Below are 288,358 nucleotides of genomic sequence, written 5' to 3' on the forward strand. Positions count from 1 at the left end.
TTAACTATTTTTCAGTAAAGTCGTTTAAGTATAATAATGATACAAAACGCTCATAAACCTATTTAAATATGTTACCAAGCCTTTGAAAGGTTACCGCAAATTCCTAAAACTAACCCATCTGATCGGATTATACATAAATAGACAGATTAATTCTGCCAAAAATCGCCACAAAACGCTTGAAAAGTTTGGTTTATTAATAGTTTCGACCGACCTACAAAATGCCAATAAAGCCGTGCAACAGATAGTAGAACTATTTAGCAGTGCGCAATTCAGCACGAGAAAAACGTGCTCATCTCACCAGTCTATGGTATTGTTTAATTGCCAAGAAGGTTTGTGTACTGTTTGAGGCGTAGACCGATTTACAGGTACAAAAATGCAGTACACAGTTTATCAGCCTACGTTTTTGTCCAATTACCGAAGGTTTTTCAAATTATCTAGAACATCAGCCAGATTTCTTTACATCTTATCTACAAGATAGGGCGTTACTACAACGCCCTTTTATGACAAGAATATTTCTTTATTTCACTCCAGTTTGCATAAAACTTCCAGACGCGTAAATGTCAACGCTTGCTTTCTGTTACATATCGCTGTCAAAATCATTCTACATTCACAACACAACCAACTTTCAAACTGTATATTACATATCAGCTTGCCGTTTAACTTTTAATATTGCATCTCAGAGATATAATAAACATATTTCTTTATTGTTGTTGTTAGTTAAATTATGTACAGTAGGTTAGGCCTACAGCTTGAATTAATATTTATTTTATTATTGTAAAACATAAGTTTGAGATAGTTAAATATTTAATTTATTAATATTTATTTCTGTTACATATCGCTGTCAAAACCGTTCTACATTCAACACAACCAACTTTCAAACTGTATATTACAATATATTTTACTTTTAATACTGCATTTCAGAGATATAATAAACATATTTCATTATTGCTGTTGTTAGTTTAATTACTTACAGTAGTTTAGGTCTACAGCTTGAATTAATATTTATTTTAACCAACAACCAACTTTCAAATTGTATATTACACGGCAGCTTGCCATTTTACTTTTAATATTGCATTTCAATATAATAAGAGATATAATAAACATATTTCATTATTGCTGTTGTTAGTTAAACTACGTACAGTAGTTTAGGTCTACAGCTTGAATTAATATTTATTTTATTGTTGTAAAACATAAGTTTGAGATAGTAGTAGATTAGTTCTGATTTTTATACAACCTTTTGTTTTGCATAATTGACCTTTTGAATTTCATTTCAAAACTATTTGATAACCACCATGGACATACAACCTCCCAGAACATTACGTCGTCGCCTTTTTAGAGTCGTGCTCCCTCAAATTTATTTTACATCATCTCAAACAAGTCTCATTTACATTATACTCTGTCAATTCCTGCTGAGAACTACTTTTTCAACAACCAACAGTACCCTTTCTTTTTTCTATTATTACTTTGGTCGTGGGCTGTATGGCAGTGGAATTTCTAGTTTTAATATCATTTGATTCAAATTATAATGCAGCACACGCATTGTTGTCCGAACATAACAGATAAACTTAAAAGTACTACTAATGTTCTTTATTTTTTCAACTTTAAATACTTTTATCAAAATACCTTGTTCAACTTTTATAGTTTTTTTATTATTCCTTATAACCTATCAGAAGTAATCATTTGATTTAAACATAGTACATATTTAGATACAACATATTTTTATTCAACATGAAGAAAAAATATTAGATAAGTATATACAAAATGTAGGATATAGTTTTAGTCTATTTCCTAAACACAAGGAGGCGTTAATGATAGAATAAAGAAGTTACCAGTTTATTGTTTGGAATACTGGGTGTTGCTAGGTACACATGTCAATGTCAACGTGACCTTGACCTTGGTACTTGCAGTCTGCATCACAGTTTAACTAGTTGTTTGCTGTGTACCTAGCAGGGCAGTGCCTGTATTAATAGCAACATTAATACATTATGTACTCAATCAAAGAGCAGTTGCTCTTTGATTGGCACTTCAGGCCTCACAATCTCAGCTGCAAGTGCTCATGCTATATATAGCCTGGGCACTCGCAATTATAACCCAAAATTGTTATAGAGCCTGCCTCCTCTTTACTCCTGATAACCAGGTTTCCAGGAGTAAGACCAGGTAGGATTATTTGCTACGATGTGTAGGCGATGTGTACCTACGATGTGTACCTACGATGTGTACCTACGATGTGTACCTACAGAAGATTAACTCAGTCTCCGTCACAAAAAACACATAACTAACAAATAATACAAATCAAAAGGTTTGTATCGCAAAAAAATATCTGATATTGTTTTTCGAGTTTAACAATAATGAAATAATGATTCAAAACACTGCAAATCGTATGGAAGGAGTTTAAACTTTCCTGCAAGTGATCTAATTTAGTCGTAAGGCTAGAAAAAACTGAGATCAACTCATAAGCTTTCACAGACATGATGGCATTGCAGACAGGAGAGAATGTACAGTATGGTGTTGAAAATGGTTGGTAATATTGACTGCTTCACTCTATATCACACCATAGTTATCTGTAGTTTACCTTGAGTTCTATTTTAGGGTTTTTTTGTCCAGATTAAACTATCTTAACTCAATTTAATTTTAGGTCAACTTATATCAGCTCTATCTTATCTGATTTCTACTTTAGACCATTTTATATGAGTTCCATTTTACCTGATTTCTACTTAAAGCCATTTTATATCAGCTCTATTTTATCTGATTTCCACTTTAGGTTATTTTATATGAGTTCCATTTCATCAGATTTGTACTTTAGACCATTTTATACGAGTTTCATTTTACCTGATTTCTACTTCAGGCCATTTTATATGAGTTCCATTTTAAGTCATTTCCTGTGAGCTCCATACTAGCCTATTTGACAGCAACTTGTCATATGTTTGATGAAGTGCAATGCAATAGAAGATAATCCTAACATAACTAATTGCAACAATAAAATATTTAGTAAGCTCCCAGGATTCTACCACCATGGATAAAAGCTGTCAGCACGTCGATAGCGTCTCGCAAAGACAGGAAGGCACAAATTCACATTTAATTCAATGCAATTACACTTATAAGCGTTTTCTATTTTATTTTACTCAAGTTTACATTATAATATACTATAACAATATAGCTAAGAATCCTAAAGATATAGAAATGCTGGCTAGAGGGCAGGTTTAGAGACAGACCTTTAGAATAAGCATTCATAGCCTTGAAACAGAAGATAATAGCCAGAATTCCGAGCGGTGGATTACAGAAAAACATGCTGAGCATAGAACAGATAAGACAGTCATTTTGCTGCACTTGCCGGTGGTAAACTACAACATACAACATGAACAACGTTGACATGTTCAAAAAATATCTATATATGCCTGTGACTGCATGAAGCTACTGGGCCATAGTGATTTAGATCGGCTGAACTGCTAGGAACAAGTTGAAGAAGAATTCCTGAAAAGGTTGCTGACCATTGATTCACTCTTCTAATTCAAGAATGTGGATTAGTTTGTCGAACGAAAAAATAACTATAGTTCATCGTTAAATGAAATAGATCAATGTTTTGTAGATGGGCTTGACAAGATCCTATGCAGGTAATACAAATGCGCTAGATCGTAAATTAATCACTTTTTATGTTATTGTCACAATAACTAGATAAATTATACTTCTACTTCAAGGTTTAAATAAAAATAATTTAAAAGTATTATATTACGATGATGCCTGATAGAGCAATTACAGTTAATATTAGTCAAAATAAAAAAAATGCAATGACAATTGCATCAGGTAGATACACAGCGTGATCGTTTCTCTTTTGGTAATACTGTAGGTTTGATTTACAAGCTATCTTATGTTTACAAAACTATCTCTCTGCTGGATATGCTCTTGAAGGGACAATTTCAGCTAGCTTCAAAGTTAGAGAAGATTCCAGTTTCATGCTACAACCGGTTTTAGGCAAATGACAGTTTCTACAGCAACTGTCTGATGAATTCAAGTAGAATGTGGAGACCAACATTAAAAACCAACTTTATGATTACATTAACCAACAGCTAATCCAAGCTTGACTTTAGTCTAGAAGCTTCTCTCTTCCACCTTCTTATCTTTACATAGTTCTATGAGTTTGAGTCTTTACAGATATATCTAGATATCAGCTACTTCTAGTCTAATGAGCTAGCCTAGTAGAAACTGTAAACTTTGAGTTTGAGTCTTTAGAGATATATCTAGATATCAGCTACTTCTAGTCTAATGAGCTAGCCTAGTAGAAACTGTAAACTTTGAGTTTGAGTCTTTAGAGATATATCTAGATATCAGCTACTTCTAGTCTAATGAGCTAGCCTAGTAGAAACTGTAAACTTTGAGTTTGAGTCTTTAGAGATATATCTAGATATCAGCTACTTCTAGTCTAATGAGCTAGCCTAGTAGAAACTGTAAACTTTGAGTTTGAGTCTTTAGAGATATATCTAGATATCAGCTACTTCTAGTCTAATGAGCTAGGCTAGTAGAAACTGTAAACTTTGAGTGTTATTTTTGTGTTTCAAGCCTTCAGTGCAACCTCAACCAATCAGAAGAGTTAGAACATTACCATGTATCACACAAACAACTAAGCATGTATTTTAATTGTAAATTCGCTATATTTTGTCAAAGAGCTTTTTAGCATGCTTGTATAAAATTAATACTTTTTGCTATTAAAGCCAAATTACTGTCAAGCCTCTGATTATATAAGTGGGATATCTTTTTGTCATTTCAGGATAGACTCAGTTCAGCATACTAATAACTACAAGTATTTGAGAGAATACAACTAGCATTATACTCTTACTACGCTGTTTTGAAGTTGTTCACACCTTCCTAGTTCTTTCCCATCCTATGAAGACACCCTATAATCACCGACACGTATTGCCACTGTCAGTCATTGGTCCTAAGAGTTTTGGACCAATGACTGACTAATGTAACAAACGTCGCAAGAATTTTGCTACGCATGTTACCGCCGGAGTCTTGCAATTGATATGGGAACCAGGCTTTATCTGCAGAATTGTTTTGCTAGGCTGTAATGTGGTTGATTAGGGCAGGTGTCAGTGTTGGGTCGCTAAGCTGAATGTCGTAAGTACGAAACCTGTTTGAAGCCTGTATGAAGCCTGTATGAAACCTATATGAAGCCTGTATGAAGCCTATTTGAAGCCTGTATGAAACCTATATGACGCCTGTATGAAGCCTATATGAAGCCTGTATGAAACCTGTATAAAGCCTGTATGAATCCGGTATGAAGCGATTACTTTATTAGAACCTTTTGTTGGGACCAACACTAGACAAAACTGCTATTAGCCTACTGAACTAGTAACCTGACAGTCTCGTGCACTGTGAGAGATCGTCATGAGCAATCAGTACAAGGAGAATTTTACTGTACATCATCAGGCCTCCGAGTGGTCTAATGGTAGCATGCTTGCCTTTTCATCTGGTGTCCTGGGTTTGATTCCTTTGCAAGACAATCAACCCTATCAACGCTCTTAGCGAAGCTTTTAATGGACGGATGGACAGACGAGTGGGCACTGCTCTTATTATGTTAAAGACCGTGGAACCTAAAGTGTGCCACGGAGGGTTGTCAGCTGTGCTGATAAAGCACAGAAAATAGGAATTTGTGCAATTATTCCTAGACATCTGAAAGTAGTCAATTGGTAAAGGTACAAGAGTGTCTGTTGAATCAGCCAAAAGTCACGAGTTTGAGTACTATTGGAAGCATTGTTTTCTGCCAACCGCTAAGTGTTGCTTCATAGGAACAGACGAACATGGCTTCTACGTATTATAGTAACAATCACGTTCAACTGCCGTAAGCTGCTAGAGCTGCCAGAGATATAAGATTTAACACGAACCACTGCCACATTGCCATACTATGAAATAAATGTGAACATACTTATTGCACTGCCAATCTTTAATGGCAGTTGGTTAAACTGCCATTAAAGATTGGCAGTGCAATAGCATGCTTGAACTACTGAAACGAATACATGCCCCGACTTCCCCGAAATGCTATAAATAAATGTATGTATAGCACAAAACTTAATTAAACTTATAGTACACACAGAAATAAACAAACACCTTCATTTAGAAGTTAGAATGATAAATGTTGTTTATGTTGATTAAAAATAATTTTTCCGTGCAAAAACTTTTTTATTACTCATGCAATGCCAGGCATTCAGTTAGTTAGTTCTTTAAGATATAATTTTTTTAACACATTCTTAACACAATCTCTTTATTAACAACCTATATGAAAACTTATTGTTATTTGATCCTTTTGTTGATTTTTATTCCTATTTATTTATATGTATTACTTTATAAACAGTAATTTCATTTCAAACAGAAATTTTTGCAAAGTTATGCCATACAAGATAAAACAACAAAAAGCTATTAAGTTAAGCTTGTATTGATTTTTCTACATTGATTAGTATTGATTAGTGTTGATTAGTATTGATTAGTATTGATTAGTCTCCAAAATCTGACAGCTTTTAAAACTTGTTGCAATATTGTTGGCCTTGTCAGTTTCATCAACATCCTTTACAACCTTTTCAAATTTAGTTCTACCATGCCTGAACCCTGAAGCCAACAAATTTTAAGCTTTCCGCTACAAAGTATATCTCATTTGCGGTAGTGAAGAAGACTCCTGTGTGAGTTCACGTGGCAGTAAGATTTGGCGTAGTATTCTTTTAGATATTTCAACTACCCTGTGACTGAGATAGAAAACGGAATGAATAATACGGGACCACAAAAAAACTAATAAACAGATATGATGGTTGATTCTGGTAAGTCGATATATTGTGTCACCGTATAGCTGGGTAGAAAAGACTAGACTGCTGAGAACAATTTGCGGTTATATAAAGTTGAGACAGAGTTATTATATTAAAGCGTATTATTATTCTTAATATTATTATTATTTTTATTACTATTACCATTATTATTATTATCATAGCTTGTGTTATAGCTTGTGTTCTAGCTTGTATTATAGCAGACAGGTTAACCTGATCGATGGTGAAAAGTATTGCTAAACAGCTTGGCAGCACCAGTTAAGGAACACAAGCTGTACAGCAGTCAGTGTGATTCATTTTGCAACTGCTCTGACCAGATATGTAGCCAGCTGAGCTCGCGTTACTGTTGAGCGCACTAAAACTGATAGTACTCGTGTGTGCTCCCTTTTTATACAGTCACAGAACCTCATGGTTGTTGAAATCCTTGTCCTTGATTGGTCAGATTCCTTCAGTGTGTGGATCGATCTTTTTTCCAGTTTCCTGTAATGTTTAAAAAAGGTAAAGTATAATATACAATCAGCCTCCATTTCTGGTTTCAGCTCTCCAGACTTTCAATTGTCTAGACTATAGACAATGTACGGGTTCGTGCCTGTCCGACGAATGACAACTTTGATTGATAGATGGCTCTTGCGGCAGATGATGCGAGCTACTCATGCTCCGAGTGAGTGTTTTACTGTAATTTTCTGTTTGTTATTATTACAGTTATTAATAATTATTATACTGTACCCTATTGCAGGTCTAACCATATTTGACGCTCTCATGTATAATGTATATGCATATTGTACCATATTGTAGCCTTGGGGTATTTGTATGAGATTATATAGGCTGTTTAATGCGCAGTGTAGCTCTGTACAGTACTAAACTTTTCATGTCTGGTCTTTTTCAATATCAGCACATGGCCCAGTTGGTATTAGTTAAAACCAACTAGGGTTGTCTGCATCTTGAATTCCTAATTTGTAGATGCAGCCTGTAACAGGTTTTAAAACTGTTAAGCTGTCTTCAGCTTAAGCCCTGCTTTCTAACCTAGCCAGCCTCTCTAGTGAAATGTCATCAAAGTGTAGATTCCAAATGTCAAATGTTTTGTAGCAGATGCTAATGATACTCGCCGTTCCTTTATGGACTTCTCTGAATCTCATCGAGATGCCACTGCGGTTTCAGCCCTCCCTTCTAAGAAACAATGGGTAGTATTTTTTAGATAAGAAGCGGGTTTTAAGAGCTCCAAGAAACCTTTTTGAGAAAAATGCAATAATGTCTTTCGGTTTTCCAGACCACATGTGGTGTTTATGGTTCTTTCTAGTGAAAATGAGATTAGATACGACTATTCTACATTCTTCACCATTGTGTTCACTTGTTAACTCTTGTTTCCAGCTGTTTAACCGCATACATGCAGTCTACAATAACAAATGCATTCACTCACATTGTTGCTGTGGCAAGCGTGGTAGACTGAGGAATCTCACCACCTATACAAAGGACCAAATCATGTATCATTTGCAGCAATCTTCAAAGTGCCATTGCCATTTCCTTAGAGTGTTGAAGAAAATTCTGTAGTGCCTCTAATCATGTGTAAATCAGGAGATCAAGACCCTTTACCTTCGTCACCATTCCTAGAGTCAGAAAACCGCAAAGGTTAGCCAACCTTTCAGCTCTCTTTAGAGCTACCATTTGTTACTAAGTGTGCCTTGCTTAAAGATTGACTTGCAACAAAATTCACATTACAATTATTTGGTATCAAAAGACTCATCATGTCTTACCCTGTTGTGTCGTAGGTGCAAAATATGTGGAAATGTGATTACAAGCTCTTAAAAGCTCAAAAACGAAAAGCCACCGTAGATTGGAATCTGTTTATTTCTCTGATGTAGTCATTACATTTGGTTATTATTTTGTCACGTGATGTTCTCACGTGAATTGAAAGGCCAATAAAAGGCTCAATATAACGCTTTTTGTAGCACTAGTTTATGACAAACACTCCGGGTTCTACCGCAAAGCCCGTATCAAATATAAATATAAATTTACTTCAGTAGCAAGGCTACTGTACAACAAGCAAGTGAAACCAAATACTGTTGGTTCGAATCCTAAATGAAACAATTTTTTTTCAAACAGACGGATGGGCAAACCGGACGGACGGACGGTCAGACGGACGGTCAGATGGACGGGCAGACCTTCAAACAGATGAATGAGCAGACCCGATTTTTTTATAGTGATGACTAGATGAATGCCCGGCATTGCACGGTTAATAAAGAAGTTTTTATTTCTGTGTAATTCACACTTTACCGGCTGCAGTGTCTACTACAGCTATGTACTGATTGCAGTAGTCTTGCTACCCATGTGCGTTTAAGGATTGTCTTCTGGCCAACAGTTTTAGCATAATTCAATCTGAAACATTTCATGTGAAGCCATGAAATATTGGCATGTGTAATAGGTATGTGCCCAGTTTGTTCCATAGTATAGCCATTTGGACAGTGTGGTGTATTAGACAAATGTCTGTCTGCAGAACAAGATATTCTAAATTCAAATCTAGTGCGAAGCAAATTTTACATTCTTAAAACTTTGTTGCTGTAACTGGACACACGGATAAACAGGCCAACAAAAGACAAACATAGATTTATATATGTAGATTATAATTATATTAATTATTACCATGAACAATGTTATATTAAAATGTATTGTATGCTATTACGTTTCCACCAAAAAACTTGAACTTTAGTCGAATATGCAATAAAGGTTTTCCTTTCATTTTCTGCATATTTCAGTTAGGATGCAGTTTATTTATATTTGACTTATGCCAGTTACTTTAGTGACATGACTTACACTTTTTGTCTCTTCACTGCATGAACTAGGCTGTGATTTTCCAAAGTTCATTTTTACCTGGACAACACAGCACAGCGCTAGTAGTCACAATAAGTTCTCCATAAATGATATAGCAACTTCTTTTAACCAAAATTGGCACGTTGGATAGACAACTCTCCTTACTTGACGCAAATCACAACATAAGAAAGACAGTAAAGAGACGGATTCTTATATCCTCATTTTATAAATACTGTCATCACATGACAGGTTGGTGACAGGTTGGTGACAGGTTGGTGACAGGTTGGTGACAGGTTGGTGACAGGTTGGTGACAGGTTGGTGACAGGTTGGTGACAGGTTGGTGACAGGTTGGTGACAGGTTGGTGATAGGTTGGTGACAGGATGGTGACACCTGATGCAGTGTAGTTTGAGTAGTACCCTGTCATATATTTCTTTAATTTTCAACCTATATGATGCTGGTTTCGGGCTCAGGCATAAACTGCAGATCTCAAAGCATAATCTTCTCAGGCTTGTTCAAACCTTAATTTTATCTTCCTTGAATAAAAATTGATGACTGGTTAGTCTGTCAAGTTAGAGGATACACCAGTCTCTCATTTTATTTTAGAGTTGCAACCTATTCAACATCCTCTCCAATAGAAAAAAATGCTACTTCCGTGCTATTTATTATTATTGTTATTACTGTTGTCAAGTGACACTAAAATGTGCTACTTTTAGGATACCTTTTTAAATATTCAGGAAATCCTCCACTTACATTGTTGATCCGTTCTTACACTGCGGTGTAAGTCAAATTTCAGTGTAAGTCAGAACACCATATTTAAAGTACTCTAAACACCATATACTGTAGAGTATTCTACAGTACTATAATAAAATACTTCATATGACATAACAAAGTACTAATTAAAGAGAAAACAACTCCTTACTACATAAATTGAAATAAATATTATTAAAATTACAGTAAGAACAATTTTTGTTGCAGTGTTTCCGTGTTTAGATCGCTTGATAATTTTTAACCACAGTGACAGCCTTTCTTTTTTTTTAAATGCGCTACCATCGGAAAAATCTGGCTTAGGTTTTGGAGCCGTAACAAAGGGCAGAAAGTTCACACAAACAGTAAAACATGTGAAAGAAGGAATTGCTAAACACAACCAAATGTCGCAACACTGAAACTAAGCAATGCCGTCTTCCTCACTTAGCACCACCCCACAGCCTATCCATCTGCTGTGCTTTACGAACTAAGCCACTAAAGACGCTAAACAGTGTAAGACGGAAATCCGTTTTAATGTTATTTTGTATTTTTTATGGAATGCATCATAACCTTGAAATATCGTAAGTTGCAACCGTTGTAAACTGAGAATTTACTGTACAATAGATCTTCGGTTTACAAAATTAATTCATTCTGGAAACCATTTCGTAATTAGAAAATTCTGTGACGAAAAACGCGTTTTATTATAAATAATCCCTAATCTATTCCAAACCTCCTCAGAACTTAGACATAACATTTGTATAAATTATTAGTGGTTAAAACCTGTAACAAGTACATGTTAGTCTCTGTTTATTTCAGAGGTGCAACTTGTTCGAGATTATCAACAATTGAAAAAATTCCAGTTTCCAAGATTACTATTGGGCTAGTTCCAGGATATCATTTTGCATGTACATACATGTTTTTTTTAAAAAGAAGCCTTATTTGGCTATGCCTCCGTTCTGATTCCCTATATGCATGAAATATGCATATAGTGCAGCACACACAATGCATTTGGATTTTAAAAGCATGCCCCACACAATTATCAAGCAATTTATACCATGTCATGTGATAGTCGAAATGAAGAGGTCTTGTTGAAAATTGACAAACGTGTATTTCCCGATTTGTCAGTAAAACAGTAATCTAACATTATTGTAAATAGTTAATATTTAAATTTATTGATAACTAATTGCTTGCCATACAACCGACATGTTCGAAAAATACAAATAGATGTATTAGGAAGTAGCCTGGAAAAGATAACTCCATAGTTGTGGGTATGTATTGGTCTCAATGATTGGTAATAATAGGCATGTTTTTAGCATATCCCAGCGGCTTAGGCTCTAAGTAGGATCATAAATGTGTACAAAGTATCATGATAACGCAATACTAAAAACACTTGATTGCAACTCATAAAGTTGAACATCCCACAGTGGAAATATCTACTTACGTGTATGTGTATATTGTTTCAACTAGCATACACATGCTTTTATGTCTCCAACAACAATATGTCCTTAAATCATCTAAATGCTGTAATTCATATCAGCGTAAGGCACAGGATGTGGGAGAATGTTTATAATAAAGTAGAAACTTGCTTTAGCCGTGCTGAAATTAGCCATCTAACGTCTAATTGTTCTTTCATTCAGGGTTTAAATAATAAGCCAGTTAAAATTTTTGCGTCAGATAGTCTTTATTTGATGTAGAAGATTTTTACGTAAAAACCATTAAAAATGTTGATAAAGAACGGTTGCCCCTAAAAAACCTGCTGTTCGCATTGCTTGGCAGCTTCTTTACTCTGAAAATGCTCAGAACACCCCTGACTGAAAACTTGCTGCTCTATCTATACCTATGAAACTATTTAAGACATCAAGGAGACTCTGTAAAACACATAAAACAATGTGTTTTTGGAATCATACTAGAGCAAGATATTTTCCAAATCATAAAAAGCACCATTCATTTTGGGAATCCACCAATAGGAATTCAACAGAGGAAAAAACTAGTTAGCATTCCAGAAAACTACGAATGTTGCGGTAAGAGTGTGAGGCATAACTTGCTGTGTTCACATGGAATCCAAACTGACACAAGATACCGGACACAGGATATGATAACTCTTACAAACTGATAATAAAATATTTATAATAATAAGATACGGGTATATAAGGTGCAGACGCAAAATTTGTCTCTTAAATTGCCTCTCTTTTACTTTCTTATCAGTAATTCTTTTAGATCATCCGTCATCATTGCTACATCGTAAAGCAATTCGAACTCTTTCGCAAATTCTAAACTCAGGATCCAAGGCTAAATCCGACTAAAAATGCCAAATTTCCTACACTAACTCTCACGTATTGCGGGTAGGTCGTATAGTTTACATGATTATATAAAGTAATTTTCTTACCAACATTTGGTTTGTTTCTTGGCATTTCTTAGCCTGGATTCGTGTACACGCATCTACTTCTAAACATGCCTTCTTTATTGTATGCAAACAATCACATAACTACATTATGTCAAAATTGTAAGTAAAGAATTTAATTTTGCTGCTAAAATCAATTTGCAGCCAGCAAATGAGGTTTATCCAAGTTTCAAAAATGTCTTACAAGCAAGTTTGACATATTTGAAAATGAATTTCTCATTGGCCTTGTAGTCTGTAAAACAAGCGAGGCTCACGCAAAGCAAAAGATATTTTTAGACCTCATCAGACCTTATCAACTTGTATATCTGACACTCAATTTTTCATTCGTTATTCTTTAGTTGACACTTGATGCAGGTACCCTTGTTATTGGAGTACTTGAGAGAGGAATGCTAATGCCTATTTCATTTTACATACATTGTATATCTGATTTCCCACAGGAAGATGTAACCAACGACATAATCTCATGACTTTTGGATAACAAAAGTTTTGTATTATATTTAACTACTAAATGAATGCCCGGCATCGCATGGGTAATAATATACTTACAAAATGAATTTGAGTAACTCACCTGTCACGCTAGAAAAGGTAAGCTTACCTTAAATAACAAAATTGCTGTGTTTCACAGGCGGCTTAATAATCATTTCATTACCCATAAGTGTTCGCCTTGCTAGCCAAGCGCTTTAAACATAATTGCTTTAACATTGCTTTATATTGCTTTAACTGATATAGTAAGTATCTTGACTATTATTATACCTGTGCTCAGCTGGGATATCTAGTTTAGTGGTTAAGCTAGATGCTTTTAGATATTGAGGTTTTGAGATCAAATCCAGTGTGGTACAGACTCTGCAATGTTAGGTTTTAATCACTATAACACTTGTTGCTATCCAATGATAGCAACAAGTGTTATAGTGATTAAAACCTAGCATTGCAGAGTTAGGTTGTTGCTATCCAATGAATGCAACAAAATAAAATATAAGGAAAATGACTAATGCCCAGGTAGTGATGGGTCCAAGGATATTCATAATTCTGGCAACATTGTAGTGAGAGCGGCCATGTTCATTGTCTCCTAAAATCATACAGATTAGTATAAAGTTCAACATTTGTAAAGATATGACAGGCAGAACTAAGACAGGTAAGACTTCTGTCTATAGCAAACCATGACAAAATCAATTTGGTAGAAAAATATTATTTTACGGTCACTAGATCAGAGATCCCCAACCTTTTTTAATAAGTTCCCCCCCTTATGCCTTTTCATAAATTTGATTCCCCACACACTTATAACTCCCATGACTAAAAACAACTGATACAAATTATAATCCCATTTTATTGTACATATCTAAAACATATAACGACATATTATTAATTTTGATACAGCATGCATACGACACACAACAATACATGACCTTTGGCATGGTGGTGAATTAGTTTATGACTAGGTTAACTTTTTATCAAATCAAAATTTGGATGGATGTGTTCATATATATCTGGTTCTGACTAGGTCATTATTAGCAACTACCCTAGGACACTTATATTTCGTTAGTATTTAGTTTCGTGAGTAGCATCCAGAGTAAAATGTCGGATGCAACTTAATTTCGCAGCTCTGATGCGTGCAAAAATATAGCGATGTGAAAATAAATGCGATGGAACAAATATAATTAGATTTCTCAGGTTCGGTTCATTGATAAGAAAAAAATTTTCAATTTGGGACTAGTTTGTAATTGTAAACCGCAGGTAGAATTGTGTGGTCGAGATCGATAATGCAATTTGATTGCTTGCTGCCATTTGTTTCTTGGACTATCAATAAACAAAGCTATTTAATTCCGCATTTTCGCTCGTTCGTTATGATAGTTTAGTTTCGCTCATGAAATTTTTGCGAGAGGAATACTCCGCGAAAACGCAAAAGTTAGATGAGGCGAATACATAAGTGTCCTCGGGTAGTCTTATAAATAAAACCAAAATGTTGAAGGAAGAAACCCAAACTCAGACGGCACTGCAAGCATAAATTAAAAATTTAATAAATCAGACACCTCTCCGTTCCCCCTTGTATATTCAAAATTCCGCCCGAAAGAGAGGAATTCCTCCCTGGTTGGGAACCCCTGAACTAGACAGAGGGACGAAAACACAAAGAACAACAACAAGACAAACAAACGCCAATAAAGTCAATAAAGCCAACAGACTAAGTACATGCACAGTGATTCCAAACCACTGAAAGGTGAGCAGTTGGGGCACGTGGTGGCCCACTGGGTGGGAAGCTGAACAATGTGGGTTTGGATTCCATACAAAGCAATCTCAATTGCCAATTGTAGCCGATTTTTGGCCATTTTCCAACCGCTAACAGGCTGACGAACAAACACGACTCTTATCATAGTAAAGATTATGGAAAAGATTACCATGGATGATGCTTGATTCAATTGTATTGTGTTTTATCATTCAACATATCATACTATTATATTTTATACAATGGAATAGAAAATAAATTTTTTGTAGAAATAAAGTATCTAACAGTATATTATAGCGTATGAAATTATATTATCATAAATTGTTATCAAATTATATTCAATCATATTATAAAACAGTTTTCTTTGTTTTGCGTTGTACATAGCCGCATAACTCATAGAGTTGCTAATAAAAAAATCTTATTGCCGATAACCAGAAAAGCATTGTGAGCTTTCTAAAGATAGCCATACACCCATGCAAGGAGAATGGCACCAACAATGATGCCAGCGACGAATAGCGCCATGCTGATGATATTGGTAACTAAAGAGGCTCTCGCACAGCTCCTGCCTCTTTTGTAGTTCCCTAAAACAAAACCAACTTCTGTAGTTCTGGTGAAGATTAAACAGTCATATCAGTCAACACTGCTTTAGAATTTTACAACTATAACTTTTAATTTTAATTCTCTCGACCGTATATGGTCATATATGACCATATATGGCCATATATGGTCATATATGGCCATATATGGCCATTGGTTGTTTCTAACTGTGATAGCTCCCAGCCTTTTGCAATTTTGTATTACATGATGTTTTATTTTGAATTACTACTTTTCATTAAATCTCATTACACTACATCACAATACGTCGTATTACATTGCCGCACATCACATTACATTACAGTACATCATATTCCATTACAGTACATAATAATACATTAAAATACATCGTATTACAGGACAGTACATCCTATTACATTGCAGTACATCGTATTACATGACAGTACATAATAATACATTACAGTACACCATATTACATTACAGTACATCATATTACAGTACAGTACATAATAATACATTACAGTACATCATATTACATTACAGTACATCATATTACATTACATTACAGTACATAATATGACATTACAGTACATCGTATTACATGACAGTACATCGTATTACATTACAGTACATCGTATTACATTACAGTACATCATATTACATTACAGTACATCATATTACATTACAGTACATCATATTACATTACAGTACATAATATTACATTACAGTACATCATATTACATTACAACACATCATATTACAGTACATCATATTACATTATATCATATTAAATTTCAGTACATCATACTACATTGCATCATATTATACCGAACAATTGAATATTTTACTTGATAGTATCGTTCCAGTATCAATTGCGCATTTTTATCACAGAGCGTCATACTTTAGATATTCAAATTACAATCAAGTGTGACCGATTTTCATTGCACAGCTGGTAGGTATTCAATATGAAGTACATGTACCCATAACACTGCAGTCATATACAAGAAGCAGCTTACCTGCAAAGTTACTCCGTTGCTTAGTTAGTTGCTTAGTGAGCACTGACACGGCATGCTCTTTTATACATGCACAATAATGCTAAGTAACCACTTTGTACCAATGAATACAGACAGCAAAAACTCTCGCTCAAAGCATATCTAGACTTTCGAGCATTAAAAACAGATTATAACAAATGCCACAACATGGAAGCAGTTTGGTGCACCAATAAGAGCGTCTTTTATTTAGTAGAGTAAATTAGACAAGTGCATCAGAAAATTGAGCGCATCAGACAATAGAGTGTATCAGACAACAGAGTGTATCAGACAACAGAGCGTATCAAACAATTGAGTGTTTCAGACAACAGAGTCTATCAGAAAACAGAGTGTATCAGACAGCAGAGTGTATCAGACAAAACAGTGTATCAGACAACACAGTGTATCAGACAACAGAGTGTGTCAGACAACAGAGCGTATCAAACAATTGAGTGTTTCAGACAATTGAGTGTTTCAGACAACAGAGTGTATCAGACAACAGAATGTGTCAGACAACAGAGTGTGTCAGACAACAGAGTGTGTCAGACAACAGAGAGTATCAGACAGCAGAGTGTATGAGACAGCAGAGTGTATCAGACAGCAGAGTGTATCAGACAGCAGAGTGTATCAGACAATTGAGTGTTTCAGACAACAGAATGTGTCAGACAACAGAGTGTGTCAGACAACAGAGTGTGTCAGACAACAGAGAGTATCAGATAACAGAGAGTGTCGGACAATTGAGTGTCTTAGACAACAGAGAGTATAAGACAACAGAGTGTATCAGACAACAGAGTGTATCAGACAACAGAGTGTGTCAGACAACAGAGTGTGTCAGACAACAGAGAGTATCAGATAACAGAGAGTGTCGGACAATTGAGTGTTTTAGACAACAGAGAGTCTAAGACAACAGAGTGTATCAGACAACAGAGTGTATCAGACAACAGAGTGTATGAGACAGCAGAGTGTATCAGACAGCAGAGTGTATCAGACAGCAGAGTGTATCAGACAATTGAGTGTTTCAGAAAACAGAGTGTATCAGACAACAAAGTGTATCAGACAACAGAGTGAATGTTATTTTAATTCTTACCCATGTCAAAGGCATCTCGAGATGCCAATGAAAATGTAAGAGCCAGAACTCCAAGCACAAGGTTGCAAAAAATCAGGTTCACCACAGACCAGATCATTAGGCCTCTTGTCTGACTACTACCTTTTCTCATCTTCTGTTGAGCTAAAATTGTAACTTGGAGTGTTATGAAATTTTAATATGTACATGGGACCTTACCATATAACGACTTTCTTAAAAACGTGGCTTGTTTATTGTGTAATAAATTCACAGACCACTATCACACATGTCTATTTGGTTTCCTGATTAAATTAAGTTAGCTAGAAAAAGAGAGAAAGAGCAGAAGAGAGAAAAAAAAGAAAAAGATGGTAAGAAAAAAAGAGCAAATGAAGGAGTGAACGAAAGGAAGAGAAGAGGAGAGTAAAAAAGAGAAGTGATAAAGGGTGTGAAATAGAGAAAGGGAGGAAAAGAGTGAAAGAGAGTAACAAGAAGAGAGAAAGCGTAAAAGTGAGAAAGAGAATGAGAGAGTGAGAGAAAGAGAAAATGAGAGAGTGAGAGAGAAAGAGAGAGAAACTGAGAGAGAGAAGGGAGAAAGAGAGAAAGAGGTCAGAGAGTGAAAAAGTGAAAGAGAGAAAAATAAAGAAAGAGAAAAAGAGAGATGGGGTGAGAGGATAAAAAAAGACAGAAAGAGAAATATACAGAAATAAAACATACGGAGAAAGTGAGAAAGTGAAAGATTAAGAAGGAGAGAGAGAGTTTATTGTCGATCAGATTAACCAACATCTTGCTAAACCTTGACCCAGTATCATCTGCTCGCAGGCAATCTCAATGCCTTACTCAAAGATGGTAGCATTATTTACAGTTTACAAAGACTCGTAACGTTAGCTTATTGGTGTTCACAAGATGGAGTGGTCTCGCCATTTCAAAACATAACTCCATCAAATTAAAGTGCTTGTACTGGATCACTTTACTATAAAAAATCTCTCCCAAAACTGGTTTAAAGAGCCAAAGAATTTTTTTAAAAGAGACACAATCATGAAACCTATGTTCTTAGTCAGGGCCACAGCAGATGAATTTGCACTGTAATTATAATAATGAGAGCATTATAATCAACTAGTGAAATGCCTGGCATTGCACTGGTATTAAAAATCAGCTTATAAACAGTGACAAGTAATGTAGTTGCCTGCCACTTGCCATTAGCCTGGCAAATTTCCAATGGCTAATTTGAGCAAGCTAATAATTTAAACTTACTAATAAGAGCTGTGAGAGCAAGCTTTAGTGATGTTGTGACGTAACATTATGCTATGCCTGTTTTAACTTAGACATTCACTTACACTGCCCAATGAATTCATTCATTTGGCGTAGCTCAATCGGTAAGGTATTCGCCTGGCAAATGGGAGGTTCTGAGACCATATTCAGCATAAAACGAATATTTTTCCTAAGTTTTAATAGCTGTAGCTAGACAAACCAAAACACATGCATACACGCATACACACAAATGTTGAGATTTATATATATATATAGATTTAGAATAGTACAGCAATTTAGACTATGAAACAAAAAACAAATATAATAAAGAATATTAGAGTGAAATAGTAGAAGAAAAAGCTATAAATAAATGTATACACACTCCAACTGGTTAATATTAAGCCTATGTGGGCAGATTTTCATATTTAATCGATATTATTAAAGTATAGATTATAGCTATTATTAGCAGACTTAGCAAAACAGAGATATCTGTGCTGGTTTTAGCTTAAATCCAGTGTTACTCATCACTGTGTTTTAAAGTTAGTTGCTCATTTGGGAAACTTAGATATTTTTAAAACAGTGTTTGATTTAAGATTTAGTGAAACCACCTTAAAAAACATTTAAGTAAAATTTAATAGTGAATTTAAACGAACCAGGCCAGGGTTGAGAGACAACTGGCCAGGGTTGAGTTGAACCAGGCGAGGGTTGGGAGACAGCTGACCAGGGTTGGGTTGAACCAGGCCAGGATTGAGAGGCCACCGGATGCTGGTTCTTCCAGAGACTGGTTGAATACGCAGACTGAGGTTGTACGGAAGTACTATAATATGTTCTCGGCCGCTTCTCTTCTGCACTATACCATCCTTGTCCATAGTAAGCATTTGGTAGACTGCTCTGGTCAACATAACGCTCCTCTACGTATCGAGTGCTAGGTAACTGTCTTTCTGATCTGTACCAACGCTCTCTGTCCACAGGAGGAGAATTGTAGTAACCTGGGAGTAAACAAAAAGGTAGTTTAGTCAAACTGTAAAGAACTAAGGCTAATTTATTGTTGGTAAATATTTTTGCCGCTATATTGTTTAGAGTTTAGCCTGCAAACAACAGGTTGGTGATTGGTTAAGAAAAAAGTCGGTAAATAGAGTTGGTACCTTATTTTACCACTGACTTTTTTACCCATCTGTTTGTGACCTTCTATGGACAATAAATGGAGTTATACCTTGCCTCTTTAACATTTTTACTATAATAAGATCCATTTTTGTCGCTAGGCTAAGAGTTTTAGAAAAAACAACTCCTCACACAGAAGTTGAACTCGAATAACCAGATTCAAACCCAACCGCACCCCCACCGAGCCACTTAACCACATTGCCGCATCATGGAATAATTATGCATATAGTTATTACACACGATGAGCTCTCACAGTACACCAGACTGCTATCATTCTTATGAACACAGCTGTAAGTTTGCCATGCATGAGACCAGCTTCTATCTGTTGCTAGACAATCTTTGGTTGTCTCATTATGCAGTTTCTAAAGATGTTTAACATTTCAACATACATGTTCCTTTTTTAGCCGTTCCATTAAAATCATTGTAGCTTTTATAAAGATCTTTTACCTCTTACTCAATTTAATAACATAAACGCAAAGCCATGACATATACTGCTATTATTTAAAAAATATTTTTAGGTCTCGAAAAAAAAATTAAAGCGTCAAACGCATTGCATTAGTACGAATTTTTTCTACCCTTCATCAACTATGATGAGTGTGTGATTTGTACTTGTTTTAACATACGAGGCAAACATGAGAAAAATGAGTGTTTAGTGTTTGCTGCCTTGGGTCAGCATGTAGATTAAGAATAATAAAGGATTTAGCCAGGCATAAATAGGCTCTAAAGCTAATTGGTGAGCTATGTAAAGCCAAAATAAATATGGCCTAATTTAAACTCCTTCTTAGGTGCCCACCTTGGTGAGTCGTCAATTGAACACCAAATGTTATGCAACTTACACAATATGTTTATGAATCTATGTCTATGAACGAAGAAACATAATTACAAGTACCCTGGCAGTCTCGTGTGAGAGATCGGCAAGGGTAACAACTATACCTACAACTACTTGGGAACAATAGTGAGCAGTTGATTGACACAATTGTTAGGGTGTTGGTCCACAGTGTTGGAAGGCTCAAGATCAAATCTTAGGTAATGTGATCTTTTTCTCAACCCGCAACTATTATTGATAGACATGATAGAATCGATAGACACCACTATTCTAGCAAAGATTGCAAATATTCACTTACCTTGAGACATTCCTAGCTTTGTAAAAACAGAAAGAATTTTAACAGCAACTGTGAGCTATACCTAAAACTAGTATTCAAAATATGGGTCTATCGTTATAAGCTGGATAGGTTAACGCCCTTACTTACACAGATTTACACAGTATAAACTATGAGAGTCTTCACCATAAAATGTAAACAATGCATGAATGAATGCGTGCATGAATGCATGGTTACCTCTAAATTACGCAAACAAAAGATGGAGTATAATGACATGTGTAAACAGGTTGACACCTATCAATTTCTAAAAATGTGCGAGCATGCAAATACTGTCTCAGACTTGTTGGTCATAATAATCAGATTTGTTGGAAGGCTTTTTAGAACATCCTGAACTGCAAGTCTAAGATAAAGATCTGATGAAGCAGGCATCAACCCGACACGGAATGAGTCATATGGAATAAAGATATTTGTTTTCTGTAAAAAATCTTTTCACAGCCTGAGAGACACAGGATATGACGTATATTCACCTGATTTACCTGCATGGAATAAAGATATTTGTTATTATTGGAATATTTACCTATAGCCTTACATGCAAATGACCCTCAATGTGTCATAATTGTTGGCTAAATTACTCAGTTTTGAGGTTATAGTTTGTTATTCTTTTTTGTTATTATGCAAATAGTTAGCTATAAGCTGGAAGCTGGACAACAACTAGATAACAGCTAAAGACTGTTGTGGAAGCCGAAAACGTTAATCAACGCAAAATACACTTTGTGCCACACATCAGAACAACAAATGCTCAGTATAAACCAATCTTTTAAATAGCATTAGAGATAGCAGTAAATAGCAGTAGAGATAGCGGTAAATAACAGTAGAGAGCATTTAAATAACAATATCCCATAATTTACTTGCATAATTTTACTAAACTTTGGTATAAAGAAGATAACTCCCATGAAACCCTTATAAAAATTTTTAAAAAACTAGAATGCGCATTCTGTGTGCATTTATTTTATGTGCCACATGATGTTCTGTTATTAGCTCATATAAAACATACCACCAGAAAACCTCACACTTACCCGCAGTTCAGTTTTATTTTCTATCTTCCTTTCAATCAGTAATTACTGTATATACGCAGTCAAATTTACATAAAAGCAATCAAGTGAAGGACATAAAAGGTATGCAAGCATTTGACTCCAAATCTTAAGTAACATACGGAACTCTAAATTTTGATAAAGCCTGTAGTTTTGTAAAGAAAAGTTAGTAAAAATTAAACACGAAGCAAATGAAACTGTAAAAGAAGCTGCTCGGTCTTTCACGGCACACCAGCTAACTTCCCTTTTTCAGGCTCAGAAATAGTAACGCATGAGAGTAGAGTGCTTTAGTGTATATTTGCATATAACAGGCGCAGTCGCTGCCAAAGACCACTCTGCCATCTCAGAAAAAATGCCAGCCTTTTTATATGGTTGGCCTACGGCAGCAACAAGGGTTACATAAGATAGCATGGGCAAACTCGTGATGGCAATTACATAAGTTGTGGTAAGACATTCAATACACAGGAGAAAATGATATAATAAGTGGCTAAATATAGATATGCATTTGTGACAGCTACTGCTACCGAAGATCGCTAAATAAAATTAAAGTTTTAAAATGTAGCTGATAATGTCGGTGTGCTCCGGCCACTACAAAACAAATAATTTAAAAATATCAGACATACATGTATATGATTAAGTTAAGGTAAACCTCAGAATAGGTTGCGCTACGTAATCTAACTCTAAACCACCGCATTGCTGCAGCCACCTCAAATTAATAAACTATTTGGACTGTGCTAAAGTTACACATAATTTACTAAAATCTCCATCAAAGGACAGATAATTTATCTACAAAAATAATGGCAATAGAAATCTGGAATATTATCATCCGTGATAATCTGTTCTTATCTTTATTTGTAAGAATTAAAACCTAGATAACTCATTTCAGCCTTTCAGTCACTGAACAACTTGAAATATATGAAATAATAACTAGTTATAACGCAAAGGCAATTAAATAGAATTTTATCGACTCAGATAATTTCGAACAAAGCAGGCAATACGCTATTCAGTTCAAGTGGTCTAGGATTGTAATTGCTGGCTTTATGTTGTACCACTATTTACTGCTGCCATTGGCAACTGCTTACTGGCATGTTTTAGATGTCTGAACAGGTTAGGCAGCGAGTTAACTAGCTGATATGGGTAAGTTGTCTTCTGGTTGCTCAGACTCCAGTAATTAAAATTTAGTTTAGAGTGAAACACGCTTTTTGTATGCCAATAAAAACCTGCTTGTACGAACATCTTGAGAAGATTAATTTTTTGAAGGCCAAATGCCACAAAAAGCAATTTTAGCAGTGTTTAAGTCAGTAGGCCTACACATGTCGATACACTCGCTAAACAGGATATATTGAAAAGCATTTTAGCATCTATGGCTGGTACATTTGACAAAAAATACATGTACCGTGAAAGGTGAAAGATGGTGATTTTGTCTGCATTGAAAAGTAGTTTCTGCAGCGCAGATTCTTTCTTTCAACAGCATAATTCATATCTATATTAAATTATTTATGTCTATTATAAAAGAAAACTATTGCAGCATCCAGAGATGTTCCTCCAGCCTATGATGGTGGAAAGGAGTTTGACCATCCTCCTGCTCCTGCATCTGCAGCTCAACCGCAATCAGCATACTACGGACAGCAGATGGTTACCTATGGACAACAGCCAGCTGCGGGTGGTACAGCAATCGTAACTCAACCAGCCCCAGCCACTGTGGTTGTAGGTAAGAAAACTTTGGTCTTCTCAGCTTGTCCCATCACAAATCTCCAGAATTAGGAACTAAATTTCAAAGCGCACTTATACATGTACATTTCTAGACTGTAAAAAACATAGTCACTATTAGCATTTTATCAGATATAGCTTACTAGGTGAATGCCCAGCATTACCTGGGTAATAAACAGGTTTTAACAAAGAAAATTTATTTTTATTTAACATAAACAACATTTACCATTGGGCTTTGACTGACCGAGCAAAGAGAAAATTTAGATGCCATTCTTACTCAAAATGATGCAACATACAGCTGCAAATGTCTAAAGTTTTTAGTTTTTACAGTTTTTTGGATGGAGCTCACTGGATATAAATGTCTCTGCATAAACTGCACATAATTTTGTTTGACTCACTCATATAGTTTTATTATCTTTTATTTTTTGCGTATATTGTCGAGCAATCTGCCATAACATCTTTGTTTAAAAGGTACAAAACATATAAAATAATTACTTTTTAAATAGTAAAACAACACAGTTTTTAGTGATTGACCTTATGATTTGTTGAATTCGAGATTCGAACAAAGGTGATACTGGAAATTGAAGGCTAGTAAAGTAAAACTTTCAAAAACAACAAATGTTTAGTCAATAATAAAGAAAATGTTTTAAAGTAAAATACATACAGACGATGTAAAAACTGTAAATGAAGAAAAAAGACGAAGTTTTATTCGTGGCATGCAATAAATGGTTGTGGCATGCAAGCTGTCTTGAGCTAAAAGCGTTGGGAAAAAGTAATGCACCTCACAGGAATTGAACCCACACATTCATTTGCACCGATGTGAAGCAAAGCGCTTTGATTGTTAGACTTGATCATACCATAGTATAGCCAGTAACACGTCAAGTGTAGTGGTTATTGCCTATATCTGCGGAAATGGAGGTTCCAAGTTCTTTACTAAGGCAAAGCAGAAATTTTATTGCTAAATTTTAATCGCTATTTCTTGATAAACCACCAACAAATGACAAAGAAACACTGATATTTATATATATAGACGCGTGCTCACAGATAGACAACTTTTAACATATGGCGTGCTCATAGATCAAAGCAATTTGTTAAAAGAATTGAAATGTGAAAGTGAGACGCATGAAATCATGCATCAGCATCTTTTATGATAAAATTATAACAAATGGTTGACATACAAAGTAAAATAGCGATTTTTTATAAAACAAAGAATAATTAATGTGTTTCTGATTACACTTGCGTTTTCACAAGTTTTCAAATACATGTACATGTATTTATTAGCTAGTAGTAACACAGAGATATTTTAATTAGTAGTAACACAGAGATACCTTAACTAGTAGTAGCACAGAGATACATTAACTAGTAGTAACACAGAGATACACTAACTAGTAGTAACACAGAGATACCCTAACTAGTAGTAACACAGAGATACATTAAATAGTAGTAATGCAGAGATACATTAACTAGTAGTAACACAGAGATACATTAACTAGTAGTAACACAGAGATACATTAACTAGTAGTAACACAGAGATACCTTAACTATTAGTTTCACAAACACACTTTCTAATGTAATTGTTACTTATGTGATGAAACTAAGATAAAACAAACAAGATGAAATGTCGAGATCGCTAGCAAGATTTTCAAGCTCGTTTTTAAACATATATCGGCCTAAGGATTGTTAGGAGAATAATACAAATGTATAAGCTTTGTGAAACAATATACTAGCATTGAATCTAATATATATTAATGTGATGCAAAGTGATATAGTACAGTACAATATTGCATAATCTAATAGAGTATAACCATTTTCATGTTTAGTAAACAACATCAACCAGGGGAGTGATTGTCTGACCTGCTCCATTCTCAACCTGATTTTCTGCAACATCCTGTTTGGCTTAATCGCAGTCATCTTTTCCTGCATGGCAAGGAGCTCCCATCGGAGTGGTAAGAAAACTATGGAAATGCTCTCAATCTCCAAATAAACTTTATAATGAAGTTTAGAACTTTACAGATCTGTTCAACAGTATTAGAAACTTATTTAAAATTCAAAACTTCCATGATCTCTGTTTGCAATCGTCAGTCGTAATTAAAATCATCTTCAGATGAAGCTCTGAAAACCTCTCACTAAGAATCATACATTATGTTCAAGGTTGTTTTATATTGCCCAGATATGTTATTTTCAGCTGTTTTGGGACAGCACTTTGGCTGATTAAACTGCATGGTTTCTAGTTGACCTGCTGACATAATCTTGGCTTGTTGAACTACGTATATGGTGCTGAGCTGCTCTGTTGGTACAGCAACCAGCTAGTCTAACTTGACCGCTCCAGAGCTAGATTGTAGAGCTTTTGGGCTGTTAGCTGTTCTGGTGGTTCAACACAGTTCTTATTGAGTATTGTAAAAATTAGCAATCTGGCTTTTTAGTTGCTTTGGTGGTACCACTCACGCTACTAATATAAAGGCTCAATGTTCTGACAATTGTACGACCAGCTGTAGCATTGATGGTCTAAAACATTATATAGGTAACTCCATAAATTTGTGAGATATAATATGTACTTTATATAATATATGATTTATACATTTGTATATAACGTATACACTATATAATAATGTAATTTACTTATATAAAAAAAGAAATAAATTACATATTATAGCCTATAAAAAATAAAATATAATATGCAATATATATAAAGTATATAAATTATTTAAAAATTATATATGCTACATACAAACAATAATGCCTCGAGGTATAATGTATATAAACCCACGATGGTTGTGCTTGCAGGTCAGTTATCACAAGGAGAGACTTACTACAAGGTGGCAGTTGCAATGAACATTCTCGGACCAATAATCACAGTTGGTCTCGTCATCGCTCTCATTCTTCCATTCGTAGTCTTCGTAGGAACTATCGGCTGAGCGACGCCAAAACAACTAATCTACCTACTTTGTAAAAGTTATTATACATCAAATTACTTAGCCAAGTGAAAAAGTAATTAAAATAAATTGTTCTGATTTTTCATTCATAACAACATTAAGAAAAGCTGATGAATATTGATATAATTTGTAGGCAGAAGGCAAACTGCAGATGACATACCCTAGGATACTTATATTTCGCTAGTATTTAGTTTCGTGAGTAGCATACAAAGTAAAATTTTGCTGCAACTTAATTTCGCAGCTCTGATGAGTGCGAAAATATAGCGATGTAAAAATAAATGCAGTGGAACAAAATTGGAGTGGAGAAAAAAAGTGGAGAAAAAAATTCAATTTGGGACTAGTTTGTAACTGTGAACCAGAATGGTGTGGGCGAGGTCGATAATGCAATTTGATCGCTTGCTGCCGTTTGTTTTTTGGACTATCAATGAACAAAGCTATTTAATTTCACGTTTTCGCTCGTTCGTTATGATAGTTTAGTTTCGCACATGAAATTTTCGTGAGAGGATGACTCCGCGAAAACGCGAAAGTTAGATGAGGCGAATACATAAGTGTCCTAGGGTAGTATGCTGTATCACTGGTTTGCTGAGATTAAATAAGACATACAGAAAGGTGAATAATAAAAAAGCTAATGATTACTGTTCAAAAATTATATTCGATCAAGCTAAAAGATAAAACATTAAACAGCATACGTTGGAATTCTCACAGATGGTTTTATTCCTTTACAAAATACAAGCTTATCAAAATAGGATCGGGGCAACAACTTCACTAATACAGGATACTAATGGGACTCAAATATACTGCTACAATTTGTGTAGCGGAGTAAATTGAAGAGAATCTACTAGCCAGCATTTCATATCCTGAAGTTCTTGCTTCTGACAATACAAAGACTGCTTTCAGATTGCCCATGAGTAGGCAGTATACAGATAGGTTAGGTTGTAGGTACGGAGAGATGGTATGGGTGTGATAGGTGGTATTGTGGGTTAGGTAGTAAGAGTGGGAGAGTATGTGTGGGGTAGGTTGGAGATGTGGCGTAAATGGTATTGTGTGGCTTTCGACAGTATGTGATTTGGATAGAGAGTCAGTGTTTGTGGTAGGCATCAAACATCCAGATTACGCAGTGTAATTGTTGAACATTTCATTTTGCAATAATTTGGTTCATGGTAGTTGTAATAACGGACTTTTTGTCTATAATGAAAAGATAAGAATTGTGGTGTTAGATCATCATAGATAGTTAATATTTGTAGCCTATAATAACTGGCCACTCGTTGTTTAACATACAAACTCAGTAAATGCTCAACATGTTTTTGCTGTATTCATCCACAGGTCATACCTTTGCAAGCAACATGTAGACATGACTTTCAGCACAATTAAGTCAACGACAGTTTTCATATTTGCACCGTGGAGGGGTACGCATTGGATAACATCTATCATTGATTAAATGGATTTCTAAAAGCACCCTCATATGTTTCTATATAAGAAGAACAACTGTGGTCAATTGGTCTAAAATGCCTGACCTACAAACAACAGGTAGGGATTCAATTATCAAAATAGGCCACTGACGATGGCATCCAACCTTAAATTACTCTCTGTAACAAGGCATGTCTCCAGTCGTTAAGGTTTCCTTGCCATTGAACTGATACATGTTCAGCCAAGATCACAGAGCCATTGTTTGTGTGACAATGCTTTTGAAACACACACAGCTTCTGGTTGCAGAAAGCTAAGCAGACTTCATTGTTGATCTTCAAGAGAATGCTTACGTATCAAGTTGACTCAAGAATCCTTTGCAGTCATCCGTGGTACAGTGGCTCACGATATTATCAGAAACTGTCTGCAGTAAGTTTAGTGTGTAACAAACCATTGTTAAAAATAGATCGCATTGACTAACATATAGCAACGCCAACATCATGGGGGTTTTATAGATATAGCAGTAAGCAAGTAGTCGAGAGTTGTTGTCTCTCAGCAACCTCTGGAAAACCTCATTAACCTCTGGATTTAATCACAAGGCACGATTTTATCACAAGCTAGCTGTTGATATATTTGCGCTTTTTAAGCTCATTTTTCTCAGCATTTAGCCTATTAAACACCCTGTAAATAGCTTATCTACCTTTAAAAAAAACTGAAATTATTTTGAAGGCTGAATTTAGAGAATAATGGGTTTTAAGCCTTTCGATGCCATAGACGCATAAATGCGTTTTCTATGGTCGAGTGCCGTAGACGCATAATTGCAACTTTCCCAGCAATTGCGTAGTAACTTCATTTTATTATTCCTTGACAACATAACCTACAGTCTTTAGGACTTTCATGATATTGACAACGTGGTCCAATTGAGTCATTGTTTGTGTGACAATGCTCTTAAAAACACACACAGCCTCTGCTTACGGTAAGCTAAACCGTCATCATGCTCGACCTTTGAGGGATCACTCGCACATACTTGTAGTCAAATCAATCCACATACTAGTATTAAAAAATACTCCACATCAACCTTTATGGGTTTTTAAGTTGTATATCTGTGTTCAATGTAACTGGTGTAGCGCAGCTATAAAACAACGGCGAGCTGTCAGTGTACTCTACTTTAAATGTCGGTGTACTCTACGCTAAGTGTCAGTGTACTCTACGCTAAGTGTCAGTGTACTCTACGCTAAGTGTCGGTGTACTCTACGCTAAGCTGTCAAATACATGTGAAATAAACTTCATTTTACGACAACAACGAAAATACTCCAACCAATACTCACATTTATGATTGCCGTTCGCATCATCTTCTCGATTTTTGTCCTTTTATTCATCAACTGTGTTATCCATTAAAATCTCAGACACTATTGTCTAGGCTACAGGTCAGTAGCTACAAAGTCTATACCCCATATACATGTGGATAACATGTATATATACTTTATTTCTAAAAAATGAGGTAATTAAAATAATAAACTGAATACATAAAAATTCTGATTTACCAGGAATAAATACAAAAACCATATTTTAAACATGCAACATCATGCACAAGTATTTAGCAAAGAAAAACTTCAACATCGAGTATGTACTATCAAATCCCTTCTCAAACTACACGGCGCAAGACAGACGAGAGGATCATGTGTTGGCAGTGACTGGCAGCAAAACATATTTGGTAATTTTTCCAGCACGCAGCTGACGAATTCGGCCACAATGTCTGATGATAGTCAGCACAGATAGGAAATGTTTGTCAACTTTGCTCGACTGCTCAGCAATATCCATATCAGTCACAAACTGCAAGTCTAAAAATACGCGTATGTATGAGGAGAGAGGAAGTGGCACATTGCTTAGATGGGAAATAACCATTTCACTATATGCAATAGTAGGGTATGCCATAGTAGGGTATGCAATAGTAGGGTATGTAACAAAAGGATATGTAATAGTAGGGTATGTAATAGTAAGGTATGTAATAGTAGGGTATGCAATAGTAGGGTCTGCAATAGTAAGGTATGTAATAGTAGGGTATGTAATAGTAGGGTATGTAATAGTAGGGTATGTAATAGTAGGGTATGTAATAGTAGGGTATGTAATAGTAGGGTATGCAATAGTAGGGTATGTAATAGTGGGGCATGTAATAGTAAGGTATGTAACATTAGGGTATGTAATAGTAGGGTATGTAATAGTAGGGTATGTAATAGTAGGGTATGTAATAGTGGGGTATGTAATAGTAAGGTATGTAACATTAGGGTATGTAATAGTAGGGTATGTAATAGTGGGGTATGTAATAGTAAGGTATGTAACATTAGGGTATGTAATAGTAAGGTATGTAATAGTAGGGTATGTAACAGTAGGGTATGTAATAGTAGGGTATGTAATAGTAGGGTATGTAACAGTAGGGTATGTAATAGTAGAGTATGCAATAGAATTGACTTGAGAAATGGACTCAGTGGCAACTAATTTGTTTTATACAAACTAAAGAGTCTGATACTTCAGTCTACAGCAGGGGTCAGCAACCCACGGCTTCGGAGCCGCATGCGGCTTTTTCATCCCCTCACTGAGGCTCCCTCTGACTTTAGATATTTTTCTTTTTATACCATATGCTGAGAAATTCATAAAAATTGAGAAGCTTTATCACTAGATTTTGTAATATAATTTAAAAAATTGTAAGTATGGTAATAAATTAAACATTGTTGCTTCTTATGCATCATTATTTATGCGCCGATAAAACTGTCAAAATTACACCAGTCGGCATGACACTTGATTTTTTTTACCCCAGGTAGGCAAATTATGGCGAATACTAAGGAAAGAAGTGATAGAGAAAAATATAGCATTTAATCCTACATGGGCTGATTCGTTTGCTTTCACTGCTGATGAGACTGGTTCACCAGTTTGCTTAATATGTAATGGAAAATTTGCAAACAAAAAGTCAAATGTCGCAAGACATTTTCAGAATAAACACGCAGCTTGTGCTCAAAAATATTCAGAGGGATATGAGAGTACAAAGGTCATTTTGGAACTGATGCGTAAGGCTAATTTTAGCAAAAATTGCTGCAGGAATGACATTTGCTGCAGTTAGAATTTACATTTGACGTTTTGTTAAAAGAAGGACCGAATTAAACATGAAGTTGCAATTTTTCCTGAAAGTAACCTTATAAACAAACAACGTAATATTTTCACGTTACAATCAAGTTATTATTAGCTATTGTATTGTTCTTCGCAAAAGTGTAATTTTTTTCTCAGTGCAGTTAAATCAGTATACAAGCCACACCTTTTCGTTTTATGACATGGTATAAAAGCATTACAAGCTAAACCAAAATGTTACATGTAGTATTGATGTGTTTTTTAATTTAAAATATCGAAGAGGGTTTGTGGCTCCCACTGAGTTCATTCCTGCGGAAAATCGGTCTAAATGGCTCTTTGAGTGGAAAAGGTTGCAGACCCCTGGTCTACAGTATGGGTTTCAATATGGGGCTGATTATAGACTGTCTACAGCATACAAACTGACAGACTGCAAGCATTTATGATGAGACATGATCAATCATGTGAACCTTACACAGAGATAAGATTACCACTACTGAGGTCTCAAAATGAACAGGAATACGCCATTCATTTGTCCAAATAAATTTGAGATGGCTGGAGCGCTAGTCTTCTTTGGAGTCAAGATTTTAAAAGTAAAAAGTAAGATATGAGGAGTTGTTCACCGTTATTCTACAGCTGAAGAACTTAATTAAGCTGAAAGAGAACTGTGAACATAAGTGCAGCAGCCGTGGCCTAGGGATCTGAAATGCCTGACCTGTAAACAACAGGTTGAGGGTTCAATTCCCAAAAAGGACACTAATTGTCTCTGGAATAACATCTAACCTTGAATTGTTTTCTTCAACTGAACATGTCTTCAGTCATCCAGGTTCCCTTACCACTGGACTCAAACATGTCCAGCCAAGACAACAGTTTGTGCAATATTGATCTTAACAACACACACATAGCCTCAATAACTTGCAACAAAGTAAACAGACGATCGTACTTGATCATTGAGGCGTTGCGCAAATAGAAACACTTTTTAAAAACAGCAATGTTTCAAGAAACTCCAAACATCAAAAATCACTTCGTATGACAAGACAAAAATTTGCTCTAAAAGTCATCCGTCGTGGTAACTGTAAGTCGACGTTTGATGGTAGTAAGCTTACTCTCCGTATCTTTGCTCTCCAGCTCCAAATAGTCAATCTTCTTTCGTCTTTGTTGTTCTGAAAGACCTTTGGACTTGTTTACTATTTTATACTTCTCTGATGCTGCCTGATTGAGTACATCTATTGCTTTGTTAGCCTCAGAATACAGTATCCTACCCTTCATGTACCTGCATACAGAGCAGAGGCTATTCATTGCCAACTTCATTCTTGGCTACTACAACGACTCTCAAACAACACAAAAATTATATTTGAGACTTCTAAGGGCATACATGTACTTGATCAGAATTCAAACACTTCAACATTATAGTAAATGGTAACATGCTCATCGAACACCCCAACCAAATGCATATTATAAGCTGAGCTTTTTAAGACCAATAGCTATATTGTTTGTAAACTAACTTGGGTACAGTGCTGAACTCCTGCGCGGTTAGGTATGGCAGAACGGGAGGAGCGAATTGCTTGAGTTTTGACTTCGTAGCCTCTCCGGATGCTAATTTTTTTCCTGATGCCAAAGACTTTTTACCCTGCTGCCTTCAATAAAAGCTGACGCTGTTGAATAGTCTTACAACTGACAGACTGACAACTAAGATATGGCCTTGAACTAGTTTCTCTTTTACTGCACTTGCACGGGCATACAGACGAGGTTGATGCTGAATTTGCAGATATACTGTGTTTAACAGATAGCCTGAAACTCTACATATGCGGGCAAGAGCGGTGAGAGCAAATGGCTAATTGTTAGCTGCTAGTCACCGATAAAAACTGAACTCAAGTAAAAAGTAAGCGATTGCTTCAAATCAATGACTCAGTAAGTGACCTACTTAGGGGCTGACACCACAGGTGAAGGTTCAGAAACCAACTCTCCATTTGAATGGCTGCCTGGTAAATACTTGGGTACCTTGTCCGTGAGTGCATCCAGTTCGCTATTTATAGCGGCCATCTTCCCCATTAGAGCCTTGAGAAGAGTAGAGCTATTGATAAACTTACATTATCTAGCTAAGTACAGTGGAACCTCGATTTACAAAATTAAGTCATTCCGGAAGATGTTTTGTAGGCAGAAACCGATTTTACAATATAAATGCGTTAATCTATTCCAAGACCTCTCAAAACTCGGACATGGTATTTGTATAAATTATAAATACATGCAATGGTTAAAACCTAGCCTGTCTTGACAAACTGTTGTTTTTGCGGAGTTGTATCCCCGTTGAGCAGGCGAGCAACACAACAGCTTGTCACAAGACGTACTGCACCCGATGCATCAGCTGCACTTATAGAAAGTTGTTCTCTTCCGTCTATGTGGCTTGATTGCGATGTTATGTCAGTCGCTCCATTGGTACCGTAATCATAACGAATTTCGCGCAAAAAACTTATTTAGAAAAAATAAGATTACAACGTTTAACCAGCGACCAGTCTCTGCGGTGAACTTTAGTAGAACTTGAGAACTTACGCAACAACAGTGACTAAACATGTCGTTATTTGTGCGTTCAATCAATTTTATTTCTGTTTTTGTATCAGTCAGTTTTATGTGTTCTTATAGATTTTATTTTTAATTTATTTTATTCTTAAGTTCTACTAAAGTTTACCACAGAGACCGGTCTTTGGTTAAACGTTGTAATCTTATTTTTTTCTACATAAATCTTTGCGCGAAATCCGTTATGATTACCAATGGAGCGACCGACATAACATCGCAACCAAGCCGCATAGACGGAAAAGAACAACTCCCTATAAGTGCAGCTGATGCATCAGTTGCAGTACGTCTTGTGACAAGCTGTTGTGTTGCTCGCCCGCTCGACGGAAGAACAACTCGGCAAAAACAACAGTTTGTCAAGACAGGCTAGTTAAAACCAATAACAAATACTTGTTAGAATTTTGTAATTATAGGCATTGAGTACTTCATAATAAAAAAACAAGAACACATGGAAAAACATAGAAATAACAAATAAAAATGAACAGACAAAGTGTCATCATACAAAAACGCAGAACTTGAAACTAAAGTTGTCCTACCTTTTGTGTGATATATATGATAACTCCAAATTATACAATAAACAAAAACGTGACATTTGTCGTATGCTACCTATCGCTAGCAGATGAAACTGAGTCAGGTGTGTTGTACATCGTAACCACAAGATGCAAAAAGGCCAAAGTACGAAACAAATGAATCAAATAACGGAAGGCCTTTCATATCTATAAAAATCTAGTGAGTCAAAGCAAAATTTTTACCAAAAGACGTTTTATAACTAGAAAATTTGGTAAGCAGAGGTTCCACCGTGTAGGGACGATGTGTCACGTGCCACAAAAATTATGTTGAAAGCTGGTACAGCCACAAGACATAGACATAAAGTTAATAAAACCGCATGCCATAGACATAAAGATCTAACCAGACAAGACAGAGTTCCTATACAAGCACTCATGTGTCTAACATTGGCGCCATCTTGCCTCAGCATTAAGTCCAGTATGTTCATTTCTAATGAATTGATATTTCTCATATCTAATTGGCTAATTCTGTTAGTTTTTGCATTTTTCTAATGTTAATAAACACGAAGATCAAGAAATTGCAATAAACACCTGCGCTATTAATAAACATGGATCATTGACCTTGAATATGAAATGTCACAGGCAAATATACAATCAGTGCAGAAATGGAACAGCCTTAAATTCGTGTGGAATATCCTAACAAAAAGGGGACAAGATTCCCTGAGCAGTTTAGCCAAGTGACACATTTTATAGCTGTTAATAGCCCGTTCCCAGAATGCTCAACGACTGCTTTGTTTAGGCACATATGCGAGATAGTTGGTTAACAGGTCACAAGTGTATGACAAATCATTGCAAGTGTATGATAACTCATTGCAAATCATAAAAATAAGAATTGTCCTATCTTTCTCACAAAAAGAGTAAACTACACATTGTGTCATATTTTATAGCTTCAGAGTTGCATGTTCGCTTGTTGCATTAGTAATCTGGAAATTATTTTTTGTTCCAATCATAAAATTAAGAATTGTCCTATCTTTTCTCAGAAAATCATTTGGTTCAACCAGTTGATGAAAAGGCATGAACTTCATCCGTACACAGACTCACTTGCAGTTGATTATTGAGATCTACGGCCTTTGCTCCTTCCTCTCTGTATTCTTTAAAGGTAGTGGAGAGACGAACTGAGTTCTTAGCCAGAGTTCCATACTCATTAATAAGGGTGTCATCCTCATCCTGCAGAACTTCTCTTAGGTCTGCCAAGTTTGACAGCCCGTTCACTTTATCAACATAGCCACCAACTAATCCTGGCAGATCCATTCTCACCATAAACCAATAAAAGTTACTGCTGCCAGTAGTCACTGTTGGTGGCAGCAGATGGTAGGCAGCAGATGGTAGGCAGCAAGGAATCTCTCAAGGTGATCTGTGGATCGATATTTAATCTGAGGACAATGTAATAACACTGCAAACTTACTGTTTTTGACCTACACAATTGTCATCATAGCCACTGCCATTAATTCGCTCGAAAAAAACATCAGCCAATAAATGCTGCAGTTGTGATCGCAACTGAGCGTTATAGCCTTGAAAATCATCTAGGCTACACTTGATGATTTTCAAGTGTAATCATCAAGTGTAGCCTCTTATCCTTTGTTTTTTTTGGTAACATGTCGGAGAATATTGCTTATTAGTACATGTAGTAAAACTTGGTAAAAATAAAGGAGTCAACTTATGTTTGACCCCTAAAATATTATGTGTAAAAAGGTTACGGACACCTAATTCAGTGAACCGGATTCTCAGCAATCAGATGAAATTAAAAGAATTTTACATCATTAATTTTTAGTCATACTGCTGAAAGCGGTGGTAGGATGAATTAGTATGTAAGTATGTAAACACTTGTGAGACCACTGATTAACTTATAAACTGAGTCAGTCTTGAGTGTGAATTATGAACCTATTTCACTCCAATTTAATTTGTTTCCATCAAATGATGTTAGAGGTCATGAAATTTAGAGTTTTTCGGATTTACCTATGGTGTTAAAAATGGTCCTGGGAGGGTTATATGCGATTTGAGATGCATGACAGCCTCAATGCAAATCATTGAAACTCCTAGTAAATATTGGATGTTGGAGATATTTATGTCAATTTATAACACTTTTTTGGTGTCCCTAATTACTAATGGGTATACATATGTGGCTTACTTTGCTGAGAAGACAATTTTCAATAAAGTGTAATGCTTTGTATTTAGAGATTGATAAATAAGGATGGGACTGATATTGGAGCAAAAGCATTTGTCATTCATTTGTGTTTATATAAAATCATATAGTATATTGAACTTGTAACCATTTTAGTATTATTACTACCAAGAGTTAATTTTCAACCTCTTTCATTTAAATAGTCCGACTCATACCAGTAAGTTACGTTAAATAAGATTTATTTTGCTCAAGTCCTTATTTTTTATCTTCATTTATTATATTATGTTTACTTCAACTTTGAGTTTTGCAAATATCAATGCAGTAATTAGTGGAATCTTATTGTCTCTTGAAAATACTTTAGATTACAGCTGACTATTCTTCAAATTCTGTGCCATGGAAAACTATTGGGTAAGAATGGTTTTCCATGGCACCGAATTCTTAAGTTTAAAGGGTAGTACATGTATCTTACATTAAGCTCTCCTGATGAATGAAAACGCCTGACAAATAAAAGTTTAAAAAGTTGATTTAGGGTGTTCTAGTGTATTTTACTGTGACGCGTCGATCACTTCTAAGGCTGGACTGATTACCATTTACAAAGACCAAGCATTGAGCTTTCTAATGGTATGCTTACATGCTAATTTATTCAAAAGTGGTTCACATGGCTTAGTAAAACTTGCAAGCCTTGGAGCTACCATTACAATTAAGCAACCAGTTCGCAGTCATTGCAGTCGTCCCAATACGTTGCCATCAGCTATAATTCATGGCAATTTAGTTTTTTTTTCCATCTTCAAGTGTTGAACAAAACAGCGATTAACTTGTCGGTTAACTAATCCGCAATTAAATTGTGGGGGAGAGTGGGGCCCATTGGAACAAAAAATAAATTTTTGAGTATAAATTTTTCCTGAAATATTGAAGTATAATGTAGATAATCACAAAGGGTGCATAAACATGTTTTACATATGTATGCCAAATGTCAATTCTGTCGGTTGTATACTTAGGAAAATATCACAAAATATCGCACTCATTGCATAATTGGGATGTCAATGTGCCAAGGTAGGCGGTACGTTGAAACACCCTATGGGGCACGTTGAAACGTCTTTGATTTTCATAGTAAATTTTAGTTTTAGAATTGCTTCTTCTTGAATTTATTTTCAGCCAAACAATTCAAATTTCCACTAGTTATCTGAGCAAGAAAAACTTGAAAATAGTTTGCTATGAACTTCAAAACACTGATCACAACAATCACGATAATCACGACAAACAAACTTTCACGGTAAAACAAAACATATATACATTTTGATATAAAGATTGAACTTTTCTACCTATATATTAGTATTTGCAGTCATAATATCAATATTGTCCAGAAATTTAGGGGTTCATCGTGAGGATTAACTTTTAGCTAGGTCATCGAGGCTTGTATCAAACAGCAGCTTCAGTGCTACTCGAGCTGTTCCCTCTATAAGAATAGAGGGGCAAGTTGCGACATGTTGCAACTTGCACCTCGATTTTTATCATTAAACCGTGTTGCAACTTGCCCCATAGCCTTTGTGTTTCAACGCGCCCCACTTGACACTGATTAACCAAAATGTTCATTCCAACTCAGGATGATGTAACATCATGAAATTGGTAGGTGCATTGTGAGAAGAACATGTCTATAGCTGCCTCAACTGACTTTTTTAACATGGGATGATGTATAAGGAAGATATATGCAATTCTCTAAATTGGAATCATACCTGCCAACTTTCACGCATTGGTCGTGAGACTCACGCAATCACCCCAAAGAAAAAATGAAAATGCGTGAGAAATGCGTGAGATTTTTGCCCCAATTTCCACAATTTTATATGTACTATCATTGATAAATCAATTGCCCCAAAACCAAATCTCACGCATTGCCCCACTTTTGGGTTGGCAGGTCTGATTGGAATATAAAAATAAAAGGTCAAAAAATTACCAATAAATTCTATAAAATCATGGCTCACCTAATTTGCGGTTATTTTCATTTCATGCAATCAAGATATCTCAAAAGATGAACTAGAAAGCTCTTTAGACAGTGAAGTAAAAATTTAAAATGACGTAAACAAGCAAGAAATTTGAGGAATGTTTCAACGTGCTCCGCGTTGCAATGTGCTCCACTCTCTCCCACCACAGGGTCAATTCTAGAGTGCTTCAACTTTAAAGAGGATAAAATATTTCAACTCTAATTTATTTAGTATAATGAAATATGTATTTGATGATTGGTTTTAGTAACGCATGTACAACCATTAGCAACGGAGTTTATCCATGCATAGTTTAAATATTCAATATTTCCTATTAGACTGTTCAAGCAAGTTGACTTGCCCAATTTTGAGAAGTCACTAGCTGAAATTCACAAACGGGTAACGGAGTGTATAGGCATTGGAGGTACCATAGACAACGTTTGGAACATTTTAAAACTTGGCTTACATAATGCAATAAATGATCATGTTCCTACCAGACAAAGACAGCCTAAAAGGCCAAACGAACCACTCTGGTTTAATAAATCTGCAAAGCGTGCATGCAACAAGCAACGTAAGTTATACTCCTTGTATAAGAAAAAAGGAGACAGTGAATTACTTAATAAATACAAACAACTACGTCGAAGTAACAAAAAGTTATTTAAAAACCTCAAAAAAGACTACATGACCAATAGACTATACAATCCACTGGTAGAGGGTGACACCAAACCCTTCTATAAATATATAAAAGAGTTAAAAGGAAATGCAAACAAAATTGTGTCGATGGAACAAGACAATGGAGTATTGACTGAAAATGATTATGAAACTGCTAATATACTAAATTCTTTTTTTCAGAGCGTCTTCTCGAAACCTTCCCCTCTACCTACACTGCCATTTATTGCCGATCCCCAAAATATTTCGATCTCAACCAACGGAGTATTAAAATTAATAGATAACCTGAAAACTGGTAAGGCCGCAGGCCCAGACAAGATTGGAAAAAAATCAACTCACTCTAGACCCCGAAGGAACAGCCGCTATTTTGACGAGCATATTTGACTATTCACTTCAAACAGGTACCTTGCCCGAAGAATGGAAAACTGCCCACGTGACTCCTATTTATAAACAAGGTAGTCGAACTTCACCATCCAATTATCGCCCCATTTCTCTAACTTGTATATGCTGTAAATTATTGGAACATATAATCGTTCACCAGCTAAATGCGCAGCTTACAAACAAAATTTCCTCAAACCAGCACGGCTTCAGAAAACGTCTCTCGTGTTGTACCCAACTGATAACAGCAAACCATGACATACTCAAATTTAATGACTCCGGATCCATTGTACACGCAGCCATTTTAGATTTCTCTAAAGCGTTCAATGTAGTAAATCATAGCAAACTCCTAACTAAGCTTATAGGCTTCGGTATAAATCCCATACTTATACGTTGGATAGCATCCTTCCTCCAAGGTAGGTCTCAGCGAGTTCTGGTAGGAGGTGGGATGTCGGATCCAGTACAGGTCACATCAGGAGTCCCGCAGGGGAGCGTACTAGGCCCTATTCTGTTCATCTTGTTTATAAATGATATAGTTGACTGTGTTACCAATAGTTCTATACGCCTCTTTGCCGATGATACTCTAGTATATCACCCTATTACAAACTCAAACGACATGACACTATTACAAACTGACCTCGATAACCTATTTCAATGGGGACAGTCCAATGGTATGTTATTTAACGCCAAAAAGAGCACTATTGTTTCATTCGGGAAAACATCGCTTACAGACAAATACCCCATAAATTACCATCTCGGGAACACCCCTTTAATCACATGTGACACTGTAAAATACCTTGGTGTGTACCTTTCAAAAGACAACAAGTGGAGTACACATATTGAATATATTTGTATGAAAGCATCACGCATCCTTGGATTGTTAAAAAATACTATTAGTTATGCCCCAGTCGCAGTGAAATTGATTGCCTATAAGCAGCTGTGTCGACCTGTTCTTGAATACGCCTGTTCTTGAATAGGTCTGGGACCCTCATACAGCCACGCATTCCGACATGCTGGGACGCATACAAAATAAAGCTGTGAGGTTCATTAAAAATATTAAAGGCAGAGAGGTGTCCGTCTCAGAAGAAAAATTCATGTGTGGCTTAAAGTCCTTAAAACACAAAAGACAGCAACAGAGATTGTCTTTGTACATTAATATCGTATCAAACAAAGATACGTTTCTATCCATCCATGACACACTGACCGAAATGAACGCATCTACTCACTACATGACCACACGTTCTAACAATCTAAACGCCCTCTCCTGTGACTCTGGTCAGTTTTTACAGGGATTCATCCTCAGGACATCTCGGGAGATCCGCACTGGGGAGATTGTAGCGGACTAACAACAAAAAAAGACCTAGCGATCGGAGGGTCCCTTTCTTGCTTCTCATGAGGCTCTAGGGACTAAACATCATCCAGATCCAGATTCACTCCAACAAAATTTTACCAAATTCCTCATTTCCCGTTTTAACGATAATTACATACGAATCTGTATACATTCATTGCTGCAGTGTGCAATGCGTACTGTGCACCATACAACCTTCGTGTGAAAATCACCGAATAATCTTTTACACGCATAACATCGATGCGGCAAATGTCTGTACTAATAACGTCACATCTCCTAAGAGAACTGATTTTTTATACTTTTATTTATACCATACCAATTAAAAAATATATTGGTAACATTGTATAAGTTGTTGTTGGCCAATTAGAAATATTAATTTAAAACGTTTATTTAAAAAACTCATACTTACGATTGCATCGATTAATGAAGATACAAAAACAAAATAACCGCCCGTTTTCTCTGCAAGCGGACTCGCTAAATGGCTCTGTCTTACGGAAGCGCACTGTTATTGAATCGGACTTTGCGTTCAAAGTTCAAGCCAGTGACATAAACTTCATCGTAATTGTCGATCGCAGAACAGCGATTGTTGCTAAGCCGACGTCACTTCCCAACAACCGATAACTAGTTTCGCTAGCTCCCGAAAGCATTGACCGTCTAAAACATTGATTCCAAGCATTTTTATAACGCGCAATACTTCGTAAGGCTACTAATACTTACTTGTGGTTTGCTAACACGTCAGACAAATTGTTAAAAATAATATACTAGAGCTTTATACGATAAGTTGCTTGTTGCCTTTGCTATTGTGTTGAGACGCATTTGTTCAAAATGTCTTCTTGTCTTGGCATACACACGTCAGCTGTTTTAGTTGTTAATTATATTTTTTCTAAGCTATCATTTTTGTTATTTTTAAAACTTCTTTTATTTAATCACGAGCTTGTTTATCGCCAGCATCACACTAGTTTTGTTGATGCGACCATCTGCTGTCATTTTATCGAATTCAATTACTCTAGTAGTACTCGTATTTTCTGTTTGGTTGCAGTCTAAAAAAAACTTTTTTTACATGTTTGCTAGTTATTAAAAAAATGCTAATGATATCCTATTTATATAGGTGTATCTTACTTTCACCCAATGTACTGTCATCATGAAATAATCATGCGCATAAAACATAAATCACGATTGTTTTGTTAAGCAAAACTCGACTAATTAGTAATTGTAAGGCTTATTTGTAGTTTCCAAAATGATGCAGCTAACGAATAACCGATACAGAGGTGGGATATCAGGAAGAGAGTTCCGAGGCCCTGCACCTGGAAATGTAGCTATTGTAAGTTTTACTGTTGGTCATTTTATTTAGTATCTATTGTTACTGCTGAACCAGATGAAAGAAATCTTCTGTATATAGAGCTACCTCATCAGCTCCAACATCATCATAATGCACAATAGATTGTGGTAACGTTTAATTAAAGTTGAATGCCAAAGCAACAGATAATCTAGAAAAACATCACTAAGATCAACCAACCCCATTAGCTGTAGTTCAGTTTGGTGGTTCTAGTAACATAAGGATCATTGGTGATGTTAGGAAGGGCATCCAGTCACAATATCTTTTGTGCTCAAACTAACAATCATTCTAGTATTAGTACAAGACATGGTTGGCAGCAGTTCCGTAATGAATAGAAAAAAGCTAATAGAAACAGAAAAGAAAGTTGAATTCTCACGTGTTAGAAGTGTCATTAAAAACTCTACAATTATCTCCAAATATTAAAACTAGTACCCTGATAGTCTCAAGTGCTGTGAGATCATCAGGTGGGCGAATAAACCACAGGGAATAAAAATCACACAACTATTCTGATGTGCTTGAAGTCAGGCAATTAGCCTAGATGTAAGAGTGTCAGGCTGCCAAGCCGAATGTGATGTGTTCGAATTCTGTACGGTGCAAGTCTTTCTCTTAACCACAACCCGTGGCTTCGGACAACGGAATGTCAGGCATGGCTCACATGATGGTAAAAGTTGTGACTTGTGAATTTTGTGATTCGCTGATTTTTCAGATTGCAAAGAACCCTAAAAAAGGTGCTGTCGATAATATAATTCTTGATGCAAGACGTAAGCAGGAAGAACTTGACACCGCTACAAAATTAGCTAAAGAACAAGCTTTCATAGATCTGAAGAACACTTGGGACAGGTATATTTATTATTAGAACATTTGGATGTGCAACAAAAACCATTCCGCTTACATATTTACATTCCTTTATCTGTGAATGATCTATTCATCTAGGATAAGCAATATCACACTTTAGTCAATCAATTTGAGTGATGAACATTGCAGAGAGACAGAGAGGAAGCTCATGGCCAGTAGCGTTAAAAGGAAGGTGAAATCCATGATGGCTGCCAATCAAACAGAAGTTGAATTTAGACGAAACAAGTATGTACAATCACTAAATCACTTTATATCCGTTATCTATAAAGTATATTTACTATTAGATATTGCTATATCTATAGATAGATTTTAAAATCCCATTTTGTCATCGCGTGCATTACTGTGTGTGTGCGCGTGCTTTTGATTTTTGCTCGATTTCATTCTTACTTCACACGGGTATGCTCCATGCCTTTCACCAGGTCACCAAAATACTTAGGTTCAAAACTCCGTCTATTCCTGAGAACCAGCCTCTCAAATACCTACCTGCAGCATGGGCAAGTCACCTGGTACAAGGACAGTTACCCTCGATCAAGGCGTTCATGAACTGTTGTGATGAAAGCAGTGCGGGCTATCTGAATGAAAAGAAAATAATTCCTAGGCACTGTCGGGCTTACTGATAGCGCTATATATTTGTAGATTGCCAATGAACCACTGAAGTATAGCTTTACTAATTTTACTAACAAAAAATGAAACATATCCACCTGCACTGGCATCATGACGCAAAACTTTGCTTAGACGCTAGCAAAAAGAAGTTTCATTGTTCATGATACATTAATTCTTAAAGTAGATATATTTCTTGCGATCTAGACTCACTCACATGCCTACATTTATAGGCTGCGAGAAATACTGCGTCAAGAGGAAGAGCAGTACCTGCGTGAGATGGAAGACAAACAGGAAACAATGTTGGAGAGACAAGCCAAGATGCGAGACAGAGCCAAATTTCTCAAAGAGAAACGAGAAAAAGAACGAATGGAGTTTGTAGAAGAAAAATTAGACCAGAGGTGGAGGTAAGAAATGTTGAACACATATATGTGTACAAATTAGTACCACATCAACTGAAACACGTAGTATAATACACAAAAGTATTGAGGGCTGGTTGTATAGCCCGTTTTACGAACATGGATGAGCTGCGCTGCTTGGTTCTGAAGCTAGATAGCCTTAGGGGAGCTGAACTGAGTAACCTTGTTTTATAATCTTAGCAGGCAATTCAATGAAAATCCATTCAGCTAAACATTTCCGATTATAACCTAGCCAGCCAAATGTATTCTGAAACTAACATTTCTGAGGCTATACCATGGATAACAACATTCTGAGACTCAGCCCAGCCAGTCGTAGACAGGTGCTAATGGAACGCTACTACTTATGTAGCTATAATTGTCTAGTATGTTTTACTGATATTATAGTGGTTAGCTCTGTGGCTAATTGGTTGTCGGTGCAGTACCAGATGGGGACATTTTGTTTTTTATGGCAAGCTCATCACACTTTTCCTAGCTCTCAAAGCCTATACAGACCATATAATATATATTATAAAGTATAAATTATAAATATATATATATAAAGTAGCAAAAATGATAATCTCATGTTTTACTGTTTCCGTCTATTTTACGTTAGATATTATCAAATTGCCAAATACTTTTCGACAACAGAATGATTCTTTTTTTTTTAGTTGGCATCAAAATGGCTTTCGTTTTTTTAATAAAATGTCAGACAAACTGCTAGTTACTAGCTACTTATTAACAGGTCACAGTGTGAAGAGCTGAGGTCAACGATGTCCAAACGCACTCAAGATGAAGTCTCCGCTGAACTGGTCTTCCAGATGAGGGAAAAACTAGATGCACAAAAAGAGAAAGAAAAAGAAGAAAAGATGTATGCTGACATGTGGGAAGCCGACATGATGGCAAAGGTAAGTTGCTGCCGACAGCGTATGCTTAACTATTAGCCCTAACATCGGTTTAGTGTGTGTAAAGTTATAAAATGAATGTGTGCTCTCTGTAGGCTGACAGGGAAGACAGAGAGGCAAGAGAGAAGCATGCAAGGAACAAGGAGCAGCTCGCTGTGCTGCACACGCAGATGGCAGCGTTAGAGGAGAGAAAGGCTGAAGAAAAGAGGCTCATTGAAGAAGAGGCAGAGCTTCTGGTAAGTAGACAGGTGGTCAGATGATAGTGTTTTCCTTGGCCTAAGTAGATGATGAAATGGATCAAGCACACAAGGGTGGAACACATGCGAGTAGGTTTTCATGCTACTTCATGACAAAAGTTAGCTTTTTACATTAAATAGTGACCTTGTTTGACAAAACTTTCATAAAAAATAGTTGGTCATTTTACTAACACGCTGGCAGTTCAGTGCATCATGATAGATCATCATGTGCGCTTCGCTTAGAGTCCAAATATTTGGGTTCAAGTCATGTGCACTGCAATCTTTTTTCTACCATTTTTAGTGCGGAGACAGACAGACAAGAATCTTATTGTAGTAAATGCTTGATCAAATATTGTTAGAATGGTTTTCTAAATAGGTACATAGGTTTAAATCTGAACTTTAGAGATGCTTATGAACATTTAACACCTAGTTGAACTAATTTCAATGCCTCTAAATTAAAGTCACAGAGTCAACAAGGTCAGATTTTTTGCACACTGGCTTTGGCTGATGACAGAGCAAAAACCTAACCAAAAATTATAACCACCGTCATACATGTAGTTGAGAATGATTGGTTTAAAAATGGTTTTAAACAGGAAGTCGGTTAAACTTGTTACAATCATTTTCTATGAAATGAAAGTTAGTAGCTATAAAAATCTGTCCTTCAGCTGTTTCTATTGATAAGCAAACTGCTAGAACAGATATTTAGCTAAAAACCGCGTCAATTGCCATATCAAACTCAATACTCATCAATTTAATGCAGACCTTTGCTTCTTATTTTCAAATAGATAACTTCATATTTCCGTAAGCCAGTGCAAGGCATAGAATTGAGTTAACTCATTTATACACTCATATGTGGAAGCCTGATAAATATAAAACTGACAACACAAAAGTGAGGAAAATTTTTCATACATACAAAAAATAATTATACATTACAAAATCCACAAAAATGGTTTCATGTAATTTTCTCTTAAAATTGAAGCTGGTTCTAGGTAGGAGTTGTTTTCACTTGTTTGTATATTTTTAAACTTGACAAACCAGTCTAAAGATACCGTTCTACAGCCACCTTCACAGAGTAACTTATCTAGGAGTATAATTGAGTGTGAGTATATGACTTGATAATAACAAGTAGTCCTTTAAAGAAACCTTTAAACAGCCAAACAAAGTTTCGGCTGCTTTCACCGCTCTCTTGATATTTTTGCCTCAATTAATGAAAAAGTATAAAAGATGCTAGAAACATATAATAATATAGAAATATATAAAACGTTTTCATTAAGAATATATAGATGAACATGTTTTCAAATTTTGACGTCAACAAAAATTGGTTACAACCGCTATTCTTCGATTATTTACAACCAGAAAATCAACAGAATATGAGTGTATCGCTTGCTACAGTTCACATTGTAAATATAAATGCAGAGGCAGCAGGCAGAGCTGAGGCGATTAGAAGAGGAGAGAGAGGCAGAGGACAGGCGCAGGCGGCAGGCTGAATCCAAGCAGCTCTATGAGACAAACCTGAGGCTAAAGATGAAGAAGAAGGCTAGAGAAGAACAAGAACAGCTCGCATTTGACATGAAAGTACTTGAGACTCTCTTGCAAGAAAGTGCAAATGAAGCAGCAGAACTGGCACAGAGAAAGGTAGGAGAAAATGTTATAGCATGTAATATATAAAATTATATATATATAATATATATAATTATTGAATATAGTTTCAAAAGACTTGTGTATGAAAAAATGCTAAAACGAATGAATGACTATAAACTGCAGTTACGAGCAGTGCACGAAGCCACTAAGGTCATAGGATTTATAATAAAAAGATGAAGGTGATTTCTGTCAATGAAGGAAAGAATAAAATGGTGATTTGCTCATCAGAATAGTGTGGCAGCGCGTATCAAATGTGTCACTCAATCTTGTACAGCGATGTCTGGAGGACAGTCAAGTAGGAATATGACAGCATACATGATGTTGTGGAGTGTGTTTGACCTTGAGCACATAATTTGCACACATCAACTCTAGATAGGTGTTTAGTTCTGTAATGTTTGCCATATACACCCACTCGGTGTAGGATTATATCCATGGGTATATGATACGGAGGCAGGGGGGCTTTGATGCCTCTCTAGTAGGTCTTTTGATTGTTGTGAAACAGTATACCAAGCTGGAGCTGCATAAGGCAGTATTGGAATTATCTATCCCTGATAAAATAAAGTGATCCCCTCAAGAGTATCAATGTTTGCGAATGGGTATACTTCATTCTGTAGAAAGAGTTGCGTGAGGAGAATCTACGGTATATGGCATACCTCAAACAGCTGCAAGAGGAGGAGAAAGCGAGAGAGGGTGAGATGGAAGCTATTATCAACTCAGAGGTAGAGAAGAACTGGCAGAAGAGACTGGCGCAATGGCGGTTGGAGAGAGAGGCAAGGAAAAAGATGTTGCAGGAAGTAATGGCAGAACGAGGTCACCAAATCAATGAGCGATGTGAGCATAAAGATGTTTCTTCATAACTCTACAGCTGTGTAAAGCTATATACACTGTTTCCATACTTTGAATAGGATCAGTGTTGCCCGCTTCTGGCGTAGTCACACTCTATTGTTTCAACGATTTGTAGTTGCGCTATAGATATTTCCAAGATTTGTGAAGTATTCATCAAAACAAAACTTGTTAAAGTGAAATCGTTTTCGGACCATGGTCACTTTTCAATTCATATGTAGTCAACTAGTTGCACTAAAAAGTAATTATTTCATCACCCTCTCATGACAAGCCATCTTTGACATAAAAAGGTTAATATAAAGACAAAAAGTCAAGCAGAAACAGCACTGAGTAGCAGCAGAGAATTTTTTTAACAGAGACTCGCATGGTTTTTTTAACAGAGACTCGCATGGCTGTGTGCTGAAATTTTGTTACCTCCATTGGGGAGAGCTTACCCAAATATTATCGATTTGGCTCCATCAGCAGTGAGCGTTTCTATAATGTTGAAGTAGTCTCACAGTAAATGCCTTTGCACAAATTTGGTAAAGCGAAATGGCGTCAAGTGCGATCAGATTTTATTGTTTCCAAGATTCAGACTGGAAGCAGCTCCAAGCCCATTCGAAGCAAGACAGCGCATTGTTATTCCCAGAATAATCATGTAATTTAATTAAACATTAGGTGATGATTTATAATAAGATCATTCTGCTGGCCTATGCAATGCTGTGTAACTCTATGATTACATGCAACTCTATGAATCAATGTGGCTCTATGACTGTCTAATTCAATAACATGAATGTGCATAAACTGTTTAAGTTATAGGTGCGTTTAGTAGAACATCATGCAAATCAGAGTTGAATTATTTTTGTTGCAGTAAGAGCAAATGCACAACGACAGATGGAAGAGAAGGCTGAGAGAGAAAGGATACTAGAGATCATAGCAGAAAATAAAAGATTAGAAGATGAGAAAAAAGCTCAAATAAAACACAAGAGTCTCCGATACCAGCAAGGTTAGTGCAGCCAAGCAATTACAGAACCTGTCTAACATTGCCATGTCTGATTAATATAGCACCTGCATGACTATGTCAGGCCATACAACTAAAGCCCCAACTGTGACTGGCTAAGTAACTGCAGTCTTTGTTTCACAATGCCAGGCAAATATGGCACATGCATGACAATTTCGGGCAACTATAGCACCTGCCTGAGAGTGCCATGTTTTGAACAACAATAGCACCTGCCCAACAATGCTGACCGTCCAACTTAGACCAAATGCTATATTTGACAATACAGTAAAATAGGAAGTGGTTATAAACTAACCATAAGCTGAGTAGTTTATGGAATCCTGGCCATGAAATGTTACCCAATATGACAGAATGCCCAAAATAAATTGTTGTATTCCACAAGTAGTCACATGATTATCTGAGTTAAGGAGAGCATAACTCCCAGCTTTGTTCAAATCTTGTTTGCAGATTTGCTAGACCAGATGGGCTATGAGGGCAGAATGAGGTCAGCACAGAGCACTGAAGATGCAAGAGAGTACATAGTTGGGCAGCAAGCAGAGGCAGAATACCAGGAGAAACTAAAGCAATGCCTGAGTGAGCCTCACTCTGCTGATCACATGCATCCAATGAGGAGACACTATTACAGGAATCAACAAATCAATGCTTAGATAGTCAAGTCAACCATACCTTCCCTCCAAGGCAAAAGAGAAACTAATCAGCATGGTCAACATTTGAAGTTAAAAAAGAAAATGAACAGGAGCCAGTGTCGGCGCCTACAGATATTAATCAGAGTTCAATTTTGTATAAAGTGTTGACAGCATCCTTTGCTGTTTCTCGAGACATGAAATATGACAATATTTGTCATAGCATTGTATATGTAAATTACTGACTACTTCATTTACAACAATATTATATTTTATCACCATAGCCCCATACTTTTAATAAAATAAATAAAGATCATAAAAATGAAATAATAATTGATTTGATTGATAAAAAATTTGATAAATAATATATTGATAATACTGATGCCGGGGCAAATCAAGGAATAAAATTAACAAAAGGCAGTACAGCTAAGTTTGATTGGAAAAATGATACAAACAGGATGTATATTTGGAGGTGAATCTCAACTAGATGATAGTGGATGACTTGACATTATCTTACTTATACTATAGATCAAATATATGAACTTAAATTGGAGGTCATGAGTTAACCTTTGTTACATCATTGACAGCAGGAGACCTTTCCAACTAAGCCACCAGTTCAATTGTCAAACGCAGCGCAAGGGTTCCCGGTCATAAAGGTTCCATGTGTTAGTTATTATGCATATGAAATTATTAGCAACATGCGTTACCTGCATTTGATGAGTTGTCTGCTTTCAACAAATTCACTATAAATTATATCAACAATTTGTATAGAACTTGATAGTCTCTATATATTAAAATGTTCTGAGACACTTTTAAAGAGCATAGAGTTGTCGAAATGTCAAAAGGTTATTGATGTTATTGACTAGGCTCTAAGCAGTGAATTGAACTATAGCTATTAAGGCAGATTTAGCAGAATTTCTAAAAGAAAACTTTCGAATTTTTTGAACCGGCTGTTATTAATATTTGTTCAGAGAGTGAAAGGAAAGCTGCTACTTTATTTATAATTTTATGAGTGAATATTATTTTTATTTTAATAAAACAGACTAGCTATTATATGATAAAAACTTCTGCTTCCTCTAGAGTTCACCGCTACATTATTTTCAGTAATTTGACTATCAATGCTACTTAATAATCGGGTTTCATGGGAGTTGTGAGCACATACTTGTTTGAAATTAATTATAAAATTTTCATTATCAATTGGGAAATATTCCTTGTAAATTTTTGATTTTCTATTTGAATGCAAAAAATAACTACGACACACTTCAAGAGCCGGAGAAGCCGAATGCATACTTTTTCTTATACATGTTTAACATGTTCTTCTCAAAATGAACAAGTTTAGAATAAGAGAGAAAAGATGGTGGATTGCACTATCATTAGCGGCTATTAAAAAAATACAAATGCAAAGTATGCACTCTGGATACATGTGAGAATAACTCTGATACCAGAAAGTGACAAAAATAAAAAATAAATGTTACAAAAGGTGTCCTTGGACAAGAACATAATCCGATTTACGCAAGACAAGAAAAATATTTGAAGACAGCTCAATGAGTTTAAACAGTCTAGAAATTTTGTTCAGTTGTTAAATGGAACCAATAACAGGTTCAAGTAGAAAATCTCGTCCTTTGATTTCTAAACGTAAATAATAATCTTGCACAAAATGTTGTAGAATCACCTGTAACCAGAATTGAAGAGACTACATTCTTACTCATCGGCAGCAACATTTTTAAAAAGGTGAGCCATGGACTCATTATTCTGTATGCGTCTGATGGCCTCCACAAACAGTGAGCTTACATCGACTGTCTTAATCTTTTTGCACTGCAGCTTCTGAACATCATGAGGTATTGTGTTGGTAACAACTACCTACAACACGTGTCACAAGGTTTGGCACTAGTGGCATGTGATTGAATATAGTATTGGTGACAGCCACCTGCAGCATATGCCATTGGGCATATGACATATTTTATGGACAACTAACCCCCAACATATCGTTACTGACATTGCCTGCAAGTGTTAAACAGGAACGTAAAACCATTGGAGAGATTTACCAATGCTGATCTCAATATTGTCACAAGGTAATAGCCACATTTTCTGCCTAATTAGCTAATACTTAGCCATTTTCCAACTTCTTTATTTACTCCGCTTTTTCTTGACCTTGTAGCAAAACTAAAATATTTCATATATCATCATGAATTGGAAGGTTTCTTTAAAATATTTTTTAGAGAGCAGCTCTTTTTAAACCTGTGACAGGTTGTCAATCGCTACTGAGCAGTAGTAAAATTCACCACTGACAGAATCAATGACTTATTTCACCTGCTGCTGGTATTCAGGCATGTTATACCTATTTGTTTCACCATGAATGGAAATATTCAAAAGAGGAATGACACAAGCAATATTTTCCCAATATAGACAACTCAACCTTCAATGAGTTTCATGGGAACTCTGTACGTAATATTTTCATTAAAATTCTTAGATAATTTGACAGGAACTTGGTAAAAAAATTACAACAGTTACAACTACAATAGCTGTTCAGAAAATGATTTTCGAACTAGATATTACGTACAACATGAGTAAGCAACTCCAAATACTTCAACATAACAAGACTGAAACTTTCCCTGGCAACTCAGTGACACACTTCTATTATTATTGTTAATTCTTGAAAACCGGAATTAATTTTCTAAAAAATTTCAAAAGCCGACATGGCCGTATACAATCTTTCCTAACTTGAGAAGTAATTGGTATTTCTTCAAACTGAAAATTGCATCCTATTTAGCATAAAATCTCCTTTTTAATAATATGTAAAATAGCTAGCTTTACTAAACTATTTCATTGCATAACAATGGGTAAACAATGGTTTAGATAAATAATTTATAAATCGTTGTTAAAATGCAGGAGATTATTGGCTATAAGAACAAAACAATAATGTTACACATGTATTATGGCCTCTTATGTTAGCCATGTACATCGCAGTGAGTACTAAAACCTTGCGATCATATTGGCTTTAGTATTTTGCACTACAGAGGACATGTGTTCATCAAGCACCACGAGGAGTTATAAGTAGATTGTCGAAGTTGTATGATTAATGCTCTTTTGTAATCTTTGAAGCTTAGAGTGGGGAGGTTTTGTGTAAGTTTGTACAATATAAAACTGTTGACTTGGGCTATTTCAAAAAAACATTCATTTCTAAACCTAATACTTACTGAGAAACTTCCGAAACCAAAAGCGCCTGTAAAAAATGATAGTTGGGTAGGGGTAACTTACCAGTCAGATCGGTTGATCAAAAACTTCGCTAAAACACTTTTGATTGGTTGCAGCGAAATCAGAAACTCTTGGAGATTTCACATAACAAAATTCATGTCGATTGAGTTAATCTTTTTATAGCAAAAAAAATTAAACCAGATGCTAGTTTAGCCTTCACTGTTGATGGCCAATTTTAGAAAAATAATAAAACCATTTAATTTGCCAATATACGATTTCAAATAGGGTGTATCATGTAGAAAATTTTACGGAAAACACAACTAAAAAATATTATTTAGCTACTGCTAGTGGTTTTCATGAAACAAGCATATGAATTAAGCAATGTCAGAAAACAGCATGATGTCGACTAGTTATGTCGGCTATACGCTAGCCAAGAAAAAACATCTGTGACCGATAGTGCAACATTATCACAATGTATTATATTCAGTGTTTGGATGAGGTAAGATAATTCCAATGCAAGTAAAAAAACGAATCCTACTGTTAATCCAATCGTGGGTGGTTTGCTATAAAACCTAATTGACTGAAATAGGATACGGGTAAGAATTTAAGTCTATCAAGTACTGCTGTCTATCACTACTGTTGTAATATCCCTTTCTACTATGTCTATGGTCACATGGAAAGTTTTTTTTGCGCCACCTCAGTACGTTTTACTGCTAAGCATTGTCATTTTTTTGCCTTTGTCAGTTTATGCTGTACAATAAACGTTGTTCATATTCGTCTGTATATCACTATCAAAATCTTACAACAACTACCAGCCAAATTATATTGTATCTATTACGTAATATATATAACATTATATATATTATATATCTACCTTATTATATTGTCTAAAATCTATTACAGTGCTGTATCATAAGTTCACATCAGTAAAATATATTACTGTTCAATTCTTAGTTTCATTAAAGCTAAAGTTATTCCAATCTTTACTATAATAGGAGCCGTATCCCTTGTTCCATCTGCCGAAGCCATGCTAAAAGCCTTAGTAAAAAAATTCCTCACATGTGAATTAAACCTGAATATTCAGACTCTCAGCCAAGCACGCCAACTGCTTCACTCGACCACCTTTACACAACTAGAAATAATTTCCAGCCTACTAGAATTATAAAAACATGCAAAACCTCTTGTTCAGCTACTCTAGAAATATGAAAACAGTGTGACATTTCAGCCTTTCACCAAGTAGACTCACATGAACAACTGTGCAGGCAGCAGCAAAACAGCATAGCCGGCAGCATTTAAATGCACCACTAATAAATGGTAGTTCCAATTTACTTTGTGTGAAAATTATATTTACTGGTACACTAGTACTGTAAGATGCCGTGAGATATTGAGAATATGTCATGAAGTGTAATAACTATACCTACACCTATTCAAGAGCGCCGGTGAGCGGCTGATCAGTGCAGTTGTTAGAGAGTCAGTCTACTGGGCTGATAGTTCTGAGTTCGAATCTCGTATGATGTAATAATATTTGTCTCAATATCCAATCGTGGCTTCAGACAGGCACGGCCCTTATTATAGTAAATACTACCTCCTAAAATTGCCCAATCTTTTGTCAAAGATGCTAGAAAATCGCCTAATTCTACAGAATTATGATGTTGATAACATGAATACATATACTTAACTTTTCGATCAACTTCCTAGAACAGGCACAATTTTCTGCAAACATTTTCACTAGTTCTAGTTCCACATAATTAAAATCACAAGACATTCATAATCACGCATTTTATTATCTTGAAACAAATATTGCTTTGCCACACATGACCTGGTGGCTTTAGACATTAGAAAAGTTTTTAATATTCTCACATATAACTGCGGTGTCATATATTTTTCATGCTGACCACCAAGGTTAGAACTTCTGGGTATAATGCTCAAATTCAATAGAGACTCTGATAGCTGAGCAACTTGACAGTAATAGCCACCAGCACTCGATGTCATGGGTATTGTAATAAAGTTGTATACATAGTCAATTAGTGTGACACACACCTCATCAATAACTGAGTCTTCAATTAGTTGGGGGGCGTCTAGGGAGAGGAGACCATGGGTGGCCACTACATAAATCTTGTAAGCACCACGAGCACACAATACATCAGCGGCTTCGATGAATGAGCCGACCTCATCCACAAGGTCATCCTGTAAAACAGATCATCATATAGAGAAGTTTAAGGAATACGTTCAAAATGGCCAGCATGAAGGTTTCAAAGAAAGCAGCACAGATCATGATGGGAGCAATTCAAAGCAGAGGCATTCTTGTTCAGTAATTTGTGGGAGAGAATGCCTTTGAATTCCCTACTCTTATCAAAAGGCCACGTTTGATGGGATATTGAAAAAACCACTTATCGCCATCTTTTACCCCATAAACTTGGAGTTATCCTTTCAACGGTGCTTTCAAAGGCGCAATAAATGCAATAATTACTTTATTGATTAGAGGATGGTCCGAAGATAAATTCATTGAACGTTTTTTTAGCATTAATCCAAAATATTTGTCAGCCATTATCATAGCCTACAAACCCTGTGATCCTATAAATAGCTCAAGCAATGGCTATATATGATACATTGATAAGCATACACTTATCCACCGTCTATGAACCCTAATAAGGTGTCGTGTACCACCTTGTACCCAAAACCAAACATGATTTTTATATAATTGTGAGGAGTATACAGCTAGAACCTGAACCAAATATGCTTCCTGTATGCTTACTTGCTGCTTGCAAAGAATCCATCAGCACCCATACTCTAATGTACTCTGATTATGAAAATTATACCAACATCAGATTAACTGTCTGAATATTTCAAATCGTTAAAGCCATTCATCATTTTTATGAGCCTTTTCATCCTCCACACTTTTAAATGAGTTTTAACATCCACACAGCAGTTGATTGAAGACTTAACAACAACGCGCTAACACTCTATCTAGGAGTTATCATCACACTTAAACATCCTAGAAAACTATCATTTGATCAATCATCTGTAACATCATTTGTTTATCTTTAGAATTTACCAATAAAATTTTACTCTAGAAAAAATCCCGGGTGATAACCAATTAACACCCAAGACATCCATTCACAAACCAAACATGAAAATGACAATGGAATAATACTAAATAATAATAATAATACGGAATAATACTAAAAATGACAAAGTGTACTCGCTAATTAACAATACTTATGTATCGATACTAATAAATTCCACATAAAGATGCGGTTGCCTCAAATTTGAAATGATCTTAAAAGAAACCTTTTTTCCTCTATCAGTTGATATGTTATTTGTTGTGTTAGGCGATCTCATTGCCAAGATATTTGAAGATTAAAATCGAAAAGATTCGATTGCGGTAAAAACGCTCAGCCTCTTAGGCCAAAAAAACATGCCCAGACTTGCCCAAAATGATGTCACGCGTGATTTACCTGTCAATATATCTCGTATTCACATTGGCTATTTGCCATAAAATTCTAGTCCTACGCGGCTCTATTGGCATATATTTTATTTTGTATTTGCTCATGTTGGCTAGAATTAAATTTTAAATCCCGCAACAGAAACATTATTATGAATGTTTCAAAGGCCTCAAATAATGAAAATTGAAAATTTGTCTTACTCACTTTCTCCAAATGCTGTGTAAACATTTGAGTACCGACTACCAATTCTACCGGTCTACGGTAATTCTGTCAAGCAAACTATGTAGAATAAGGTCTTTGTATCGGCACAGTTCCGCCGCTACCCACACTAATGATATACAGCCTTCCAAAAGCCCCGCCCACATTATGCCCGTCGCCTATCCTTGGGGCGGGGCTGTATATCATTGCCCACACCGAAAACTAGTTTCTTACTACCGTAAGTAAAATATGCAAGCTGCGTCTTTGAAAAGAATATACACAGGGATAGAGTTTTATGGATGAGAAATCTGCTGCAAACTGGATTTGAACTCACATTATCCAGTTCTGCGGACATCTATATACCGTATCCAATTCACTACAATATTCTGCAAATCATGTTTTGCATTATCTTCAACAATGTAATTTTATTATATAATTTTTACAAGCAAAAAGATTTTCATCTCGGCATAAAGCTTTTATTAAAAATATCAAGTCGTGGCCACTCACATAGTTTTAGCTGATACAATAAGACAAATTTATCTACTGCAGCAAACTCAAACAAAACATCATGGTTTATGAGTACACATTCAAATCTCTCTGTCCCATTTATGGCAGTGAATGGGAAAGAGAAACTAAACACTGATATAGATTCCCATTTATGAATGGGAATCTATATCAGTGACTACATCTCCAACACTAGTACTAGCTAGTTTTGGTCAATTATCAGAAAAGATATTGGAGCTGAGAAAAACTTTAATTGAAGTAGTTTACAATAAAACATTATGTATTATATAAATTTTCAATCAGCATATATTATTGTTTTACCGTATGACATAAAACGTAGCTATGTATGACTTACAACAATTATGGCTATCTTTCCACCAACATCTCCAACGACATTCATGGGAGGTTTCGCTTTCTTGTTCAACACTACAATTACATGCAATCTCAAAGCATAAACTCCATATATTTCAGTCTATGATTTATCACAAAAAAGTTGTTATCCCCATAATTGTACCCCCGGCTAGCTCTTTGGTGTTCCAATTTCCATAGCAATAGCATTTCTTAGCTAGGGAAAACTATAGTATAAACTTCTATGTCTGAAGAATGCTGCACTCTGTTACCATCCAGTCAGTTCCCTTCCAGACATGACAATCCACAAAAAGTGGGCTACGCCCTGTCTACACACGCACACACACCGACAAATTTGTGTTGATGCACTGTTTGGAAACAAACATGTTAGAGATAAAAATGACACACCTGGGATGGACTAAAATAGTTCATTATTACGATCTCGATTCAATCTTATTCATCTCCAACGCAAGATAAGCTTTTAAATGATGACGACGACATCAGGGCTTCACATAAACAACTATTAATATATGGACAAAGATATTCTCACTTGTAGTGTATAAACGAAAGTCCCTAGTATAAATTGAAACTGTTTATATAAACTTTTGGTTGATATCTTCAGCAATTAAATATGTTTATTTAAATTAAATGTTAAATTTAATTAAACTATGTTTATTAAATCTTTATTGTGCAGTATTTTAACTTCTGTCACGAACCCGGAGTATGTTTTAACCTGGCCACTTTCATTGCTAGCGTGTAGCTTTTTTTTAAAGCAAAATATAGCAATGCAACTAGCTGCATAATGTTATTGCTATCACAAATCATTGATGACCCGTGTTACAATACAAATATCCTGACGATGCTTCAATAACTGTGCTGATAAATCTAAAAAGAACCCAATGGCCATCGCGCAACTGAGGTCAATTCTCATTGGTCAATCTAATTGCCATCATGATGCATTCTTTGGTAGCGTCGGTGTGTGAAATCCCAAGATTCCCATAATGCATCAGTAGAGAGACTACCTAATCCAAAAGTTTGTCCTGGCAAGGTTGTGCGCACCAGATAAATCTAATATATTTCTATATCAGGCAGCGACATCACCTTTCCTTCCCACTTTTCAACTAACACGAGAAACAAAGATGTCAAAGAGAAGGTAACGCTGCAAGGTAACACATTTGCCGGGTAACACCTTACCAGGCAAATCATGCACGCTGATAGAAGTCATTCTCGTTCTCAACGGCGGCGGACTCGCTCGCCCATCATCCTTCTCGCTGTCATCCACTTTCTCCCCGTGTATGACAGCAAAGCCAAGCTGAAGTCTCTCAGCATACGAAGAAGCCCGATTTACAGCTGAAGGATTCCTTGCTACAAGAACAGCATTTCTCCAGTCTGGGATCTGCAAGGTAAAATTAGCTATTGAGAGATAGTTTATGCTAAATAACGACTCTCGCTGACCAGCAGAGGCAAGCGGCAGCACTTACACATTCTCTGATGTACTGTATAAGAAATGCTGACGCACGGAGATTATCAACAGGAACGTTGAAGAATCCTTGTATTTCTTTCTGGTGCAAGTCCATAGTGATAACATGAGTTAGGCCTAAAACACCAGTAAAACATACATGTGGTCTATTGGTGAGAACACTTAAAATGTGTGTCAACATAAACAAGAGTTGTCCACTCACACCATACAAATTCATTTGGTCTTATATGCATTTACGTTACTCTAAACTTTTTAATGTTTTATTCTAAAAATCAAGCAGACACTTTTCTTATTTTATGGGTACCATCTTGTTTTTTCAACAAAGAAATTTTAGTGAAAAATTGATTCTACTTGCTAACAATCTATGTGGTTTTACAACTCAGATCATCTTGTAATCTTGCTTAAAACTGTCACACTGAAGAAATAATACAGTGGTAACTCAGGTTCTTCATAAAAGATTGCTTTGGATAGGACTTGAACTCATGACATTTAGCTCAACAGACTAACACTCTGCCACCAGTGCTAAGCAAACCACCTGTGCTAACCAAACCGCCTGTGTTAATCTAACCACCTGTGCTAATCTAACCACCTGTGCTAATCTAACCACCTGGGCTAATCTATCCACCTGTGCTAATCTAACCACCTGTGCTAATCTAACCACCTGTGCTAATCTAACCACCTGTGCTGATCTAACCACCTGTGTTAATCTAACCGCCTGTGCTAATCTAACCACCTGTGCTAACCTAACCTAACCACCTGGGCTTATCTAACCACCTGTGCTAATCTAACCACCTGTGTTAATCTAACCACCTGTGCTAATCTAACCACCTGTGCTAATCTAACCACCAATGCTAATCTAACCACCTGTGCAGTGATGCCAATTAGGTTTTAGTATAATGAGACAGCGATGTTGCGTGACGTTACTAAATTCTGGCACAAGGGAAGGGTTATTACGAGCATCCAGCCAGCGCTCTGCGCACTGCCTATGGCTAAAAAGCAATGCTCAAACTCAATTTTAAATTTTAAAACTTTCATTTTCCGTAAAGTGTGCCACAATCTATCTCGATTAAAAACTCAAAAACCAGCGTTGACAAGCATTAGGGACACTTTCCTTCAACGATGGCGCTCATGAATAGTTGTCACAAAAGAAGTGTATCAATGTGTCGTGTAAATCTACACTCGTGGTGCAGGTCATCCGATTGAACATGAATGAAATCCTAGGTAGCGCTGGTTTACTGCTAGGATAAGCAGAACATGTAAAATATCAGATATTTTACTGTACTTCAAAATATGTTCTGCTATGACCACTTCTCTTTGCAGCCAGTAATACAAATATCGTTTAACTGCAAAAGCTGCAAAAGCTCCAAAGTAGCATTCAGTAAATATTCTGTGGAACCTCGTGTTAGCATAAAGACAATGTCCAACCATTACACGCAGAACCGCTTACACAGACTAACATGAAATATCTAAATCAGTTAAACTCAGCCAACAACACTACACAATGCATGCTGCCTAGGAAAGTCACACCTGATTTGCAGAGCATGTCCGCCAGTAACCTTGACACAATTGAGCCTCGTTTCCTCATTTTGCTTTGTTTGCAGTAGGGGAGGTAGGGTATGACACCCACAATTTTTCTCGCGCATGACATCTTGCAAGCGTAAGCCATAATCAGCATCTCCATTATATCATTATTAACATTTCTATAAACAAATAAAAACGGCTTTCGATTGAACAAGAACATCTTCTCCTTCGAAGCAATGGCAAGGTTCTAGAACATTCTCTGCTTGTCAGCAATGACAAGGTTTTAGAACATTCTCTGATTCTCGGCAATAGCAAGGTTCTAGAACATTCTCTGCATGTCAGCAATGACAAGGTTCTAGAACATTCTCTGCTTCTCAGCAATAGCAAGATTCTAGAACATTCTCTGCTTGTCAGCAAAGGGTGGGTGCAAGAACATTCTCTGCTTGTCAGCAATGGTAAGTTCTAGAACCTTTTCTGCTTGTCAGCAATAGACAGGTTCTAGAACATTCTCGGCTTGTCAACAATGGGCAGGTTCCAGAAGAACTACCTGATCAACTGATAACGAGAAACAACTCGTCAGTTGGACCAGCAGCTATCTACTTGGGAATGATGATGAGCACATAAGGTAGCCCATGACCTTTAGCTGTGCCAGCACCTCCATAGGACGCTGCCACAGATAAATACGCGGGCAGTAGTAACTGTAGCTATATTGTGAGGTGAAATTCTGATCTGAATGAGCAGCATATATCTAAAGTTGAAGTCAGCGTCAACAAATTATCAATATTCTTATACAGGAACAGAGATAAACATAATCACTGTAGCACTTCAGTGAAACTGAAAATAAGGATATTAAGAAATCTATGTGAGATAAAATCATACAACTATTCCATTAATCTCTTTTGCACACAACAAACTATCTATACCTATCTCTTATTTGTCTTTGTTTGTCTGTGGGTATGTCCTCTATAGTTAGTAAAAGTTTTTCTAATTGAATAATTTGCCTGAAAATTTGGTTTTCTTTGACAGTCTCCCAGGTTTTGGGCCGAAGAAATTTTGTGGCTCCTACCTGTAGAAAGCGTTAGGGCCGAAGACATGTTTGTGAATGAAAATGATACAAAATATGATTTTGTAATGAGATAACTAAAACATAGGAAGCGAACCCATGGTACTCAGGTCTAACTAACTGAGCTAATCAGCCATCTTCTGGTGCCTTAGAATGTTAAAAGTTGACTTGCAACCAAATTTACATTACAGTTATTTGTTATCAAAAGATTCACCATGTCTTACTCTGCTGTGTTGTAGGTGCAAAATAAGTGGAAATGTGATTACAAGCTCTTAAAAGCTTAAAAATGAACAGTTAATCGCAGCCATCACAAAAACGCCATAATTTGGGATCCCTCTCCAAAACTCCAATTTTTTAACTGTTCGTGTTTGAGCTTTTAAGAGCTTGTAATCACATTTCCACATATTTTGCACCTACAAAACAGCAGAGTAAGACATGATGAACTTTTTGATACCAAATAACTGTAATGTGAATTTTCTTGAAAGTCAACCTTCAAGTGTTATGATCAGAGAAGAAGATTGCTTATCTATTATATCTTTGTTTCACTCATTTGTTTTAATATTAGAAGAATAAAAAAGCTAAAAGTTAGAAATTCAAGTTGTACTTTCGGCCCAGACAACACAAGGTATGTCAGCCAGGCGTTTCTGTTTGTGCTTCTAAATTGACTAAAACTTTAATCGCAGTTCATGATCTTATTGAAATGTAGGTGCAATCGTAGTTCAAATAACGGTCAATCGTTCATACCTATGTCTATGTATAGAACATAGACAAACACTTGAGTGAGAGTAAGCTAGTAAATCCTAAGGTATTATCTTATCATCAGAGGTCAGACTGAGGCTACTCACTGCTTATCTGGATGGATTATAATTGAGACTATTGTCCCAGTGCTAATGATAAACACAACTAGACTGTGGATGACTGCCATAACCTGCCACACCAAAAAATACCAAAGTACTTTGGAAGTGGGAATTTATGAACTAGTTGACTACAGCATGCCCTTGAACCAAAAGAACATTCTTGATTTGCATAGCTAGTTCACCTCGCATGGGTTTGTGCTGTCACCTGATCAGTGATTTAATTGACATATTGACAGCAAAGCATCTAGCCTAGGCCAGAGTCTCCTAAATCCTTTGTATGACCTATTGCTTTACGTTATGAAATTATAGTTCATTTTATGTGAGCTTACCTCCACATGACCAACCTCTGAAGAGGTCTATTCTGCTACAGAATTCTGTTCGCTCGACCCAATTTAGCAGACACATGACTGAGTCACAGCAGACAGATATTAAGTAGATGGGCCCAACGTAAACAAACCAAATAAGGGTTAGAAGCCCGCTGATGACCTTTTGCCAAGATATCGTAACTCATGTTCTGCTAACTACACACCCTGACAACTGCGCATCAATCTTAAAAAAGCATAAATGTGACAGGTGTCAGTTTTAAATGTGGCAAGTGTCAGTTTTAAAAAAGAACACATCAACTTAAAGATTAATTAGCTCAAAATTTTAGCAGATTTTATTGGAAGGTATTGGCATTTGCGATTGTTTTTGCTTGAGATGACCTGACTGCCAGGATGTTTCAAGATTAAAATCAACAAAACTTGATCACAACTAAAACGTCCAGATTAAGCAAAAGTACGATTATGATATCTATAGTTGCAGAGAGACAGACAGAAGAGAGACGTGTAACTCTGCAACTTGAACACAATAGCCGATATTAACTATAGACAGCATACCACACGTATTTTTCCTTCGAGTGTTTTAGCAACTTAAATCTTAAAACATCCTGGTAGTCAGATCGCCTCAAACATAAGAAATAATCACAAATGATAGAAAAATACCGATACTTTCTGATAAAATCTACTAAAATTTTATGAGCAGATCAGACTAGACAGGGATTAGATACATCATGAATTGTTCAATTAAAAAATTTGAAGCTGCAATTACGATCGACTAAATAAATCTTTTGATGCAAGGCGACTCACTTAGTGCCAGTCTGTACAACGTAGACATCCTTGCCTCTCACTGATTCTCGTATTTCAACTTCACTTTCTGCCAAACCATCAAAAAAGCATTTTAAATGTGAGAAATCCAGACAAGCTCAGTGATACATTAAGGTCAGCTCACCACACTGAAACTCTGTGTACACAACTTTTGACAGACAGCAAAATAAAAGTTCTATGTAATGATATGAAATAAGTTCCAACTGGAGTAGCATCAATGCTAGGCTACTAGAATTACATCTGTTGTGTATATTGCAGTTTAGCACGCCATCAATTCTGGATCAATGAATGGAGCATAGTCTATTTTGAACAAAAATAAACAAATATGACCAGTATTCAATGCAAAAGCAGGAGCTAAGGCCAAGTGTCAATATATAATGTTGCTAAAATGTAAGAACTGACAAGTTTTAATGTGGAAGACTGAAGGCGAAGGTGGTTTGCTCAAGTACTTCATTTATGTAAAAAAAAGTACCTTAGGTTGGGTTTTCTCTAAATTGCTAGCAATTTTAATAAACAACAAAAATAAATAAATAAATGTGAACTATAGGCTATATGAAGTTACACTTCCAATTAATAAAATAATAATAGTATAATATTATTTCCCTGGAATAATATCTTGATTAATAACTTTATGCAAATAGCAGTGTTAAATTAAGAAGCCAGGATCATAAGCCAGGATTATATAATTTTATATTTACAAGAAGAGAGCTACAGATATTTATAAATATATCCATTACAGCTTTGCACTTAATTTCATTCTATAGTCATTTCAAATTAGACCTTGGGCACCGAGGATGAGTCAGTAGGCATGACAGCAGTAGGAGGGGGAGTGGAGGTATGAGTAAGGCGTGTAGATAGGTGAGCTGGGAGAGCAAGCAGAATGAGGAAACCCCAAATTTTTTTCTCATTTAGTCCATCCTCCAACTCCCCATCCTCTGTCCTTCCACAACACATACCTATTGTCTATGGCAGGGGTGGGGAACTTGTGGCCCACGGGCCACATGCGGCCCACAGGACGTTTTAATGTGGCCCGCATTCATAAGTTGTAACCGATTAAATATTTTCTTGAGATGACCTTGCCAGCATTTGGCATTTATATCAACTTCGTTCTCATGCAGCCTTGTCATGGCGTAATTTTCTATTTGTAACTAACAAACGTTATAACTAACCTCGCCTTCTTTTCTCGCTTAGCTTCGCATGCTGGGCCAATGCTGTCTCACTGGCTGGGCACACACGGCATGCATACCCATACACACCTACTGACATCACAATCGCATGGGCATCAGGCTAGTACGACACAATACACAAACTGCCTTTAGTTATTGAGCACGTCGCAATATTTTTGAAATTTGCAAAATGGCTTCAGCTAAAAAGAGAAAAATGGTTGATGAAAATAGAATGTTCAACAAGGACTGAAAAAACTCTTATTTCTTTGTCGAAATTGGTGAAAAACCTTTCTGTCTTGTTTGTGGCAAACATGTAGCAGCAATAAAAAAGTCAAATCTGCAGCGCCATTTTGATTCCTGCCACGGTAATCGTAAAAAGTCGACAGGGCAGGCTCGACAGGATAAGATTGACATTCTTAAGAGGAGTTTGGAGTGCACAGCAAACTGCTTTGAAAAGGTATTGCACGACCGATAATGATATTATTCAAACAAGTTATGAAATTAGCGAATTAATTGTAAAACAGCTGAAACCACGCATCGAAAGAGAATACATGAAATAATGTATTGTTGTACAACAATACTACATAGTATTGTTGTACTGTTGTAGTATTGCTGTATTGTTGTTGTCAATAAAAATCACTTGTGTATTTTGAGTGTTTTTGTGCGTAATTTGAAAGTCAGGTTTATGTTGTGGCCCGCCATTAATGTAATGCAATTTATGCGACCTGCAGTACCAAGTAGGTTCCACACCCCTGGTCGATGGGCTAAATGTAAAGACTGCAAGTAGCTAAACAATATACTTGTAGCAATTAGCGGTGTAAGTTAGTTTTATTTACAGTAAACGCACGCAATTTTACAACAATGCCTTTCTCAAAACACTATAGGCAATAGCTAGTACAAAATCATGGTAAACGTCCACTTCAATATGTTCATGAACTAGACGTTGTTCTTGACAACAAAATAAACACGGTTAAATCTAAGTATAATCTAAGTCTAATCTAAGCCTATGCATAAGCAGGTGACAAAACCTGATAACCCCTAGCTAAATACTATCAATAGTAAATCACAGGTAATGCACTTAAAGTTAATTATATTCTAGAGAGCAATGCAGTTCTAAAAGCAAAGTCACCATTAACCAATATTGCACAGTATACCAAGATAGTCCCAACTCATACCTCTATTGGTTTTATGCAGAACAGAGCATTTTCCTTGAGGTACTTCAAGTCGGCTAAAACACAAAATTACTTAAGAGTGGTTTAAAAGACAAATTCTGCTAAGATATTTAAAATATCGTCGTACACGAAACATGCATAAATATTTTAGATACGTGTATAAGGACTGTTCGCTTGTAATTGCTGTTTATTCTTTTTTACAGTCACTTACCGACAAATTAATTCTGTAAGATCTTGATGAGAATTACCAGATAAAACAACCATTGGAACTTTGTTTGATCCACTCATTGTATATGTAATTATTAAGTTGCTGAGTCGAGAAGATTGCTCGTATATATAAGGCGATTGAGAATCCTGCAAGCATTACATCAATGCTTACCAATGCTTATGCCCGTGAAGGTCAGCTAAAACTATTCTTGACCTGAAACGGTCATTGCTGTTTTTACACAAACTTTCGTACTATTATTCTTAGCGACGACCCTTAAAAGAATTGCAAAAGAATTAGGGCTATCGTCGTTGTGGAAACGCGGCCGTAATCATAGGTGTTCGCAACCTCATCTTCGGGAGAGCTGAGGTTTATTATTTACATTCAACGTAAAAATATCAATATATCGATTACCGGATTAAGATTCATTGGTTGCAGGAGTTGTGTCGCCTTTTAGTTAACATAATGACAGCATCTACCAATCAAGGATGCTATCCATATGGTCAATTTGGAGAGGGAGTTCGATGTGTTGCTCAATTTGGCCAACAAGGTTTTAGAGGTGATGACCTCTTCTGGCCGTGGCACTGTGACACCAGTAATACCGGAGATATAGCGATTGCAGACACTGATAACAACCGTATTCAAATTTTTCAAGCTCATGGAAATACTAGCATATTTCCACCATTTGGAGGAAAGGGTGTTGAATGCGGTCAATTTAAAAGTCCGAGAAGCATTAAATATAGCTCGATACCAGGCACAAGTTTTGCTGTGGCAGACACTGGCAACAAAAGAGTTTCTCTGCTTGCAATAAATTTCAAGTTAGGCAAAATTGTTCATGCATTTTCCTTTGGCCAAACACTGTTTTCTGAGCCTTCAGATGTGGCAGTCGACCGACGAAATGGTAACATGGTTGTCGCAGATTCTGGATCAAACAGAGTGACCATTCACAATCAGTATGGAGACCATATCAGTGATCTTGAGCACCAAAACATTCATTTTGTTAGACCTTCTGCAGTTGCTATCACACACGATGGCAAAAGTGACATATACGTCTCTGACTCCGGTAATCATTGTGTTAGAAGATTCAGCTGCAATGGAGATTTTTTGGGCACCTTGGGAAAGCTTGGAGATAAGGAGGGAGAGTTTAACACTCCCCGAGGTAATACAATTCATGGTACACTTATCATATTTCTCTACTGTTTGTGTCATAGTACCACATAAATTAGAATGTATGGCATTGGTTGTTGCATTAGATCAGTAGCCTTCAGATCATTTTTAAGAAAAGCTATTTAGTATATTAAGTGTAGCTAGCGACCCATTAATGTATAATGTTTAAATTTACCTGCAGTCTTTCTGTTAAAATTGGGACAACTCTTGTAATTAAACAGTGACAATAGTTTTTTTCAAGTGTGAACTTGAATCTTTAATTTGTTGTTTTACAACTTAGTATTTTGTTATAATACTGTACCTGTGTCATGTTTTTTATTTATGTGAAAAGAGTTATGCTGCTATATTTTCTAAAATTAGTTTAGTTTTGTTATAGTCACTTATGAAAAAGATTGCAACTCCCAACTAGCCAAAGCCAGCAGTTATCAGCTCTTGTTTAATTTCTTAGATTGTGTATAGTGATCGCTTTAATTAATCTATTTGCAACCTGTTTAAAAATGTTACACATATTCCAATAACTACTTGTATTTTCTTTATTTACACAGGAGTTGCGCTAGATCGACAAGGATATTTGTATGTGGCCGATGAATTTAACAACAGAGTTCAGATGTTCACCCCTGACCTGCTGCACGTCACAACACTTGTGTCAAATATACCTCGACCAAAGGGTGTATGTGTCGGACAGAATTTGGTTGTCACTACAGGTGATCAGTCGAATTTTGTGAAAGTTTTTAAACATTGTTGAAAACATGCGCAATCGTGTGTGTGATACCGATATAGCAAAGCATTTCTATTTATTATTTATAGTTAGTATATTTTTTATTAATTTAAAACTTTTTTCATTTTGTAAACTGATCCAGCAAGTGTGCATGCTAAACTATGTTTATGTGTTTAACTACAGCAGTTATACCCCTATGGCTTACAGCATTGAGTTTGAACAAGTGCTTTAAAAATACAAACAATACACATACAAATACAAATCAGGAGAAGAGCTCTTAATGGGTTTAATACAAATGCACTAAATAACATCAGCAAATGTCAGCTCACCATCTCAACTAAGATTGTCAGCTAAGTTCTTATTTAAAGAAAGTAGTATTATACATTAGAAGTAATAGGTCAGCACTTGGTGAAGCAATTAATGGCTGAATAAAAAACAAGTACGCTATAAAACATTACTCTGAGCACAAAAGGTTCCTAAGTGTAGGAAATGAGACTAGAAAGCGGTCATTTAAGGCTTTCAAAAAAACTTAGTGCATTAGTATTTGATTGCAGACGTTAAAACAGTCCGCTGCTGGCTCATTGTTTCTGTACCAACCACACCCAGTAGCTTAGATGCTTGCACTGTGTCACCTGTATTACAGAAACTTGTTCTGACAATCAAACGTATCAGATGGACAGACGTTAATTTATTATAATGTTCTCTTAGCAACGTGTTACCAAGGATTTTGCGGCCAAAATTTCCTAAGACATCATGCCTTATCAGCGAACTTGTAGCCAACCAAGAAACCTAGCAAAGTTTTGTGACATTGTCTTTCTTGTGAGATTTTTTCACATTAGTTCTACTAAACAATTGTCAATGCAATGCGTCACTAGCAGTGATCTATCCGTTTATGACATTGACGGGTTAGTAGTGAATTCAGAACTCATATAACTGAAAGCTTCCCGAGAGAAAACGATTCTTCAAAAAGATTGGGACAAAAAAAAACTCTGACCAGCTTTTATTCATGTGGTGGGCAAAACAAATATAAAATTAAAACAAAATATATATTTGTAGAGCACTGCGCAAATATTGTGCTGTATGTGCCATGCGTAATGCATGCATATACAGTACATGGATAAAGTACACGCATATTGCAGCATACATGCATATTGCAACATACATGCAATATGCATGCACGTTGTTATATACATGCATATGTGTGCTGCATATGTTATGCAGCTCATATGCAGCACAACATTTGTGCTACATATGCAGCATGCTCATGTACCATAGATGAGTATGACATTTATTGTATGTGTATCTTATACCATGCTTGTATATCATATACAGTACAAGTCTATCCCATACGAAGCATGCCTTTATTGGGCAATGCATGAATATCCCACGGACCATATGACTTTACCTATAGTACATGAGTATCAACTCTTGTAGTACATGCATATCGCATGCAAAATTTTGTATTTCAAGCAATATGCATTGTACAATATCGCATACACCAAAGGTCATACAGCACACATGAGTAAATCTACTGTACAAGTGTATCACCTACAATACACGTCTGTCACTTGCATTATGATATCGTTATATCAGCAAGTACTTATACTATATTAATAAGTGTTAACAATATATTAACAAGTGTTCATTCCATATTAACAAGTGTTAACACTAGATTAACAAGTGCTGACACTATATTAACAAATGCTGACATGTATTAACAAATGGTGTCTTTGTATTAACAAGTGTTAATACTATGTTAACAAGTTTTATCATTATAGTAACAAAAGCTTACACACTATTGCCAAGTAGTGACACTGTATTAACAATTGCTGACATATGTTAACAAGTGTTAACACTATTTTAACAAGTGCTAGCACTATATAAACAAGTACTGTTGTATTTTAACAAGTGGTAATGCTATATTAACAAGTTCTGGCACTATATTAACATGTGTTAGCACTATATTAACAAGTGCAGATAAAGATTTTATATCAATTCCCCTTGCACGCAAGCTAAATCAGGTCTCGCTCAGGAAGGTCAATTGTCCTCACACAAGGTCTTGTGAAATCAGAACAAAAGCGATCAAACAACTTGTCATGTCGGCATCTTCAGAGCTGCCGTTTAAATATTAGCCAATGATCATTCGCTTTTCAACCCTCTCAATTTCAGTGCGAAAAGCGCAAACCCCATTAATTCATCGCCGGTTGTCACATGCTTTTGTCTCGACTATTTGAACTACTATTGAGGGAAGCATAAAGAGCTATTAGAAATCAAGAAAACTTCTAAACAACTACATAGCGGGAGACAATTGCTCGAGGACATTCATAGTCGAGGCTTCAATATAGTCCTGGAACGGAATAACTGCTCTTCAGTGTTCTTTGAGGAGCCTTCAGTTCCACAAGCTCCTGTACGTGTAATCTCACGGCGCCGCAATACCTTAGCAGGTTTACAAGCTCCTGAACGTGTAATCTCATGGCGCCGCCGCACCTTAGCAGGTTTACAAGCTCCTGTATGTGTGATCACACAGCGCTGCAGCAAACGCTTTAGCAGATTCACAGGCGGTAAGGTGAACTCTGTACTATCTTTGGTAGAATCTTTGTTACCTCTATTATTATTGGTAAGAATATCCTAATCAGTAAGTCATCATTATCACCATGGTTATTACTAGTTTTATTATTGTTGAGATTATTAATAATTTTAGAACTTTTATCTGTAGTAGTTTCATAATTTCACCTTATTACTGTTACTGAAATTAACTGGATTTTTTGTTTGAATAACAAAAATAATAGTATGACTATCATTATCATCGTTGTTATTATTGCTATTATCAGAACGAGTTCGAATTCTGTACAACGTAGTCCTTTATTCTAAATCTCAAGCAATGGTTTGGGACAGATGGACACCACTCTTATTATAGTAAAGATTATCGTTGCTGGTAAGGCTATGGCTAAGCTCGATTCGCTTGTTTTTAAATTTTAAAACAATGTGTTTTTCAAAATACTATACAGTATATTATACAGTAAAAATTATCAATGTCATTATATAAAAAAAAATTTGTAAAGTATAGATAATTTTAATTAAAAAATTAACTCTGCTGTTTCTATCTATGCGAACAAAAATATATTGAGAGTTGCCTACTCTCCTTGTTTATTGGCTGCAAACAGGGCATAGAGAAGAAGGTCTGATCAGATTCATTACAAGATCAGGAGAGACAAGTTCATTACCAGTCGAAAGAATGTACTGTCATGGAGTTGCTCTCCTTATTCTGTATGAACAAACAACAGGCAGCACAGAGAAGGAAGTCTGACAGCTGATATCGTTCATGTCCATGAGGGTAGAGCTAACTCAGCTAGTGGCATGAAAAAGATCGTGAGATTCGTTCACTAGTGTTGGATGTCAGAAAGAGTGCGCACTATGTAAAAGTTGAAGAAATGCAATTGAAGGTACTATAGGAAATAATATATTGGTGCTTACAAGTGTATTTATAAGTATATGTTTATTTAATAGAGTTACCGGTGACTCATCCCACTTACCTTTTATTTGAATACTTTTTAATGATTCACTCGTTTGTGCCATCCAAGTTTTTAAACCTAGACGATGCAGATAAAAAACGCGCAAGTTTTCATATAAATTTTCATGACAATCTCTTTTAACATACAAAATAATTTTTAGAATCCTCTTTAGTACATAAACCATAGACCTATTAACTATACTAATATAGTTAATAGGTCTATGACATAAACACACACCACATCGTTGTATAGCCTTGGTATCACGATCCTTTTTGTTATATCGCATTTATTATATTTTCAAAATTTAAGTTTCAAGTACTTGATATTTTATAATAAAGCAGTTTGTGAGCTGCTTGAAAAGAGAATTATCATCAACTTTGACTAAATAATAAAAAGCCCACTTTCAAATCATGCGTCAAATTGAAAAAGATTCGGAACACACTCAATGTTGAAATTGTTGAATTATTAAGGAGAGAAAATATATACCCAAGTATTAGATTAAAAACAACCGACAAATCTGTATACTAGTATACCCTGTTGTTATTATTGCATCTTTGCATAGCTGATGTGCTGTGTTTAGTGTTTTGGACCTCAGGCTAGAACAACTAACCTGAGAGGTCCGCCACTTTTCTCGGAGTCCTTGCTGATCCCAGTAGTCAGCAAACTGTACTTTGGTGATCTCATTTTTTACTATTTCCTGTGTAGTCAACTGCTCCTCCAAACTCTAAACCATGCTAAGCGACCCAATCACAATCAGCATCATGTCTACAGATGACTTCCACGTTTCCTCAGTTCTACCTCTAACTCTCGATATTTCTCCACTTCTTCTCATTTCTTGTTTTTTACTTTTTCATCTGATGCTGCCACATCAGTCAGCCATGTATGCGCCAGAAGCTTATCTTCTACTACTCATTTGGTCTTCTGTCAATAATCACATATTTCGTTTGTATTGGCCTACTCTACAAAATCTTTGTCCCTTTGTTTTCTGTTACTCCTTCTGTTTGATGGTCATACCATTTCTTGCACACCTGGAGCTCATATCATTGACAGAGACTCCCATCATCCCATGTACAAGTCTTGCTACAACATCACGTCACCTTGTATACTCTGTATTATTATAACATTACCATCTGCATACTTTTTCTATGTTATGATTATTATATCATTAATAGTATAACAGCAGTCCAGAAATTACACAGCTAGTAGAAGGGAGCTTAGATACACAATATCTTCTTTATAATATTTACCGATTTCAGCAGAGGGCAACACTGAATATTACTCAGCTGTGTCTGGTTGATGTGGAGTGCCGGCCTCTTATCACTCAGGCAGCAAACTGCTTCAATCATTGTCGATATCATCCTTACTCTTGTTTGCTACATTTGGTTCACTTCTATTACTACACACTGGTGTTCTATTAGTATTATTATAATTACTGTAAGACTATCCTTATTATCATGTATTTTATCATTGTGCTACCGCTAGTAGAATTCATGGCCCCAGACTTTATCTAAAAGCCAAAGGATAAATACCCTTCTATTTGTTCCAGAACAGCCTTTCTCAGTGTTCTGGTCATTTCTAACAGTGTTGGTTCCTGTATTGTTTTGGCCTGGTTTGTCATGGTTACTATTGTGATAATGACCTCCCAAAATATATCACTTATTATTTTGGGAGACCTTATATTACAACCTTTAAGGTTAGTTGTAAGTGAGCCTAGATCCTATCTAAGGGCCAGATGGGTGTCACTCTCTTCTTCTTTTGTAGAGTGTTTCTCAAAATCTGTGTTGTTCCTAGAAATTCCGATTTCTGTATTGCTTCGAAGGACATGTCTGGTTATCTTTCTTTTAGGTATGAGATCATTCTGCAGTTTATTGCTCCGGGAGCTCCAATAGCAATGGGATCACCATTACCATTGGAGCTCGACTTACATTCCACAATTTTCTGAGTTCGAATCCCAACTCTCTATACTTTTCCACTTTTTCTTATTATTTTCCACACCCTCGTGTATCGCCTGGTATAGCTATTTCATAATCTGGCCTTTCTTCCTCTCTTTATGTACCAAGACCAAGTTACCCTTCGTGGTTTGATCACTTTATTTATTTGTATGTTGAGATCTCAAAGTAGCTTGACCTTGTTGTTCTTACTCACTTTGTCAGCACGATGGGTGTACCACTTTTCAGAATGTGGTAGTCTGTGTTTCTTGCATATGCTTCAATGCAATGCCGCTGCTACTTTGTCATTGTCCTTTGTACTCTGCCTGTGTAATATTGGAGCATTCAATGATCAAGTGACTGACCGTTTCATCTCTATCTTTACAAAGTTAGCCTTTCGTATCATTGCCTGTTTTCTCGATTCGTGTTATTATGATTCCTATTATTCTTATTGATATTGTTGTTATTATTATTATTACCTACTGAGCACAGCTTAAACCCGTATTTGCTGGTATCGAGTCATAGAATGTCTCCTCACTGAGGGGCTCAGAGTTATACGACCTTGAAAAGATGTGACACATTCTTAGCGGTGATAACCTTTGTATTATTCTTATTGTTGACTTATTTATAATGTTATAATGACACACACATATCAATATTATGGTCGTTATACCTATAACCAGCTTAATTAGGAGCACTATAGAGGTCGCACAGAATACACTGACTATAGAAGGTCAGTGCTGAAGGTTTGAATAAAGGTCAAGAACTCATCAAACGCTGCCAGAAAGCTGTCTCACGGGTCACAACTCTACAATAACTTTGAGAATCATTGATGATATTGAAGAGTTTAGATCAGCAAACCGGCAGCAATAAATAACAAAAGTCTTTCAAAACCTCTTTAATGAAGAAGTTCAGAAATAATTATTTGTTATAAGATGAGGTGAAGTTGAAGCAGAAGTATTTAAAGAAATATAATAGAATAATATTATTGCTTCATGAAGTATTATATACGGTACACTCCTCGAGTCTTTGCACTTGATGAACAATACAAAACAGAATACGTATTTACAAGTATAACACTATGTAGGTTGACATGTATATCATTACGCATATCTACATGTATGTCTTCATGCGTATCTACATGTATGTCTTCATGCGTATCTACACGTACGTCCTCATGCGTATCTACATGTATGTCTTCATGCGTATCTACATGTATGTCTTCATGCGTATCTACATGTATGTCTTCATGCGTATCTACACGTACGTCCTCATGCGTATCTACATGTATGTCTTCATGCTTATCTACATGTATGTCCTCATAGATGTTTGAATGTGTATCCTCAAACACATGCTTATATACACATTATACATATTACTATATATAATGTATAAACATGTATATATCATATACACATATATATTATATATATAGTAATATATATATATAACATATTATTTAATATATATAGTAATATCTATTACTTCATAATTATGTATATTTATATCTTTACACATATAAGTACACCTTGACCCTTATTTATGATCTAATCCGAAATCCTAATCAGAAAGGTTTCTACCGAAGCCATTATAACTTTTTGTCATCTGCTTTAGGAACGACAAGGAAGAAGCATCTTGAAATGATTTTTTCAGAGAACGTATAAGTTTTGATAATCCTAACCGTTTCTTGCCAGTCCGTAGAAAGCAAGACGTCATTCCAAAGAATTGAACAGTGCTTATAGCAATTGACATCTACTAGTAGCTGGTGAAAGAATGGGTATTCCAAAAGTTGCCACAAACTAGTTGCTGCTGGCCATCAGTTCCAAGCCTTTAGCATAGAGAAGACTCTTTGTCCCACTTGGCACTCTCAGCGCATGACTTTACGCCAGCTGTCACCCTCTTCTCAAAGTCACAACAGAGTTTAAGGTAAATCTCTATCCCTAGTAATGGCTGCCATCAACCACGGCAGCAATTATTTACTTTCATTTAATTATCAAGAGCATCAAATCTGCATAATTAAATAAGCGCTGGGTTTGGCAGCGTGTATTATACAATTTATACTTTTATTCGTCATAGTGCTGTCATAATTGCGGCTAAGAGATAAGAGGGCTTGCGTTAGGCGGTTACAGTCTGTTAGCTGCAGGTCATAATTATTGGAAGCTGCTGACTAGCGTAACAAAACCTTTATCATTTTAAAGGTTTTGGTGCGCTTCTTGAAAAACTTCTGGGTTCAGTTTAATCATTCTATATGAGGGTGATGAGAATGTTCTTCAATCGCTTTCCACTATGAGCTATGTAACAGTCTAAAGAGTAAAGACCCTTGGTAGCTACATTCTTTACCGTTTACTGCACAACAAAGAAGCAACCAGTAAGCCCTCTATGAGCATAAAGGAAATAACCTCGGGCTAAAAACCTCTTAACAATTTCAGTAGTCCTTAATTCACAGAGGAGCCCAAACTCTTCCAATGAACGAATCAAACTATAACATTTATACGCAGCAAATAGTGTTTTATTTGTCTAATGATTTGCTCATATCATATGATGCCAAGTTCTGCCCTATGAACCCACCATTTTATCTAGTAATGAAAGATTGAAACTGGGTAGTAAACTATTGTGGTTAGGCTGGCAGCCAATCAGCATTGACTGTTTAAATTATTGACGAATCAGACTTAGGTTGCTCTGCATACTTTCTTATTAATTTTCTGATTGGTTAATTATACCTACATAAAAAACTGTGCCTTTTTAAGAAAACCTAAATTTCGACTTGTTTCCCCAAAAATTGACCTAAAAATGATAGCAAAAACTAAGAATTTCTAAGGTTAGCAAACTGCTCCACGAAATAAATTTTTTTCAACAAAATTGTTGAAGAGCCCCGGAGATGGTTACTTGTGATTGTTTGGTGCCTTTAGATGAGCTACAAAGCAACTGTGTTTAAATATCAAACATGGTGACGAGTAAGCAATGGTTGCTTATTCTGATAATATTATTTCTAAACCTTTCTCTACACTAAATATATGAGTGCATTCTGAAATACAGACCTTAACAAAATATAAAATTGTTTATTAACTTACCGAAGTACTATATTTATATATAAACACAATAGTAAAAACAAAGCTCTATGATTTTTGCAAGAATAAAACAATAATAAAATAAAATAGTAACATTTTTAATAAATTAGCCGTGAAATTCATGTTTGAATGGTAAATATAACCACCTTATAATGAAATACAAATACTAATATTGAAATACAAAAGCTAAAAGAGACAAAGAAATCACTAAAGAGGGTCACTCATTGTAATCTTTACTATAAGAGCAGTATCTATTTGTCAGTCATCCCGAAGCCACTCTAAGAGCATTAGAAAAAAGATTACCCCACATGGGAATCAAACCCAAGGCCTTCACATTCAATAACAAGCGCACTACCACCACACCACCTAATCACCGTACCATATAATGGGATAAGTATGCATGTACTGATTACTCTTGGCAATCTCTTACAGCGCACGGAACCAGCAAACACGCTAGTAATAACTAAATGACAAGAACAGGCACTAGTCTAGTATTTCTAGAAACAGAAAATGAAGGAAAGACGTTACGCGTGTTATAATTTAACTAAAGCTTTACTTTTTCGTACTGTCAGTTTAACTTCTAAACTTTCCTTTCATAATTCTAAAAACCATGAACAAATTTTAAAATTAAATAAAATGTACTATCTTTAAATTTTAAAAACCAAATTAACTACACAAATAGCCAAATATATAGATGATTGAAAGATGAGGTGAAGGTAAATTTTGACTTATGTTATACATTATCACTTTTTCTTCACCTCATCTATTTTAAATTTTTATGTTTCTGGTTTTATCTTGTTAAATAATCGAATAATAAATCACTATAATAGTGTAAAATAATTTTCTCATCCATGCGTAGTTATGAGTCATCTCTTAGTAAAACATTGTCTTTATTTCATTGAGCTGCTACCTTTAATCTCTGTGTCTATGAGCAGTTCCGCTATCAAATCTTTAGTTCTGTTTAGCTTCCGTTTTCACTTTTGTTATACTTCATTCCCAAAAAACTTAAAAAATATATTAAAAGTTTAGAAACTAGTTTTTAACTCTTAAAATAAGTTATATAGTTAAACAATATATTATCGGTGATGTTTGCAATAACATCGGCCAATCATATGGCAGAATGAATTAAATTCTTCATTTAATTTAACAATAATTGACTTGCTCTTAAATCATTGGACCATACTGCGACCACTTGAAGTTTATTTTCTTGATTGCAGATACTAGATTGCAGATTTCACAATTCTAGGCTCTCTCTTACAAACACACTCGGCTAAGTGCAATTTACTCTATTCATCGGCTGACAGGAAATGTACAGTTTAAATAAAGATGGAAACCAAAGATTTTTTGGTTATTCCGCTCAGGTAAATTAAGAGCGTCAATAAATATAGAATATCACAGGCTGCCTAGTTTTACCCAGCTGTTGCTCTGGGCATTGATTGCTCGAGTGAATCTCTCCTCAAAGGAATCATGACTTTGCGATGCTGTTATACAGGTTTTAATAGCGAGCATTGTGCACCCAAGTCATTGAGTCCACTTGAAAGGTATCGTGCAAACAAACTGTTTGGAAATCATTTTGGTGAAGGAAAGAACAGCGTAGCAAAAGAATGTAAGGCTTTTATTAGTCACATTAACCTTTTGTTTGGCTTTTCCGAGCGGAGAAAAAGGCATAATAGCTGGTAATAGAACGGACGACGTGTGAAAGTGACAGATGCTAGCTTGCTAATTGCTTTGCTGTAAAAAGAGACTGCCTGTGAAAGACAATTCATTTCAGATCCGTCTGAGCTTTTACAAGCTAAATGTGCAGTCATCTAAATTTAAACGAGCTCTGTATAGCGAGTACTTCTTCGTATCGTCAGTGCATAGTGTCTCTGATTTGTAGTTGCTTTTATTGGCAAATCACAAATGGCAAACACCGAAAAATGGCGCACCGGCCTTTGATAGCAACACAAAAATGCCTGTCACAAGACTTCATCGAAGCGCAAACGCTGTTCTTGCGGAAGCTTAAGTTGTGACAATTCAGAAGTTTTCTAAAAGATTTGCAGTGAATGTCGCAACCACGTTAGAGATTTTTCAATGATGATTTGCTGCTGCTAGAGCATTTTATGGAATCTTCTGGATGCATATCGTAAAAAGCTAAATTTGGGCTTTTGTTTCATTATCAGTGCCTGTAGCCCATATGCTCTTAGCGCAACCACTTACAATCAGGCAACTGTATTTTCTATTGATTCTTAACATTCTATAAAATTACTTGATATTGACTAGAGACACAGGCCAAATATGCCCTTCAGTGACTAACTTTGCACATGCCATTATTGTTAAAAAGCTCTAACATGGGCTGACAACTACCATAAACTGATGGAAACCCTACTGACCTATAGACCAATAATGATGCCATTAATTAAAGTGCTATAATCTGTGTTAACAACGGCCTAAACAGTTGTTGGAAGTTAAAAGTCTGGTGTGATAACTTCTGAAGAATTGATAGAAGAACTCAATAGCTACACTGACACCATATTAGCTAAAATATGAGATCATGATGTGGCAACTCCACAAAGATTTAGCAACAAGAATAACTCTCAAACAAGCCATGACTCTGTTACCTGGAATGATTAATTCTGTGATGACAACTCCTAGAAAAAATGATGAAAGAACTGATGACCTTTGTCTAAAGTTCTAAAGTCTAAACTATTATTGTTAGATATACCTTTTCATGTGAGGATAACTCTACAAACAGTCAGCTAGGGCAACTTTAAAATAATTGACGGAGCGAAAACAAACCTTAGCTTTATTCTCTTACTAATTGTGCAAGGAAAGAAAACTGACAAAAATTCAAATTCATGAAAGCGGCTTTACACACTGCTCTTTGGCTGTTGGTGATATTTTTTATTATACATTGTGGCCTGCAGTCTCCATACATTTCACTGAGGCCTTTCTCAAGAATATACATGTATATACTATAAACAGGGCTCAAAAGTTAAATAAAATAATTAAGTGAGTACAAGGCAGATATAAAGTAATAGAAAAAATGAGTCCGCATTTCTGTACCTATTTACTGTTTACTTGTCAATGAGAATATTACAGCTTGCTCGCTTTGTTCATTACACCGAAAAATGCAGTTGATTAGATAACTTTTGCATCTTTGTCACTTTATGCCATAGACCTATTAACTGTACAGTATATAGTTAATAGATCTATGCTTTATGCATATGAGTTTCCTGTTTCCATAGCAATATTACTAACGGTATAAACTGCACAGCTCCATGTTCTTACTCCTTGTTTGATTGCCTCTCAAAAAAATACAGCTACGAAGCTTTTGGTGCGCTATCAACCATTCTGAAATCATGAGTTGATAAAAGATTTTTCAGTCCTTAGAAGATTGACAAAAGAAGAAAACATCTCAAAATCCACAAGCCTTAAGATATCAGCCACACTTTTGTTATTTCTATGTCTGTGATTTAAGTCATATAAGTTATACGCTGCCTGCTGGCTTGCAAACATTTTTGAGACAAGCCGGTATTATAAATATTTTATTATAAGTAGATAAGATTCTGCTTTCATCAATGTACGACCAAAATAAGCATACGAAGTTCAGTGTCATGGGTCAGCGTCTAATCTGGAGGCTACGATACCAATTGCTTTATTAAAATCGAACTGATAAACAAGGTCAAGGTCAAAATACTTTCACTAACTACAGTCATTTCCCATAATAAAACACAAAATCTCTCGTGAAAGAGATGATATTATATCGTTACATTAGTTATTATTATTATTTACAATTAGCACCATTTGTATGTATCACAGAGAGTCCTACTCAGCATGTATACGAAAATAATTGTAATAAAAACCTGCTCTAAAATATAGTCCATAGACGTAGACTTGTAAACAAGTATGATGGAGCACACGCAAACAAGTCTATTAGACAGAACCTTTCCAAACATAAACATTTACTATGACAAGCTTGTTACCAGGTAATACCAATTGTTTGAGAATATTTTATTAATGTCAGTAGGAAGCGTTGTTGACTTTGTTTAAACAGAGATAAAAGACTACGATGACATCTCTGAGCATAGTAGAGGGGAGATAACCCGAGACTTAGCTGAAACAAACTTCACCTAGATTCAGTTCAAACTCTTGTGCGGGGTCTCCAGTGAGATATGGTGCAATGTCGACAATTGGTAATCTGTGAGCCCGAGTTGTCTTCACCGTGAATATTGTTCTTCCCCACGAATCTCTCGGGGCGCTCTGTTAAAATTCATTTTTAGGAAATTTTATCGGTTGTCAGTGTAAAGATCGATAAGGTTGACATTTAACTATTATAAAGCCTGCAGCAAACAGACTAGGCACTTGTAATAATGCATTCATTAACATGAATGTAAGCCTTGATAGTGTAGAAATTTTTTTAAAGATTTTATTTGTAATTTCAGCTGACTAGATATATATATTTATACTAATACATACTAATATATTTATCTGCTAAAACTTGTATTTTAGAATTTTCTTCAGCAGTATGATTTTAAGACTATCTACAAGTACAAACATGAAGCACCACGTGATAAACTGAGAGTAATCCTTTCTTTGAAAAAGAAAAGATAACTTTAATAATATTTAAACTTTGCGCCGCCTATAAATTCCATAATTGAAGTGTTACTCATGTAGACTGCTAGAAAAAATTTGACTATTTTTTCTAGCAATTTTTCACTACTACCCCTTTCAGTTCATAGAGGTACTTCACTTATAATCTAGCCAAAAGTGCCTCTATAATGACAGTTATCTTTTCTATAATAATTTCCTATTTTGTTAATATAAATATTGTATTAATATGATCAGTTTTAACTTCTATTAGATAAATTTTCAACTAGCTAGGTTGACAAAAGTGTAAGCTCACCTGGCAGTTATCTTCCAGCACACTGTAGGTAAGTCGTGAGCCAGGATCCGCTGTTAATACATTCTCATCTGAAGCGAGGAATTTGACAGCCTGATCGAGGCTTGAGTTCTGGTGATTATAGAAGGCGACTGAGTTGAGACAGTTGTAAGTGATCTCCTGTGTGCCCTTGTCACTCATCAGTTGAAGGAAATTCAACTGGATTTTATCTATTTTATATGTAAACTACAATAACACAAAAAGGTTGCTATGACAGCCACAGACCACGAGGTGATACATTTGAAGCATGGGTATTATAGCTAGTCTTATGGTTGTATTAGAAAACATTAGCGAGTAAAGGAAAGGGCAGCTATCTTGCAAAGTGGTCTTAGTGTAATACCATAGCGATATTTACTGTGATACCATAATCTCTTCTGTATGAATAGAGTTAGGTTTTTACAGAAAGTGGATATGTAGTTTAGCTGACCATATATCTATATCGTATTGTTATAAGTTATTATTTTACGATGTGAGCTGAAAGCATTGTTGTTGGTGTCAAGGTGGACTCATACACCTGACCAACTAAAATGAACCCTGACAGCATCTTCCCAAGCCTAAATTTATTTTGAGTTTCCTCTTCAAGTAATCTGTACTGTTTATGCTTATTTATAGCTAAAAATATATCAAAATGTTAACAATGAGTAGGAATTTAAGATACGAGACCCTTGTATTTGAGGTTTTATAAAGTTTCTCATTTCAAACAAATTCTAGTCGGCAAGACGATGTGATTCAGAAAATTCTGCAACCACGCTTACTGGTGAGTATACAGAGTTGGTCTGTAAGATTTGGGCATGATAAGTTTTTTGAGTAGTTCTTAGCATAAAATAATCTCAACAAAAACGTTTTTTTTATGGCAGTTATGTTTGCATAAGCAGACAACTCCAGCTGCATAATTGGTAGTTGCAGTTTGTAATAAAAATGGCAAACAAAAATTTGTACTTTCTTGTTAGTCGGTAAATAAGGTGTACCCAAAATAGACATAACAAAATATTTTCTGTTATGAGTATCTAAAAATGAGAATGTGGCATTGCATGCAGTTCTTTCTTTTGAAAAAATAACCTCAGCCACAGAAGTTTTGAATTACAATCTTTATAAAAGATACCAAGTTCAAAAATGTTCTTTTATGATAAACTTTTAAGTAAGATAAAAAAGTAACATATTGAATGATCAAATTTACAATAGGAGTTTTGCTATATTACTCTTTCCAAGCTTTTAAAAAACTACGTAAGGAAAAGTTGGAACCTGTTACTATAATAGTGAGCATCTAGTAATGTCTTTTTTAGAACTAATTAAATAAAATGGGGCCACTTACTGTTGTATTATAAAGAGTTGTCTACCTTTATGTTTATGTTGCTGTTAACCGCACCCACTGCTCTGGAAGTTTCTAGTGACCCATGTCCATTTGTGTGTGATTTAGAAAAGACACTTATTAAATGTGGAGCATTCAGACAAGCTGTGTTATTTACCTAACTGTAATAATCTAACACTTACGATATGGCCTTCCTCCATATCTGAGAACCAGGTGTGTCCCATTCCTTCATCTTCTAGTTGGTTGGCATGAATGAGACTTGGCTTGGGAAGAATGCACGTCTCACCAGTAGCCATCTTGCATTTAACAAGCAGAGCGTCACGACTATAAAAATGCAGCAGATGACAAGAATGAGTATAAGATGAAGTATTCCTAATGTCCTAATACCTCGGTGATATGAGTAACAGTTAAAGCTGGAACGGGAACGGGTAACTCGTCCAGTCTTGACCCACCGGGTCAGAGGTGCCCGGGTCAGGCCACCCAACCCTCGGGTCTTCCTTTACAAAGACACGAGTAGGTTTATGGCTAAACAAAAGCGATTGTATATAGCTTTTTAAGTGCAATTGAAATAGAGTCACGCATAGTCCTAGCGCGGAAGGACCAGGCGAAATAAAACAAGGTGAGTCAATACTATATTTTTACGTCTGCGACAATAGTCTTTGGACTGTTGGTTTTACGGCGTTTTTGGCAAGAAATAATCAACATGTCGGTGGTCTGGGAGTTCATGAAGAAGCCAGTCACGAAAGGGAAAGACCAAGTTATTTGTTCAATATGGTAAAGCAAGTTAAGCTACGAAGAAGGGTCCACCTCAATACTATTGAGGCATTTACAATGAAGGCATCCTGAGGAACTTAAAGCGCGTCTAAGAACCTAGCGTCTAATTGTTTTTAATTTGAGCTTCTTTCACCAATGCCATAAGTTTTAGGGACATGATGGATTTTTGCTTTCTACTATGCTGGGTTATCTATTTCTATATTTGTAAAGTATTTCTTAACTAATCTCTTCTTGTTGATTATAATAGCAGAGTTGAAAATAAAATCTGTAATAAAAACACTTTAGCCGAAGTCATGCCATTAATCTATCACCCATTGAATAGCATTGATCCTCCAATGTCTAGCCATAAATCGTAGATTGCATCTATAAACCAAGCCACAAAATATAATGATTGGTGTGATAATGGGTTCTTTTATCTTTGGTTATTGATGTCACAACATTAGGCTGTAATAGAACTATCTCTTAACCTTAAATGAATAAAAATTCGCGCATGCTGACCCGGCCCGACTCGATCTTGGCCCTCATTGCTGACCCTGAGTCTGGCCCGACCCTGCATTCCTTGGTCTCGTTCCAGCTCTAGTAACAGTCACACTTTTTAGAATAATATATATTTATTGTCAAAACATATAAAAACATGTTTACTATAAAAACTATCAAACACCCACCTTGCACCAAGGTTAGGGTCAATATAATATTCTCCATCTTCTAAGTCTGGGTTGACTTTTTTGAGGTCTTGGCAAGATCTGGCAGGTGAGCTTTTAGTTCCTTTTGGTTTTTTCATGTCTGCAATAGGAGAGGTACTATAACTAGCGAATGAAAAAAAGAAATAGAAAAAGAAAATGGTTCTTTAAATCTTTACAGGCGTAGCCCAATCATTGCTCCAGAGAGAGAGAGAGAGAGGGAGAGGGAGGGAAGGAGGGAGAGAGAGAGAGAGAGAGAGAGAGAGAGAGAGAGAGAGAGAGAGAGGGAGAAAGAGGGAGAGAGAGGGAGAGAGAGAGGAAGAGGGAGGGAGAGAGAGAGCTTCCTTTTCAACCTAACTATGCTTTTTGCTAAAACAATAACTTAATGCATTTGCAGAGCAGCTAATCGGTTGATCATCAATGAAGAGAAGCCTATAAGAAGTACCATAGAGTGTTCACTGTACTTAGCAATCTTTAGTAGCAGCTGGTTACTACCACTCATGGCATATTGTCTCACTTCACTTCAACAGGAGTATGTACAGTCAGAATTAATAGCAGAAACAGTCTTACTAAAGCTTCAGTGACACTTAGTGGGAGGAGTACAAGCTCTGTACAGTCGCTAGTACAAGCTCTGTACAGTCGCTAGTACAAGCTCTGTATAGTCGTTAGTACAAGCTCTGTACAGTCGCTAGTACAAGCTCTGTACAGTCACTAGCACAAGCTCTGTACAGTCACTAGCACGAGCTCTGTACAGCCGCTAGTACAAGCTCTGTACAGTCGCTAGTACAAGCTCTGTACAGTCGCTAGTATGAGCTCTGTACAGTCACTAGCACAAGCTCTGTACAGTCACTTGTACGAGCTCTGTACAGTCACTAGTACAAGCTCTGTACAGTCACTATTACGAGATTTGGACCCTATTTAGTAGTACAAACTCTGTATACTAGTCAGTGTTCAGGGTACAAGGTTGATACCCTAGTCAGTAGCAAAAGTGCAAACTCTACACGTACATGTATATCTATGGCAGTACCTCATTGTAACTATATTTATAGAGGTACCTGGCTGTGTATATGTATATACAAGTACCTCACAGTGAGTATGTCTATAGACATACCTGATTGAAGATATGTCTATAGAAGTACCGCACTGTATGTCTATAGAAGCACCTGATTGTAAGTGTTTCTATGGAAGTACCTCTTGAGTATGTCTATAGAAGGACCTGACTATATTTTACAAACCATCAACAATCTGTTTAATAACATTAAGTTCATCATAAGCGTTGCTGTTATCACTCTGTATATCACTGTTCTGTTGTGGTCGCCTCAAAATAGTGAACAAGTTGTCTTCGGAGACTGTACCAGGACTTCCAGTTGCACCGGCAGAACCTACAAGTAGCAGGGTTGTACGCAAGAGCTTGATAAAGCTGTATCAAGTCTACCAGTCCTTCACATTGTCTTTAACTTTATGGAAATGAAAAACCTTGATATATCAACAATTCAGTTTGTTTTATACAAAAATGCTTGTAAATGACCTATAAATTTGACCTATAAAATGACCTATAAATTTGACCTATAAAATGACCTATAAATTTGATGTGTTTTTTCAAACTTGAGTAACAGATTTGGTTTTGCTAGTAATTATTTTGCAATGCCAGACTATGGCTTACTAGCAGTACTTTATATTCACAAGCATCAACATAAAGCAGTTAAAAGTTTACAAAATTATCTCCCCTGTGTCTATGAGCACTTGATGCATTTTTACGTAAAGATTGCAATAGAGCTAAAATACCCTTTCAGACATTGAGTTTATAAATAGTAGAGCATCGCTGCCGCTAGTATGATGAGTTAGTCTTAGGAAGATGCTAATTAAGGATGTTTTTGTATTTTGTCTAAATGACCACCAAGGATAATAATATAACACTATAATATAAGGATAATGAATATAAATCATAGTAAAGATTAATCTCTTTGAGACTATAATTAAATATGGTCATAATATATTATAACTATCACCTATAATAATTGACTTGAAATGTAAAAATGTGAAAACCTTCCTCAAAATATTACAATTAGAAAACATGGTTCTACATAAGGTAAAATTTAGAAGTGAGACATGTCAGCCATAATGAATAACAATACAAAAGCATTTCAATACCTGGGAGACCAGGAGGTCCCTGAATTCCATCATCTCCCTGAGGACCTTTTGGCCCAGGAGGACCTGCGACTCCAATAGGGCCAGGTTTACCAGGTGCTCCTGTTGTGCCCATGGCTCCTCTGTCACCGCGTGGACCCATCGAACCATCAGATCCTACTGGTCCTATATCTCCCGGTGGTCCCTAAAATTGTGAGCAGACGATCCTTCTAAGCATCAGTTTAAACTGACTCATCTTGAAGGGACTTTAACTTATTTTTGTGCACCTTGAGAGTGGACAAGTCTGAAGCATTGAGTGACACCAATAAATCCATTTATTTCCAAACTTAATTTTTTGTTGTCTTCTGTACAAAATATTTTGGCAAATATTGCTTTTAGCTGAATACAGCTTTAGTGATCAAAGTAATCTAAAAGCTAGTCTACAACTCATTAAAATGCTCAATAAAACAGCTAAACAAAATAATATAGCTCCTACTAAAATATATATCTGTGATTTGTAAAATTGGAGTCAAAATTGTAACACGTTAAAAGTATTTAAATAGAAGTATCCTAGCAAGCCTACTAGACTTCAACACATTGACTTACAGTAACACCTGGGCTGCCAGGTATTCCACGAGCACCAGGAATACCCTTGTCTCCACTTTCTCCCTTGTTTCCTAGTTCACCATTGCGTCCCTGCTCTCCTTCAGGTCCAGGTGCTCCCTCTATACCTGGCATTCCTGTTTAAGAAAATATTTGAGAGAAACTTGTTTATCCAGACAACAGAGGAAACTTTGAAAACGGTTAAGCTTAGTGAAATGTCATGAGGTTATATCATGTACCGGTTAATTCTGAAAATTAAACGGACCTTGGTTTCCTGCAGGTCCCATCTCTCCTTGAGCACCCTTTATCCCAGTGTCTCCAATTGGACCCTGAGGTCCAGGGCGTCCTGGAGCACCGACTATTCCTGCTTCACCAGGTATCCCTACAACAACCATTTATCAGCTCATTCTTCAAGAATTAATTGAAATTTTCTATTTAAAAAATGGTGCGGGTATTTTATTACGTCATCGCTGTCACTTGGTTTGGTCTAGTAAAAGAGCATATATCATCATCAATGCCAAAATTAGTTGACTGGGTTAGATGAGAGAAAGAGATACCGCTTTAGAAGGGTCCAGAAAATCGAAACTAAAGGCATACCTGGAGAGCCAGAAGAACCTCTGTCACCAACAGGTCCGGCTCTACCCTGCATGCCGTCCCTTCCATTGTTTCCTGGTTGTCCTACATCACCTGGTACTCCTCTGGGACCTGGAATTCCTGGCATACCGTGCATTCCTGGGTTTCCATCTCTCCCACTTCGGCCATCTACACCTGGGTCACCCTACAGTGCATTTAAAAGTTACACCGTGGTTCATTGCATACAACATTCTATAAAAGACATCCCCACCTATCATTTGGAACACAAAATATCTATATTTGCATTTATCATACATTTTACCTGCCATACAGGGAGAGACATTGATTACCGAGACAATAAAATAAAGAGTTATACACTCTTGACTAGTACCTTTTAATATTTAATAAGGTCTAACAGTCAGTGTAATATTAGTTCAATGGAGGATTGTTAGAACTGAAAAAGGGATTGTGGTTCAATCCCCGATCATTGTACTTTTTATACTTAGACATATAATTACATATTATCACATTTCACAAACTTTTGGATTTGACATAGCACTGACCCAAGCCATTTAATCCAAATATATTATTGAAATACACTTGATAAAACACAGTCTGGCAGAATGACATAACCCTATCAAAGACTGTCCTAAGGCTGCCAAATTGCAAGATTGTAGTATGGAATTTTTGTTGTGCTGTAGACAATGGCATATTTCTCTCACTCTTACACTCAATACAATAATTTTTAAATGAATTCCTCTCTATAAGAACTAGCGTGTCTTCTATCAACTCTTTTTGTTCTCTTGTAATTGTATTATCTTTTATTCAAGTAAGTTTCTAAATAAACTTTCATTTTTTAATAACATAATTTGCTATAATTTCATTTTTAGCAAAAATCTTTTTCAAATTAGGTCATATAATAATCATAAAAAGGGCAACAGTTAGTCTATGGAAGCAAATACACGGTTTGACATTTAGCATTGAAGCACCTTTTTCAGCTAAAAAAACATATATTAGGCGGAACTTTTTTAAAGGTGCTGGTGACAATATTTTTAAATTTTTTCCCCAAAGAACTATTTATTAACATTCTCCAACCATATGGAGTTTTTCCAGCTGCTGAACCACTATGTTATTTATTTTTATTCTTGTTGCTGAAGTCACTTCAGCAGACATTCCGTGTCACAATTTATTTCATTGATTTTCATTTTTCATGAAAGAAATATACTAGGAAAAACTGCTGGATAATCTAACAACATGAAAGAAGTGTATCAAAAAGAACTACTGGATAATCTAACAACATGCAGGAACTGTATCCAAAAGAACTACTGGATAATCTAACAACATGCAGGAAGTGTATCAAAAAGAACTACTGGATAATCTAACAACATGAAGGAAGTGTATCAAAAAGAGCTACTGGATAATCTGACAACATGAAGGAAGTGTATCAAAAAGAACTACTGGATAATCTACAACATGAAAGAAGTGTATCAAAAAGAACTACTGGATAATCTACAACATGAAGGAAGTGTATCAAAAAGAACTACTGGATAATCTACAACATGAAAGAAGTGTGTCAAAAAGAACTACTGGATAATCTAACAACATGAAGGAAGTGTATCAAAAAGAACTACTGGATAATCTACAACATGAAGGAAGTGTATCAAAAAGAACTACTGGATAATCTACAACATGAAAGAAGTGTATTAAAAAGAACTACTGGATAATCTAACAACATGAAGGAAGTGTATCAAAAAGAACTACTGGATAATCTAACAACATGAAGGAAGTGTATCAAAAAGAACTACTGGATAATCTACAACATGAAGGAAGTGTATCAAAAAGAACTACTGGATAATCTACAACATGAAAGAAGTGTATTAAAAAGAACTACTGGATAATCTACAACATGAAGGAAGTGTATCAAAAAGAACTACTGGATAATCTACAACATGAAAGAAGTGTATCAAAAAGAACTACTGGATAATCTACAACATGAAAGAAGTGTATTAAAAAGAACTACTGGATAATCTAACAACATGAAAGAAGTGTGTCAAAAAGAACTACTGGATAATCTAACAACATGAAGGAAGTGTATCAAAAAGAACTACTGGATAATCTACAACATGAAGGAAGTGTATCAAAAAGAACTACTGGATAATCTACAACATGAAAGAAGTGTATTAAAAAGAACTACTGGATAATCTACAACATGAAGGAAGTGTATCAAAAAGAACTACTGGATAATCTACAACATGAAAGAAGTGTGTCAAAAAGAACTACTGGATAATCTAACAACATGAAGGAAGTGTATCAAAAAGAACTACTGGATAATCTACAACATGAAGGAAGTGTATCAAAAAGAACTACTGGATAATCTACAACATGAAAGAAGTGTATTAAAAAGAACTACTGGATAATCTACAACATGAAGGAAGTGTATCAAAAAGAACTACTGGATAATCTACAACATGAAGGAAGTGTATTAAAAAGAACTACTGGATAATCTAATAACATGAAGGAAGTGTATCAAAAAGAACTACTGGATAATCTAACAACATGAAGGAAGTGTATCAAAAAGAACTACTGGATAATCTACAACATGAAAGAAGTGTATTAAAAAGAACTACTGGATAATCTAATAACATGAAGGAAGTGTATCAAAAAGAACTACTGGATAATCTAACAAGACATTTACACAGAAATCAGTTGTAACTTTGAAACGGAAATGAGTAACAAAGTGACACAACTAAATATGATCAATAACTGAATATAGATATTACTCTCTGGCTTTAGAAAAGAAGATTAATTTACAAAGGATAAATGAAGGTCAATGTTTATGAGTTAATGAGCATTGCAATGCAAGAATGTAGACAACGTTATCTTTAGCCTTATAAGTAAATCTTGGTGGCAAGTGACACTATTCTTACAAACATTAATGCAAAACTAGCAACAGGCTCGGTGTTGTTCAAGTTTCTTTTTTTCAACAAGCCTCTCAAACAACCTGGTGGGTGCTTGAGAGGTTGGAGTTGTCAAACCAAATAGGCACTTTTGGCAACCCGGCGGAAGACACTGGGTGTATAAGTGTGAAGTTTGGACCAAATTGGCCAAAAATGTGGAATCGCATAGCGTTTATCAGAACTAACAGACATACCCCCACACGCCTCCACGCCCACACGCCCACATACAATGACAAATTGGAACTTATGGACAAACATCATTTATCATCATAGATATTTGTTAGGCAAAATCATGTAGAAGAGAGTTTGAATAATTGATACCAGGAGACTAACTCACCCTTGGGCCTACTGGTCCCTGAGGTCCATCGTCTCCGAACATTCCAGTAGAACCAGGATGACCAATCTCTCCGGTGTCTCCTCTGTCTCCCTGTGGTCCAGGACCTCCCGCGAAGCCTGCCTCACCAACGGGTCCGGCAGGTCCAGGTGAACCCTCTTGTCCCTACCGATATTATACACTCAAGTGCTGAGCAGAACGAACGCAAACAGAACAAAACCTTTCTATAAATTTAATATTCACATTAAGCTGCTGAGAGGCAAAGCTTTTTACTAGCTCTTAATACTCTGTCAATATTAAGCTGACAAAGAGGCTAAAGTCATCGAAATGTGTGTATAACTTTTTATTGGCATCAGCAATCAACAACAAAATAATGCTTTTCGTTAAATGCCAAAAAAATGATGTTTTTTGTTAAATGCCAAAAAAAATGAAAAGGTAGAAATCAGGAAATATTGCGTGAGTTGAATAAAAGTGTTTTAAAAGCTGACGATCATGAGTTGCAGAATCATGAAAGTGAAAGGCATTTATATCTTTGAGAGAATAAATAAGATGTGAAGTTTGTAGATTTTGAAAAAGACAGTGTTAGCAAAGCAATGAAGCTCTGCGAATCAACAGCATTTATTACCCTTTTACGATTATTAACAGCCCTGACAATGATAAGTTGTAGCCTGAACATCAGCGGCCACCAAGAAACGTTTTTCAACGTCAGCCGACCTACATTGTAGATTTTGTCCTTCACCTAGGATTGACGTTCGGATCTACTATATAATTACGAATACACCTCTACTGTTAGTCAAATCATAAACTAGGCTTCGGCTTAGTTTATAAAGTAAAATTATAAGTTATAAGTTCACTTTATAAGGTGAAAGGTGAACTTTCACACCCGGATGTTAGTCAATGTATGACGGAATGTTATAAACGACAGAGCATAACAGTTTTAGCCTCAGGAATGCCTTTAAAAGCATCATCTGTGCCACAAAAAGTATGTATTAATATTGCTGATGCAATGTCAGAGAATGCTGAAATTCTTGAGCAACATGATTGTTTACACATTGTGCAGCAATCAAACATCAAATAACTTATCTGTAGGGTGTATTACAGATCGTGTAAAACACACTGCCATGTGCAAAATGTAAACACAGCAGATGTGAAGGCATGACATTATCAAGTAGGTTTTCTCTCTATATGTTCAGCATCTCTTCATATCTGGTAACATTAATGCTCAAGTTACATCACTTACATCACTGCCAGGCTCGCCAGGAGCTCCAAGGGGTCCGGGCTCACCATCCTCTCCATCCATACCTTGAGTTCCTTGAGGACCAGGAGGTCCTATTAAGCCGGTTGGCCCCTGCTTACCTATAATACATGGATAAGCATTCTTTGAACGTGTTACTAGTAAAGAAACAACCGCAAAAAACTTTAACTGTTTAAGAAATCCTACCATCTGCTCCATTTCTTCCTGGCAGACCGGGTACTCCAGTGTCTCCCATGTCTCCAGCCTCACCACGAGAGCCAGGTGCACCAATGGCTCCCTCGCTGCCCTCAACTCCTAGAGAACAAACCAGGAAAATGATATTAACTTATATCCTAAGTTACTATAGTATTTCTACTGCTGTTAGTCACTACAGATTTTTGTTTTTTTTGGAATGTGATATATTATTTACACTAACACAACATTATAGGATATCTACTAGGATAGATTACTAAATATTTCCTGCTTTTATAAAAGAGGAAACGTTTTCTACTACTGTAGATCTTTATAGATTTTCTGCCAGTACAGAAAACAATGAAATATCTACTACTGTAGATTAACTATAGATTAACTATTGTAGATTAACTATAGATTAACGATTGTAGAGTACTATAGATTAACTATTGTAAAGTACTATAGATTAACTATTGTAGAGTACTATAGATTAACTATTGTAGATTAACTATAGATTAACTATTGTAGATTAACAATAGATTCTCATCTACTACAAATTACTACAGATTTTTTACTATTATAGATCATATCAAGAGCTTTTCAGTGCAAGTTGCCACCTGGCTGTGATGTCCTAGATAGCCAGGTGGCAATGTATGATGTCCTAGATATGAATGAAGTATTTCATCCCATGTCCATTCTAGTCCATCAATGAGGTATTTCAAAGAATATTTTAAAGCAGCTGTGCTATATACATGTATAGTCAGTGAACCCCTATTTTAGAGGGTCTACAACCATAGTCTATGATTTTATTACTGCACCTTACAGTAGGCTACAAGCAGGAACTGAGTGGTTGAATCAGCAACCCTTCACCTGTTCCTTTATGTTTTTTTTATTTTCATTTACTTATTTACTTATTATTAAGTGAAACTATGGAGACTCTTTAGTGCAACAGAATGAGCACTTGTTCATGCCTGTCACCTCTTAGTTTGCCACATAGAAATATTTATTTAAAGCCGCCGATGGCCTTGATAACCTTTTGACCTTAGCCTAAGTTTTTGTCCTATCAAGTAGGTTTCTTTGCAATAGCATAACGAGAAGGTCAGGTCATATATTACATGGTGATAGGATGAACAACTGGAGGAAAGATTTGACAACTTCTTTTTAAAAATTACTCAACCTTCTTCTCCTTGCTCTCCTTGCATTCCCTGGTCTCCGACGTCTCCTCGGGGCCCTGGAATACCCATTTCACCTTTGGGTCCGAGTGGGCCTGGTACACCAGTTGCTCCGGGTTCTCCTTGCATACCAGGTGCTCCCTTAAAATATATCATTAAAAAACCTATAATCTCTTTTTTTTACAAACAACACTAAAGAGTGTGCGAACAGGTTTAAAACAATTCTATAGAAATTTTCATTAGCTGAATTTCTTTTAATTTAAAACCTTTGCTTGTATACGGTAATATTTGCCCATTTAAAACATAATAGTAAAAAACAGGAACATATGTGACCTATAAGACTATTTGTATAACTTTACCTGTGGGCTTTATGTAAGATAGCGTGTTAACATTAACCAACCTGCTGTCCACGTTTTCCGGACTGTCCAGCATTTCCAGGTTGTCCGACAGGACCCATCTCTCCAGGTAGACCATCTGGGCCTTGTCTACCGGCTGCTCCAACGGGTCCAGATGGTCCTTGAGGTCCAGGGAAACCCATTACACCCGGATCTCCGTCAGGGCCATTTCTGCCAACATCTCCCTCAGGGCCTGCAAGTGAATTTACAAAATGTTTTGAAGCCAACTTTTGGCTCTAAATCTCTGCACCAACAAGCCATTGACTGTCTCAAACTAAACATTTAGGGCAAAGTTGAGTTTAAATACGTGTCACAAAAATGCACTGTCACCCAAAAGTTTATACTTGGTGATGTAACTTCCTGTTAGTCAAGGCTGTGATAGATAACTGCACAGCTTTTGGATCATGTGCTTCACTGTATGTACAACTAGATGCATGACAATGAGTAGATTTCTAATGATATGAAGCTGTGAGCTCAAGTTTACAACTCACATGCATCGAATCTGGCCAGGCTCAGGAGCTTTTACATTTTCAACGCAAATTGTCTCACGACAAAAATCCATGAACACCCTCATTGATGCCATTTGTCCTTAATGCATGAGAAGACGGCTACTTGAGTTTATAATCATTGTGGCACGTTTATACGGAAAACGAAAGTTCTAAGATTGTCAATTCAGCCAGGCATTGCTTGAAGTTGTCTTCTTCTGCATATTAAATAAGTTGCAGTGAGTCTGCTCTTACAACTCTTCCTTCACATGAGAAGTTTATTAACGACAAACATCATCGCTCTTATTATAGTAAAGGTTATTCAACTCTGCTATAACTATTACTATTCTTGAAGGCGGTTCGATTAGAGCAGTTAGTAGTGTCGTTTTAACAAATTTATTGTCACAAGACCAAAATGCTTACAATTTAATCTTTAGTGAAATTCTTTAATGCCATCAAAATTTCTTCATTTATGCCACGGTTTCAAGCAAGATTACCAGACTTTTTTCTGGCTGTCCATTTAAATAAACAATGATTTGTTTTTTAGCGACGCATGCTTAGGTTAAGCAGTATGGTAGAGTAGAGGTGATCCTATTCTCAGTATCTACCATTTCTGGAACTGTCAGATTAAGCCGAAGGGATGCATTTAGAAACACGTCCAGTCTGACAGAGCCAGGTAGCCAGGTAGCCTTTCCACTTGTCCAGTGTGTGAAGGATAGAGGTGGATCTTTAACGTGCCCACGTTGTCAATGTGGTCCACGAGGCCTTAAAGTTACGGTCTAGATCTAGGGTTGAAAGCTTGCTGAGAGCTTTTTGTCAGATCGGCATTAAGCAGGACTAGAACCACAAACCCCATGGTTGATAGTCAAAGATGCTACCACTAGGCCACCCTGACACCCTATTACTAGATTAGAGTTTAATAAAATAGTGGATTTAATTAGTTAAAAGCTAGTTTCATAATCCTGCAAGTAGCTCACCTCGCGGACCAACATCTCCAACCTCTCCTTTAGGTCCTGGTGCACCAGCATCACCTTGTGGCCCACTTTCTCCCATTTCTCCAGGTTCACCAGTCTCTCCACGAGCACCCACTTCTCCCAGCTCTCCAGGGGATCCATTGTGTCCATCTCTGCCAGCGTTTCCCACAGAGCCCTTTATTTATACAGTTACAAAATGAATGAGAGGACAAATTCAAAGGCTCGCATAAATAATTGTTGTTATTGTTCTTGCATAAGTTAGTGCTGGCATATTCTTCCAACAAGCTGTTGCCACTTTTACCACCCCAGATTATTTTCTAACCAAAGTTCACATATAAACATAGAATCTTTCAAAGCCCCATGTTCCTTCACATACGTAGGTTCTTGTTTAGCCCTAGATCTCTATTTACCCCTAGGTTAAAGTTCTTCCATAGCCAATATTGTATACTGCTATTTTCTGACTGCACTCAGTTAACTTTATACTATGGAAAATCGTTGTAAAAACTTTACAAAAACGCACAAATCGTGTGTGTCTATATGTGCTGTTCTAACTACATGTAGTTGGAACTACTGTAGCTATGTTTAACCCTTCTATCTGATTATATCCAGTCCTAACCGGTTCTGGCCAGTTTAAGCCAGTTGTAGTACAATTTCACCAGTTCTTGTAAAGGTTGACTTGCAACAAAATTCACATTACAGTTATTTGGTATCAAAAGATTCCCCTGCATAAGGATCATTGTCGATGATCAGGCGTCGTTCAAGAACGCGCTTGCGAAGCATTCTTTTCGATCGAGCCCGAAGAGAAAAACATGTCTTACTCTGCTGTGTTGTAGGTGCCAAATATGTGGAAATGTGATTACAAGCTCTTAAAAGCTCAAAAACAAACAGTTAATCGCAGCCATTACAGAAACGCCGTAGATTGGAATCCCTTTCCAAAATGGCTCAAACAGACATAGTTGAACACGATGGCTTTTGTTTACACTTTCATGTAACCTCATTCGTCAAAATCTTTTCACAAATATACTTCACTCATTCAATAAAACTATGTCTATTGTCCTTACGCGTCTGTTTCATCATCATTGTAATGCTGTCACTTTGAGCACTGTTATCTCAAAACCTACCGTAAAAACTCGTTTAATTGTTTAACCTTAGCTCGAAGGAGTGCATATCATTCTTTGATAAACATGACGAGCCTGTTGGTCACCTGTGATGGTCAAAAAACGCTGCAGAAATTGCTCGGGCTATTTGGCAGAAAGTGTGGGTCACATGATCAGATTATGACTAGATGATTAGACCAGGCTGAAGCGAAACTGTAAAGTAGCGAGCATCTATATTTGATACGGGCTTTTTGGTAAAACCCCGAAGTGTTTGTCATGAACTAGTACAACGAAGCGTTTTACATTGAGCCTCTTATTGGCCTTTCATTTCACGTGATAACATCACGTGTTAAAACAATAACTACAATGTTTGAGTATGTCGTCGAAATAAAGAGATTCCAAACTACTGCGTTTTTGTGATGGCTGCGATTAAACTGTTCGTTTTTGAGCTTTTAAGAACTTGTAATCACATTCCCACATATTTTGCACCTACAACACAGCAGAGTAAGACATGGCGGACCTTTTGATACCAAATAACTGTAATGTGAATTTTGTTGCAAGTCAACGTTTAAGTCTTCCTTCTTAGACTTTTACACTAGATGAAGTTGTTCAACATTAGATAACTCCAAGGCATTCAAACACTTCTATGCTTAGCTCCCTACCATAAAGCCTTCAGTCTTAAAAAGTTAAAAAATTTAACTGTACCCGGCTTCCAGGCATTCCTGAGTCTCCAGGAGGTCCAGCAGGTCCCATGGGGCCAATAGGTCCAGGCTCTCCCACTACTCCAGGTGCACCATCATCACCGGGAGTTCCAGGAGATCCACGCTCTCCTGAAAATCCCATCAGACCTCTTTGGCCAGCAGGTCCCATAGGTCCGGACGCACCCTGAAAATAGGAAGCAATCAAGTTCAATCAAATATATTCCGTTCTATTTATAATATTAAAGTAGTAATTTAACAGAAATCCAACATTGAGTGAGGACTTTTATCATATGGTTTGAAGGCTGAGCAAAGCTCATTAATAAGATGAAATGAAGAGTAAAGTCTAAATTGAGTAGAATTGCTAGTAAATATCACTTTTAGGTTGCCGTAACATGCTAACTTTCCAAAATATTTAATTTTCAACTTGTATTATTCCCAATTTTTCATTGCAGTTTCAAAGGTAAAAAAAATTCAGAAAATGAAAATAAACAAAAAATTTCAAAGATTTATTAACTAAATTAGTTGAAATCTTTGCATTGAAAGTTTAGACGTCCTTCTGGAATCGATCGGCTTTACATGTTGAGGTTTGACTTTATCAACATTGACTAAAGCTTAAATAACTCACAGGTGTGCCAGGAGGACCTTGTGGTCCTGGAAAACCACCTTGTCCTCTGTCTCCAATTGGGCCAGGAATACCAGTTGGGCCCATCAAACCATCCAAACCAGGTTCACCAGCAAGACCAGGATCACCATTCTTGCCAGGAGGACCTGGAGAAAAGCCATAAAACAAAATTATAATACGTATAAAAAGTTTTAAAATGGTTAAGACAAAGTTTAACTTGAAAACTTTAGCATTAAATGTAAGGCTGGTGTGACAAACAACAGCTAGTGTCTGATGCAATTGATCAAGTGGCAGGGAGGGTATGACAAGCAATGGCTAGTGTGTGTGACAAGAGATTGTTGGTGCATGTGACAAGAGATTGCTGGAGTGTAAAAAGTGACATACATGTATCCCACTCCAAGAGGCATAACAAGACGTCATCTGTACTCACCAGCTACACCAAGCAGTCCTTTGGTGCCAAGAGAACCAGGAGCGCCATCCTTTCCATCAATACCTGGTAGACCAGACTTTCCTTGAGGTCCATCATGACCAGGACGACCAGAACCTCCTCTCTGACCGGGTCGCCCAACATAGCCAGGCTCTCCGATGCTTCCCTGCAATATCAACACTATAATGGCTCAGAGAATATTTATACTGAATTACTACGTAGATAATTCACCATAGCAAGTGTTAAAAGCAAAACTAATGCTAGCTAGGAGAGTTCGACCAATACAGCAATAGATGTATCAAATTCTTAAATCAATAAGACAAACAACAGATCTATGAATCTGTTACTCACTGGATCACCAGTCTCTCCAGTCATACCATAAGAGCCTCTGTCTCCAGTAGAACCGACAGGTCCTGCAGATCCCTCTTCCCCTATACGAGTACATATAATAAAATCCCATGATAATTGGTTGGCGAATGCATCATTTTAACATTGTAATGGATAGGGTTATCTTTTCACGAGAGGATAAATCTAATATTGTGAGAAGTTGGAGTAATGCAGCTAAGCTCCAATGGGTATATGAAGTATGATTAAACCTCTACCCGTGATTCCCTTATATATAGCTTTTTCAACATCTTATGTAAAATTCTAGCAAATAGAACTCTAAATCATAAGTAAATTTCCAACATAAAGTTCTCAAAGCAATTTTATAAATTGAAAGCAAAGCGGCTGGTTAAAATTTTAAACAAAATATAAAAAATACAACGATAATAAAGAATATAAAAGGTAAGTTAGTTTAAGCTTTACTTAGTTGAAGTAAGTTACTATACGTATCTCTAACACCATGTCTATTTTCAAACTTACACATGGCTAAGCTTTCACTTATGTTCCCATTTCTCTAATGTACAGTGATATTAAACACCTTTTTTACTGGTTATTTTTTAATTTTTTACATATAATTTAATTTTGTAGGTTTAGTATTTTAAATTGTTTAGCTTTTACTGTGATAAGAGCAGTGTTGCTCCATCTGTCCGGAGTCACGGTTGGAGGTTTGAGTAAAAGAATGCTTCACATGGGATTTGATCACACAACCTTCCATTAAGAGACCAATGCTCGAAAACTCTTGCCAATCAACCACCTTGTGACATTTTAGATTAGCTGTGCAAAGAGTTATTAAACTATTCGTATCTAAGAATACTTGGTAATGTACTTATTACACCTGATCTCCCATGGCACATTGGACTACCAGGGTGCTAGTATACAGTAATAACTGAAGCATTCATTAAGGAGTTATCACACAGGATGCTTTGAAGTCTCATGTGAATTTTTGCTCAAACGTACAATGATGTTAGAATACAAAGCTGATCTGAGAACAAACCAACTTTGTATTCAAAAGTTTAATTTTTTCAGCATATTCTAGCCTGAGAATAAAAGACACTCACCAGGCATTCCTTGGGATCCCTGGTCACCCCGTTTACCGACAGAGCCAACTCTGCCTGGGAGTCCCATATCTCCTCTTTCTCCTCGAGGTCCAGTCTCACCCTTTGGTCCTACGTCACCAGCTTCTCCTGGAGATCCGAGTGTTCCCTTTGTGCCAATGGGACCACGTTCTCCCATAGGTCCTTGGTCTCCCTGTCAAAGTATATTTAACAGTACCAATTAAAACCTTTTATAATAAGTCTGTCGAGAATTCTGTAGAGTTGGTAGCGATCAAATAAAATGGCCACAGCTTTGTAGCTGTCCTATAGCACAAGTTACTTAAATCTACCCATGCAGTGGGACTCAGGCTACGTGTAGTTACACCGCTGTTCTTCTGTGTGTAAGTTAAGAAGATATATAGACCAAACAACACTACACCGAACTCACAAGTAGTAAAATCTTTTTGAGAGTATAATATAAAATGGCCCTTGTCTGGCTTTTTTGGCAATTGTCCAATTTCTTACGGCGAGAGACTGAGGAGAGTCTGACACAAATGTTTCAGTTTAATGAACCACATTGCGACTGTTTGGGTGTTTATTTTTCTACAATCAGAGCAAGTAGTCTACATAAACATTCTAACATCAAATACAGACATAAAATTTGTACCCTTGGGCCTTTGGGACCTTGGCCGCCAGTATCACCAGTTGGTCCAGGGGCCCCGTTAGGGCCTTGAGCACCCTGTAATCCTTGAGCACCAGTTTCACCCTCTACTCCTTGATCACCGGTAGTTCCGTCTCTTCCTTGTCGCCCATCAGCACCAGCTTCTCCTTTTTCCCCTTGGGGTCCAGGAGAACCACGAGCGCCTTGCATTCCTGTAGCCCAAAAGATTAGTTAATCCACATTATGCTTTTGGACATTCTCAGATGATAACTGCAAAACTCCTCAAGGAAATTAGTCCAAACTAATCTTGTAAATCACATAATTTCTGTTTCGACTTACCTTGTCTTCCTTTGGGTCCTTCGGGTCCAGGTTTTCCTTTCATGCCAGGACGGCCAGTGAAACCGACAGCACCAGCATGTCCAACATTTCCAACTGGACCCTGCGGTCCAAAAAGACCATCTGGTCCTCGCAAACCAGGTGGTCCAGCGATTCCGGGCCTTCCTCGCATTCCTGGTGCACCAGTCTCACCCTAAAATAGTATATCTCACTTATAGCAAAACAATACAAGTTAAATTCATGAAACACCTAGTCAATTGTTAAGGTCTAAAATCATTTCTAACTGGTCTTTTTCTGGCTCAAAATCTCATAAAGCCAGCAAAATAATAAGTTGCAGTTTTTGCAGATATCCAGCAAGAAATCTGGTTCATGTGTTCATCAGTCACACATTACACCATATCATGTGAGCACAAAGATTAAAGGTTAATGTCATATCTTTATATATATGTCTAATGTGATTCACCTACCTGTCACATCTTGTCGGCCCTTCAGTACAGACTTATCGATTGCTACCGCACCTGATTGCCTCATGCTTACCGCATGAGATCTCATGCTTACCGCATGAGATCTCATGCTTACCGCATGAGACTCTCACAATTGACATACAGTATATATATATACATATATATTTTTTTAAAAGTTTGTTCCATGTGTGTATGTCGTATGTCTATATTCCGGCTATAGTATTAAAGTCTTGGACTAAAGAATCCATACCAAAGAAGATTTGATCTCGGACCTTACTGTTCATCAGTCTGACGATCTACCCAATAGGCCACAGAGATTGAGTTGTTAGCTTGCAGATATAAGTCTCTATATGGGAGCACATACCTAATGGCTTTGCATACCACGCAGAGGGATTGCGTAAGTAAGTGACTGTCATTAGTTAGCTTACTAGAATTTTCCATTGGCAATGTGCCAGGCAACTCTCATTACTTCTCATTGTTTATAAGTTGATTTTTAATACTCAGGCAACGCCGGGTAGCACAGCTAGTAAATATATATATATATATATATGTGTGTGCTGTCTGTCAGATTGCCTTCAGCCATATGTTTAACATAATAGAAGGTAAACAAGAATGACACTCACAGGCATACCAGGCTGTCCTTGGCTTCCCATTTCACCCATGGGTCCTTTCATTCCTGTTGGACCCATTTCTCCCTTTTCGCCGCTGATTCCTTGGAAACCGCGATCTCCTTTCATTCCATTTAAGCCGTTCATGCCTACAAATAGAAATGTTAAGATTGGACTTGGTACTCAAAAAATACATTTTGGTGTGAAATGCATGACTTAAGCTTCTCTGAAATACTCAGGGTGGCATGTTACAGAATGGTGTGAAAAGTGCCCATTTGTTAAACAAACAAAAAAAGAATGAGGATGCAAAACAGGTGAATGCCATTATTATTAAACACTTTATATACCATACCATTTTAACAAGATTACGGTGAGCATAAACTTTCAGCTATTGCATGTTAATTTTTTTAACTATCTGACCTTTTATTTTAAAAGCTATAATTATATATACATACTGTTAGCACATAAGGTGGTGCAGCATAAATAGTTTGCACAAAATAATTTTTGGATCATGTTGAGAAGAAATAGGGAGTTGTCAATCCCTATTTAAAAATTGTTAAACATTCAACAAGTTGTATAATGTTTATTTGTGCAGACAAACTACTGAATAATTAAAGTTAAGCTATAGTATATTACACCAATTTACTACTTACGTGTATGTACCAAACAACCAGTGATAAAGTTGTAAAGGAAAGGAGTAAGTTACAGAGGGAAAGATGAAATTTTACAAAAATAACTTTTGTAATAATAAAAGCCATGTCAACTAGTCCAAAACCATGGTTGTAGGTTAGAAAATAGATTGCATCATACTGAACTCGAACCCACAACTATGGGCTTCACTGCCCAGCACGCTACTAGCTACCACAAATTTTCTAGAACTGTTGTGCATATATGTAATCCATGTGCTTTATTGGCATCTCTGATGATTTCTCATAGAACGCCGGATTGCCAGAGTACTATTTTATATAATAGAGATACTTGCAGCATACTCAGTACACGATTAACCTACCATTTTCTCCTCGAGAACCGGGAGCACCCTCTAAACCTATGAGTCCTGGCATTCCATCGCGCCCTCGTTCACCCTCGGCACCTCGGGCGCCGGATGGACCTCTTGGCCCTCGAACTCCATTCATTCCAATGGCTCCTTGATCTCCAGGCTCACCCATGGGTCCAGCGAAACCAATAGGACCTTGACCTCCAAGGTATCCCACATCACCAGGACTTCCCATTGCACCCTGTGACAACATCATCATGCATTCAGTAACCTCATCATAATCTGCAGCTTTGTTCTATCTCTAAATTATCTCTGATTATCTGTACACAATACGGACAAGCCACAAAGGTATACTTATAGGATTTCTATGAAATGTTGTGTCAAAGTTCAAAGGTCCTTGCTTAAAAGCTTGAGTACCACTAGCATTGAGCTCTCAGCAGACAAACAATAAATTTTAGCTAGTTTGTTAGTAGACTGGTCAGCACAACTCAATGTGTACATTTGTATAATCAAAATGTAGCAAGTGTGCGATTCAATATTTTAACTTCATGAAACTTATTAAACGTCTTTTATAGAAATTATACCGAAGTTATAGTCTCAAGTTTAAGATGCAAGTGCATATAAATACTCCTAAAATATATTATATATGTTAAAAATTGAATAGATAGATAGCTTAGATGTGAAGTTGGCCTTATTCAGTATTTAACAAACCACTGTAGGTTTGGAAAGTTTTTTTTAACATTTTTGTTATTTCTATCATTCCTTTCATATTACCCCACAACATTCGTAATGGTTAAAGCATTACTTCTTCCTTCATATTGGCACGTATTACTTAGTTTTTTAGATTAAAAGTTGTCTTCATGTGTTAGACATTTTGTTGGAAAGAGGACAACTCCTTGCAAATACACAATAGTTGACATTTAGCTTTGTTGAGCATTTCTGTCAGTGTGAAGAGTTTTAACCCAGCAACTAACTTGCTTTTAAGGATCACAGTCAATGTCAACTGTATTTCAAATGAAAAAAATTGGACAGGTTATTTTGTCATTCATCAACAACTACCCTTCATTTTATATTATTGTTTAGTTCATGCTCATGATATAGTCTCTGCTAATGCAACTGTATGGGTGAATCTGTGTAGAACTTATTGATCTGTTTGAGCCTTACTTGTTCTTACGCACAGACAGCGGCAGTTGGAAGAACTCTGCTGACACTTGACTGCCTCCAGTAGACCAAAAGTTAATCTCTAGACAGTTGTGATACTCTAGAGACATGCTTTTAGACTACCAGTGGCAATAGCTCTCTTCCAGAAAGCCGATTACAGAGGCCGAGGCAAGCAACTCATCCGATACATGCAAACCAATCAACATTCATAGAACCAAAACACAACATGAAAAACAGGCAGCTTCTGAACTGATAATCAAATGAAAATATGAGTCAAACAAAAGCATATAAAGTAGAGCTCCATGTAAAAGCATAGAAAACCAGAAAAGTTCAATAACAAAGTAAGAGTGAAAGGAAATGATTGAAGAACAAGTGGTGCAACGAACAGTTTCCTCTCGCCATAACTTCGCACTCAGCAGATCAGCAGCGCAATGGATGCTCCTGTCTCAAATGAACGACTTTCGACAGCCTTTTGTCTCAAATTACAAATTGGATTCATGACCCTTTGACCTGCCACAGTCAAACGCTACCGCAGCAGAAGTTTTCACAGAAATATTCAGACTTGCTGCTCTAGATCACAGGTTTTGGTCTAGCGTTAGGACAACAAGCCATAACTCCATATTAGCCAGGGTTGTCAGAAGATAGAACATAACTTTACTTTAAAAATAAGCCAGTTTGAAGTCTTTGAAGGACATTTTACAGAGAGCGTTTACTCATTTCCGAATGTGATAACCGTGTAAACAAAACAAAACAGGTCATGCTGAAAGAGCTGACAACTTTGGAAGAGAGTTTAAGCACATTATTAATCTTTAACATTGAAACAAATATATTTTTTACAATTTTATAGAAATTTGACAGCGATTGTGTACCAAAAGTAATGAGTCTCAGCCAAGGCATCAGCTGTAGGGTGTCTCAAAAAAGGCTTTGACTGTAGCGTGTCAAGCTCACCTCTACTGATTTAATAAAGCGGAGAGTTCTGTGGTCTGAGGTCTGAGGCTGCTTTTAATGCAAACACTCAGTGCATATCTTGGCTCTATCGTGCAGTTCCAGCACCAGGCTTAGTGCCAAGGTCAGCAAAAGGGTCAGCGAATGACTATAATGTAGGCCTTCAAAAACTGCCTACCTCCCAACTAGTGGCAGCAGGACAGCAAGATAGCTCAGCGAGAACAGGAAACTGGAGCAGACAACATAGGAAAATTTCTAAACTGAATATAAAGCTTGGAACATCTTGAAAAGCTAAAACCATTAGTTATAGCATTTACTTTTTTAAACAACCTTTTCACAAGTTCCCCAAAGCATTTCTGAACAGCTTCCCAGAAATCGAGTTTCAAAGTTGCCAAAATATGTCCATTTCAAACAAAATAAAGCTTTCAGTGACCATTCATTACTAGTGTGTAACATTTTTATTGTCTCTGTTGTTTGAATGAAACAATATTGTATATTAGATTTACCAATAACGTATTTTATATTTGGTGTTAACATGAACTGAGCCTAGTAAATGTGCTTGTAGTGTACAAGGCTCTTGTTTTGCATCAAATCCTCTGAAAATAATGAAGTCTTGACGGTACAAGTTGTGGTGAATCAAGGTGTTTCTATTCGCAGAAGCATCGTCTCAAGTCCTTAACCTTGTTGCGCTTCAGCTTTAGAGGTGGATTGAGACACGTGACATCTCGAGTATCGACCTGTCTCGTCCCGGATCGATCTCGTTTCGACCTAACTATTGTCAAACTCAAGACAGGAAATAGAACTAAAGCGCCTGCGCACGGCTGTTAAAACATGGCTGCAGAAGAAGGAAAATAAAATTGCAGGAAATAAAGTAAGACCTATTCAATAGATGGTAAAAATATACCTGTACAAAGCAATATGTTTATAATAACTATTAACAATCAAGCTCAAAATTCTTAGAAATAGGCCATATATAACTTCGCTATTTTAGAGCAGTTTGTGTCACTTTTGTTTACAAAAAATACATGCATATTGCTATTAAAATGTTGTATTTAAATCGTTTACACCAGAAGAAAATGCAATTTAAAAAGAGGTTGTCAATTTCATATACCATGTGCGCTAGTCCTTGTGTAGTGAAATCATCACCAAATGCCCATTATTTTACTGTCTCGTGTCTCGAGTCTCGAATTTTTACAAGACAGTGTCTTGAGTTTCGTCTCGAACTTAAAAAACCTGTCTCGTTCTACCTCTATCCCAACCCATTTTGTGTTATTGGTTTCTATAACACAAAATCCGAGGACAAAAAGCGAATGTCGTGCATATGAATTGAAATAGTTAAACAACATGTGAAACAAACCCTAGCATCGACTATTCACTAACCTATACTAAGTCTTCATGCAGCGATATAGTAGTGACACACTCCCATATGGCGCAGCAATTCCATCATGGAAACATCCGTATCGCTTTCATTCTGTGGTGATTCAGTGTCGCTGTTTGGAAACAAAACCCTTGTGCAATTTGCCATTTTTGTGCCATAGAAACGGCCTTAGCGACCAACAGCATCGCAATTGTTCTAGCGCGTAGGTCTTGCTTTCCCGTCGTTTCATATGCGGAAATTTTTGTTGTTGAAATGCTCTATTATATCTATTTTTACCACACAGATGTCGTTATCGTCATTGTAAACCCAGCGTAGTGCTCTGACACTGGTGCGCAGGTGCTGCTCAACTATCGTTGTATGGAAAATTAGTATTATCTCAATCCCCAATTCTGTTCTGTGACCTTTGAACCAAATATTTCTGTGCTTTGAAGTGTCTCAGGGATAATCACAAGTGGCCAGGTATGTAGAGTGATTTAGATGTTTTATAAAATGTTTATTCACTGTATAAACATAAAGCTAGCCTGCGCCAAACACTAGACTAATAGACAACAACTACAACTGCGCACCCAAACAGTGTCAATGAAAGCCTCTTATCTTTAACATTGTTGAGAGACAACCCTTATACTTTGTTGAGAGGTTGCATGAATCTGAAAAAGCCATCAGTTTATCATTGGATTTGTCTGTCAGATATGATTCTACTCGAGCTGCATTGAAGTACTGTAAGACTATAATCATGGCCAGCTGTCAAGTGTTACAGAAAACTAAGGACAAGCTCAAGCAGGTGTCTAAAATGTGAATGAGTATAAGATTGCTGAAAATGTTACTTAATATATACCATAGTCTGTATAATACATACTATGTACTACATGCTATAGACTAAATGCTATATAGCACTTGCTATGAATTTTTGTACCACATTTTGCATTCTTTTTGCCATATAGGATACTATATAATAAATGTTATATGCTATATTCACTATGTTATAGACTATCAGCTAACAAATTCATGTTACAAATTACTATATGCTGCATAGTAACCTAATGTTACGTGTTGTTAGCAACATGCTAGAGGCTAGAGGCTATATGTTATATGCTATATATTATCTACTATATGACACATACTATATATATCATGTACTAATCGCTACACATTCTACACACCATATACCATAAACCATACATTATACCCTATATACTACTTGTAAAATGGCTCGACACTAAAGTTTAGTGTAGTTTTAAAAAGCTGTTAGCAACATGTATGACCAATATTGTATTCCAAATCCCACGAAAAAAGCTTGCATTTAGGCATTGTATAAGTCATTTCCCTGCCAGTCAGTTTTGAGGATAACACTTACCCAAACAGTTTGCACACTCTCTTTTCTGTTTGTTATTATTATTATTGTTATTATTATTATTATATGTATTCAATATATTTATCTGTTCGCAAACTAACATCAGAAGAATAGTGTAGATATTAAAATGAAGATCTGGGGGATAACTCCAAACTTTGTGTTGAAAACTTACCGGTCCCATTGTGATATATTGGGGAAGCATTGCTTGAGGCCCCTTCATGTCCACTCCAGCCATTCTAGCGACATGGTTAGGATCCTGCAAGCAAAAAAGTGTGTGTAACTTGTTTAAATGTACACATAGATGTCTGGTGGATTGTCTTGCTATATCTGATGAGCCTAATATTTATGAAGGTGAAGCAACTTCAAGTTACCAAAAGTTTGTGGTGAGGGAGGGAGCCAGTGGAGAAGCTTCTGGCTTCTCCACCGGCTCCTTGGCATATACTGTAAAAGCAAATGGTTGAACATTTTGCCATTCGTTAAAACTAGCCTGTGATACCAGTGCTGTTTAACTCTGGTTTATGAATTATCACCCCTACCATAGCCTTAGATGGGTGGCTGTGATGTGGTGACTGCGTTTGCTGTTACTAATAGCAGAGTTTGATTGTTTGAACTGGCGTGATATCCACTTCAACTTATGACGGACTTGATTTATGATGTTAGTATAACTTTCATACACAGTGTTACCAGACCAAACTGCCGTACACAAATATACTATGAGGTAGTAGTTGCTCGTGTATACAACGATAAGGTGTTGTGTGAAGAATGTTTAGTCTTTTCACATTATGTATAATCTAGAATCATGACTTGAAGGGTTTACCATAAATCAGCTTTTTAATACCACACAGCAACACCAAGAAGCCTTTGGCATGCTAGTATGCCAAAAAAGGTTAATTGACAATGACTGCCAAGCTAATTCGACAGCTCTGACAGAAGGCAGCAGCTGACATTGCTCTTTTTTCAATTAGTTTTGATTAATTGTTCGGATTGTTTTTATTCAGGTTTGATTTTGATCTTTGAATAGTTGAAACAAATCACCTTCAAGTGATCTGAATATCTCATGAGATAAATCAAGTTTGAATTGCATATATTCGGTATTTGAACTAATTGGACCTGGTAATTCTGCTTTGAATTGGTTAGATTTGACCTTTTGGTAACTTTGCTTTGAATTGGTTAGATTTGACCTTCTGGTAATTTTGATTTGAATTGATTAGATTAGATCTTCTGGTAATTTGAACGTACATTTAATCAGTGTCAAACAATTCTTACGACATGCTGACAGGGCAGCGTGAACTCAGCAAAACATGCCACTCTAAAATCCTAAATTTACAAAAATTTATTTAAAGATTAACTGAAAGTAATTGTATTTTACTGAAACCATATAAAATATTACTAAACTTCAAATTTGTTATGTTATTTGATGCTAATAGTATACTTATTGTCTGAGCTATCAGCTGACCTTCAAGAGTCAAGGCTAATGTGCGCGAAAAGCGAACCATATCAACTTCATCTGCTGTTTGTGTCTAAGGCCTTTATAGACCCTTGTGGGTGTTTGTTAAATACATTGTAGTCAACTGACTTTTGTTGTAAGGCAAAATCTACTTGCCATATCATTAAACCAAGATCTGTTAGTTGCATATTTCTACAGCTCTAGTGAGTCAATCTATCGACACACTTCCATTGAGGTAGTTATAGTTTAATTGAATGAATAATATTATTCCTCTTTGCATACTATCTAGTTATTTCCATAAAAGCCTAATCTAAATCCACAACTATGTTATATATAGTGCATAGCGTCAATGAAATCTTTTTTATTTTACTGATCTCTTGATGATATGTTAAACATTTTTAACTATATTCCAATGGCTTTAAACAGATTTACTAAAATTGAAAATTTGACTTAATTTTTTGCAAACTATTTGCCTTATCTGCCAAACAATTAGGGCCTACTTGGTAAAAATTCTAATTAATTTGCAAATATTAATTCAATTAGTAAAAGTAAATAGAGACAAATTTTTAAAAGTTGCTATCAACACGTGGCAACATCGGTCACATTTATTATTCAACATTTTCCAAATCTAAAATGACTCAAAAACAGAAAGTCTTTAAATTTTTATACCGCATTTTTTAAAGATTTTATTACAGTCCAACTAACACAGATCAGGATCTACAAACTCATATATACTTACTATAACATAATATGTAATAGTAAGTATATCATATTTATAGTTTATCATATTATGATAAGCTAGGGCTTTACTCACCAAACTAAGAAAATAATCACAATCTTTACTTTCCCTTCTTAAATACTCTTTTATCTTTTTAGAAATCTTTTGTCAAAAAATTTCAAATGTTATCATTTTAATCTTATTTTACTATCATCATAGTGATGTCTAGTGTATGTTTGTTTTTATTGGTTTTTATGCCTGACACTACTAAAAAACATTTCTTTAAATGAATGTAGATGAAATTTAGATGTATATAAATGCTCTAACATTTGCACAATGCCACAAAATGATGTTCTAATAAAATAGTACACATCAATAATTCACAACAAAAACTGCTGCAACTTTTAACATATTTTAATATGTGCTTCGCTAAAAAACTGATAACTTTGAACAAAAAAATGTAGTACGACCTTTGTCATCATAATTATAACTGAACTTTTCATTTGTTGTATTTTTATCATTTTTGTCAGCACTTCAAATGGGTGTAGAAAAAAATAATGTTTTTATGTTTATATATTATTGTCATCATTGTCTACAGCAGCGGTTCCTAACCTTATTGGATGTGCTAAACCCCAACAGTTTTATATGCACTTTCAACAAACCCTTATTTATTGAAAAATAAAGTATAATTTTTGTTCACATTCAAGACAGGTCAGGTATATGTTTTACTGGTGCACAAATTGAACTGCGCGTTAACATCACCGTGTTCAAAGCAAAAAACCTACACAATGCATGAACTCACAACAAATTACATATTTTTTCATATTGACAGGCCTTGCAAATCAGTGTGACTTCTGCTGTGGCCTTTGAGATGCCATTTATGTGTTTTGACCTCAGCCGAACCCCTGAGGGTTACTCAGCAAACCTCTATAAGGTTTAGATTAAACCCTTTTTTTTACTGTCATTTTCTTCTACAGTGTGATCCTCTAGTTACCTTTTTGTTGTGAGTCAATTTTCTAGTTCAGTAATTTAAAATTGCATCTGTTTCCAGGTGAGAGTAACTTGTACTCACAGCGCAAACCTTCAAAGAAGGGCAGCACCGAATGTCTAACGCACTCCTGGGCTAGATCATAATTGAATAAAAGAAAGTATGTACATAAAGTCAGCAGGAAGAAGTTTGATGGGTCTCTAATTACCGGCAGCCGTGAGCCACATCTTACAGACAGCTACTTGATCGTGTGACATAACTAGCGCTTGTCTATAATGTCTACCTTTGTTAGAGCGTTCAATTTTAGTTGCTACGCCTATCCGAGTTACATATATATGTATACGTAATTATGTAACTTGCATATGTGTTGAATAGCCTCAACACGAAGTAATTGCCAGGTTTAGCCGGTTATCTTGGTAAACTCTCTATTAACTTTGCTTAAAATAACAGCTACATGTAGTTCCTTTGTTATCTTTTTGCATGGGAGACATCTATATGAAACTTAGATGATGAAAGAAGATTCAAATTAACACATCTGAAACTCCTAAAAACACAGGTCAAACCAAAGCTCTTCGCTATTGTACATGTATACATACATATGTTTGTTTGGTTGTTGCGGTATGAAAAGTCAAGCAGATGTATATCAATATTACGACACAGTTCAGCCAAAAGTTAAAAACCTCTCAATAGTTCTAGACTTGATGTTTAACAAAAACCAACTTACTACATATGGCTTGGTGCCCATCTTTCCAGGATTGCCAGGTTTACCATTTTCTCCAGCAGGTCCTTGGTCACCGGTGGGACCTCTACGTCCAACAGGTCCGGGCTCACCAGGCCTGCCATACGGTCCTCGTGGAGCCTGACCCTCATCCGATTGGTAACTTGTTAGCAAGTCTTTGGTGTAACAAGAAATATGTTAAAATAAGAATATTGTACATAGTTTATGTGAAATCATATGTACATAGCATATCCGTGTTCAATTGTATATAAAGAAAGTGTGATTATTTGTAAGCATACATGTAAAAAGTAGAGCATTTAAAAAATAACGCATACATAAATGTTATATAAATTTTATTGCAAAGTTATATATATTCTTTGTGAAACTTTGTCTGTAATTTATTCATACCTGTTTATCTGAAAATAATATAAAAATTATGTGAGGCAGTTTGGATACAGATTGTCTGTTTCTTAACAATAAAATTATATTTCTCGTATTTCAATCATGCGATCACATCTGGAATTATGATTGTCAAGCTTTGTTAATTTTTAAGTTTAAGTTTTATAAAATTGTGGTTTTAATTAAATTTTCTTTTACCAAAATTTAGCTTAGGAATAATTTTTAAAAAAAATACAAAAGAATTGAGTTAGATTTTCTCTGGCTAGCATACTGAGTAATTTCTTAAAATTGAAACCACACAACGCACACAGACCTACAAACGTGTTATGAAGAGCTGTAGCTATGACACAACAAGTTAAGCTAGAAAGTTTATAAATCAGTAGCTAATGAACACTTGTGAAACAAAAATAATAACTCAATCTTTCTCTGCATGTTTTAAAAATTATGCTCTTTTACGGTAATACCTGCATTACAAACCGTACAAAGTTAAAAAAAGGAATAAAAAACATTTTGAGACCTATAAATGCAGGAAAATAAGCTAAACCAAAAGAGACGTGGTCAAACATCAAACCAGAATGTGTGAATTGGAGAGGCAATTGATTCTTACCTTTTGCTGAATCTGCTATAATCCCTGTTAAAATGGCTGATAAGAAAATTGGTAGAACGAGTCCTTGGGAGGCGACCATCGTGATCTTTTAATATGGAAACTCCAGTAATGGTGGGCCAGAGTGCCCAATGCTTCCTGTAGGGCGCACCACTTGACCACGCCCCTTCCTGTCCAGCTCCAGATGTCGCCTACCTGCCAGAAAGAAGCAAGAAACGAATTCTAGAATCTGGAGACAGAATAGGGTCAATCCAAGACGCGGCTAGCAATCGCAAAAATCTAGCCCAGGTGTCCGATTTGAGTTACACTGTTTAGTTAACTCGTTGATGAAAAATTTCCTCACACACTGGGTGACCAATGAGATTGTTCCTTTAGGTGCTAGCATTAATTTCCTGCGTATGCTACGACTAGAGCAACATATGCCAGCCAGTAATTAGTACAATATGTAAGATTCAATTTTTCACATAAGTATTGTTTCACTGGGGCGGCTGTAGCAAGCAGACAAGGGCAGTATCGTGTCTTCACTCTGTGAAAGGCGGACAATGAAGGACACATTGTTGTACTTAGCTAGTCCTTAGCTGACTGGAAGCAATTGCTATTGCCAGTCAAGGCAGAGCTGTCGGAATTGTAGATTAGCTGCCAACACAAAGATTCAATGCTCTCTTAAAACAGCGTAACAATGGAAGGAAGCTGAGTTATCAAAATAGGTCTTCCTGTAATCGTGTCATAATACTATGAATGTTTTTAAACTCATAGAGTTAGCGCTAAAAGGAAGGGAAAAGGTTTTCTCCTTTCACTGTGGAGTAGAGTAGAGCCCAGGGACAATGTTTTAAAAAACTAACCTGATACATAGCAGTTGATATAATGGTCTGTATAACATCGAACCAGTTAGAATCAGTTCTGGCTGGTTGCACCAACTTACCTTCTCAATGCTGTAGCACGTAGCTGTGGTGCGCTGGTTGTGATATGGCTAGCTAGCTAGCTTGCCTCAGTATCACAAGCTAGACCCATAGCTAGCTTAGTAGCAAGCTAGTCATGGTAACTATAGAGTAGAAAGCATATGGTGGAGCTCACGCTGTAGGCAGTACCCAGTAAGAACCATACCCGAGATCTAAACTATGGTGGAAGCCATTCTGTCATTTTGTGGAAACAATTTTTTGCATCACTCCAAGAATGAGCCATATAGTTGAACTCAGCTGGTTCTCTGCTTTGACTTTAAAAAGACACAGCAACTATCCCATATTCCTTTCAAGCATTTGAAAGCCATGACAAAAATTACTTTATTTTTTTGCTGAGTCAGCTGGAGATTTCTTCACCGAGCAAATTCCATGTGTGGCTAATTATACCAAGGAGCCATGTAAGCACTATAGTTAGGACCGAATGAACTGAAACAGTCTATTGAGACATTCTTGTTGGATGTTTGATGGCAGCGCCAACAAAGTAGCTGAACAAGAGATGATAGACAATCAACACCCTCCCCCAGCCAACCTACCCACTCTTCACCTCCTCAGGTATGTGTTTTCTGGCCGACAACCATTGCAACATTACGGATGGGCAAGTGCCTGGCTCCAAAAACTGATACTCATAAACCTTTAACAACAATAACAACTTCTGAGAGACAAATCCCTTTATTTCCACACTTTCTTTTCACATGTAGGATATCTGGTTTTGGCAAAAGTTCCATTGTAATAAACACTGTGCTTCCAGGAAGCAGTAGGAATGGAAAGGAATAGTGGGTATTCACTCAAGGGGATCAATTCTTAAAACAGATGTTTTAAAAAATAAGTTTCGTGGGATACAAATATAAAAGAATTTTTATTAAACTGTGCAAACCATTGAAACTTGCTAATCATTAAAAAATTAAATGCTAAAAGCAGATGTACATATTTGTACAATAGCAGTTTGAGTCATAGTTGAAATCAAACATGTGGGTAACAAGGGTTGCACTTGATGTTCAAAGTAGAACAGCAATCCTCTAGACTACTACTGCAAGTGCTGGATATGTTGAACAGTCCGCTATCTAAGGTGGTGTCACATTACACAGTCCTTTACAAATCTTGCTGATGCTCTGATCGCGTAAAGCCATGCAATAAAAATTGCTTACGGCAAAGATATGACTGCAAGCCTATTTCTGGGTCACCTATGTACCTAGGTACTGAATACTGGTCACGGTATTAAGTATGAAAACCCCACCATACATGTGTCGCATTTGATAGAGACACTATATAGTGCGTGATAGAGACCCTATATAGTGTTTGGTAGAGGCACTAAATAGTGTGTGATACATACACTACATAGTGTACGGTAGGGACACTATATAGCGCACAATAAAGACATATAGTGTATGATAGACAAACTGTACAGTGTAGGAAAGAGACGCTACATAGTGTATAATAGAGACACTAAATTTTGCAAGATACAGACACAATAATGTGTATGATAGATACACTGTATAGTATATAGTACAGACACTACAGTGTTTGATACAGACACTATGTAGTGTATGATACAAAAACTATATTGTGCATGATACATACACTATACAGTGTAGGAAAGATACACTCCATGTGTTTGGTACAGTACTTGTGATGGATGATGCTGACATCCTGTCATGAATAGTCGTTCTTTTATGTAGCTTGCTAGTCACTCTGTTGCACCTGAGACTGTTACTCCGATGTGTATTAGACATACATAATACATACAAGTCTACTTGTTTACTTAAAAACAACTACTTTATTATGATATGAATGCATAAAATAGAGTCTTTCTGTGTTGTATAAAAAAGTTGCACATGTTTATATCATCATAGATCAGAGAAAAAAATAATATAAATGAAAAAGGAAAACATGACTGAAACATACAGCATTATTTCATGTACCACACAAAACTAACAAAACAAGGGTTACAGGTATTTGGCCTCTTTCAAATAATGGTGATGAGACTCAAAATAACCCTCACATTCTGAAAAACTTTTTATGTAAGGGCAACAACAAAACACAAATGCAAAACTGGTTAAAATATAGCCTAAATATATTAGTATAAGCATAAATGTACCATATATGTATATATTTATGTATAAAAGTAAAGTCAATTGAGTTTATGTACATTGAGCTGTGTGACAGCCTGCAGTTGAGCAAAACTTGGTTATAGCTATAGCAATCAGATGAGATACCAACAACTAGTAGCAAAGCTCACTGCTACTTAAAATGAAGGAGTGGACAACTTCTACTTTGAAGTATACATGTAATGAGATAAATATCAATGTTGCTGTGTACGAAATGACAGTTGCACACAAAATGACACCCAGGTAACAGCATTTCATAATATTTATAAACTTGTCATATTCAGGCACATTTTTGAGCAACTGTGATATATGAAAGTCGAGAACATGCTGCATGGGTCTGATATACATACGAGTAGTTTATGCCGTAGTGACAATTCTAAACGGATAACTTTACAGATGTGTTGACAGCCTTAATATACTGTCCAATAACATAAATAATGTCATACGTCTGATGTGTTTCTATGCGAATGACCTTTTGTATTCGGTTGTTACCAACTTTTACATCAAGGCCTTCTATGGTGTCAGTGAAAACTTTGCGAGTAGAGATGATCTCTATGAAGGGATATGACAAAATGCATCTCTGCAACAAGAAAAAAACTCTTAAAATTGAAATGACACACAGTAGCACATTAGGCTACCATACTAAGGTGTAGTTAATTATCATAGTATGATGTAGTTAGTTATCATAGTGTTATATAGTTAGTTATCATAGTGTTATATAGTTAGTTGTCATAGTGTTATATAGTTAGTTGTCATAGTGTTATATAGTTAGTTATCATACTACGATGAAGCGAATCATCATACTGTGGTGTAGTTAGTTATCACACTTTGATACAGCTAGTAATCATATGAAATTAAAGTATCCAGAGGCCTAGCTTTAGTGATACACCATTTACATGTAAATGTAGCATAATTATGACATTAATATATTACACTGTACATCTTTAAGCTCACACAATGCAAAAATCAATTAATCATCATCTAATCATTATGCCTAAGTGCGATGCAACCATCAGATATCTTTCAAAGCATGTTCATAAATGAGTGATGAAGCAAACTTTTAGCAAGGACAGACGACTCCCCCTTTGACATGAGGACTAATTCATTATGAATACCCATGCTAATATCAATGATAAAAAACATGTGTCATTATGATAAAGGGAAGTAGACCAAATACTATTGATTCTTTCATTGTTAATCGCATCTTAAATCGAGTTGAAAAGAGAATAATATCTGAGAAAAGCTAGTGTTATACATGCCTGGGTCTTGCGGTGAAGGAAGTGGATACCTGCCCTGTTAATAGCTATTATACACTCTCCTCCAAGTTTTGGTTCTGACTCACACTAAAATCAAAAGAACAAGACATTGAAACACAGATGCTAAACTTTGGGAAAGATCTCTTACATTGTTTTCTAATAGGCAATACCTTAACGCGATAGAAAGCTGCTCCAAACATTGGCCACCTGCGCAGAATGTCGAGCACATCTATTTTAAAATCAAGCTCGGTTGATGACATCTGATCAAAATGGGTGAGCGATTTGTTCATTCCTTGAAATATTTGGTCCGGTGTGAGAATGTTAGCGGAGAGCACAATGTCTGGAACAAAGTCTTCACATGTGTGTCTGCAAAGAGAAATACCAACTTGAACTTTGAGTTCTGCATCAGATACAAACAGGAATTGTATACCAAAGCATACAAAGCTTATAAGAGAGAGTGAAAAGTAACTACCTAAAGTTCTGAACATTCATAACTATAATTATTATCTTTTGAAACTAGAAACTGGAATAAAGAGTCATCTCCCCTAGACTATTATATATAATAATTATAAATAATAGTCTAGGGGAGACAAAAGCAATTATTGCTTTTGACTACACAGGGGAAACTTACTCTTTGTTATAGCTAGTTTAAGACGATAAGGAAAGTAAAGCCGTTTTTTCTTTTAGGATAAGCGAAAAGGTAAAATGATTTTTTCATTTCGATTGTAATCTTTCAGATACTTTCAGCCATAGAACTGTCCAATCCAATATTAAAGCATAAATACATCTATTGGAAGCTGATTTACTTATAAAATTTAAAACGAAAGTGCGCTGCAATTAAGATAGCATTCATAATTTTGCTATAGAAGGTCTTTCTACTCTTGTTATACATAAGTGCAGTAAATTCTACTTCGAGTGGATCACAACATGACACCTACTTCCAAAAGAAGACAACTTCTTACACATTTTAAACATGACTTTCATCATTAGTGTTAATATAGCTGCTTTGTTACACATTAATAAAGTGATATATATACATGTATATGTATAAATATATAACAATTGAACTTCGGGCACTAATTATATTTTAGATAAAGCGGTGGGTCATGATTTCTCGCTTATATGTGCTCATAAACCTATTTATAAAAAATAGTCACAAACGCTGAATGCTATAGAACATATTTAGTTTTTTGCAAGAAACTTGTCGCTGGGATGCTTGTGGATGACAATCATTTTTACTAATTGGCAAAAATGAATGACAAACATACAAAGGCTTTATGGAGAGACAGAATAGGCGGCGAGCCTGTTCTACAAAAAAGTTGACACGATTTTGAGTTTGCCATACTTAGAAGAAAAGTACCGAAAACTAGCTGTAAAATGCTATATTAGATGCAAGATAAGAGGTATTTAAAGTTGTTTCCCCCTGCAGCTGTCATAGGACAAATTACTAAAAGCTATCTAAGTTTTTATGAGCTCATCTACATACATAAACCAGGTGTAATGTTGAGACTTTCTAGACACAATGTTACTGATTTCTACATAAGTCAAAGCTGAAATTGACAATAGTTTGGAATTGCTAATCTAGCAATGATAAAAAGGTTGGTTGGTAATTGGCAAAATCCACATTGAATATTTTTATAAATCACAGAAAATTACACTCACTGTCATTAGAACTAGTTTCGCTAAACAGCAAATGAGGTTCATCTCAATTTTTCTTTATTGTTTTTATTGAGGCATAGATCTAGAACCTCAATTCAAACAAAACACTTTCTCAACAGAGATGTCTAGAAAGCTATGCTGCATGACCGTAATTGTAAACATGGTAGACCAAGATGGCTGTTTGCTACATAACCAAAATCGGCTACCCAAATCGACATTTAACTGCTGTGCCTTACTAGACTGCACAATACCAACTTCCATGCTACACTGATCGCTATATAAAGTAGATGAGCAACATCAAGCAACTCCCTTGACATCTAGTTATTGACTTTAAATTGGGAGTCATTAAATCCTCATCAAGTTATTATTACCAAAATAATATGCCTCATGCTATAATTCTCGTGTGATTACCAGTCTAAGACTATCAGTGCTCCAAAATGATTGTAACAAAACTTTTTGTGGAATGACTGGTAGAGAGCCCTAAAACTTACACTACTGAATAAATGCTTCATTACTAGTAGGGTTGGTTATTTGATACATGCTAAAACATTAAGTCGATATCAATGCAAGCATTTGAAACTATTTAGTGTAGCAGAATAAAGGCATTGGAAGTAAATGTACCAACCAAGCATAAAATCCTAAAAATAGCTTTAGGAAAAGCTATGATTATTTTAATCCTTCAACAGTTCCTGTTTGAGCAGCCACAGTCTGACTAATTGACCTTGCCGATTTGACAGGAAACAAAAGCAGATGACTGTGTTAGTCTTAGTTAGTTAGCAGGTTAGTCTTCTGGTCTGCAGTACTCAGTTATCAGCTGAACATTTACCAAGGCGCTCTAATCTATTACTACCTGTGATGAAGGGTGATTTCCTACGAGCAGAGACCAACGATGGGACACACATTTGATGTTCAGATACGAATGGTAACCCCCACAGAACTGTAGTTATTATTTGATGGATATCCAAGAAAGTGCAATGGTAATCAAATGGTGTAAACTTCATCGAAGTGGTTTGTCTATCAACGCATCATTGAAAACCATAACCACAAATCTTTACAGACAGCTAGTGTTTGTTATAGGCTACAATTACCAGAAACTCCATAACATGCATGTTCAGTGAGTGCTAAAAATGTTTTTATTGAAATCACTAGCAAGTCATTCTCTAATTGATAGAGCAATTACCATGCCATTATTATATCATTGAAAAGAGCATGGAGATGATAACTCCAAATTAATAGCTATGCATAGGCTTAAATAAATGTTTATACCTTACTCAACTCAATAATAGATAAGTTTAGATAATTTATCACTGATGGAATTTCAAAGTGCCTCAATCGCTTTGAGAATATTCAGCAGACTCAATTCACTAACATCGCCGCTGGGTGCCTCCATCTCAGCACCACAGAACAAGTAGACTTCATATTCTATCTATGAGATTTTAAAAACACATCCAATTATACACTTTCCTATTTAATTCCTTGTTGTCAGCCTCTTCACTACTAAAAACAATCTCATTCTCTGTTCGACTAATCAAACCAACTTCATTGTGGAAGCAATTTGAAATCAATAGCTTTTCGTTAATCAGTTGCCACTCTAAATCAGCATCTTTGTCTAATAGGAAAAAAAACAGGGTTTAAGTTATCCACAATAGCACTTGAGTAAATTTAAAAAGACTCATGAGGATTAGTGTATATTGTCGCATATAAGCTTATCTCGAATATAAGCCGACCCTAAAAAAACAGCCCTGTAATCAAGGGATATATAAGAACTCGCATATATGTCGATCTTATAAATAGTAACATGTCGTGCGTACTTGTCCAAGCAAAAAGTTACGGAAATCGAGCAGCTTTTGCAAGCCTAAAACAAAATGTTTCTTGTTGTGAGTAGTTGTATAATTAGCTGACGTCATTGCTTAATTGAAAAAAGCAATCATCAGTTTGCGGTGAGCCAATGGAATACGTGTTTGCGTTTCCCTTAGTTTCGCTATCAAAAGTATATTTTTATAGCTATGTATTGGTTCTTCGCCATGATCAGAAACATTACAGCTATGTAGGTTTCACAAATTGTAGAAATCTGATGGCTATCTATTGGGCAATAGTAGTAGTGACAGTGAGTATTTATTTTTAACAGTAATAATAATACCGTAAGCTATAGTAATAGTGGTAACCCGTCTGATTCAGAACATGCTTAACTTGTCAAGCCCGATAATATGAAGAGGACACAAAAGTGTCCAAACTTATTCTGCATTTGCGGCTTTTCTATGGCATCAGATGATGTAAAATTTTATACTAATTAGTCAGGTCTGATGTTATGACAACTTATATGCCCCATGTTAAATACTTGGTAGCCAAAGAGTTAATGGTAGTGGTAACCATTATAATTGTTATATTGTAGTTTTATTAATAAATTCGATTAATAAAGGTTCGAGTTTTAGTTGTTGAAATTAAGTTAGCATAATGTCATTACGTTTGCTTTTAATCAGATTTATGAGCATATAAGCCAGACCCTTTGGTTTAAAAAAACTTACGTTTTAAAATTGACATATATGCGGGAATATACGGTATCTTATTAGATGAGTCCTTTGGCATTAGTAATGACTTACAAATCTTATAGTAGCTGCATAATTACGTGGTTAATATATAAATCAGCTAATACAGGCTGTAAAAATGAAGGAGACCAATTTAGTTGAAAATAGACATTTTTAGATTGACTTTTTAGTCGTGTTACAGCAATAAAAGATGCTGATCCAGTGAATAAATGAAAGAGAAGCTAGCAACAAGGCCAAAGACACAATGCAATTATTCAAAGAGTCGAGCAGTAATACGTATGTACAGTATGTGTATTATATGACCACTCTTTAGATATAGCCTATCATCATCTTTTTAGCAATGCTGACTCTGACATAAATAACCAACGATGACGTACATGACAATTACAACGCTTCTGTGTTACTGACTGGTAATACCAGAAGTATTTATATCTATGGTATGTAACAATATTGTACAATACTAGTACTCTGGCATTAATAGTGTCTTAAGAGATTGTCTGTGTAATAACAATGTGCACAATTAATCTTGGATGTGGAAAGGTGGTCGAGTGGTGCAGTGGTAGCACGCTTGACTTTGAATCTGAATATCTGTGTTCAATTCCTGTGTGAGGCAATCTTTTTTCCTAACGCTCCTAGCGAGGCTTTGGACAGACAAATGGACACTGCTCTTATTATAGTAAAGATTTGAACATCGATCTTTGCCAACTTTATTCTATGTATTCACATTTTTCAGCTTTACCAAAAATAAATTCATTAAACTCAGGAAAAAAATACTGGTCGGAATGAGGCTACTAATTGCGCGGCTGCCTGTCTCTCTTGTTAAAGTGCTCAGAACTAGAAAATATGCAAAATGATGTCACTAGTTCCTATTGTTGCTATAGTTGATATCGGCTATTGTGTTCAAGGTTGCAGCGTTACGCGCTTATATGCGGTTAGTCTCTTTGCAACTATAGACATCATAATTGCACTTTAGCTTGAATCTGACCATTTTTACTGCGATGATGTTTTGTCGATTTTAATCTTGAAACATCCTGGCAGTCATATCACCTCAAACATCAATAACAAATAATAGAGAAATACTGATACTTTCTGATAAAATCTACTAATACTTTGTGTAAGTTCAGCTTTAAATGGTCTCATTGTGAATCTTGGGTGATGGGCAGCTACACCGTAGCTTGTTTTCTATTGTAATAATGTAGTGTCGATATTTCTGATATTTTGTTCTACCAGAGATTCAGTCGTTTGATGGTAATCACAAGTCCTAATAACATATGATAGTTGACAAAACAAGAAGCACCACTTCACTTTTCTTTTCTCATTTGGGGTATTTCTCTAGAGAAACTTCAAGAAAGTTTCAGAAAACATCCTTTTCACATGTTAAACTAGATAATTTGTACCTATTTGGATTTCCCAGACACACCTACACCTCACAGTGGGAATAATTAGAAGCCAGTATAGGTACTGTTATGATATTCAGTAGAGTATATGAACCCACACAGTGGCTCTTGAAGCTCCATTAAGGAATGCCAGCATTGCCCCAGATACTTACACTTCTAAAGCGCTGTCATCATTCTCTCCGATTCTCCACATCAATGCAGCTATTTGAAGAATATCTTCCTGCAAGCAGCAAAGAAGGCGGTTTTAATAGAAGAAAACAACAGCTATGGAACTATTAAATTCTTAAACTATCAGTCTAAATATAACTAAACAACAAGTTGGTGCATTAAAAATAATCACGTACAAACAAATTTGAATGTTTACATTGAGCAGGTCTAAATACTGAAAAGCGTGTTGTATATACTGAATTTTTTTTTATAAAAAGATGTATTCTTATGTCTCCGTATGTTCTACTTTTAATTAATTTATTATGATGGGCTGATGATATAAAAGTGATTTGTTTGAAAAGACACTTTCAAGTAATGAATATATATGCACTTCTGTTGACATTGCCAAGTAGGTCTAGAGATTTATGTGTCAATGTTTGTTCCCATCAGATAAGTACACGTTTGTTTACTAACCATCTGGATGGAAATAGATTTAAGGATGAGATTGGTAAGAGGCTCATGTATGTGATCTGTTAACCACATGCATTGAGAGATGGGCATTAGAATAAGCTATTTATGTACACTAAACAGAGCAAACGTCTTTCGAAAGGTTTATGGAAATAGATTTAAAGATGACATTGGTGAGAGGTTCATGGATGTGATCTATCAACCACATGACTTGAAAGTAGGACATGAGAATAAGCAATTCATGTACACTAAACAGAGCAAATAACTCTCTAAAAGGTTTGGTGACTAGTATAACTAACAGTTTCTCTCCTTCTTAAAAAAAGGCAGGTATATATAATAGGTATATAGGTATATATAATAAGTATATAGGTATGTATAATAGGTATATATAATAAGTATATAGGTATATATAATAGGTATATATATAAAAAATAGGTACATCATTCAGCTCAGTTAAAGTCAACTTGTCTACTTTCTACATCTGGTGTGACTCCTGGTATTACCAGTTGTATGCGCAGAGGATCGGAAGGCAACATCAGTACTGTCTAGTGAGTAGAGCAGAGGAGTCACTGAACTAGTATGTAAGGCTGAACTAATCCGCTGAGTAGTGTTCAAATTAAATATGGCTAGCAGCTAAAAATATACCTAAAAATGTGCAAGACAATGAACATTGTCTTAGTATCGAGAGAGTGAAAACAGAGGAGAGAGAGGGGGGGAGGAGAAAGAGAAATGGGTCTGTCATATCCAAAAGACATAGAGAAGATGATCCAGAATGAAAAAAAGTCCCAACTTGTAAACTACACGTATGTAGGTCTGCTGTGATGTATACCTAACTTAGAAATGCTTTTGTCGAGGCACACAACACTTCAAATCAGCGATGAGAGGCTTAACTCGTTGGCTTTTATGCACCTTCAAGCAACCTGTTTAGTTATGTTAATTTGAGATGGCTGGATAATGTAGTTAATTTGGTCTCACAAGAGCTTTGGCAAGCTTAGCTCAACTTAAGTGGCACTAAAGGGAGGCTTAGTCTATCATAACCTCAGCCCTAGCAACCCACAGGTTTGCATCTTTATGTAATAAGCAGCAAATTTTAGCAAACACTTGAGGTGAAAACACACTAGGCGATGTTTAGAGTGATATCGCGCTGCGTAGCGCTAATCTGCGCTAGAACTAGCTCAGCGAGCTCATGCAGAGCGATAACGCTAGACTTTCTCTACAAAACTTTATCGCTAGTGAGATGCATTTCAATTGGTTGGTTTTTACCAAAATGCAATTTTATGACGGGTAATTATTTCTTACCGATGCTCACTAACGTACAGCTGCAACAATTTGCTACCTATTTTGTTACGATTGAAACACCTTCAGAACGAACGCAGAATTGTTCATAAATTTAATAAAAGCACTCCCAGGCCTGTACACCATAACAAACAAAGATTTAAAAAAATCAGAGCTGAAAACCAACATTTGGAGTCAATCGTTGTGCAGGTTTACCATCTTGAGAATGTTAAATATTTAATATATTAAATATAAAAAAACTACTACAAAATAAAATATATATAAAAATCATAAAATATTACAGTTAAAAATACAATAATCCTTTTTTTGTCTTTTTGTAGTGTAAGCAGTGTACAATCGGTGAAAGTAACATAGGTTTAATAACAAAAGCGTAAGTTGTTTACGCTGTTGCCTAGACAGCGCAATATTGGCTTACCAAAATTTATTAACAACTCCGAAGAAACTAATGATACGAAATTTTATTGGCAGTTTGTGAGCGTGCCCATTATATCGTTTGCTAGTGAATCGCTCAAGTGTGTTTAGGCAGACACCAGCGATATCTCCGCCCTCCTCATGGTGCTCGCAATAAAATCGCCTAGTGTGTTTGGACCTTTAAGAAGCTACACGAGCAGCTTTTCACATCCAACCTACTCTGTACAATTCTTAGAGCGCAGTTCATAATTGTTGCTACAATGCAAAAGATTATGTCAAATTTGTGTAACCAAAGGGTTGTGTCATTCTTTTTAACACAAGTTATGTGTATGCTGTGTATAGTAGCATAAGTTATGTGTACGCTGTGAATAGTAGCAGAAGAAAGATGTTGTTTAGCATACGCTACAATATTCATTATCAGTTTACTCATTATGAACCATGTTACAAATCCAGTTTAGAGTAAATTTTGCATCTATATGCCACTCACTTACAATCTCAAAGCATTACCCACCATTCCCTGCAGAAATGGTAATGGTACATTCCTACTTTTGAGATGGGATACCCTACACTAGCAGTAATTTAACAAGTATAGACAAATGCTAGTAAATTAATTAAATGATGAATAAAACTTACCAAATTTTATTGGCATTGAGTTAATGCTTAAAGCATTTCATTTTGCCTGGCATTTAATAGTCTGATGCATTACTAACTGTGTAATGTAAATATAGTTTTTCATCTTTGACAACATAAAAGAGATAAGCCCATAATGACCGCACTCTTTTAGAAAGCAAGTGTGCTGTTTTTTCTTCATCCAAATAAGCATTTTTACAACAAAAAGGCAAAATGCTTTTTTGCTGAAAAACCCAATAAGGACAATTGCCAATGAGCTGAAACCATTGGGAGGTGCTTTCAGCAACTCCATTAAATGCTATTATTCACTTCAATGAGATGCTGGGTACAGGCAAGACAATTATTCTTGTAACTCGGTATTTTAAGATGTAAAACCTGAGGCAGCGCTACAAGCAAATCAATAATCAACTTATGAGAATAACTACATTTAATACCCTGAAGAAAATGAGCATGAACCTTTGTAATTGCGTTTGGTGCGCAGCTAAAAGCAATCAGCGTTGCAAATTTGATCTACCCCAGAACAATGGTATTACATAACCTCCACCCATATAAGGATCGGTTTCAGCTGAGCAAATGCAGACAAGTGCTTGCCTGGTTATTCAGAGCAATACCGTGACATGATTCAGCATCTTTGGACTAGGAGTCTTCTAAACGATTGATTGTCTTTGATTCTTGCTGAGCTAACATAAGAATATTATTCGACATTATCATCTACTACCCTGTTTCCAATGCTGAAATTGTATCATTATAAACATATCTATTTGTTGTTGTAAACTGTCGCATACATGTATTTTACTCGATGCTTTTATCTAAATTAATGTTATATTGGAAATGCCTGATCGTGTTCAAGAGAAAGTTTTTTATGGCCTTATGATAGTGAGGTGGTAAATTTAATAGATCAATCACACCCTTACAAATGAGAGTTATCAGCCCGCACCAATATAGTCTTGGATTTATTTACTAGAATGGTTAGAAACAATGCTTTAGCTTTTTGAGGTCGTGATAAGGAAAATGGGATTTAGGTTCCCTACAATTTTTTTCTGCATTGGGTAACTCAAAATTCTTGGCTGTTATAATGACAAATGACCTAGTCTGACCTTGAGACGGACTGGGATCTTCGAACCAGCTTCAGGAATGGTTATAAGCCAACCATCGAGGTAGAGCTGAGTAGCCTGCTGATACATCATGTTAGTACATTCAGTCGTGATCACATCATAGTGTATCTGGTAGTACCAGCAAATCCTCTCAAACAGGAGACTGCAGGTCACCTGATCCAATCTCATCTGTGTTATCATGTCCATTACGTACTCTTCTCTTTTCAGCCGTACGCAGTTGGACGAACCTTCATATACAGATAAGATTATTATGGTTATAAAACCTAAATAGAGAAGATATATTAGAATCGTGCAGTGATTACATATGAACTGAAGTGTGAGCTGTCGTAAGGTGGCGAAACAAGGTGAGGAGTTGTGTTATTATTCAATGCTCATGTGATGCAACAACTCCAAAAAATTTGAAAGCACAGCCAGCTTTTCAATATTGCCATACAAAATTTGAATAATACAAATAAATAATATAAATAACAATATAATAAATAAAATACAATGAGCATGGATAAAAAAATCTTGATAAATAACATGATATTTGTAATAATAAAGCGTTCAATAATTGGAACAGGATTGTCAACACAGAACTTTGTGGCAGTGCGCCACATGTACAACATACACAATGAGAAGTATTACAATAATTGCTTGATAATATATACTAAGATAGATTAAATCACATAAAACAAAAAAATCTTCATTTTCTTTCCGAATAGAGCCAGTCATGACAAAAAGCTATAATTATGGTCACACTAAACCTATTCACATTTCTAAATGATTGAGATAGATTAATGTGGTAGAACAACTCCTTGAGTGGGTGGTCGGCGCTTATATTGGAAGTAAACTGGTTAACCTTACGACCCTGGTATCATGGAGTGTGAACAAAAAGGCGAGTTTCTAAAATCAGCCACTAAGACACACGCTTACACAGTATCATCTACCTGTGATAGGATTTGGACCAGGAGATTTGGAAGGCGGAGCTTTGGAGAAGAGGATTCGCACTACGAACTGTCTCTCTTATACGCCACACATACAGGCATTGCAGCCTACCTGCACCTATGCAAGTATTGCCGCCTGCACAGGCATTGCAGCCTTCAGTTTGCCTGTGGTAGTTGTAAATTGCCAGCAACAATCACAGCTCTCTTTTACAATGTTTAATGCTGTTGTGAAAATGCAAACTCAATGTAAATACTCTTAAACAATATTTAATGTTATAGACATAATGCAATCTCATTATAAATACCTACTGTATCTATATTTGTTGAGACAATTTAACTTTGTTTTTATGTGAGTAGAAAGGTATGATGGAATATAGGGTGCTTGGTAAGCAAAAGAGAAGGAATTTAAATATTGCAGAACTGCTGAAAAGATGAGGAACAGGGAGTAAAACACAGAAGAAGTTGTAGGCCAACTGGAAAGGATTGAAGAAGATGTCAGGGATTGCTTGTAATGGAAATGTGTCAGCCTAGTAAAGAGAATGATGTATCACACAACAGCATGACCAATGGTAGATACTAGGGAGATCATAGTCATTGGCTCAAGGCTGCAGAGCTGTGAATTGGAGCGATTAAGAGGGATTAGACGAGACATGGTTACATCAGAAGAATAGTGGCTAAAGAAGGATTAAAGGGACATGGAGACAACAGAGTTTGAAGGGATGCGGACAGTGATTAAGGAGAAATAAAGAGCACATGTACAGAAGCACATTGAAGGTAAAATGAACATGAAGCTAATGAACATCTCAACAGAGCTAAAGCCATAGAGCTGAACGGAATTCCATTTAAAAGTGGTGAGAACTTAATGAAAGGTTTTTCAAAACTTTTGAAGGTAGCAAAACTTGATGACATCAACCCTACACGAGATATTGACAATATTTATAGGATTAGACAGACTCTCAGAATTCTTGTTAAATTCATCCAGACAACTAAACGAGCCAATTTTTTTCAATTATACAGAAAAAATATTATTGATACTTCACTCTTAGGATTTCAAGAGAAAAACAGAATCTACATCAACGAAGTTTTAAGTAGAGAACAAAACGAACTATTCTGGAAAGCTCGAAAATTTAAAACAAACAAAAACTTCCGGTTTATTTGGACTTTCAATCAAAGAATTTACCTACGTAAAACTCCTGAATCAGATGCTGTTCAGATAAGAACCCAAAGTGACTTGGATGATTTGGAAGCTTCGCAGTAATCATGATTTGTTTTTATTACTGGTGCTTATATGTATTTATGGCAGAGTTTTGTGTAGACTGTGTACCACAATCTGTATTTTCTTTCAACCAGCTTCGGTTACCCACTAATAGTTTTCATGTCTTGAACTTTAATTGTCAGAGTTTAAAGAATAAATTTACCGACTTTGAATATTTTCTTTCAACAATTAACACTAGTTTTGATGTGATATGTGTTACTGAAACTTGGTTCTACGAGAATGAAGCTTCAAATTTTACATTGCAGAACTACTTTTTCTCAGGTACACAGCGACACTCCAGGGGCGGTGGTGCTGGGGCTTATGTGCGGTGTGGCATGGCCGTTGAGACGGTAGATATCACAATGAGAGGGACAGATGTACACGCTTTTAGACTAGTTGGTGGCGCTTCAGTTCATTCCCTTACGGTAATTATAATTTATCGTAAGCCTAGTTCCGACCTTGATTTATTTCTAAATGACATTGACCAGTTTCTTGCAACTACCTCAGAGTCTAAGTACCTCATTTTAGGTGATATCAATTTTGATTATCTAGATAAAAAAGCAAGTGAAAACTATAAAAACATAATTTCCTTATATAATTTTGAAAACACTATTACAATTCCAACAAGACTATCAAAGCAAAAGCATTCCTGTTTAGATCATATTTTAACAAACACAATGGAAAACAACATATTTTCAGGAACTATTAAATGTGATTTAAGTGATCATCTACCTACTTTTTACATAAGTACAAAAAACTCTAATTTTGACGATCAAATCAGTAACCTTTCAACCACAAATAAACAATATATTCATTACGATAGATTAGCACAATATATAACAAATACAAATTGGGATAATATTTTTATTTCTGAATGTCTCAACACAAATTACACCCTTTTTATTAAAACACTTCAAAATCTGATAGCAAAATCCACTCTTGAGAGGTCTGGGTCCTTCGGGAACAAGAGATTCAAATATACCAAACCTTGGCTGACCAATGCTTTGCTGAATAAAATTAAAAAGGAATACAATATTTACCGCCAGTTATCTAAGTCTCCTCTTAATACAAAATTAAAACTTAAATACAACAAATTCAAGAATCAACTGTCAACCGAATTGAATGCAAAATTTTCTTATTTCAAGGACAGTTTTAACAATTGCTCCAATGCTTCAGAAACTTGGAAAGTAATTAACACACAAATATTGAACAAATCGACATCAAAAATTTGCAGAGTACCAACCCAACTTGAAGCTATTTCCAACGCTTCCAATTTAATATGTTCAGATATAGAAATAGCTAATGAACTAAATACATATTTTACTAACGTTGGACCCTCACTAGCAAAAAAGCTTCCAACTGAAATTTTGAGCTACAGACTACCCGATTACAATCCAAGCTTTAAATTACATCCAGTTACCAGCCAAAAGATTATAGACACAATAAATTCTTTAAGCGAAAAGAAAGCTGCTGGCTTAGATGGTATTACAAGCAAAGTTATTAAACGCAACGCTAATTCTTTAAGCTGTATACTCTCCCGCATCATAAACAAAAGCATAACTACACAAATTATTCCAGATGGTATGAAAATTGCAAGAATTAACCCTCTGTATAAAAAAGGGAACATAAATAAATGTGAAAATTATAGGCCTATCTCAGTTCTTCTGATATTTAGCAAAATCACAGAAAAACTTATAAATTTCCAAATCATGGACTATCTTGAACGCAATAACATTCTAGACTCCAATCAATTTGGTTTTAGAAAAGGTATTGGAACAAGAGATGCAATTATTTCCTTTACAAACAAAACATTCCAAGCTTTTAACAAGGGAAATTGTGTTCTTGGTATATTTATAGATTTCAGCAAAGCATTTGATACCATTGACCATGATATATTGTTATTAAAATTGAAGTCTATTGGTTTCAAATTAACAGCTATTAAATGGATAGAAAACTACTTAAAAGATCGGAGTCAAAGAACAAAAGTAAATACTACCCTTTCAACACCACAATCTATAAAATATGGTGTTCCTCAAGGATCTGTATTGGGTTCAACTTTGTTTCTAATATATATTAATGACTTAGCATGTCAATTAAAAGTACTTTCACCAATATTGTATGCAGATGATACTAATCTTTTTTTTTAATCCAAAGACCTTCACAAGCAAATGCATTCGATAAATGAAGACCTAAAAATCCTTCAGAGTTGGTGCAACCAAAATAAACTAACAATTAATTTCAACAAAACTTGCTACATTTTATTAAAAAACCCACAGAACTCGTACCACTTTAATGAACAATCCCTACTAATTAATGGTCATGCAATAAATAAATCTGACAATATAAAATTTTTGGGAGTACTTATTGACCCTCAGCTGAATTGGAGCAATCATATATCCAAACTGTTAAAAGACTTTAGACCTTATGCTGGATTGTTTTTTCGATTGTCTCAGTACCTCTGTAACGATGTTTTGCTAATTCTGTACAATTCCTTCATCAATTCCAAACTCTCGTATTGTGTTGAGGCATGGGGAAATGCTCCAGACTGCTACTTAAACAAAATTAAAGTTTTTCAAAACCGTTTACTCAGAATAATTAACAAGAAAGCTTATGACTTTTCAGCTAATCCGCTATTCAACCTAAATAGAATTTTAACTATTAAAAAGTTATACAAATACAAAGTACTGATAAAAGCACACAACACATTTTACGAAACAAACAATAACAGGACGATAACACATTTAACTACTCGTCAAACACACATAAACCTAAAAATACCATTGTTTAAATCAAAAGCTGGTCAATGTTGTTTGGATTATCAGGAGTCATTGCTATGGAATCTACTACCGGTTACACTGCGTAAAATTGTAAATGCTAATTCTTTCAAAAATGAACTGAAGCGCTACCTCAGACAACCAGACGACTAAACCAACTAGACATACTTCTGCTGACTCTACTTTCAGGTTCCGCGCCTTGATTAGCCTTGCTATTGCGCACAGGGACCTCATCATCACCTTCCCTGGAGTGACATTTTTTTTTTCTATTTCTCTTGTCTTTTTATACTGTTAGAAACACTCTTCATGTTATTTTTTGTGGTTATATTATAGATGAAAATAAACAAACAAACAAAAATAAAAGCTGCTGAAAGCCGCTAGTACAAGCGTCAGCCTTGCACCAAATGTTCTGTGCAGCACACCGGAGGCATCAAATATAAGTAAGATTTTTTGTCCTTGACTTTTACTCAAATCCATTTTAATTAATAATGTGATCTTAAAATTTTTTAAAATTCATATTATTTTAATATGAATTTGACTTTTTTTTTATTTAAATTTAACAATTTTGAAAAAAATTGAAAAACTAAAAATTTTTGAAAGTTCTAAATGGTGTTACACTACCATAAAGAGGCGGGAGTTCTTAGCAAAGTCCAACTAATTTATTAGAGATTCCATTTTAAAACACACATTGATGATGATGAGCAAGCCAGTCACAACAAAGCAGCAATAATAACTATCAAACATTTCTAATACAAGCGAACATGCTAGCATCAGCGGCAGCGTCAACATCTGCAGATCAACAGGTCAACATCTGCACATGGCAGATGCTCCATCTTTATGCATAGAATCATCAGATAACAGAAATAAAAAACCTATGGCACAGTTTATGAATTCCCTAAAGGACAGCAGCTGTCAATATGCAATGCACAAGAAATGATGTTAAACAACTACTACAACCACAACTACTATTACTACTACATGTACTATTACTAAAGCAATTACTGCTACTACTATTATTACTACTAATATTACTACTACTACTCTTACTGCTACTATTACTACTACTACTACTACTACTACTACTATTACTACTACATGTACTATTACTAAAGCAATTACTGCTACTACTATTATTACTACTAATATTACTACTACTACTCTTACTGCTACTATTACTACTACTACTACTACTACTATTACTACTACATGTACTATTACTAAAGCAATTACTGCTACTACTATTATTACTACTAATATTGCTGCTACTACTCTTACTGCTACTATTACTACTACTATTACTACTACTATTACTACTACTATTACTACTACTACTATTACTACTACTATTACTATTAATGCTATCATTACTACTCCTACTACTACTAACTACGCAGACCCCTCAATTTGAAAAGAGCAATAGCTAAAATAAAAGTTACTATTGCAAAATAATAACCAAAGCCTGATATATGTTGTTTATATTTAATGTTTATTATATGTTTATATTATGTCTATTACTATTTAAAATGTTGAATAAAAGGTTTGTTTTATCAGAACATAAATGGTTCAGTACAGATTATCGACAGCAGTGCTCATAATGTAAGCAACAGCATATGTTATGTGAGGTGGAAGGGTCACAGAAAAACGCATGGCAACAAAAAATTTTTTGATGTTAGTCTCTTTCAAGAGATGATGAGCTTAAAGACCTAAAATTAAACCAAAACAACTTCAAAGTCACATGCCCATGAAGTGAAAGGACAAATCGCACAATTACAAAAAGTAAAGCTAACATTTGTTTCCAAATTATAAATGTAAATTTCTTTCAGAAGCCAGTATTACCACAGGATTATGCATTACATAATTACCTAGACTACATAATCACACCAAGGCTGACAGTAAACAATATATTTTCCGCTATTTTAATTTTTCTCCCTTTGCAGCAAAAGCTTCAAGAAAAACATCATTACTAGTCAGCCATTTCTTGTAAAAAGTAGACAGCTGTGTCAGCATGTTTGAGACTATACAGTTTATACTACAATTAAAAAACTATGAATATAATTTTTGCAAAACTTTTGATATGATATATGCGTGTAGTCTCATAAACACTTCAATTGCTCTGACTACAACTGCTTGTGAAACTAAACTAAACCCAATTTCTGTTTTTTTTTAGTTTTAGCTTTATCCTTGACCTGCTAAATTGGACCATTCCGCTTCGGTAATTATCGTGACTAAAAGACAAAGTGCTGAAAGACACTATCAGGAACAATTGTATTTGGGAATATGGTGGTTTTTCAACCTTTTTTTTCTCTATTAATGATTAAATATTGTTAGGACACGCTGTCAAGCATGTTTCTTATGACATATCCCAGTTATACAGCAGTGAACTCGATTTTAAAAGAAGGCCTACTGTCAAACTTCAAAATACTAAGTTGATCCGACTCAATGTTTTTTGTATGCCAAAAACATCCTATGCTGGCGCGGATATCCTTATGAGAAAGTATTGCATATTTTCTAATTCGTTCCACAGTTCTAAAACTTGACAATAAATATTTTAGACGTAGAGCAATAAAAGAATATAACCGATGTGAAAAACTAAATGCAAAAGATCAATTATAAATAAGGAAATAAATAAATAAAGTGACCAATAAAAAGAGATTCTCATTGTCACAGTGCTTTTATGTTGAAGGCAATGTGGAAGAGAGGTGGAGTCCTTACCAAATCGACGTGAGCATAAGTCGAAATTTATAGATGATGCTTTAGTTAAAATTTTTGGGGGCATATTGAAATTCTTGCACAAATAAAATATGACGAAATATACATATTGTACAGCAAGCGGTTAACAGACAATATATGATTAATGATTATGCGACTAGATTTTTTTATTCTTAAAAATTTTTTTTTCCGGCAGAAACTAAAATCAAAATCTTTTGTGAGTAACCTGAAAAGGATTTGGCTCGTTTCGAAACAAATTGTTTAGCAAACAGATGACCAATGCTACATTTTTTCAAAGATCCTACAAAAGCTAAAAGCAAAAGGACTAGTGTGCTACTGTGCTACTACAATAATAATTTACGATAACAGAAATTTGCCAAAGCACAGAGAGACGACTGAACAAAAGCAATGAGACTTTCGCTCTCAAGTATTCATATTCAATATAAGAAGTTTCATTTACAGAATATGAAGAATATTTATTTACAGATACAATCATTGAATATATTGACATCTGACAGTAAGTTTATCAACAGTCCCTATATAAACTTGTGATAAACATTTATATAGTGCCATGCGTAAAAGCTGCTCAGATTTTTATTTCATTTATATATATTTTATTTTACATATATATTTTATATATATTTATTTAATTTTTATTTTGATTCCATTTAATGTCCAAGAAGCATTCAAAAGACAAACCTGTGTTGTAGAGAGCAAACATAGCGTATTCCTCCATCTCAGCTTGGCTAATCACTCCAAGTTTGGTACATATTTCCTCAAGTGTCTCCTTGACCAGCTAGACAAATGGTAGCTCAAAGTTCGCAGACTGATATGGTTTAAAGAGAAGTGCACAGATGATGAGAGCTGATTCACATGAACAGGTACTTTTTGTGTAGACAAGGGGCCCAAACATCAATAAGCATCATAAGGAACTTTTTCAACAGCCTCTCTTAATAAATATTTATTTATAATTAATTTTGTATATATATTTTTATATATATTTTATATTATATTTACCTATTTATCCATCAGGCTGCTAAAACATAATACTTTAAATTGAATGAAGATTGCAGTACCATACGCAGCTACTTAGGTATTTGTTATATAGTTTAAGGCAAAATGAGGTTCTAAACAAGCTGAGCTAAACTCAGTATGTGCAGACATTCTGAACTATCAAACAAAGGATTGCTAAAAAAATTATTAACAAGAGAGGCTAAATAGGAAGTTATCAATCATAAAGATGTATAGAAGCCATCTGTACTTTTACAAATGAGACAAGTTATTTATTGGCAATCAATGATTGAGTTCAATGACTTGAAACTACTTGAAATAGACAAACGCAGTATCTATGTGAAAACCTGGATATTAACAGACTTTATAGGGTGTCACGCAGCATGCACAAATGAGGAGGCTATGATGCAAATTAAAAAGAACCGTGTTAGCTTTCTCCACAGAACAAGTAGGTATGTAAATGATTGAAGTTGCACAATATACTGTAATATATATCTAAACGATTTTGCCACTGAAACTATCCTTTCAAAAACGATTGGAAACTTTCCACCCAAAATCATGCATTTCAAAACCAACGCTGCGTAAATCAATATATGTACGTTCTTTCAATAGCGAACACCAAAATCCAAGAACAATACGGTCTATACCAAATATTAAATCACTGGTGGCTGGGACAAACCCAAAGTGCATAAACAAGAAACCGTTTTACATTGTTCAATAACAATTACAGACCTTCCAGCATCATATAGAGCAATTCATTGGCTTATTTCACATGCTATAACATCAATCTACGTTCACTGCCTTCGGATTATTTAGGTGCTTTTAATTGAGGTGCCTGTGTACTTATAAACTTAGAGTTATCCTCTCTACAATCAATGCATCACCTACTACATTTATCTCCAACTTGTTTATCGCAAATGCCAATTATCACAAATACTACTGATATGTTTTTTACAACTGCGGAGAGTACGAAATTAGAAATGAAACAATACTCCATACTTCTACAGGTAGTAAGCGAAAAGTGCTCTTAAGACACTAATGAAGGAATATTATTGCAAAAGGCCATGAATGACAAAAAGCACTTTTTGTCATTCACTCCAAACCACTACAATAAAGATATATTATCAAGTTCATCTTAGTTTTATAAACCTACTAGCCGAATTCCCAGCGTTGCACATGTAATAAAAAAATGACCCAATGACTTTGAGTAACTTATATGGTTAGCTAGTAAACTGGTCGTCTAAATCTTTGCTAAAACAATAGCGGTGTTTGAAACCAGCTTGATAATCATTACATTATGCGTAATGATCACCTGTGCTAGTTAATAAACCCAAGAGTATTTTAACTGATGTAATGAATATCATCCCAATCATTCATCACTATGGACAGTTAGATATCGTAGTGTGGTGAATTATATCGCTGGTCTACCAACTTGGAGGCTCCGAGATCTTAAAATGTTCCTTCTTACACTGTAGATGTTCCTAAAACTTTATCGCTCTAACTGGACAGACGAACGAAAAACATTGAGATTTATATGTACACATTGTATATATTTACATCTACTTTGAACTTTACTAAAATAGTTTCTCAATTGACAAATAAAGCAAACATGGAATTGCTCACTCATTTTGTATAATCATCAAAGAAAAGAAATTCATACCAAACTTTTACCTGTGGACAGATTGTAAGTAGAAAAACGGACTACATGGAACTGTTACGACATCCTATCATAATTTAAGAACCAGACTGAATTTTCTTTGTCCTCACAGGATCAATAAATTATTAACAGCCACTTCAAATTTGTTTAGATTAACTTTTAAACAGCTTTAAAAATAATTGGGCAAATACTTTTGTGTTTGAACCATTTGATTTAAAAACTTGTTTAGACATATTTAAAAAAAATTTAAATCATGGAGGTTTACAGTTAAGAACATATTTTTTTTACACATGAGAAGGTAGAATATACTAATTTTATGTTCATAAAATGCTAGAATGCTGCATGACTTTTAAAGTATATAACAGTAATAATCCAACTGCTATTCACTTAAACATGTGATACATCATGTGACTGGTATCTTGTTATAGGCACAACAGCTCATGAAGAGTTGAATTGTAATTATAATAAAGAGCAGAATACACATTGCAGCTACATGTAAAAGATAATCCTCTACACAATCATACATAATCATTTAGCAATCAGAACGGTGATCTATCAAATAATAGGAAAAATACTAACACAAAGGCTACTCACATCGAGAACACATATTAACCAGCGTGTTGCAGATATTTTACTTGCTAGTAATATTACCTACTAACGATTTTACCTACTAGCGATTTTACCTACTGGTAATGTTACCTACTGGTAATGTTACCTACTAGCGATTTTACCTACTAGCGATTTTACCTACTAGCGATTTTACCTACTAGTAATTTCACCTACTAGTGATTTTATCTACTGACAAATTTGCCTACTAGCGATTTTACCTACTATTGATTTCACCTACTAGCGATTTCACCTACTAGCGACTTTACCTACTAGCGCTTTCACCTACTAGTGATTCTACCTCCTGGCAATTTTGCTACTAATGATTTTACTAGCGAATCATAGATCCTGAAGTTTGCACCAAATTGAGCAACAAACTGAATTGCTTATAGTTCTAACTTCTACAAGGCCTGCCAGTCTAAACGATTCATTAACATCAAGGTATGCCAATTTGACTAAAAATTGTCTCACTTTGACCAAAGCGAAAAATTTTATTGCACTTTAGCTTTCTCCTTGACCAAAGCAAATGAGGCTACTGCCAGTAACATGGATTAAAGAAGGCTATTTGTGTATGAATGGTACATGTACTTTGTAAGGAAGTTGCGAGAAAGGTGCTTCGTAGTCTGAGCTTCAAAGTACTTGATTACAAAAAGGGCTATTCAGTGAAGGTTTTTAGGCCAAGTTTACCGTGCAGGTATTAGAATCGATTGCTGAATGAATGTTGATATAGGTTGAAATTACTTTACCATAATTGGTTCCATGTAGCCTAATTTTAAGCAGATAAGCCTTGGCCATAATCAGGGAACATCATCAAATGATGACTATTGAGTGTTAAACAAAAAGGCTAGCTCAATCTCTACTGGAGAGATGTAATCTAGTAATATTTTTAAATTACATACTGATTAGCAGGTAACCTAAATTACATACATAAATACATTTATAACAATATATTACATATTGCTATAATATGTATGTTACGTATAATGTTATAATATAACATCATTAATACAAATTTAACCTAAATGGCCAGTTTTGTAAATATCAGATAGAAAAATACCAGTGGAGTCATTTTTGCCAAATGATAGAACGAGTACTAAAAACTAACTTCGCTTAGAACTTTTTAATATTTAACGTTAAGTGAGGTTTATTTGTTCAGTACAGAGTCTGCAAAAGCCAACCTGGACAATTGTATAACCTTTACACGGCGTTCGCCACGTATGTGACAATACTGAGTTGCGAGCCTACACTCACCGTGTATGGAGTGATGTTGACTGTAATGCCAGCATCAGAACCTGGAATAAGTACGGTTTGTCTCTTGCTTAACTTGCCTCCCTGTAAAATTAATAGTATCGCATATAAAACTGTTGATAGCTCTTGGTATATTAAGCACCTTGGTCACATCTTGCTGATCACAGAAAAACAAGCTGATATTGCTGATATGAGGCATGTGGTCATATGAGCTACTTTAACGGTACGTTAAAATTCTAAATGCGTGATGTGTACACTTAGACGGTACTAATGTGGCGTTCAAATTTGCATCATATACCCTTATCAATTATAGAATAATTAGCACCCTGGCAGTTCTATGTGGCTTGAGAGATCATCATGTATAATAATTATGTGTACAATTATTCTTAGATGTTGAAAGGTGGTCGAGTGGTACAGATAGTAGTGTGCGCGACTAAGAATGCAAATATATAGGTTCAATTCCCGTGCAGTGCAATCTATTCTCCTAATGCTCTAAGTGTGGCTTCAGATGGACGGACACGACTCTTATACTAAAGACTAGCCATATGCCCAGCGTTGCTCGTGTATTAAAAGCAGCTTATAAACAGGGGCAGGTAATGTAGTTGCCTCCACTTGACATTAGTCTGGTGCGTTGCCAATGGCTAATTTGAGTAAGCTACTATCCATATTGCTAAACTTACTAATAAGAACCATGAGAGCAAGCTTTGGTGATGTTGCGTAATGCAGCATGCGTGCTATGCCTATTTTTAACGGCGATAATGACACATATCGCCTAATGAATCCATTGCAACTCGAATAGTTTAATTGGTTAGGTTTTTGCCTAGTGAATGGGAGATTCCGAAATCAATTTCAGCACAAATCGATCTTTCATTCCTAAGTTTCACAGCTATAACTGGACAGGCTGAATGACAGACTTTAAGATTTATATATATAGATGAAGACAGTGTTGAGTATCTAAGTAGGCCTAGGCCTTTTCAATGATTCGGAGATAGCGCAACTCCGAAGCACTGCGCATCATGGAAACATAGTGCATGTAGGCCTAGGCCTTTTCAATGCATTATTAAAAGCTGTGGCCTGAGATCTTTATAAATAGTTTATACTAATTGTCAGCTACTATACCGAATGCTTGCTGTATAATTTTTTAATGAATCAGTATGTGGTCACCCTCTAATCGATAATGTGTTAGCATGCCAATTACATATCATTGAAAGTAGCATGGAAGGTAAAACTCCAAGCATATAGACATGCATAGGTGTAAATGATGGCTTATCATGTCTCTGATTAACGACAGATATTCTTTATCACGAGTATACCCAAAAAGAACCCAGAGCGCCATTAAATGTCCAATTTTCTACTACAGCACCTCTCATCCTAAAAAGCTAATGGTGAATTGGGCATAGCGCTCTTATGATAATCCCGATTTAATACCTATGTGCCGAGTTGGAACCATTTCATGTGGTTAAATAGCCAATGACAGATCACATTAGATATTCAGTGATTTCACATTTCTCATTTATAAGCATTATAGTATGACCATTTCCTCTCTTACTTTGGATAACTTAAAAGGAAATAAGTATACCACTGAGTAGCTTCATATTGTTTTGGTCTAAAAATATTTAACGCAAGTATTTCAAAATTGCTAATTTGAATAGGTTAACTACATGTCAACTTTTATTACCTCTGGCTCTTAAGGTTCTATCACACAATTTCTCCAAATCGCTATCTTCCAAAAACTATCTTTATGTGTAGTAACACTGGGCAACATATACTATACATACCACATACAAGCACCTATTGTCATTACTACAACAAACCAGTGCCATTACCACAAGCACCTAGTATCCTTACTAAAAGCACCAAATGTCATTACTACAAACACCTAGTGTGATTACTACGAACACCTAGTGTGATTACTACAAACACCTAGTGTGATTACTACAAATGCCTAGTATGATTACCACAACACCTATAGTGTGATTGCTCCAAAACACTTAGTGTGATTACCACAAATGCCTAGTATGATTACTACAAATACCTAGTGTGATTACTAACAATACCTAGGGTGATTACTACAAAAACCTAGTGTGATTACTAAAAGATAAAAAGACCTAGTGTGATTACCACAAACACCTAGTGTGATTACTAGAAATGCTTAGTATGATTACTAGAAATGCCTAGATTAGTTCCTATAAACATCTAGTATAAATACTTCAAAAATAGCATTAGTAGGACACAAATCACAATCCTGACAAACATTTCACACATAACTAAATTAATGTGAAATATTAAAAGAAACATTAGTACTACTCTATGAATACATATTCAGCTATACCTTCGGTGTTACAAAACACACTATTAGGAACAAAAGTGAAAATTATTTCCTCTGGTTAGCAATGTAAGCATATAGTATTAAACAGAAGCCAACTAGAGCTCACTACTATAAATACAAGCTCTGTGCAATAAGATTTTAATATTTTCCTCAGTCCTTAACCTACTCTTTAATAAAGTGTTCTTTTTAATCATAGCATTGAATCTAATAACCGAAACAAGTGGTTTAAAAAAATTTGGAGTATTACCTATCGCAGAAGAGACAATCCTGTGTTTGCTACTAATAATTTACATCTGCTCTATTTGATAGATTAATAATGAAGTGTGTATATACCTGGGCTCATATTATACAACTATTTTTGCAATAGCTACTATTTTCATTAGTAGGGCTCATATTAGTAAAGCTGACCATATCATTTGAAAAGCGCTATAAATGTGGCTACATGAGGTTACCACACACTATATTCGACAATAAAAACTAATGCTATAACTTGTGTTTTTTTAGTTGTGTTTAGTTACTTTGTTACTTGCATTGGGTGAAAGCAGGGCATGTAAACTAGCAACAGCAGGCATAAAAACTAATTCTGGAACCTGGCTACAATAGAAGTTACCAACTGGTGCTGAGTTAACCATTTGCCTGCAAATGATAGTCTCGGATGGCACTAGTTGACAAAACTGGGCTAGTACCAGTCAGGAAGTCACTGGCAATAGGTAAAACTCAGCCAGCTGAAGCACTTTGATGAGAGCAGATAGACTACAGTATAGAGTAGAGATGAGCTAGTGCAGAGGTAATCAATCAAACGTATCGTCTGTCTTCACTAGCCCAATCTGGACATGATACACACATGATGTATGGCAATGCCTTGAAAGTCTTCTAGTCATATGATGAGGTTATAGAATACCTCTCCGGTTGACAGATAGTAAGAAGGCACACCTACACTCAGGATGTACAAAGACCACACAGAAAATTAAGAAAAGACAACGTCCTTCTGTAGATTATAAATGATTTGGCCGGTCAAAGCAAAGGACCTAATCTTTGCCTTGATGATTTTTTAGAATAGCTGCCAAACCCTAAAAGAGAGCGTAATCTTCAAGCTGGGAGTGAGGGTAGAACGTTAATTTGTCTTCTTAGTTCAGAGAAGTTGGACTTTCAAGTCAAGCCAACAAGTTTTGAAGTTACCTTTGGGGGATATCATGTCCGGTCGGCATGCACAGAAATTGCAAGCCATTTTGCAAGTTTCGGGGGAAAAGGAAAGGGAAATTTTAGTCATTTTCAAAAGAAGTCATAGAAGTGCAATGAGCATATTTCAACATTGCATTATTACTGTTATTGCAAAGCACCTGTGTCAATGCATTATTACTATCATTTTTGTAATTATTATGCATATTAATGACTCTTTTTAACACTTACTCATTCTCCTGCCTAGAAAGTTATTACAACGCTTGAATTATCTGCTGTGCTTCTTCTAGAGGTAAAACATAACGTACAACCTTTATGTTAGCCCTTATTCATAGAACGGGAGAAATAATAAAATACTAACAGGTGAGCACACTGAACTATTTAATATCAGCCTATAGATAGGAGTTTAATGAGAAACCAAGGCTCTGAAACTTACCAACAATTGGTAAGATATAATTTAGTTTATGGCCAATTCTGTTTGTTAATTATTTATATTAATAAATCTCATTTTGTCACTGTGTGTTTCTGTAAAGGCTGGTTCACACTGTCACCATATGTTGGAGTTGTCCTATCAGTGATTATTCGTCAATTATGTACACCTTAAACCGAAGGAATTGTCAAAGCAACGCAAATACTTCGGGAAAGTTTGGAACTGTCAAACTTTCCCGATAATTTACTGAGCATCCACAACAACCTGTGCAATGTGTACAACTTTGGCGATGGTGATTGACCTCCCCGAATTGCTTTATCCATATTTTCCATTCTGACAGTTGCTGCGGGACTAGTCACGATTAGTGTTTCATCATTTCCACGACCAAATTTTATAATGAGAACGCTATGCCCATAGAACACTTTGCTGATGTAAAAGCAAATGGATTCGTGATAGTATAAAAATTGTTATCACGGACGATCACCAAAGTATTGTGTGATTAACAGTGACATACGGCGATAGAGTGCGGAACCAGTCTTCAGTCTGTGAAAACGCTATGCGCTGCCTAATATCTGGTCTTATATTCTAATATTTTAATATCCTAATGTTCTCTTCCAAACTTCACATGCATATGCACCCTGCCTTCCATCAGGTCAGCTAAAATATTTGGTTTCAGAACTTCACCTGGTTCCTGTGAACCAGGCTCTTAAACACCCACCTGCAGGCTATCTGGTTAAAAATGAAACAGATCTCTGGCATCATCGGGTTAACAGCTTGAAGTCAATAAAGGTCGAGTGACCATTCACAAATAAAAAACCCCACACAGACCAATATTTTATTATTGTAAGCGTCTCAGGTTCAGGAATTGTTATCACCACTCTTTCCTTGACAGTACTTTCCTTCACTAAGGCTACTGCTAAGTACACTGGCAAGTAAAGTAAGCATCTTATTTCACTCTATGACATTAAGAACAATTTCACTCTATGATAATAAAGACAATTTCACTCTATGATAATAAAGACAATTTCACTCTATGACACTAAGAACAATTTCACGCTATGATAATAAAGACCATTTCACTCTATGACACTAAGAACAATTTCACTCTATGATAATAAAGACAATTTCACTCTATGACACTAAGAACAATTTCACTCTATGATAATAAAGACAATTTCACTCTATGACACTAAGAACAATTTCACTCTATGATAATAAAGACAATTTCACTCTATGACACTAAGAACAATTTCACTCTATGATAATAAAGACAATTTCACTCTATGACAATAAAGACAATTTCACTCTGTCAATAAAGACAATTTCACTCTATGATAATAAAGACAATTTCACTCTATGACAATAAAGACAATTTCACTCTGTCAATAAGACAATTTCGCTCTATGAAAATAAAGACAATTTCACTCAATGACAATATAGACAATTTCACTCTATGACAATAAAGACAATTTCACTCTATGACAATAAGGACAATTTCACTCTATGACAATAATTACAATGACTAATAACAAGTAAGAAATAATTGAGTGATAATTTCAAACTCTTTCATCTCTCAATGATTTTAGTTACTGATATAAACTATACTTTGCAACTCCATTTTATTACTAGTAGTAAGGATATTTGAGGTCTTGAAACATACATGAACATACATGTATATGTTGGTGCATTCTTGGGTGACTAAAAAAAACCCCAAATCTAAAACCTTAACAGTATACTATAATTGCTATTAATATTTCATTAACAAAAACGTCTGAATAAATAACAAAAATGAAAATGTCTCAAGAGTGTTATGAAAAGACTGAGTAACAATTTTTCAACCATTATAACAACTTTTAAAAAATTTCTAAACAAAAACGCTTATGCTTATGGATTTGCAAGTAGTTTTTACTAGAAGAGAGTTGAGCATAGTTCCTAAGATTCTTCTGACTTATGCTGGAACTAAATTTAGATTCATCTGAGTTAGCCAGGCTTCAGTTCTACAGTATATGCGGAGTACCACTGAATTTACATTTGGCCATCTGCCAATGCAGTAGTTTATGAAAACATGTAACAATCACTATCATGTTTTTATAGCTCTAAATAAAATAAAAATCCATCCATCCTTATTGGATGTGAAATATTTAATCATATTCGTAAAATATCAGTAGGCATAAGCTCTGCTGATTCACCAAACGCTGCAACAGTGACAATATATGGCTAGCCTATGATTAATTTAGCAATTTAGCCAGTTGGAGAAGTTGAGGCCATTCAATGGAGATTGAAAAACTCCTCAAAACTCATGTTTTGACTTGTCAACACAAAATTTAAATTTGCCTCCCATAGTTTTTCTTTACATGTTGATGTTTACATGCTGTCGACTAGGCATTTTCACTGCTGCCGATACAAACTTTCCTAAGTGTAAATAATAGGAAGTAGTATAAATGGCTGTTATAATAATTAATAACTATACACGGCATCATAGACTTTGAAGAACTTTTCAATATTGCAACGAAAATAAAATATGATTACAACTGAATTTAAATCCTTGGCAGAGTGCACCTAAAAAAATTAACCTTATAAAGATGCAGCCATAGTTGTATCGGTAGCGGGATATGCTTTTACGACCAATATTAGCCTTCTTTAGGGCTCTACAAGTTCAGAGATGTAGAAAAAAAATGTTGCAATAATATATTGCCTATAGCATAAAGCTTTCCCAGAGCCCGTTAAACATTAGGTTACACAGCTAAAACAACCACGGTTAGCATTCAACATCGACTGGAGCTTCAGGTCAAAGAAAAGAGGGACTCTTGTCATTTGCAAGATGAAAACGACTAAAACGTGCAAGTCATTGCTCAGACAATTTATTACTCAGAAATTGTTATTGGATGTTTCGCGCTTGGAGAAAATGGCTTTAAAATTCCCTTTTCCACATTTTGTCAAGGCATGCTGCGGAGGACAGAAGTGCACCGCTATAACCTCTGGCATAGAATTCCTTATCTTTTTCAACAAAGTGGTTGCGTTAATCCACAACTAGCAAATGTCTATTGAAAAACTCATTTACGGTAACTCTATGTGCGTTCAACTCTAAATCTGCAACGATGGAAACAGTGATTGAGGAGAGGTGTTTTACCTGCTGCCTGTTAAACAGAGCATCATATAGTTTGTTACATTATTTCCCACTACTACACATTAGTTTTCACTTACAGTTATGGCAAGGATCTCTTCCGAGCTTGGAATGTTTCTCCTGCCGCCATGTTTAAGAGTTTTACGGATAGCAAGGAGGCATGTGGAGGCTGCACTATGGTAGGCGCGAGAAGGGTCGGAAGCATTTTGTTGAAGGTAGGTAAGAAGAAATGGCTTGAGTATGTCTGAGCAACTGAACCAGCAGCAGAGAAGACCGAGGAGTCTCCAACCTCTGAGGCAGCCATTGCTGTAAGTTTAGAGTTTATATATACTTTGAAGCTGCTTCACATTACATTCTTTACAATGACATACTACATTATCTTTACTTTATGTTATATATTATACTTTACGTATTATATTATTCTTTACAATGACATGCTACATTATCTTTAATTTATGTTATATATTATTCTTTACGTATTATATTATTCTTTACTAAGACGTACTACATTATCTTTACTTTATATTATATATTATTCTTTACATATTATATTATTCTTTACTATGACGTACTACATTATCTTTACGAGAATAAACGCAATGGTAACAAATTTGGTAACAATGATGATTCTTAAAACTTTTATCACCTTAGCCCTTCGCATGACAAATGTGAATTTGTCATAATTTGGATTAATCTGCCTAAGAAGTGACAGGGTAGGAGGCAGCAAGGTAAGCACAAATGAATGAATAAAGTTAACTAATGCCTTACTTTTGCTGAAGCACAGTCTTAGAACACTAATCTTCCACCACGGTTTGACCTTGACTACGTATTCTGCTCATATTGACTAAAAAGCCTTTATCTAAAGATTTTACGCCAGGCAGTTGAGATATAACTCATGCAGTTGCTCGGTGGTTACGATTCTGGCTTCGAAAAGCATTCAACCACAATTGCTTCTGCACCAAATCTCATGAGCAAGTGGTCACAGTAAATCCTATACCATGAGAAGTTGACATTAATGTTAGGAAACAAATGAGTTGCGTAAAACAACTCCAGAAACTTATCAAACGAGCTTTATGAGATTTGAGACAAGATCTTTGAGATTTGTCTTTTCTCTTCGTTACAATAGGATTCTTAGGTTTTTTACCAGTCTTTAATAATTAAGAAAATGAGACTTTAATTACTTATCAATTTATTAGTTTTGATTAAAATCGTTCTCATCGAGTCAATAAAACAAATAAAATGCCATATATTTTTTATAGAGTGAACAGCTACAGATTTTTCCAATTTGATTTTTTGTATTTTAGCAGCTAATAGTATGACAAGCCATTTAAATATTGTATAACTTTTTATAATATGAAGTGTGGTCATTGCGGGGCACCTTCAGTACATGTGCATTTTTACAGTGGATGAATGTTTATAATAAACTTTAATTGCAATTTATATGATTATTAAGGGTAAAATGCAATTCTGTATTGCAACAGTTCTTTTTGTAAATTATTCGTGATGGTAAAATATATTCGTCAATCATATTGCTAGTGTGCTATTTGACTTTCATGAATATAAATTCTATCTTTATATGATTTATAAAGTTTTAGGACGATATGATATTAACTTTGAGTAATTCAGAACCGCAATTTCTTTGATACTTAATGAACTAAAATAACCTCCCACAAGCAATTAGAGTAGAATTTAATGCGACATTGTAGAAACTGACCATTTGGTAGCGAAAGGGTTAATGGTAAAAATTTCCTTACAGAAGCAATTCTATACATTTATTCTATGATTACGGTAACATTTATCCTGCTTGTAATGCATGTCAGACAGAGGAAAGTCTGAGAGCTGAATCAAAAACTAGGCTTTTGAGATCGTTACAGGGTCTTGGAAAAACCTGGCTCAACTTACGAATCAATGCTCTTGTTGTTTGTTGTCTGTTTAGTAAGCTGACAGTATATCTCATCTCTAAGCTCTGGGTACTGGTGGCAAGCCTACAAGACACCCACAAGTAACTCCCTAGAGCTGGTGAACTTGCTCAGCGAAGGTTTCAGGCTAATGATAAATGAGTTTAAGGGGACTTCATTTTGAGAAGATTTATACGGTTTAAATCTGACGCGCGTAGATCATTGACTGATGAGTTGATAGCAGTTCAGGTAACAAAAGCAGAAAAACGTTTTTTATTTGCATAAACGAACAGCTGAGGACACTGAGTGTATGAGTTCGGTAGGGAGCAGCTACCGATATCCAGATAAGAACCGTATGAATGAATGCAACTTGTAGACTCGTTCATTAATCATCAGATTGTCTGCTGACAAATACTTCCTCTGCCCCTTCATCACTCATTGAGATAAAAATATGGCTGGTCTGACTCACCAATTATTTCAAAACATAGTATTCAGGACACAGTAATGAACAGTATTAGTTATAGTCTAGTAATCAAGGAGGATATAACTGATTAATATTCAAACTAAGATGAAACACAGTAGCTTGTCTGATCATATTTCAAGTTGGAAAGATATATTTTAAAATATCTTGGAACTTCACAAAATTAATCCACTAATCCTTTTTTATGTTTGATTATGTAAACGGCATTTAGAATGCCTTTCTAAAATTAGGTAACTATTTATTACCTGTGCAACGCCCCGGGCACTCGGCTAGTCTTTATACATAGGGCATGACTTTTTTAGGAAATGTGCTATCAAAAATCACAAAAGGAAATCAGATTACGAGATGACAGTAGAACTGATTAACATTGCACTGAAGAAATACGATTGGTTGAAAAGTAGTCTCGCTCTGGCAAAAGCAAACAGTCTTCAAGAATAAATGCCGCTGAATAGCACAACATTCATCTTTTGTTTAGATTGCCTCACTGAAATTGTTTTTCTACAATTATTATAGCTCTAGTAAATCATTTGAAAGATTGATTACCTACCGTGTTTCCTTCAGATTGCTAGATCATTAAGATTTCTGCAATATAATTAGTCATCGAGAAAACTTCATGAACATCAAATATATCGATATCAGACATGCTTACTTTAAGTATTTTGAAGACACAGTCAAGCTCTGTGATAGGCTCAGGCATCTCCATGTCACCCATAAACATGAGGATACTTTTGAAGCATTCCACAGCATCCTGAGACATGCGATCCTCTGGCAGCTTCAGTAGTGAATTCTCTATTGGCACCTGCAAACAATGTCTTCTATAAATAGCTGACAATAAGCTTTACAAGGAGCACCTGTAGGAGTTCCACTATGCAGGAGTTGATACAGTTTACAAAAAGATAATTGACAAATAGGTTTGTATTTGGAACTCCGCAATGACCAAAAGTATTCATTTGTGGTAACAAAAGCTATTTGACGATATGATTGCCTACAGTTTTTCAATGTGTTTTATACATGCAGTTAGCTGTGAGTTATAAAAAAAGATGATCCTTCTTAGGAGCCATATTGTGAACAGTTTGCGACTCCATGAAACTACAAACATACACTAAATGCCTGAGCTTGGTAAATAGTTGGTCTCATGCAACGCACCGCAGGCTCAGCTGTTTTAAATTGGTCAAAAGGTCATACAAATATGGCTATGATGCCAACTTGAAAATTACTTTATTGAGCATACTTTAACACCAAAGGCAGTTGCTATTCCGTTTAGAAAGCATACTATTTAATAGTTGTTGTCTACTCTCTGACATATACCAGTTTAGGATATCAAAATATCTTAAAAGATATACAAATGATAGATCATTAAAACATAAGTAGATAACCCCAATTAATGCATGTCTTTTTTTGATGATTACTAGTACATGTTAATAATACTCTCGAGACTCAAAATTAGTACCTTTTTTATTGTTAACACCTCTTCAGCCTGTGGTTATTATAATTCCATCATATAACTTGGAACAAAATTTTTTTTCTGGATTTCTGAAATAGACTACACGCCTCTCCAGTAACTATAGGAACTTTCACACCTGGCCTGAGATCTATATTATTTTGGATGCTCTATGTCTGTTCACTTTTTCTGTCAACCACTTTTTCTGTCACGGAAAACAGAGAACAGAGCTTGGCACAATGATTCTTAAGCATTGGAAAGCGGCCAATTAGCTCTGTTGGTTAGAGCGTCAGTCTACTAAGGTGAATGTCAAGAGTTAATGCCAAATTTTGGTTAACATTAGATCGTTGTTAGGTCATCAGTCTAATAAGGTTTAGGAGTTCGTGCCAAATTTTGGTTAACATTTTAGTCATTTCATTGATTGCATGCACAGAATCTTGTGATTGCAGTAAAGTTGGAAGATATAAGTTATACAATACACATACAATCAACTTTTTCCTTATATTGACTAACCTCGCAGGTACCAAATCTTCTTTTATCCATATGGTTGGTTAATTTTATAAACCTAGTATTTATATAATTCTCTTATAGATGCAATCAAACAAATGGCATATGCTACTGGTTGCCATCCCAATTGATGCTAAAAACTACCAAATTGATACAAAAGTCATGAAGGAAAGTATTGTGCGAGTGCAGATTTCTAAAGATGACTGATAAACCACTCCTGCCTTTTCATTAAATAATGAGCCACCCAACTGAGGGTAGATACTAAGCTTCTTTCTTGAAAAATGAACCATCCCACAGATAGTAAACAAGGCTCTAAATGTGAATTCAGGACAGCAAAGTCTTCGCGTGATGTTGTGACCACTGCAGACGCAGTGAATCATGTCATGTGACAAAATAGCCCGCAATGGGTTTACCACAAACTTCAAGCTTTCTTTTCTAATCCCTTACTATTGAGCTAGCAAGAACAGGTATAAAAAAACTGAGCAACCATTGTTAGCAATGAAAATTGTACCCATAGTAGGACCTACATGTAAAACCTGCTCACATCTTTCCTGCTCCTTGCCTTATCTAAATAAAGGAGAGAATGCTATTTATGTATTTTTCTAATGCCTATATAGATTTAACCTCTAGAAAACAAGACCATTAATGATTATGATATTAACGCTATTCTCCAGTGATAGAGTAGCCATCTAGAGGCATGCAGTGAAAAAAAGAGCTAGCTTTCAAGCTACATCATAACGATAAAATGCATGATACCATTGTAATAACAAAAGAGAGGTGACTCGTGCTTATGCACTCAACAGCATATGCTTAGTAATTCTTTTTAAACAAATGGTGAAAAGATATTAGATTTAGATGCAACTTAAAGTTTTAATGATTTTAAGCATTAACAACTACAAGTCATATGTAAACAGACATCACACATTTCATTGACTTAACGTAAAATGAGCAGTACCTACACAGCGTGTTTGAATATTAAATTGAGGGTGATATGCAAACAGTCATATACATGTTGGTACCTTAGTCCACTTGATGGCTTCCGCTTGTTCTCTCCATGACCAGCTCTCTCTTCTTTCTTTATTGTTTTCTATAAAAAAGTGTCCTTATCATTCACCCTCCATAGCAAATGGCACAAGTAATGCTCTCTCACAGGTAAGATCTTTCCGAACCTACATGATTGTCCATTTTTGGAGAGTGAAAATGATAGCGTAACGGATCATTAATACATCAAACTCAACACTTGGCAAGGTAAATCCATTGAGACGGATACAGTTGATGATGAGGTCATGCTATGCTGAAATGCCTTATGCAAGTAGATTATGTCATTGTTAGAATGACAGCAAAAAGGAAAAAGGCAGTAAAGAAAGCATTTATTAGAATTTTATATTAGCAGCTGTTGACAATGGAATAAACACAGCGGCAGTGATTTTTTCCAGGTTAACTCAGCTTGTGATAGTCAGTCTGATAAGCACGGTGTGTGCAATGGAGCGTGCTCGTAATAATAGATTGCTGGATGGCGTAACAGATGAACAGCTGTGGGCTAGTTGAAGCCAACATTAGTTTTGCTCTACTTTCGACAAGAAGTTCATATGCAGACTGTTGAATACGGAGCATAACGGGTTCAAAAACACCAAATAGATCAATTTTGGTTTTGTTTCAATATTATAATCTAGCTTAATTAATTTTTAATATTTCCAGATTCCCTGATAACTCATGCTGATGCTCGCCTAACGAGAAAAGCACTTTGTTGCCTTGCATTGATACAGCCTTAGTGCCTTCAATCTTAGAGGACCTACCAGCATCTCTGTGAAAGATTTTCTTCTTAATGCTACTCAATTTCAGGTGTTCGATCATCTTGATGCTATCCTGCAATCCCCTGCTGCCACTCTGTAAAGCTTCATATCTGTAGCAAGATCAGGTTTTAAGCTAATTTGTAACATTAATTCAAGTGGTTACAACAACATTCTAAACAGGTCGGAAGGTCAGAAAATGAAGCTGTTTCAGCATTCACAGAATGTTTTGTTCTCATTGTTTAAGCGCACACTACTTAGAGGAATATTTTGCCACATTGTGGAGGATCAACTTTTGAGATTTTCTTTATGAAATGAAACAAGATCTAAGACATAATTTCACTCATGATTAACTTCTAAACTAATCTAAACGTGAAGCAGTAAAATGCCACTGTATGAATGCAACTCTCTGGGATGTCTATTTAGGAATAAACAAAGCTACTATAAAATGTGGCTCAAACATCTTGCAGTTTTTCAATTCTTCAGAGAAGCCACAGTATTATATCTCATTCAAGTTAAACATTTTTAAAAGAAAATGTTCAAATGCTTTTGATGCAAACAAGTAGCAAATAGTTGGTCTAAAAGGACAACTACAAACAACATTGGCAATGTTAGCAATAGTAAATAAACAATAATCTTATAGTAATTTGCTACTTATTTTGCTGGTTTATTATATTCCAATGCAGCTCTAATATTAAAAGGTACAGATATATTTGCATGTAGGCCTACCTTGAGCAAACTGCTGACTCTAATATTTTTTATCTGTATCGCAACTCAAGAAGGAAGCTAAATATTTACAGCAAAAGTTGATCGGTTACCTATAATATCTTAGTGGTCATAAGTATAAAAAGAAATGGGACAAGTCAGAATTGCAGGTATGAAAGATTGGTAAAGATAATGATGCTCATCAAGCTGATATATTGACCAATGAGATTAAGCTTTCAAGGCTAGTTTCAGTCATCTTCTACTTTTACTAGTCATGAAAAACAGTAACAAGATGGTGTATTTATCGATTGCAGAAACTTAAAAATGACGAAAATTGTGCTTAACCATAAAATAATTGGCCAATCAAACACGAGTGGTGCAAAAATATTCCATGCAAACATAAACGCGCAAGCTTTTGCACTAAAACAATCGAAATTCTATACCAAACAGACCGCATCAATAAATCCACCAGCATCCCCATCGTGACCAAACATTGACCTATGCAGCCACATGTTTTGTTTACAACTAATAATATACAAGCTGAATCTCAGCTATCACTTTTTTTCGTTCATAAATCTTTGTAATTGTCATATGAGAAATAATTTGTATACTTGATTGGCTGAAATGAGTGATCTTCACAGGACAGATTACTATTTCCATAGTAATTTCTTCTATCTGAAATCAGCTTCATTTGAGATTCGGTTAAGAGGGCTCACAGATTCGTCGTTAATAAAAGGTGGCGTTTGAATTAATGTTAAATTGTCAGAAATGATAAAGTGCAGTATAAATGTCAAAGCCTTGTATTTTGTGTTACCATAGTAGCTGTTTTAAATGTGCCAACTTTCACGCAATCACAAAATTCTGTACACACAATTAATAAGATGACTAAAATGTTGGCCAATACAGGCTCAAACATATGACACTCATATTATTAGACAGACGCTCTAACCAACGCAGCTCGTCAGCCACATTATAATACCTTTCGAAGCACCAGAGTAATCTTTATTCTATGCGATTTGTAACAGAAAAAGCAAACAGACAGACAACAGCTAATAATAATAATATCGATGTTACAAAATCAGTTACTTTCTAATGAACTGTTTTCAGTAAAAATGATCAATTGCTAGTAGAGACACTTGGTAGTAGTAGCATGATGCTGTCCATTACAAACAGAAAGCACCTCCTGGTTGTTCATCATAACTATGGGCATCTACTCTCATAACATATGTATAAAATAGGCAAACAATGGTTGAAATTCGTTTTGTCAGCAAATTAACAAGAGAAACACTCAAAAGAAACGAGGACCGGAAAACTAAGCTGGTGTCAGATGTTGACCAGGTTATTCAGATAAGTAACATGAAGTGATCAGGTAGTAATCATGCACCAATTTGATGGGGCCAACTGTAATTATATATATTGTATATAAGAGTATAATAAGAGTATATCTTATTATACTATATATAATTATACAATTGTAATTATATATAGCTTAATTAGAGCATAGCATGCTCTGCTCACCGGTCAATGTTCTGACGGTAGTACATCATAGAGAACTCTAGCATCGAGAACTTCCCTGATGCAGATTGACTCGAGAATTCAGCAAGGTCCTGAAAAGGTAGAGAACTTAGGCAATAGTTGAATAAATAGGACAGAATCGTAAAAACTGCTCATGTTGTAAGATTTGAAGGTTTTTGGTCTCAACATGAATGAAAAGTTTAGCCTGTTGGAAACAAAATGAATCATGTGATCTCCCAGACATTCTGAGACATAGTTGAGTTATTTTTCATTTACAATAGATGACTTCACCTTAAATGCTTGGGGATCTAGTTTTATGTAAAAAATAACAATAAAATCATTTAATACAATAATTCTTACTGAATTACTGAATTAATGTTAAATTGAGCTACAAAAATAAAAAAGTTTTCTATGAGCAGGTATATATTTAGATGGATATTATAGTTATTATATGCTGTACAATGAGTCTATAGTAGAAGACACATGCAGAGAAGTAGCAAGAAACGGAGCGAAGCAAGAGAAGAAAATAAAGCTTTACTAACAAGACAATGAATATTCATAGCTTGTTAAACAAGCTCCCGATAGCTACAACCTCATCTCAGCTGGTCTTATTACTTGGTCGAGATGAGAATCAATAGAAGTGCTGAAGCAGATCATAGAAGATCAACAAAGAAAGAAATCTTTTAGCCAAACCCTATACAAAACAAACCACTTTAGAAATAAGCCAACTTTTGCCAAGCGATATTAGTGTATATATTATTTAAGCATAATTGTTATGCTTAGCAGAAAGTACAACATGCACCGATAATATATAAATGTATTACCTGTACACAATCAAAAAAATAACATTAAAATTATTAGCAGTTGGTACAAGTTTATTCATTTGATTCTCTCCCTTGATGATGTGTCTGAGGTCAAAATCTCAAATACTTTGCATAGATATACTTAGGGAATGAACAGTAGCCTGCCAAGATTGATGATATTCTAACATGTACTAAAGTACATGTAACTGTTTGGTTGAGAAAGCATTATGCCAAAGAGTGTTAGGAATTGTGACTAAGTTTTTTTTATCGTAAACAATAAAACAACAACAACAACAAAAACATTTGTATGGCCACAAGGTTCAGCTCGCAACTGCGCAGTTTGCCAACATATAATGGAACACAGTCTATGTGTACGCATCAGGAACTATGACTCAATTTTTGTGACTAATAACAAAACTTACAGAAGTTTTCGTTCAACGTTTTTGTGCTTTAGTAGCCAATAAAAAACTTATTTTCAATTTTTATACCTGACAAATGTAATTTTATTTACTTTACACGTGTCTATTTATAGGTAGTACACTAACAGTTGTCTTATATGTGTGGTTGTGAGACCTCTAAGAAACTTCTTTTACTGGCAAAGAAGTTGAAATGCTTTAGTGTTAAAAGCATGCAGCGAGCAGCAGATGACGTAGGAAGCCAAACCTTGGTATCGGAATTAGTACGCCTTCTCACCATAGGGCTCCCAAAGCTTGCAGTCCTTGAAACATGTTTTTTCCGTTGAAGGGTTCGCATACCTTCATCAGCATTGCCATTAAAGGACCCATATACCCAGCCTAAAAAGGATAATCAGATGTAGTGAATTATATCAGGGTTGGTTGCACATATGTGTAATAATACACAAACAGGTAGTACAAACCTAAAACCATAACTGTTTTGGTTAAAACATAACAACTGTAGTTATTATGGCAAGAAGCAATATTTCGATGCTCAATTTGTTCTTTGCAGGAGAGCTGTAGAAATATTGCTTCAAAATTTGTATAAAGTTAGAGCTGTAACATGCAAGCCTTAGTAAATTCCTAAAAAGAGAATAGAATGCGAACAGTGACCATAGAGTCAGGTATAAAATCACAACCGAAGTACTCAGTCGTGAAACAACTATTCTAGTTTTTATAAACTCCCTAGAAGAGCACAGACTCATTTATCAAAAACATTTGCCCTAGCAACGGTGCAGGCTATATGCTACTACACCTACAAACCAGTAAAAATTTCAATACGTTTCATAATTAAAGACACTAGGTTGAATACCAACATCTGTATTGTTTACCCATTAACAATGAATGATATGTTAAATAGACCCTATCATAAAGTTTTGGGAGATATTCACTTCATGATACAAAGCATTATTTATAATTGCTGATAAAGGCACTAGACTGTGCTGAGAAATGCACTGTGATGACTACAATAGTAAGGACAACAGAGGTCAATTAGTACAAGCTTCATTCAAATCTAGGTCATCACTGCAAAACCATAGCAGAACTGATAGAAAATTAACATGTGCAAATATCTGTTATACATAGCCTAAAAGTTAACCTTTGTTAAATTGTCAACGAAACGGTGAAGCATTATTGATCATGATTAACAGGTGAACAGCTTAGATTTAGGTAACAAGTGTTCAAATTCGTACACAAGTGCAATTGACTGAAACAGACTTTTACGGCTTCCCATTTCTGGCGAGCTAAACTAATTGACTAATCATAGAGCAATAAAAATATAAAAAAACCTACAATTTCACACATAAACCACAATCTATAGAAGAGGATTGAATAAAATTATTCAATTATTCTAATTTGACAACTGGATTATCAAAATGCAAATGTTTTTTAAACAGATTTGCTGCTTTCTGATAAGATAAACTGCAATGCTCTGTTATTTATATGCTGCAATACACGCTAGCCACACAATACACGCTAGCCACGCAATACACGCTAGCCATGCAATACACGCTAGCCATGCAATACACGCTAGCCATACAATACATGCTAGCCATGCAATACACGCTAGCCATGCAATACACGCTAGCCACGCAATACATGCCAGGTATGATTTGGGTAACACACGCTGTAATATATGCTAGTCACAAGTAGTTTTATATGCTGCAGAATACTTACTCCAATTACGATGTTGCGAGCAGCAAACACGCTGCAGCCTACAAGTTTCGAACTAAATAGAATGAATAAGGTTATAGCATTGCAAGTGTTATTGACTGATGATGTCTTATAAAATCAGCCGTTGTACTACTGTTTATATGTATGATACTCAACCTCCACGTGGTGGACCTCCTTGCCGCGGCTCTTGTGATTCACTTTGGGTTGCACTCCTCATATTTCGTTGATTGTGTCCTGCAATAAGTAGAGCATAGGAATGCTAAATTTGCTAAAATACACTTTTAATATCCAAAGATCTTATCACGGCAAAAAGGGTACTGAAGTCTATATCTATCAATGACAGTCTAACTTATACTCAGGGCATTCAAATATGATCTTTCCTTGGCGGCACTTTTTTAAAGTAAAAGCTTTGAAATTATTATTGACAATGGGATCACAATACTTATAAGCAGAAAACAATGAAAAATAGCCCTGCAACATACGATGAGGACTCACAAGCTATCCCATAATTCAGTTTGAAAGTTACCTTAGAGTTATTAACTTTTAACTTACCTTTTTTGTCATGAGTGGAAGTTTTTTACTATAACATTTGGAAATATTATCTCTATCTTCCTTGAATGGCCATATGAAATGTGCTGTCAGCAATAGTAGGGTAATCGTAAGCAAGTCCACTATGCAGTTACAACTAGCAACGTTTGCCACATTCAGCAGAGGTTGAAACTAGTTCAACCAATAATAACAGTAATAATAAATCAATCATCGTAGCTGTTACCATGGCAACTAAGTATCTCATGTAAAGCTGATCTAAGACAACTCACAGTGCTTACTTCTAATGTGAGACGTTGAGTTAGATTAATCATGCAGTTATGGGAAGATTTTTTTCTAAAGATTATCGGACATATAATGTAGAAGTTGAATTGTAAAAAATTAAGTGTTTAAGAGAAGCATTAGCAAAAGAAGTACTCTCTGATTAATCAATGTAGTTGCTATATAATTACTTTCTGGTACACATTTTATAATGTAAACAATATTGCAGTGTTGGGATGAGATAGTCAAACTGCTTTATAAAATCATAGAAACAGTAAACACTGATTGAGACATTGACTTTTATTATACGAGAAGTTTACACAAACATTTTTCATTTAAATATTGCCAACTTGGTTATCCTGCTTTCTATAGTACATAAATTTTACATATATGGAGTTATATGCTACCGAAATACAAATAGTCTTGAGAAAGCAACTCCAAGTATTAACCTTGAATCTTTTAATAGCCAACCAATTTAATAAAAATGGGAATAGTTGTGAAGAGCAACTAGTATGTACCATCAGTCAGTTTAAGGTCTTCTAACCGAAACTCAGTAGAAGTTCAAAAGTAATCAAAACAAATGGATGGAGAGAAGTTGAGAGCAGAAAGTTAGTAACCATTGAATAACTTGTTGTTTGCTGTTGTGATTTACAGCAAAATGGGGAAGAACAGAACGTACATATTGAATGTAATGTAGCCATACTCTTTTGAAAAAATACAAAATACTAATTAGAGCCATGATTGTTCATCTTGGAGGCTTAATGACATGCATAATTGCAGGAGAACAATGAGTTTGCAGGAAGAAAGGTCGTCGAGTTAAACATTGCTATATAATGACATCATCATTTTTAAGTTTCTAAAGAATTGCAATGTTTTAGTGATAGTGATAAACACAACATACATATAGGCTTTCAGAGAGCTTTAATTTGAAAAAATCTGCAAAAATAACTAACTAGGTTGGAAATAGATGTATATACATATTTTAGTAACACCAAAACACTTTTCATGTAATATTAATTGCTAGATAAAAAGTTCAATGAGAAGAGCTAGGTAGTTGGGGTGTCATAGAACACAAGCTTTTTAATCAGATATGCAGACAGACTTGAACTCTATATAACATATTGTTTCTTACGTTGTTCAACTTCTGGAAAAAAGAACTAGATATTTAATGTAGTGCAATTGTAGGCCAAGAACTATATTAGCAAAAGACATACAACTCAATGATTAGCTTTTTACGGTATCATTTTTTGTAAATGATTCATAAGTGTGGCTTTGATTGCAAAACCATTTTCTGTGTCATGTAAATTGTGGTATGATATCAGAAAAATTGAAAAAAGAAAAATTAAGATATTTAGTAATTTGTAATTTTATCGATATATTTTACCAGGTAGTTCTACCTTTTTACCCACAAATCGGTCAACAGAAAACTCAACACGTCTTATAATTCCGTTTTTTCCATGCAAGTTTTTACTAGCAGATCAGATGAAACCCAAGCCAACTGCAAACAGGCCTGCCAACCCAAGTGTGGGACAATGCGTGAGATTTGGTTTTGGGGCAATTGATGTATCAATGATAGTATATATAAAATTGTGGAAATTGGGGCAAAAATCTCACGCATTTTCATTTTTTCTTTGGGGTGATTGCGTGAGTCTCACGCCCAATGCGTAAGAGTTAGCAGGTATGACTGCAAAGGAAGTTTGAGCAAATTCGTGATCTACAGTTACTAAGTCGGTCGGCGAGTAAATTTTGTAGTTAGCTCTTATCAACCTTTAGCTACCTATAAGACACTTATTCCGATCTGGACACATAGTTGACATGCAGCGTGACAAACTTTATTGGGACTTCTAGCAATGTAACATAATGTATTTATTTGTTGCTGTCAATTAAGGCTGAGAAAATGAACTGAACATTATCGAAGCGACTACATGTGAACGTAGTGAAAATGTTGCATGGGTACTGATAAACATCTGTAAGTGAAAAGCTACAAATGAAACCAACGATAAAAGCAAGGACCTTGTGGTTGGGGGCACAGGTTATAGAGTGCTGGATTTACTCATTTAAGCTGAAGATAAGTGAAAAACAATAAATCATGTAATTAGAAAACTACATAAAAGTGTTAATCATTTCAAAATGACAAAATTAGCATACATTGTTAGAGCATGCGGAGAACCTTCAATGCTAGTTATACTAGAACCAAGTAACTATCATCCTAGCCAAAAAGGTTATCTACCAGTTGGATTGGACTAAATAGCCAAGTTTTCTAAGACGTCTCGGCAGGTAAACCTGGGTGAGATAACTCCGACCGAATACATCCAGGCACTGAATCTCTATTTTTTTGCCAGTCTCTAGCATAGCTTGTAGCTACAAAAGATAGACAACTTCGCACATTTACAAGCTAATATTGAAATCACAAAAACTGTCTTCCTAACTTTTTCACATTCTGCAAAACATTAAAATGTGTTTCAAGTGAGTGATAACAACTGCTGAAATCATTTTAGTATGTTTTTTTTTCAGAGCATTTAACCGCGACCAAGTTTTGTCAATTTTAATCTTAAAACATCCTGGTAGTCAGATCACCTCAAACATGAACAATCCCAAATGATAAGAAAATAAGGAATCTTTCTGATAAAATCTACTAAAGATTTGCGTAGGTTCATCTCTAACTCTTAGCCGAGGTTCTCTGATAGCTAAGTTCTAACTGTATACTTGTTTTAACTCTTTCGCTACCGTAAGCCGATATATTGGCTTTCGTGGTAATTCAAGTATACAGACCATAAGCCGATATATCGGCTTTTCAATATGGTTTAACTTTTCTTTTAATTACGAAGCTTATACAATAGCTAGACCAAACAACCTTGTCGCCAATCACTTGCTATCAATAGAAATTTTTTGGCTAAATATTTTCAACAATTCGCGGTGATATAAGTACCAACCGTAAAACGATATATCGATTTATAAATAGGGTTTCACTTTTCTTTTTATTACGAAGCCTACACATTAGCTAAGCCGATCAAAATTTGTCTCCAGCAAAACAACCTTGTTGCCAATCACGTGCATCTAAAAGAAAATTTTTTGGTTCAACGATTCCATTTCTAATTATTTTTCAAAACGGCAAAACCAGATCGCTATCGTCATGGCAAGGAAAAACACACCATGTTCGTTCAACGCAAATAAAACGTTGGATATTGTACGAGAGTAGAATTCACTTTGTACTTATCTTGTAGAAAATTTTGTTTTGAATAAGATGCATTTTACAGTAAAACGATATCTGTTTTTATTCTCGAGATATTGCTTAAATACCAGCAGTATATCAGCTTTTCGAAAAATTTGTTTTATTAATTCAAGCAAAATATTCATTCAGTAAGATTTTAATGCGGTAGTGAAAGAGTTAACCATATATCTACATTGCAACTGTATAGGTTTCTAACTATTATATCTTTTTCCATATCGTAATTCTTCGAAATCATGACCCAGACCACAACTCTCCAAGTAGATCTATCACCTAACACTCTTAAGGGGCGAAAGGGTGTGTTATCACTTGTTAATCTCTCGATGCTAAGCTGGCTGTTTTTCAGACAATGCAATCATTCTTGATTAATGAGATTTAACAGTACCTTCGCTGTTGGAGTTTTGAACATCTTTATTGAATTACCTAAGATTTCACTTAAATGCTATGAAAAAAAATATACCTCTTTGAGTTCACTACTCAGACCAGCCATATATTCTCTGTTCATGATATCTTGAACCTGTGCTCTATCAGAACTGCTCAGCTTTAAGGCTACACCATCAGGTAGCAGGAGCTCATTCACATCTGATGGAAGCACACCTAGCCACATTAGTGAAGGGAGAGCCAGATTCTGCACATCGTGAGCATGTGTCTGCAGATAAAACAATATAACAAGCATGTGTATGAATAAAGGAAGAGTAAGCAACTACAGCATATGGCAGTCTTTACCCTAGTCTTTTCAAACTGCCAGTTTTTGGAAAATGAAGGCTGAATGCACAATCAACAGTTTATATACATATGAGATTTATGTACAAAAAGTATGTTAGAATTTTGTATAGTTATTATAAATATGCACTTTTTTTAATAATATTGAGACCACATGTTAACCTTTATTTAAGAAAAACTATCATGACTAATGCTAAAAGCTAAACCTGCAGAATTACCTAGCAACATGTGCTAGTGTTCCATAGTGTTCTACATAATCTTAGATAAGAGTAGGATAAAATTAAGGCTGATTTTAATAACAATAAAATTATTATTAAAATAAATTTAAACTGATAGTAATTAATACGAGGGTGAAAATTGATAGCTATTTTGCAATGTTTATCTTATCAAGTTATATCTGAATGATGAACATGAGTGATGTCACTAGATGGGAGATTTTACCAATTGAAAGGCTCATCACATAAACGTATTAACATAATTATCTCTCATTACCAGTAGCCGATCTGGTTTACCAGCATCACCAAAGTTAGAGGAAATTCCTATGTTATGGTTCAACCTAGCTGTTATATGCATCAGCAGTAAAGACGTGCAGCTATTTTTATATTAGGGCTAGTACACTAATTGACTTAACAGTAAGGGTAGATAACTTCAACTACTCACTTAAACTTGCAGACAGCAATAGGTTTTCAACATTATTGAGAGACTAGTTATATTTTACCTAAAGAGAGAGAGAGAGCTAACCCCTCCCTCAACATGCAGTTTATCCCATGGTGCAGTGGCAAATTGTCCCAATAAACCATATACAACATGCACCCTCCCTGCCTAAGATACAAACTTCCTCAGACCAAGAAGCCAGTAATAATCCCAACTATGCAGATAGAATAAGAAGCAGAATTTAATTAGAGGTTTTTTGCAATAGACTAGTACTACACTGCTGTTCCGATGGCTGTCTTATTAGCAAGGCTGTAGATATACTGAAACACTAATAAAGTGGTTTGACTCAAACAATACTCAGAATCTAATTGATGCTATTTAATTTGTGTAAAGACCTGGCTACACGCACACACTGATGAAATGCATCGCCGATGGGTTGTGTACATATTTGCTGTGGCAACACGCTGAAATGCCACTAATAGATGCATATATATGACCAATATATTGACCAATAAAAATTAGCCACAGTAAGGTGAAGGTGATGACATCTTTGCTGGATGTTCAGCACAGTTATTGAAGTATTGTCAGGGTATTTGTATTGTAACATGGATCATCAATGATTTGTGATAACAAAAGCATTTGTGCAGCTATTTACATACATTGCTACATTTTGTTAAAAAAAACCACCACGCTTTAGCGATGAAAACAATCCAAGTACTAAATATTTCAAGTTATGACATAGATTAAACTATAGAAAAATGATTTTAACACATTTACCAACCATACATACTATGCATAATTAGTCAATCGTGATAAACAGTTATAATTTTTACCAGTAGATTTCCTATATACGTTACAAGTGAGAATATCTTTATCCATGTAGAAATAGCTGTTTGTGTGAAGCCCTGTCGTCATCATCTTTCAAAGGCTAATCTTGGACGCAATTATCATGTGTTAAAAATGAATAAAATTGAATTAAGATCATCATAACCAACTATTTTAGCCAATCAAAGATGCATTTATTTTATTTTTATTGCTGTAGGCAAATGTGTTCATTTTGAAAAAAAACGCATAAACAATATGCTGCCAATTTGTCATCAACGCATTGGTTATGCAAAATGCTCATTTCGTGGTTGTATGGAGCAAGCCTTAAATATGGGAAAGTGGATAAGGCTACAAAAACTGCTATAGCAAAGAAAAAAAATAAGAACACTACCTCTCATCGTTCCATTTGTTTTTAATAAAAGTATAATGTCCAGCAATATCCTTGATCTATTGATTCACTGACTATGCAAGCAGTTCTTATTCAATTTTGTATGCAACATTCCTTTCTCCAATTGTTTGGTTTATTGATAGTTATTGAAAATAATCACCCAATAATTGAGCAATTGTTTTTCATGCATTACCAGTTCATACAATAGGTAGACACCAAACTTATTCACATCATTCAAATCTGCTACTACCTGTGCCAAGACAGAATAAAAGCTTTACATACATAATCATATTCTCCGTTCTCCTCTACCTCTAATACCTTTTTACATTAGATCCACAATAACCAGATTCCCATTCGGATATGATGGCCAAGAAATAGATTTGCTTATAACGTCAATGGTTCTTGTTTCGTCGGCATTGAGACATGTGAGATATTGTCCAATGACATACACTATCAATGTTAAGCCTGACTGGAGTGTATTGCAAGTACATGTATGTTTCAAGTCACATGAACATTTATATAATGGCTTGCATAGGATTTGGCTAACTGATGGAATGTGTTAGACTTCTATTGATAGCATTGACAAGTTGTCAATAATGACACAAATCCCTTTAACAAGCATTTATACACTTCTTGTAAAACATTAATATTAGTATAAAAGTTATAGCAGCTAAAAGCTATAGCATTTGATTAGAAATCTTGCCAAACTTTTTACTCTGTGCTCCAACTTCCCTACTGGAGTTTGGTGGCCTAAAAGATGTCACAAATAGGTTTACCAGAGATCCAAATTTGTATGTAAGGTAAATGCTGGCTCCGTGTGGATCAGCATCTACTAGCGCAAAGAAGGGCAGGTGGGCATATTTGTCTTTTAGCATCCGCAGCAGCTGACGAGTTATTAGGTCAGGATAGCCTTTCGCCTGCAGAGCAAGATGTCTTGTGAAGTATACCGCAGATGTTTTTGCCAACACACAACCACCTACATAATCACACGGTTTATATATTTGTTACCATAATAATTTATTATTCATGACATTTTTGTGGCAGTAGTGGTGAATGTGAGATGATTTGCTTGCAATGAAAAACAGTTGACCGTCATTAGTCCCACATAATTAATTTTTGTGTAAAAATATGCCAAATGATTTATGGAAATATATCACTTGTCAAGCTAACAAAGTTTTAAAAAGTTTCTGTTCAAAAAGGCTACCTAGCAATTAGCTTGTTGTGAACAAAACTGTTAGCAAACAAACGATATAACGCTCGGCTCTTGAAATGCACAGGGTACGCTACAATCACTGATATCACCGTTCTGCTAATGGGGCAGAGTAGTACATTAACAAAATCCTTTATGTTTAGGAATATTTAAAATCACATTGTTTCAGCTGCCTTGTAAATCTTGGAGGGAGATGGATGTACTTCTGCTCTGGGATGTATGTGAAACGTCAACAGACTACTACATTCTGAGTAAATCAAAAAGCATAGCTTAACTCACTGTAATGATGATGCATGGCCCAAGCTCATTGAAGACTTTCTCTTCCAACAGGTGCTGGAACGTAGCATCCTTTTCAACAATGAGCACAAATCTCGCATCAGATCGAACCAGCTGAATCTTGTGAATCAGAGAAGGCAGTAGCACACCCTGAAAGATAAAAGTTTAATCTCGAAAACTGTACCTCATCCGAATATAGTAAGTATGAAAATAATTCAACAGTACAACCGTGACAAGATGACCTAACTTAATGTCATCAAATAGCTCCCGTTCACTAAAAGTATTTCCAACAAAAAGAATCTGGCTTGACTGGTATCGACAGAAACTTGACAGGCACAAAAATAGTTTAATTGAGGAAAGCTTGAACTGGCCGAGTAGAATCAGTTTGAAAGCGTTACACATTCCAACAGGTATTTACTGTGCATATCACATTATCTGGACTAATTTTATCAAAATTACTAGCGGAATGCCCGCTGTTGCAAGGCTATTAAAATCAGCTTATAAACAATGAGAGGTAAATAATGTACAGTACTTGCCTACCACTTTCCATTAGCCTGTCACATCACCTAATGTATGTAAGCTTACTAATAGGAGCTAACTACTTGCTCTCACGGGAGAGCAAGCGTAAAACTACTTTGCGCCGTAACGGAGAGCGGTAGAGTATTTTCACTCACATAGTGACATATACCGCCTAAAGAATCAATCAATCTCGCTTAGCATTTGCCTCACAAACGGGAGGTTCCAATATCAAAACTTCTGTGATATGGATTTTTTATTTCAATATTTTAATAGCTATAACAGGACAAACTGAACTATACACAAATACACAGACTTTGAGATTTCTATATATAGATTTATTGAAACATAGGTGAATGAGATGGGAACCCCTTGTAATTGGCCTCTTATTTTGAGGCGCATGCAACCACAAAAAACATTAGAAAAACTGGGTGACGGAGTGAACACCCTAGAAGTCATTTTAATAGTTTATAATGACTTAGGTTTGACATGACATCAAGGTCCCAAGGTGCTGTCAATCAGGTTCAAGCAATATGATGCTATGGACATTGAATAAAACTAAAAATTGAAAGGTTCGATAATTCTTTTATAAAAGGGGGTCTAACAAGAGAGTTGTATGATTTCTAAAAAGAAACAAATTTTTTAATTTTGTAACAAATTCTCATTAAAATTTAAATTTGCTTCCCTTGGCTTGCCATTTGCTCAATGCTCAGCAATCCCACATTTTTTTGCAATTTTAAAAAGTTAGTAATTATGACTAAAATTGAAATATAGGACAGTTTTAAATTTGATAGATTAGTCAACAATAGGAGTTTTTACATTTTTGTATTCATAATATCTAAATAAGTGCTTGTTGATACGAGCATATCATTGTGGCCATTAAACTAGTCCCTGAAGGACACACCCTTCTCATTATGCGTAATTCTTAACATAGTTAAAAGATTAGAAACTATTCTGATACGCTCATGATCAATAATTTTTTCTGGATAGTTTAGTATATAACGAATGCTATCCTGGAAATGAGGTTATTTTTATACATGTACGCTGCTCAACTATGTGCAACAATGAAATCTACATGCAAGCCCAATCTACTGGCAAAAGTAGCTTATAAAACTTTAAGTGTGTCACTAAAATATTTAAAGACAGCAGTTTCTAGGATTTGCTAATTTGTAACTGCTAAAAATTCGATACAACCACACTTTCAACAATAGCAGCAGTTACATTATGTGACTCCTTGGTTACAAACAGGTATCAAACAACAGGTAATTAAAAAGCACCCACACATTGATTACTATATAAATTGAACTAATAATAGATCACCACTGATAATATGGTTGAATAGGATAGAAATCTGCACAAGAATTAGATAATTATTAGGATTTGCACCTCGTGAGGTATTAGTGCATTACCAAAGCACACCTTAGCTCCAATAATGTTTGACTCATTTAAATTGCTACATCAATGGAAAAAGCGCATTTCTATAATTTTTGTGAGTAATGCTCTTGCAGCGGTAGAACTATATGCAACTAAACAATGGTCTTATAATTTTACTGTACAACCATGATAACCTCAAGCAGCACTCGCATTTATTCTGCAAAACAAGCGAATTTTCCTACTTACATTTGTGGTATTTGAGCAGTCAACCAGCTTATTATCAGCGTCTAGAAAAGTCAGGTCTCCGGATATAACTCCTTTTGAAGTGGCTACCTAAACAGATATCATTGCAGTATTATGTCTCAGAGGAAGATTTCAGGTATATATCAGAGGCAAACCCAAAAAGTAGCACATAAATAAGTTAGCCTTTAGAAGATATAGCCATCATTTGTGTGTAGTTGAATAACAAAAGTATTAGCTCATACCCTCCCTTTCACTTGAAAATGTATAAGATACATGCAAACAAATGCTAAACAACAGTGCTTGGGTTAGCAGATTTACATGTAAGCCTTGCTTCAAGTACCTGCCTCACAGCGTACTTGGCAGTATGAGCAGACAACTCCAAATAGCTCTGGGCAGGCAAGCTTTACAATTGCTAGAGGAGGTAAAGTGGTTATGTGCATTAGAGTTGCAAAAGAATTACCAAAAAATTAAGTTTAGAACTGTCCATCAGTAGCATTTCTGTTTGAATTTTACATCAATTTAAAACTTAGCTAATAATTGTAGTGTATACTTATCGATGCAAAGTAGCATGAATTTATGTGATCTGACATCAAACTCTGGTTGGTAACAAATATAAATATAACATAATTAGTTACCTTGTAACATAGTAACTAAATTCTGGCCAGCCAAGCACAAAACAAAGCAAACCAATTAAATGTGAGCTACTTTTATAGCCAAACTTTTGTTGGTCCAAAAACTGACAAGCAAATAAAACTCAAACAAAAATGCTGCTTGCCAACAGACACGAATGTTACATGGCCTGTTTGAAGATCAGACAAATTGATCTAAGTCACCGCGTGTGCCATGCCTGGCAAAAAATATCTGGAATGCTTGCGATGCGAGCCACCATCTGGTTCACCCCTTTATGGACACACCAGTTGTGTGAAACGTTTCATGTGAAACAATTCGTATGCAGCACTTCTTTTTAATTCATAATTAAGCAAGTTTTGCTGACAACTGGGTGTTGCTTCAGTAAATAAGCCCTATTAAAAGACAAAATTTCCGGTAGCTAAAGAAAATAGTAGAAATAGTGACATTACACTACTTCTCTTTCACATACTAAGGAATATCGACAATCAATGCCCAGAAATTTCAACGAGAAAAGCACTATATAACTCATAGCACTGATTTAAATTTATGTCTATGAATGTTCTACTAGTGGATTGGGGAGGCACCTACTAGTTGACATTTCTTCAGGGGTGTCCTGTAACAATGGTACTTGACAGTGATCTTATCAGCCTGTACAATGACAGCAAACTATGCACACCATGGCCTCATCAACTCTTGCCATATCTGTGGCCTCACCAACTTGCCTCAGAAGTCTCATCTCATGCTCTGAGACAATGTCTATTACCTCACTAACTGCGCAATTTCTGCAGCTCCTACACCACATTATAGCCCTCACCAACTTGTACCCTACCCGTTCGGTGTCGATGACTTTAGTCTCCTAAATTGTGTGTAATTCTAATTGCAACCATTCACCAGGTCTCAAAAACTGCTAATTGTCTTGGAAAGTAACCGCTACAAGAATTTAGGACTGCTGGAAATGTTCATGACGCTGTATCATTCACTTTGTTGCCATTCATCTAAATAATTAATATGGAAGATGTTGACCAATGACAGTCCTAAACAAATAGCACAATGGTGACCTAGAAAGGACATTTAAAGAGGTAGCACAACAGTTCAACGCACCACATGGAGTTGCCAGCGTGGCACAGCTAACATGGAAGAGATTGTGTCTATCAGCTGATCTAAATATCTCTGATTGCCATACTCTTCTGGCTCCTGATAGTAAAGGTCCCTATCAGAAGAACAGCATAACACCAATAAATATTATGGGAGAAATAGACAAGAAGCGTAGAAAGGAAGTTATGACAGATCACCTAAAGCTTTAATGAACAGAGTACTGAATGTGTAAAAATTGTATGAAGCGGTATCTTGAAATTTTATTCGCAAACAGCAATTTTAAAAGCAATCATTGATTTACAAACTTACTGAAAATTTCACAACAATCTTTTTAAGTTACACAGAAGCAAATTTAGACAAATCTATAGCTATATATAAATTTTTTTTTTTAAATGTGGACCTGTGTGTAATTCTGGCTATAGCGCACGCTGATTATTTTACCAATGCAGCCATGCGTTAAGATGCTCCAATTAAGAAATATTTTTCGTAATATCCAATTACTATAGCTGGGGTCAAGGCTAATTTTTCTCACGCGGACAATTATGCTCTCTCTGTGGGAAGAGCCTCGCCATTATCTCTCTGTTCGGTCAGCCAAAAACAATATGATATCTCATTTTACATTTGTACCGGAATTGAGAGGTACCAGTATGATCGTATTCACAGTTTAGAACTTTAGATGGATAGCTTCTGGTGGAACAGTAACCTTTTTTATACACACACACACACACACTTCTATGCAAGAATTGTTATTATCAATTCTACATATTCAGGATTATCATTTTGTTCTCTCAGTTCGTACTAATTGTACCATTACCGAATCATCTTTTATTGTAATCACAGCAAAAAAGACTTAATTTAGCTATTACTTGCTAAGTATTTCACCTTTACATCTAAACCTTCTTATAGTCGTTTTATTTTTTCTAACTTATTAGACCTGCTCAAAACATTTTCCTCATGACATGAAGTTTAAAAGTTGTTTGACAAAGTTTGAAAACATTTAGTTGTTTTTATTTTCTCTCTCAATTTATTTAAATTACACAAAACACTTTTTTCATGATATGTAGTTTGAAAGTTAGAATGGTAAATGTTATTATATGTTAAATACAAATCAATTTTCTGTCCAAAGACTTTTTTATTACCCGGGCAACGCCGGGTAGCACAGCTAGTGTCTTCATAATTGCAAGATGACTAAGAACATCATCCATACCTCAGCCAGAAACATGGCATGCGTACTTACATGTATATGTGGTGGCTCAAAACCAAACACAACTGAGCAAACATATATGGAAACTCAAAGAAAAAACACTTAATGTAGGATATAGAATGGAAAATAATAAAATATTCAAATCATAATTTATTTAATTGTACTAAAAGATGCAATCTATATATGCACAAAAATTGATAACTTTCAAACTGGAGTTGTGTTCTCTGTAAATAAACAAATCGATAAAATCTCAGCGCAGGCATTTACGGCATAACCCGTGGGGTCACGGCAAGTAAAAATGAATGACTACACAAGCACATCAAACTATCATACCATAATATCTCAGTCTCTTTCCAGCGCCTGATGACTGCACACGCAAGAAAGAAAATGTAGAATCGTGGCATGAATCAATTTTTGTGAAATTCACTTTATTGATTCTATTTATAACTATTGAGAATCACGAGACGAACTAGTCAACCAACCTTTTAGTACAATACTGGTTCTTGATGAGCAGTGAGTGGATTGCAGCCATGACTTTCATCACCAACCCTGCACAGAAACATTTACTAATGTAGCTTAAGCAGCCTGGTTCATATGTCATTTAACATCAGAGCACAAGGGACTAGAAAAAACCCACAAGGATCCTGCATCATTTGTGAAGGGTATGAAGGGTAGGGCACTTTACCCTAGGCTGTGAAATATATGTGTAGTATTAATCATTCGATGGTTAGTACATTTAATCATTAATGAATACAATCAATAAATTCATCAATTAACAATAATCATCAACAACTCAATGACCAAAGTTCCTCTCGAATACACAAACACACGCTAAAACAGTACTTATCATATTTATTGCTAGTCAAACTCACTTGGGGTGATCTACCTAACACAGCTCGATAGAATTGGTTTGGCATCTGCGCGTTCAAAATTCAAGCTAGCTTTCATGAAAGATGTGAGTCTTTCAATACTTAAGAAAATCTTTGGTGCTTCAGAAACTCTTCCAAAATCATGACTTCAAGGCTGTAATTTTTGAACAAAAATGCGCAGCACTAGCTGAAAAATTATATTTCACTGCATAGATAATATATATATCTGTATGCTTTTGCCCGGAATAGAGGATCTAAAAGCAAGCGACATGGGTAGACGTATGAAAAGAATACAAACCTACCAAATTTAACAACACTTCTGCTGTTGCTCATCCTCATTCTAGATTTTCGACTGCTTGTCCGATGAAACCTACAACAATAAAATTCCGTAACAGTTAAAAAGCTCCATATATGGATGCATGAATCCCAAAATTACTAGTCAGCTAAAAGAGACGCATAAGGCTTATTCTCTTGCTCTAAACATGAAAGTTTAGTGCTCGAAACAGTACAGTTGAGAGTTGCACAGGAAGACATCAGTTTTTAACCAACAACTACTATGTGATTGCAAAAACCAGTTATATAACATTAAAAATAATTACAAAAAAGAGCTCTCATTTTAGAACAATGATCAATAAAAAATCTTTGTAGAAGTTATCCTCGTCTAGCACTCGGAGTAGTACATTTGAGAGTTGCGTAGGAAAATATGTTTTTATCCAAAAACTACTGTGATTGCAAAAACCTGTCACACAACATTAAAAATAATTACAAAAAGAAAGGACAGCTCATATTTTTCGAACAATGATCAATAACAAATCTAAGTAGAAGTTTTCTCTGTCAGAGTACTCGTATTCATTACATTTTGTCATCTGAAACTTTTTTAGAGAGCCTTGAAAAACAAACTCAACAAACTTTTCCTATGTACATATTAGATAATTTTATTATTACTTATTACGGCTATAGTTTACGAGGTTAAAATTTAATGCTTAGCTTTTGCAAATAGGTGTTAAGGGCTGGATTTTTGACCAGTTAGTTACAGCACACATTATCCTAATGCGTCAGTCTAAAGGGATAAGGTTTTGGTTTGCAATAATACCTACCCTGGAAAACTAAAACTTAGAGTTAGTAGCTTATATCTTGGAATCAAGGTAATTTTCCTGCTATACCTAGTTCTTTGAGTGAATGAATGTAACAATAATCCTTCAGAAAAAGGTTGCATCCTGCACTGATCAGATCTCTTACATTGCAAGATTTTTCTTGAGACAGCTCAATTTTAGATGCTGGTTTCATGCGCTTGAGTGTATACACTGATAATGCAATATGACGATGAGAAATAATTGAAGCTAGTATAGTGCTTATTATCTAGAAAAAAATGTAAGTTAAGTAATTCAAACAGTCTTTAGATAGAGTCCTGTATGTTTCACGTTTGAAAAATGCTTTGTTTTGTAGACACAAAAAAGGTTGTGGACTAAAATGGGATGAAGAAGCAAATTATAAAAAAGAAAGTGAGCAATCCAAAGGAGGATTAGTGCATAAAAGGAGAAATGATGGACTGCATTATACAGAGGTAAATAAGCCATGTTGGAGAGACCTGCGTGCAGCAGTGTAAAGCAGGATCAGGTGTACGCAGTTTATCACTGTGCCCTATGATCTGGAATTGACAACAACAGTTAGTGTAACCACATAGCTCTTTGGCCTAAATGTTTCCTGTATCTTCACTAGAGGTCAATCGCCTTAATTTCAGGAGAGATTCATGGTCGTGAACAAACAGTGGCAGAGGTAAGGTAAACCTATTCAAGGATTAATAAGCAGTTGGTGCAGGGTTAATATGCAGCAGAACAACTAGCAAACAACCAGAAACAACAAGAATTAAGATAGAGCTATCCGAGCAGTAACGTATTGTAAAGGAATTTGCCAACCTCTAGGCACGATCTAAACCGTTGCATAAAGAAAAGAGAATGAGTATGGTTTTACCGTTCGGTTTATTAAAGAAGGGAAACCCATTAGTCGAGGAGCTTATGACTATTGCTTCCCCAACTGAGTGAACGCGCTCCTTTATATACGATAAATTCACCCATTATGGCTAATGGAACTGAGTAAGAAAACCGTATAACAAGAATAATAAATAGAATCGCTAATGCGTTGACATGGTTATAATGCATTACAACAGCAGTAAACCACAACAAAAGTGACATAGCACAACGAACAAGTTATTTACGATTTAATAAAGAAAAGACAAAATACAACATGAAAGATTTACATATAGAAATATTTGCAAGAATTAAAAAGTCATGGCCCGGCGTCCACCACAGTATTACTGCGGAAGACATTTTGCAAAAACAATTGAGCAGATTAGGAATCTGCACTTACATATTATTGACACTAAATTTGCTTGTCAATTTTTAACGTTTTCTCTCTTCATCGGTGCACAAGTTTAATCATTCACTACATACATATCTATTTCAAACGATTAATTATGTGGAAATACATATTTGGCCAAGTTTGCGGGAGGCTGGTTTTTGGGACTATAAATTATTTTACACAAGTGCAAGGAGAAAAATTGTCCGACCAGTAGTTCAAATGTTATACTGATTGTACACTGTGTTGAGTGGTTCTAATACTTGTAAAGTTGGTCAAATTACATATAAATAACACAATGAACCTGTCAGTTCTGAGTAGACGAATCCAGATGCAGTTGCTTGAAAAATAGACAACTCCACATACACACATCTAAACACAAATAGTGAAACCAGTTAGTCACCAAATTAAGATAAAGTTTCACTTGATAAACACTACTCAGTGTTCTTTGCCAGGCGCCATCCAATTGATTCTATTTCACAAGCGGGAAAGCTTGGCACTGTTGCTAATACAAAAATTAAGACAGATGTTGCTCTTGATATTGAAAAGTCAGTTGTGTGGAAGGCGACGTATTTCATATTTGTATTTTTAAAATTAGCTAGAAGCATATAGACCTTTGTATTTTAAATACTACTTAAAGATGTGGTTGTGTCAAATTCAAGTTGATTTTAAAAGAAAGTATTTTTTGTGTATCAGTTGATATGTTGTTTGTTGTGTAAGGCAATTTCATTGTCAAAATATTTGAAGATTAAAATCGAAAAAATTGATCACGGTAAAAACGCTCAGGCCAAAAAACATGCCCAGACTTGCCCAAAATTATGTGACGCGCGAAACAACCTGCCTCTATCTCTCATATTCACATCGGCTATTACATACGGCTCGACATACATTTTATCTTAGATTTGCTCATGATGGCTACAATAAAATTTTAAATCCAGCTACAGATACATTATCATCTATGTCTCAAACGCCTCAAATAAGGGAAATTAAAAACTTGTCATATTAGCTTCCTCTAAATGCTGTGTAAACATCTTAGTACCGACTACCAATTCTACCGGTCTACGGTAATTATGCCAATCAAACTAAGTAGATTAAGGTCTTTGTATCGGCACAGTTCTGTCGCTACCACACCGGAAACTAGTTACTGAGTAAAATATATGGCGGATTAGTATGGAGCCTTACAGTGCTCCGGGTTTGCAACCTGAGTTGATAAACCGAGTTATATTTACAAATGCGAGTTTGTAAAAATAAGGTGCAATATATTGGTATTACGGTAGCATAAACGTAGATCTGGTTATTTTAACAATGGAACACTGACAGGCACTCGTTAGCTAATAGAAATTAAACTATGTATAAATTGTAAAACTTCAACATGTTCAACAACCCAAGTTGAGAACATGGAACACGGAGCACTATCAGGCTCCATAAAAATAAGCAAGCTGCGTCTTTGAAAAGAGTATGTGGCGAAACCAACTGCATCCCTAAAATTCATGTACATTGTATAGTCAACGTTATTGAGTCATTATTGATATCAATTTGTAAAAAAAAATCACTGGTCACATTTGATTAGTTGATTCAAGTATGAAACAAATGGTCGAACTATGCAAAACTACCTGCGATACAGCTCTAATTACACTTCATAAATCCATCTATCAGACAAGATTTCAGCACAGGCGTCAAGGGGGCTATGATGTATTCAATGTTCTGCAAATCATGTTTTGCATCATCTTCAACAATATTATTTTATGTAATTTTTAAAAAACAAAAAAATTTTCATCTCGACATAAAGATTTTATTAAAAATATCCATCCAAGCCGTGGCCAATCACATAGTTTCAGCTCATACAATAGGACAAATTCATGTACTGCAGCAAACTCAAACAAAACAGCATGGTTTATGCAGCACACATTCAAGTCTCTTTCCCATTTATGGCAGTTTCAACACTGACAAAGCCGCTTCGCTGGTGGGATCACATAAACATCCTGTAATAAATAAAACAAGTGCAATAAATATATGCCATTCATAGATATGTCATTTTAATGCGGATCTACTGAAAGCTTTCAAATTGGGAGTTATATAGATTGCGAGTGTAATTTTAAAAATAAATGTTTAACCGAAGCATAAATACGCCAAGCCAACGATTCGAAGCTTTGGTTCTGGAAGTTAAAAATGTGCATTGATCAATCGATTTTCCTCTCTTTCTACAAGTGAGAAGTAAACATCTAAAATCTAATCATAAATTTAATTTACTAGCTAAAACTGCGAAAGAAAATTTGAGGCAAATATAGCTAGGTAAAACGATAAAAAATCATAAAACGATGATTGGTGATAGCAAAAAGTTATAATTCCATTAATTGGTAAATGTATTCATGAGTACTAAAATTATTACCTTCAGTATGCTCATCAATCTAAGCCATTGTATTGCTAAATGATATGGATTAAAAAGAAGCAGTTAATAACTCACTGTGCATCTGTATCTCGCACGAGCACTGGAAATTACATTATAGCCTCAAACAGAGAAACATAATCTGAATGTAAACACAACAGTATATCTATAATAAGAGACCCAAAGTAAAAGATAAACTTACCTCTATTCTCCTATCTTCCTCTGTAGCATAACGCTGCTGACGCATGTCAGCTCTAACTATAAGCTGTCTGTCCCTATTTAACCACCTGATGTTCAGAAAACTCAAAGTCACCTTTGCAGGAACTTGAAGCATTTTTACAATTCTGTTGTTCATCAATAAAACGTGTCGATTGAATAATTCATTAAACTAACGATGTTAATTAATTTAGGAAATATCGATGTCGATGCGATCCAATAATAGAGTAAAATCCCTAACTTTGAGATCACAGCCAAATCGTTTTACGAGTGATAACATTGATTACGACCTATATAACAATTTTGTGCTGATGATTGGCTAATGAAGTGATCTTATATTTATCGCTCGTGGACTCTTTTTAGATGTATCACTCGGTATGTCGCGAATGAAGCACCCGCTGGAATCTGAGCTTTTTAAAAGATGGCCTCATTCAAACGTATATATCTCTGGACAGGTTTAGTCTACAAAGACAAAAATGACAGCAAATTGTAGTTGAGGTTTTAGCTTTTTATTGATCTAAATTTCATTGAATCGACATTTTTGATGCAACCACATCTTTAAGAGTTTGACAAAATTATTGTTGCTAGGCTTGTAAAAGCCTTATCTAATTTTATATGAAAGCTGATGGCCCCTTTTTCCTCTGGTGCCCACCCCTTACCATCACTGCCCCATCTTACCTTTTATCCTACTCTAATATGACCGACACTGCCATGTATAATGTATAAAATACATACAACATCTAAAAAAGAAAACACAACCTATATAGAAATACAATCATTTAAATATTGATGGTCTGAGCTCTAAGAAAAAGATACCGGTCTGAACATAAAATTACCTATTAGTCAAACTTTTTGCATTCCAGTCTCCTCTTTTAGGTATGAGCAGTGAAGGCAACTTCCCATCCACTATTTGCTTTGTTACCGATACACAAAGCATCTCTATCTTTTCTATCACAGCCTTTCTATGAAAATGTATCACTTTAAATGAAACTAACTTTGACCAATATGTCTAATTTATTTGTCCACAGAACATTTTTGAAAACTGCACACTTGAATGACTCCATAATTGAACTAACATTATAAAAATGAGAATGACTTCATTTCAAGGGTAACTAATAAACATACTTGAAAGTATGACAAACTTAAATATCAACTTAAACATACCTGTCTTCGGAGTCATCCATTTTCCAAATAAGCATGTATATTCATTCGTGTAAGCTATCAGGCCAACATCTTAGTAAGGAGAGAAGAATGAAGATTTTTCTATAAAAACTAAGTGATCATATATGCATGTATTTATATTTATCTGTGATGTCCATAAAGTATCATCAAAGGACCATCAGCTTTCATCAGATCGTATGGGCTACAACTAAAAGACCAAGCTGCACAAGACAGCTGAGCTGTTTAGTTTAGGATTCGTTGATAAAAAACCAGTTGCAAGGCTTACCAATCACAGCCTCTCAACTTAGATCCAGCAACTGTTGTGCTGGCAATAAACTTGCCTTTGTCTTAGGGGTGATATGTAGAATAATTTGGTTTGGAATGCCAATGTCTTCACTATGGTACAATGTTTTCGCCAGTCAAATGGGCAGCAGGCCCTTTTACACTATAAGAGGAATCAAGTTGTCAAACAAAAATAGAACCACTACACAAAAATTATGCAGTAAATTGTATGCCAATGTGCGTTATGCAAACCTATAATACGAATTATGTACAAGGCACATTCGGTGCAACATACAGACATTTAGCAACCACATCTGCTCATTGCATGTCGATCACGCTACCTATTTCTGCCATTTCTAACAAAAATAATATAGCGAGTTCACTGGCCCATGCAAGCAAAATGTTGACTGTTTCACACGAAGTAAACTATTTTCAAAAAGAACAAAATGGTTTAATATACCAACGTTGTAACTCTATTTATAAAAACGCTGCAGACCTGTTTGTAGTCTTCTTTCTTACAACATAAACAATGTGTCAGCGAACGACCCGGAGATACTCCTTTACTGTTTTTGCATATCGTTAGCTTTTTTCTTATAGCTTAAGAAAAGACTAATCAATTATGCAGTTCTATAGAAGGCTGTCTGTTGTAAAAGGTTGTCCAACACGCCCGAAAGCTTCAGAACAATGTTACTAGGATGTCAAGTAGATTTGAAGAATGTACTGAGCTCATAACAAGTTTTAGTTTGCTAAGCAAAAGTAATTTATTTATATTTTAAGCGTTAAAAAGATTCATGATATTCTTTAAATTTATTTTTGCAGCATGTTCTCATTCAGAGCACGTCTGCAAAGTGAAACTTATGGCCGCGGCCATGACAGCATTACGCAGTAAGATAGGTTTCTCAGAAGCCCGTCTGCACGAATCTTCTAAACGCGATCGCGAGAGTTTGCAATGATCTCTCTTTATTATTATACGCTGTTATCGACAAAAAGATCGCCAAGTAAACACATGTTGTGTGCATAGAGGTACATGTAGATCTACGCATACACATGCAGATTTTACCTCAATTGTTAAAAAATGTCGTTCGTCTTTGACATAGTAAAATTATATTTGTCAACAGTAATCAGGAAGCGCGTTCATATATAATTCTTACGTTTTACGGAACTGAAGCTTTTTCTGTTGGATCTTCAGGATGTGAGATTGCATTGCGGCTGAGTTGCAACCTTCAACAGTTTTTACTGAATATGGTCATATGAACTCATCTCATATCTAAACCATGTCATTTGTGATAGATTTTCTTGTTATGCTTATTTCTCAGGTAGGTAAGCATCAAATATAAATTGGTGCGTTCGAAGGCGTGCCAATTTAGTTACATCAAGTTGAAAAGTCTTTGTAGTATTTAAGTGACGCACAATTTTTACTTGCGTCACTAGCATCAAACGCTTTACTGTGAACGTTTTTATTAAAGCCTTTGGTATTTTAACTTTCTGATCGCAGATTTATCGAATATATGATGTAATTCCGGTGCAGCAAACGTGTCAAAGTTAGTCGGCTAGCATTGCATTGGTTAAGGCTGGGTTAGCTTACCGTTTTGTTAACAATATATTAAGTTTGTTTACTATTCAAAAATATATTCATCACTCAGTAAGTAATCTAATCATTAACCTATACATCATTGAACATTTTTATGTTTGAAATTTGGTGCCGACGCTAGTAAGTATGGTGTTGTCCAGGATTTCTTTCATTTCTGATCAGCAAGCCCACAGCTCGCGTGTCGTTTTTCAACACAAATTGCTACACTGCTTTCATGACAAAAATCCATGAAAGCTTCTTTGAGGGCAACTATTCTTAATTTTTAAGAGGTTGATCTACGATAACCAGGCAGTTTTAAAACCATTTATATTTTTTGGCGATCTGGCACAAGGCATGGAGCATTTGCGAATGAAGTTTGGGCCAAAAATGTAGAAATGCATAGCCTTTACAATGACTAATAAAAAAACTATAACAACTCTATGGACAAAACTCTCACTTAGTGTATTAGTTTTATTTTCATCATTCAATGTCTACTGTAACTTGAACTTCATCTATCAGGAATGAGTGCATACAAAAGGTGATTTTTGAAGTGCATTCTTTAATTGCATATTTCATTATAGAATTCAACTTGGATTCACCTTGATTTATAAACCATTCAATAGAGGTCTACAGTTGGATAATATACGGTATTAGAACAAACTGTTCCGGTGTTAATTTCAATGCATGCTGAATTTTTGTTTAATATAGCGGTCATCATATCATGCTTTAATTTTACATCGGAAAATGTTGGCAAACAGCTGATGGAGTTTTTTATGACCATTTGTGTTTCAGTAATATTTTTCCCATTTTTTTATTTCTGTAAATTGATTTTGGACATAATCTACAATCATTAAGTGATGTGCCTCATATGCCAATTCAGTCAGTAAATGCAGATGAACATGTTACCTAGCCAATTAAATGTGTCGACTATTACTATGGCAGTGAGGTGCTTGAGTTAATGTGAAAGAGACCTGGTATTTAATGAGAAATCAAAATTCTTAGCTGCTAGCTGGCATTGTAGCGATCTCCACTGTTTTTTACTTCTGTGCCTAACTTGCTTTAACAATTAATTAAAAATTTCTTGCAAAGCTACAAAATTATTGTGCAAGTATTTTAGAGTATTGTGATACTTATTTTAGGTGATCATCTAATTCTGATCACAAAATTCTTATTTTATTGTTAGGACACTCTAAGATAAATTCTTGCATTATCCTTCCTACCGTTTTCAATCTTTTTAAGACATTTCAACATCATGTTTAACCTTTGTATACTTTTCCTATTAAAACAGGCTATCATTTTAACTTTAATTCACTCCGGTATTCACCCTTATCATTGACATAGCTGATAACCTTGATCATTTAAGGTGATGGAGATATCAAACTTTATGATTTTTTTCAAATGTAAGCAATATTTGTGTATGTACCAATGTGTGCAGTAGAATGTGCTCTTTTAGAATGTATACATTTTGTTGACTAAAAACAATGCAAACTCCAAAAAAAGACATTTTTGCTGCGACATTGTAATAAAAATTTCATTAAAAATCTGCAGGAATGCATTTCTGATGAATTATATTTATACAATAAATTGGTTGATAGTGGTAAGCTGGAAAGTCTGTAGACCAAGTGAAAGATCACCATGCGGTCTATTCAATGGTAATGTTTACTTTCAGGTTTCAGAGATAGCAGTATAGTCTTTTAGCACAAATTGTTCCTTGGAGATTATAAGACTTGAGTTCAAACTAACATACATGTAGTTAGTAATATCAATTCGCTCTTCTTTACCAGCTTAGAAAATCACACAATCTTCCAACCTAACACCCATATTGTAGCATAAGTTGTTGGCGAATAATTTTTTCTTCTTTGACAATTGGAGAAACCTATGTTATGGAGCCTTACAGTGCCTCGCGATCCATGTTCTCAAACCAAGTTGTTGAACTTGGATTGTTGTTCAAAGAACTCTGGCTGGGTTTTTGATGAACACAATTTGTGTTTACAACTCGAGTTATATTTACAAACTCGAGTTTGTAAAAATTAAGTGCAATATACTGGTAATACAGTAGCATAACTGTAGATGTGGTTATATTAACAATGGTACACTGACAGGCACCCGTTAGCTAATAGAAATTAAACTATTTATATATGTCCTGTAAAACTAGAATGTATGGCGGATTAGAGTGTCCCGGGTTTGCAACCCGAGTTGATAAACCGAGATATATTTAAAAACTCGAGTCAGATCATTGCCAACTCGGAAACAGTAACTCGGGTTTTTCAACTTGCTTTCGAGCAGATGTTCTCGGTTTGCAGAAGCCAAGTTCTTCAAAGTTGGTTAATAACTAGTGCCTTGTAAACTTGAGTTCCTGGTAGAAGCAATAAGTTTTAGTTTTACAGTACATACATATATAGTTTAATTTCTATTAGCTAACAGGTGCCTGTCAGTGTACCATTGTTGAAACCAGATCTACGGTTATGCTACCGTAATAGCAGTATATTACACCTTATTTTTACAGACTCGAGTTAGTAAATATAACTCGGTTTATCAACTCGGGTTGCTAATTCGGGGCACTGTAAGGTGCCATACTATCCAAAATTGTGTTGTCATTGAAATTATCAAAAATATCAAAACACTAGTTCGCCTATACGGTTGATATATTGAAACTGAGTGAAGAGCAGACTACTTAGGTAGTTCATTGCGGGGCAAGTCATTACTTATTACTCATTACACTGCATATAAATTGGCTTGCATTAATTGTAGTTCTAGCCCTCATTTGTAATAATAAGGAAAAGAATCAGATTACCAAAAAAGTCTACAAAATAGTAAAATCAAACCTTTAATATGAAGTTAACTTGTTTCAATGTTTTTTTCTATGCTGAAACAAATATTTTTATCAAAATACATTGTATGTTAATCAATTCCTTACAGAGTCTAAAAGTGGCAAAAGATATTTTAAGTTATTGCAAAACATTAAAACGAAAACGTTCCACAGAATTATGCAAAAATTAAATATAACAGCTTAAACTATATTCAAAACTAATTATAGTAATAATCAGTAAAAAGGAGGTTTTTTGTTGCCTTAGTCTAGACACAGACGAATGAACAGTATGTAGGCTTGGCAATGTTTAAAGTCTATGGTAAAGAGAGTGACAGATATCTGTGGCATAACTCAACCTACTTGAGATGTAATTTTAATCAACTTCGCTTATACTTTACTATTATTTTTCTCTTTTCTTTTTAATTGGTACAAAACTGTTGTTTCGAGTCATTTTAGACAATCCATATCCGAAATAATTTTTCATGTGAAGACAAATATTTGCTCAAAGTTTTTGTTCCATGTCACAAAATTTGTATGTAGAGGTAAAAAAAAAGTCGAGGCTTGCAGGCGTACAGAAAGGCTGAGGAAGTTTATAATATTTTTGAGTTGCTATAGAATAAGCCCAAACATTGTGAAAGCTATTTATGTATAGAATATAGATATACATGTAGAATAGATAAATAGAAACCTATTTATGTATAGGATATAGATATAGAATAGATAAATAGAAAGCCATTTACGTATAAGATATAGAATAGATAAATTGAAATCTATTTATGTATAAGATGTAGAATAGATAAATTGAAATCTATTTATTTCTGTATAGAATAATTTTGCTTCTGTAATATCAAAGATTGAGGGTGCTTAAAAATAATTGTCATGGTTGACTTGATACACCTGCATTTATATGAATACTTTTGTATCAACATTTGAATCCTGTGGTTTGTAGGTTGTATTCTTTGGTGGAGGTTACGTCTTTTTTCTGAAAGGATTGTTCAAAGACTATGAGGTAGGGAATGTTCCAAGTGGTACGTTACTAAGTACGTTCAACATATCATCATTTTCATTAGATAACATAATAACATTATAATTTCATTTCGTGTATAGGGCCTACAACAGTTGCAGACACTAACATTCCCAAAATAACCTAGTTTTGTGCTCGAGTCAGTGTAGAGCCAATGTTTGTAGCCTGCATTTGTGTAGAAGTTATTTCTTGTAAAGAACTCGTGCGTGAATAGAGATTCTGTATTAGTCTAAAAGTTGTGAATGTTGAGATCATCTATGAGAAGTCAAATTTGTGGAGATATTCTGTGTGATCTTAGATGTCATGATGCGCATAACACCCACGTGTCGGATCAAAATTATTATTAGTTTGTGGGCAAGTTTAGAATCTTTCGCGACTTTTTGCATCTTCGGTTGTATCGTTGGCTAAAGATGTATGCATTCAGACAGCATCTTGCTTTCAAAAAATTTTTATGTTTTGAAAACTTGATAATAATGATTTTCATGTGATGTTTTTCCTGATTTAGTCACAGGTTGTGTCCTAATGTAAGGAGTTGTATTATCGTTTCCAAATTGAGAAATGTTAAGAGAGTACGTAGTTTATCTGTCCCAAAACTGTACTAGATGCCTATCAATCTTTCAATACATCAGATAAAATTTCAATGAATACTTAACGCTTCACCAAAACTAATCTGCAGCATCGATGTTCCAAGTTTCTCTAAGCATTAGTTTTGTGAGTAAGTAGGGCTAAAAGGCTGTAAAGGCTGAAAAGTTAGTTTGAAAGTAAAAATTAAAAAGAAAGCTTAAAACAGATGAAAATGTGTAAATTTCGTGTAGCCTAAAGCAGATTTTGTGTCGCTAATAGTGATTATCTAGAGTATTAAGGAGTGTTTTGTCTTTCAGTTTGTAAAAGAAGTAGAGTGACTTACAGAGCGTTTTACTGCAATATATGCTCCAACTTACGAGAGTTCAGCACTCTAGCATGTAAATTTGTATGTAGAGGCCTCGTATAGTAGGAAACATTAAAAAATTAGTCCGTAACTAAAAGCGGTGGCGATTTAAATGCATAAAACTTTCATCTTAAAGAAAAAACAAATTTCCTTTTAAAGAAGAAATATTATAAAACCTTTGCATTTGCTTCGAGGGAAAGTTAAGACTGACTTATTTGAAACAAAGATTGCCATGCGGGATGTGAAATGTGAAAATTAAACCATACTTTATTGTTAGTAACACGGATTCGGTAACGTAAACAAATGTTTCACAGCACATAAATATTATGACAAAAACATTATTACACATTGATTATTACATCAATAAATTTGTTGCTAAACTTGCTGGCAGTTTTTTTATTTATGTAGTCTCATCCAATTTCATTTATGTAACTGTTTTACTCTAATTTAACTAAAAACAATATTAAGTGTAGATAGAATTTAATATTTTCTGTTGTCTCAACATATCTCTTACATTTGTGTATTTTTATATCTTTTCAGGTGCATCATTTTATTGTCTTGCTCGTCTTCTCTCTCACATTTGCTCTCTCCTGCACCATGTTTGAGTTAATCATCTTCGAGATTATCGGATTTCTGGATGCAAGGTTAGTTAAGTGTTTAACAAATCCCTATCGTTCTGACGATGGGGCATCGGAGGTTCAGTTCGTCGCTGTATTGACGTTCCTTAATTTCGTCGATGCACAATTGCGTTGTTGAATCTTCGATATCTCATCACCTAGTAGAGACTTAGTTTAAAGTTGTAGACAGATATTTCTGCTTGTGTGCATAACTCGTAGGCTGCCTTGGTGGTAACGCCTTCATCAGACCTTTTCTATATATTTATTCAAGAACGGTGATGAAATCTTTTATTCATTGTACAATCTGTCAGGTTTTAACAGTTCGTTGTGTAAAATCTGTATCGACACTTTAAAGCCCGGCCTTGTACATAAAATACAAGCAAGTTCCATAATCCTAGACTGTATTAACAACATTTCATCGATTGTGAATGTACTTAGTACTGCCCTTTCCGAACTGAATATTATTTTGAATCTTCAAGCTTGTAGAATTCAATGAAATGACAGAAATAAAATAGAGGGAATGTTTTTCATTCTCTTAAAAAGTGAAGTTTTAGAGGTAACTGAAGAAACGTAATGACTGTAGTACGTCTGATAGAGTGTGTATATTCGTTATGGATAGAAAAAGAAACAGGTCTAGTGTAAAGCTCTTGTTGCTGAAGAGAACCTTTTAGCTATGTCCATTCTTGAGCCTTCAATCAGTGTGTTATTACAAACTAATGGCTTGTCAGCAGCCATTTCACATTTCTTGATGAGTTTGAAATGCTCTCTCAGTATTTTGGCAATATCTCGAGAACTTGTATCCCGACCTAGTTGAAACTTTGGAATTGTAATCAAAATATATCAAGCACAAAGCAAAATAAATTCTGTAATCAAACCTCAACAGGAAGGGAGGGAAAAACAAAGTGAAACTACACACTGCCGAGTTTTTTTGGGATAGGATCAATGGGAAGACAACTTCTTGAATTATTTTGGTCCCAGGCTTTAAAGTACTTAGTAAACTGACTATTTTTGACCGAGTATTTCAATTTTACTTAAGTAACAATGTTGGTGTATGTCTGATTACTCATCAATACCTGGCTACACACTAACGAAATACATTAGTTTATACATACATGTATTTGCTGTGACTGCACACCGATGCTACTAAACAATGGGGTGTATTGCCAAGTAGATTGACCACTAAGAATTATCCTCAGTCATGTGAAGCCCATGACGTCCTGTACCGTTACTGAAGCATTTTTAAGATATTTGTATTTTAACATTTATCAACGGTTTTTGATAGCAGTAGCATTTGTGCAGTTATTTTCATTGCTATATTTTTTAAAGACAATAAATGCTATACGTCAATGATGGAAGCAGCCAAGTACAAAAATATAAAAAATAAAGGATTTTAACATGTTTAATTATCGAAATGACCATCTGAAACGTTTTATAAACAGTTCTACCTCGTGGTAGCAGCTTTCACAAGCTTTCACAGCTTTCACATATATGCTACAAGAGAGAGTATTTTTATCTACATCTAAATTATCATTTGTGTGAATCTTTGCTGTCATCATTTTTTGAAAGCCAGTATTGGATGCAACCAGTTTGCATTGGAAATGAATAAAATCGAATCTAGATCATTATAATCCACCATTTCAGCCAATCGCAGCTGCGTCGGTTTTGTTTCTACCAATGTAGACCAACGTGTTTATTTCAAAACCATGCATCGCAAAAGCGTTTGCAATGCAACAGAAGCATTTTGTTGATGTCTGTAGCCATTCAACCCAATGGTTCATCTCAAAGTGTATTGAATCCGACTTCATTTCATATTTTAATTTTTAATGTAAAACAAACGCACTTAGCTATTATATGTCCGTTCAGTTCTTGTTATTGTTATCAGAAAGCTATTAGCATTGTGACACGGACCGCTCAAGTTTACCCTTACTAGCAGATTCTTAGCTAAACTACTAGTTCTAGGAACATATATTACTCAGCACCGGTCATTTTAAAACTACGAGTGTGAAAGACAGAAATTTCTCATTGTGACTGTCAGGCGTTGTGATTGGATGCACATTAACTCGGGTTTCATCATCGTCACATTAACATCATTATAGTTGCTACTGGTTTTAGATACCACAACTTTGTATTTTTATTGTGACTGAACAAAATCGACATGTGATCGTCGAAATAGCTCCTTGATAATAATCAACCTGCTTCATAAACTACACACAAAGACTAGTGGCATACATCACGTCTGTATGACCTTGAGCATGTGGCGTTTGAGGGGTGCTAGACAGATTGCAGCATGCTAGGATCTTATAACTTGACTCCATATCATTTTGCTCTTACCTGGCATGATGATTGGCTCCTGCTTATCTGCTAGAGGGTCATATAACAACTGTAATTGTCTATAACGGGCTGGCTACTTGAGCTGATGTTTTGGGATATCAATATTTTACAAATGATGTCTTGAAAATGTGTTAGCAGCTGCAAGGGTCAAGATTGAAGCATATCTATGCCAATGATTTCATGTCATTTTATATAAAATCAACATTTCACATATCAGTTTTACATATCATTTCACATTTCACAAATCATTATAATCGCTGCCCTGGTTGTATGATGGCCAATATGGCTACATGCTCAAGGTTACTGTTTAGCGCAGATAAAAATAGGAGGTTTTGCACATGTAATTTCCTTAATATTTAAATGAGTTTGATGAAAAAAAAGAAACTTTCAACTTTTGCCGACTTTTGAACTGTTGCAGCAGTGATATTTTATTGTTCGTATATTAATAGACAGCCGGCCCCGATAGATATAAATCTTTAGCAATACTAGTCCAAAGAATTAGGTGGAGTGTCTGCGAACCTTTAATTACACCCATGGTAAGATTTGTTTTCAAGACGATTATTAGGCAATAAAAATTAATTACCCATTTGGCAACTCATAGTTGGCATTTATTTTTTAGTTAGTGAAGTAGATAGTCGCCTATGTAACTATTGCAACTGTAACTACTATTTATTTGAATTAAAGTTGCCTGCCCCTAAAACCTTTTCTCGCAAATGTTTAAGCTTTGCTGCTGCTACGTATAATTTTATAATATATATATATATATATAATATACATTAGCAAACATTGCATGACCAGTCATCAAAAAAAATCTGTGAAGCTGCTCGGAGTTTGATAATTATGTGAGTAACAGCTGACACCCTACAGAGAGCATCGAAAACTTTTCTAGTCATGTTTTGTGAGCAGTATGTCCTTCAGTTATGGAGCTGTACCATATACTCTTTGCTTTGTTAATTGTAGTTATCGGCTGTTACAATGGAAAATAACTCTCTATGCCATGCTCTCCATTGTTATCGTTGTCATTCCTTTCTCCATTGGCTACTTTGTCATGGCCCACTTCAAACTCGGTGAGACACTTGAGAATATTTTCCTTGGATGTAACCATGGTTGTGTGGTATGGTTTAGAAACCCACAAGGTTAGATAATGCGCTTGGTGCAAAGCATATCCCAGTATCCCAGTAATATGAGTTACGTGTCATGACTCATGAACAGAAAGTTTGTTTTGTATTTTTCACCTTTAGTGGTATTAGCAGTGAGTATTGCACTGTTGATGTCAGCACTAGTTATCTTGTTACGGCCAGGTGTAATACAACTGAAGAAAATGTCATTTTAATTAATCAACTAGGTAATTTGTATTAAGGATTCTGAAATCATACCACTGATTGCGTTAGTCCTTCCATTACCACAGTTGCATTGAATACTATTATTCAGATATATGTTATTATAAGATACAAGTAATGTTTTCATTACTTATCATTTACATTCAAGGTCCTGTTAGTTCATGGCTAGGTGCTACAGACTGTTAATATTATGGTGTTAAACATTTTATGTAAAATAATTTTACACTAATACACAATTATTTTTATTGTCATCAAATGGTGGGTCGAAACTCGTAGTTGGTTTTTGAGCCTTGACCAATAATACATGCACATTTTAGTCAGTTGCAAGAAAATTTATACTTCGACTAACTTGAAATTTGGTGATTCTCTATCAAAGACTTTACTCAACTGCGTGGTGTTAACAGATTGTTTTGCCTGAACATAGCCCCGCAGGACCATGTTTTAAAAAAGATTAGAAACATATCTGGATAATAGCATCAAAATAAAACTCCATTAATAGTGCCCGAAGCAATTTTTAGTTCACTTAAACCAATCAAGTTACCATCGAACCATAAAGAAATTGTCAGAGGAATAGAAGGCACTCAAAAACTTGATGGAGTTATCCTAGTAACTGTAATCAATGGAAATACTTGTGTAGTTTGATGTCTTCTTATGGATGCTATCCTGTAACCCTTAGTACCCAAATGGAGGGTGATGCGGGCAGCTGCTGCTTTTCTTCTGTGGATTGGTTTTCTGCTGCTTTTCTGGAAGCTAGGAGATCCCTTCCCTATACACAGCCCTAAGCATGGTATGCTTTCACAGTACTGGATTTGTCCTACTTTGATCTTTTCTTTTATGATACTAAAAATTGTTGGAGTTGTCCCATTTTGCACATTTTAAAAGTAATGCGAAAGCGCTCTCTGCTCATAGAAATTTGTTTCTGTTAATCCTTCAATGGAAACATTGTTCCTGTATCTTAACTATTCATCATCAACATATGGAGTATTTAGTCACTCACAGTTTTGCTCACTGTTGTAGGTATTTTGAGCATAGAGCAATGCATCGGTAGAGTTGGGGTTATAGGTGTAACCTTGATGGCATTGCTTTCAGGATTTGGTGCGGTTAACTGTCCATACACATATATGTCCTACTTTGTTCGGTAAGTCCTGCAATATATATCAGTATACATAGTTGGTTATCTTACGTTTGTGTTCAAAAAGCAATTCTACAACTAAACATAAATGAGATATAGTAAAGCTTAAAGACCTTTACACCACTCCTTACTATAATAAGAGTCGTATTCATCTATCTGAAGCAATGCTAAGAGTGTTAGGGAAAAATTGCCTCGCACATGAATCGAATTAGATAGTATGCTTGGTGGACTGACACGCCAACCACTGCGCCATTCTGCCACCTTGCCATTTTTGGAATAATTATGCGTATACTTGTTACATATGATGATCTTTCATGGCTCACGGGACTGCCAGCATACTAAAAGTAAATAATAAATGGAGTTATTGTTTAAACTGAAAATTATCTTGAAAGCTAAATTTTTCTTCACTACAAATCGTTATCGTTCAAACAAAAACACTGACGAATGACACCGAGAAATAGATTTGCAGTGATAAAAAATTTGACTATACTGGTAAGTTTTATTCTACATATACCATATGTGGAGGTGGTTTGTATGTTACATGTGTTGCAAGTATGCAGTCTGTAATTTGTATGTGGTATACACCATATAGCTGTGACTGATACTTGTCTCACCAATCACACGATGCTACCAAACGCTCTTTAGATAAATACAGAAATCATTAATTTCCAATGTGTAGATAGATTGCATGTGTCATTTTTTTATTATAATAAGAGCTGTGTTTGTTCTTCGGAAGCTACGCTCTTATTATCAGAAAAAATTGGATCGCACGGGAATCAAACTACGGTATTGCGTTTCGCAGACAGGCAAGCTATCAACTGTGTCACGATACCAACTGTGGCACTCCGACCACCCTTCGAATCAATGCTCTCTCATCGCGCATATGGTAGCCAGCATACTAGTTTGTATAAACTTTCATCATGTTGTAGAAATGTGTCGGACTCTGATATTGATGCATTAGAGAGGAGACTACTCCAAACTACAGATCAAATACTCCTGAAAAAAAAGCGGTAAGTCCTGTCTCACACTACCCTATATCTCTTTCGCTACCACAAGTCCTGCAGTACGGCTCGGCAAAGTGTTTGCGTATGGCTAAGAGCCCGTGATGCAGCTCTAGTAAGCTTCGTACAAAGCATTTCTGATTAGTGATTAGCTAATTAATTACTCGTATCTGAAATTAAACGAAAGAAAAAGATTTTCTGCATGCCTTGATCTAATAGAAACTATGTTTACAACTTGTTTACACTGAACGTAGTTTCGTTTTACAAAAACTTTATTTTTCATTGTAGTTTTTAACAATGATCGGTCATGTCAGACGCATTACATCTACAAAGGTTTTTGTCTAATTTTAGGTTTATAGACTTTGGATGATTTTTATTGGTCAATAGTACTACTGAAAGTAATTATTTTCATTATTTTTATTTTTAGCAATAATAAAAATGCTATAAGCTGTAATAATACTAATAAATTGTCTGGCTCGGACATGTTCACGACTGTATCATAAATGGCAGAAAAAATGTGCAAGCTCATTCTGCAACACTTTTATAGCAATTTTATGGTATCAGCTGATGTGAAATTTTAGGCTGAATAATTTGGTTTAAAAACATTTTTTATAGACCTTGTGGTTCAAAAGTGTCTGTGTATTTTATTTCCTCAATTAGTTGAAATATAATATTAAGCGAACATAAAGATATAGGTATAATATGGATTATATTAAACAAAATAAATGAAAGCTTATTTCCTACTCGTTAAGGCAAGATGAGGCCTACATGTGCAGTAGCACTGCAGCTAGTCGAGGCGACAGCTTATAGTTATGACAACTTTTATGTGGTCCTGTTAAATGTTCGGTTTTACCGAATATGTATTTTTGTCCCGGTACAGTAATTGATTTGGTAGCGAAAGAAATAAGGCACCGCCTCGCGACAGCGTCTTTAGCATTGGGGAATTGTATGCCTATTGAGGTATCACTATGAGCTCTGACCTGGGATCTTTGTAAATATTGTTTTAGGCTACGATAGTTGATGGCTTGTCGTAAAACAATACAAGAAATACTAAAAATTTTCTACTGGCGTGATTTGGTAGTCATCCTGAGAAAAGAGTGATTGATTACTGCGTTGGTTGCATATTGTTGAATGCAGCATTCATAGGATAACTCCAAGTGGATAACTGGTTAAAACTTATGGCATAGCCAGAATCACAGTAATGGTATGCATCTCTCTTGTAGTATAGCCATGGCTGAGCGTGAGCAATCAGGTGTTAGCAGCAGGCCAGGATTCTGGGGCTATTTCAACAACCCGATGAGTAGTCGAGCAATGGGTATCCTTCAGTTTTCAGTCTTCAGTTATATGGGTTGGGGCATCAGAGAGGGCATCCTTATGTTTTGTTAGTAATTTGGGTTGAAGAAGGGACTCTCACTTGCTTCCCGTGACTTGGTTTGGGAACCGGAGATAGATAGATATGAGCTATTATCACTGGTCAAGGCCATTCAAAGCAAATCAGACAATGAGACAAAAAATAAAATAGAGTGAAGAATATTAAAGTAAAATATGTGTTCTGGAAGAAAAAGCTCTTTTTGCATAACTCTGTTTTATAATGTAGATTGGCAAGGTGTTGGTGTTTGATATAAGGTGTAGTAGATTGTCTCGGAAAGTAAGAATGTAATGGATGGTCAGGTAGATTGGAAATGTGATTTGAGTATTTCAGACAGCAATTATCTAATAACACGGTTCATCAGCATTGAGAGTATTTAGATTATGAACATAACTGACCATATCATATCAGGTAGCCCAACTCTAAAACATGATGTTTGAGAGCATTTTAATTTTCTTTATCAGTCTTCGATACAAAGAGATATCAGTTTGGACAGCATATGACAGAATGGACAATATACTCTGGTAAAAGATTGATGGGGATAGCCTTTTGGTGTTTAACCTTTTGACTATCATGTGTTGTTTCAGTGACTTGAGCTTGAAATGGCAGAGAGTGGGCTCTCATGCGTTTATTTATATGTGAGCAGCTCTATGAATAAGACTCAATAGGCAAGTGTGTAGAATGCAAGTGTAACATGTTATTATACATTATTGCTAATGCATATTGTAACACTAACTCTAATAGAGTTATGCACACTCTGACTATACACACTATCACAATGACTATTTGTGCACTTGCATTCGGGCACAAATGTAACTTATAGACTGTATGTTACATTTATGCCCAAGATGGAATGAGAGAAACATCTATTACAAAGTGTGAACAACTCTACATGTGCTAGTCTTTCATAATTTTTATTTATAGCTTTTATAATCGACAGGAGAACAAGTTACATGAACTAAATCTTTTATCTATAAATTTGTTTTAGCATGTAATGAGATGAGTTTTCACCTTTGTGTTTATTATTACGAATAACTAGTATTTGTCTGCCTTGTTGGTTATTTCATGACTAGTAGGTTTTGTACATTAATAACTCACTTCAGTAATGACGTGTTGGATCTACGCATAGCATTCCATAGTTTCTCTCTAGGTTCAATTAGTTCGGTTTGAGGTCTGCTGTGGTAATTAGGGGCAATCTATGACACTGCTGCCGGTGCATCTATGACACTGCTGCCAGTACATCCATGACACTGCTGCCAGTGCATCTATGACACTGCTGCCCATGAATCTATGACACTGCTGCCGGTGCATCCATGACTCGGCTGCCAGTGCATCTATGGCACTGCTGCCGGTGCATCTATGACACTGCTGCTGGTGCATCCTTAGAGTCACAATCAAGCTATTTTTCCAGCAGAGGCAAGCACTAGAACATAAAAATTCATGGACCAATCAGAAGCGCAAATGAGCACAGGGTGATGAGCATAACTAGGGCAAACACAGAGCCAAAGTTCGTTTGTTTCCACTTGGGTATTTAGTTGTAAAACAACAGTTTATAGACTAACTCAAAAAGTTCCTTAGCTATCCATAGATCTTTCACAGTTGAAACAGGATGTCCAGGCCACGGAGGAGGTAAGCCGGCAACTCTTCCTTGAGCTGGTGGACCTCAAGCACACAGAGGTATGTGTACTTCATAGACCTAGTTTTTAGTCATATGACCTGTTAGGCATTGGAATATTTGCTCAGTTGGCTCTTTGACAGTGAGGAAAGGAACTGAGTGTGCTAAAGTGTACTTTTATATAACAAATTGTTTTAGATCAGCAGCATTTTTTTAATTAAATTCTACTACCTAGCCAAGTTTTTCAGTGAAAAAATTGTTTTAAATGTAAGCCAAATCATTTTACCAATTTCCCTCAGTGCAATTCGAGTGTTGCATTGAATGCATAGTGAGACAAATGTCACATTGAAGTACCATGTACAGGCGGTAGTAAACAATCTATTTGCTTTTTGTCATTTCCTTAATTTGTTTAAAAAATTTACCAGTCATGAGATGAGTATTGCTTCAAAAATCATATTTAATGCGATAGTAAACAATCTACTACCGCATTAAATATGACTGTTGCGGTATATTGAACAACAATATACCGCAACAATCATATTGTTGCGGTATATTTTGTGGTATATTTTTTTAAACTACAAAAAAAGTAAAACCTGCGGTTTACTTGATAGGGCTATATGTTTGAGGACGTTGCTATATGTCATACCATTTATTTTATTTAGTTGACTAACTGTTGCCCTTTTTGGTTTTAAGATTTATATATGACAACGTAAAAAACTTTTCTGTTTGAAATGAAATTACAGGTATGTAGCCTGACTAACAATCTCAAAGCTTGTAGCTAAGAAGGTTATGACCCCTACTCTACTAGTGGGCTTATTTTATCTTCTAAAAATGTTTAATTCTGCTCAAACTTCCCTTATGCAAATATGTCTGTCTTTTCTTAAATCCTTGGTATGTTCAGTTACTGATAAATCAAATACTGGAAAAGTCAAAGGAAAAGAGAGGTTCATTGTGCTCACTGTCGGCACTACTACTGTTGGCACTACTACTGTCGGCACTACTACTGTCGGCACTACTACTGTCGGCACTACTACTGTCGGCACTACTACTGTCGGCACTACTACTGTCGGCACTACTACTGTCGGCACTACTACTGTCGGCACTACTACTGTCGGCACTACTACTGTCGGCACTACTACTGTCGGCACTACTACTGTCGGCACTACTACTGTCGGCACTACTACTGTCGGCACTACTACTGTCGGCACTACTACTGTCGGCACTACTACTGTCGGCACTACTACTGTCGGCACTACTACTGTCGGCACTACTACTGTCGGCACTACTACTGTCGGCACTACTACTGTCGGCACTACTACTGTCGGCACTACTACTGTCGGCACTACTACTGTCGGCACTACTACTGTCGGCACTACTACTGTCGGCACTACTACTGTCGGCACTACTACTGTCGGCACTACTACTGTCGGCACTACTACTGTCGGCACTACTACTGTCGGCACTACTACTGTCGGCACTACTACTGTCGGCACTACTACTGTCGGCACTACTACTGTCGGCACTACTACTGTCGGCACTACTACTGTCGGCACTACTACTGTTCGCACTACTACTGTTGGCACTACTACTGTTGGCACTACTACTGTTCGCACTACTACTGTCGGCACTACTACTGTCGGCACTACTACTGTCGGCACTACTACTGTTCCTGTATCGTATTAAGAGAAACCTGTTACCTGTTTTCTGAATTCTCACCGAATGATGTTTTAGTAAACCTTAGCGACTGCTCGGTGATAGTTTCTCCAGCATATGGCAGGCATTATTAGATGAAAATCAATCGATGTCTTCGTTCATTTTAAATACCATTTAAGGAAAGAGCAGACAAATATTGCTGTATTTTGTTATATGTTGTTCAAACCATTTTAAAAAAATTGCTTGCATCGAGTGGTCAGTGAAGAGATCACAAATGTTCCTATTATTGATTGCTAAAGATGAACTTGCATGAAATGTTAGTAGATTTTATTGGAAAGTATTGGTATTTTTCTATCATTTGTGATTGTTTTTCATGTTTGAGGTGATCTGACTGCCAGGACTTTTCTAGATTGAAATTGACAAAACTTAATCCCGGCTAAAATGCTCAAATCAAGCGAATGTGCGATTATGACGTCTATAGTTACAAAGAGACCAACAGAATAGAGACGCATAATGCTGCAACACAATAGCTGATGTAAACTAGTGACAGCATACCGCACGTGTCTGAAAATGATAGAAAAATAGGCTACCAATACTTTCTGATAAAATCTAGTAAAATTTTGTGTAAGTAAATTTTAAACCTCAAGGGTCAGACCCTTAGAACAATAACGATTGGTCTCATAACAATTATATGGAGCAGACATGAGCCAATAGTTGATCCATAGATTACCAGCTAGGAATAGTAAACCTTGCTACCCTGTTACTGTTAGTAGATTACATACTTAGTAGTTAGTATGACAGCTCTGATTACCTAGTTCTAAGATTGGTTAAGTATTTGGAAGTTGGGCATTCCTTTTGGGTTCCCATATCAGAACTGATTACTCGTGGAGTCAACCTGTTCTGTTGGTTTAACACTCTGATTATACAATTGGGATGCTTGACTTATATTTGCTAATCAAAAAATTGCTGGTGTTTCAGGCACGAATCCAGTTTTCAAAGACATTTAAAGGCAAATATTACAACTTCCTTGGATACTTCTTCTCGTTTTACTGTATAGGAAAGATAGGGATGGTAAGTGCAGCAATCTACCATAGTAATAGTTCCAGTAATAGTAGTAGTAATAATAATAGTAGTAGTAGTAGTAGTAGTAGTAATAGTAGTAGTAGTAGTAATAGTAGTAGTAGTAATAGTAGTAGTAGTTATAGTAATATTAGTAGTAGTGATAGTAGTAGTAGTAGTAGTAGTAATAGTATTAGTAGTAGTAATAATAGTAGTAGTAATAGTATTAGTAGTTATAGTAATATTAGTAGTAGTGATAGTAGTAGTAGTAGTAGTAGTAATAGTATTAGTAGTAGTAGTAATAGTAGTAGTAATAGTATTAGTAGTTATAGTAGTAGTAATAGTAGTAGTAATAGTAGTAGTGATAATAATAGTAGTAGTAATAGTAGTAGTAGTTATAGTAATATTAGTAGTAGTGATAGTAGTATTAATAGTAGTAGTAATAGTATTAGTAGTAGTAATAATAGTAGTAGTAATAGTAGTAGTAGTTATAGTAATATTAGTAGTAGTGATAGTAGTAGTAGTAATAGTATTAGTAGTAGTAGTAATAGTAGTAGTAATAGTATTAGTAGTTATAGTAGTAGTAATAGTAGTAGTAATAGTAGTAGTGATAATAATAGTAGTAGTAATAGTAGTAGTAGTTATAGTAATATTAGTAGTAGTGATAGTAGTAGTAATAGTAGTAGTAATAGTATTAGTAGTAGTAATAATAGTAGTGATAATAATAGTAGTAGTAATAGTAGTAGTAGTTATAGTAATATTAGTAGTAGTGATAGTAGTAGTAATAGTAGTAGTAATAGTATTAGTAGTAGTAATAATAGTAGTGATAATAATAGTAGTAATAATAATATTAGTAGTTATAGTAGTAGTAATAGTAGTAGTAATAGTAGTAGTGATAATAATAGTAGTAGTAATAGTAGTAGTAGTTATAGTAATATTAGTAGTAGTGATAGTAGTAGTAATAGTAGTAGTAATAGTATTAGTAGTAGTAATAATAGTAGTTGTAGTAATAGTAGTAGTAGTAATAGTAGTGGTGATAATAGTAGTAATAGTATTAGTAGTAGTAGCAAGGTAGTAGCAGTAATAGTAGTGGTAGTAATATTAATAATGATACATTTATATCTATTACGTCATTCTACTAGGTAAATTCAAAATCTTGTCATTTTATTCACCGTTTTTTGCTGTATGAATGTTGTAGCAAGCTTTCATAGCGAGTAGCTTTTTACATTTACTTCAAAGCTTGTATTACACTGTTAAATGCGAGCAGTCTTAAACTCTCTGTGCTTTTATAGTTAATACCCAGAAAACAAATACATATCATCAAATCAATGATATAGTAAATGTGTTAGTTATGTAGTCTTCCTACGTGTGGAAAGGGCTTTTTATATCTGTGTGTGGCGTTGTAAAAATATCTATTTTACACAACGATGAAATTGGTGATAGTTTAGACACCTTCTCAGCTCTAATACAATATAATTGATATTTAGTAACATTCTCAAGGACTCTAACTAGACATTACCCAGAATTATCCTTACATTCTTTTTTGTTTACATGACCTTTTTGTATCTTCTGCACTGCATCAGGCTATATTGAGAATCATTGGTAGTTCATTGAAATATATTGATATATTGAGACTCGATGCTTGTAATTGCAGGCTTCTATAAACATAATATTTGACAGAGTTGGGAAAACGGATCCCATCACGAAGACAATAGAAATTGCTGTCAATTATCTTGGCATTCGGTTTGACGTAAGTTTTACTCTTGCATTGTACATGCGTGCGCTTAACATGAGTGTATGTAATACTCACGTATATCTCAGTATCATACCTTTTGTTTTTTAGCTTTCCAGTTCTTGTTCTCTTCCTCACTGAATGTCAAATTTATTGAATTTTATGGAATTGCTTAAAAGCAGTTCTCTTCTCCCAGATTGTCACAATATTTGTCTATGTGATTATTTTTTTATGGTGTTCTTCAATTCTCAGTTTCATTTAATAGCCTTAAAAATTTACAACAGTACAGTGTACTGTTGTAAATTTTTAATGTACATGTACAGTTGATGTACATGGTACAGTTATTTGTACCTGTACATTAACTGGTTTGGTGTTCTGAATAGTTCTAAAATGGATAACTACCGATGTTGTTTGGCCTTGTCATCTTTAGACGGTGCATCAAATGATTGGCTGCTGTGTAAATGTTGGTAATAGAGAATTGTCTCATCTTGTCAACTCTAGGCTTGTAGATAGTTCTTGAAGTTAACATCTTGAAGTTATCCATCCCTTGCTGAGCCTACAATACAGCAAAATTATGCATTGATGGCCTGTCAGACAATTGAAAATATTCTCTGGATAGCGCCCACAAGGATATTTTTAGTTTTAAATGTATCAGTGAAAGGAATGTGTTCTGTCACTGGCGTTAGTAGCAACCAGCAACCAGCAACCAGCAACCATCAACCGTGGTCAGTGGTTGGCAGGTCAAAGAGAGTATTGTAGTATTTCAGTCACATGGTTTCCTAACACATTCATACTTCCAATATAGAATATAGGAAATACGAATGTATTGCCCTTGTAAATTTACTCTCTTCATTATACATGTATCTATGAATAGTTCTATTGTTTGACTACTCCTTAGGTATTCCAAAATAGAGATTTTTGGATAAGTGGGGGTTTTTTATATTCATTATATATACCATTCTTTAATCAGTATCCAATACGCATCGGGACTTCTCCTTTCTCGAACCTAACATCAAAGTAGCGACACTTATTAATGTTACATACATAAATCCTTCAGTGTTGAACAGAGGTTTGACAGTGTTGACAAGTTTAACAAGTGTCCGTTAGTTCACCCTTTGACACACTTCCTCACTGCCAGTTGCTGATAGATATGAACTCTATCATCATTGGTTAACCCTTTGGATGCAAATATACACGAACTAGATTAATTCTTTTTGAATTTAAAACAGGGAAGGGTCAATTTAGCTACAAAAACCAAAATTTCGGCTCGCTCATTATTAGAATGGAATCGGCAGGATGTAACATATATGTAACATTGGGGTTTGGGGTCACAATTGCTTTTATTTACAATAAATTAAACATAAAGTGTAAAATATTCTGAATGTAAGTTGTTGCCAAATGTAGGCTTACTAAATGTATAATATCAATTGCCAAAGCTTTGGGCCACAATAAAACCATTATTTAGTGTGGTACTCCAGAAAATAGTTGCGATCTCCAACAACACAGCCTGACATTACATTGAGCACATACGTTTGTTGTCAGGTTAGACTGGCGCAGCTTGCCCCTCCCTCACTTTTCAACTCTGTGTGGCCAATGAGAGTAGCCTACCATCAAAGCAAATATCCAAACCTGTTTCCGATCGCATTTGACATGTTTTTTTCTTCTGCGGTGCTTCATCTAGAGAAGTTCGTGGGCGCCCAGGTTTGGACGCATCAATATTTATGAGTGCTGCTGCTACTGCTGCCTGAAACCGTCTTCTCGTCATCCTTTTTTTTCCGAAGCTCCCACCAGTCTATAGTCTCTTTTGTACATGCACCATGTGTTGATGAGGCAAATCATCAGCATATGCCAGAACATATAGGTGTACCAGCGTTTGGATCGAGAAGCGAAGCGATATCGGGCAAGAAATCCATCCAACAGATCCACATCACCCATGTGTCTATTATAGTCATTGATGACAGCCGGTTGCGGAACAATGACGCTTACTTTGTTTTTCTTGTCCCATCTCTTCGCTTCCCCAATAGGCTCAACTCCAGTTTGGCTAGAGAGCAAAGTTACAGCTTTATTGTCTTACCAGCAGACGGCAGATATGTTGCTGACCTCTTCAACACTGTGATCATAGCTTCCGCGGCCGAGTTTTTTGAGTGCTTTTTTGTCTTTCAGTTTGCACCCATGAAGCCGATTTGATCGCACTGTACCGGTGTACAGCATCTCTCGTTTAGCTTTCTGATTAGAGGAAGACTAGTGAACAGGTTGTCAGCATAAATTTTATATCGACAATTTTGTTTGGGAGTAGAAGTGAGCTTCAGGATAACGTCAGCCCCCTGTCCCAACTCGGTTCTTTGGCTTCACCTCTGGTATACACGTCAAAGTCATAAAGAATGAGCATGACTTCATCAGCATCGCTATCCTCTTCCAAAATATCATTGGCATTGCTCTCATCACAGTTGACCATGTCTATTATATTCTGTACACATACTAGCCTGGGTCGCTGGTTGCTATCACTGCCACTTGCAGAGGTCATTGTCACTATAATTGAGAATGTATGGTGACTGACAGAACAGTTTTATGCATACAAGTAAATATAATAGTGAGCCTATGGCTCTATCATACCTTGACTACATAGCGAATAATAATCAATATATTAAGTAGCATAGTCTTTCAAGCCCATTGTTACACCGGTGTATCAGGTAGTTTTAAAACTAATATTTTTTACCAAATTTTATTTTTTATAACATAAACACTTAATGTCATGACCAGAAAGGCATGCAGAGAAAGTTAAACAAGAAATTAGTTACTCACCTGATCTATTATCTCTGTAGAAAGCAGAAATTTTAGTCCTTGTTTTCATTTCATCAAAAAATGGTAGAGGTAGCCATTTTGATAATCACATGATGGTCACATGATGCTTCTGCAGCCAATCAGATCTTATTATTTCTTGTTACACATGTTTAAGTTTGGGTTAATAGTATTCCCAAGCCAATGAAATCATTTTATTATGAGTTTAGAAAAGAATTATGGTGATGTAACAGGGGTGTAACATGGGGCTACAATGGGTTAATGCTGTTTAAAACAACTTAGATCATGAGAAAAAAAACTAAAACAATAAAATAAATTTTTTATAAAATAAAACAAATTAGCCCAATGAAATGACTGATTGTTACAGGTTGTTTTCTGGTCGCAGCAGATATCATTTTGGCTTATTGGAATCATGGTGATCACCTCAATTCGTGGTCTTCTTATTACTCTCACTAAGGTATGCTTATTATTATTATTATTCTATCACATTCCATTGGTATATTGCTTTTTTTTTCTTTTCATATCCTCTCAGCCACATTGCAGTAGTACTGGAGACTTGTTAGGCACCCTGTTGACTGAGACTCATGTTGAATTATTGCAGTTCTTCTACGCTCTGGCGAGTAGACGCTCATCCAATGTTATAGTACTTGCCCTCGCTCAACTAATGGTACGTTGGTACACTGTCATCATAGTTATGTTGACCCCTAGGCTACAAGAGCTACATTTAAACGCTACTGTTATGCCAAGATTTGAGCGAGGTTTTTAACCTCCTGGCTGTATGTTTTATCTAGAAAATTGATTTTGTTGACAGCTTTTAGTTTGTACTCAATATTATCAGCTGTCTTGATCTGCAGCAGAAACAACTCACATGGACAATCATTACATATGCTTGATCTACAGTCAAACCTGGACTTACAATTTTCTAAAGTTTTTGAATTTTCCAAGACCAATGTAAGTCTATGTATATAAATCTCAGTCAGTCGGTCTTTCCAGCTATAGCTGGTTAGTATCTAGCAATGACGAATCCGTATGGCAGAAGATTTGACCTCGGAACCTCCCGTTCATCAGACGATAAACTAACCTATTGAGCTGCAGTGGAGTTATTGGGCGATATCAGCCGTTATCTGGGTTAAAATAACTCTAACACTATAACTCTAAACTTAACATAGCACTCGGTGTTAAGGTACAATGTCGCTAAAGCTTGCTCTCAAGGCTCTTATTAGTAAATTTACTAGCTTGCTCAAATTAGCCATTGGCAATGTGCTAGGCTAATGGCAAGTGGCAGGCAACTACATTACCTGCCATTGTTTATGAGCTGTTTTTAATACTTTTATACTCGGCTAGTGTGAGCATATATTTCACTCTGCACTTGTAATAAGTTTCAACGCTCGACATTTGGAGTTTCTCAAAGCATGGAAGTTATGTAAGTGAAAGCAAAAAGGCTTGTAAAAATTAAAAAGAAAACGTGAAAAAGCTAAAATTGATAAAATGGTCTGCCGAGTTCATTTAACCTTCACCTAGTTTAAGTTGGAGTAAGTTAATGGACTGTGTAGTTATAATCGTTTCTATCTTTGGACTTGCACATTTCCTCGCCTACACTTGTGTTCAGCTGTCTATTGGGTAGAGTAACAATATAGAACTATTTTTGTTAGTAATACGTTACATCTCTCTTTGTAAAGTATTAGTTTTATTCCTCTGTTATTATCTGCACATTTATCAAGGAATTATTGTAGGTTCTTAGATGAGGGCGTATTAAATCTATTACAATGCATTTTAATAAAAATATTTGCTTCAACATGCAATGGTTATGGCATACAAAGCAGTTCTCCAAACGAATTAAATTTGAATATAAATGTTTGGCTTTATATTGTGTGAGCCTTTTTTTCTCCTATGCATTACCAAAATTCTTTAAAGCAGTTCGATGATATTCAAAACCTGCTTTTTTGCCTTCTTTATTCTAACAGATCAATGTCATGAATTGACCTAATTGGATTGTTTATTCTAATAGATCGGTGTCATGAATTGACCTATTTAGATTCTTTATTCTAATACATGTAGATCAATGTCATGAATTGACCTATTTCGGTTCTTTATTTTAATAGATCAGATGTCATGAATTGACCTATTTGGATTGTTTATTCTAATAGATCGATGTCATGAATTGACCTATTTGGATTGTTTATTCTAATAGATCGATGTCATGAATTGACCTATTTGGATTGTTTATTCTAATAGCTCGGTGTCATGAATTGACCTATTTAGATTCTTTATTCTAATACATGTAGATCGATGTCATGAATTGACCTATTTCGGTTCTTTATTTTAATAGATCAGATGTCATGAATTGACCTATTTGGATTGTTTATTCTAATAGATCGATGTCATGAATTGACCTATTTGGATTGTTTATTCTAATAGATCGATGTCATGAATTGACCTATTTGGATTGTTTATTCTAATAGATCGATGTCATGAATTGACCTATTTGGATTGTTCATTCTAATAGATCGATGTCATGAATTGATCTATTTGGATTGTTTATTCTAATAGATCGATGTCATGAATTGACCTATTTGGATTGTTTATTCTATTAGATCGATGTCATGAATTGACCTATATGGATTCTTTGCTAACCTCCTCTGTTACTATTTTAGGGCATGTATTTTGTATCATCAGTACTACTAATGAGGATGAATATGCCTCTAAAATATAGGTAAGCTTTTCTTCTTATCTCTGACTTACAATCTCTACTGGTTCCCTGTTTCCAGCCTCTGAATAGCTGTTGTCCATAAGACATCTTTCTTGGGAATAGTCTTCCTACTTGCTTGTAACTTTTCTTAATTCTCCTTTGTACACTTTTTTTACTTAATATCTTTTTTATTTCCCTCTTAGAATCTTTCTTCCCCTCCCTCCTATAATTTTGCTTCACCTTTCTGTTTTGAACTCTTCACCTCTCTGCTATGATCTCTCTTCACCTCTGCTACAAACTTTTGTCCCTTATCTCTTAGCATCTCAATTAACGTATATTCTATAATATTTTTCCACTCACCTCCTATAATTTCTCTTCACCTACCTTCTGCTATATCTTTTTCCTACTCTTTATTGTCTTTCTGTGCCTGTTTCTTGTTATATGTACCCTGGCAGTCCGCTGCACCATGAGAGATCGTCATGCTAAGCTGCATGTCGGAGTTCAAATCCTGTATTGTGTGATCTTTTTCTCAACGTTCAAACATGGCTTCATTGTGGCTTCGGGGCTTGTTTGTATTTGTGACAATCTAAATAAAAAACGGCATACTTTGTACAAATATAAAATGTTTCGTACTTTTTCCAATATTGATTGTCAATATTCATGATGCGGGTTGTTGCCGATTTTGCAGTGAAGATATTATGGTTTGTTGTATTGCATTAATTTTCATAAACTTCAAAGTTCTGGCATCAGACAAATTCCCGTTTAGCTGAGTACCACAGTGTTTATACCTTTTCAAAGACTTGTCCACAATTTTTCATGTTGGTAATTCCTTCTTCTGCTTTGCCTCTATTGCTGGACATATTTTCATTCAGATGTGTCTGGCATCGAAAGCAATATAAACAGGTCTGTCTGTTTGCAGGACTATTATAACAGAGGTGCTTGGAGATCTCCAGTTCAGCTTCTATCACAGATGGTTTGATGTGATATTCTTCATTTCTGCCTTGTCAAGCATATTCTTCCTTTTTATAGCTCATAAATCGGCTCCAGAGAAGTCCTATTCCGCCTACGATTGACAGCGGGCGTCTCAGGATCTTCCCCTTCTTATAGGTCTATCCGCGCATTTACTCTCATTTATGCAATGTGTTTAAGATTGCATGGTGCCGTTCTGTCTGCGCTCACCACCAGGATCATTCATTGTTCCTATCTTAGCGAATTTGCAATATGACAACTGAGCAATGACAAATGCAAATGAACAAATGCCTAAATAGATTTAGGTGTTTTATTTCAAGCTTGTTAGTGTGAACCCGAGAGTTTACGTGATTTTCATGCGTAACAACAGAACCAAGTGTATGACAATATGTGCTGAAAATGTATTAAACAACCTTAGGCCAACAGTAATAACCCTGTTTATTACATTTATATTATTTATTGTTGAAGGTCAAATTTGAAGGTTTTTACTTTACGTCCTCCATTTTATCATATACCTGCAGCTTCATGACAACTGATTACAAACACATGCAAATTTAACATTGATTCCAATTTGTAGGCTATGCTGAGTATTGGAGTGTTTCAACTGTTGATTAGTTGAATCTATTTCAACATTTTAGTGTTCTTTGTCTAAAATCTTAGATGCGTCGATGTTACCAAAAGGTGATGAAACGGTTTATAAAATCTTCACCAAGTTCTATATTATCTGTGAAACTAAAATCATAGACTGTAAAAGACTAAAATATCATACAAATTAACAGCATAGGTAACCTGAGAGGGTGCATATCGCATTTATTCAGGTGAGCTGACGACTCCCATACAGGGCTATTGAGTCCAGTGTTTCGTGTTTTTTCTTTTGAAATTAGTAGGATTAGTAAGAAAAAGGTAGACAAGTTGGAGTTACATTATCTGGCATACCAAGCTGTGAGGAAAGTGTTACATGTGTATATTGAGTTGTACACGTCCAAATGGTTATCTGTATTTACAAAAGAATATATATATATACATATATATATAATCATATACGTATATATATGCCAAGTGGCAGTAAAATGGTTTGATCCTCAGGAATCTACCTGAGGATGTCAGGACGAGCATCTGGTCTTAAATTTCTCCCATGCTGTAAAATACACTGGTCATGTTGTCGACATGCTCGAATGGTTGAATAGATTCAACGTATACTCTGCACGTCGTCCAAGATGATTGAGAAGGTGTGGTTGCAAGAAGGGCATCCGGATGTAAAAGGTTTTGTACATATATACACAAGTATACATATATACAAAAGTTTGTTTGTACATATACCTAGGTATACATGTATATATATAAATTATATATAATTACAACTAGAGTTCTACTATAATATAAGCTAATACGGTGAAGTAATACTATAATCATCACGCGGCTACTAAAGTAGCAGCGGGATGATTAACATGGCAGGTCATGAAACTGACAGTAGCTGCAAAGATATGTACAACGATTTTTGATAGCTAGTACAGTATATATACAGTACATACACTATGTAGTACGGTATACATATACAGTATATAACTAGTATGGTATTTATATACTGTATGTATATATACATGGGGTATATATACATGGGGTATATATACATACGGCACGTATACTGTATGTATATATATATATATACACATACAGTATACATATACCATATGTATATGTATACTGTATGGTATATATATATATGTATACATATATATCATACAGTATATATATATATATAATATGTATATATATATACTGTATGTATATATACATACAGTATACATATACCGTATGTATATACATGTTGTATGGTATATATATGTATAGATATATATCATACAGTATATATACACAATATGTATATATATACATAATGTATATATATAAATACCGTATATATACATACACACGGCATGGATATATACATGTATATTAACTCTATTGGGATAAATCTTATTAGATAAGAATGTTTTGCGAATATATCTATATATTTATATATATTTAAATATATATACCGGCAGGTTCATAAGAAGGCAACAATTTAAAGAGGAAACATCAATATAAACTTAAAAGGCATCTTCAAAGTGCTGAATTTCTGACTGTTTTTTAAAGAGCAGAGGTATAAAGGTGGAACTCTAGAATGGGCTGGTATTTGAAGTTGTAGTTTATGATAGTCACATAAAGAAAAACAACTATTGAATGGCTTGAAATATAATAAACTTAGGATATACGCATAGCTTATTAAGTTCTTATTAATCCTGAACTTAATGAACAGAATGTTTAAGATTTTGTAACTTTATGCATTGCATCAATGCGTAATTCTGTCTTCTGCCTCGCTGGCCAATTTTTATTAGAGTACTCATTCTATTTACAGCATAACAAAGTGTGTAAGAATGCATCAGTGTTTGTTTATGTTCCCTCATTTAATAGTATGTTTGTGCATGTAGTAAATGGCACTTATTACATGTTCATAAAAACATCAGGTTTACATCTAATCAATGTAATAAGCAGACAAAGCCGCTCATTACAGCTAGGTAACAAACATAAGAATGTTTGTGACCTAGCAGGCTATGACTTGATCTTCTAAGTCGCTTGTTGCTTAGAGATTACCTGTTAGGAAAACAGGAAACTCATAAATAACCTTAAATTTTGCCTATTTTATAGAAAGTAGCTACATTTTTGTGAGGAGTATGTATTTGCCGTTTGTTGCAAGTGTGTAGGGTATAAACTAGATATACAGCATGTTGGAACAGTGTATTATATTGAGCTTTTATCGTACTACAAGCAAATATGATAGTTATAAATGAGATGCAAAGATAAATGTAAGTTTTGTTTCTGCACTTATCTCTAATAATATCTATCTCTATCTATCGCCAGGGTTGGAACATTGAAAAAAGATTGCATCATGCAGGATTTGAACTCATGCATTTGGTAAACACACTACCATCTGCACCACTCAATCACCATAGTTCAATTGGAATAATTATACTGATAGCTAGTACCTGACTATATTGATGATATCGACTGACGACCATACTACCTGATCTCTCACAGAGCCCTGGACTGCCAGGGTACTACTTGTGATAAACGCTCTAACAACAGTCTTTAAATAGCGGATTACATTGCAAAAGTATTGGGTTGACAGCATTCTAGTCTGCAGCGTGGCTAGACTCTGCTATGAGATGGATGAGTTACAAGATAGCTGACTTAACTGTAGGTAATAAGTCTGAATCAGTACAAAATAAACAAAGGGGGTATTTACTGAAACTGCCAGCCCTTATATATATAGTACTTTATTGGCAATAATTTCATTTCACAAATTAAAAAACTTTCAAATTAGGCCATACAACAATAGTAAAACAAAAAAAGGGGGTAAAAAGCAACAGTTAGCCAATAAAATTGAATGAATAGTCTGACAAATAGTGTTTAAAATGCCTTTCTCTGCTAAGAGAACGGATGTTTGGTGGAAGATTGTTAAAGCAGCTGGCAATGACATTTTCAAAATGATTGTTAGTGATTGTATGCAATTTGTTCACATCACGTAAGTTGAAGTGAGTTGAGAACCTGTAACTGTCATGTGAAAAACGAGGACACAAACCATGCAAAATCTTGAAACATTGAATTGAAGTAAAATAAATATTTAGCATAGGCAGAGTAAGAAGATGCAAAGATTTGGAAAGATCATTCGTTGGAATAATATATGCAGGAATATGATGTAGATTTGCAATGAGTCGAAATGCTCTTTTCTGCAACAACAAAAAATCATTAGCAACATATCTTAGAGCTAGATTATAATAAATATATATACCACAAATAATATGGCAAAATATAAACTGATAATAACATACAATGGGAGATTTTGTGTTCATGTATGGCCTGCAAAACTGGAGCAGAGTCACTGACTTTGTGACCTTACTACAAATAGTAATACAAGTTGCGCTTGACAACAAATTTTTTCAGCAAATGAATTACCCCTTTTTACAGGTCTTCTTCATGCTAGATGTGTTTTTACCGTGAAAGAAAGCGGTTAAAATGACTAATTGAAGATATGGGAATTAGGGAAAAGCGCTTTGACTGGCAAGCTTAGGCAGATACTCCTACTACCATAGATTACTACACTTTTACTTGACATGCTCAGGCAAGTACTTTTGACAACTATAGCTCACTACATGTATATCTGACAGGCTCAGGCGAGTTTCCCTTTTACCATAACTGAGAGCCTAGTTAGATGTGTACACAGCAGTTATAAGGTTAATTCTCATGGTGGATTGTACTTCGAAAAAGATGGGTAAAAATCAAAGATTACATTGAAATCTATAAAAGATGCAGTTTTTAGGTTATAAATAACCTTTTTAATCATGCGAAGGGGGAGAGGATGTTTCAGTTCAGCTAATCTACATGTAATTCTGTCTGAGGTTGAAGTCGCTGTTTACTACTAAAAGAGAGCTATGCTTAGTGTTTGTGGTTTTCTGCAGATTATTCCGTATGTGATGTTAATTAGTGAGGAAACAGTATTGACAGCTGTAGACCACAAACTCTAGTTTTATAAATTCACCACCGTCTGTTTGAAGCAATGGTTTAGGATTGGAAAAAAATTGCACTGTGTGGGATTTAAACTCTTGACTTTCAGCTTCGTGGAGCAACATTTTAACACCTACACCAATCAACCATTGCCCATAATTACAGAAAAATTGTGCAGGTATTGATTTGCAGTGCTTTATTAGCATACCGGACAATCTCTCATGAAGCACTGAACTCTTAGTTTGCTAGTATAATATAGTTTTTGTGATAATTAAACCAACCAAATGGAATAATAGTGGTGAAAGTCAGCTGCTACCTGTATAACATGATGTCCAATGTATCAGCTTAGATCTTGATACATCTTAATATATATATATTTCTCAAAGTATGTCTGTCTGTCGGCTATAGATATAGCTATAGCGCACGCTGATTATTTTACAGATGCAGTCACGCGCTACGACGCCCCTGTTAAGAAGTATTTTTCTTAAGGTTCAAAACTATATCTGGGGTCAAGGCCAATTCTTTCCGCACGGACAATTACATTGTCTTCGTGGAAAAAGTATCCGTATAGTAGGAGTGTCTCTGTATTCAAAGTTTTGATGGATAGCTTCTGGTGGCGCAGTAACTTTTGTTATATACATGCACCTCTATGCAAGAATTGTTATTATTAATTCTACATATTCAGAATTTTTATTTTGTTTTCTCAGTTTGTATTAATTGTACCATCACCCTAACAAAACCGAATTAATTTAGCTATTACCTGCTAATTATTTCACATTTACATCTAAACCTTTTTATAGTCGCTTTATGCTTTTTAATTTATTTGACCTGCACGAAAAATATTCCTCACGATATGAGGAAATATGAGTTTAAAAGTTGTTTGACAAAGTTTGAAAACCTTAACTGTTGTTTTTATTTTCTAATAAATTATTTTACTTAACACTTTTCTCATGATATGTAGTTTGAACATTAGAATGGCAAATGTTGTTATGTGTTAAACATATATCAATTTTTTGACCAAAGACTTTTTTATTACCCGGGCAAAGCCGAATAGCACAGCTAGTGTGTATATATACGCAAGAAAAATCGGATTAACAATGCCTATATACATTGCACTATATACTGTACACTAAACTGCTGTATGTACTTTTAAGATATTTTGTCGGTAAGAAAAAAATTCTAATCTGCAAAAGGTTTTTAAAATAGCAATAAAGGTTAAATGAATTATTTGCGAAAATTTGCTTTTATTTTGTTTAACTGAATATTAAATAAGTTAAGCTTTTAAACTTATGTTGTGGCCTTTAACATAAATTTATTCATAAATCATGTGAGATTATTTTTGTGCTCATAAAAGTTGAAGAGCATACCAACGATATTATTGAAATGCATATTTTACTCTTGTAAGTGATTTATATAAACTGCTCCTATCAACAAGTCTTTTCTTAATTTAATAATTTTCTACATTTTATGTTGTCGTTAAAAACCCTGGAGGTGAAGGGCAGGTCAAATCTATATTAACCACTCTTCAAGTCAACACAGACAGCCTACTAGCTGCTTACGTAGTGCTGCCCGTATCATTGAGTTATTGATGAGTTTGTATGATCAAAGTGTGTAACGCTGTCATGTCGAGCGAGGTAAGGCATGCATATGAGATCCCAGATTGTGTATTCAAAACACCATATTGATCCTTTCAGACAAAAGACGTTAAGCCTCTTTCTGAGCATAGTCTGACTCCTGTGTGCATATAGAGACCTAAATCTTAAGTTGGTTTAATATTTGGCGCTACATAGCTGAACATTTTTACCATTGGTACAAAAGGAAGCTCTAAGGTGTGGCAACTCACAAATGGCTGCCCATCTAACTATTTAGAAAATCTTATGTAGCACAGTTTATTTCTAAATTTTTAGCAAACTGGGAGTAACATAAATCTATAATTATTATACAAGCTAGGTATTGTGGGTCAGAAAGCTTTTCATAAAAATGAGGTACCGGTAGTGTGATTGTTTTAACTGCTTTATGAATACTGAAATTTGGTCTTTGAATCACGAACATAAACTGGCAGACACTTGCAGACACTTGGGGACACTTGCAGACACTTGGGGACAGACCTGTCCAAGCAACTAAAATGTAATTGTGAGAACTGCTTTTACATGGATGAATTAGTGATATGCTCATCTTAGGATACAAGAAGATTTCTAAGAACCTCGCAATGTTTGCTTACTAAAGTGATTCTACATAACAAAGATCTTTGCTATTTCATGTATTCGCTCTTCCACGGCAGCAAAGCCATCCTGACTGCTAAGAGCTAATAATCCAGGGCTAGACTTGGCTGTGATTCAGCAACTATTATGATGCAACGAACATAACTGGCATCATAGTTCCACCTGCTGCCATTATCTCGACATCACTTTACACTTGTCATAGATTGAGGTCTCGTGCCAGTTTTAGTACAGGAAAGTGGTAAAGTAATCACAGTATGTTTGATCTGAGCAAAGGGTAGCCGACGCAGGATATAAAATGAATACTCCTTTATCTCGCTTGAAATGTGATTCACCAGAAACATTTCTACCTTCTGATATTAGTCTTAATTGATTAAATAGACCTTTATTTGCTGAGCAGTCTGAAAGTTGTTGACTCCATACACAAATCCATTCTCATCAGATGGATTAGTTTACAGTTAGATGCTCTATGGTAATAGGATATGAGCTTGTGGCCATGTTTTATTCAACTGTTGGTCATCTCTCGTCTTTATTTGTACAGATGTAAGCGAGGAATTTTTATGCATAGAAATTTTTATGGACCACCCAAGAAAATAATTTAAACTCATCTAATGGATAAATCTTTACATTTCACTCCTCTCCGCACCCTGCCCGTTCACGCTAAGGCAAATACACGATGACTCACCCGGGGCATGGAACAAAAGGAGGAAGATGAGTGATATAGCCGTGCTTTCTGAAAGATACATTAAATTTGAATTAATCTTAGTTTTCTCTGTTGACTAATTTATGTTCTAGAAGTAAACACAGCTTGCCAAACAAATCTTTATGTAACTAAGACATCGGCTGAGTCTTTGAAGTTGACCCATTCATGCGCAGGTGTTGATTTTCCCATCTTTAAACTTGATACTGTTGTCTGGTCAGTTGCATTTCATAATAAATTTGGCTGTTGCAGTTTTGTGGAAAAATACATTATGTTGCTTACATGAGAAGCTACCTTCACCTGAGCCACCAAAGAAAGAAACTTTATACGGCGGAAGTCACTCTTAATTTGTAAGTAAGCCACATTAACGTAATATGAAGCTAGTTAGCTATTCTTTGAGGAATGGCGATTCTTGTCATAAGTTTTCAGCGTTACATTGCTGTTTTTTTATTGCGATTGCTTTAAGCCTACATTATCATTTACCACTTTTTAGTCGACCAAATATCCATACTTTCCAAAATTGTACGTTGACATAAACGAAAGTGTCCGATAATCGAAAGAGCAAATGTTACTCCACTCTTTTTAACAGAGACGTATTTACGTTTCATCTGTTCTGGTGCTAAGCAAGTCTTTATTTTCATTGCGCTTTCATTGAAGCATAGAATGATTTTAATTAGATATGATGATAGCCTTGAAATACGTTTGCTTAGAAAACAGCAAATTTTAATCCTTTTATTGCCAGGAGGTGATGTGGAAAGGCAGCCATGGTGCTCGATACATCATCTTTACTATAGCGTAAGCTGTGTCTGTCGGTCTGTCTGAAGCCAGGTTCGAAGGTTAAGATCAAAATTGCATTGTATATGACTTCAACTTACCACATTCATTGTCGAATGCGAGACTCTTGGTAATCTCGCGCGGTAATCTCGCACGGTATTCTCGCGGGGTAATCTCGCGAACCCCCAGCGGTAATCTCGCGTAGCAAAACACTTGTGACGCTAGGCTCGGCGGCTAATGTTCACATAAAGTAAAAAAATTCACAGTAAAAATGGCTGCTAGCCATGCCATCTTGAAAGTGCTGACCTTCACATGTGCAGTACATTTTGGAAAGGCTTTGCCTGCAGCTCTTCGCGAAAGCTGAACAGCACTGAACTCTTGCTCTGATCGCCGGCAACTACCCTTGGTGCTCGACGCTAGGTTCACATTTTACCGCTGATAGCTCTGCGGTGTTGTCGCTGATGCTTGCGGCGTATGTGAACCAGGGTTAAACGACCGCAAACTTTCAAATGTTGTCTAGTAGATCGGCATTCTCATCTGCTCTCTTCAAATTTCGGCTTTCTGATATTGACTCCATTTTGTCTATTCTAATTTCTTCCGGTTCATCTTTTGTTTTAACACCCAAAATCCTTTGACAATATCGCAGTTTTGTTTTCAAGTTACAACTCATATGGAATGAAATATAGGAAAATTTGACCAGAAAGATTTGCCCATCGTGAGAAAGCAATAACAAGAAGCCCTTGATACCTCTTGGAAAACAAGTTGTAAAATATGACTATTGATTACCACAATAAAGATTGCTCATATATATAAACTTAAACAGTCAATAGCTTCAGATCCTGTTCTTTTCAAAAAGGTAAAAGGGGATTTGGTAAGGGTGAAGGCTACAAGTGTACTTTATAAACTCAGATTTTATATAGTGTTAGATACGTCAGCCTGTCAAAGCGTGAAAAGCATCGGTAACATTCTTCTAATCTCTCTAAGGAATCAGCGATGAGCCAGTGATGAAATTATTTATAATTTATTGCACTTAATTATGCAACTGGTCTAGCCATCAATTCATCGTTTGTTGCCGCTCTAAATATTTCATAGAATAATGAAGAGCACAAGCCAAACTTATTGAGGGTGTTTGGTACACAAGTAGGCGGACTCGGGGCAAACAAGGGTATACTCCTTTGTGTATGTTTCTAGTTCTTCGCTGGTGAATTTAAAAAAATGCTTTTTTGTTGACCGAGTTTCTTCATGCACATTGTGACTCATGAATCAGTCTCTCAACTCTTTCTGTACCAAATTAATTGTTTTACTAGAACATAATTAAATGTTCGGCAAAACCTGATATTGGCGATAACTCGTGTAAGTTGTCGAAATGTTAAACCACGAGGTCTGTAAACAATATTTTGAAATCAACTTAGCATACAATTTTACATCAGCTGATGCCATAAAAATATGTTGAAATTGAAGCAATTGAGCAAAATTTAAAATTGGTTTTGGAAGAGCGCTTTGACTTGAGAGTGTTAAATGTTCTTCAAGGTTTGATATTGATCGAGTTTGTCACACACATTTCTATTGATTCAAATGGGTTTGTTTTAATAGATTTACAGTCTTAACTCTTCCGCTGCCAACTTAATTTCTTACCGGGACATAATTAAAATATTTAATAGAACCTAATATTTGATAAGGGCGGATATGAGTAACCATAACATTTGAACCTCGAGTACTAAGAAAAATATTCTGATACCAAATTGATCAGCGTAAATTTTTACATCAGTCGATGCCATAAAATGCATTATAAGCTCGGAAACTTTTTTAGCCCCTTCCGCTACTCCGGGGAGTACCAAGTTGAACATGTTCCGAGTCAGAAGAGCTATTGCTATTATTATAGTTTACAGCATTATTATTAGTGCTGAAATTAAATAATTATTGTCGCTAGTGCTATTGCTCAATACATAATCATCAGAAGTTCATTGATCTATAATTTGTGGAACCTCTATAGCTGCTATGCATCTGATAAGGTTGGTCATTAAAAAATTAAATATTTTGGAAAGCGAAGCTGAGAGTATGTTGAACTGCAAACATATACTCTACTGGCTCAACGTGTGCAGATAACTGTTTCTTTTTGTTTAAGTACAGATACGATATGCTGAGTAATTAACTACTCATTAATCAGAAACATTTTGCATGAAGCCTACTCAAGTAGCACTACGTGGCTCCTGGCCATACGCAAACTATGTTTCAAGCTGTACTACATGGCTTGGGGTACACGATGAGTTAAGTTTAAGGATTCGTGCAACAGTTTTGAAAAACATCTTGAAACCGTGCATATGATAACCATTCATTTAACTTAATACCTATCGATAAATTTGAATTTATCCTCTACCTGCCACTTCCAGCGATATGTAACCTCAACGGTAATTACTCTGTAGATGGCTCAGGAAAGAATCAAATGAAACAATTTTAGCATAAATCCGACATGATTGTTTCGAGACAACTGGGCTATGATTATAGCGTAAAACCTTGAAATACTTCTGAAAAAACATGGGTCGCTTGTAATGATGATCTTATCCTTTGACAAGGAACTCTACCAACTTAGTTATGTACCTTCAAGTACCGCAATCAAGACAAAACTACCGTATTTCTCTCAAGATGGTGCGATAGGAGTTCGACTGTCTTACGTGCACCCAAAGTGCTGTATTCCTTAGACTTAGAGAGTCTAAAAGCACCATACACCATTCTAAGATTTAACACCTTCACCGCTAGATTGACTCTTAAGTTTTAAACTACAGTGTTGTCAATAACACTTAATCATTTTATGTGTTGTTTATTTATCTTGTCAGCATACCTTCCTTATGCAAATGATTCGCTGTTTACTGCTCGATGATGTCACCTTATTATTTATATATACATCCTGTTATCATCATGGCAGTCTGTCGCCGCGACAATTACTGTCCTCATTTTGGTCTGATTAAACATTTTTAACCATCCTTATTCTTTATACTCCATGCTTAGCTTTATACTTCCTTTTATACTACCATCGATATAAGCACTGCTCTGTGTTTGATAAGATATAATTATTCCTACCGCCAGACCAACATGCTAAACTCTCCACAGATATAGTAATTATTACCAAGAACACAAGTATAACATAAGTTTGTTTAGCATTCTATCCTACGAGCAAAGTCAGCCTCAAGCCTGGCATATTGCTAATCACAATTTCATTTCTTGAGCTAAAATAAATACCTACATGTATATTAGCATAGCTGCTTTTGCTATATTTTATTTTACTAATTTATTTATTTATTCATTTTGGTTTTTATGGTTGACAAGGGACCATCTTTCTTATTCTCTGGACTCTAACAAAAACAGTTTGTGTATTTTCCTGATACACGTTTTTAGTCAAGACACTATGCATCGCGCATCCCTGTATGGCTGAAGTTAGGCAATGCTAAGTATGGCAGCATGTGAAAAAACAGTTTTGCATTATACATATTACTTCATTGGCAATAATTTTATTTAAAACAAAAAAATTTTCAAATTATGATATACAAGAATCATAAAATGAAAAATACTTTTCACATAAGTTGCTATTACATCTCAACATCATCCTAGCACTTACCATTCTTAATATTTGTATGTCATAAATAGCAGACGTACATGACTTCAACCAAGAGAATATCATCATACGTGTTGCGTAAGGTCATAACGTCATATAAAGTAAGCAAGACCGTGATGATTACATCACAGTATGTGGTACGTGAGCAAATTGAATGTTTCTTAGCCTGATTTCAACCAACAACGTGCAGTATCGTGGGAACGTGGTTCACATGCGATATAATTTATACAGCGATAGCAGCTAATTGCTGTAATTAACTCCAATGTAGAGTACGTGATTTTTTCACGTTTTCCTTTAATGCAAAAGCTATGAGCCTGTTACATGTTTTCACACGTAATATATGTTTGCCCAAACATAAGGGCTAGCCAATATTTAAACGTATAATAAAATAATATTTAAAATATTGAGCAATGTTTGTCTGGGGTTGTTCGTCCATTTGCTTTTATTTTTGTCGATGCTTTTGTTATGAAGAAAAAACAAGTTACTGTGATGGAGCTGGTAAACTTTCACGGAAACAGTTGCTAATACAATTCCTCTTCATGCCTACAACTGACGCTAACTTTAGAATCTATTTGACTTCACACAAAGCGACTTCTAACGTACAACAATCAGTTTTGTATGTAAAAATGGAAAGAGATTAGCAAAAAACGAAAAGAAAATTTAAATGAATGATAATAAGAGAATAATAATAATAATGAATAATATACATCTCGAGATAGTTTAAACTTCATCATGCCTAAGTTGGCGTAAGTAATGCAACATTTCCATATCTTCAGTTCTATTTTTTGACCTCTCCATCGCCTAACCTACTCTTGCATTTTTGTGTCGCTGATGTGGAATAACAACATAGATCTGTTGTTATGGATTACTAGCATTTTGGCAGTGTAATGGGCCTTGAGAGATTGTCAGGTGCACCAGTAAAGTGCAGAGAATAATTTTTTTACGATTATCCCAAAGCACTGAGTCGTGGCTAAGTGAAACAGCTATTAGCATACCAGGCTAAAAAATTGGAAGTAAGGAGTTCGAATACCGACGTCGAAATCTTTTTTCCATCCTCCAGCCGTGGCTTTGAACATGTGGATAAAGTGTACACGGCTCTTATTATAGTAAATTAGTACCCTGGCAGTTTCACGCACCGTGAGAGAGATAATCAGATGTAATCAGTATGTGCACAATTATTCCAAACTACTGCAACGTATTTGAATGGTGCAGTTGGTAGTGCACTTCTTCGCAAACTGGACATCTGGGTTCAATTCCTGTACAATGCATTCTTTTTCCTAACGCTCCAAGCGTGGCTTGGAGCGTTAGGAAATCCGCAAATCACTGTGCACAATTATTTTGAAATAGTAGACGGTGGTCAATTGCAGTTTTTAGAGTGCCACTTTACCACGCTCAAAGCCATGAGTTCAAATCCTCTACAGTACAATCTTTTTTGCTAACCATGACTTTTGACAGCAATATGAACACGACCCTTATTATTGAGATGTGATGAAAAAAATTGTCGAAGAAGTAGTAGAGGATAAGAATATCCTGAATATCCAAATATCCTAGGGCAGCAGACTATGTATCCTCCGTACCGGCTTATGTATCCTCCTTGAAAAGATGAGACAAGAAGATTAATTATAGTAAAGATTAATTTAATAAATTAGTATTTATATAGTTCTATACGATTCATCTTTTCTATGTTATGTGTAGCCTAAGCACCTCCCGTTATGTTGCAACTATATTATATTATAATAAAACAACTTTACCGGTCTGCTGTTAGTAAAGTGCTGGGTCAGCAATAATTGCTTTTTTAAGAAAGATGTTGTCTTCTCCTAGCCAGCTATAGAGCCCTTATAAACAATTCCTTCAGAGCCATTGCTATGAATACGTGTATGCTCAGTGTCTAACGCACTTGTCACATTTTGCTTTTGTCCCATAATAATTCAAACATACAACAGCTGCCTTTGTGCCTTTGAGTACAGTATTTAAGCTGAATCATCCCTGTCCTAATGGATGATTTGCAAGTAACTAATCTTAACATTTTTCAACCATTTCATATAAAAATAATTAGATGGATTCATATTGATATACGTAATTTCATTATTAGATTCAATTTGTAGGCGTCACACTATAAGTTACTTATACCCCGTCTAAATCCGGTGAACTACTTTGAATTGTTTGTTGTCTTTTACCTGCTGCAAAAGTTCAATAGTTGGAAAAAATAATTCTGAATCAACTCTCCAAATGTATTCTCTTATCTTTTCAATTCAACAAAATGGCTGCAAGTTTGAACTGTCTTTGTAGACAATGCCAATAAATTTAAAACATTTCAGTTCAGTGAGTATAATATTCTGACGGGTCACAAACTATGCTTTAGACTTCAGAACATCTGTGTGTTCTTCTCTTTTGGTTCAATGACATCACAAATCTTGGCTAATAATACATCGATTTTGTTCTTCGTACTCAGAGCTTTCAAGGTAATACATAAATAAACAATGCGCTTTGACACGCATTCTCAGGGGGCCGATAGAAGTCTAGATCATGTGTACAGCTAGGAGTTGCTAGTACACTGGAAACAACAGAACAGGCGCCACAACTAGGTTTTGTATCTACAATACGTAATATTTAGAAATGTTATACACTAGAATGATAAACTTGCATCAAAAAATATAAAACTATTCAGTGTCAGATGATTTGAAACTACTTTGAAAAGTTTCTGCAAATACAGTTTTACAGAAAATCATTAGAAAACCTGAGTTGGTAGGCTCTCCTTCTGACTCACCCTCTCTTTCTCCCTCCCTCTACCTCCTCCTCCCCCTCTCCTCTCCCCTTCCCCTCCCACTCCCTCTCCCCCTCTCCCTCTCACTCTCCCCTCTCCCTTCCCCTCTCTCCCTCCCTCTCTCTCTCCTTCCCTCTCTCTCTCTCCTTCTCTCCCCCTCTCTCCCCCTCTCTCTCCCTCTTTTTTCCGTTTTTGTCACATTTAGCCAACTCGAACATAAACATCGAGAGCAGTTTAAAGGAGCAACCGTATTGTATATAAGCTCTCAGTATCAATAAGGGTTGGTTCCCCTTTTCTTTGATTTTGTTTACTGCTAGCACATTTAACCAACTTCAAAGCATTCATAAATTTATCAGATTTTTTGGCATTTGGCTTTCAGTTGCGTAATATGCTTTTATAGTTGTTTATGAAAATACCTTTCTTTTAAAAGGCTGTTTTTATTACTTTCTTGGCATTGATTTCATTTTGAATAGAAATGTTCTCCAAATTATGCCACATAAGAACCATAACAAAAGACAACAGTCAATAAAATAAAATAAATGGTTTGAGATATAGCAATTGAAATACCATTTTCTGCTAAAAGAACGGATAGTAGGTGTTATTCCTGTTTTGTTGGAATTAGCATAAATAAAATATTCTCAAATGACTGAAGCATAGCGAGTGCTCTATTGAAAGTATTCTGTCCCTTCAGAATGCTTACAATAGAGACATTTGGACAAGAAATGATCTGTTCTCTATGTTTCAGGTACCCTATATGAATTTCCAGGTCTCCTATATAAACTTCTAGGTCCCCTATATAAACTTACAGGTACCTTATACAAGCTTACAGGTGCCCTATATAAACTTCCAGGTCCCCTATATAAACTTACAGGTGCCCTATATAAACTTCCAAGTCCTCTATATAAACTTCCAGGTTTCCTATATAAACTTCTAGGTCCCTTATATAAACTTACAGGTGCCCTATATAAACTTCCAGGTCCCCTATATAAACTTACAGGTGCCCTATATAAACTTCCAGGTCCTCTATATAAACTTCCAGGTTTCCTATATAAACTTCTAGGTCCCTTATATAAACTTACAGATGCCCTATATAAACTTCCAGGTCTCCTATATAAACTTACAGGTGTCCTATATAAACTTTCAGGTGCCATATATAGACTTCCAGGTACCCTATATACACTTTAATTTCATGTACCTAGTGACACAGTGCATAGGATTTATAGGTTGAAATGAAATCATGTAGAAAACCTCATTCTAAATCAATCAGACTTGTTTTTGACATCGGAATGGCTCAGCAGTTTTTTTGAATGTCAAGGTTTTTTGTTGAAAGGTTGACTGGCAGTGGTTTGAACTTTAAACTGTTTCTTTGTCTCTCTCAGGCACCCTTAGCTGCTTTCTCTGACGGGAGAATAGCATTGAGCTTTCTAATACGTTAAATTTATAAGTGGTGGTATCTTTATGTTGACGATGCGCTGCTGTAGTAACTTTTGTTGTAGTTTTTTGACCCCCACAGAGGTAAAGTATACTCGGCCCACGAAGGCCATGTATACTCTGCTCTTGGATGCATGTATACAGGGCTTTATACAAGCTATCAAACCCTGTACAGTGTACAAGAATCTGAGTATTCGTTTGAAATGGTTGTTTTGAAGCTTCTCCTTCATTCCTTTAAGAGACACGATGGCTTACCACAGTTTTACATGAATACAATTTTTCTATGCAAAGAGTTAAGATCAATAATGTTTCTGGCTTCCTTGAACTTCTTTGAAGAGACTAGTAAGCTATAGGAGGGGCATATACCGTTATCCCCTATCATTCTATCACGAAATTAGGTCTATCTAGCTTGAACACTGACAGAGCCTCGTTCAAACACCAAGCTATATCCTCTGCGCAATAAAGTGGCTTTATGTTCAAAAGAGCCCGCTAATTGCCTATTACCTTGTTGACAGTCCACTGTACACGGCAAATTATGCTGCCTCCGTATATCTTCTCCGCATTTATAATGAGATGTTCAAATGACGAGACGTCTCGATCACAATTTATTGGCTGCCTCATTATTACTATATTATTGTTGCTAATTGCATTGGCACTAGCCGAAAGCTGTTAAGTTTGAACCTATTTATGATGCGTATAAATTGTATTGTTTCCTAGCTTATCTTCTCCGTTTCTAGATAAAAGACTAGCCACTCCTCTCGCTCTCCAAAAATACACAATGCGCAATGAATTATCCTTTTTATCTCCTTTCTGCTGCCGTCACCGACTGACTAGTGTCTAGCTGTTACCTTTGAACCTTTGACAGCAAAAACATTGCTTAAGAGAACTAATTTTGCATAGGAAAAATGTAGAACGCTTGTCTAGATTTTAAAACAGCTAAAATACTTTAGCTGCCTGCCACCATGGGTGGCCATATAGCAACCAAACTAATTTACAATGCAATTGTAACATTTGAACTGTCTGTTCCCATGTGTGACCACATGACAATGAGACTGTAACTTCTGAAGTTCGGAGACATCAGTTAGAGATTGACCATTGTAGCTTAAATGAAACAGCTTAAAAAACATGCTCAGTTTGGTTTAGCCCGAGCTATCCAATACAGCTTTCGATTGGAAGATATATTAATCAATAAGATTATTACTTTAATTTTTCAGAAATGTCAGGTTAACCTTAACAAATAGAGTTTTGCGTCTAAAAATAGCTAAAACTGAAGTTTAGTTTTTACCCATGTGGTTGCCCATTATAAAATTTGATTGCCTCAGCTGAGATATACTCACTTTTAAATTTTTGGTTTGCCTGCCATTTAACATTTGGTTTGCCACCTTTTAACACTTCTGACTGTTGGTTAAGTGAACAGCCTTTTGAGCAAGAAATGGACATTATTCTGTTTTAATCAGATTTACACCCATATTATAGTATCCTAACATATGGGTGAGCAGCGAGTGAACGTGATTTAAAGTTATGACAAACAACCCAATGATTATATTTGTGTACTTATAAAATTATTTGTTTTGTCAAATGACATTTTGCAACAATTTCATGCTAGGAATATACTTGGCAAAATTTAAAAAAAGCATTCTGAAATAGTCTCAATATCCCTCCATCGCTATTGCTGACATTCTAACTACAAATATAACAAATTGATTGATTAATATACATGCATTTAGTGTTTTATTCCATTAAAAATACAAACTTCTCACTGGATCTCTGTGTCCATAATAAACCTCAAGAATTAATAAGAGTAACGGACAGCTTTCAACTTAGTTAATCTTTAGACTATTTTCTAAAAACTGTGGAACGATCTGCGTCTTAACCGAAGTCTATACTTGAATAAAGGGTAATATTTTTGCAACATTCTTAGTGTTTATCATATTTTTGTAAAGCATATTTTGTTGCTGTTTTCAGATATCTCAGGCAACTGGTATAAAGCTGGTTTAACTTTCCACAGTAACTAGAAAAAGGCTTAAACTGCTGTTAGATGCAGTGCAGTTTCTCTACCACCGGTCATTGGTTATCAATTAATCTACATGTAGCTAGACTAAGGAGACAGTTAGTATGGCAGACATAAACAATGGGTTTCCATGCTTCGAATGGATTCGGAGTTTACCTTTGCCGATGGATTCGTACCTTACCGTTTCAACGATTCGTAGTTGCACTTCGTCGATCTTTCCAAGACTAGCCATGTACTACACAAAACAGCACTTGTTACAGTAGACTCGCTTTCAAGTCACGGTCACTTTTTAACTCACATTTTGAACACACATTGCACTCACTCTGCCTGGATTCCTGATCAGCAATTTCTTGATTTTTAATAATATTAATATTCCTCTATATTAAAAACAGCAACAGAATTTACTACTTGCTATATAGTTATTATTTCAAAGGTCGCATGAACGATAATCACTTTTAGTAAACAATCTTTTTGCTATGCTAGAGAGGGTTGAGCCTAGGCAGAGGTCGGCACCACTGCAGTAAGATTCTGTACCACTGGTAACTGGTAATATATTCGGTGAGCTAAAAGGATCTATAGCACCTGAAGATAGAAGACTTAGTATAGAGCGTGGTATGCTCTGCCATACAGCTCAAGCCAAATAATCCTTCCAAGTAAAGCTTTGCTTGCTGCCGCAACATCAAAATGCTTTGTAATTAAAACAGTCATATTTTCATAAAATTCACAGCTTGAGAGTTCCCTACAAAAACAGTTGATTATTAACGTTTAGCTATGTGCATTGACTTATTGACCTTGAAGCTATTTTCACACTATTTTTTGTGATTTAGAACATATACAGCAGCCCACTAAATTTCTACACAAAATTTGTCTTTCAATGAAATAAACATCGCCTTCTAAAAATTAGCAGCTTAGAGCTAACATCGAAGGTAGCAACATCATGGGAGACCACGTGGTTTGCGCTTTGTTGAACCAATACTGTCGCGTGTATTATGCACTACGTATTTAAGTAGCGGCACGCTCTAGCGCTCGTGTCATTCACACTTCACTCGTCATCACCTGTTGTCGCTTGTCATTGCCTCACAAGCTTTTCCTAAGCATTTCCTTAGTTTGCTGCTGTACGTATATCTTTAGAATGTTGCCGGATAAAGTGCTCAAGAGAAGGCTCAGTTCAGATAGCGACAGCGAATATGAGGAGGAACAGTGCAACACACTCATTGGGTGAGTTAACATATTTTGGGTTCATATAAGTTTATAGCCACTCTGGTCCGGCGAGATTTAAAAGGTGCCTCAAGATTTATTTGCTCTTGCTTGAACAAGGAAAGAATAATATACGTTATCAAGGAAATTGATTCACTGGAAATTGATATCAAGGAAATTTAACACACTAAATGTTGGCTCGAATTAGTTGAACTGTTTATAAAATTTCAACTATCAATTTATTATTATTAAATAGGGCAAAAAGTTAGGAAATGAAATAGCGGAAATATCGTAAAGCGCATGTCTTCGTAGTTTACATAAAGCAATGCCTTTGAATCTGTTACAAATTTACCAGTTATATAGTTAATATTATTATCACATCTGCCACAGTGAGTCATCTCTTTCTAATCTCACTACAGGGAATTAAATTTGCCTATCAGTTACAGATATATGCCAATTTAATGGAGTGTTGTCACACTAAGATTAAAAATATGTCACTTGAATATACTGTAAATGTGTCATTATAGTAGGTCACTTTTGTCTACTAATCTAGCATAGTTAACATGTAGATCGACTTAGCCATGATTCCACGTGTTTAACTTCTTTTGAGTCCAACAATTTCAAATGTTCAGCATTATTATGTCACCTTTTTTATAATTATTTCCCATATGTTATTTTATTAGGTCAAACCTATCAACTATATTTCCACACATAACTTTATTAGGTCATTGCTGTTTACTTATTCACTATAATTTTAATTTGTTAGGTCACCGCTGTCTAACAATTCTTCAGATGACTCCGGATGCTTTCATGTGGCAAAGAAAAAACGTCGAGGGGTCAGTTTAACTTTTACTCTTTTCTATCTTTAAGCAGCAGCCGTTGCAGCATTGATGACAGCAGGGGGAGATTAATCTAAATGCTTAAAATTTCCTCCAATGGAATTTGAGTTTTAGTTCTTTAAGCTACTCTTGTTAGTAATTTCTTTGTACGTAATGATAGAAAAGGGTGAAATGGAGTTGCTAATGTAGGGTATAAACAAATGTTGACATTTACACAATTTTGGCTCCGAACTAGTTTACTAGATATTGTGACATAACTCTATCCAAAACGTGGAAAATTCAGTTTTCACATGATTTCCTGAAATGCTCTTGATTCTGGGCTAATCAAAAAATTTAAAGTAAGTTTTATTGGCAATAATTTCATTTCAAATAGAAATTCTTTTTCATACTATGCCAAACAAGAGCCATAAAAAATGTCAACAGCTAGTCAATAAAATAAAATGGTTATCATGTAGTGTTTAAAATATCTTTCTCTGTTAAGGGAACAAATATTTAAAAAAAACACTGTTAAAGGAGATAGCACTATTATTTTCAAAATAATTGTCAGAGGCTGTCTACAATTTATTCAAAACACACATGCTGAAATGAGTTGAAAACCCTTAATAGTCACATAAAAAGTAAATGCACAAACTATAAAAGATCTTCAAGCCTAAAAAAGGTGCAAAGTAAACATGTAGCACAAGCAGAGTCAGAAGATGCGAAAATTTGGAAAGAATAATATTACAAATGTAATTAAAAGGTGAAGGATATTTTTTATGTTTTTGTTCTATATTTTTATGACAGAATGAAAGTAATGATATTCATACTAAAACAACTTTAGCAATTTTCTCCACTTTACTATAGCTTGAGCAAGTCTAAAAGTTTGTCTCAATAAAGTTACACTCTTTATACGCATGCATAAGTGATTCACTCTGCCATATTGTCACCATTTGAAAGAGGAAACAATTCTCATCAAGTTGCTAACTGCAAACAAAGGCGTTTCCTTTAGAGCTAACTATCTCTATACCATTTCCTTACAGCTGATAGAGAAGAGACGGAGGGACAGAATAAACAGAAGTTTAAATGATCTGAAGAAGTTAATTCCAACTGCACATGAGAGACAGGTTGGTAGTCTATTTTCTATATTCTGATCACTCATGAGAGACAGGTTGGCAGTCTATTTGCTATATTCTGATCACTCATGAGAGACAGGCTGGTAGTCTATCTGCTATATTCTGATCACTTAGGAGAGACAGGTTGGTAGTATATTTTCTATATTCCGATCACTCCTGAGAGACAGGTTGGTAGTCTATCTGTTACATTCTGATCACTCATGAGAGACAGGCTGGTATTCTATCTGCTATATTCTGATCACTCATGAGAGACTGGTTGGTAGTCTATCTGCTATATTCTGATCACTCATGAGAGACAGGCTGGTATTCTATCTATTATATTCTGATCACTCATGAGAGACAGGTTGATAGTCTATCTGCTATATTCTGATTACTCATGAGAGACAGGTTGATAGTCTATCTGCTATATTCTGATCACTCATGAGAGACTGGTTGGTAATCTATTTGCTATATTCTGATCACTCATTAAAGACAGGCTGGTAGTCTATCTGTTATATTCTGCTCACTCATGAGAGACTGGTTGATAGTCTATCGGCTATATTAAGGTCACTCATTAGGAACAGGCTGGTAGTTTATCTGCTATATTCTGGCTGACTTTAAAGAAAGTTTTTTGTTTATCTATCTTTGTTAGGTAGTGTACCTAATTATAATGGAACTTCCGCATAAACACTTATATAAGAGCACATTCTTTGTGCAGTTCTTAGCAAGTAGTAAAAAATAAAACTGTCTCTAAATGTTAAGCTGGAGTTCTTTTTGTTTCATAGCAGCAACTCTAGCGGGTTTGCTCATAAAGAATACTTATAATTACTTTCAAACTTTTTTGAAACTACACTTTAATATGTGACACAAATACTCTGATATTTGAACATAAAAACTAAAAGAATTGGACAATTAACTAATCGTAGTTTTAAAAAACCAGCCATCACATAGTTTTCGTGGTTTTGATATTTCATAGACTGGACAAAGTGGTTGTGTTCATTCATATTATTGTGTGAAGATTAAAATTATTATTATGTTATTATAAAACTATATTATTATTTAAAACCAGGTTGAAATCATCCCTTGATGATTGATTGGACTCTCGTCGAATGTAAAATATCTTATGGCCATTTTTAAATTCCATTCATGGTGATCACAGCGAAATAGCATTTAGCCAGAAGCTCATGAATACGCAATTGACCTAATCAGTTGACCGAGCCATACTATTGGCCGAGCACTGTTTAATCTGCCCTTTTTACTGTTCACTGGAGCGTACTGAATGAGTTGACAAAGACAGGTATGAATGGGGCACCTGCAACTTGTCATAACCAATGTTCATAGGCGCTTCTTCATGTGTAACAAAACCTCACTAGCGTACTCCACTGTCCAGGCAAGAGCGGCAGATGTAAAATGAGTGATTACAATGCTTTGGCCACTGTATAATTGCTCATCGGACAATAGAAGATTTACTTCAATCAAACACTCGACTGTTTGCATCGGACAAACGATTAGCTTCACTATAAAATATCAGCAACGTTTTGTATGAAAATAAATTTAATTGTTTGCTTTAAAAGTAAAAAACCAAACAACGGCTTGACGCTTGTATTTGTCGAGTGTCATTGATAATATAAGTTGCCATATAGCTTTAGTTTGTTGATATCCAAGTGACTAACCTTGCACTAATGAAGTACTCGATATCTTGTGGTAAAACTGAGGCTATCTCTTTATAATGTTAACAAGCTAACCGCCAGATTTAAACAAGTTTCTTTATGACACTTGAAGCTCCGTCATCATAGACAAACGTTTATTTGCTCTTTAGAACAAGAGGATTCTATTGCCAATTTATTGTCCATCGTGCATATCTGCTTTCTCGTCTATTCTATGCAAACAGTTGTATATTTTAGTGATAATTTTTGCCTCTTTTTCAGGCATCTGCAAAACTGGAAAAGTCTGAAGTGCTTTCACTAGCAGTTGAGCATATAAAGTCTTTGACAGGTAAACTAGGTAAGTGCTAAGGAGTTACGATCTCTTGCATGCTTCTCTCATTCTTTATAACTGTATTGGCAATAACTTCATTTCAAACAGAGATGTATTTCAAATTATACTGTACAAGATCATAAAGCAAAAATAAACAAACAGAAAAAAGGGCAACAGTTAGCCAATAAAACCAAATAAATGGTTTGATATAGTGTTTAAAATACTTTCTCAGCTACGAGAACGGATATAAGGTAGAAGATTGTTAACGCAGCTAATAATAATATTTTCAAAATAAGTGTTAGATGTATGCAACTTGTTCATATATTTGTTATCATATCTTTCTCATTAATTGTATGCAGGTTTTCCTTTATCTGTTGGTGTGTTTAATCTATTGGTTGCTTTTAACAGCTTTAGCTTATAGTGTCCCAATTTTACAAACATAAGAAAGTTAAATTCGTGTAAATTGTTAAAGATCATCATTTTGCTTTAGCTCAAATAAAGTTACACAAATAATTTTAGATCATAGTGAAAAAGAGACACATCGGAATCTATTATCATGTTTTAGAGTGTGCCAACCCACAAAATCTTGCCATGGATTATCGTAGCATTGGCTATAGGGAGTGCATAGGAGACACGATTAGTTACCTTGTTCACGGAGAAGGCCGAGGCCCGACTGACCAGCTGCACACACGACTAATATCTCACCTCAACCAACAGCTCTCCGCGAATAATCAGAGCTTCCCCGCCACTCGTTACTGCAATCCACCTAATGAAATACCACAATTGCAGCCTCCCGTTCCACCAGTAAACTACCTTGAAACTATGGCTGTTTGTAAGCCTGAGCCTCCGATCTCACCTTCATATTGCGGAACAGTGTCTCATCCGCCCGCAGATTATAACAGCCACCCACAATATAGCACAGAATGTCTTAGAGAACAAACTCAATGGCTTTCATCTTTTGGATGTTCAAATGATTCCAGTTCTCAGTTTTGTTCTTACACCCAACCATCATGGGTGTAATCCGAAACATCAGTTTATGGCAGTTATATTAACAGGAGTTGTCTTTTCTTTGTCTAATAATTTATTAATAGGACAAATCCCTTTTTACAATAATGTCTAGTTTTTAGTCCATTTATGATAAATATCTCCAATTAATTTGTGTAACTCCTGCTGTTTAATCCTTACCGATGAGGGTGTATTTTGAGGCAAATTTTTTGAGCAAGTCCATAGTTTATGTCATGTATATTGTGAGCATTTATTATTAAAGTTCATTGTCTATTTTTTTACTGTTAATAAAACAAACCATTCTTAAAATGTTGTACCTTAGTACCTGTTGCTGTGACTATTTAGAGACATCTTGGAAGTGTTTTTGTCTATTAACTTCTGAACATTTGCTGTTGACCTAAACATCATGCTACACATGAAACATGAACACTGAAGATAGTTTAGTAAGAGCTCTGAAACTTTTATTCACTTGAACCTGCCCATTTGTTACCAAAGTGTTTACTATTTATGAGTGCTAATTCACCGGTGTTACGTATTTCCCCTGAAATAATAATGAAAAACTGTTTCGGTATTCTGCCAATACTCTTTTAACAAAGTTTTGCTGTTTTATCATATTAAAATCTCACCTCTGTTTTGACTACTATGTGAGTAGTTACCAAATTCTCATCGAATGGCCGTTTAAAAGATTTACACTCCCAACATGTGTGGAGGTGTTCTCAATTTAAAGTTGGTCAGGAGATGACAACTGCTATTTTTTGGAAGGCAATACTTCTCACGCAGTAGTTGGCATGAGACTGTAATGCTGTTCTATTATATATTTGCAACATAACAAAGTTATAGAATTAATGCAAACACATTATATAAAACTATGCAAAAAGCCAAGTCTGTATAAAAAGTAAAAATCAAGTTAACCGAGTTGTGAATTGTTTTATTGATATTTATTCTATATTATTACATTTATGTAAACAAAAATATAGGTTTGGCAACACATTGTCATGAAGATAAGACTAGCAGCACAAAAATTCATTCAAGCTCATTTTTTAACTAAATAACATTTAAATTAGTTTGAGTATTAAATTTTGATTATTATAATTTTTTTACATTTTTTAAACATTTTCGTTAGCCTCTTTATCTTGTTGACAAAGTTGTAAACAGCTTTGAACACTGAAAGTTACTTTGCGTTTTTAAATTTGAATCTTTGTTTGAATGTTATGCCGTGTGCAAAAAATTTCATAAATGAAGGTTTGGCTGTATTTTAAAGATAGAGTCTGCTCAAAGCATCAGGTAGATTGCCTATATAAGTATTGTTTAGAGCGATTAGGATCACCGCTAAGAATAGTCATAGAATTTATTAATTAGCTACGCCATCTGTGACTACCCTTAACTGTTGGCATTTCTTTGGAGCTTAAACCTGTTCATCAAAACAGTAATTTTCATTAACACACTTTCTATTTGATAGCTATTGGAGACAACTCCAATAATCTATGCTTATTTCTGCATAAACATCTTAAAAAATTTTCAATTTGCTCATAATTGGCTACTCTTTTGAATAATTTGCTACAGTGCAGTCGAGATTTCTAGTACATAATGCATATTTTCTTTTTATGTAAGCAGATAAAGAAGACAACTCCACTGATGTAGACTTATCTGCACCTGTATGTAAAAAAATGATTGAGCTTGAGTTATAACTACCTGGCCTTATCGATGACTTACTGCTGATTAGCAAACTATTTTATCAAGCTCACTTTATTTTTATGTAAGAGTTAAAGAAGATAACTCCACATATTTTCCGTTTGCCTATGATGACTGGCCTTAGCCGTGATTCCCCTAGTCTCAAATGAGTCATTATGACAAAAATTATTAATCAATTGATGAGTAACTGGCTTAACTAACTTCCATCTAACACTAGACTTAGATAGTGTATGACTAACCCATAATATTCTTATTTTGGAGTTCCCGGCCTTGCAATATCAGCATCAAACCATTTGTATGGAGCCATCACTTGTATAGGTTTTTCTTTGCAGTTTCGTTATGCTAATAAACAGTTTTTTTATTCCCCTTTCTTCCTTTATCTTTCCATCATTTCTCTTTTCTTTCCATGTCTTTGATGTTGTTGTTGTTGTTATACAGAACTATCTGGGTAGTACAGCTAGTCATGTTCAAAATAGATGCTAAGCATTGGAGAAACTGCAAAAGCAGCAATAATTCGTAAATATGTTTATAAATAGTTTTCAAAACAAATATTGCACAGTTTTAAAAAGGCAGAAGATGAAAAAAGCAAGCCGGCCCAATTGTTTGCTGAGATACTTGCTCAACACTTTACTGAGGATGAAATAGTATGGATTTTTATAAAAGTTCCTGCTAGCATCGCAATTGTTTACGAATAGCTGCATTTATGGTGAATCTTATTTTAGGTGCAAAGAAGAAGCAGAGCCGGATCAACTCTGACCCAAGCACTGCAAAAGGTATATAAAGAGGAGTAATTATATATATAGCAAGAAACTCTATAATCAGTTCCAAAGCAAACTATTGCTTTATAGCAAATTTTACAAAAGCAAATTTTTTTCTTTAGTGTTGTTGAAACTTTGGCGAGAATGTTGCCATCATTGGTTCTGCAGAAAGAATAATTCAAGGTCACCACCAGTGATCTTTCTGAGAATTGAATCATAACTTACTCTCGGTTGACAGGCAATGTACACTAGACCACAAGACCACAAAGCCATGGCCCCTTTCTTATGATATAAATATCACTTTATATTTCCTGATATCGGTGTCAACTTGAAAAGTTTACAACAGAAGCGCCTAATTCGCCGATAGATGTAATCAAATGAGATGTCAAACATTGTCACTCAGGACACACACGTACCAGCATATGCATATTTTAGTACATCCATGCCCTAGTCTTATTTCTATTTTAACATATTTTAGTAGATCCATGCTCTAGTCTTATTTCTATTTTAACATATTTTAGTAGATCCATGCTCTAGTCTTATTTCTATTTTAACATATTTTAGTACATCCATGCTCTAGTCTTATTTCTATTTTAACATATTTTAGATGTCAGCAGTAGTATTAGACCTCATTAAGTAGTAAGTTTAGCTTTTGCTCACTATAAAATATTCTAATAAACTACATTTCTACGCTAAAGTCAAATTGGGATTTGTCTCCCTCGAATTGCTATTGACCTTTTATTACACACAAATAGCCTGGGCATGGCTCTCTTGAGGGTGGGGGGAGAGAGAGAGAGACTCTCTCTCTCTCTCCACCCTCAAGAGAGCCATGGCCAGGCTAACACGCAAACATTGTTGGCTGTGTACCTCTGAAGTTGCCTGTTCAATAGGTTATATCAGGGGCTCTTCAACCTTTGGATGATCCCAGATGCCACATGGTTTGTTCAAAATGATGCCACACTTGCCTTGTCTGTTGGAATAATTATTACCAATCCTAATTGCCAGTATGTTTTTTAAACATGTCAATATCTTGAATATTTTGCCCTTTAGATATGAACTAGTACCCTGGAAGGTCGCCATGTCCAATAAGCATCTACACAATTATTGAGTTATGTAGCCAAGTAATGGAGTGGGGTAGTTGGTAGCTTTGCTGGATGTCAGTGGTTCGAATCTTCTATGAGGCAATCTTTTTTCCTGGTTATTAGAGATCGAGTCACATACCCCAGATTTTGGATCCCATACCCCCAAGAAGTATGGATGACCTCTATTAATATATAATATATATATAACATAAGAACCCCTGAGATATATAGACACAACTTTCACTAGTAACAGTGTCAGCGTTATTTTTAGGCTCGGCTTTGACTTCATCCTATCGATCAATCATGATTGTGCTTTGCTTAGTAATGTGTCTATCAACACACTTTTAACGTGTTATTATATTTAATGAAACCGAACTCAGTCAAATTCTTTTGTCACTTGAATTACAACAGGGTAGTGAACTGGTTGCTCAGTTAGTAAACTACAGGGGTGTTGCGGTACTATTGCTTTATTGTTGTGTACATCAGCTGAGATACGGCGTGAATAGGCTAAAACATCATTGCACAATCAGTTGTTACAATTTCACTAATTAACCTTGTTATTGAGTCGTCGAGTTCAAACTGGCAGCTTGCCAGTGCTGTATTGATATTTGTTTTGTTGTAAAGAAAACGCTGCTGTCATGCGCTTAATGTTTGGTTTGTGGGATTTTTACAGAGGCTGAAAGCCTGTAACGCAATGTGGAAAGCTTGTCACACCTTGTTGTTTAGTAGCACTATTCCATTAGTTTTTATTGAAATGAGTCAAGTAAACTACTGTATGTGTATAATCAGCGATATTAGAATCATTGGAAAGCTTGAGAACAGTGTATATTCCTGACTTAGATAAACTTACTGGTAAATATTGAGAAAAAAATGCACTACCACAATGTGGTTACTAGCTTTCCACAGCTGTAATTAGTCTTGCTTGGCAGGGCATTATTTCTGGGTTTAAAGTTATAAGTTTGTCGCTAATATTGGACAAGCTTTGTAGGTTCCCTCCTGCAGTACATTGAAATATCTATATTCATAAACCCTACTTTCTTAATGTGTCTCAGTGAAAATATTTGGTTTCAAAGCTCTGTCTGGGCTTCAACAAAGAGACTTTTAAACGCCCATCTGATTAGAAGCTCAAAAATGTGCTTTTGCATTCAATTGCCCACAATAAACGTATTCATGGATTGTTGTTGTGAAAGCGGTGTAGTAATAAGGGTTAAAAACTGCATGCGTGCTGCAGGCTATCCGATTTGAAGCAAAAAAGATTTTGGGCAACGCCAGTCTTAATGTTAATTAAAATGATAAAATTATGGTTGATAACCATTATAATTGGGGAGAAGATAGTAATAATTATAAATATGATCAATCCATTATTGAGTAGCTCCAGCAGACTAACAGCGGACCGTTGAGGCTACCGATGAAGTGATTTAGGGTGAGATGCCGTTTATCACTACATATATCCTTATTTTCTGAATGATGGATGTGGAATTGAGTGCGCAAAGAGTTACTTTATGATGAATATTTCAATGGACCTTTAAACCACAACTGCCACGAACAGCTTTCATTGTTGTTCATAGGTAAGTCAGACACACCGATTCTGATTTAGTACTTAAAATAAAGACTGGTCCACTAACTTTCAATGTCACTTTTGTTTTTGAAGGTTTTTTACAGCAATTCAATATCGGTGTCGCAGTCGACATAACAAGCCCCGCCCATAAATATGGGACGTAACTTAACTTTTTAGGAACGGAAGTTGAGGATGTTTAGTCTGATCTAGAATTATAGAGATGGGTGTCTTAAAACCCATTATTCTCTAAATTCAGCCTTCAAAATAATCTCAGTTTTTTTGAAAGGTGGATAAGCTATTTAACATTGCTTGTGGCTTGTTACAGGGTGTTTAATAGGCTGAATGCTGAGAAAAATGAGCTCAAAAAAGTGCAATTTTATCAAAAGCTAGCTTGTGATTAAATCTAGAGGTTGATGAGAGACTTGCTTGCTTGCTACTATATGATGGTCGATGCAATATATTTTCAACAATGATTTGTTACACACAAATTTACTGATAACACCCTGAGCCACCGTACCACGGTTGACCACAAACGACTCTTGAGTCAACTTGGTACGTGAGCAATCTTTTGAAGATCAAGTACGAAGTCTGCTTAGCCTGCTGCAAGCAGAGGCTGAGTGTGTTTCAAGAGCATTGTTGTACAAACAACGGCTCTGTGATCTTGGCTGGACTTGTATCAGTGTAGTGGCAAGGGAACCTCAATGACTGGAGACATGCCCAGTTGCAGAGAGTAATTTAAGGTGGGATGTTATTCTTGTCACCATCGGTGGCCTTTTTATGGAATTGAAACCCAACCTGTTGTTTACAGTTTGGCACTCTGACCCTCTAGGCCATGGCTGTTCTCTTGGTACTGACCAACTTGGTGTTGACCCTAGTGCTGATATTCAACATCAAATTGCACAGCTAAGGCTTTAGATGCCAGTAAAGAGCTTCATCACGCATGTATTGCACCCCTATAATCGGTTACCAAATTATCTTGTGCATCCTGATTTGAGTAAGATACAGAGCTACAATGTACATTCTTCTATAGATGGTTGTACTAAACTAGGTTTGTTAGATTTGCCATATAGCAAAATAGGGTGACTCACTGTTGGAATACTAACACTACTAAGGCACTATGTTGAACTATTGAAAGCGTAGCGCAACTCTTTCAGTATCGCTATATCAAAGTGAGTATGTTTAGGGAATCAGGCGCAACCCCTTTTGTTTCAGTGTAAACAAAACCTTTCCACAGCAAGACACGGCTGCAGCGCAAAGTTTTTTTTTATTCCGCAGTTATTGCCATGATAACATAACACAAAAGCTGGCAAAGTATACAGTACGGATCTCCTAAAATGGTCCAGAACTTTTCAAAACCTTTGTATGATTCAGTGGGCTGCCACAATTCCATCAAAACTTCCCCACAAGTTATAAGTAGAAAGCCCAATTTGACAATTAGATTTCTGGCCAAGTGCCAAAAACGTTGGCCTGACCTTTTGTGATAAGATAATGCATATCGTCCAGGCACCTGTTTCACGCCACCAGCTGGGGTGATCTTATTGTACTAGCTATGAAAATTCTATTGCGAATAAAGAATGGTTTTTCATTTTTCCAGCTCTAATCCATTTTGAAATCTTTCTATGCCCTTCGTAATTAACTTCAATTTCCACGGGATTATGCCTTGCTTCAGAATACACTACAAGCTGTAATTAAAATCTCTGCAGGTGTGCAACATTTATCAAAATCATGAACACTTGTTCATGTGTAAGAGAGAAGCTCTGCTTTGACTAGAGGTTGTCCTGTTGATTAGCTGGATTTGCCCATTGCTGACAGGCCACTTTCCATGGCTGATCTAAGAAACATTACAGATTCTAGATGCTTCCATGCTGGCCTTTTTGTACAATCCCATCTCTGCTAATCAGTTTTACTATTGCTGATGCTTTGAACCTGAAGGAACCCGACATGCTGTCGAAAAGCTTATAATTTTTTAATAGTTTTTGCATAAGCGTTCCACACATAGTAGGTTTTCCCCGTGGCTTGTGGTTTTCCTCTTATGTAAAAGTTCCCATCATCTTGCAATCCCAATTGATTGTCTTCACCTGAGTGTTGGGTCTGAGCCTGTTTTGATGCTAACCACCAATTATGGGATGATTTCCATCTGACTACTAGCTGTGTAGCAGTCTCTAGATCTGTACACATTCTCACTTGTGTTACTGTCTCCATCTGTATGAGTTTGTTTCATATGTGTTACCGTTTGCAGCCATTTCAGAGTCCTCACCAGCGCGCTGGTCCACCTTCTGTGATACTCTCTACATATATGATCGTTCTCCTCCGTATGGTGGTCTTCATCTGTGGGCTAGTCCACACTTATGCAGTCCACACCTACATACTGCTTTAGGCTCGTGCTATGTATCTCACAACAGAAGAGAGCGTATTGGAAGAGGAACTCTTAAAGCATGTAAAACATCTTGTCGTAGTCGTTTGAGTGAATGAATTTTTTTCAACCCAAAAGGTTTCAGGTTTTTTTCAAGACTAGGTTTGTCACTAGGAGGTGTATGATACAAGTTTCAAAAGAAGCATGTTTTCGCCTAAAAGATTGCATTATGTTAGTGCTATGATTATGTTAGTCTGATGGCATGGCGTTGCTTGATTTAGCTAAATTGTTGGTTTTTGTTCATCTGTTCTGTTTGTTTACTCGTGCTTGTTGTATCTCAATCTCAATCTCAATCTTGTTGTAACAATAATCTCAGAGATTACACTTGGCACGAAAAAGCAGAGTTTACGTTAGCAATTCAAAATGATAAGCTTCTTTGCACACCCCTTGTAAAAAACAGTATGTGCCGTTATTCTATAGAGTACGTAGTTTTGTTGACGACTGCTTGCCAATTTCTGTTAGTAATCTTTACAGAAAGGGTACGTTTACAGCTATCAAAAGAAGTCGTCAAAATAGTGATGCACCTTGTGATACGCTTATGATAAGCTTGGTTCGATTTTATTTTTTGTTATTTTTTTGGTTACCGCAGGTAAAATCTTTCTGGTTCTTGGTTCCCATATACATCGCAAAGCACCGGTGACAGCACCACAGGCTATTAGCGGTGAAATGGGAACGTATGCGCCGGGTACCGCCGAGGACCGCCGGTAGTTGCCGGCGGCAACGCAACAGTTTAGCGCTGTTTAAATTTTGCAAGAGGACGCAGGCAAAACCTTCCCGAAATGCACTGTACGGGTGAAGGTCACCATTATAGAAACGGCATGGCGAGCAAATATTTTATTTGATTATGCGATTATGTTTAGCGATGCAACTTTTATGTGAAAATATGCTGCCGAGCCTAGCGTCGCAAGCATTTTGCTGGGCAAGTTACCGCCATGCAGAGTCTCACAATTGATATGGGATCAGGCTTAAGTTGGTTAGAGATCAGCTAGTTGACATAGCCTATGTCAAGTTCATTATAGTAACCAAGACATCAATGGTCACGCAGAAAGAAACAGTAGGAAGGCATTTTTATATGTACTTTATAGGCAATAATTTAATTTCAAACAGAAATTCTTTTCATACTATGCCATACAAGAATCATAAAACAGAAGATAAGGCAAAAGTTAGCCAATAAAACTATATAAAGGGTTTGACATACACCCTAGGACACTTATATTTCGCTAGTATTTAGTTTCGTAAGTAGCATACAGAGTAAAATTTCGATGCAACTTAATTTCGCAGCTCTGATGAGTGCGAAAATATAGTGATGTGAAAATAAATGCTGTGGAACAAACATAATTAGATTCCTCAGGTTCGGTTCACCGGTAAGAAAAAAGTTTCAATTTGGGACTAGTTTGTAATTGTGATCCGCATGTAGAATTGTGTGGCCGAGATCAATAACGCAATTTGATCGCTTGCTGCCATTTGTTTCTTGGACTAGCAAAGAATAAAGCTATTTAATTCCGCGTTTTCGCTCGTTCGTTATGATAGTTTAGTTTCGCTCATGAAATTTTCGCGAGAGGATGACTCCGCGAAAACGCGAAAGTTAGATGAGGCGAATACATAAGTGTCCTAAGGTAACGTTTAGAATGCCTTTCTCTGCTGAGAGAATGGATATGAGGTGGAAGATTAGAAGGCTGTTAGACCCGGAGAGACAAGCAATGGAATATAAGTATTGTTATTTGAGTACCCCAAATCATCAGCTTCCTTGTTTTTCCCATATTTCTATATTTCGGTGTAACCTGGAAGTCTAATGAAACTTTAAATTTTACGGTGAGTTGTATACACATCATGAGTTGGTCGATGGAAAATCCATTGTTTTGATTACATCAACTGCTTTGGTCACAGCTGACTAAACTCCATGACTAACTGTATAATACCAGTGCATACCATAGTAGTTACTCTTTTTCGTAAATATTGCGCAGTTTGGCATAATACCTCTCTTGACTGGGAATATAATTATGTGATAAAGATTAAAAAACAGATCAACACCATAATTACTGAGGCATGAAATAAGAGCTCCTGATGAAATACTAGTACTAGCATCCGCTTTGCCAAAACCACCGTGCAAAGAAAGTTTGAAGCTATAAACATGAGAAAAATGTTTTGTTTTTGATAATTAAGCGTACCAATTTATATAATATATATAATATATTATATAATATTAATATAATATAAAATATAATATTAATATAATAATATATAATATATTTATACCATGCCCATTAACCCCGGTCGTGTCCAGGATTTCTTTCAGTAGTGAACAGATTGACCGCAGCACATGTGTAGACTTTCTATGCTATGTGCTACACTGATTCCATGAAAAGGAATCGCAATAAGGACATATGTTCTTAAAGTATGCAAACATGCATTCTTGATTTTATAATCACACGGGTGTTTAAAAGGCTGGTTCTCACAAAACCAGGTGTAGTTTTGAAACAAGATATATTTGGTGACCTGACGGAACGCGCAGAACACGTGTGTATGAAGTTTGACGCAATCGTCATAAAAAAATGTAATCGGCATAAAAAATCAGACAAAAAATGTGACAATGCATCGCGTTTGTGCAGACTCGCGGGGACACATACTGCGCACTGCACACTGCACACTGCGGGTATCGCACCCTGTGTACTGCGGAGCGCATGCTGCGTACCACACACCCCACACAGCACACACAATGACAAAGCTGGGTTTAATAACATGAATTATATTTAGATCATAGTATTCCAGTGTAAATCAGTATCCAGTTTTAACTAAGCCACTTTTGAATTTTATTTTAATGCTATTATATAACTAATTTTGGTTTTGAACATGCTAATACAGTACATGCAAATTCATAGTCATTCAGCCTCAAGCCTGGTTTCCATACATGTCGCGAGTACCAGGCAAGATCACCAGGCTATCAGCAGTGAAATGGGAACCTACGCGTCGACTACCATTGGTAGTTGCTGGCGGTCAACACAAGAGTTCAGCACTGTTCAACTTTTGCAAGGAGCCGAAAGCAAAACCTTTTTGAAATGAAGTATGCAGGTGAAGGTCAGCACTTTCAAAACGGCATGGCGAGCGGTCATTTTTTATTTTATCATCAGCAAGGCAGCTTTATGTGAACATAAATCGCCAAGCCTAACGTCGAGAGTGCTTTGCTTGGCAATATTGCTGCCGGAGTCTCGCAGCCGCTTTGGCAGCTACGCTTAACCACCATGATTTCTCAGAGCATTGGCATCATCCCTCCACACCTCTTCCAGCCTTGCAGATCATTGGCATCATCCCTCCACCCCTCTTCCAGCCTTGCAGAGCATTGGCATCATCCCTCCACCCCTCTTCCAGCCTTGCAGAGCATTGGCATCATCCCTCCACCCCTCTTCCAGCCTTGCAGAGCATTGGCATCATCCCTCCACCCCTCTTCCACCCTTGCAAATACTTGTTTTCGAACTGACAAATTTAGCTGATGAAAAAAAGTTTTTTTTTCTGAACTGTTACAGTACTCGCTGTCGGTTGTTGTATCAAACCGCCGCCTGCGGCAGACCGAGTCTATGGCAGAGTTGCCACTAGATTTGCACAGTTTCAGTTGATACTCTCAAGCCCCATTGTGGGAGCGTATTGTAACCATTAACTACCATCATTTAAATTTGAACCAATATGGCCGAACATGACAAGATTTTCCTTCTTCACTCTGTTTAAAAAAATGGACAATTTTTATATCAGTAAGATTCTTTTTAAATCTGCCACAGCTAGCATTGACAGGCATTGACAGGTATAAACAAGCATTGACAGGTATAGACAGGCGTGTTTTCTTTGTTACAGATTTGCAAAAAGTTGAAAATTAAGAAAATTGTTTTGCAATACATCCGATGCTACCCGAGGGTCGACTAAATGATATAGTTTGCATTAGATAACATCTTCAACCTTGAGGCAAGATCTTAGGCTATCACAATCCATTAGCAGCCATGCATTTCCCTTTTGTAGATCTACTGGTAGCTTACTCATTAGTTTCAATGGTTGAAATAGTAACTAGCAAATTACTCCCTCTACAAAGTGCTTTCAGAGGTCCTTGACATACCTCAGAGTGTTAGAATTACTAAACATATTTATCGCTGAGTGAGGGGCTTGATAAGCAATTGCTTGAGTTTACAAGCATTACAAACATGAAGTTGTCATCTATAGTTTGTGATTGATATACTAATTACTGATATACTATATTACTGTTATACTAATAACCAAACCAAGAATGGCCTATGGTCAATTCCAATAAAAAAATGTTTAACATTTACTGAACATCTTTGTTATGCATGTGTTCATTATTGTGGCATCTGAACATGAATAATTTAAAAGGGTCTTTGCTATAACGGTGCATCAAGAGTGATGCTCTTACTCATAGCCAATAAAACGGCCCGACTCAGTTTTTAATGTGTTTTCATTTTCTCGATTCAGTACAAAAAACTAATAAACTACTTTTACAATTGTGTGACCTGCGTAATCAAACCCAAGCGCCACCGGTATAACATGTGCACATAGGGATGTTAAATTGAGCAGTTATGGCATGAAAACTGTAAATGCTATGAGGACTTTCATAGCCATCGCTATGTAATAGATTGTCAAGTATGTTTCCTGATGCTGCAGATTTGAAATTATGTGCATGTTGAGTCACCGTGGATAAGTTTTTCAATAGACATTTGCATGAAGCGGATCAACGCTGGTGCTTTGTTGACAAAGATAAGGAGTTTTCACCATAGTTCAATAATTAGTGACACAGTCTTATCGCGCTTAGCAGGATTCAGAACATTAGAGCATTCGGGGCTGCTTACATCAAAATAAAAATGATTGCAAAGTGAAAATGTTTAAAATGGAATAACTTTCGCGGCATGTTCTTGCAGACCATTAGCAAGTGCCGTTTCCATCATTTGCAAACATGAAACATTTGATAAAAACTAGCGAGTACCAAAACTCGCTTAGCTTGTGGATTTTTGCAATTTCCATATTGCAGATGACTTGTGAATTGACGCAAACCTGTGAGTGACGCAACATAGTGAGTGTGAGTGCGTCATGTCATTAATATAAGCTTGCAGGTGAAGCAAAGGTACATCTCTAAATAGCTTTGAGTTACCTACTAAACCTACGCGCAAAGATTATCTATCTCCCTTATATGGTTAGCAGGCAGGGCATGCCAGACATCTCACTGTGGAAGGACTTAGAGAGAGAGGAAACAAACAGGCAGACAAGGATTATACTCCCAAGAGCTATTAGCCACCTCTTGCAGAGCCTTACTTCCTTGCAGTCAACCCCTTCCTTGCTCCCTTGCGAAATTCTTAGGTTAATCTTATTATTATGGCTAGCAATACAGGCTCACAATCATGAGATTCACATGACACTTGATGACACTTAGCAGGTGCTCTAGATGCATAATATTATAATCGCTTTGGATTTTCCTATTTCATCTGTGTTTCCTTTACATCAGCTGATGTAAGGCATAAATCGATCAACCTTTTGTTTTAAACTCAAGCCAGCTGAAAGATTGCCAACGCCTAACAACGCTGGTGAGTCAGCATTTGAAGGAGCTGGAAAAGAGCTTCGAGGTATACGACACCTTTATCAATATGGAATAGATAAGCATAGTGGTGGCCTATTGTGACTATAGCTTTGTGCTTGCCAAGTTTATAGTAAATTATACAACTCCTACTGGCAGAACTGACTACAGTGTTCAGCCGTGTGTTGCGTGCTTTATGATTTATGCTCATTACAATTTGGCTTCTATCCAATATCCCTAGGGCAGTCTTGATGAATCTAACACACAGGCACACTGCAATAGCTATTGAACAGGATACTGTTTCTGTAGTTGTTAGAGCCAAGTTGTTTATGCCAGAAACGCGGTTGTAATTGAGCCTTGAAATTGAGCCGTTTATTAGGTCCGGTTCATAAGAACATAACAATAACAATAATAATATTAACAATAATAATAGTAAGAATAATAATGACTAAAAGGTAGTCAAAAAGTAACAATAAAAACAATCATATTAAAGCAACAATGTAGCACATTTCGAATAGAATTGGTAAAATTTGCTCAGCAAATATAACAATGTGAAAATCAACAACAATATTTACATAGAATACGGGTAAAAAGTTGAAAACGAGGCTGATTGAATCGCACCCGTCTGTCTGTACAAACATACATACAAATATATTACAATACATTGCTATAGCTTTGCTGAGCATGAATAATATATAGATAGATATATACCAAATATATATACCATATCTATATATATATGTATAGGTAGAAAAGATGGAACAGTAAATAATTTTGATGATAAAAAGTGCAATACTGTCAAAATACAGTCAGTGGAGGTTTTTGGAGTAGCTTGAGACGATGGCAATGTGTTGATGATTCAAGTTTCATCTTTTGTGAGCAGCTTCATCCCGTGTTGTAGCCATTCATAATGATGTCCATTTTGTAAAATAGTCATTTTGCAGTGTCCATTTTGCGAAACAGCCATTTTGCAGGATATCAATTTTGTAAAATAGTCATTTTGTGGTGTCCATTTTGCGAAACAGCCATTTAGTGTTGCGTTCGCAATGTCAAAGGAGCCGTCATGGTCATGCCCATCTTTCGCACCTTGAGTAGTTGCCATCTATAGCATTTTTTAGCTCCCACTTGTCAATGTTCCTGCAGCGCTCTTTGCCAAACTCACAAACTGTATGCCGACTTGTCTTGAGTGGGATCTTCTGCAATTTAAAATTTAGACATGAAGACCACAGTGAACATTATATAGTATAACGAAGGAAAAGCAATGCAGTTGGCTTCGATCATTTACTCTAGGTCACTATGTTTGATCAGTCACCAAACATCAAATACATGACAATGGCATTAGGTGCTAGCAGGTACTCACCACTCAGCTAATATCGCATCGCCAGTCCCAATGCTAGTCCAGCTATGCATGTAAATGCACACGCTTTGACTATTAATCCTCCTTTGCCTGCTTGTTTAGCGTCAATTTTATCTCCAATCACTTTGATTTGGTTAGCGATCTTTGCGTAATGTTCACTTTTGTTAGTCGATACTTCTGTGTTAGACATTTCATGCTGGCAACCACCAAGCATAGTTGTAAGTTCTTCATGCACAGATGAAACGCTGCTTTCTCTTTCGTAGAGCTGACCCATGTTGGTTATCACTCGTGTAACGTCATGTAAGGTTGTGTATGACCAGCGTTGCTTTTGTGATTGCTTTTATAGGAGTAAGAAAAGGAAAACAAAAAAATCCAGAAAATCCCACGATTAGCTCCGTTCCATGCTAACTTAACAATGCTGATGCATCGGTCCTATGCTTAAAAAGTTGGCATAGAATCAAGTAATAAAACAGCCAATCAGTGCTAAGCTTTGTTCTTTGGCTTTTCCATTAGTTGCCATAATCAGTGTTTTCTAGAGTCAAAATAATGAAGCTCTGATTGGTTGTCGTTTTAACAGTAATAAAACTTTCAGTTGCCATCAGACGCAATGAAAGCTTTGGGCAAGTTTAAACGTGTCATAAAATTCACACTATTCTTTTCAAAATGTAAGAAGACATATCAATCATGTGCCAACAACTTAAAGTTGACTGGAATGACAAGGCATCAACCATGACTAATTTACTCACACCACAAATTAAAAATGACTCATGGATTACCCCAACTTGAGCCTATCGCGTATATTGAGGGCACACAACTTCAATTGCCGTATTTCTTAGAAATGCTTTAGCAGATATTAGCTCAATTATTTCTTCCTCATCAAGCTAAACAGTATAAAAGGTTGAAGATCTTAAAAATGAATGTACACAAAGTTCTCGTAGATTTTATCAGAAGGTATTACTATTTTTCTATCATTTGTGATTGTTTTTTATGTTAGAGGTGATCTGACTGCCAGGATGTTTTAAGATTAAAATCGACAAAACTTGATCGCGGCCAAAACGCGTATGTAACACACATATGTAAAACGTTTGTCCGAGTAGTCCATAAATCTACATGTATTAACTATACTATTAGGTATTAAGACTATTAAGTATAGTTAATAGGTCTATGGAGTAGGCAGCCCTTTAGGTGTCCTTACTGTGTTTGTAGTTGGTAAGTTAAAAATTGAGCAAGTGGATACATTACAAATAACTCTGCTTAGACGATTGATCCACCTTAAACAGAAAAGACAGTTTTAGAAATTTTTGAAATTGCTGTTTTTCATCATGTTGAGTGAGTCAAAGAACTGCTAAAGACATTCTTATAACAATAGATATAATAGTATAATATTATATTATCTATGAAATAATAATATAATTATATTATAATATAATATAATTATATTATGATTTATATCATTATATAAATAATAATAATATATATTATTATTATTTATATAATAATAGTATATATTATATAATAATATATAATATTATTATACAATATTATATAATAATATTATTATCTTATAATAATTATATATAATTATTATAAGATATATATATATTATATAATATTGTTATTATTTTATAATAATTATGTATAATTAATAAGATATATATATATATCATATAATAATATTATTATCTTATAATAATTATTTATAATTGTTATAAGATATATATATTATATAATAATGTTATTATCTTATAATAATTATATATAATTATTATAAGATATATATATTATATAATAATATTATTATCTTATAATAATGGCCAATAATTATATATAATTGTTATAAGATATATATATTATATAATAATATTATTATCTTATAATAGTTATATATAATTATTATAAGATATATATAGTATAATAATTACATTATTTTCAATTAATTTCTAAACTCAAAGACTATTCAGTCAAAATTTATTAGCTACTGTGCATAAGCAACATTTGGTTGATATTTGAAAATATGGATCTTGCTGAAGTGTAGAATTGTTATTTCAATCAGTTGCTCCATAATCTTAATCTATATAAATCTCAAAGTCTGTGTGTGTGTTTGTATGTAATTCTGTTTGACCAATACTATACCTGTGCAACGCCGGACATTCTGCTAATTTTTCATAAAATAGGATTCTAATTGACTCTGTGATGCGTCATTTTCTGTGTTGATGAAAACCATTGTTAGCCATAATATAGTATCATACCAATATAAAAAATATAACACAATAACGTAATATAATAAAATACCATGGAACATAATATAATGCCATATAAACTATCACAATTTAACGTAATATGATATACCCTTATGAGTTACTACATTGCATTAAATTAAATCTTATTATATTGTATTATGGTATATTTTATTATGCTATTATATTTATATCATACTAGATATATAATAGTATGATATAATATATATTATATATATCATACTTTATATTATATAATATTTTTTTATGTCGCACTATGTTATATCGTATTACCTTATTTTATATTATACTATTTCATATTACATATTAAAGCTAATCTAAATTCCAATTTATATAGAACCCATTTTTGCTCGATACAATCATATTAGAACGGTTGTTTTTCCCTTATTATCTTTCATTTGATTAAATGCAAGTTCTCAGGCTCATCAAAAGTCAGATTGCTTTAAACAAGTTTAGATACTAAAAACACACTCCAAGTGTAAAAAAATGAAAATTCTCATTTTATTTGCAAAGTAGTAGTAGATAAGATGAGAAGTTGTCTTCTCTTTGTTCAATGTGACAGCCTAAGGAAAATCATGTTTTAAAATTGGAATTTCCATGCATTAACAGGAATTTAGGTTGCAGTGGTAAAATATCTACATGCAGCCACATGAAACCCTTGACCCATGATATGACAGCTGTTTGTAGGAGAAGAATCCTGATGATGTTACCATGGTGATATTTTTATTTGGTCAAAAGATTGGGTTTTTAACAGATGCTAACTTGTATGCATAATCTTGCACAAGTATAAATTCCAATCTCTTTATATTGTGTAAATACTGAACATTCCGAGTTCCTGTTTGATTCAGGGAGATCTCTTATTTTATTCGTTAGATCTTCGGCCAGTTATATTAATGTCACGCCTTTAAAAATTTCCTGATTTGGCAGCTAATTTTAACTATTTGCTACATCCCTTCCTGACTTATAGCTAATCACTTCGTAATCTTAAAGTAAAGTAAAAACAGGCTTCACAAATTCTGTCCAAACAACAGGTGTTGAGCTGTTGAACAGGTGCTGAGTGCTGAAGAACACTTTGGTGTAATATTCATGGATGTCGAAGTTTAACAGCTTTTGCTTACGAAACTTACATGTATATTCAAAAGCAATCATGATTACATAACTCTTATTATTATTGTTATAAATTAATGATTATTATACTTATTATAATATACATCAATGATGACATATTATATACTAGTCTCCTAGCAGTCGAGTTCGTTGTGAGAGATTGTCAAGTGTAATAAGTATAAGTGCAATTATTCCGGAACACCAGGGTGCTTGGTTAGCGAATACCGAAAGTCGGGAGTTCAAATCTCGGAATATGCAATCTTTTATCTCCGCCTCAAATTGCCGCTTGGATGCCCAAACAGACATGGTTTTTACTATGGCAGCAATTACATTTTTACAGTAAGAATAACAAATTTAAAGTATTAAATTTGAAAAGGTAAGCTAAGTTAAAGTTACGCTGTTAAATTTGGAAAAAATGAACTCCGAATTATTTACGTGCATTATTAAGCGTAATCTGTAATTAACATTTATACTGCCTTAATTAACTGCTATCACAAGTTACAATCTATCAACTTTAATTTACAGAGTATATAATTGGAAATATGAGTCGTGAATTAATACATCATTATCATAATTAATTGTTTGTAATTCAAAATTATGATTCAGTCAATTTTAATTCGTCTCAAATTTTAAATTGAGAATTACAAATTTGGAATTGAGATGTTTACTTTTTAAACTTCAATTTAGACATTTATTATTTTTATTTTTGCACTTAAAACTTTGTGTTATAACGTTTAACAATGAATTTTAAATAATTAATCAAAGTAAGATCTATAGACAATATTGTTATTATTGTTCGTATTGTTATTTTCAAATACACATCACTTCAGCCAATTGTTGCAGATCATATATTTTATATAAAGCTCCAATATATTTTGCTTTAAGTTAATTTTAATAAAAGTAATTCAAACGTGTGGTTATCGTGTCAACACTGTACATAATGCTGTTGTCTCATTTGTAACAATAACCCTGCTAGATGTGTAGTGACGCTGTCTACAGAGGCGTCTTCCACAGCTTATACTAAGTTTAAAGTACTTTGGATCTCTGCTATCTCTCTGAGACTTTAATTGAATTATAGAGTATCTCATAAAAGAAAGCAAATACTATATGAAAAATGTTTAAATATTGCAGGCATATTATTTATCAAGCAGCAGAAAATGTGTTTCATGAGAAAAATATTAAAACTTATTCTTAAGTTCACCTGTTTGCTTGGTTTTGTAAAAAGAAGTTAAATTGAAATAAACATGTCAGATGATTATACGATGCCTTGAATTTTATAATAAAACTATTTAAATATGTTTATTGTATTACAATGTATTTATGTTTTGTATATAAATGTATATAATATGTCTATATGTGTTGTATTACAATACTTTTATATGTTTTTTGTGTAAAAGTATATAATATGTCTATATGTATTGTATTACAATACTTTCATATGTTTTGTATATAAAAGTATATAATATGTCTATATGTATTGTATTACAATGTATTTATATGTTTTGTATATAAAAGTATATAATATGTCTATATGTATTGTATTACAATACTTTTATATGTTTTGTGTATAAAAGTATATAATATGTCTATATGTATTGTATTACAATACTTTCATATGTTTTGTATATAAAAGTATATAATATGTCTATATGAATATTGTATTACAAACTTTCATATGTTTTGTATATAAAAGTATATATCATGTCTAAATGTATTGTATTACAATACTTTTATATGTTTTGTGTGTAAAAGTATATAATATGTCTATATGTATTGTATTACAATACTTTCATATGTTTTGTATATAAAAGTATATAATATGTCTATATGTATTGTATTACAATACTTTTATATGTTTTGTGTGTAAAAGTATATAATATGTCTATATGTATTGTATTACAATACTTTCATATGTATTGTATATAAAAGTATATAATATGTCTATATGTATTGTATTACAATACTTTCATATGTTTTGTATATAAAAGTATTTAGTATGTCTATATGTATTGTATTACAATACTTTTATATGTTTTGTATATAAAAGTATATAATATGTCTATATGTATTGTATTACAATACTTTTATATGTTTTGTATATAAAAGTATATAATATGTCTATATGTATTGTATTACAATACTTTCATATGTTTTGTATATAAAAGTATATAGTACATCTATATGTATTGTATTACAATACTTTTATATGTTTTTGTATATAAAAGTATATAATACGTCTATATGTATTGTATTACAATACTTGTATTATATATATTACATATACATATATTACTTTTTATTATACGTAATAAAAAGTAATATATCAGGATTATTTTGGTCATTACTCAGATTGCTCCAATAGTTTCAACTTTAATTATCAAGATATGACGAGTTAAGTCTGAAGGAATTTTACATCTGCTCTTCTTCCAACTCACATAATTTTCTGCCACCCTTGTGAAGATGAAACTGCTGACTCATGTCACTGGAAACATATTGGACCTTCAATATGACAAGCCAAACTCTGCCTCTGTTTCATGGTAATTCCAGTTTCTACCTCATTGAAACTCATGCCTAGCGTATTGGACACAACTGAAGTCAACCAGTCCTGATCTTTCTGACTCTCTTCTTCAGGTAATTTCTTTTCTGTATCTGGTTTTTCCAGCGGGTGACCTGATAATTGCCTTGTACTTGCCTTGAAAATCAAATAATCAAGATCTTATTGGTTGTTGCCATAGATAGTGGCCTTTGAACTTCCCTTTGCAATCACTTGCTCTGAAACGGTTGGGCAAGTTACTGTCCCCTTTATTTTTCCGGGTTCCCTACAGTTCTTGCTTCCATAACCTCTCATTATCAGTGAGCTTGGTTTTGCCTTACTTGGAATGCTATTTCAGTTTCTAATTTCTGACCACTTCCAGCAGTAAACTAGTAAGTCTCTAGCTTACTGCGGGTTCTCACTCAATTAATGATTAATGTAATATTATTATTTATTTATTGAATTAATTAAAACAAAATAATATTATTATTTTATTCTCAATTTTACTAAATCAGCTATATACAGTAGTTATCACGTAAAATATTTGAGTCCCGCATATAAGTAGGCTACATGTAGAACATTTGACGAGATTAATTGGCTTTTGGGAGTTGTTTTTTCTATATTTAGAGAGCAACTCTAGGTATAACAATGTGTAACTCTGCAATCAACAGTAGTATTCAACTACAGCAGTGGTTGAATATTGCTGTGAAGAGAGAGAATTTGCTCTCTTCGCAGTAATATTTGACTACTATGGGCCATAACACATAGCCCTCTTATTGAACTCTGTTGTAAATTTATGCTTAGAATAATAAAGCTTTTCAAAGAAATTAAGGAAATAAAGGAAATCATAAAAATATTAATAAATCTTACAAAAGTGCGAGTAGCTGCTACAAAATTACTAAAAACTGTACAAAAATACTTTTGTCGAATGATTTAAAATAAAACGATGGCATTATTCATTTTGTATGTTTGTTCCCCTCTGTACGCATATACCCAAAACATGTAATATAATTCTCTCTCTAGGATTAGATAACAGACAATTCCTAATTATACAGTTGCTAGCTAGTGAGAACGTCTGTTAGTTTTAAAAAGTTCTCAAGGTATAGTCTATGATATTATAGATTGTGTCTCTCTAACCCCCACCCTCCCAACCCATCCAACCCCCCGGTAGTCTTTGTCTGAAATTAATACAAAGTTTCTACTGATAGTTGACCAGAACAAAACTGTGAGAGTTGGTACATGTACAACTTAATGTACACTTTAGCTTTTTCTGCAGCTGTTTGTGCCAGATGATTAGCCGAGTGTTGTAGCTATATCATTAGATTTGAAGGAAACGGGAAATCATGGAAATTTCCAAACATCTCCGAGTATTTTTGCTGTATTCTAATTTAGAACAGAATTCATCAAAACACAAAACAAACAATTAGATTTTGGTAAGCGTATATCAACGGTCTTTTTATTCTATATACCAAAAACGCTATATAATAATAATATTATTTTAGTAAGGAAAACTTATACTAGTAGAGAATCAGCACTATGGAACTCATATTAACTTGTCTCAAATTACCTCAACTCTGTCAGAATCACATGTTCAATACACTCAAGGGTTGTCATGTTTGACAACCCTAGAGGTGACAACCTTTAATACTGCTAACATATAATCTGGTGTAGACAGAACTTGGTATGCATCTTCTTCTCTGGTTTAGATGCCAACAGTCATATAGCATAAGTATTAGTATGGCTCTTTCAAGTTTTCTATCACAAGACTTGTCATCTCACATCATTATGATGTGAGATGTCCTACTGATTCATAAGTGTGTATCATGACTGATTAGTATACCATCATGGCACAGATTATACTTCCATATTTCCTTCAACACAACCATCAGATTTATATATCCCATTCACAGAACAGTGTCCAACTTAATATAGATTGATACTAAGAGATAGGGTAGTAGGAGATTGAATACACTTCAAGATGACTTAACATGCACAGCAAAACAACCACTACCATTCTATCCTAATGGTATTGTCTTGTTATTTATATTGCTTCTGTCTGCTGAATACATGACTCATTTAGAAGTGACTTTATTTTACTGTGAGTGAGTCATGGTTCTACATGGATAATTTACTAGTGACTTGCATGCTACTAATAGGAAACTGACTCAGCTCTCTTACCATCTAGCTCTTCAGACTACAAAGAGTTTTACAAAAAAATGTTTGACATTAAAAAAGAACACTTTTATGTCATAGACATGTTTGCTTATTACCTATAGTACTGTATCAGTGTTAAACTGTCTATGATACAGTTTAACACCATTTCATATAAATATGTCCACCTTTACATCTATTTACAATGATTTTGAACTGAAAGGATAATGAGGTACATTTATTTTATGAAAATTAATTAGGTTGTAATCTAATAATTTGACTTACAGAAAATACGACATCGAAAGATTGCAAATTGAACAGGATATAAAAGTTAAATGCAGATCAACAAGACAATTGATTCAAATGTTTTATTGCAGAAAGGAGTAGTCTTCAGAGAGTTTGAGAGTGTTTGGACTCTTAGTCTCATATGTAACCAAGTTATATGGTTTTTAGTATTGACTAGTTGGGGCTTCCAATAAACCTCCCCTTAAAGTAAACTCAATGTTAGAACAAAGCTATGAAATATAAAGAATGCTATTAACTGTAAGCTGGTATAAAAAGTATTAATTACTTGTTTAAACATATAAAGCAGAGGTAGGGAACCTATGGCTCTCAAGCCATATGTGGCTCATTTGATGATTGCATCTGGCTCTTTGATAAATCAGTGGAGAAATAATCCATAAATTGGCTGTAAATTTAATCAACATAATAATACAAATAATGTTGAAATTTCAGTAATAATAAACAAAATAAAAAAATAATGTCCGTTTAATAAAAATATATTTTTATTTGCAACTTTTTGATGTGGCGCTCGCAGCAGTTTCTAGTTTTGAGAGTTTCTAGTGTTTTCTGTGCTCTGCACAGGCCGCACAGAGACCGCACGAGTCATTTTTAGATCAAAAGTTAAACCCTTCACCCCAAAGGATGAATAGAAGAAAAAATTATTATTTGAACATTGTTGTTCAAAATAAATCCAGCTAAAATTGCTCAAACATACTAAATTTGCTGGTCTGCCTTTTTAATTTTATGTTTTCGAGATTTAAAATATATGGCTTTCTTAGAATTAAATTTTGAATTATCTGGGTTTTTTTGGCTCTCTCAGTTCGAAAGGTTCTTGACCCTGATATAAAGTTACATATCTTTTTATATTAAATGTTTGCTGATCATTCTATAAACTGTATTATTTGATGTTTTTTTGATTAAGGGAAAAGGGGAATGCTCCAAAGTAAACTTCCATTCGTTTAGAAAACTTCTAACCATTTAGACACATCGTAATGGTTCAAGACGAGTCTGGATTTGCCTAAACTTGTTTTAATCAACTAATTCAGTTAATTTTTAGGAATATTCAGTGAGAAAATAAAAATATGGTCATTTACCCTAATTTAGAAAAATTTAAACAACATGGCACTGAGTCATTTGATTACGTTTGTTGGAAAATTTCAAACCAACATAGTTTGATGTTTTATCTTAAATGTTTACATTGTTACTCAGTTTTCAATTTCTTTATTAAGTTACATCAATAATGAAACTTTTTATTTATATATATTATTTCATAGAGATTTAACACAGGGATATTTACAAGCAATAAATCAAAGAACAAATTCATGTGGCTAAACTGCATAACCTGGTCAGCTAGATTCTTTACCATTCATTCTAAGTCTTGCCAAATTATTTGTCAAGGTTTTTGTTTGTATTTGTTTTTGTATTCGTTTTTTTTTGTATTTGTTAGGGTTTTTCCTAAAATTATTGACCAAATGATACTCCATCCAGTTTTGGATCTTACCTCACTGTTATATACATATGTTATATATCTATTTTATTAGTATGAGTTTAGCTTCTGAAGTTAAATTTTGTTGCGGTTGTCAAAATTTTATTAAACATGAAATATAAGCAGCCTAGAGATTGAGAAGTCATCATATCTATTGACTTGGTAACGAATCTTTATTCATTTAGCCTTCGCTCCCTACAAACAAAGCAACTATAAATATTTATGTGGTGAAAAGTTAGAAAATGTTTTCAATGGTGTACTGACCAAAGACAAAGCATATCATGTTAACTGTAAAATTTTGCATGGAATTTTGAGATTGTACCTAGTACATCAGTGTACTTTTCCTTTCTTTTATTAAATATAACTCAAACTGACCAATTAGAGTACAATCTTCTCTTTCTCATGTACGATCAATAATACCATATCACTGTGACTTTAGATTTTCCTGACTACCATATTTAGTCAATATTTAGCCATATTCGTATAGTCATGTACAGCCAATCACATATTTCTCATAGTATATTAAAATATATTTTTCACAAATAGATTAGCCAGATGAAAATAAATTATTCATGATTATTTGGTAAAAAGAAAATAAACACAATAGTTACATAATCTTCATAGTATATCAGCTCAAACAGCTCAAACAGCTCAAACAGCTCAAACAGCTCAAACACAATAAACTAGACCAGTTACGAGTTTTAAAATTTTCTCAGCTGTTAGAATAATTTAAACTATTTAGGATTTTTTGGCAAAAAGACATGAAACTTAATGTTTAGCTAGACGTTAGCTAGAAATATAAATACTTCTAAAGCTTTCTTCCATTCTGCGTTTTAGGATATTTTTAAAAGATTTGCAAGTACTTTATTTTACCTAAAAAGCCATGAATCAGTGATGTCACGTACATTTATGTATGATGCTGTGAAAGATGAACCTTTAAGATTGAAAGGCATATATTTTAAATAACTATTTTATCTAGAGTTGGTAACATCTACACATCAAAATTATAAATACTTTTAAGATTCTGCTCTATCCTGAACCTGTCTTTTCACACAGAATACCAGAATATTGGTCTTATCATATTTCTATAAAAGGTTACTGTGCAGGATATCTGAACAGAGATGCCATGAATCAGTGATGTCATACTTGTATATGATGTTATTTAAAATGAATTTTTAACAATGAGAGGCATACTTTAAACAATTACATAGTCAAAAAATTATATACTAGAATGTTAATATTGGACTATAGTTTTTCTGTATTGAGTAAATGAACAAGATAGTCTTGTGAAGCTGGTATAATAATTAGTAAGTTATCTTTCAAATTTATCAAAGTTATCTTAAAAATTCATATATTTTATCACAACTTGAGTTTAATGTTTTCAGACACAATGATGGAGTCAATAAAGAGCTCTTTCTTGACTCATGGATCAGTTTATAAAACTGTCAACTCCAAGAATTGTTAATATTTGCCTATGGTGTTTATAGCAGAATTTATGTAGAATATTCTATTATTTGGTGTTTAATAAACAAACATGATAGTCTTGTGAAGTTACTATAATAATTGGTAAGTTATCTTTTTAAAACCGTTAAGAACTAGTCAGTATCTTTTAAATATCTCTCAGCTAAACAGGAATGTTAATATGATCCCATAAAAATTCATATTTTATCCCAACATGACCTCAAGTATGGAAGCCAGCAGTACTAATTTTACAGTTCACTCATTTCATAAGGTTAAGCATCACTGCATGGCCACATGCGTATATCCCTACTATACTAATTGATGTGTCAATTATCATTACCAGTGTACTGGTATTGCCTTGTAATTAATAAACTCATATATTGAGTGTCACTCCTAATACCACCCTGATGGAGTATTTAAAACTCTGTACTTCCTGTTCAAGAGTTCAGCATTTTAACCCCTAAATCAGGGCCTATCCTTAAAATAGCCACCTTGACAGAGACTCTTCCTCAATAGAAAACTCTGACACGGAAAACTCATTTTTCTGGCCTTTAATGAATCATGCAGTTTTATTTTTACCACCATCGTTATATTTGTTTTTATTTAGCGTATGATATGGCAGTTAATCTTGGTACTCTGCCACTGATAATAACTCTGCAGGCTTTTAGTTAACATTCCATTTCATGTCATATGGGGAATCCCAACTATGATTTGCATAATTGGAAGGAACCATCAAGGCCTTATAAGGGCCTCTTTGTAGGCTTGCTGGCGAACATAGTTTTAAGGTATCTACTATATAAACGGCAATCGTTGTCTATCTATCTGTGTATCTGTCTGTCCGCCTTATAGAACGGTCTTTTCTTTTATCGTCATACGAATTTCGGTCGTACGAAGCGAACTGAATTAATATGTGTCGTAAAGGTAAATAAATTATAGAGCGGTCTTTCTTTTTCCATTCGGTCGAACGAAGCCAACCGAATTAATATGAGTACTAATTATCGTAATTTCGTAATATGGACTATTAGCCGCTACTTTTCTCTGACGATTTGAGCCAAGCGGCTTATATAAAGGTGTGGCGATTCTGTTGTTTTTCTTTCACCGCTCGAGCGCATTAGCCGAAATCCCCGGTTAGCACGCTTTTTAAACGGCAAAATTTCTGTCGTGTTAAAAACACCTTTCCTGAGTTCTGCGGCCTATACAAAGGTGTCTATACAGCTATACAAATGTACTATTTATTAAATAAAATAAATTAACGAGTAGTTATTTACATGCAATTAATATTTACTGCCAACGTGTACCGAGAAGGTCACGTAAACGTTTGTTTCTTGGAGTCACTGGAAAAACGCATTTCTCACCTACTAAATTTCCACATCAAAAAGGTAAGCGTTTCTTATACGACGTTGTATTGTCTATAAATTGCCACATCTCCACAACTTAATAACGTTGGATTTGCCGCTGTTCGTGATAGTGGGTCATGTTCATTTCCTTCAGCAGCCGAGTTACTAATTTTTTTCCAGCTACGAGTAGGCCGACTGTAACTTACTATTACAGAGCTTTCACGAGTACTCCGAGGGTTGCGATACGCTATTGTGAAAAGAAAGAGAGCAGCTGCTATCGACTTACTGTCACCCTGCATCAGCCATGACCGGCTATACGTCGCCTGCTCAAAAGTAGGCACACGCCGAAAACTGTTTCTTCATACGCCCGACAGAAAAACCAAAAATGTTGTCTATCCGCATGTGTTGCGTTGAACTAAGGGCGAGAGAGAGAGAGAGAGGGAGAGAGAGAAAGGGAGAGAGAGAGAGAGAGTGAGAGCGAGGAGGAGAGGGGGGGAGAGAGAGAGAGAGGGAGAGAAAGAGGGAGAGAGAGGGAGAGAGAAAGGGGGAAGAGGGAGGGAGAGAGGGGAGAGAGAGAGAGGGAGAGAGAAGGGGAGAGAGAGGGAGAGCGAGGAGGAGAGGGGGGGGGATAGAGAGAGGGAGAGAGAGAGAGGGAGAGAGAGAGAGGGAGAGAGAGAGGGAGAGAGGGAGAGGGGAGAGACGGAGAGAGGGAGAGAGGGGAAAGAGGGAGAGAAGGAGAGAGAGAGGAAGAGCGAGGAGGAGAGGGGGGGGGAGAGAGAGAGGGAGAGAAAGAGAGAGAGGGAGAGAGAGAGGGGGGAGGGAGAGAGAGAGAGGGGAGAGAGGGAGAGGAGAGAGAGGGAGAGGAGAGAGAGGGGAGAGACGGAGAGAGGGGAAAGAGGGAGAGAAGGAGTGAGAGAGGGAGAGAAAGAGGGAGAAAGAGAGAGGGGAGAGAGGGAGAGGGGAGAAACGGAGAGAGGGGGAGAGGGAGAGAAAGGAAAGAGGGAGAGATGGAGAGAGGGAGATGTAACTGCATATTTGGAGTTGTTTTACGGTATGAAAGCCAACTCTCAATAAACCTTATGCTGCCCGTGAATCTGCTCCTGTAGACGGGTAATGCAGCTAGTACACTACTATATTACAGAAGCTGTCTCTTTAAGCTCCTGTAGTCCTTCATGGGTTAAATTGTCTCTAACTTTCTAATAATAGTTGACAAGAACAAAACTGTAAATGTTGACTTATGGCTCCTGAGTAAATCCTTTTAGTATGTTTTGTAGCTGAGCGTTGCAAAAGTTTTGTTAAACATTCTAACCTTTTTATTGGACTAGAAGAAAATGGGAAATCCTGGGAATTTCCTAACATTTACGAGTATTTTTACTGTCTTTGCATTAGGAGCAGAAATCATAAAACACAAAACAAACAATTAAATTTTGCCGAGCATATATCAACAGCTTTTTTATTGCCTACCAAAGTTATATAATAACATTATCTTAGTAAGGAAGACTTATACTAGTAGAGAATCATTACTATGTAACTCATGTTAGCCTATCTCAAATTACATCAACTCTGTCATAATCACCTGTACAAGATACTCAAGGGTTGTCATGTAACAATCTTTTATACTGCTAACATATGGCTTGGTGTAGACAGTAAATATCTTCTGCTCTGGTTCAGGTACTAACAACAGTATTAGCGTGATTTTTCTCATAAAAAGTTTTAACGGCTCTCATCTTCATAGACAGGGAGAAAGGAACCTGAAATTGTTGACTTCCTACTAATTCATAGGTGACTCTCATCACAGTAGTATTAGCATGGATCCCTTGAATTTTCCATCATTTTTTACTTTTAACATTATTATGGACAGGGAAGAGAGAAGATAAGAAAATCTATTTTCTACTGATTCATAGATATACCCTGTGACTTTTAATCATATCATCATGGCACAGATTATACTTCCATGTTTCCTTTAACACAACAGTTGGGTTTATAGGCTAAAAGTTTATATATATTAGGTCTATTTTTTTACCTAACTTATAGAGTTGTTTCCTCTTTGTTCGTACCACTTCCTGTGAAGTGTATCTCTCAGCTGCCATAATAGGAAAGTAGGAAAATGAAAACACTTCAAGATGACCTAACATGCACAGGAAAACAACCTCTACCGTCCTACTCTATTGCTATTGTCTTGTTGTCTGTAGTGCTTTTGTAAGCTGGATACACACCAAATGATTATATGGGACTCATTTAGCAGTGACTTTATGTTACTGTGAGTGAGTCATAGTTTTACATGGATAATATACTAGTGACCTGGATGTTACTGATAGCAAATTTAACTCAATTCGCTTACAACCTAGCTCTCCAGATTACAAAAAGTTTTATCATAATTAATATTTTATGTCATGGACATCGGAGCTTGCTTATTGCTCTAATACTGTAACAGTGTGAAGCTGTCTGTGATCTGTGGTAAACTTTCTATGATTTTCAAGTTTGCATATATCCAACTTCAGATCTAATGTATTTACACTATGATAATTTTGAACTGACAAGGATGATAAGTTGCACTTTATTCTCTGAAATTAATTAGGTATCTATCTACATTGAGTTAGAGAAAGATTTATTACTGGACATAGTATGAAGGTTAATTACAAATCAATTAGATAATTGATCCTCCTACATGTTTCAAATATCATATTAGCTGAAGAGAAATCTTCAGAGAGTTTGAAAGTGTTTGGACTCTTAGTCTCATCTGTACAAAGCTACCTCACCAAGTTACAAAGCTTTTCCTATCGTTTAGTTGAGGCTTCCAACAAACCTTCCCTTGAAAATAATGAGATGTTAGAACAAAGATATAAAATAACAAATACTTTTAACTATGAGCAGTTGCAAAAGATATTAATTAGCTGTTTAAACATATACGATTACGTATCAAGTGTACTAGATGTATACTGCTTGTTGATCATTGTATGAACTACAGTATTTGATGTCTCAGAGGGAAAGGGGTAATGCTCCAAAGGAAACTTCCTATTTGTTTAGAAAACTCCCAACCGTTCAGAGATATCATGATGGTTTAACTAGTCTGGACTTGTCTGAACTTGTTTTACTATACTAAGTCAATTGAGTTGCATAAGACTTGAGTAGGAAAACAAAACTTTTGTAATTTTCACCAGACTTGAAGAAATCTAAACAAGATGGTGCTGAGTGATTTTATTACAATAGTTGGAAATCTCTAACCCTTCATTATTTGATGTTTTATCTTGAAAGGCTTAAAGTTTACAAGATATAACATAACCATTACTCAGTTTTCAAGTGCTGTGTTAAGTTACATCAATAATGAAACTTTTGATTTATTCATATTCTTATGTCAAACTATGAATATAACATTGCAACAATACAAAATATAAAGCACAAATAAAATGTATGTGGTTATCATATTAAAAGGGCTCTGCATAACTTGGTTGACAAGGTTCTGAGTTGGCCAAATTCTTGGTTATTCGTTTACGGAGCTAACAATTATTTATGAATAAATAACCAATATTAAACTTGAATTTATACTTCACTCTCTTCGCTTGATTATTTTTATGTTCCTTTTTTCAAAATGCTCACCTATGATATTCAGGAGCCTATTTTCTGTGGCACCAATGGCAGCTGTCATTGTATCAACAGCTGTTTAATAAATATAGCAAAAATATAATAGAATATATATCTCAGTTTTCTCTATCATCTTGTTGCCAATATACATGGTTAGTTTTAGTTTTCACCTTAAGGAATGCAAGTAAATCTGTGAACAATCAAATTTTATCACCCATTATTAGTTCAATTATAACATATGACAATATTTTAATTATTATATAAGAATAAGATATATATTCCAAGCATCTATGACTCAACCAAATACTTATGAGGGTATCCCATAGTTAGCACAAAACTATATCTTTCAACTAGAATGATTGTGTTGACAGGAAAGTACTAGAAACAAGGTATTGCTAACTGTACCACAAATATTAGCTGGCAGGAAGTTACTGATTAGTCATGTATATGAATTACATGAGTAATGAGTCCATCATTACATGGTGTAACATATATGGTAACTGATTAAACTGTTTGGTTCACTTCTGCCAACTGAAGGCATCGCTGACAGTACTAAATATGTTGAGCTAAACTCACTTTATATCCTTGTTAATAGTTTAATTATCCTTCCCAGTTATAAACTGTCAGATGACTCAGTATATTAAGATTATCCCTGATGACATCATCGCCGCTAGTCATCGTAATAGTGTTAGGAGGCAGTGTAGCAGAACCTTTCAAGTATCATACAAATATCTGCTCATTTACAAAGGATATCATCTGTTATTCTATTAGTGATTACAACGTAACAATTTAATAGCCAACCAATAAGACCGTAGATAACATGTCAGGCATTTGTCTCAAGCTCAAACTTGCATACAGATTTGGGAATTTCTGAAGGTGAGATGAGATTAAAGATGATAGTCTGCTGTATGTACAGGTATGTACTGTGGATACACAAAAAATACAAATTATTTTATTTATATACCATGCAAATAGGAAAAAGACATAATGTTGTATGTATATACTTCATATACACTAAAGAAAGAGTGATAGTTGCTTCCATGAGTATGCTTCATGTGTATACCGTGAAGACCTAATGAGAGACAAAGTTTGATATATATATTATTAAAACACTCTGTTAGTTGTACTATTGTGTCTGATTTTTATCTGTCTGCATTGAGTACCCTAATATATATTTAATCTTTGTTCTCCAATATAACTCAAGCTGGCCAATTGCAGTCTTTGCTTCCTCATACATGATTAATAATACCATATCACTGTGACTTTGGATTCTCCTAACTACCACATAATGAGTATTGTACCACCAATCATAGGGCCTCAGAGTATATCAAGGTCTCTATTTTGCAAACAGATCAAGCAGAATAATATATACTATTTAGGACTTTCTTGCAAGGAGACATGAAAGTGTAAAGTGTGAATTTGTCCAACACTCACTGAAACTCTAAATACTTGTAAAATCACCCTTTATCCAGAGTCTGACTTTCTACACTGAATAACTGATTAATATTCCCACGTTATTTTTATAAAAGGTTACTGCGCAGTTTATATGAACAGAGAAGCCATTAATCAGTGGTGTCATACTTGTATATGATGCTATTTAAAATAAATCTTCAACACTGAGAGGCTTATTTTAAACAGCTACATAGTTCAAAGAATTATATAATAAAACTAGCTGTACTACCCAGTGTTGCCCGGGTAATAAAAAAGTTTTTGGACAGAAAACAGATTTGTATTTGACATATAGCAACATTTCCATTCTAACTTTCAAACTACATATCATGAAAAAAGTGTTGAGCGTAGTTTAGATAAATTAAGAAAGAAAATAAAAACATTTGTAAAGGTTTCCAAACTTTGCCAAACAACTATAACTTTCAAACTTCATATCATGAGAAAAATATTTTGTGAAGTTCAAATAAAATTAAAAAAATAAAATGACTAAAAAAGTGTTTAAATGTAAGTGTGAAATACCAAGTAATAGCTAAATTAAGTCTGTTTTGCTACGATTACAATAAAAGATGATTCGGTAATGATACAATAAATACGAACTGAGAAAACAAAATAAAAGTCCTGAATATGTTTAATTAATAATAACAACTCTTGCATAGAAGTGTGTGCGCGTGCGTGCATGTGTGTGTGTCTGTATAAAAAATGTTACTGTTTCGCCAGAAGTTATCTATCAAAAATTTGAATACGACGATACTGGTACCTCTCAACACTGGAACAAATGTAAAAACGAGATTTCGAACTGTCTTTGTCTGACCGAATACTGAGAAAATGTAGAGGCCATTCCTACTCGAGATAATACAATTGTCCGTGTAAAGAGTATTGACCTTCACCACAATTTAAAAATTGAACCTTACAAAAAGCCAGAAATAGAAGCTCACGGAAACACACAAAAAAGCATCGTGTTTCATAGAGTTAACAGAATTCATAGAGTTTCAAATAATACGTCATTTATCGCATGGATACGTTATTCGGTATATGATAATGTCATTGATCAATATGCCTTGTATAGCTCAGTGATAAAGCTCCTAGTTAAAAAACCTGCGGTTGCAATCTCCGTGAGTTCAAATTCATCAGAACGCGGAATTTTAATTGACATCACAGCACTAGTCATGGTAATATTATTGGCAAACAGTGTAACGGAATTTTTTAAGTAGTCAGCTGACGGAATGATCGGGGCTTTTAACAAAGAAGTCAAGGAACCTTGTTAAAATTTGACCAATGAGAATGTAGATAGATGACATGTTGGGCGTTTGCTTAATGCTGAAGATTGTCAACAATGGTATGGTTTCTCTAAAGTAAATAGATGGAAATTTATTGCACAGGTTTTTCCCAGAACAGCTGATATAAATATTGGCATGCAAATAGCAACAGCATTTCATCTCATCACTTGATTTCAGTCGGTTGTATAAAAAAGTCTTATAGAGACTTTGTCCAGAGGAAAACAGCAACAGCGTGAAAAAGACAAAAACAAAGAAATGGCAGCAGACCAGCAGGATGTAAATAAAATTGCTTTGAGACTTCGTGCTACTGGAGACAGAATAGACAAGAAATATTTACTAACAGCCAGACAGCTGCCAACGGGTGCTGACTATTTTTACATATTTAAACAGATTCTGACTCTGTATTCCAGGATTATTCTTAAGTCAGCATCAACACTGTGGGATGTGATGACTCTAATACAGTAACTCAGGTCAGCATACATGTATTTTAAGTAATAATTAAATTTTAAATTATGCTCATAGCATTAAAATTTTTAATATAGTAAGAGTTGAATAAATATATCTATTGGTATATTTTTGCATAAGTTAATAATCACCAGAAAACAGTTACAAAGCAATGATGTAATTATTGTTTATTTGTGGAATATAAGTTACTAATAGTTATTAATAATTTTAGAATGAGATGACAAACTCTGACAATCAAGATCTAATCACATGGACACTAGTCAACTGAAGATGACCAGCTACACTTTTATTATATTTTATTCTACATGTTTTTCTGTTTACTTTACTTTTTCTTTTACTAAAATACAATTATTTTACTTTCTAGTTTCATTTTTTTAAATACTGGGTTTGTTCCTAAATTTTTTGACCAAATGATACTCCATCCAGTTTTGGATCTTACCTCACTGTTATATACATGTTATATATCTATTTTATTAGTATGAGTTTAGCTTCTGAAGTTATATTTTGTTGTGGTTGTCAAAATTTTATTAAACATAAAATATAAGCAGCCTAGAGATTGAGAAGTCATCATATCTATTGACTTGGTAACGAATCTTTATTCATTTAGCCTTTGTTCCCTACAAATGAAACATCCATAAATATTTATGTAGTGAAAAGTTAAAAAATGTTTTCAATGGTGTACTGACCAAGGATATGGCATATCATGTTAATGGTATAATTTCATCTGGAATTTTGAGACTGTACCTAATATATCAGAATGCATTCCCTTTCTTTTATTTAATACAACTCACACTGACCAATTAGAGTACAGTCTTCCTTCCTCATGATAATATCATATCACGTTGACTTTAGCTTCTCTTAACTACTATATTTAGTCTATATTTAGCCATACTTATATAATCCTGTACCGCCAATCACATATTTCTCATACTAAATTAAAATATATTTTTAACGATTAGATCAAACAGAATAAACTATATTAACTGATATTTTTTGGTGAAGTGAACATAACCACATAATAGTCACATATCCTCATAGTATATCAGCTCAAACTCCATAAACTACACCAGTTAGGGGTTTTTTAATTTTTTTAAGTCTTAGAATTATTTATATTATTTAAGATTTTCTTGGTACAGAGCCATAAAAACTTAATTTTTAGCTGAACTTTAACTAAAACTATGAATACTTTTAAAGCTTTTTTTTATTTTGTGTCTTATGATAATTTTAAATGATTTTCAAGCATATTATTTTACATAAGGAACCATGAGTCAGTGATGTCATATTTATGTATGATGCTATACAAAGTGAACCTTAAACAGTGAAAAGCATATATATTAAATAGTTATTTTATCTAGAGTTGATCACATCTACACACCAAAACTATAAATACTTCTAAAATCTTTTTCCATCCTGAGCTTGTCTTTTTACACAGAATACCAGAATATTGGTCTTATCATATTTCCATAAAAGGTTACTGTGCAGTTTATCTGAACAGAGATGCCATGAATCAGTGATGTCATACTTGTATATGATGTTATTTAAAATGAAATTTTAACAATGAGAGAGGCATACTTTAAACAATTACATAGTCAAAAAATTATATACTAGAATGTTAATATTGGACTATTATAGTCTTTATAGCAATCTTTATCTAGAATATTTTAAAACTCTGTATTCAGTAAATAAACAAGATAGTCTTGCGAAGCTTATATAATAATTAGTAAGGTATTTTTTTAAACATGAGTTTTCTGGTGCCAGACACAATGATGGACTCGTTAAACATTTTTTTTATAACTCATGGATCAGTTTATAAAGACAGGAAATCAGTGATCATGTTCTTTATATGTATTTTCTTATACTATTAACTTTTTATGTCCTGCATATCATATTGCTATGACTTTTATCTTCTTATAGTCCTGTTTGACCACTGCAGGCATAGTCCTCTTTTTTTTAATTCTGTTATAAATTTATAGATTAAAGCGAAATGACTTCAATTTAGTTTTCTTTGACAGCAGAAAAAGAATAGAATGTGTTCATAGATTTTACATAGGCTTTAAGAAACTCATGACAAGCAAATTGTTACTATAGCAACAAGCTCTGATGGAACAATCCAAATTTAGTAGCTAAAAGGGCATCACATGAATTAACTTGGCCTCAAGTATGGAAGCCTACTGTAGGCTATACTGTGTAACACAGTATAGCTAATATTACAATACACTCTTTTCATAAGGTTATGCATCAGTGCGTGGCCACATGCTTACATGTATATCTCTACTAATCTAATTGATATGTGTCAACTATCATTATCAGTGCAGTGGTATTGCCTTGTAAGCATTAAACTCATAATTATAGGCTATTGAATGTTTCTCCTATCACCACCCTGATAGATTATTAAAACTCTCTACTTCCTGCTCAAGAGATCAGCATTTAAACCAGTAGATCAAGGCTTATCCTTAAAATAGCCACCTTGACAGGGACTTTTCCTCAATAGAAAATTCTGACATGGGAAACTAGTTTTTTTAGCCTTTTATGAGTCATGCAGTTTTATTTTTACCAATACTATTATATATGTTCTTTTCTAATTTATGATATTGTAGTTATTCTTGGCACTCTGCCACTAATATCAACTTTGCAGGATTTTAGTAAACATTCCACTACATGTCATATGGGAAATCCCAACTATGATTTGCATAATTGAAGGGAACCATCAAGGAACCTTATTACAGCCTCTTTGTAGGCTTGCTGGCGAACATATTTTTAACATATACACTATTATATTACAGAATGTGTCTCTTCGAGTTCCTGTAGTCCTTCATGTTTTAAATTATCTCTAACTTTCTAATGATAGTTGACAAGAACAAAACAGTAAGTGTCGACTTACAGCTCCTGCGTAAACCCTTTTAGTGTGTTTTGTAGCTGAGCGTTTTGTTAAACATTCTAACCATTTCATTGGACTAGAAGAAAATGGGAAATCCTAGGAATTTCTGAAGATTTATGAGTATTTCTACTGTCCTTTCATATGGAGCAGAAATCATAAGAACCCAAAACCAACAATTAAATTTTGCTTAGCGTATATCAACAGATTTTTTATTTCATCTTTTACAAAAGTTTTATAATAATCTTATTTTAGGAAAAATATTTCTGCTAGTAGGGAATCATTATTGTGTAACTCATGTTAGCCTATCTCAAATTACATCAACTCTGTCATAATCACATGTACCCGACACTCAAGGGTTGTCATGCAACAATCTTTCATACTGCTAACATATGGCTTGGTGTAAACAGACCTTGGTATGCATCTTCTGCTCTGGGTCAGGTACTAACAGCAGTATTAGCATGACTTTCATCACAAAAAGTGTTAACGGCTCTCATCTTTACGGACAGGGAAAAAGGGACCTGGAATTGTTGACTTCCTTCTAATTCATTGGTGACTCTCATCACAGTAGTATTTGCATGGCTTTCTTGAATTTTTCATTATTTGTTATTTTTAACATCAATATGGGCAAGGAAGGAGGAAGATAGAGAAAATATATTTTCTACTGATTCACCTTGTGACTCTAATCTAATGATATACCTTGTGACTTCTAATCATATCATCAAGACACAGATTATACTTCCATATTTCCTTCAACCCAACCATCAGATTTATACATCCCATCCACAGACCAATGTCTCACTTTACATAGATTGATACTAAAAGCTAATACACACACTAGGTATACACCTCTAACTAACCTATAGTGGTAGCAGTTGTTTCCTCTTTATTCATATTACTTCCTGTAAAGTGTAGCTGCCAGTTGCCATAATAGGGAAGTAGAATGAATATCTTTCAAGATGACCTAACATGCACAGCAAAATAACCTCTACCATCCTTTTCCATTGTTATTATCTTGTTATCTATAATGCTTCGGTTTGCTCGATGCGCACCATATGGTTCATGACTCATTTAGCAGTGACTTTATACTACTCATGGAGGAGTCATGGTTCTACATGGGTAATTTATTAGTGACCTGCATTTTACTGATAGGAAACTTTGACTTAGTTCTCTTACAATCTAGCTTTTCAGATTACAAAAAGTTTTATCAAAAATAATATTTTTTATGTCATAGACATCGAAGCTTGCTTATGCCCTTTAATATTGTAACATTGTTAAGCTGTCTGTGATCTTTGGTAAACTTTCTATGATTTTCAAGTCTGCATTTATCCAACTACACATATGGTATATTCACAGTATAATATCTATCTACATTGATTTAAAAAAGATTATTACTGAACATGATATGAAGGTTAATTACAAATCAACAAGATAATTTATTCTCCTACATGTTTTAAATAATTTATTAGGTGAAGAAAAGTCTTCAGAGATTTTGAGAGTGTTTGGACTCTTAGTCTCATCTGTAACCAAGTTACAAAGCTTTCAGTCTCGATTAGTTGAGGCCTACAATAAACTTCTTAAATAAAACTCAATGTTGGAACAAAGCTATGAAATAACAAATACTTTTAACTATAAGCAGCGGAAACAGTTATTAATAAGCTCTTTAAACATATAAAGTTGTGTATTAAGTGTACTAGATGTATGCTGCCTGTTGATCATTCTATGAACTGTACTACATTATTTGATGTCTCAGACGGAGAAGGGGAATGTTCCAAAGGAAACTTCCAGTAGTTCAGAAAACTCCCAATTGTTTACAGACATCATGATGGTTTAACAAGTCTGTATTTGTCTAGACTTGTTTTACTATACCAAGTCAATTGAGTTGCATAAGACTTGAGTAGGAAAATAAAACTATTGTCATGTTCACCAGACTTGAAGAACAAGATGGGGCTGAGTCAGTTTATTACAATAATTGGAACTTTCCCAACCGGCATTATTTGATGTTTTATCTTGAAAGGCTAAAAGTTGACAAGGTATAACACCATCATTACTCAGTTTTCAAGTGCTGTGTTAAGTTACATCAATAATGAAACCTTTAATTTATTTATATTCTTCTATCAAAATATGAATATCCATTGTAACATTTAAATATATAAATCACAGAGGAAATGTTTGTAGTTATCATTTTAAAAGGGCTCTGCATAACTTGGTTGACAAGGTTTTTAATTAGCCAAATTCTTGGTTATTCATTCACGGAGCTAACAATTATTTATGAATAAATAACAAATATTGAACTTAAATTTATACTTCACTTTTTTCCGTTTTTTATTTTTTATGTCCCTCTTTTAAAAATGCTCATTTCTGATGTTCAGAAACCTATTTTTTGTGGCATCAATGGCAGCTGTCATTGCTGTCAGTACTAAATAAGTTGATCTAAAGCCATTTTGCATCATTGTTAATAGTCTCATAATCTTTCCTAGCTATAAGCTGTCAGATGACTCAATATATTAGGATTACCCCTGATGACAGCATAGCGCTAGTCATTGTAATATTGTTAGGAGGCAGTGTAACGGAATCTTTGGTATTGAATTGATGTGAATACCTGTGCTACCAGAGAAGTCCTGTGTTATTTCCTTAATAATTAAAGCATTACTTTGTAAGCATTTGACCAATGAGATTGTAGATGAAATTTTAGACATTTGCTTCAATCTGACGATAGCCTAAAGTGGTTTCGTGCTTTCAAAAGTAAATATATCAGGAATTTATGGCACAGTTTGTTTCCAGATTTTTATGTTTGTGTATCACATAAGTATTAGGTTATCTTTATGTTATGTAACATATGTGTGATTAAATTGTTGAGTTTACTTTTGCCAGTTTGAGGCGTCACTGACTACCACCCCTGAGGACATAATATTGTTAGGAGGCAGTGTAGCGGAACCTTTCAAGTATCATGCTGAGGCAAATATCTGCTCATTTACTATGGATATTATATGGTATTCTTTTAGTGATTAGAACATAAATTTTTAATAGCCCACCAATAAAACTGTAGATAACATGTCAGGCATTTGTCTCAAGTCCAAACTTGAATACAGATTTGGGAAATTCTGAAGGTGAGATGAGATTAAAGATGATAGCCTGCTTTATGTTCAGGTATGTACTATAGATACACCAAAAATACAAAATAGTGTATTTTATGTATATGCCATGCAAATACCAAAAAGACAAGATGCTGTATGTATATATTTCAGACACACTAAAGAAATAGTATGCTTCATGTGTATACCATGAAGACCTAATGAGAGACAAAGTTTGATATGTATATTATTGAAACACCATGTTAATTGTACTATTTTGGCTGAATTTTTTCTGTCTGCCTTGAGTACCTCAATACATACTTCATTTTGTTCTCTAATATAACTCAAACTGACCAATTAGAATACAGTCTTTGCTTCCTCATGTATGATTAATAATATCCTATCAGTGTGACTTGGGATTATCCTAACTACCATATAATGAGTATTGTATGGCCAATCATAAGGCCTCATAGCATATCAAGGTCTCTATTTTGTAAACAGATCAAGCAGAATAATCTATACTATTTAGGATTTTCTTGACAAGGAGACATGAAATTGTAAAGTGTGAATTTGTCCAACAGTCACTGAAACTCTAAATACTTGTAAAATCACATTTTATCCAGAGTCTGATTTTCTACACTGAATACCTGATTAATATTCCCACTTTATTTTTATACAAGGTCACTGTGCAGTTTATCTGAACAGAGAAGTCATGAATCAGTGATGTCATACTTGTTGTATATGATGTTATTTAAAATAAACCTTTAACATTGAAAGGCTTATTTTAAACAGCTACATATTTCAATGATTATATAATAAAATGATAATATTAGACCCTAGTTTTTTAGTAAATCTTTTTTAAAATAATTTATAAACTTGTATGAAGTAGACTGCACGAGAGTACTGTACAACTGACACTAAAATCACAAAAAGGGTCATAAAATAAACAAATTTGAATTTTATTTTGTTTTGTAAAATGATTACTTGATCGCGCTTCTGAAACTACATGCACTCAACTGAAAGTCTTCCACACAGTAAACATTAAACTTGGCTGTACTCTGATATCAGTTAGAAATATCAAGTGTGTTATAAAAGGCCCTTCACTGACTAAAGTTACTGTGATAGGAGTGTGTACTATGACTCTCTATAAACGCTTAGATAGGATACACAGCTTTTTAAATTAATGGATAACTGATGAGGTAGTAATGTATAAAATGGTAAATATTATCATCACAAATACTAAGATAACTCGCATTACCGAAGAGAACTCGCATTACCAACCAACCAAAACAAAGGCTACATTCTGTCTTATTCCTAAAACTCACTGTCATCAGCTCTGGAATTGGAAGTAAGATGTTATATACGTATATGTAACCAGACTCTAGAGTTGTACAAGTACTGCCAAGATGAAGTCATTGTAAAACATAATATTTAGATTTTTTTCCTTCTTTATTGCGGCACCTAAAACTGTTTATTTGATTTGCTAGTTTAAATTTGTTTCATTACATAGTATGGTTAACTTGTGGGAGAACTTTTTAAAAATTAATGGTGTTTTGTAAAGTAGGGTAGATTCATTTTTCAATAACAACTGAGAAACAAATAATTGGGCCACAGGTGTACCGAAAATATACAAGAAATATGAGCGCATGCTTGATGTACGTATGTACATTGGGCACACTAAGAATAATAGATACCTTGAGCATGTACCATAGGTGCACCAGAAGACAACACACCTTCTGTATATACTTCAGATACACTAGAGAAAAAGTATGTTTCATGTATATATTATGAAGGCCCAACGAAAAGACAATCTTTGATATATATGCTATAAAAACACCAAGATCATGGCATACGCTAAAAATTCTATTATTTTGTTTGGATTTTTATGTTTGTACTAAATATATCAGTATACATTTTATTCTTTTTGTCTAATATAGTTCAAATTGACCAATTACAGTACAGTCTTTGCTTCCTTATGTATAATCAGTAACACTATGTCACTGTGACTTTAGATTCTCCTAACTACCATATAATAGGTTTTGTACAACCAATCCCATATCTGCATAGTACATCAAGGTCTTTGGTATAAATGGCTCAAACTGCATAAACTATACTATCATGTATAATAGTATAGTTATATTATGTATATACTACTATGTATATCAATAATACCATATTACTGCGACTTTGAATTCTCCTAGTCTCGCACAGTCAATCACATCACCTCATAGTATATATCAAGGTCTCTTTTGCATAAACAACTCCCATTGTAAAAACTATACTAATTAGGATTTGCTTGGCAAGGAGTCAAAACTTAATATTTAGCTAGAATTCGTCACACCAATAGTATGAATACTTTTAAGTCCTATCTCCATCCTGAATATTAGTCCTTTGATATTTCTATAAAGAACTTACATGCTATCTTTCTGACCAGAGATGCTATGAATCAGCGATGTCATACTTGTATATGATGCTACTTAAAACAAAACTTCTACAATAAAAGGCATATTTTACATAAATACATAGTCAAAGGATTACATAATAAAATACTAATGTTAGATAATAGGTTTTATAGCAAACTTTATTTAGACCATCTTGAAGTTTTGTATCGAGAAACTTACAAGAAAATCGCACTAAATAGTAAGCTGTCTTTTTGAAGAGTAGGCTACTGTTAAGAGTCAGTCTTGGTCTTTTGAATATCTCTTACCTAGACATTAATGTAAATATTTTCTCACCCGAGTCTTATGTAATGTTTATGCAAGACTTGAGTGGAACTATTCCATTACAGTGTATAAGACTTGTGTCTTATGCACTATAATGGAATTATTTATTACCTCTTCCTTGACTCTGTTAGACCAGTTTTAAAGACAAAAGGAAATGTACCTGTTATCAGATTCCATTCATGTCTTGTCTTTACCTTCAACTAGTTTCAAGTCTTGGAAGTATTGCTCTGACTTGTTATTTTTTCAGACTGATGTTAAATAACTATATAACCAACTTATAACTATTAGCTGAGTGTTGTCACCATTTATTTGGATTAAAAGAAAATAAGAAACCTTAGAAACTTCTAAATATTTACCAGTAATTTTGCTGTCTTTTAATTATATAGGAGCAAAATTTACAACCACAAAAAATAAATTTTGCTGAGCATTTATCAATAGTTCTCTATTGTATATATTAAAAAAGTTACATAAGAAAATTATTACGGTAAGGAAGACTTATACTAGTAGAGAGTTAGTATTATGGAACTCATATTAACTTGTCTCAAATAACATCAACTCAGTCAGAATCACATGTTCAAGACACTCAAGGGTTGTCATGTACAAATTTTTAGTACTGCTAATAAATAACTTGGTGTAGACAGGCCTCGTTGACCATAATGTTAATGTCTTGTCACTTACAATGCTTCTGTAAGCTGAATACTCACCAAATGGTTATCCATGACTTACTTAACAGTGACTTTATTTTACTGTAAGTGGGTCATAGTTCTACATGGCGAATTTACTAGTGACCTGGATGTTACTGATAAGAAACTTTGACTCAGTTCTCTTACCACCTAGCTCTTCAGATTACAAAAAGTTTTATCAAAAATAATGTTTTTTTTATGTCATAGAATTCAAAGCTTGCTTATTATCTCTAATACTGTAGCAATGTTAAGCTGTCTGTGATCTTTTGGCTTTTATATATCCAACTTCACATCTATTTACATTTATTTGTGAATATGTTCCGATGTTGTGATAAAACATTCATATTTTATCACAACTTCAGTTTCCTGTCGTCAGACACAATGATGTACTCATTAAACAGCTTTTCCTTGACTCTTAGATCAGATTTTAAAAACATAATAAGTGATCATATTCTTTATATATATTTCCTTACACTATCAACTTTTTATGTCCTGCTCATCATATTGCTATGACTTTTATCTTTTCATAGGGTTGTTTGACTACTGTGGACTGTATGACATAGCCCTTTCATTTCTTAACTCTGTTATAAATTTATAACTTAGAGTCATATGACTTCAATTTAATTCTCTTTGACAACAAAAAAAGAATAAAATGTGCTCTTAAATTTTACATAAGCTTTAAAAATCTGATGACAAACTAATTGTTACTATAGCAACAACCTCCTATGGAACAATCTAAATTTAGTAGCTAAAAGGGCGTCACATGAGTTAACTTGGCCTCAAGTATGGAAGCCTACAGTAGCTAATATTACAATACACTCTTTTCATAAGGTTATGCATCAGTGCGTGGCCACATGCTTACATGTATATCTCTACTAATCTAATTGATATGTGTCAACTATCATTATCAGTGCAGTGGTATTGCCTTGTAAGCATTAAACTCATAATTATAGGCTATTGAATGTTTCTCCTATCACCACCCTGATAGATTATTAAAACTCTCTACTTCCTGCTCAAGAGATCAGCATTTAAACCAGTAAATCAGGGCTTATTTTTAAAATAGCCACCTTCACAGGGACTTTTCCTCAATAGAAAATTCTGACATGGGAAACTAATTTTTTTGGCCTTTTATGAGTCTTGCAGTTTTATTTTTACCAATACTATTATATATGTTCTTTTCTAATTTATGATATTGTAGTTATTCTTGGCACTCTGCCACTAATATCAACTTTGCAGGCTTTTAGTAAACATTCCACTACATGTCATATGGGAAATCCCAACTATGATTTGCATGATTGAAAGGAACCATCAAGGAACCTTATTACAGCCTCTTTGTAGGCTTGCTGGCGAACATATTTTTAACATATACACTATTATATTACAGAATGTGTCTCTTCGAGTTCCTGTAGTCCTTTATGTTTTAAATTATCTCTAACTTTCTAATGATAGTTGACAAGAACAAAACAGTAAGTGTCGACTTACAGCTCCTGAGTAAACCCTTTTAGTATGTTTTGTAGCTGAGCGCTGCAAAGGTTTTGTTAAACATTCTAACTATTTCATTGGACTAGAAGAGAATGGAAAATCCTAGAAATTTCTTTTGTCCTTTCATATGGAGCAGAAATCATAAGAACACAAAACCAACAATTAAATTTTGCTGAGCGAATATCAACAGTTTTTTTATTTCATTTTTTACAAAAGTTTTATAATAATCTTATTTTAGGAAAGAAAATTTATGCTAGTAGAGAATCATTATTGTGTAACTCATGTTAGCCGATCTCAAATTACATCAACTCTGTCATAGTCACATCTTCAAGACACTTGAGGGCTGTCATGTAACAATCTTTTAAACTGCTAACATATGGCTTGGTGTAGACAGACCTTGGTAAATATCTTCTGCTCTGGTTCAGGTACTAACAGCAGTGTTAGCATGACTTTTCTCATAAAAAGTTTTAACGGCTCTCATCTTCACGGAGAGGGAAAAAGGAACCTGAAATTGTTGACTTCCTTCTAATTCATAGGTGACTCTCATCCCAGTACTATTAGCATAGCTTTCGTGAATTTTCCATCGTTTTTTACTTTTAACATTATTATGGACAGGGAAGAGGGAAGATAAAAAAGCATATTTTATACTGATTCATAGATATACCCTGTGACTTCTAATCATATCATCATGGCACAGTTTATACTTCCATATTTCCTTTAACACAACAGTTGGATTTATAGGCTAAAAGTTTATACACATTAGGTCTATTTTTTTACCTAACTTATAGCGGTAGCAGTTGTTTCCTCTTTGTTCTTACCACTTCCTGTAAACTGTATCTGTCAGCTGCCATAATAGGGAAGTAGGAAAATGAATACACTTCAAGATGACCTAACATGCACAGTAAAACAACCTCTACAGTCCTACTCTATTGTTATTGTCTTGCTATCTATTATAGGGCTTCTGTAAGCTGAATACTCACCAAATGGTTATCCATGACTCATTTAGCAGTGACTTTATGTTACTGTGAGTGAGTCATAGTTCTACATGGATAATATACTAGTGACCTGGATGTTACTGATAGCAAATTTAACCCAATTCGCTTACAACCTAGCTCTCCAGATTACAAAAAGTTTTATCAAAATTAATATTCTTATGTGATAGATATCGGAGCTTGCTTATTGCTCTAATACTGTAACAGTGTTAAGCTGTCTGTGATCTTTGGTAAACTTTCTATGATTTTCAAGTCTGCATATATCCAACTTCAGATCTATTTACAGTACGATAATTTTGAACTGAAAACAATGATGAGCTGCACTTTATTCCAGGTATTATTATAGGTATTTGCATTTATCTACATTGATTTAAAGAAAGATTTATAACTGGACATGATTTGAAGGTTAATTATACAAATCAACTATATGATTGATTCTCTTACTTGGTTCAAATATCATATTAGCTGAAGAGAAATCTTCAGAGAGTTTGAGAGTGTTTGGACTCTTAGTCTCATCTGTAACCAAGTTACAAAGCTTTCCCTATCGTTTAGTTGAGGCTTCCAATAAACCTCCAATTGAGGAAAATGCAATGTTAGAATAAAGCTATGAAATAACAAATACTTTTAACTATAAGCAGCGGAAACAGTTATTAATTAGCTATTTAAACATATAAAGTTACATATCAAGTGTACTAGATGTATGCTGCCTGTTGATCATTCTATGAAATGTAGTATTTGATGTCTTAGAGAGAGAAGGGGAATGCTCCAAAGGAAACTTCCATTAGTTCAGAAAACTCCCAACCGTTTACAGACATCATGATGGTTTAACGAGTCTGGACTTGTCTAAACTTGTTTTACTATACTAATTCAATTGAGTTGCATAAGACTTGAGTAAGAAAATAAAACTATTGTCATGTTCACCAGACTTGAAGAAATCTAAGCAAGATGGCGCTGAGTCATTTTATTACAATAATTGTAAATTTCTAAACCTTCATCATTTGATGTTTTAACATAAAAGGCTTAAAGTTTACGAGGTATAACACAATCATTACTCAGTTTTCAAATGCTGTGTTAAGTTACATCAATAATGAAACGTTTGATTTATTCATATTCTTATATCAAACTATGAATATAACATTGTAACAATACAAAATATAAATCACAAATAAACTGTTTGAGGTTATCGTATTAAAAGGGCTCTGCATAACTTGGTTGAAAAGGTTCTTGGTTAGCCAAATTCTTGGTTATTCATTTACGGAGCTAACAATTATTTATGAATAAATAACAAATATTGAACTTAAATTTACACTTCACTTTTTTCAGTGGTTTATTTTCTATGTCCCTCTTTTCAAAATGCTCACCTCTGATATTCAGGAACCTATTTTCTGTGGCATCGATGGCAGCTGTCATTGTATCAACAGCTGGTTAATAAATATAACAAAAATATAATAGAATACATATCTCAGTTTTCTCTCTCATCTTGTTGCCAATGTACATGGTTAGTTTTAGTTTTTACCTTAAGGAATGCAAGTAAATCTGTGAACACTCAAATTTTATCACCCATTATTAGTTCAATATATTATAATATATAACAATATTTTAATTATTATATAAGGTATATATTCAAAGCATCTATGACTCAACCAAATACTCATGAGGGTATCCCATAGTTAGCACAAAACTATATCTTTCAACTAGAATGATTGTGTTGACAGGAAAGTACTAGAAACAAGGTATTGCTAACTGTACCACAAATATTAGCTGGCAGGAAGTTACTGATTAGTCATGTATATGAATTACATGAGTAATGAGTCCATCATTACATGGTGTAACATATATGGTAACTGATTAAACTGTTTGGTTCACTTCTGCCAACTGAAGGCATCGCTGACAGTACTAAATAAGTTGATCTAAAGTCACTTTATATCCTTGTTAATAGTTTAATTATCCTTCCCAGGTATAAGCTGCCAGATGAATCAGTATATTAGGATTATCCCTGATGACATCATCGCCGCTAGTCGTTGTAATATTGTTAGGAGGCAGTGTAGCAGAACCTTTCAAGTATCATGCTGATGGGGATATCTGCTCATTTACAAAGAATATCATCTGTTATTCTATTAGTGATTACAACGTAACAATTTAATAGCCAACCAATAAGACTGCAGATAACATGTCAGGCATTTGTCTCAAGCTCAAACTTGCATACAGAGTTGGGAATTTCTGAAGGTAAGATGAGATTAAAGATGATAGTCTGCTGTATGTACAGGTATGTACTGTGGATACACAAAAAATACAAATAATTTTATTTATATACCATGCAAATATGAAAAAGACATAATGTTGTATGTATATACTTCATATGCACTAAAGAAAGAGTGATAGTTGCTTCCATGAGTATGCTTCATGCGTATACCGTGAAGACCTAATGAGAGACAAAGTTTGCTATATTTATATATATATATATATATATTATATATATATAATATATTGAAACGCTCTGTTAGTTGTAGTATTGTGTCTGATTTTTATCTATTTGCATTGAGTACCCCAGTATATATTTAATCTTTGTTCTCCAACATAACTCAAACTGACCAATTACAGTACAGTCTTTGCTTCCTCATGTGTGATTAATAATACCACGGCACTGTGACTTTGGATTCTCCTAACTACCATATAATGAGTATTGTACAACCAATCATAGGGTCTCAGAGCATATCAAGATCTATATTTTGCAAACAGATCAAGCAGAATAATCTATACTATTTAGAATTTTCTTGGTAAGGAGACATAAAATTGTAAATTGTGAACATCTCCAACAGTCACCGAAACTCTAAATACTTGTAAAATCACATTTTATCTTGAGTCTGACTTTCTACACTGAATACCTGATTAATATTCCCACGTTATTTTTTATAAAAGGTTACTGTGCAGTTTATCTGAACAGAGAAGCCATGAATCAGTGATGTCATACTTGTTGTATATGATGTTATTTAAAATAAACCTTCAACACTGAGAGGCTTATTTTAAACAGCTACATAGTTCAAAGAATTATATAATAGAACTAGCTGTACTACCCAGCGTTGCCCGGGTAATAGAAGAGTTTTTACAGAAAACAGATTTGTATTCGACATATAGCAACATTTCCATTCTAACTTTCAAACTACATACCATGTGAAAAGTGTTGAGTGTAGTTGAGATAAATTAAGAGAGAAAATAAAAACAACTGTAATGGTTTTCAAACTTTGCCAAACACCTGTAACTTTCAAACTTCATATCATGAGAAAAATGTTTTGTGCAGGACAACTAAATTTTTAAAAATTAAACAACTAAAAGAAGATTTAGATGTAAAAGTGAAATAATTAGCAAGTAATAGCTAAATTAAGTCTGTTTTGCTACGATTACAATAAAAGATGATTCAGTAATGATACAATTAATACGAAGTCAGAAAACAAAATAAAAGTCTTGAATATGTTGAATTAATAATAACAACTCTTGCATAGAAGTGTGTGCGTGTGTGTGCGCGCGTGAGCGTGTGCGCGTGCGCGTGTGTGTATTAGTGTTGGGCCGGTATCTAATTTAGTGCCAGATCGGATATCCTTGCACATTTTTATCAGTTTTCCCGGTATCGGTATCCTCGGTATTTACCATCTTCGGTATCCTTTGCCAACTAAGAAAGTTTGGTATTGTCGGTACTATTGTTCGGTATGTGGTTATCAGTGTGTCTTTAAATGGTTTAAAGTTTAATGGTTTAAAGTTTAATGGTTTAAACTTTAAGTCATAACTGTCTCGAACAACTTTTATCGTTGTGCAAAAAATAGCCTGTACAATAAACATTCTTTAGTCAGCAGTATATTGTTACGGCAAAGAGACTCCTTGTTTTAGAAAGCCAAAAAAGAAAAGAAAGATGGAAATATAATTTTCATGATTTATGTTTTTATTGTTTATTCTATTAAAAAATATAGTTATTGATACAAACGTTATGTATAATAAAGAAAAGATAGATAATGGCAAGGGGCTCTCTTTGTTAAATATACTGAAACAGTTTACAGAAATCTTACTATCACACATTGTAATCAGGTAATGTAATCACATAATTATACACAGTCCAATTAGAGTCCAGTCCCGTTAGAATCTTTATACGTCCTCTCATCTGTGGAGAACTCCCAAACCTTCGAGGCTGGTGGCATTATCAATGTAACGTAATATAATAATAGATACAGTAAGCGTGGAAATTTTCGTTGAATTTGTTCGCCATTGCGTTCTGAGATTAGCATGTTCGTCACGAAGCGTTTTAAAAATCTCTCCGGATATCCGTATGACCATTTACCGGTAGGCTTTTACGGATAAATACCGATCATATCAAACTGGCCGCGGATACCTAGCTGTCACCGAAAATGATTGGTTTCCTCGGATACCGAGAATCCCTCGGTATCGGTAAGAGCGGATAACCCAATACCGGCCCAACACTAGTGTGTATATATAAAAAGGTTACTGTTTCACCAGAAGCTATCTATCAAAACTTTGAATACAACGATACTGGTACCTCTCGTCGCTGGTACAGATGTCCAAATGGGATATCGAACTGTTTTGTCTGACCAAATAGCGGGAGAATGTAGAGACCATTCCTACTCAAAAACATACAATTGTCCATGTAAAAAGTATTGACCTTCTTCACAATTTAGCAATTGAACCTTACAAAAAACCAGAAATAGAAAAACATGAAAATGCAAAAAAAGCATCATGCTTCATGGAGTTAACAGAATTCATAGTTTCAAATAATACGTCATTTAGTGTGTGCATACGCTATACAGTACATGATAATGTTATTGATCAATATGCCTTGCGTAGCTCAGTGATAGAGCTCCTGGTTAAAAAACTTGCGGTTGCAATCTCCGTGAGTTCAAATTCATCGGAACACGGAATTTTAATTGACATCACAGCACTAGTCATGGTAATATTATTACTGGCAAACAGTGTAACGGAACATTTTAAGTATTCAGCCGATGGAATGATCGGGTCTTTTAACAAGGAAGTCAGGAAACTTTGACTAATGGAAAATTTGACCAATGAAAATGTAGATGGATGGCATGTTGGGCGTTTGCTTAATGCTGAAGATTGTCAACAATGGTATGGTTTCTATAAAGTAAATCGATGGAAATTGATTACACCGGTTTTTCCTAGAACAGCTGATATAAATATTGATATGCAAATAGCAACAGCATTTCATCCCATCGCTTGATTTCAGTTGGTTGTATAATAAAGTCTTATAGAGACTTTGTCCAGAGGAAAACAGCAACAGCATGAAAAAGACAGAAATAAAGAAATGGCAGCATATCAGCAGAATGTAAATAAAATTGCTTTGAGACTTCATGCTACTGGAGACAGAATAGACAAGAAATATTTACTAACAGCCAGACAGCTGCCAACGGGTGCTGACTATTTTTACATATTTAAACAGATTCTGACTCTGTATTCCAGGCTTATTCTTAAGTCAGCATCAACACTGTGGGATGTGATGACTCTAATACAGTAACTCAGGTCAGCATATTTTAAGTAATAATTTAATCTTAAATTATGTTCATAGCATTAAAGTTTTTAATATAGTAAGAGTTGAATAAATATATCTATTGGTATATTTTTTAGCATAAGTTAATAATCACCGGAAAACAGTTACAAAGCAATGATGTAATTATTGTTCATTTGTAGAATATAAGTTACTAATAGTTATTAATAATTTTAGAATGAGATGACAAGCTCTGACAATCACGATCTAATCACATGGACACTAGTCAACTGAAGATGACAAGCTCTGACAATCAAGATCTAATCACATGGACACTAGTCAACTGAAGATGACCAGCTACACTTTTATTATATTTTATTCTATATGTATTTCTGTTTACTTTACTTTTTTTACTAAAATACAATTATTTTACTTGCTAGTTTCATTTTTTTAAATACTGGGTTTGTTCCTAAAATTTTTGACCACATGATACTCCAGCCAGTTTTGGATCTTACCTCACTGTTATATACATATGTTATATATTATATCTATTTTATTTGTATGAGTTTAGCTTTTGAAGTTATATTTTGTTGCGGTTGTCAAAATTTTATTAAACATAAAATATAAGCAGCCTAGAGATTGATAAGTCATCATATCTATTGACTTGGTAACGAATCTTTATTCATTTAGCCTTTGTTCCCTACAAATAAAACATCCATAAATATTTATGTAGTGAAAAGTTAAAAAATGTTTTCAATGGTGTACTGACCAAGGATATGGCATATCATGTTAATTGTATAATTTCATCTGGACTTTTGAGACTGTACCTAGTACATCAGAATACATTCCCTTTCTTTTATTTAATACAACTCAAACTGACCAATTAGAGTACAGTCTTCCCTTTCTCATGTACAATCAATAATACCATATCACTTTGACTTTGGATTTTCCTGAATACCATATTTAGTCAATATTTAGCCATATTGATATAGTCATGTACAGCCAATCACATATTTCTCATAGTATATTAAAATATATTTTTCACAAATGGATTAAACAGAAGAAAATAAATTATTTATTATTATTTGGTAAAAAGAAAATAAACACAAGAGTTACATATCTCAATAGTATATCAGCTCAAACAGCTCAAACACAATAAACTACACCAGTTACAATTTTTGAAATTTTCTCAGCTGTTAGAATAATTTAAACTATTTAGGATTTTTTGGCAAAAAGACATAAAACTTAATGTTTAGCTAGACATTGGCTAGAAATATAAATACTTCTAAAGCTTTCTTCCATTCTGCGTTTTAGGATATTTTTAAAAGATTTGCAAGTACTTTATTTTACCTAAAAAGCCATGAATCAGTGATGTCATATATATGTATGATGCTGTATAAGATGAACCTTTAACAGTGAAAGGCATATATATTAAATAGTTATTTTATCTAGAGTTGATCACATCTTCACACCAAACTATAAATACTTCTAAAATCTTCTTTTACCCTGAGCTTGTCTTTTTACACAGAATACCAGAATATTGGTCTCATCATATTTCTATAAAAGGTTACTGTGCAGGATATCTGAACAGAGATGCCATGAATCAGTGATGTCATACTTGTATATGATGTTATTTAAATTAAACAATGAAAGACATATTTTAAACAACTACATAGTCAAAGAATTATATACTAGAATGTTATGAAGGAATATGAACTTTATTTATCACTAGTGCACAAAGCGAAGAAGGTCATAGGAATAATGATAACATGATGATTGCTGTCAATGAAGTAAAGAATAATATGGTGATTGGCTCATCAGAATAGTGTGGCTGTGTGTATCAAATGTGTCGCTCAATCTTGTACAGTAATGTCTGGAGGACTGTCGAATAGGGATATGACAGCATACATGATATTGTGGAGTGTGTTTGACCTTAAACGCATAATTTGCACACATCAACTCTAGATAGGCGTTTAGTTCTGTAATGTTTGCGATATACACCCACTCGGTATAGGATTCTATCCATGAGTATGAGATAGGGAGGCAAAGACTGTGATGCCTCTTTAGTAGGTCTTTTGATTATTGTGAAACATAGCTATACTAAGCTGGAGCTGCCTAAGACAGTATTGGAATGATCTGCCCTTGATAAAATCTTACCAGGCTCTCGGCATTTACTTTATGACTTTTCATCATAAGTAATCCATTAACCTAAATTTATTTATGAGTGAATTACTATATCCATGTCCATTATCCATGTCAGTCCAAGAAACTGTTAACTCCAAGAATTGTTAATATTTGCCTATGGTGTTTATAGCAGAATTTATGAAGAATATTCTAAAATTCGGTGTTTAATAAACAAACATGATAGTCTTGTGAAGTTACTATAATAATTGGTAAGTTATCTTTTTAAAACCGTTAAGAGCTAGTCAGTATCTTTTGAATATCTCTCAGCTAAACAGGAATGTTAATATGTTCCCATAAACATTCATATTTTATCCCAACATGACCTCAAGTATGGAAGCCTACAGTACTAATTTTACAGTTCACTCATTTCATAAGGTTATGCATCACTGCATGGCCACATGCTTATATCCTACTATACTAATTGATGTGTCAATTACCATTATCAGTGCATTGGTATTGCCTTGTAATTAAAAAAACTCATATATTGAGTGTCTCCTATCACTACCCTGATAAAGTATTAAAACTCTGTACTTCCTGTTCAAGAGATCAGCATTTGAACCACTAAATCAAGGCTCATCCTTAAAATAGCAACCTTGGCAGGGACTTTTTCTGGCCTTTTATGAGTCATGCTGATTTATTTTTACCATCATCATTATATATGTTTTTATCTAGTGTATGATAGGGGAGTTAATCTTGGCACTCTGCATCTAATAACAACTCTGCAGGCCTTTAGTTAATATTCCATTACATGTCATATGGGAAATCCCAACTATGATTTGCATAATTGAAAGGAACCATCAAGGCCTTGTAAGGTCCTCTTTGTAAGCTTGCTGGTGAACATAGTTTTAAGGTATACACTATTATATTACAGAATTTGTCTCTTCGAGCCCCTCTAGTCCTTCATGGTTTAAATTATCGCTAGCTTTCTAATAATAGTTGACAAAAACAAAACAGTAAATGTTAACTTATGGCTCCTGAGTAAACCCTTTTAGTGTGTTTTGTAGCTGAGCGCTGCAAAGGCTTAAACATTCTAACCATTTCATTGGACTAGAAGAAAATGGGAAATCCTGGAAATTTCCTAACATTAATGAGTATTTCTACTGTCTTTGCATTAGGAGCAGAAATCATAAGAACCCAACAATTAAATTTTGCCGAGCATATATCAACAGCTTTTTAGTGCCTACCAAAGTTATATAATAATATTATCTTAGTAAGAAAGACTTATAGTAGTAGAGAATCATTACTATGTAACTCATGTTAGCCTATCTCAAATTACATCAACTCTGTCATAATCACCTGTACAAGATACTCAAGGGTTGTCATGTAACAATCTTTAATACTGCTAACATATGACTTGGTGTAGACAGACCTTGGTAAATATCTTCTGCTCTGGTTCAGGTACTAACAGCAGTATTAGCATGATTTTTCTCACAAAAAGTTTTAATGACTCTCATCTTCACGGACAGGGAGAAGGGAATCTGAAATTTCTGACTTCCTTCTAATTCATAGGTGATTCTCATCACAGTAGTATTAGCATGGCTCTCTTGAATTTTTCATCATTTGTTATTTTTAACATTATTATGGACAGGGAAGAGGGAAGATAAAAAACGTATATTTTCTACTGATTCATAGATATACCTCGTGACTTCTAATCATATCATCATGGCACAGGATATACTTCCATATTTCCTTCAACACAACAGTTGGGTTTATAGGCTAAAAGTTTATATATATTAGGTCTATTTTTTTACCTAACTTATAGAGTTGTTTCCTCTTTGTTCGTACCACTTCCTGTAAAGTGTATCTCTCAGCTGCCATAATAGGGAAGCAGGAAAATGAATACACTTCAAGATGATCTAACCCGCACAGGAAAACAACCTCTACCATCCTACTCTAATGCTATTGTCTTGTTGTATGTAGTGCTTTTGTAAGCTGGATACACACCAAATGATTATATGGGACTCATTTAGCAGTGACTTTATGTTACTGTGAGTGAGTCATAGTTCTACATGAATAATATACTAGTGACCTGGATGTTACTGATAGCAAATTTAACTCAATTCGCTTACAACCTAGCTCTCCAGGTTACAAAAAGTTTTATCAAAATTAATATTCTTATGTCATAGACATCAGAGCTTGCTTATTGTTCTAATACTGTAACAGTGTTAAGCTGTCTGTGATCTTTGGTAAACTTTTTACGATTTTCAAGTCTGCATATATCCAACTTCAGATCTATTTACAGTACGATAATTTTGAACTAAAAAGAATGATGAGCTGCACTTTATTCTCTGCAATTAATTAGGTATTCATCTACATTGATTTAGAGAAAGATTTATAACTGAACATGATATGAAGGTTAATAACAAATCAACTAGATAATTGATTCTCCTACATGTTTCAAATATCATATTAGCTGAAGAGAAATCTTCAGAGAGTTTGAGAGTGTTTGGACTCTTAGTCTCATCTGTAACCAAGTTACAAAGCTTTCAGTATCGATTAGTTGAAGCTTCCAATAAACCTTCCCTTGAAGAAAATTCAATGTTATTACAAAGCTATGAAATAACAAATACTTTTAACTATAAGCGGTTGCAAAAGGTATTAATTAGCTGTTTAAACATATATGATAACGGATCAAATCTACTAGATGTATACTTCTTGTTGATCATTGTATGAACTACAGTATTTGATGTCTCAGAGAGAAAAGGGGAATGCTCCAAAGGAAACTTCCTATTTGTTTAGAAAACTCCCAACCGTTCAGAGATATCGTGATGGTTTGGCGAGTCTGTACTTGTCTGAACTGGTTTTACTCCACTAAGTCAATTGAGTTGCATTATAGGCTTGAGCAAGGAAACAAAACTTTTGTAATTTTCACCAGACTTGAAGAAATCTAAACAAGATGGTGCTGAGTCATTTTATTACAATAATTAGAAATTTCTAAACCTTCATCATTTGATGTTTTATCTTGAAAGGCTAAAAGTTTACAAGGTATAACACCATCATTACTCAGTTTTCAAATGCTGTGTTAAGTTACATCAATAATGAAACTTTCGATTTATTCATATTCTAATATCAAACTGTGAGTATAAACTTGTAACAATACAAAATATAAATCACAAATAAAATGTTTGTGGTTATCATATTAAAAGGGCTCTGCATAACTTGGTTGACAAGGTTCTGAGTTGGCCAAATTCTTGGTTATTCATATATGGAGCTAACAATTATTTATGAATAAATAACAAATATTGAACTTAAATTTATACTTCACTCTTTTCGCTTGTTTATTTTTTATGTCCCTCTTTTCAAAATGCTCACCTCTGATATTCAGGAGCCTATTTTCTGTGGCACCGATGGCAGCTGTCATTGTATCAACAGCTGTTTAATAAATATAGCAAAAATATAATAGAATATATATCTCAGTTTTCTCTATCATCTTGTTGCCAATGTACATGGTTAGTTTTAGTGTTCACCTTAAGGAATGCAAGTAAATCTGTGAACACTCAAATTTTATCACCCATTATTAGTTCAATATATTATAATATATAACAATATTTTAATTATTATATAAGAATAAGATATATATTCCAAGCATCTATGACTCAACCAAATACTTATGAGGGTATCCCATAGTTAGCACAAAACTATTTCTATCACCTAGAATGATAGTGTTGACAGGAAAGTACTAGAAACAAGGTATTGCTAACTGTATCACAAACATTAGCTGGCAGGAAGTTCCTGATTAGGCATGTATGTGAATTACATGAGTAATAAGTCTATCATTACATGGTGTAACACATATGGTAACTGATTAAATTGTTTGGTTCACTTCTGCCAGCTGAAGGCATCGCTGACAGTACTAAATAAGTTGATCTAAAGTCACTTTATATCCTTGCTAATAGTTTAATTATACTTCCTAGGTATAAGCTGTCAGATGAATCAGTATATTAGGATTATCCCTGATGACATCATCGCCGCTAGTCATCGGGATGTTGTTAGGAAACAGTGTAGCAGAACTTTTCAAGTATCATGCTGATGGGAATATCTGCCAATTTACGAAGAATATCATCTGTTATTCTATTAGTGATTACAACGTAACAATTTAATAGCCAACCAATAAGACTGTAAATAACATGTCAGGCACTTGTCTCAAGTTCAAACTTGCATACAGATTTGGGAATTTCTGAAGGTAAGGTGAGGTTAAAGATGATAGTCTGCTGTATGTACAGGTATGTACTGTAGATACACAAAAAATACAAATTATTTTATTTATATACCATGCAAATATGAAAAAGACATAATGTTGTATGTATATACTTCATATAGACTAAAGAAAGAGTGATAGTTGCTTCCATGAGTATGCTTCATGTGTATACTATGAAGACCTAATGAGAGACAAAGTTTGATATATATATATTATTGAAACGCTCTGTTAGTTGTAGTATTGTGTCTGATATTTGTCTGTCTGCATTGAGTACCTCAGTATATATTTAATCTTTGTTCTCCAATATAACTCAAACTGATCAATTACAGTACAGTCTTTGCTTCCTCGTGTGTGATTAATAATACCACGGCACTGTGACTTTGGATTCTCCTAACTACCATATAATGAGTATTGTACAACCAATCATAGGGTCTCAGAGCATATCAAGATCTATATTTTGTAAACAGATCAAGCAGAATAATCTATACTATTTAGGACTTTCTTGACAAGGAGACATAAAATTGTAAATTGTGAACATCTCCAACAGTCACTGAAACTCTAAATACTTGTAAAATCACATTTTATCCAGAGTCTGACTTTCTACACTGAATACCTGATTAATATTCCCACGTTATTTTTATAAATGGTTACTGCGCAGTTTATCTGAACAGAGAAGCCATGAATCAGTGATGTCATACTTGTATATGATGTTATTTAAATTAAACCTTAAACACTGAGTGGCTTATTTTAAACAGCTACATAGTTCAAAGAATTATATAATAGAACTAGCTGTACTACCCAGCGTTGCCCGCGTAATAAAAGAGTTTTTACAGAAAACAGATTTGTATTCGACATATAACAGCATTTCCATTCTAACTTTCAAACTACATACCATGTGAAAAGTGTTGAGTGTAGTTGAGATAAATTAAGAGCGAAAATAAAAACAATTGTAATGGTTTGCAAACTTTGCCAAACAACTGTAACTTTCAAACTTCATATCATGAGAAAAATATTTTGTGAAGGTCAAATAAATTTTTAAAAATAAAACAACTAAAAGAAGATTTAAATGTAAACGTGAAATAATTAGCAAGTGATAGCTAAATCAAGTCTGTTTTACTACGATTACAATAAAAGATGATTCAGTAATGATACAATTAATACGAACTCAGAAAACTAAATAAAAGTCTTGAATATGTTGAATTAATAATAACAACTCTTGCATAGAAGTGTGTGCGTGTGTGTGCGCGCGTGAGCGTGTGCGCGTGTGTGTATTAGTGTTGGGCCGGTATCTAATTTAGTGCCAGATCGGATATTCTTGCACATTTTTATCAGTTTTCCCGGTATCGGTATCCTCGGTATCTACCATCTTCGGTATCCTTTGCCAACTAAGAAAGTTCGGTATTGTCGGTACTATTGTTCGGTATGTGGTATCAGTGTGTCTTTAAATGGTTTAAACTTTAAATCATAACTGTCTCGAACAACTTTTATCGTTGTGCAAAAAATAGCCTGTACAATAAACATTCTTTAGTCAGCAGTATATTGTTACGGCAAAGAGACTCCTTGTTTTAGAAAGCCAAAAAAGAAAAGAAAGATGGAAATATAATTTTCATGATTTATGTTTTTATTGTTTATTCTATTGAAAAATATAGTTATTGATACAAACGTTATGTATAATAAAGAAAAGATAGATAATGGCAAGGGGCTCTCTTTGTTAAATATACTGAAACAGTTTACAGAAATCTTACTATCACACATTGTAATCAGGTAATGTAATCACATAATTATACACAGTCCAATTAGAGTCCAGTCCCATTAGAATCTTTATACATCCTCCCATCTGTGGAGAACTCCCAAACCTTTGAGGCTGGTGGCATTATCAATGTAACGTAATATAATAATAGATACAGTAAGCGAGGAAATTTTCGTTGAATTTGTTCGCCAATGCGTTCTGAGATTAGCATGTTCGTCACGAAGCGTTTTAAAAATCTCTCCGGATATCCGTATAACCATTTACCGGTAGGCTTTTACGGATAAATACCGATCATATCAAACCGGCCGCGGATACCTAGCTGTCACCGAAAATGATTGGTTTCCTCGGATACCGAGAATCCCTCGGTATCGGTAAGAGCGGATAACCCAATAACGGCCCAACACTAGTGTGTATATATAAAAAGGTTACTGTTTCACCAGAAGCTATCTATCAAAACTTTGAATACGACGCTACTGGTACCTCTCGTCGCTGGTACAGATGTCCAAATGGGATATCGAACTGTTTTGTCTGACCAAATAGCGGGAGAATGTAGAGACCATTCCTACTCAAAAACATACAATTGTCCATGTAAAAAGTATTGACCTTCTTCACAATTTAGCAATTGAACCTTACAAAAAACCAGAAATAGAAAAACATGAAAATGCAAAAAAAGCATCATGCTTCATGGAGTTAACAGAATTCATAGTTTCAAATAATACGTCATTTAGTGTGTGCATACGCTATACAGTATATGATAATGTTATTGATCAATATGCCTTGCGTAGCTCAGTGATAGAGCTCCTGGTTAAAAAACTTGCGGTTGCAATCTCCGTGAGTTCAAATTCATCGGAACACGGAATTTTAATTGACATCACAGCACTAGTCATGGTAATATTATTATTGGAAAACAGTGTAACGGAACATTTTAAGTATTCAGCCGATGGAATGATCGGGTCTTTTAACAAGGAAGTCAGGAAACTTTGACTAATGGAAAATTTGACCAATGAAAATGTAGATGGATGGCATGTTGGGCGTTTGCTTAATGCTGAAGATTGTCAACAATGGTATGGTTTCCATAAAGTAAATCGATGGAAATTGATTACACCGGTTTTTCCTAGAACAGCTGATATAAATATTGATATGCAAATAGCAACAGCATTTCATCCCATCGCTTGATTTCTGTTGGTTGTATAAAAAAGTCTTATAGAGACTTTGTCCAGAGATAAACAGCAACAGCATGAAAAAGACAGAAATAAAGAAATGGCAGCATATCAGCAGAATGTAAATAAAATTGCTTTGAGACTTCATGCTACTGGAGACAGAATAGACAAGAAATATTTACTAACAGCCAGACAGCTGCCAACGGGTGCTGACTATTTTTACATATTTAAACAGATTCTGACTCTGTATTCCAGGATTATTCTTAAGTC

At 35.0% G+C, this 288,358-nt stretch overlaps 9 protein-coding genes and 1 long non-coding RNA gene across 13 annotated transcripts; 4 read left to right on the forward strand and 6 right to left on the reverse strand.

Moving 5' to 3' along the window:
• Window positions 1-29,737: 29,737 nt before the first annotated feature.
• Window positions 29,738-41,479, reverse strand: LOC137394734 (spindle and kinetochore-associated protein 1-like). Its single transcript, XM_068081496.1, has 6 exons — window positions 41,426-41,479; window positions 35,565-35,877; window positions 33,311-33,444; window positions 32,892-33,023; window positions 32,493-32,659; window positions 29,738-30,110 (listed from the first exon to the last, which is right to left on the reverse strand). Exons 2-6 carry the CDS (start codon window positions 35,781-35,783, stop codon window positions 29,947-29,949), a joined length of 816 nt encoding a protein of 271 aa, XP_067937597.1. The 5' UTR covers window positions 35,784-35,877; window positions 41,426-41,479; the 3' UTR covers window positions 29,738-29,946.
• A 200-nt stretch (window positions 41,480-41,679) lies between these two features.
• Window positions 41,680-49,497, forward strand: LOC137394780 (cilia- and flagella-associated protein 53-like). The gene is made up of 11 exons (XM_068081546.1): window positions 41,680-41,713; window positions 42,246-42,337; window positions 43,059-43,192; window positions 43,337-43,432; window positions 44,041-44,214; window positions 44,948-45,110; window positions 45,203-45,343; window positions 46,760-46,978; window positions 47,599-47,815; window positions 48,678-48,812; window positions 49,272-49,497. Exons 2-11 carry the CDS (start codon window positions 42,254-42,256, stop codon window positions 49,469-49,471), a joined length of 1,563 nt encoding a protein of 520 aa, XP_067937647.1. The 5' UTR covers window positions 41,680-41,713; window positions 42,246-42,253; the 3' UTR covers window positions 49,472-49,497.
• Window positions 49,498-51,145: 1,648 nt separating this feature from the next.
• Window positions 51,146-65,930, reverse strand: LOC137394781 (phosphoribosyl pyrophosphate synthase-associated protein 2-like). The gene is made up of 9 exons (XM_068081547.1): window positions 65,754-65,930; window positions 65,546-65,598; window positions 63,187-63,253; window positions 60,146-60,318; window positions 58,620-58,735; window positions 58,333-58,534; window positions 57,146-57,216; window positions 54,683-54,829; window positions 51,146-51,307 (listed from the first exon to the last, which is right to left on the reverse strand). The coding sequence occupies exons 1-9, from the start codon at window positions 65,828-65,830 to the stop codon at window positions 51,149-51,151; spliced, it is 1,065 nt and encodes a 354-aa protein (XP_067937648.1). The 5' UTR covers window positions 65,831-65,930; the 3' UTR covers window positions 51,146-51,148.
• Window positions 65,931-66,119: 189 nt separating this feature from the next.
• On the forward strand, window positions 66,120-67,819 carry LOC137394713 (tripartite motif-containing protein 3-like). The gene is made up of 2 exons (XM_068081480.1): window positions 66,120-66,906; window positions 67,460-67,819. Exons 1-2 carry the CDS (start codon window positions 66,213-66,215, stop codon window positions 67,657-67,659), a joined length of 894 nt encoding a protein of 297 aa, XP_067937581.1. The 5' UTR covers window positions 66,120-66,212; the 3' UTR covers window positions 67,660-67,819.
• An 11,831-nt stretch (window positions 67,820-79,650) lies between these two features.
• Window positions 79,651-112,190, reverse strand: LOC137393217 (collagen alpha-1(I) chain-like). Its single transcript, XM_068079668.1, has 27 exons — window positions 111,911-112,190; window positions 110,911-111,080; window positions 107,206-107,289; window positions 102,214-102,439; window positions 101,220-101,353; window positions 100,136-100,325; window positions 99,803-100,008; window positions 99,160-99,349; window positions 98,069-98,148; window positions 97,721-97,883; window positions 97,294-97,436; window positions 96,673-96,852; window positions 94,874-95,045; window positions 93,417-93,604; window positions 93,022-93,157; window positions 91,860-91,967; window positions 91,659-91,774; window positions 90,422-90,583; window positions 87,152-87,332; window positions 86,820-86,936; window positions 86,558-86,691; window positions 85,976-86,156; window positions 85,060-85,206; window positions 83,810-83,927; window positions 82,553-82,694; window positions 81,026-81,247; window positions 79,651-80,382 (listed from the first exon to the last, which is right to left on the reverse strand). Exons 1-27 carry the CDS (start codon window positions 111,987-111,989, stop codon window positions 80,233-80,235), a joined length of 4,119 nt encoding a protein of 1,372 aa, XP_067935769.1. The 5' UTR covers window positions 111,990-112,190; the 3' UTR covers window positions 79,651-80,232.
• A 2,433-nt stretch (window positions 112,191-114,623) lies between these two features.
• Window positions 114,624-157,098, reverse strand: LOC137393243 (unconventional myosin-XV-like). Of its 3 annotated transcripts, XM_068079701.1 has the most exons (17): window positions 156,963-157,098; window positions 156,567-156,644; window positions 154,948-155,078; window positions 153,485-153,573; window positions 151,268-151,374; window positions 150,491-150,558; window positions 148,173-148,322; window positions 147,047-147,129; window positions 145,225-145,450; window positions 138,086-138,166; window positions 134,256-134,356; window positions 128,347-128,354; window positions 125,879-126,123; window positions 121,982-122,049; window positions 116,398-116,593; window positions 116,231-116,314; window positions 114,624-115,551 (listed from the first exon to the last, which is right to left on the reverse strand). In XM_068079701.1, the coding sequence occupies exons 2-17, from the start codon at window positions 156,625-156,627 to the stop codon at window positions 115,348-115,350; spliced, it is 1,902 nt and encodes a 633-aa protein (XP_067935802.1). In that variant the 5' UTR covers window positions 156,628-156,644; window positions 156,963-157,098; the 3' UTR covers window positions 114,624-115,347. The 3 variants fall into 3 exon arrangements, with proteins under 3 accessions (XP_067935802.1, XP_067935803.1, XP_067935801.1); XM_068079702.1 differs by lacking the exon at window positions 128,347-128,354 and having other exon boundaries at window positions 134,260-134,356; window positions 154,978-155,078; XM_068079700.1 differs by lacking the exon at window positions 128,347-128,354 and having other exon boundaries at window positions 134,260-134,356.
• A 1,996-nt stretch (window positions 157,099-159,094) lies between these two features.
• Window positions 159,095-170,883, reverse strand: LOC137394797 (meiotic recombination protein SPO11-like). The gene is made up of 8 exons (XM_068081565.1): window positions 170,756-170,883; window positions 170,067-170,133; window positions 168,387-168,495; window positions 166,659-166,745; window positions 164,526-164,672; window positions 163,813-163,953; window positions 160,907-161,095; window positions 159,095-159,578 (listed from the first exon to the last, which is right to left on the reverse strand). Exons 1-8 carry the CDS (start codon window positions 170,790-170,792, stop codon window positions 159,444-159,446), a joined length of 912 nt encoding a protein of 303 aa, XP_067937666.1. The 5' UTR covers window positions 170,793-170,883; the 3' UTR covers window positions 159,095-159,443.
• Window positions 170,884-178,038: 7,155 nt separating this feature from the next.
• LOC137395296 (Golgi pH regulator-like) lies at window positions 178,039-203,983 on the forward strand. Of its 2 annotated transcripts, none has more exons than XM_068082184.1 (15): window positions 178,039-178,169; window positions 182,182-182,241; window positions 183,725-183,828; window positions 187,093-187,199; window positions 188,149-188,259; window positions 188,490-188,610; window positions 189,534-189,614; window positions 190,829-190,920; window positions 192,563-192,651; window positions 195,221-195,313; window positions 196,956-197,051; window positions 200,200-200,289; window positions 200,434-200,499; window positions 202,487-202,545; window positions 203,441-203,983. In XM_068082184.1, the coding sequence occupies exons 1-15, from the start codon at window positions 178,128-178,130 to the stop codon at window positions 203,592-203,594; spliced, it is 1,365 nt and encodes a 454-aa protein (XP_067938285.1). In that variant the 5' UTR covers window positions 178,039-178,127; the 3' UTR covers window positions 203,595-203,983. The 2 variants fall into 2 exon arrangements, with proteins under 2 accessions (XP_067938285.1, XP_067938286.1); XM_068082185.1 differs by having other exon boundaries at window positions 178,046-178,173.
• Window positions 203,984-222,604: 18,621 nt separating this feature from the next.
• LOC137394799 (hairy/enhancer-of-split related with YRPW motif protein-like) lies at window positions 222,605-227,883 on the forward strand. The gene is made up of 5 exons (XM_068081567.1): window positions 222,605-222,762; window positions 223,508-223,577; window positions 224,600-224,683; window positions 226,600-226,675; window positions 227,214-227,883. The coding sequence occupies exons 1-5, from the start codon at window positions 222,677-222,679 to the stop codon at window positions 227,666-227,668; spliced, it is 771 nt and encodes a 256-aa protein (XP_067937668.1). The 5' UTR covers window positions 222,605-222,676; the 3' UTR covers window positions 227,669-227,883.
• A 13,186-nt stretch (window positions 227,884-241,069) lies between these two features.
• Window positions 241,070-242,474, reverse strand: LOC137394756 (uncharacterized). The gene is made up of 2 exons (XR_010978368.1): window positions 242,080-242,474; window positions 241,070-241,915 (listed from the first exon to the last, which is right to left on the reverse strand). It is a non-coding gene; the product is annotated as an uncharacterized lncRNA (long non-coding RNA).
• Window positions 242,475-288,358: the final 45,884 nt, after the last annotated feature.

The sequence above is a fragment of the Watersipora subatra genome, chromosome 4 (genome assembly GCF_963576615.1).
Source record: "Watersipora subatra chromosome 4, tzWatSuba1.1, whole genome shotgun sequence".
Lineage (NCBI taxonomy): Eukaryota > Metazoa > Bryozoa > Gymnolaemata > Cheilostomatida > Watersiporidae > Watersipora > Watersipora subatra.

Excerpts from the sequence above, each read along its gene's own strand:
- LOC137393217 (XM_068079668.1), bottom strand. The coding sequence starts at position 111,989 with ATGGTCGCCTCCCAAGGACTCGTTCTACCAATTTTCTTATCAGCCATT. Across the intron at positions 91,775-91,859 it reads AGGAAGAAATGGAGCAGATG|GTAAGCAGGGGCCAACCGGC; the intron begins GTAGGATTTCTT and ends CATGTATTATAG. Across the intron at positions 86,937-87,151 it reads AGGTTCTTCTGGCTCTCCAG|GGATACCTGGTGAAGCAGGA; the intron begins GTATGCCTTTAG and ends TGGTTGTTGTAG.
- LOC137394797 (XM_068081565.1), bottom strand. The coding sequence starts at position 170,792 with ATGAGGATGAGCAACAGCAGAAGTGTTGTTAAATTTG. Across the intron at positions 168,496-170,066 it reads AACCAGTATTGTACTAAAAG|GGACCTTTACTATCAGGAGC; the intron begins GTTGGTTGACTA and ends TTCTTCTGATAG. Across the intron at positions 164,673-166,658 it reads ACTGCTCAAATACCACAAAT|GGTGTGCTACTGCCTTCTCT; the intron begins GTAAGTAGGAAA and ends TTTATCTTTCAG.
- LOC137394734 (XM_068081496.1), bottom strand. The coding sequence starts at position 35,783 with ATGGTGAGAATGGATCTGCCAGGATTAGTTGGTGGCTATGTTGATAAA. Across the intron at positions 33,024-33,310 it reads CCTGTGGTGTCAGCCCCTAA|GCAGCAGGGTAAAAAGTCTT; the intron begins GTAGGTCACTTA and ends CTTTTATTGAAG. Across the intron at positions 30,111-32,492 it reads GGAGAGCAAAGATACGGAGA|ACTTGCAGTTTGTGACTGAT; the intron begins GTAAGCTTACTA and ends GCGTATTTTTAG.
- LOC137395296 (XM_068082184.1), top strand. The coding sequence starts at position 178,128 with ATGTCATTTGTGATAGATTTTCTTGTTATGCTTATTTCTCAG. Across the intron at positions 182,242-183,724 it reads GATTGTTCAAAGACTATGAG|GTGCATCATTTTATTGTCTT; the intron begins GTAGGGAATGTT and ends ATATCTTTTCAG. Across the intron at positions 187,200-188,148 it reads CATGGCCCACTTCAAACTCG|TACCCAAATGGAGGGTGATG; the intron begins GTGAGACACTTG and ends TGTAACCCTTAG.
- LOC137394799 (XM_068081567.1), top strand. The coding sequence starts at position 222,677 with ATGTTGCCGGATAAAGTGCTCAAGAGAAGGCTCAGTTCAGATAGCGAC. Across the intron at positions 222,763-223,507 it reads CAGTGCAACACACTCATTGG|GTCACCGCTGTCTAACAATT; the intron begins GTGAGTTAACAT and ends TTAATTTGTTAG. Across the intron at positions 224,684-226,599 it reads CAACTGCACATGAGAGACAG|GCATCTGCAAAACTGGAAAA; the intron begins GTTGGTAGTCTA and ends CCTCTTTTTCAG.
- LOC137394713 (XM_068081480.1), top strand. The coding sequence starts at position 66,213 with ATGACAGCATCTACCAATCAAGGATGCTATCCATATGGTCAATTTGGA. Across the intron at positions 66,907-67,459 it reads AGAGTTTAACACTCCCCGAG|GAGTTGCGCTAGATCGACAA; the intron begins GTAATACAATTC and ends TTATTTACACAG.
- LOC137394781 (XM_068081547.1), bottom strand. The coding sequence starts at position 65,830 with ATGAGTGGATCAAACAAAGTTCCAATGGTTGTTTTATCTGGTAATTCT. Across the intron at positions 65,599-65,753 it reads CTTACAGAATTAATTTGTCG|CCGACTTGAAGTACCTCAAG; the intron begins GTAAGTGACTGT and ends TTTGTGTTTTAG. Across the intron at positions 60,319-63,186 it reads GTTGTACAGACTGGCACTAA|AAATGTTAATAATGATATAA; the intron begins GTGAGTCGCCTT and ends ATTTGTTTATAG.
- LOC137393243 (XM_068079701.1), bottom strand. The coding sequence starts at position 156,627 with ATGAGGAGTGCAACCCAAAGTGAATCACAAGAGCCGCGGCAAGGAGGT. Across the intron at positions 151,375-153,484 it reads TACCGTCAGAACATTGACCG|ATATGAAGCTTTACAGAGTG; the intron begins GTGAGCAGAGCA and ends ATCTTGCTACAG. Across the intron at positions 116,315-116,397 it reads CAGCTTTCTATCGCGTTAAG|TGTGAGTCAGAACCAAAACT; the intron begins GTATTGCCTATT and ends TTTTGATTTTAG.
- LOC137394780 (XM_068081546.1), top strand. The coding sequence starts at position 42,254 with ATGATGCAGCTAACGAATAACCGATACAGAGGTGGGATATCAGGAAGA. Across the intron at positions 42,338-43,058 it reads CACCTGGAAATGTAGCTATT|ATTGCAAAGAACCCTAAAAA; the intron begins GTAAGTTTTACT and ends CTGATTTTTCAG. Across the intron at positions 43,433-44,040 it reads GTTGAATTTAGACGAAACAA|GCTGCGAGAAATACTGCGTC; the intron begins GTATGTACAATC and ends CTACATTTATAG.